Source organism: Rhinolophus sinicus, chromosome 15 (assembly GCF_057876585.1).
Source record: "Rhinolophus sinicus isolate RSI-liver-muscle chromosome 15, RSI-T2T, whole genome shotgun sequence".
Taxonomy (NCBI): Eukaryota; Metazoa; Chordata; class Mammalia; order Chiroptera; family Rhinolophidae; genus Rhinolophus; species Rhinolophus sinicus.
In genome coordinates, this window is record NC_142515.1 from 16,282,807 (window position 1) to 16,547,313 (window position 264,507).

Below are 264,507 nucleotides of genomic sequence, written 5' to 3' on the forward strand. Positions count from 1 at the left end.
TCACTGACTGAATCGCCTCTGCCAGAGTCCCGGGATGAGTTTTTCCGTAGTCGCCTTTTTGCCTTGGCATTAATTCTAGCTTCATTAATGGAGGATGCCGAAATCCAATTTCCATTTATCTCGTTTTTTATATCCTCAGTCCCAGCATTTTCTTCATCGCCAGAAAAGAGAGAGTCGCTTAAGTTATCAGGATCTTAAAGAGGAAAATGAAGAAAGAAAATTATAAGTATTTTAACCATCTCGTTATACCAGTTATGGCCATAAATTATATTAAGTTGAATCACATGAAATTACCATTTTTGTAAGTCAGTAACAGTCACATATTGGCAATTTCATATGGTTCAATCTAATAAATGACTAGACAAGATTACTTTTCACTTTATCATGGAAAAGTAAACTAAGGCACTGAATGTTAATGAACTAAATTTACTGAAAGCATGTTATCTGACGTATTTAGATCCTAAAATCTGTATTAATATAAATACCAAATATAAAAATTTTTAGACTTTTATGAGCTAAGAGAGTTAAGCAGTTGGAGATAGTAAGAAAAGACTAAGGATCTTGAGAGAAGAAAGATAAACTAATATTTATAGAATGCCGACTATTATTATCAAGTACTGTGTTGATTGGCACTTTGTCATTTACCCACAAGTGTGAGAACTATTACATCATTTATACAGAAAAGGAAACTATGGCTGAAAGTATTTAAACTTGCCAAACATATCTCATGATTAATTACAGCTACTTAGGGAATATTACTAATCTGAAGAGCCTAAAAGGCGTTTGGCAAATAAGTGATCCCATATGATTACTGAACTGTTCACTGCTTTCAAAAATAAAGCTTGCTTTCAAAGCCATCATCTCAAAGTCCTAATTCATCTCTCCAAAATTGTCTCATACTACTTAACCATCTTCCAATTTATATAAGATTTGTATATTATCCCCTAAAAGACAGCAATGTATTTGGAGTTCCCAATGGTCACCTGTTCAGAATGTCAGCCTCCCTGCTCTTTTCAGTTACCAAAATCCTTTAGGCTCAAGTCTAAAGCTCAAGTCCTAAAACTTTCCTAACAATTCTAGCTATAACAACACTAATGCTCACACACCACTCATTAACCACACCACAGAAATTACTTTATTTCTTTTTAGATAATCTTGCTTTTCCAAGTAAGACTCAAAAGAGGAAATGCACTTCTTTTTATCTTCAGCACCAAGTAAAGTATTCCTCATACTATCGACTCAAATGTCTGTGGAGATCAAATGACATAGACACTTGGCTTTGCTCTGAAAACTTTTTAAGTCAGAAAGCTACTAAATTAGTTCTCACTAGGCCAGAGTTTTCTTCATTATGGCTCTAACTCAAGTCAGAGTTGAATCCCTCAGATGGTTTTAAATATTCCTAAATGTAATTAGGATGTGTCAAGTCTATAAGCGTGTTCTTTAACATGTTTTACCACAATATGTTGAAACTAAAAAAAATTTAAATCAACCTTTAAAAAGCACAGATGTGTTAAAATCTTTACAATTCTTGACAAAAAGTAATCAAAAAACATTAAATAGAGTCAAATGACTTCATTAGTCTCTTAAATATTAGTATCCATGCCTTCTGTCTTCAAACCATTCACCAAACTGCATGGAGACTAATTTTCTAAAACATGCCCCATTGAAAACCATTTGAAGGTATTCCCATTAGGTCAAAATAAAGTGTAAACTCATTACATTGTAGCTTAAGGTCCTTCATGATCTTGCCCCCGCTTATGTCACCAGAATAATTGCTGACCACTCCCACATTCAAATGGCCAGAGCTCGGACTTGGTGCAATTGGCAGGGAATCATGACATGCTAGTATGTGACCATTACTGACCTACTGACCTAGTAGTGGGAATTTGTTTGGTGAAGAATACAGAATATACAGTGTTTCCCTGAAAATAAGACCTAGCTGGACCATCAGCTCTAATGCGTCTTTTGGAGCAAAAATTAATATAAGACCCGATTGTATATTATAGTAAAAGAAGACCGGGTCTTATATTAATTTTTGCTCCAAAAGACGCATTAGAGCTGATGGTCCAGCTAGGTCTTACACTTCCCACACTTAAGTTTTTTTTCTATTCTAGTATCTTTTTAAATACATTTCTATACATATGCAGCAGTAGACATATCTAGGCATATTTTATATATCTGACAATTAAGTTCGCGAATTTATTGCAACGCTGTTGCTAACCTTTTTTGATATCAGAGGGATTATTCATTATGAATTTGTACCAACTGGAAAGTTAACCAAGTTTACTATGTGGAAGTGCTGAAAAGGCTGTGTGAAAAAGTTAGACGAAAACTACCTGACCTTTTCGCCAACAATTCATGGCTCTTGCATCACGATAATGCACCAGCTCACACGGCACTGTCTGTGAGGGAGTTTTTAGCCAGTAAACAAATAACTGTATTGAAACACCCTCCCTACTCACCTGATCTGGCCCCCAGTGACTTCTTTCTTTACCCAAAGATAAAGGAAACATTGAAAGGAAGACATTTTGATGACATTCAGGACATCAAGGATAATAACAACGACAGCTCTGATGGCCATTCCAGAAAGAGTTCCAAAATTGCTTTGAAGGGTGGACTAGGTGCTGGCGTCGGTGCATAACTTCCCAAGGGGAGTACTTCAAAGGTGACTATAGTGATATTCAGCAATGAGGTATGTAGCACTTTTTCTAGGATGAATTCGTGAACTTAATTGTCATACCTCATATATTAGACCTTATAATTTTCAATCCATGTCTTTTTATAGCAATTGCTCTTTTATATTTTGCTATTCATACTCACCTAAGTTTTGGGGTTCCATAACCACTATTGATCTGACTTTGAGAAAACCAAATTAAAAAAATAAAAAACCTGAGGACAGAATGTGGCGAATTCAAATTTTTCTGGGTACTAATTCCCTTTTTCTGCATTCTCTGACAGCTGATTAGTCACCAATCCAACTTACATTACCACAGTACCAGATAAGCACATTTTCAAGTACTGGTCATTGAGTGGCAGAATTAGAATTAATTATATTAGCACATTTTCATTTGTTACATACATAACATGTGCTATGGACACATGCACTATATCTTACTTAATCCCAACAATAAACCTAGAGAGAAGATACTTATACCTCATTTTTAAACATGAGGAAAATGAAGGTCATAGCAAATAACTTACTTCCCCAAAGTAACAAAGTTGGTAAGAGTAGCAGTTAGAATTAGTACACTAGTCTATCTGACTTGGATATTTGTTACAGGAAGAATTTATTGCAAAGAAGGTCTGTCTTAGGGCCATCCAAGTATTGAAGAACTATAAGATTTTTAAGGCAGTACTGGGAAGAAAACCTCTCACTATTCAGAATATCTCAAAATCCTAATTAACTCTCTATAAAGATTATTCTGAAAGCTAAAAATACATTTTAAGTTGTCTGACGTTAATTAGAATTTGGACATCTATTTCAAAAACCATCTTTATGATTAATAACGTGCTACGTAAGCATTATGGAAAACTAAGAGAAAATACCCATAGGTAATTTATAAAATATAAATTACTAGTTAGGAAAGATAGCAAAGATACTTTGTTTACCTTGTAGAAATAGTTTACCTTGTAGAAATCACTGACTCGTGAAAATATTAATGAGCAGGTGCACTATTCTACATTCTGCATGATATAGTTTATTACAAATAGTGGAGAATAAGAATGTATGGAATGTAAAAGCATAGGCAGAAAAATAAGGACGTGTAATGAATTTCTATTAAAGTAAGAATCACAAACTTGATTTTATAAATAAGATGAATCTATTTTCTTATAGCACAAATAACACAGTTCTTAAAGTAAAGAAGGTTTTAATATCATGCCTTCACAAAATCTGGTATGGCCTGAAACTTGCTCATTAGACAGTTAAGGTTCAAGATATTAATACTTACCTGTGGGGTTTACATTCAGTATCTGCTCATTTTCTACATCCATTGTTTCTTAATTTCACTTGCACTGATTAAATTACCAGATGAAAGTCTTCCTTTGGTATCTATTTCTTTAAAAAGAAAAAAAGTTTCAGTATTTTCCAAATTGATATAATTAAGGTAAGTTCAATTTACTTAACCACACTGTAAAAAAAAAATTTTTAATCATCACATAATTCTATTTTTTTAAACAGTTCACTTTACTTTGAAACACAGCTTCAATATTTGGTTTCAATCTTCTTGAGAAGTTTATCTATATCCGAAAAAATGCCCACATTTCTGGATGTGCCACATTACCCCTTTAAGTTGGAATAAAAGATATTGCTATACATGTTTATTTCAAGTTATTTGAGTATATACACGCTCCAAATTTTTCAGGAATAACAGGCCTCATAATTAAATTGATATACATAAATATTGGATAGTTTGCTACCAATGAATTATAAGTACTACAAAATGCAAACACCACAGTTTTGGTTAATAAAGAGTATCACAATTGTGTTATTTTTCGCACTAGAACATATCTGAAGGCAGATCTATCTGCCACTTCACCACCTAGGTATCTATAATTACTGCTTTAAGACTTTGAGATGGGGAGAAATTTTTTAAATCAGTGTTTTCCATAACAAGAGTATTATTTTTATAATCTGAAAAATCTATTCCTTTTTTTAAAAATAAACCTTACCTATTTTAAAAAGGAATAAGTACAATGACATTAGCATCAAAATATTTTAGACTTCGGTTTCAAAATGGCTTAAAAATTATTAATGCTGGAAGGTTTTGATGAAATCAGTTACCTTTTAAATAATTTGTGATATAAATCCAATGTTATTTGAAACAAAGACTATCAAAACATATTTTCAGGAGAACTATCTCTAGAAGGTGTAACCAAATGATTTCAGAATCTCTCTGGAAGTATTTTTCAAATAGCGGTTTATAATACTTAAGTATTTATCTATTTAAGTCATATAGGTTAGATTAAGTCCTTCCAGTAATTTACAATCATTTCACTAGCAGTGTGCTCCTCTCTTTATATGCACAAATGAAAATGACTAATGAACTACAGAAAAGTACATCTTTCTCACAGAATATAACCAACTGTTAGATGTCATTTTAGAATTATTATATACGATGCCTCCTGGGACTCAAAGGTGTCCCTCCTGAGGACTCAAACTCAGGAGTCCTCAACTCAAACTTCAGTTTGAGTTCCTCCCTCACTTTTAAATTCAATATATACTATTTTAACATAAGTTCATCACCCTTTCCTCCAGAAAAGGATATTATTTTGTAAAAAATAAACACACCTTATGTTAAAATGATAAACTTTTTAATATGACATACCATATTTTGCCATGTATAATGCACTCCTGTGTATAATGTGCACCCAACATTTTGGGCCCAAACTTTCAGGGGGGAAAAAATCTTTCGTTTTAATTTTTTTAATTCAAATTTTTATTTGTTTACCTTCAGATACTTGTTTTCTGTGTTATAAAGGAATTTTAGCATTTATTTTTAAACATATTATAGTACAAGAAATTTTATGCAACAAATAATTACAAAACACAAGAACAGATACAAGGTACAAGAAATTTTATGTACCAGTAACAAATATATGATATTTATCCATCATAGAAGGCTTCGTCATTGAAAGTTTGTCTTAAGTTCAACAAAACCGATTATTTGCATATAGATATTGTTATTGATTTCTAGAGTTACACTTTTAACTTATAAGCATAAATGAAATTAAAAACATTTATACAGATACAGAATTAGTACTACACTTGTACAAGGTACATCCTTATTTTTCTCTCACAAATTTGGGCAAAAAAGTGTGCATTATACATGGCAAAATACGGTAATCCTTGGTCTACTAAGATGCTACCACACTGCTTCAGAAATTAACAAAATGGTGACATCACTCTAATTCTATTCAGAATAAACAGACATATGATATTTAAAGATATTTATATAGAGTCACAATTTGCACCAACTCTGGATTTGGGGGGGGGGAAGAACCTTAAAAACATATGCACCTAGGTATATGAACAAATAGTTGGCAAACCTCAACATTGAGAGTCCTCCATGGCTGAAAATGCCGGATCTGTTTCATTTCAATTACAGTAAAGTGAAAATGTTATATAATGTGTGTATGAGGTTTTTTACACTACAGTTACATTAAAAAGTTCATACTTGATGCAAGTATAATCTTTTGAGAAAATACTTCTGCAGAACCTAGCTAATAAAGGAAATGAAGTGATTATAACTGGTTTACAAAGCCCTTTATAATTCAAAATGAGTTTCACATGCATTATTTCATATACCTCTCAGAACAGTCTTGAGCTAGGTACCCCACCGTGCACACAAAACAGATTCAGAGAAGGTAGGTAATCTGTCCAGAGAGACAGCTGCTCATTGGAAAAGCCAGGATTAAAAACCTAGACCTTCTAGATCCAGGTCTGTTTGCACAAGTTCAATACAAGATTTTAGTATCCCACAGGAAGATTCTTTTTAAGGTTAACAGAGAAAAGCTTATTAAAACATAAGACTCCTACTGTTATATAAAAATTTTAAATACTGCTTCCCAAACATTAAAAATAACATTTGTTTTAAACTGTTATACAGAAGACATTCAGTTGGGCAAAGAAAATGACCAGGTAATGATTATTACCTATAACTCACCAAGTTTGTTTTTATTAAGTAATCATAAAATAGCCATCTGTGTCTTCAGGCAATGATAACGCAATCAAGAACTCAGTCACACTTGAGAGCATCACAGAAGTTTTAAGAGTTTAGATAATGATAAAGGTATGTTCCATATTTTAACTTGCTTCAAAGTAGGGGGGTTTTTATCCAGTTTACTTAACAACCCTTAAAATTTTTGCCCCAAACTTCAGAAAACGTAAAGTAAAAAATCTGAATTCCACATCCTTCATACTAAACGACAAAATTAATTTGCAGTAAGAAAACAAAACTATACATGTTAGACAAAATTAAGGCTGAAATTAAACATTGTTCTCATTTCTCAAAAGTTTCACAGAAACATTCAATCAGAAGTATTCAACAGCCATGCCATTCCCTTAAAAAGCCTCACCCTCCCCCACCCCCCAAAAAATCCATTTCCTGAAATATACCTGATAAACCCTCTGACAATTTTTGGAGTCAAGGTTAGTCCACATGTTAACTAGAAAATTATTTGTATTCATTCCAGAGTTACAATCACAGTTAATTAGCAACTTAAAATCAACTGAAATTATTTAGCCACAACGATTCAAAATTGAGCACTACAGAAAATATCAGTGTCATTTATTTATGCACTCCTAGCAACTTATTTTTATTACAACAGAAAAAAAATCAAAATATAATTCAAAGATGCCTGCTGAGATATTAAGGAATTTAATAAACTTATAATGAGGGAAACTTAAGGCCATAAATACCAATAATTACATTTAGAACATATCTGCAGTGGTTCCTTTTTAAAAAAAAAAAAAAAAAGTATACGGTGGTTTCCTAAAAAGCCTTACATTAGCAAGAAAGCCAAAATACTAAAACTCAACAGTGAAAATACAAGTAAAAACAGGCAGTGGTCCCCCCCCCCCCCACAAACGAAGCTGCATTTTTAATCGTTTTAATCATCTATGGTAGATAGTACACCGTTGCTGGCTCCGTAGCCAGTTGTCTCAAGGACACCCGGAGACCAGCGATACTGACGCCGCAGACCCTTCTGCAGCTCTTGTAAAAAGAAATTAAAAACCCTCACCGTGTACACTGCAGCACCAAATTGACAAATGCAGCAGACACAGCATGCATTTCACAGAAAGGGGGCTCCCGTCCTGTCTTTGTTTTCTCCGGGAGATTTCATTTAAACTAGAAAAAGACCATCCTTTGCCGGAGGAGGGGCGCGGCGAAGTTAGCGCTGGGCCGAGCGGCGGGCACGTGTCCGCCTCCCAGCGCCCGACGGAGCGCGCGCGGCCCCAGCCGTAGCGGCCGGGCCTGCTTCCCCGCCGCCGACGCAGGCCCGACCGGCCCTCGAGGGGTGTTGGGCCGGGCCTGGGCTCCAGGACACCGGCAGGCGCAGGGCCCGGGTCTGGGCAGCCCCGGCCGGGGGGCGCCTCTTCAGTGGGCCCCCAAGGAGGCCAGGGGGGCGGGGCGGGCGCAAACCTTCCTCGCAAGATTTCAGTCAGGCCAGAAACGCGCCTCCCAACGTCCCCCACCCCAAATAAAAATGAAACCTAGGCCTTCGCGGGGACGAGGAGGAGGACCTCGCCGAGGAGCGCCCCGCGCGCCCGGCTAAGCGGGGAGGGGGTCCGGGAGGAGGCGGGCCCGCGCCGCCGCGCTCCGGGCCCGAGCCTCGAAGGCGGGAACCGGGGCCGGTTCTCCGTAGCCCGGGGCGTTGGGGCCGACGCAGCTGGGCCTGCGGGGCTCGAAGGAGGTGGCCGGACCCCCGCCCGCGGACCTGGACCTGGCCAGCTGGGGCCACGGCCTCCACGCCCCCTCCCCCTCCTAACGTGCGTCTGGCTCCGAGGAGAGACCGGGGCTTGGGGAGAGGGCGCAGTCGTCCCCAGCGTGCGAGCCGCGCCGCAGGTACTGACCCCTCGGACCGCCGCCGCCGCCGTTCGCCCAAGTCCCTGGTCCACCGGCCTAACCCCAGTCCTCAGCCTCTACGCCGCCTCTGAGAGTCTCAGCCCCTCTCGCTCTGTTTGTTTTTGTTTTGTTCTACCCAGTAACACGGGGGCGAGAGGCCGGCGTTTATTGGCCGAGCAGAGGAGGCCGGCTGGCCAATCGTGGAGGTAGAGCGGGAGCTGCGGAGGAAAAGGGAGGGAAGTGAAACGTGGACAGCTGGGCAGGGGCGCAGGAAGGCGCATGCGCGTCTGGCTCCCTGGATTCGCCCGAGTGGGAGCTGGGCTGGCAGCCCGAGTAGGGGGAGGTTGGGAGGCGCCGTGGGATGGAAGCGTGGGCGAAAGGGCAGTTCCTTGGGGTGGAAACTAGGCTGAGACTACTTTGACATGCTCACCTGTTCCCTTCACACGGCAGTCAGCAAACTCGGCTAAAGTACTTTAAGGCTTTGGGCTTCCTGAGGTTCCCTGCCTCCAAAGCGGGACACTCCTCGGGAATACCCTTAATCTTTACAATTCCTTCTCTAGCTGGCCCCTGATCACTTCTTGGTTCCTACAGTGTGCACACTCCATGTTAAGGACTATCTCAGCAAATGCTGTCAACCGTTTGAGATGGAAATCACTCCCATTTCATAGATGAGGAAACACCCAAAAACTCTTTGAAGTCCCTTTACTAATCATAACTAATCAGGCCACAGGGCTTCAAATTCACACACACCCGACTCCAAGGCTGCGTTTCTCAACCATGACTATAATTTCCTTATTGAAATTTCTGCCTCCCGTGGCTGTTCTGTCTTTTCCTCATGGCTGTGTTCTCTTTAGCTAGTATTTTCCTCTCATTCTTCCTAGTTCCCTATCCCCTGCGGTAATGACCAGAACCTTCTGCTGTCTCTGTGCTTTCAGGAGAAGACTCGGTCAATATTTAACAGTCATCTGATATGTAACACCTGAATAGTCTGTTGGTCTCTCCAGAACCAAACTGCTTCCCCCTGCACCAGGCGAGTGTCTTCCCCTGACTTACCCTTCTGCCCAGTCACCCTTCCTGGGAATCATCTCTAATATTATTTCTCTGCACACATACACACACACCCTTCACTAGCTTCCCATTGCCTGCCTGGAGCGTGAGTACCTCAGCCAAGCATTCAGGGCCCCTCAGTATAACCTCAAGGCCATGTCTATCCACACCACACACCCCCCAGCCCCCACACACCCTTGGCTGGAACCCACGTGGACCACTCACTGTACCATACGCTTCCCCACCTCTTGATGGTTCTTTATTATATCACCTTGAAATGTCTCTCTTATCGCCCATCATCGCCTGATCCAATCCTCTCCATACCTCATGGCTCTCCCCATAGGCCTTTCTTAGCCTCATGATTGGATGTGATCTTCCTGTCTCCTGAATCCTCACAGTATTGGCTTGTTGTACCTCTGGGGGCACTGATCACATTCTACTTGGCATTATGTTATCTGAGGCCCTGTCCTAGCTCTTCTCTCCATTAGACTGTCACCTTGTTGAGGGCAAGACCTGGCTCTTACTCATCTATTATTGCTGTAGTGCTTAAGAAGACGCCTTGCACATGTATTATACCCGTGAAGGAAATACAGCTTGATCTGAGTTCACAGTGGTTCTCAGCAGTTGGTGCTCATCCCCATCTCCGGGCAGGTGACTCCTGGCATGGTCAGCATCTGCATTAGCCTCATGAGTCACTCTTACTTTCTGAAAGCAAAGTTTCCTGGTCACTCACTTTTGTTTTTCAATCACCTGCAGCTGCTATCTCCTTTCCTTTCTCTGCCAGGGCTCAACTATTCTCCGCTGATCAGTGACTACTGGTTCCTTTTTTTTCATCCACCCCTCTCTTTTTCCACTTTTTTCCTTTTCACACTCCTTTTCAGTTGCTGACCCTTTCCTTTTTCCTCCCTGCCTCCAACCTCCTCTGACCCCTGCTAGGTTCTTTCATTTACTCATTTATTAAGCACCTGTGGAATATCCAGGCTGCAATGGGCAGGCACCCTAAGATCTGTGCAATAACAAAAGAGTAGGATACAATTACCCATTTTTAAAGCGCCTGAAACAACCTCTATCTTTTACCAAATTGCCCCAAAAGAACCCATTATGAAGTAAAATGTTCACGTCCTTTTTAACCATTTTCTTGAGGACTATACAGGATGGCTGGCATCCCAGAACCCACCTTAGGGAATGCCCCTCTAGTTGGGTGCCGTTGACCAGGCAGTCAGGAAATGGGATTCTAGTCCTAGCTCCCCCACTAATTACCTGTAAGAAGTTCAGCCCCTCTCAGGACCTCTGTTTTTTTCACCAGTAAAATTCAGAAATTGGGTTCAATCAGTAATTCCCAAGGTATTTTCTAAAGAACATGAATTTTGTTGAACTTTAATGGATATCATGAGAAAAATGGGAGAGACTGTTCCATAATCAAATCGATTTGGAAATTGTTTTAACAAAGTTAAAACTGCTTTTCCCCCAACTCTTCTCAGTTTCTTTAATAAGCTAATGTGCCTTGAGAATCTTCTGGAACCAGAGTAGGAGGCTAAGTAGCATTTCCCCAACTTATTTATACAGAACCCCCCTTTTTTTTCAAGATACCAAAAATCAATGTTACTTAGAAATTACTTTGGAAAATATAGATGACAGCCACTATCACCAACATTCCTTCCAGCTGTATTGAACACTGGCCACCTGCCCCTTTCCTAAACACTAAAATAGAATAAATTTTTTTAAAAAAATAAGCTTGAAAATGGAAAAGTATCCAAGTGAGAAGAATGTTTGCCCACCAAATCAATTCACAAATATTTATTGTATGCCTGTTCTGGGAAAAGTACAGAGCTGATTAAGCTTTGTTTTTGGCCAAAGGTATCATTATATTCTACCTTATGGTAGGTAATGTCTGCCCAGTCTTCTGAGCCACAACGTACATTTTCATTTCACATTATAATTGCTCACAAATTGCTTTTCTATTTCCTGAAGCCCTGTGCCTGCGGGCTTATGTTAATTTAGCTGCTGGATGAGAGAAAAGGAGAGAGCCCTTCTCCTTAACTCAGGGGTGTCCAAACTTTTTTCAACGTTTTTTACCAAGGACCATATGCGGTAAAATACACAAACATCAGGGCCACTCACTCGAGGTGAAGTACGTATTGCCTCACCTGGTTTATTTAAGTAACTAAATATATTTTTTGAATTTTCTGCGGGCCAGTAGAAAATGGATTGCGGGCCGCAGTTTGGACACCCCTGCCTTAACTCATTCTACCCAGAATGATGGAATTACAATTTCCATTTCCCTTAAGAATAACCCATTCCAGGGGCGGCTGGTTAGCTCAGTTGGTTAGAGCGCAATGCTCGTAACACCAGGGTTGCCATTTCGAACCCACATGGGCCAGTGTGAGCTACGCCCTCCACAACTAGGTTGAAACAACTACTTGACTTGGAGCTGATGGGTCCTGGAGAAACACACTTACAGAAATAAAAGTTTAAAAAAAAAAAAAAGAATGACCCATTCCAGTTTAGGAGAAGAAGGGACACTAGTGTTGTCCAAGATGAGATAGCTGTTCAGAGGTGGCAATGGAAACTCCATGCTGTGTGACAGACATACATAATGTCTTCCCTGCACCCCATACCTCTCAGGATTAAGCACTATTGAGATGCCTAGAGGAATACAAAGAAAAGAATGTTTGGTTTGTTAGGGTGTATATGGGTGAAGATGGAGGATAGTTTCTAGTCGTTGCCTCTGAAGTTATTATGTCCCTAACTAACTGCTGCTTTGGGCATTTCACTTCCCCTCTCTGGGTCAACTGAATGCTTCAATTTCTTGCACTGTGAAAGGAGTTAGCCACGGCAGGTAGTCCTTAAGGAGCCATTGGAGTTCTGACACCCTGTGATGGTAGGCAAGGCACTGACATGGCACCACCAGAGTGGTGGTGGTAGTGTGGGACGAGAGGGTTTGCCACCAGTGGCAGAGGAGAATTCCACCAAGTGTGGGCAGAGGGGCTGTTACTCTCAACCCAAGGGCTTTCTCTGAATTCAAAGCTCAGAGAATATCACCTCCCTTCAACCCAAAGGTAAAAGCAAAGAAGGTTGATGTAGGGTTGGGAGCGCTAATGAGTTAATGTGGGTAAATTACTTGGAAATGCACAGATGCTAGGCAAAAGATAAGCACCTCAAATTACTATTGTCCCTGGAACTCTCCAAGGCCTTTTCATTGTTTAGGCAAAGCCCGCATTTGAGAACCCAAGTTCTTTACTAAGCACTGAGGCCAGAAGAGGCCATCTCCGTTTGAGGACTGAGAGAGGCCTTAGCCCACTTCCTTCCAAAGAACTTTCAAATGCTACTGTCATTAACAACAACTTCATTTACCTGAGCTGACATCCTATTTCATCAGACCAAGGACTGAATTTTTAGGAGTTCCTGTGAGGCACTGAGTTACTCTTTACACAAATGGTAAAAGACATGAAACATGCTCTGAAGAAAGAGAACTGAATAAAGAAGTCTAATGATGATGATGATGACAGCTAACATTTGTGTTGTGTTTTAAGGCTTACTGAGCACTTTCGGCCCCTCCCTAGGAAGTAGAAAAGCAGATATTACTCTCTCTGCTTTAAAGATGAGGAAAATGAGGCTAAAGTAGGTCACTGGTAATCAAGGGACTTTTATGATAAAAGGAAATGTGGGAATCACTAGTCCAAACCCTTCATTTTACAAATGGAGAATCAGAGACCCAGAGCTGCCCAAAGCCACACAGCTAGTTAGTAGCAGAGCCAAAATGTAAATGAGTTCTCAGTGTCCTGGTGTTGCACATGTTGCCAGGGGGAGTCCAGACCTTTTGACACCCAGGCCTGGGCTAGATTCTTTCTGCCATTCAAACCCAAGTCTCTTGAATAAAAGTTAAATATCTAAGGCTACCTCTCGTCCCCAGAGCCTCCAGCTATCAGATGAGTCCATTTCAAAGTCCCAGAAGTGAGCAAGGAGGGGAATGGTGGGTGGGGAGGCTTTGCATGATGTTTAGAAGCTGTTGATGGGGCATTTTCAAGAATCTCTTTCCTAGAGTAAAGAGCATAGAGTAAGGTGAAGCATAGCACAAAGAAGCAAATGCAACGTTTTAAAATAGTATGTACCAAGAAAGGCTAATGAGGTTTTACTTCCCCAATTCAAGTTTTGAGGGGTTTTCTTGGGTACATTTGCCTTTCTCCTACCAAATCACTCCTTTTACGTTAGGATTTAGAAACAAGCTCAGTTAGGGTTGAGGAACTCCAGCACAGTTCATCTTCTTGGGGAGAGTTCATCTTCTCCCCAAAAGCCCATAAATGTGACACAGAGCCTGAGTTTTCAGCCTGTGAACACTCCAGCTCCTCTGAATTGTGCAATCACGGGACCATTCAGCCCCGTGCCTTCCAGGGCTCACTAGTTGTCACACCTTCCGTCTACTTAGTTGTGTAGAGTCAAGGTAGAGAAGAACTCCTCTGATTGTATCTCTGGGGGTTTTATTTGCATTCTTCTGGAACATTGGGTACTCAGCAAGGCCTCACACTTCTCATAATTCATCCTCTATTCTCCAGTGAGCCCTGGACAAACATGAGCTACCATTATGCCCTCCTCCTATCTGTGTCGCAATTGCTGTTTGCCTCCCAAACAAAGCAGTAGAGCCCAAGAAGCCTGGTGTGGAAATAAGGGACTCTTCATGCTGAAAAATAAGATGAATGGATGATCATGGATTGAGATGGAGAGCCTGATCTCCAAGCAAGCACAACCAGCGAAGGCTGGAAAGGGGTAGAGGACAGGCTCCAGAGGTCAAAGCCGGGCAGAGGAAAAGGTAGTTAATGAAGGGAACCGATCAAACCTCTATTTACTTTGGACAAAAAGAAATAAAAGTAGTGGAAAATAAGAAGAGAACAGGAGGAAGCCAAGAGAGACATTGCTTTTTATTATTAAATATTTATAATAAAAATGAAGTTAGCCCCATGGAAGGTCTGAGATAGAAGAAGGTCCTGGGAAATGGCCTAGTGAGGCCAACTTGCTCAGAATACAGATGGAAAACTAAGGCCCAGGGAAGAGAAGAGGTCTGGCTCCAGCCACATTACAGACTGCTATAGTACCGCTTCCTACTACTACGTATGTGCAGCTGCCTTCCTTTTCCATATGGTTACCTGGACACATCTTGTCCTTCAGCCTTCCTTCCATTCTCTCTCTCTCTCTGTTTCTCTCTCTCCCCTTCCTCCCTTCCTTCCTCCCTCCCTCCCTTCCTTCCTTTGCAAAAAGGGCAATGTCCAGAAAGAAAAACAAGGACTGACATTTTAAAGCAGCTCTAGGAAATCCCCAAACTCTGCATTTAAAGCAACAAGATTCGCAGCCCTTCAGCACAACTGAGAAAGCCAGCCTTGAAACAGGAACTAGCAGGCAACAAGGCACCCTTCAACAACCGAGAATTCAAAAGAAAGAAAATAACTCCTGAGGGGCAATTTAGTCTTACCACCATTTCTTGTGTTGTGTATGTGTGAGTGCATGTGTGTGTTTTGTTTTTAGAATGTTCTCGTTGAAGGTAATGAATCTAGGCCCATGATTTATTGAGCTTCAAAGGGTGCAAGAATATCCCAAAATTTTATGCTGATTTTAATATGAATATTCATTTTCTGGCACAAGGGGTCTGTAACATTTTTTCATAAGACCCCCCCCCCCAAGAGAGTCATGTCCCCCAAAAGATCAAGAACTTCTGGAATACAGCCTGTTACTAAGTTTGGGCTCATCATCAGAGTGGATATTCCACCAGGAAATGCCACCAGATTTGCCTCTGTGTGTCTCACCAGGTACTGAAGTAAAGTGCCTTCAAAGTAACCACAATAGGGAATCAAAACAAAACAAAATTGGTTATACCATGTTTCCCCGGAAATAAGACCTAGCCGGACCATCCGCTCTAATGCGTCTTTTGGAGCAAAAATTAATATAAGACCCGGTATATTAATATTGGTAAAGACCAATGCAATTTAGGGATATTCCAATAGTCAGTCATTCCAGTCAGCTATGGCAGCTTCCATTATGTTGTCCTCAATAGGCCAGAAATATAAGCTGAACCTCTTAATGTTTCCTAAACAAAAGTCATAATTCCATCACCCATAAATTTAACTTTAAAAAACTTTATTTTTCTTCACAGAACAAGAAATTTTGTTATATCAAATGTTGGTGCATAACCGATAACCAACAATAAGCTTAACTAGTGGAGGAAACAGAGAAACCTCAGATACTGAGGTGGATTTCTGGACAGATTTAAAACCTTTAAAGATTGATGGCATAATTGTTCATAAAGTCATTTTTAAATGTAGGGCTTTCCTTTTATTCAACAATTTTCACTTAACAGTTCTTACGTAATGAAATTCAACCAGTCTTTTGCCTGTAAAGTTAAATGAAAGAGAGCAAGTAAAACAGAAAATTTATCTAGTATATAAGGATGTTAAAAATAGTTTTTCTCTGTACTTTCACATACATTTTAATGTCTAAATTTGAAAATTTGCTAAGGACTTTTTCATTTTTGACATTTAAAAATGGTCAAGACAATGAATTTTCTTGAATTACAGATCATAGTAGCTTTATAAATGATCAAGATACGTGTACAAACAAAATTTCAGATGCTCTTGGAAACATTTTAAGATATAGCACACAAGATACGTATTTCTTTTTTGGGTTTGCTTTTCGTCCTGGGACATTAAGAATACTCAATTTATCAGACAGTAAAAATTTAGCCTTTGATAACCATGGCTTGGACATATCACAAAGTGGAATCTTCAAAGGTTTCTTAATAGGTTTTCAGTCCAAATAACTCAGATATCTCTTTTCCTAAGTTGTATAGGTACATTAGTTACTTTTTTCCCAAGTAATTAGTATCTTGCAAAACCATCCCATACAGTGTAATAGGAAAGTAATTTTCCTCAATGCAAAGAAAATAATCAGAATCAAAGTCAAAGCTGTACGTGTTTCAGGACATTCTTGAAAACAGGTTTTGACGGTACGAAGATCCTTTTTAACAATTTTTTCTTCCTTTTTCACAACTGTGCAGGCACTGCCCTATTCTATTCTGCAAAACAAAAACAAAAGTTTTTTTGAAGATCAAGTTTGTCATTAGCACGGGAGTATTTGGAATAAACCCAAGAGACAGTGGAATGTTGGGTCTCTCCTTAAGTAGTTTCTTCGTCTGTTAACTGCATTTATTAATAACTATTGTCTACCAGTCATCTCATCACAGCCTAGTTCGTCCACCAGACGATTGATAACCATAAGTGAAAAAAAGCTGTTCAATAAAAGCCAACTGATCAGACGGCGTCTTCTCAATGCATCTGAAAACTGCCATCCAGGGCTATTTCCCTTGCTCTGGGTGTTCTCAGAAACATCTTGTGCTTCTTCAAGGACTGCGGATACTCTGTGGCCTGCACCACTCAGCGGAGTTACTCCTCTTCCGGATAGGAGAATTGTAGTCGGTCACCCTCCCAGGCACCAAATTCCTCACCCTCCTCACTCTGAAGCCAGGGTCTGCGATGTGACGGATGTGGCCGTGCTGCTCCGGGGGCCAGGCTGACTAGCAAGGCCTCATCCCCCTTCTGGCTGCGCCATTGGCTGGGCCTTAATCCTGGAGCTGTGGCTGGGCCCCATTGCAGGAGGGGTTCCGGGGTGGCTCCTGGCGCCCGCTGCTGCCGACTTCCATCTGCAGAAGGTCACTCTTGCCAGGCAGCCGCATCCATCCGCAGGTCGTCGCTCTCTTCATACAGCTGGGACGTTCATTTCCAACATTGTACCTCTTTAATAAACTCTGGAACTTATTTAAGAGAAGAATCACCATGTTTCCCCGAAAATAAGCCCTAGCCAGACAATCAGCTCTAATGCGTCTTTTGGAGCAAAAATTAATATAAGATCCAGTCTTATTTTGCTATAACATAAGACCAGGCCTTATATAATATAACAATATAATATAATATAATATAATATAATATAATATAATATAATATAATATAATATAATATAATATAATATAATATAATATTGCTGGGTCTTACTTTACTGTAAGACCGGGTATAATATAATACTGGGTCTTATATTAATTTTTGTTCCAAAAGACGCATTAGAGCTAATTGTCCGGCTCAGTCTTATTTTTGGGGCAATGTGGCAGTATATCATGCCTGTCAAAATATAGCAGGTCCTCGAATAACATTGTTTCGTTCAATGTCCTTTCGTTATAACATTGACAAAAAAAAAAATTTGATTCCCACCAGGGCCCCTGTCTGTGTGGTATTCGCACATTCTCCAGATGTCTGTATAGGTTTTCTCTGGGTGCTCTGGTTCCCCCCCTCCCCATATCCCAAAGAAGTGCACGTGAATTGAACTAATGTATCTAAATTGTCCCAGTGTAAGTGAGTATGGCTGTGTGTGAGTGTGCCCTGCGATGGAAAGGCGGCCTGTCCGGGGTGGATCCCACCTTGCCCTCAGAGCTGCCAGAATAGGCTCCAGCCCCTGGCTACCCTGAACTAGAATACACAGGTTGGAAAAGAATTATCTTGTTTCTGTTAATCTTTCTTAAAACATATGTATAGCTCACATTTATTTCAATATTTAATATTACAAGTATTTGGGGTCTTGATTGAGAAATTTAGTGATGTTTTTGTGACCAGGAATATGATGTAGGAACTTGACTCTTGTTTATATTAATTCGTCCATGATAAAATTGGTTTCATTATATGTTGTTTTGCTAAAGTCACATAACCTATTGACAACGTTAAGTGGGGACTTAACTGTGTGCTCCACAGATGTTCCACCACAAAAGCGTTCTTCCCTGTTGTAGCATCACAATAAACAATGGTGTTTTAAAGGCTCTGAGAAGTCCTGTCATAAGTAAACCCATTTGATTTTCTTTAAGCCAGTATTTGCTCAACTTAATTGACCATGGAACTCTTTTTTACATACTATCTATTAACATCTATGGGCTACACACTGGAAAGCACTAATATAGTAGAATGGGACCCGGGCTAGAAGGCAAGAGGCCTGGATCCCAGTCCTGGCTCTGCTGCTATGTAATTGGGTACATGACCTTAGGCCATTTGAAGGCTCTGAAGTTGTAGAACTTAAGAGGTCTCCCAGATTCTTTCTGGGGCTGTGATCCAACCAATATGATCTCTGGGTTGTCTAATGGCCTAAGACTGCTTATAGCCAATTTCTCTGACTACACATATTTTCATCCAGGAGACAATACGGTACCTGCTACCCTTATAATCCACAGTCTCATAAGAATCCTTTGGAAAGACAAGGTAAATGTCGAGGCACTAGAATAGGATGGAACAAACACCGCAAAATTGGGAAAGCCCAAAGCCATAGACCTTAGTCAACACAAAGGCAGCTGACTGGTGGCCATATGCATTTAAGGGGGCTACACAACCTCTTAGAAGCCAGTCATGTTTTACCAACCATGATCACATGATCTTAAGAGCAAATGCCTCTATTTAAAGGACCAAAGTTATTCCCACAGGCATTATCCTCTGGGAGAATCCCCTCTCTCAGAGAAAAGGAGTGCTGACTCTAGCTCACTTTCAAAGGCATTTGAGTCAGTAACAGCCCCGACAGCAAGCTTTCCCAGGGCACACTAGAGGCCTGGGAACACTTTAAGTACCACTTGTGAACGTCTTGAACTCTTGCACAATCAGTGGGGAAGTAGCCCAGGGTGACGCATTAAGACTACCTGTGCTTTCTGCACCCAAGACACAGGAAGCTCTATAAAAAATTTGCAGGCATAACGTAGGGAAGATGTATAAAAGCAGGGGCCCAGGGCTGCAGGCAGCAAGGCCAGAAATATGCTGGAACTTGTTTCATGGAAGGGCTGTCCCCAGCCACTAGGGTGGCAGTGTATGTGCCCTGATATCCAGGTGGGGCTACATGTCCAGGCAGGCTGTGCTGTATGCAGCTTCTCATTTATGTAAGAAATCTTTCAAAAATAAATCTATCTCATCACCCCCTTGCTCCTTGGTGCCCCATGAAATTTAAACAGTTTAGCAAAGTATTCCCACATCTTCTGAGCTGGGAACACCCTGCCTTGTGTTCGAAAGGCTGGGATCAACAAATGGAGAATGCTACAGCTACATAAAAGAACAAGGAAGATCTCTGTAGACTCCAGCGGAAAAATTATCCAAGACTACATTAAGTACAAAGCGGTGTTAATATATGCCATCTTATGTTATAAGAAAGAGAAAGAAATAAGAATGTTTTTTCAGACTTGTTTACATTTGCATAAAGAAACACTAAAAGGATATACAAGAAACTAATATAACTTTTACATCCATGAGCACAGTAGGGAGGTGGGGTATGCAGTCACCAGGAGAGGGGAAGACTTCTCAGCATATACCTGTTTACAATACTGGCTTTTCTTGTTTTTGTTGGTGTTTTAAGGAGGGCACAGCTCACAGTGGCTCATGCGGGGATCGAACCCGCAACCTTGGTGTTATCAGCACCACGCTCTAACCAAATGAGCTACCCAGCCATCCCATATAATACTCTTATTTTTGAACTTATTAAAAAGTATAACCGCCTAGGCTCTGGAATCAGCAGAACTGAATTCAAATACTGGCTCATCTGTTTTCCTAGTTTTGAGCAAGTTACTTCATCTTTGCTGGCCCTCAGTTGCCTCACCTGTACAATCACCTGAATCATTATAGCACCTATTGCATTAAGGCTGTTGTTCAGAAATAATGTTTGTAAAGTGATCAGCAGGATACCTGACATAAGTACCCAACTAATAAAAATACTTTGGCTGCTATTGATACAATTTTTACTTATTGGATTCTGTGATCCTTCAGACTTGGGGAAAACAATATCTCCTGTGAGAAGTTTTCCCTGGTCCAGGGCAGAGTGTAGCATTTTTCTCTCCATTGCTCCCATGATATGCCTGTCTGGCCTCATGCTGGTCTCCCCGGCTCAGATCTTTGTTTTCATATTTGCCCCCCACTAGATTGTGGGCTCCTGAAGAGCAGAAAAACATAAACCAGCCCTGCGTCAGGCATGTTGTAGGTGCTCGTCAATAAATAATTTGGTGAAAGAAGAAAGGAACACATACAATTTTGATTTTCTGTGCAACAGTTTGTCTGAGGTGTTAGCAGGATTTCGCTTCCTGGTTTAGCCCAGCAGATGCCTGCCTGTCATTCACTGGGTCTGCAGGGAGTTGCTCAGGAGAATAAACCAATAAGCCGGCTTCAGTGCTTGCAGCTGAAGCCTGGCTTTGCAGAGAACATGCCAGGAAAGGGAACTGTGGTAATTTGTAGGGGCCTCAGGAATGGCAGGAAGCTGGAGCTCTCCAGGGACCCCAGGCACGCCAGATCCCAGGCAGAACGTGCAGCATAACACTCCAGCTGTCTCAGGAACACTCTGGCCCAACCGGCTGAGGCAGGGTTGGTATTTTCTGCGTCAGCCCAAGGGCCAGACCCAACCACCCCTGAGTTGTTTCTGTTCTCACTGAGCCTGCTTCCCTGGGGTGAGGACTAGTTCAGAGGAAGAGCTGACAAAAATAAAACCAGAGCGGTGAAGTGCTGCACAGGATGCTGCAGGTTGGAGAGCCAGAACAGAGCAAAGGCACTTGGGTGACACACCACATAAAAAACGCTGCCCGAAGATCAGACCATAGAACAAAACCTGACTATTTGCATTTGGGGGTTTTGTCTTTCAGGAGTCAAGTCAACAATACCTACTTTTGTCAGGCAGATCCGGGTCTAGTGTTGGCCTCTGAAACGCACCAGATGACTGAGTTTAGATAAGTGACCTCCCTGAGCCTTATTTTTCCTTGTCCGGGAGCCTTTGCAAAAAACATATACGCAAGCATTTACATAAGAAATATGTTTTTTTCCTTCCTTCATTATTCAGCACTGTTAAAGAAAAAACTACAGGCCCAAATGGTGTCTCTTGTGCTAAAGCCCATGATACCAAACCTACATTTAATACCTGACCTAATTGCTGTTTCAACCTTTCCTAGAAACATAATCAATCAGCCTGGAATTTTCTGGTCAAGCACCATTAAAGTAATCTGCCAAGTGGGCCCTCTGCATCCCACCTCCCACAGAAAGAAGAGGCAATCTGCATGATAAAAAAGCCTTTGCTTTCCCCTTCCCCCCAGAAACGTCTACATCGAAAAACAATCCTTTCTTTTCTTTTTTTAATAGCTCCTTTGCCCCACCCTTCTTCCTATAAAAACCTTCTGTTTTATACAACCCCTCAGAGCACCCTTCTAGTTGGGATTGCTGCCCAATTCAATTCATGAATCACTTAATAAAGCCAAACAGATCTTCAAATTTATTCAGTTGAATTTTGTTTTTTAACAGCAGTATTAAAGGTGAAAGACAAGGCCTCCAGTTAGAAGGTAAATTTTCACTGTAGAGATAACACACAACACACAATAAACACATACTGCAAACACATACATAACATCACATACTACTCATATGTCACATACACATACATAAATACAAACCATACAATATTCTATACACACATATACCATATATACACATAACACATACCACACAACACACAAGTGCACCACACACATATACACCAAACACCACACACACACACACACACACACACACACACACACACATGCACGCACGCACGCGCGCGCGCGCTAAATTTAAAACATTAATGAATCAACAACTCTAAATTTCACAGTCCTTCCATTGGCTGCTGCCTAATTGGAAACAGATTTTCTTCCCCCCAACTGTTTCTGGGGCAGAGTTCCTCTAAATATGGGTCTACTCATAGTGATTTCGTTTCCTTTTCTCAGTCAGCAGTCATCTGACACCATTACCCTGTGGTCTCTGTAGCCCTGTCCTTTTACTCATAAATCTGGGCACTGAGAGTGTGTTCACAAAAATTCATAAAGGCCACCACTGAGTGACTGCTGTATGCCTGGAGTACACCAGGATGTCTGACCCTCATGACACCCAGCAAGATACTCCTAATATCCCCTCACACAACAGAGGGAACTGAGTCTCAGAACAATCAAAAAATGCCCGAGTCCTCATAAACAATAGGGGCAGCATCTAAACCCAAGTGACCTATTAACCTGAGCGGTTTCCAATGCCCACTGCAGTCTGGTAACACAAAACCTGATTCAAGCTATTGCGGAGTTCCTAATCCACTGCTTTGAATACCACCCAGGCTGTTTCTCTCCCAAGTTTTTACTTGGGTTCCTCTTGGCTCAAGTGCCCTCTTTTCCCTTCCACACTCTTCCCTTTCGGGAGCTGCAGGCTTTGCCCTCTTGGAGCAATGCCCTGTGGGCAGGAGGCTGGAGGCCTCTACTTCCTTTACCCCTGTCAGCATGGCCAACACAAACTTTTCACTGGTAAACACTGTGCCTTCTGAAAAAAGCCTTTGTGTGATGTTCTAGTACCCGCCTAATGGGTCTTCTGTGAAAAGACCCAGCTGGGTAGCTGGGCTGCCAGGCCTGGGACAGGCAGAGTTCATCAACAGCTTCTCCAACCACAGAGCTCAGACTGGACTGGAGCCACGTGCCACCTGCCTCGGTGCCTAAACTCTCCCTGGCCTTGGTCAGCCAAAGCCCTTTTTGGGGACAATAGAAGGATAGCAGGATTTTCAGAGGTTGAGGCTTGTGCCCCTATATAATGAAAAGGGTCTGGGAGTCAGGCAGACCCAGGTTTAAACCCCAGCTCTACCACCTTCTACCTGTCTGACTTTACAAAAGCGACTTCTGCTGGCTGAACCTCAGCTCTCTTAGCTATAATGAAACAACATCCATTGTTTCTAGCCCAGTACTTGGGTCTCAGTCTCCCTGTCTCTGAAACGCAAGGGCTGAGGCACATGACCTTGAGGTTTCTGTCTAACATACTCTCGGTGCAGGCTGGGGGGAAGGTGTCCTTTCTGCTCAGGGACAGCGGGATTTGAATGTCTTGTTGCCTCCCTCAAGGTGAACTCTGCCCTGTGGGACAGTTCCTGGTTTAATTCGACAAATGTTATTGAGCACTCCAAAACAACCTGTACTGTTTTAAGGACTCAGAGTTCAAAGATAAGCATAGGACGCACCCTTAAGGAGCTCATAGCCCCATAAAAATAAGTGTTGTATGCCATGGAAAACGATAAGTGTACCAGGAAGGGTACAGATAAAAGACTACGGAAGTTGAGAGCAGAAAGAAGGTGATTCCAGGGTAGGAGGGAAGTAAAGCTGTGCCAAGTCCATGGAGGGTCTTGAAAGATAGCTTGGACTTTATGGGTCCAGATTATTGGAAGCCATTAGAAGCTTCTGAAAGGGCAGTGGGCAGATTGGAGCCACGGCGTCTGTAAACTTTCATCAGTCCTCCACCACCTGGAGCAACCAAACTGTAGAATTTCTAAAAGGGAAAGACTGAGGTTTCACCATGTTTACAAGGCCTTAGTTTCCCAAATAAAATAGTTCAGTGTTTACATGAAGTGTGCAGGGGTCAAAAGCTGCCCTTTGTTCCTGGTCCTCAGTGTTCCCTCGCCCACTGCTCACCATCTCTCTCCTATATGGCCTCTCACCCAGTCATCTCCCTGCATGAAAGGGGTGAGAATGAAGCCTATGGGGCAGGAGGCAGGCCCCCATCCAGCTCAGGGAAATGGTCCTGGCTCAACACACAGAGTGCCCCGGGACCTTTGCTGCTCTGCCAGCTTGCCTTGGCTCAGCTCACAGCCTTCTGGGAAGGCGTCGGCCTGTTGGAGAAAGGATGTGTCAGTGAGTTGCAGTTGGCTTAAATTGCCTGAGATTGTGTGTGTGTGTGTGCATGTGTGCGTGTGTGTGTGTGTGTGTGTGTTTGTGTTTAGGACTAGGTGTTTTGCAGCTGATTTCAATCTGGGTCAGAATTGTGCAGCCCTCAGCACCTCACTAGCTAGAGAAGATAAGCTTGAACAATGTTTTCCAGGAAGCAGAAGCCATAAACTAGCCCTCTGGATGTAAACATAGCCATAAACTAGCCCTCTGGATGTAAACAGAGCTATTTTTCCATGTTCTAGTTTCTAATGATGAAGAGGCCTGCTTTGTTAGCAGAAGGGATCCAGGTAGATGGTAGATTTGGATAAACCTCCCAGAGAGGCAAGGGTCTACAGATGGCCCATTCTTCTGGCGAGAAACACAGAGGAAGCAATGGTGAATTCTGTCCCAGCCAAGCCCCTGCCATTTGGCTCATCAAAGAAAGCACGTATAAGGTCAAACCTGACAGGGCCATGAAGCTGAGGAAGACACCCAGGGTTTAGTGTTTGTTCTGCCATTCAGCTACCATGTGACCTTGACCAAGTCACCTTGTCTCACTGGCATCCATTTTACTCACCTGTATAATGGGACCAACACTTTCATCAATATGAAACCAGGAAGAAAATCCCCAAAGATTTCTGAGTAATTAAAAGAAATTACCTCTCAGTCTATCTCATATTCTTTACTCAGAGAAAGCCGCTTAGATCTTTTCTTGGAGCCTGTGTTTTCTTAGTTTACGTATAACAAGAATATGCTTAGTTTTCTGGCTTCCTGGCCTACCACAGATGACAAACAATTGATTAGCAAGGAATTGGTCTGCTAGAGGTAGGCCTACTGATGACTGAAACATAAAAGCCAACCAAGAGTGCAAGGAAGGAAAAAGACAAACTGTAGGGCAGAAACAAGATCTTTAAAAGCCATTTGGTACAAGGGCAAACATGCTTACACATGTCAGTGGCTCTGATGGCCATCAGGCCTAGGAGCCTAGTGTGATCATTGATAGGACTTTCCAGGGAAACTTCAAATGACTGCACTCTATATCTACCGTTTGGCAAGGCAGGGCTTTACAGAATATTATTTTAGAAAAGTGCCCTTCTAGATGTTTCAAATAAATAAAGTTTTGGTGTTTACAGGGGGGACTTTCCGATATCCTGAACATACAGGCATCAGAAAAGACATTTATATTTTATGAATGCTCTGGGAGACGCTGTCATAGCTATTCTCTGCATATCAGCATTTGGCCCAAGGATTGAATCAAATAATAGGAATACAGCAGCTACTCTCCAAATGAACCACTGGGACAGTGAGGGGTAATCCCTTGGTCTCAAATTGTTCTTGAAGATTGACCGTTTAGGAATGATCTTGACAAACACATGTTGATGGGTCGGCCTGGAATACACATTTGTGTTGCCTTTACTCATGTTTACGGTGTGAACTTCCCCCAACATGTGTGGCATAACCATTGTGGGAGGAGGGAGAGGGGGTACCAGGAAATATAATTTCTGGCCAGAAGAAATGTCCTTTTCAATGAGTGCAGCTGTTATCTTTATGTCTATGTGAACACTGTGGGCTTTAGAGAAATTTAACCAATTGATCCACACACTTTTGCTGCTGGTCAGGCCCCAGGCTCGATGCACGGGAGGAGGGGCACCCAAGAAGAACAGGGCTGCCCTCAAGAAGTTTACAGTCTCGTTGCTTTTCAAGGATAAGGCTTAGGTCAGATATGAGGTATTGGGTAAATAGCATTCTTTCCAATACTTTTTTCTTTAAATACATTTCAGTGCACAAATGATAGTCATTTATGTAGAAAAACAAGAAAATACCAATGAGAAGACAGAAAAACTAAAAGCATCTGCAATACTATCGTGTAGAAATAACCAATATTAACATTTGTATTAATAACCAGTATGAACAAGTTGTAGAATTGTTTATATAAATGCGTAATTAATAGGATCACACTGCACACTGGCCTTTTTTACTAAAAAAAAAATTATGGGTCCCTTAATGTATTCAGAGTAATGAGAGAAGAAAACCTCAGAAACGCATCCTCTAGGCTGGGAACATAAATTCCTCATTTACTCCAAATAGAAATTCCTGAAATACTAAAGATATGAAGGTAAATAAATGAAGCCATAAAAGTATTATAAGAAAACAGAGTAGACTAATTATGTAATAGCAGGATGGGCAAGATTTCTTAAGCAAGACAGGAAACCCAGAAGCCAGAAAGAAAAAAATAACCGATTTGAATATGAAACGTTTAGAACTACTACATGATAAAAAAGAAAAAAAAAAAATATATATATAGCATAAAGTTTAAAAGTAAATAGCAGACTTAGGTAAAATATTTGCTACATTTGACAGACAGAAGAGCAATATCCCTAGTGTCGAACACAGACCTCAGGCACCCTAGAACCTGCTCCAGATGTCCTCCACCCCCATCCTAAGGTACTTCAAAACACAGTGTCCTTTCTTTCTGCCAACAGATGTCCACGCTTACTGTACAAAGCTGGCCTAGAAGCAAGAGAAACTCAAACATCCAAACTGAAAAATAGGCAAGGAATATAAACAAATCATTCACAGAAGAAAGGCAGATGGCCAATAAACATAAAAAGATGGGCAACTTCACTGCTGTCAGGGAAATGCAGAAATTAAAAAATTAATGGAACCCAGTGCTTGCATGGATACATAGAAATGAGTGTTCTCATATACCATGAGTGCGAGCGTAAATTGGCACAACTTTGGGAGGAAGGTGGTTTGGTAGAATCTAATGAGTGTACTTTAAAGGTGTATAGTTTTTATCCAGCAATTCTACTCTCAGGACTTTCTCCTACAGAAATAATAACATAGCTTCGTAAACATGCATGTCCATTGCAGCAAAGTTTGTAAGAGAAAACAAGGTTTGTAACTGAACCAAGCTAAATACCCATCAGTAGGCTGCATTAATGACCACATATTCATATTAAGGAATACTATGCTGTCGGTAAAAGAGTTTCACATGTGTGGACTTGAAATGATGTGTGAGACATTGCTGAATGAAAATGAATCAAGATGCAGACCAATATTATTTTTTTAATATTTGGTTTGTAAAAATATGCATATATGTACATACATACCTATCTGTGTCAGTATAAACCTAGGGAAAAGTCTGAAAGTATTTGAACCAAAGCATTAATAATGTATTCTGGGGAGGAGGACTTGGTCAGGAAGAAGACTTTTACTTTTTATTTAAACAGGTGAAATTATTATCTTCTCTGCATACACAAATTTCCTGAGGCTTATAGAAGTTATCACCTGCCAAGGCCAAATGACAGAGATGCAACTGAGTGGCAGAAGCAGGACTCCAGATAGGTTCACATGGCCCAAAGGCCCATATTCTTTCCACGTTGCCAGACTGCTCCCAGGTGTGGGAATTAGCAAGACTAGGTCACAGAATCCCACCTGCTCTTATCAGGCAGCTAGGATTAAGTCCATGACAAACCTCGGAACCATTTCTTGGGTGGTTTCTGGCAGCGTAAGGACAAGGGCTGAGCTACGGGAATGTCCCGAGGAGGCACTCCTCTTCTGACTTTTGACCCAGTTCCTCAGAATTCCATGGGAAGTTCTGGGGGTGGGCATTGTGGCACCCAGATAGCCTCTCTGGGATAATTTTGTCTTGAGAAAAGGTGACAAGTCTAGAGTGGGTTTTGCTACCTGCCAACCTGGACACAAAGGGTGGACCAGACTATCAACCGATGCTGCCTCAGACCAAAGGTGTCACGGCTTCAGCAGCCTGGACACCTCAGTTTCCCCTGTGAACTCCCTAGAGGCTGCAGCCATAAGAAAAGAGAGAGTCCAGATCTAGAGGAAGGAGTGGGTCTGTGTGAATTACTCAGCCCCCTGTGAGGAAGAGGCCTGTGCCCTTGCCGTGCCCCCTTCTGCGTAGAATGTGAAGGAGGGCTTAGCACAGGCAGCTTTGCTCACCTCGTTGTTTTGCATCTGCAGGTGCTACTTTTGGCCAGCTCTCTGGCCTCTTGCCTGAACCAATATGACAGAACAACTCTATCTTGGTTGACTTTCCTGGACTTGGCTTCTCCCCTACTGGTCTCATGGTGCTCACCTGATCCTGCCTCTTTATACACCCTCCCGGGACTTCTCAGAGGGTTTCTGGGCCACTGTGCCCTGGCCAAGGTGACTCACTGACAAGTTGACACATTTAAATCTCCACAGTTGTTAGGTGTCCTTTGACTCATCATCTTATCGTTATGCACACGCAGACTGGTGAACTTCCAGTGGCCTGACTCTGGATTGTAAGCTCCCTGTGGGCAGGGAACATGGCAGCCTTATCTACCAATTGCACACTCAGAGCCTAGTACACAAGAGGCTCCCATTAGGACTTGATGACTAAGTGGATCTACTTAAGCTCCTTTCTCCTCTGCCACACGTGACAGCTTAAGTCATTCCAACATAGCAGGTAACCCACGTGCGCAGGGGTCTGCAAACTTTTTCTATAAAGGGTCAGAAAGTAAACAGTGTAGGCCTTGCAGGCAAGAGACAAAATCGAGGCTATAGCATAGACATTTAAAAAGCAAGGCGAAAACAAATTTCTATGAGATTATTATTGATAACATTCAAAATATAATAATAATACAGTTGTTGTTGTTGTTTTTTAATACAGTTCTCCTAATGAGAATGCAATTCTTTTTTGAAAAATGACATTTTGCTTAATAGGGTTCAAAGTTAATGTCCCCTACATCGAAATCTACTGCAAGTGATTGTTTGTTAATGCTGATCTGTAATAAGATTTTATACATTTTTTATCTTTGAAAATGAAAGTTGAATTTTATATAATTTTCACATGTCGTGCAATATTATTCTTTTAATATTTTTTTCACGAGCAGTATAAAAACCAGCAGGGGACTGGCTTTGACTTCAGGCTATTAATTTAGTACTCCTGCACTTGAGAATAATACAGAGGAAGATATTCACATTCTCTCTCTCACCTCAGCCCTCCAAACCCTACACTTCCAAAGCCTTCCTCTTTCCCTCCCTTTCTTGGTGCACTGTTCTTCTCAAAGATAGACATGTAGGCTGAGCCTGGCAACTTCCCGAGAAGGGGGACCAGGAGTGTCGTTATTGCCCAACTGGCCCAGAATTGCAGAGTGGAGTCAGAGCAGCTGTACGCCCTTCCTTTTCCAAGACTGGTGTTAGATGTTTGCCAACCACATGCAAAAACCACTGGGAAGGACTTTCTTGTGCTTCTCCAGCCCAAACCACAGAGAGAAGGGAGGCCGCAGACTGGCTGGGTTAATGGGAAACAGTTGTGCTTGTCCGGCCCTGTACACATAGGGAACTCATTTAAATGCCTAAAATCTCATTGCATCCTGAGAAACATGTCATTTGGAAAGGACAACTGACCCCAGCACAGAAGTCAATGCTGGCAAAACAACATTGGTAATGCACTAAAAGGATCTCACTTTTTGTAAATACAGAGAGTACTAAGGGGACCAGGGTTTTGTGAAAGCATCATTCATGCACTGATGCATTCATTTATTCAACAAATAATTTTCAAGGGCCTATTATGTGCTAGGCACTGTGTTAGCTCCTGGGTATATCACACGAAATGGAGCTGACAGTTTCTGCTCTTATGGAGTTTACAGTACTGTTCACTGGCATTTGCTAAAGTCCAGTATTTCATGGAATATTAGTAAGTATTCCTTGAATTAAAATGATTACATGGTAAGATAGTTGAGGAAAGAAGAGATGAAGTTAACCAGATTAGTTTATTACGTGACCTCAGAACCTTTAGTATGCAGATTTCCATTGAGAATCTCCAAGAGAGAGCTACATAGAATGCAGCCTTCCTAAGAGTCAACTATGGCATCTTTTATGTGACTTGCACCTTGTGGTACCAAGGTCACACAGAACATAGTTTGGGAAGCATGGCTCTGAGAACCACAAGGTATGGCCATGTAGGTTTAGCACTGCTTCAGTGGGACCAGTCACATAGACTACTGTCTTACCCATAATGCCCTGGTTTTATGACTGGTGGACCTGGACTCTGTCATTCCAGTGCCAAGCATGGGCAGTACAGCGTCCACATGGCTATCACTCAGCTACCTGCAGCGTGGCTCGTTCCCATAGAACAGGCCAGAGCCAGCCCTAGCAGCTGGGAAAACTGACCTCGCTGCAGAGGTAGCCTTAGGAAAGGTAGCCAGAACGTCAAAGCACAACATTCAAGTGAGTCTCCATGCAGAAAGCAAGCAGCAGAATGAACTTAAAACATACACGCACACGCACACACACACACACACACACACACACACACACACACACACAAATACAATGCAGTGACATGTAAAAATCTCGGGTTATAAAAGAGACCCTAAAAGCTTCCAGAAGAACAAAAGAATCAGGTCACAAACAAAGGAACAGTTATAAGAATGGCATGCGAGTTCTCAATAGCAACACTAAAAACATGAAGAAAATGCAGCAATGCTTTCAATATTCCGAATGAAAATGATTTTCAGAAATCTCTACCTGGCCAGACTCCCCATCAATTTTGAGAGTAGAAGAAAGGCGTTTCATGAGTTGCAAAATCTCAAAAATATTACCTCCCATGCTACTCAGGAATTATTTGAATACACGCTCCGCTGAAAACAAAAGTAAATAAACAAATAAAAAGAAAGGTATGGGCACCAGGAAATAGGAGACAAAACAAGGAGCGATCCAAAGGGCACCTTGAATGACGGCAGTGACAGTTTAAGGACAACAGCTATGTGGTAAGTTCAGAGGGCAACTAGTTGAAGAGGGCGATCTGGAACTGAATGAAGTGGCAGAAGTGGGGAAAGGGTCCTGTGGTCGGGGGAAGCTCCAGGCAAAAAGAAAAAAGAAAAAAAAAAAGAAACTAAAGATATATCTGACTCTGGAAAATTCTATTTACAAAACTGGGAAGACCTATCCATGGGGTCAAAGGAAAATAACAACAACAACAACAACAACAAAAAGAAGTAATAATCAACTAAAAAAAAAGTATAAGGCAATGGGATCCCGGTTTGCTACTTGGCTCAGGAGTTATTCATATCTATTTAGCTACAATAACAAAAACACAAATATCGATTTAGAATGAGAGGGAGGGAGGTTTGGAAGGGGGAGTGTAAGCAAACTAAGACTCTCAGATACATTACAGGAAGTCCATGGATAGTGTCTGAAATCCATTCAAGAATGAGTGCTCAGATGGTTCAAGTGTGGAACTAATAACCTCAAGGTTGCCGGTTCAGTCCCCTTACTGGCCACTGTGAGCTACACCCTCTTTAAAAACAACAAAAAAAGGATGAACGCAGTGTATGCACATTGTTTATAAACATGGAAGTAAATATCCAAAGGAATAGCTGAAACAGTGGGGAGTGGTTGGGGACTGACTGGAAGTTATGGGGGTGTAAGCAGGGGAGCACAGGGAACTATCATTACTGTTATAAACCTTTTAGCACTATTTGCTTTGATTTTTAAAATGGATGGTAGACTGTTAAGCAGGTTGTCACTGGCTAAGCAGCTCATACCATTCGTCAGTCTCAAAGCTTGCCCAATTAGAAGTTCATGGATGAATAAAATCACAAATCATACCTGTTCTGGACTTTTGGGTTTCCTAGGGAAGAGAACAAACTGTGAATGTCAAACCTGAGAATAAACCAGTGAAGTAGGAATATTTTTCTGTGAGCCCCCAAATGACGGAAATGATGTTGGATCTGCCGGCAGTTTCTGGTTGTGGGCCGGGATCGTGTCTCGTGAGACCAAAGAATGGAAACACGGACCCAGGAGAGGCAAAGTGTTTTAAAAAGAGGATAGTTTATTGAAAGCAAAGGGTCAGAGCTCCCGAGCGGGAGGGGGTCCCGAATGGGGGTGGCCCATGACTGAGGCAAAAGCTCTTACTTTTATACCTTCCCTTGCCTGTTTGGGGAAGGGGGCTGGAGCCTTCTAATTGAATTCATCTATTAGGTGTGTCCTGTTTGCTCATCCTGAAGGGATTAATGAACCAATCCATTCCTATCTATCAGCTCTGCTCCTTTGTCTAGAAGGGATTTGAGATTATTAACCTTAAGGCATGTTCTCATGTCTATGTCTGGGAGTGAAGGAGACATTCCAGGACCTGGAATTTCAGGATATGGCTGCTTTTTTGTTTATTCCATCAGGGACCCCCTGTCTACCTAGCAATCATACTAACTAACCTGGCTCCTCAGGACTTACTGCCTCACCACTCTAGGTGCTATCCATGGACCAGAAGTACAGGCATCACCTGGGAAGTTGTTAAAAACGAACAATCTCAGGTACCACCCCAGACCTAGTGCATTTTAAAAGATCCTTTGGTGATTCACACGTACATTAAAGTTTGTAATGGGATGGTGGAAAGGTGACAGGATAAATGGGGTGGAGGGTGGGGGTTCCTGTTGCCCATGATATTGTTTATAGGCCCATGATAAAGTCAGTGGTAATGGATTAAGAGGATAATTTGGGGTTTTAAGGGTCTCCAGGCATTAGAGGTCCTAATCCACATTATCATGATCCCATATTGAAATAAAAAACACACATATTGACATATAAGATGAGTTGAATTATAGGAGACTAATCTACACGTCACATTTTGTAGGCATTTAAAAATTAAACATTTATCAATGGAAATAAACAAAAAGTACAATGTCCAGGGGGTGTTTTGTTAAGGCGTTAGCCAAGGACAGAGAGACCTGAGCCAGCCCAGCAGGCCGGCGAGGCTATTGGTCAGTACCCTCGGTGACAGCCCAGCTCAATCTGGCTGAAGCAAAGAAAATAGTTTATTGCCTTTCATAACTGGAAAGTCTTCTTCAGGGTTGAAGACATGCCACAGCTAGGAATTCGGTCCAAATATTTGTATTTATCTGGACTCTGACTCTCTGTTTCTCAGTTCTGCTTGGTTTCCTTTTCAGGTAGTTTCTGGCCACATAATGACGAAAGGACAGCTGGCTACCTAAGCTTCTAAGCAGTCGTTCTCTAATAACTCTTAAAACTGACTGAGGACCCCAAAGAACTTTTGTTTAATATTTATGGTAGAAAAAATAATTTTTTTAAAAAAGTGTAATTCATTTAAAATAATAAACCTATTGCATGTTAACATAAATAACATCTTTCTATGAGAAAATGATGTTTTCCAAAAAGAGTATTTACTAGGAAGAGTGTCATTGCTTTTACATTTTTGCAAATCTCTTTAATCTTAGGCTTAATAGAAGATAGCTGGATTTTTGTATCCACTTCTGATTTGTTTGTTGCAATATGCTATTTTGGTTGAAGTAAATGAAGAAAATCTGGCCTCACAAAGAGGTAGAAAAAGGTAGACATGTAGGTAGAAAAAGGAGACATGTTTTAATAATTCTTTGTGGTTATGCTTCTCTGATACTACACCAAAATTTAAAAATGGTAGTTTCTTAAATGGTAGTTGCAACGTGGAACCGGAAACCTTATCAATGAATTTTTCATAATCTGTTACAATAAAATTCACTGATCTGTCCTGCACTTTGAATGGATCTTTTATCCATGTGCGATTTTAAAAGAGCTTGGATTGGTCATTTGAAAAGTATTGGTTCACTGAGTTTTGCATATCTTCCAATGTTGACCCATTTCATTATACAATATCCCCAAATCACATTCTTTAATATCACCAACCTCATGAGAAAAGTCTAAGCATTGGGAAGCTGTTAAGCTCATGGTAGAGAATACAAGACTTCAAAAGTCCAATTTTTGCTTCAAAGCTCTAATTTTATCATCGACAATAAAACCATCATTTGTTTGCCTTCAAGGGGCAAGTTCACTTCATTCATTTTTGAGGAAATAGCTGCCAAATACCAAGTCCGAATAACCACAGTTTGCCAGTTATTCTTTTCAGCCCAAAGGGTATTCCATGAAAAACAGTGGCCAGCTCAGCTCATGGCTCAAGCAATCACATGAATGCTTTTCTTGAGACAATTGTTGTATTTTGTAATGCAGTAGAAGTGTTTTACGTACATACAGAACCTCCCAGAGACAGATGCCAAGACAAGATTAGATGTGAATGGTGGGGAAAACACCCGCGAAGGAAAAAAGGGAAGGAGCCCTGGAAGGGAAGGGGATCCTTTAGACCACGATGCTGACCTCACCCAGAAGAGGAAGGTAGGAAAGGAAAGAGGGTCAGGTAGGAAAAGTCCTGGACTGCAATATAGATCAATAAAGGTTCAGCCAGGCCAGTGAGAGGTCCTCAAGCCACAGTCACCCAGGGCAGAAGTCCCAGGTCTCCCAGCAATGAACCTGCATTAATGCTCCCACTGTGCTCACTCATTGGCTGATGAGAGCAGACAGAGGGAAGCAGGGCCTTGGCACAATGTGCTGGGGGATCCAGAGGACAGCAGATGCTTCCCCAGCAGGATCTGAGCAGCACATTTTCATGGCCACCTCATGCCTTGTGGTACCTGCCATTTCATCACATCACAATAGTGTAAGGTTGTATACGCAAGGGTTGAGGTTTAATAATCATTTTTACTCCTCCATCAAGAGATCTCTTAAGTGAAATTAGCTATTTTTTTTTCCTGCGAGTGTGTGACAGTGAAGAATACAATGATTACAAGTGCAATTTGGTGCCACTGTCTTGATTCATTCACTTCCCAAAGTCTAAGCATTGGGAAGCTGTTAAGCTCATGGTAGAGAATACAAGACTTCAAAAGTCCAATTTTTGCTTCAAAGCTCTAATTTTATCAAGGTGCCAGTAATTTTACCCACCGTTGCTTTTGTACGAACAGTGCAAATTGTCAACACAGTGAAAAAAGGCATGTGAAATCTCAACATTATACAAAATTTTGACTGCGTGGGTCCCCTGAAAAGTTCTCAGGGACCCCCAAGAATCCACAGACTACACTTGGAGAAACACTGGCTTATGGCTAGCAACCCCAGAGCTAGAGTACGTGGTGTGGTTTTGTTTTGTTTAGTTTTGCGGGGGTATGGTTCTGGCAAAAGTTACAGGGAAGACTTTGATGGGTCCTATTAGGGTCCTATTCCTCTCCCAGAATCTCTCACAGTGAAGAGGAAGATGAGGTGCTCCGATGGATCAGGCCTGGATCATGTGACCATCTCTCTGAGAAGGATGGGGCAGATCAGCCCTTCCAAATCACAGAGAATGGGTTCCCATTAGAAGAAGCGGTGCTCTTACAGGAAGACGAGGGAAGGGACACTGCACGGGCCAAAAAACTCTATTGTACCATTCAATGGGGTAAGAGAAGTTGACAATAATGTCTGGGCTACAGGACCCGGCCTGTTCCCGAGGGAGGCTGAGGCCAGCGTCAGGCAGGAGAATGTATCAAAGCTGAAGAGGAGAAGGTTCCCAGGCAGGAGCCCAGCCCCCGTGGACATCGGGTCCTGCAGCCAGTTTGGCGGCACATTAATTCAGCCCAGCAGGCAGAACTAGGCAACCAGATCCCAGGTTTGGTTAAAAGGTGTGTGTTTATAGAGGTGGGTGTTTTGCTCTGTGACCATGTATATGTTTCTTATCTTGGTCAGACTTGACTCAGGAATTGGAACCCAGTGGGCCCTCAGGGTGAGCAGTGGGGCCAGGCAGGATTCAGATGTCAGAAGCTGGGGTCGGAGAACAACTGTCGGGGCTATCCATACGTCAACAAAAACCATGCCACACAGTACTCGCTCAACTGTAATTCTAGCTGTCTAGACATTTTCCCATTTACTGTTTAATACTCTGCACCTTCTACTTATCTATCCTCACAATTGCTGAAGCACTTAACTCATCAAATCTATCAGGATAACAGATGATCAATTCAACTACTCAACTCTGGTGACCAACTCTTCCTTCTTGAGATTCCCTCTTTCTTGGGTCCCCTTAAAGTCATAATTTCTCGGGTTTCCTCCTCATTCTCTGGCTGCCTTTTCTCAGACGCCTTTGCACACCCCATACATGACGGTGGTCTTTGGGGTCTCTGCCATAAAACCTCCTTTCTTCTCTGGAGGCAACCTGACCTGTTCCCAGACTCTCGACGAGCACCATGTTTCTTTCTTTAAACCACTGTCAAACCTTCCCCTCCCCCTCCGGCATGCACAAACACATTCTTTGTGTGTGAGGTCCCCACCCATACTTTCCTCAAGAGCTCGGGATAATCAGAGCAATTGGGACGCTACTGGCACCAAGGCCATCATAAACCCACACATCCACAGGAGGACTGAAATTGGGTCATCTTTCTGCACGCCTATCTGTCTATCTGTCTTTCAGACTGTCACTTATGTGAAAACATTTATAAAGACATTTATTTGGAGAGGGCCTGATGGCAGCTTCTGAAATCAGGCTGCATCTAACAAGTGGTTTGATAAGAATACATTGTGTAAGGATTTAATGAGCAGTGTCTTTTTTTCCTAGTTGTACAAAAAAAATAAAGATGAATTTATAATCAATGCTGTCTTAGATTAGGTAAAAATTATTATTTCTGTCTCTCAAATAACACTGAAATCAAATTTGTAGTCCATAGCAATGTAACCTTACATCCCCGCTTCTATTTCTTTTGGTTTCCAACTCTCTAATACCCTATAGTTTCCCAGAAGCCCACACCACCCTCCTTGGGAACTCTCTACTCTTCACCAAACCACAACAAACCTTCCCTGACACCTCCTCCAAAGAGAATGCACTCGCTTCCTCTCCCTCCTACTGTCCCTTGCTCCCTCCCTCTTCTCTCTGGGAGTCAATCTCAGCCATCTTCCAAAGACATCTCTCCAGCCTCAATCCTCTGGTTCTTCCCCATCCCTGCAGATTGACCTGTTCAACCCAATGAGAGGGAGGGGCAAAGGCTTGGCGGTTAGGGTTTTCTTCAGCGAGCGAGGGGGAAGTGCCAGAGGCTTTGAATAATCCCACAGGAATAATTCTTGGGCCAGGAGCAAGAGAACAGGCAGAGGGCAGTGTCGATTGAAACAGAAGTGGGTGCACCGTGCTGGGGCAGGACTGGAGTGTCACCTATGGTGGGGACATCATGGGAAGGCTTAGATTTTAAAACCTTCAACTGTGACCCCTGCTCTCCAGAAGCTTCACAGACGTGTACACACACAAGCATGCACGCATACATGCATGCACACAGGCATAAACATGGGTACACATGCACGTACATTTAAACAACAGGCGAAGGCCTTTCTGTCCTACCTCACGTTGCCCCAGGAGGGAGGCAGGTGGGGTCAGGATGATTGCCTGTTTTGCTGGGAGGAAAAGGCCCAGCAGGGAGGTGAGGCTGGTTGGCTTGAGGCCAGGGCACCACAGGAGCTGGAAACCCCACCCATCCCTACTCTGCCCAAATGAAAACTAACCACCAGCTGGACAACAAGTTAAAAGAGTGGTCGGCACTGGGTGTGAGAGGCCTCTTAGCTCTGGGGAGACGTGGAGCTGGAAGGAGAAAGTGGATGGGAAGGTGGCCTCTGGGGAGGGGACCCAGCTTCCCTGGGACCTTGTTAAAAATAAGGAAAAAACTAGAAGAATGAGTCTGCAGAGAGGGGAGGGAATGAGGAAGCCAGTTTAGTCATCTAGCCAAGTCATGGTGTTTGGGCCCTCAGTTTCCAAGTTGTCCAGCAGCCTGAGTCTTAGGATTCTTGGGGCTGGAGAAGGGCCATTGGGAGAATTTCGGAGGCCTCTGGTGATGAAGACGGAATGCAGCCTGGCTGACTAACCCACCTCTCTGAGCTGAATGCTGCTCCGGGGCCAGGATCAGAGAAGAAGCTGGTACTGGGCCTGCTAAGTGTGCCTTGCCCTTTGCAGAGCACTGGGCAATGAGAATGTCAATAAAAAAGAGGAGAGGCCAGCCTCAGGAAGAACTCACAGTGGAGTTGAGAAAATTGAGATCAACACAGATGGAGCCCAAGTCTAATCTGATCTGCAAATCCCGCTGCAGGGCAGAGCCACCAAGACTGGCTGGACCAAGGCCTGCTCAGAGCCTATGGGAAAAGTCAGTGGGGCTTTATTTAGGAGATGGACTGGAAGGACCTTGGGTAGGTGGGAAGGATCCCTGAGACTCTTAAGAGGCTATTTCCCCCAGGGCTTTGGGAGCTGGGCCCATGCAGAGCTGCTCTTGCTCTCTGGTGATTCCTGGCTGCAGTGCATGTGTGTGGCTGGGAACAGGTCAGGTTTAATTATTAATCATCTGGCCAGCCTAATCAACCTAAATCCAGGTCTTTCTCTTCCAGGGCTGTGAAATGCCCACTCACTGGCCCAAGCCCTCAGTGCTGGCTCGACACTAGGAGGCAAGGGTATCAGGAGCTCCCTGCAGCCCCTGAGTCTTCAGGAGGCATTGGTTAGGTGTGGGCACCAGGCAGGCAGGGTGGTTTCCAAGGGGAATGAAGGCTATCCACCCAGTGTTTACACAACTGTCATAAACTGTGCTTTGTTCCCACCTCTACTTGGGAAGGTCCTTGAGAACTGGGTGGGCCTGGCTAGGTGGGGAAGCAGAGTGAGGACAGACAGGTTTGGACAGGGGATGGCCCTGAGGACACAGAGACATGAGGCTGGCATAGGAAGCCCCGCTCTGTGGCTGCAGAAAAATCTGACTGTTGAAAGGCCGAGCTTTGGGCAACACAGGCAGGGCTTGTGGCACCAACTGTCAGAACTGCCTCCCAGTCCTGGGTGGGACAGCACCCAGGAGGGAAGGATAAACAGGGCAAGGGTGGGGCATAAGGGCAGGAGTTCCCTGGCACCAATCCAAGGACACACCCTGCTCCTCTAGCCAGCGGGTGGCTTGGCCCAGAGACCTGGGGCTGAGGCCTTTGTCACTCCAGCCAGTCCCAGGGATGAGCAAGGGAGCTGCCTGTCCTTCAACTGACAGTCATTGTACTTGCTCTGCGGTGGGCACAGGGCAGCACGCTCCCTGCCCTCTTAGGCTCAGTGGCTAATGCAGAGACAAAACTACAAACAGATCACAAGGCAACTGATAAGGGCTGTAAAAGATAAACCTGTGTGTGTGTGTACAGGCTGCAGGGCTGTGTCCTGGGACACAGTGCGGGAGCAGTAACACCTGCAGGAACGTCAAGGACAGCTTCACAAAGAAGGTAACACCTAGAATGTTAAAGAAAGTCAAGGTTTCCAAGTAGAGAGACGGGAAGGGCATTCCAGGCAGGGAGAAGGCCACGTGGAAAGCAAGGAACTGAGAAGAGGCCTGTTTGGGGATGCATGAGTCATGGCACATGGCTGAACCACAAATGGGGGGTATGGGATGAGAAGGCAGGTGGAGATGGGGCAGGTGGTAAGTAGACTCAGCTGATGCGAAGCTAAGTCATATGAGACGCAGGACCCCAGAGACCAGGATGGCACCCGAGAAAGCCTGCCCCACGGACGCACCCGTGTTTGCTCCTGGGATGGACGTGTCCCCCTCACTTGGTGGATTGCCCTGGCTGAGGGTGGGGGGATGGAACAGAACCATACCTCCTGGCAGGCCTGTAGCAGAAGCACTGGGGCTACAGGATGTGCAGGGACAGAAACGACCACCCCCCCTTGTGAGCAAGTCCCTGCTCACATCTCCCTTTCGCTCCAACAACCTCAAGCAAGCACGAGACACACACCAATCACGCCGATGAGAAGACCGAGGTGGCGGGTAGACATTTGCCCAAGCCTGAGTAAGTTCACTGTGGATTTCACGCAGGGACGCAAGACTCCTCATTCCCAGCACGGAGACCTTCCCCTGAGCCAGAAAGTTCTCCCCCTCCTGGCCATGCAGACAGTGAGGTTGAGGGCTCTCATTGGCAAACGGGCGGGTGGGGCTCTCTGTTCCCCTCTTCCCCAGGGCCAGTCCTTATCAGACAAGTTTGAGGTGCTTCCCATGCTCAGCCTGCAGGAGTCAGCACTTCTCAGTCAGGTTGGGTTCCTTCCTGGCTGTGGTCAGCCCATTGGGGAACCCCAAAAAGCACATTCCCATGAAATTTTTCCCAGAACCAGACTGGCAGGGGACCCACCCAATGATCTGCTGTCAGGTGGCTATGCGAGGCAGTCAGATAACAGTGATGACAACAGTCTCCTCTTTGTCCAGGGACATGGCCGCCTGAAGCTCAGCCAAGTCACAGGAGAAATTGAAAAACAGTTTGGGAATAAACAAAACAAAAACCAAACCCCACAATCTCAAGCCAGCACTCTGGCTCAGGTGGGCTAGGCAGGCATGAGCAAAGGTCAGGCCATGGGACAGTGGGAGATGTCACCCCGACATCAGGAACCACTTCACACAGACTAGGAACCTCCCTACTGTCCCCTCCAGAGGGGCTTCCACTGTGATCTTCTCCAATGTTGGGCTGCCAGCTACCTAAGGATTTTCTTTAAGCCTCTCAATGCCTCTGCCCACTCCATGTATAGTCCCACAGGAGAATTCTTCTAGAATACAGAGTAGAACAGAATAATTTCCCCAGATAAACTAGAATGCTCTCACTAGAATGTTCTAACAAGGGGAGCCAAGTAATGGAGCATGTTTGCTCTTTTTGCCTTGTCTCCCAGGAGGCTCCCCGTCACATGTCAAGCTTAGTCACCCCATTCCACCAGCCCTTACCACTCACATACTTGCCACCCCTAACCTTTCCTCAGCCCTCACTTAAATTTTTATGTTGGATTCAACTTGTCACACATGGCCTGTGTTGCATATCATCTCAATTCCTCGTTGGAAAGAGGTGGCAGGTAAATAAACAATGAAGTTTCACTCAGGAAGGAGAGGTTAAAAGTGCAAAGTCTGGCCAGCATTCTGGGGCCATGGGAAATCCCCTTTTGATCATGCCCTTTTACCCCCAAATTACCCGAGAACCGAGAGCAGGGCATTTTCCTTCCCGCCCCGAAGCTGGAGGAGGTTGAACAACCCCCAACCCCAGGCCCTCCTCCCTCTCTTACCTCCTGGTTCCAGCTCTGCCAGCAAAGTCTCCTGAGTGAGAAGGAAGAAGCAGTTTCTTTGGCGCTTCAGCCTTCCTTGTTGTTTTCCTGGCAGTGTGGTTGGTGGAGGCCCTTCTTTAGCTACTTTCTAAGGACGGGAGGTGTTGAGGACACCTGTTTCGGGAATTTAGCCATCAGGATGTCAATCATAAGCCCCTGAGTCTATCTAAATTAGGCTCTCTGACCTCCTGAGCCGCCGCTCCTGGAGGACCCGGTGTGCGGAGGTTTTAGGGAGATGGAGGCACAAGAGCAGACCCCAGTGCTGAGACAGGCGGTTATTAGTGTTCAAAGTGTGGTTTGAGTCACGTGAACCTGGGTTTGAACTCCAACTCTACCACTTACTGGTTGTCTGACCTTTAAGTGGTTGGGCAAACCACTTTGGGCCTCTGAGCCTCCCTTTCCCCATCCACAAAGCGGGAGAAGACAGTCCGTCTCTCCGTGTTGTGAAGAGGCTGAGAGACAATGTCCCTACACACTGAGTGTGGTGTGTAGACGGGCTCAGTAATCCACATGGCTGATACTGGTATTAGTGTTGGCTCGTGGAGGGCAGGAGAGAAGGTGTGTGTGAGTGCCAAGGACCCTCGCTGGCAGCGACAGGGCCCTGGGGGGTGCCTGCTTCCTGTGACTCCAGTCCCCCCAAAAGGCCCGCTGACTATGCCCAGCCCTCTGCCCTGAGGGGCAGGGCTATGCAACAGATCTCAAGGAGTCTTCTTAATAAACCCAGTGCTTTCAGCCATTAACGAGACTAGAGACCACTAGAAAACTGACTTTTGCCCAAGCACAGTAAGTAGGAAGCCAGCTAAAAAAATCCCGACACGTGCCCCAAAACCAGTTTCATGATGACTCCCTCACACCACCAGCTCCCACCGTCTCCCTCTGCAATGGTCAGAACAGTCTCCTCTTCTCTGGCTCCCATCTGCAAACCTCTTTCACGTAGGAGTTTCTCCTACCTTGAATGGTCTCCATTTATATCTCTCCTGCTCTTCCCTGCCCCACAAAATAAATAACCCTTCTATTCCAGGAGCTGCTGGGCAAGTCCCTGGTTGACATCCTGGGCAGTGCTTTTCAGTGTGAACAGTGGACTCCACCTGCACTGAGTCGCCCACGAGGCTTGCTAAAATGGAAGTGCCTGGCCCTCCCCATGACCTAGTAGTGAGACAGAAACTCCATGGAGGGGGCCAGGAATCTCCTTCTAACAAGCTCCCCAGGTGATTCTGATACGCACAAAAATCAACGATTTGTCTTGAGTCCTTGCTCAGTGCTGAAGTCCATCTAGGGCTAGGCCTGGAAAACTCATGAAATAATCTAATTGAAAGAACCTAAACTCCCCGTATATCTCCAGCAGGAGCACCCACGAGATCTGGATTCTAGTCTTGACCTTACACTATAATAATAAGCTGTGTTGCCTTAGGCAAGTCACTTCCCCTTTCTGGGCCTCAGTTTTCCCACCTGCAAATATAAGGGCTAGGGCTTGGGTGGGTCTCTGGGGCCATCCTACTCTAACATGCTTGGAAATCCACTTGGGACAGGCTCTGTAGGGCCAGGATGGTGGGAAAGAAGAATGGGGAGCTGCTGGGGTTGAGCCCAGACGTCCCACTCTGCTTGGGTAGACAGCTGGTAATTGCTACTAATGTTCAGAGGGCACAGAGGTCCCAGTCCAGACTGGGCCACGGTCAGTAGCCAAGCAGCCTGGCCTAGTGAGGGCCTGTGAGCAGCCAACACCAGTGTGTAGGCCAGGGGCAGTCTGGGGCTGATCCCTGGGGAGAGGAGTAAGCACGGAGTGGATTTGATGTCAGGGCTCCAGCCTGGTAGACTGGCTCAGAACCAGGTTCTAGGGCCCACAGGAATATTGGACAGCAAATGGGAACATCCAGGCATGGGGGGCGGCAGGGGGGGGGCTGCAACTTGGAGGGGGCTCCCTGCAGGATACCTCCTTTGCACAACTCCAGGGGGTGCCATCTTACAATGTGCATGGTGCCCCCTAGAGTTGTACCACATGAAATGACATGCTGGGACTAGGAACCGGGGCACCCCCAGGCATCCTGGCTCCTGAACATGGGGCAGAAGGAAGAGCTCCAGGCCCATCCACTACTTTGGCCAGCTGGGGAGCTGCCAGCAATTACAAGAAGGTTTCTCCACCCTCCTGGTTGGGAACTGGAGGCCTGAGCTCAGGAGGCTGGGGGTGGGGCAGGGAGAGCAGCAACAGGCTCAACAGGAACTTTCCTTAGATCTACCAAGTGCTCCCACTAATTACAGGCGGTCCCACTCACTTTGCTCTCTGGAGCCAGACTGACAAGCCCCTTCCCCGTTGACTCAGGAGCACTGCCAAGAGGAGGGATGGGCCCAGAGAAGGTTCTAAGCCATGGACAGGTCTGGCCAACAGGGTCCAGGAGACTGGCATTGTTTTGCTAAAAGAAATGGTTGGGAAAGAACTTAAGACCCACTGAAATTTGGAGGGTTGTGTTCCATACACAGATTCTAATGGCAAACTAGATTCTGTGCCATCCAGCAAAGCAGTGTTTTCATCAGCGATGAACTTAACCTGGAACCACCTGGGAGGGGATTACTACCATCGTCCCCCTTTACACCCAAGGAAGCCGGACTTAGGAAGTCACAGGGCTAACAAGTGCCCAGATGAGGCCCCCACTACCCCACAGGGTATAGAACCACCAGAAATGGCCTGACTGGTGCAGGACAATGAGCTCAACCCCTAGAAGACTGGTGCGCACTGGGGAGCAGGGCTAGGGGCTTATAAGAGGTCGAGAGATTTTTCTATCTAATCCGCCAAAAGGGACAGCAGCTCCCCACTTCCCCAGACTCAGCCCTTCCTGAGGCTCACCCTGAGAATCTCCAATTTGCCCAGAGCCCCAAGTGGAAGCTGTTGTGTCCTCTCTTTTCAACTCTTTTGAAACATCCTAGATTCAGAGAGGGACCAAATCCCAGCCTCTGTGTTCCGTGAGCTTCCCCACCCCCACCCCCCCCACCCCCCCCACCCCCCCACCCCCCCGCCAAACTCCAAGGGGTCCCTCCCAGCATGACAGATGGCTACTCACTCACAAGCTTTCACATTCTCTTTATTAAAAATCTTTTTTTTTTCCTTCTGTAAAAACACTTACGCTCAGGAAAAGTGGTGACGATTTATGGGATACTCAACAAATTCCAATACTTTACAGGTTCAAGTGTAAATTAACTAGTGTTTTTCTTTTTCTCGTAAGCTCAAAAAACAAACTCTGGTCCAGTTCAAGTATAATCTAACAGATCACAGGCTCGGACTAGCCAAGAAAGGGAAACCCTGATCGTAATGGCTGCTGCTCACTAACATTAAATGTACCGAATTCCTTGGGAGTATTGTCTGGATCTACTTGTATTACAGGTGTTTACAATGAAAATTACATAGGCCTTTTGTTATATTAACCCAGGGTACAAAGGAATCTGTTGCTCAAGGTAGCAGCGGCTCTCGAACAACCTTTTTGGGGAGACACTTTGAAATGGTTGACAAACACTGAAGAAAAGCTTTAAAAAATAAATCAATATTTTCCTGGTTGCCTTTAATACTGCAGTGTGTATGACACACGTAGGAATAAAAAGAGCAAATTATAGAGTGGGTAAAGGACCATGCCAATGGAACTGTATAAAAATAAATAAAAATAAATATATATATACACACAAATATAGATTCTTAGACGATTTTGAAACCGAAGGTTCTGACTGAATACAGAGCATGCCTCTCCTCTCTCCCTCCCAGGGACTCTGTCCAGCTTTCCTATCAGCAAGGGAGCCTTTACATTACTCAGGAATGAGGCTGTTTCCACAGCCATCCAGGTTTCCATAGAAACGCCACTGAGGGGAAGAGCTGGTGGGGTCAGCTTCCACTTTGCTGGGAGAAAAGACTGCTAGCCTCTTTGAAAATGCACAGTTCCAGCCTCTGACGGAGGTGGTAGACTTTCCCCAGCAAGGTTTGGCAAGAAGGCCAGAGATCTAGCCCTCTGGCGGGAACTTCACTCTGGTGGGAAGACAGACACACAGGGCCAAAGGTTTTCCTAGACATGGAAGAGACTGGTTTCCAGAATGCCAGGTAAAAACCTGTGGAGGCAGCCAGGGAACCAGGTCTGGGCTGAGCCACCATCTTTATACCCTACTCTGAAACACCAACCTTTCTGAGGGCCCCAGGTGGCCCAGTGCCAAGTTCAGGTTTCCTGTTCCTACAGCCTCTTCTCATTAAACTGTCCAAGCCGGTCTGTTTCCTCTGGTGCCTTAACTCTTCTCTGTCACAGGCTCCCAACAAGTGTCTCCTTGCCGTGACCATTTGCCCCAAGGTTCACATAGGATCGTTTCATTACATTCTACATCTCTTTCCTTTTTGTGTCTCAGTTTCCTCACTGATACAATGTCAGTGTTGAACTCACTAATCTCTCTCCTCTTCTGCTATTAGAGGGCAGAATGTGCAGTATACTCTTTTCTACCATAAAAGAAAAATGCAAAATAAATAAGACAATCCCTTCCTGGTCTACCTGTGGCGGCAGGAATAGAAACAACAGAACTGTCTTCTAGGGGCTGAGCCGGAGCGCCTCCTCCAGGCAAGTATCTCAGCTGTGAGAACGGCACCAGGCTCCCCTCTGACCTTCTTGACGTCTTCTCTCGAGGCTGCGGCCAAGCCTCATTTCCCCAAGCACCTTTGTCCCAAACCTTCCCAATGTCACATCAAACTGGAGACCCCACCACTCATCCGGGACCTGAAGGCTCTGCCCTCTAGTTATCAGATGGCCCGATGGAAGCGAAGGGCTCTGTTCTGCACAACATTTGACATCAAAGTCTGCACATGGGGTCAACTCTGAGCTGCCCTTGACCTTCTGCCACATCGGAAAGGGCCCACCTACAAACCCCAGGCACTCCTCAAATGCTCTCCAGCCCTGCAGCCTGCTCTTTCCTCAGCTTCTTCCCTCACCGAGACACCGTTTAAAACCATCCCACAGTAAGGCTGCTGGAGCCTGGCGTGCAGGCACCAAGGGTGAGTCAAGGACAAATGCCACTGCCTTGTTTTGGTGTCACCTGAGCCAATGCGACCCATGGCAGGGAGGCAAACATTCGACCTATGCCCTTACCAACTGCTGTTTTACCTAAAGGAAGAGGATGCGTCTGTTTTCGTTTTCATTAAAGTGAATCTACACCACATTCATTGCACAGAATAGAACAATCCCTGGCATCTCCTGAAACCACGTGGAGGGAAATAAGTTTGGTGGGAACTTTTCGGAGCTTCCAAAATGAAGGGCTCTTTTCCTTCTCTGTAAAATTCACTTAATTTTACTTTAAGGCATGAACCTGGTAGACGTCTAGAATAACTGAAAGGGTAAAAGAGTTATTAATAAAATCAAGGGCTTTTCAGAAAGGTGGGCCAGCTGGACGAACTCCCAGTTTGTGCCGACTGATTGTCTAGGGTGCCCCCTCTCCTCCACTGCAGGGTCCCACTCACTCCCCTCCCGCACAGGATGCCAGGCAGAGAAACTGCCCCAGGGTCACTGAAGTGGTTCTTGAGCCAGGAGTTTCCGTGAAATCTTTTCCTTGGATGACTCAGCCTGGCCTGATCTGTCCGATCCCATCAAAAATGTGAACACTGTGAAAATCCCTGAGAAGTTGGATTTTATGAAGAGGAAATGACCCTTGGCACAGAAAGGGGGGCGGAGGGAGAAGAGAGAGAAGCAAATTAAAAGATTGTCTGAGGGAAACAAAAGTCACAGCGATTGAGTGTTGAGTGGGCCACGCTCAATGGGCTAGACACAGCAGGGTCTGGGAGCAGCTCTGGGAGACATTTCAGAGGCGTTTTCATGAATCTTTGAGAACAGATGCAGGCAACAGGCCTGCCTTGTTTTTCTTCCTCTCTGTCTTTAGTTCCCGTCCTGGAGATCAGGAAGGCCCCACCTCCTAGGCCCTCCTTCACCGTTTCCACCAGGGGTGTCAGAGCTTCTTCTTTTCAAAGTGGGGCACAATTCCGCTGTCCTCAGTCCTCGGGCTGCCTGGCCCCTCTGTTTCCTTTAGGCCCTCCTCAGCCAGCTGGGACAGGTATTTCTGTGGTGGGAAGAAAGTGACAGAGGAAGGGAGAGGGTCAGTGGTGACCTGAAGGGAGAGGAGAGGAGAGGAAGTGCTGTGTGCTTTGCCCCCCGCCCCAATCATCTTGCCTAATGGGTGACACCCCCTCACCTGCCTCCTCAGATCCTTCTGGGGCTATAGGACCCACGATAAGCAATGCACTTCCTCCCCCTTTATGGTAGTTTACAAGTAACGCATGTCTCCTGTAGCAAGCCTAGAAAGTACAGCTCCCAACAATAGCAAACACTTCCAAGGCCTTATCCTGTGCAAGCGCTGTTGTTTTTCTTATCTAAACTCATTGAATCCTCATAACAACGCTACTTGTTTTCCAAAAAGAGCTCCAGTATCCAGGAGGTCCGTCCACGTGTAAAGGAAGAGGGAGGAGAAGGAAGCTGGAAGGGTGGGAGGAGAGAAATGCTGTCTGTCCTACAGAGATTGTGAAAGCCAGAACTGCAGCCTGACATTTGAGACTCCTAACAACCTGTTTCCTGTCAGGCAGGCTGGCAGGTGGAGGTCTTGGAGGTCCTTCTATGGATGTCTGTTCCACAGTTGGGGCTGCCTCACCTGCCAGGACATTCACTGCTAGGACGGGCCCCCAGCCAAACGTCCGGCCACTTCTGGGATTCTGCATTCAATGCAGTGAAACAGAGCTAGAAAACGCCTGGGGCCTCTGGTTGCTGGGCCGCCAGGGGCAGTGCAAACAGCACTGGATTAGGAGTCAGCAGGGTTAGGTCAGTGTGTGGGTGCTACTGTCAGTTGACCTGGGTTCAAATCCCAGCTCTCCACAGGCAGGTCACCCAGTATCTCTGACACCTGCATGGTGTGGGTGATAACGGAACTACCGCATAAGGTTGCTATGACATCTAAGAGAGGTACCATAAAGCACTTATCACGGCACTGGCACAAAACAAACACTCCGTAATGCTGCCCTTTATCATGAGTGGCACCAGCCATCTAATTTCAGGGAACTCACTTATCTCCTCCCAGGCTGGACCCTAATCTGTTAAATGGGAGAAACGGTCTCCTCTCCTTTCTCCCAGGGTGATTTTGACGGTCACACGAGATGATGTATGTAAGATGACTGGCCCTGCCTGCTCTCTCTAGAAGTGGCTGGGGTTGGCTTTGGGAGGTGGGTGAGCCTGACGGGGAGAGGGGCAGACCATGGATCCCTGTGGGCCAGGTTACAGAGGGAGGGCTGGGTTTCCCCTTTGCCTCAGCCCAGGGGAGGGAAAGGTGTGCTCAGGAAGGCGAGTGGATGAGTGTATTGCTACAGGCACGTTCCTGTCCAGAACTGGTGCCATGCATGTGCCTAGTTTCCCATATGGCACTGACTCCACCCCTTGTTCCAGATCGCTCTGGGTGGGTTTCCTCTGGGCCATGCCCAGCAGTGGGGCACAGCAGGGGCTGCACAGAGAGCATGGGAGAGGCTGCTTCCACCTGCTCCCTGCCTCGAAGAGCAATCCCAACCCCTGCCTCAAAGCCTCCTGGTGGGGCCAGGTTTACAAGTTGCTTGACTTCAGTGTCTGCCAGCATCTGCTGCTCGGATCTGAATTCTCCATTTTTTACAAATGTAACTTGGGTTAGAGTGGGGTGGGCAAGGCTGTGTGGACAGAGATGTTCTGTCAAGGCCACTGACAGAAACCCTATCTGGGAAGCCTGCGGTGGAGGCTCCCAGCTCCCTGGCAGGTGCACAAGGAAACCTGAACTGCAGTTGACAGGTGTAAGGACTTAGCCACTGTCTGAACCAGACATGCCTGGGGACACAGGAATGGCTCTGGCCTGCTGAGAGAGGTGAGTCTGCCTGGAGGTCTGGTCCTGAGGCCCAGAACACAGTGCAGTCCACTGCTCTGGAAAAACACACGGGATTTAAAATTAGAGACCCTGGCACTCTTCCTAACTTCCTGGATGACCTTGAGTTGTATGGTCTCCTTGGGGTCTGTATAATCTAACCAATAATTCTGGATGAATTCAGAGGTTCTCACATTGAAGTATCAGAACTTGCTGGAAGGATTTTTTAAATTCAGATTCTCAGGCCAGACCTAGAGAGAATGAATACGCAGGTAGAAGGTGGGTCCAGGAAATGGCATTTATAAAAAATGCCAGCTTGCATGAGGACCGAGGTTTAGGAAAATCAGGACCAGATGATCACTAAGACCCTGTCCATCCGTGCCGTTCCCCAGTTTTCATTTTGTTGGGGTGGGGGTGCTGATGTCTTCAGGGTAGATGGCTGCCCTCAGCTGGTTGTGTGGAGCCCAGTCTGAACCCTTAGTCTGGCCAAGTCAGGCCTTCACTGCCCGCCCTCCCCCAGGACAGGCTGGGACCTGGGCCCCAGACCCATGGCCTCATCAGTCACAGAGCAGCTGCTCTCTGGAGGGAAATCAAGAGGCTTAAATGACCTGAGTTTGGGCATAGCCAGTGACAGTCCCTGCAGATGGTGACCCAGGCCATGACATTATGGGCCTCAGTTGGCATGACCAGCTGAGTAGAGTAAAAAGAGGAAAGTGATTAAGAATCAGGTGCTCTGTTTCCAGCCTGGTAACTCACTATCTGCATGGCCTTGGACAAATCACACAGCTTTTCAACTGTAAAACAAGAGAATTGGCCCTTAACTAGGAGGTTAAGAAACTTCAAATCATTTGGGGGACTTTCTCAAATTAAGTACTTTCCATTTAAGTATCCCAAATTCCACTGAATATCTGACTGAGGATACCTACTTGTGAAACACTGTCCAGGGGATTCTGGTCTACCTCTCATGTTAAAAACCACAAGAATAGCCACTCTTTGACAATTTAGCTGTGGAATTAGGGTACGCTGCCAACCTGGGGGTCTTTCTGAGTTGAAGCCTCATGTGTCAAAAAACTACTCTGATTCCTTGCAGTACAAACAGGAGGTGTCTTAAAACACTTACCCTGGGCATCTCATATACCGAGCTTTCATTAATTTACTAAATCCCAACCTATCCCAGTTCATTATGAAAACCACATTCTAATATGCCCTATATTCATTATCTGTATGTTATAGGACATATTACTATATTTTATTGCTTTTAAGATGTCTTTTTTTTTCACACATTAACATCTCTGAAATCAAGATGCATTTTACAGTTGATGGAGCCTCACAGTGTAATTTGCAACATTCTTTTTTTCCTGTTGGTATTGAAACATAGTGTCTTACACTGATGCCACCTTAGATTGAACGAAATATGGTATATAGAGTATTTTTATGTCACCTGTTAATAGACTTTAAAACTTTATTTATGTATTGCTTATCTCCTACACTAGAATGGAAGCTCCATGAGGGCAGGGGCTTTGCCTGTATTTTTTGGTTTTTGTTGTTGTATCCCCAGTGCCTAGAACAGTGTGTGCTACATAGTATGCCTGTGACAAACAGTTGCAGGAGGCAGCCGGATGGCTCAGTTTTTGGTGAGAGTGCAAGCTTCGATTTCTACATGGGCCAGTGAACTGTGTTCTCCACAACGCAGAAAACAATGGCTTGAGCTTGAGCTTGGAGCTGAGCCACTGGAGGGCGGCGGCTGGTTGGCTCAGTGGTTGGAGCACGGTACTCACAACACCAAGGTCACCGGTCCGATTCCCACATGGACCAGTGAGAAGCAACGGCTTGAGCTTGGAGCTGAACCACTGGTAGACAGCCAGTTTGCTCAGTGGTTAGTGAGGTGCTCATAATACCAAAGTCGCCGGTTCGAATCCCACCATGTGAGGTGCGCCCTCCACAACTAGGTTGAAAACAACGACTTGACTTGGAGCTGAGCTGCGCTCTCCCACAACTAGATTGAAAAACAACTTGACATCCTACAAGAACACACTGTTCCCCAATTTAAAAAAAAATACAGTTGCAGTATGGATAAACATTTCAATAGAGCATAATAGTGACCTTTATTCTAGCAAACAAGGATACTGCACAGAGGAACAGAAACAGAGAGATATCTGCATCTGGCACATCCAGGTCTTTTGAAAACAGTCAGCCCCAACCATGGGCCACAAACTCGAGTTACTCAGTTTAGAGAGAAAGGCAGATACAAAAAACCCAACCCAATAAAACGTTCTAAGTACCAAAGTGGAGACGCGCTCTGAGAGCACATGGGAGGCAGCCACCACGTGGAAAAGCCTGGTGGAGTCAGGTCGGGGCGAAGAGTAAGGGTTCTCCATGTGGTGGAAGGAAAGAAAAACTCAGAAACAGAGACCAGAGAGGCCCCCAGTGCTAGGTGAGGAAGGCTGATATTACCTGTAAGTTCCTGTAATGGACAGCGCTGCGACAATGGCTTATCTTCGCCATCTCCTCGCTCGTGTAGAATAGTCCACACAATTTGCAGTAAAACCCAGTCCTGGGCACCACGAACTCCACCCCTGCAGAAGGATGGGAGATGGACAAGTTGTCAATTAGGGACGCGATGGGAGGCCCTGGGGTCCTGCAGCCGTCGGGCGGAAATGGGAGCAATGAGCTCCAGGCCTCACTGGCTGTGGCTTTGGCTGGTTACCTAGCTTCTCCAAGCCTCAGTTTCCTCATATGCAAAACAGGCACGTAGAGAATAGCACCTACTTCCTTCACAGGTGGTTGTGAAGGTAAGGGATGGAGTGCTGAGAAGTACATGCTCTGTAACTGTCTCTGGGAACTGCTCTCTGATTACCAGCCTGTTTCCGGGGAAAGGAGGTTTCATACGTTTCACTTGTTGGATTTCGTTTCTCCACACTGTACCCCTCTCTACGGAAGTTGTGGCCAGGACTCTGGAAGAGTGCTTTCATTTTTGTTTGCTTAATTTAGAATTCTGTTCATTAAAGAAACTTTTTAAAAATAAGCGAAAGTGAGGAAAAATCACCCAGAGTCATTCCAATCAAAACATTTTCTTCCACACTGTCTTTATGTAGAGCTTTTCCTTTGCAGGAAGAGGGGGCAGTTTTAATTATACCCTAAGTATAATCTGTCTCCTCCCTCCCTTTCTCACGTATTATCATAAATATTCCCCAGTCTTCACATCTGAACCATCAAGTAATAGTATTTTATTTGTCATTTATTAAATGTAAGTCTCAGGATTCTGGGAGGCCTTTTGAATCTAAGGAAAGGAAACAGTGACCTAAGAGCCAGAGAAGTGACAGTGTCACAGCCCAGAAAATTCATCTTTGAAAGGATGGTGGCTATTCCAGCCTCCCAAAGGTATTCTGGGGGTCACAGTTCTCCTCGTGAAGACACAGTCAGCAAAGTGGAAAGAGCCCAGATCTGAGAGAGCAGATGTTAAGAACCTACGTAACCTGGGGAGAATTAGCTGAATCCCTCCTGTGCCTCAGTTTCCTCAGGCACCTGATTAGAAAGCACCAGCAAAAGAGCAGAGCGTGAGGACTGTGGAAAACAGGACCCATCATGGAGCGAAAGAAGAGGGGCTGATGGCTTTCAGATCCCGCTTTCAGGTCGGGCCCCACACTGCGTGGGCTGACATACTTCAGCAATGGCTGTGCTGCTGCCATCTGGTTGGCTCCCACTGCTCTGCTGGGGGGTTGCAGAGCTGGCCACACTGAGTGGAGGGGAGAGAGGGGGCTGGGAGCGGCACACCAGGGGAACAGTTCCAGGGGAACAGCAGCTTCTTCCAGACAGGAAGACAGGCCAGGTCTCCACGAAGGCTGTGTATGACCACAAGTCTGGGGCTTCTTTCACTTTCCTCCTCCCATCTCCCATGAGACAGAGCTGAGTGCAGAGGAGACCCTGTCATAGAGAAGCAGCTTAGACTTGTAATTATAACTTCTTTTTTTTTTTTTTTTTTTTTAACATTTCAAAAAAGCCAGTGTAGAGGGGCAGGCCAGGAGGGAGGGGTGAGCCTGGGAGGACTGCCCACAGCCCGCCTTGACAAATTGCTTCTCTGTGGTTTAGGGCCTGGGGAGCCTTCTCAGCTAGTTCTCTCTGACTGCCACGTAGCACACTGCTGTGCCCTCAGCAATCTCACTCAGGCCCGGCTGCCCAAAGGGAGGCTGAGTGCCCTTCTGCCTCGCTCCTCCTCCCCCCTCACTGCAAAGGATGGAGAAACAGCCCTAGCTTGGCTTGTGGGCGGCCAGTTCGACCCCCACCTCACAAACGGGCCCTGGCTCCTGCCTGTGGCTGCCCAAGGAGCTTTAAGCAAGGCCTGCCTTCGTCCTCTGTTCCTACAACATAGCCCTCCCCTTGCTGCTGCTCTACCAGGAGCAGAGGCCCACGCAAGGCAAGATCAAGGCAACTGGCAAAGGTGAAGCAGCAGCGGAGGCCACAGGGAGTGAACGCAAGCCTGTGAGCAGAGCCGGCCCCTCTGCCCTGTCCCAGCCAGACCCTGCAAGACTGGACACGTTGGTGGTCCCAGGAAAGAATCCTTGGGGTTTTCACTGCAGACCATGGCTGAGGTCTCCAGAAACCTAGTTTCCCAACTGGCCTTCCAGCCTGTGCTAGGGCCCCCAGAAAGGGTGCAACAGCCTCAGAAACCACCACACAGAGAGTGAATAAAGCAGGGCCTGCACTGGCAGCTCCCCCCCTTTCAACCAAAGCACATGGCTACCATCTGTGGTGTTCTGGGTGAGATTTCACTTGAACAAAGGCTTCCACTGCCAAAAAAAAAAAAAAAAGAAAAAGAAAAAGGGCTTGGAAGCCGCTGTATAGTGGAGGGGAAATGGAATTTAGAGTCACATAGTCCTAGCTCTTTTACTTACACTGTGTGACCTCAGATACATTACTCAACCTCTCTGAGATTAGTTTCCTGATCTGTAAAATGGGAGTAATAATACCACACATGTTGCTATGGGGAAGCACCTATCATTTTACCCGGTGCTCAGAAAATATGAGTTTTCCAGACACGTGTTAAACATTTCTCCAAGAGGCCACCTGCCTATGCATCGGCCTTCACGCCCTCCACCCCGTCACCAAGGCCGCCTGGAGAACCTGTACCCCCCAGTTTGGCAGCAACTCTCTTCCCTGCCCCCACCCAGCAGCTGGTCAGACGTACTGGGCAGTCAAAAGGCAGAACTGGGGGAGGAGAAGTCTGACCAGGGAGGATCCCCAAGTGACTGGTAAGTCCCCTGGGTACCTGGGAGTTGCCCCAGGCACCACAGTGCCAACACCGCCTCAGGACGCCTCTGGAATGTGAGGTTCAAGTGAAGCGGCAGCATCAAGAAAACCTGCCACAGCTCCGATAGTTCTGGAGCCACCTGCTCCTCCCATTTTTCAGCCTCTATTAAGTATAATAATTAAAGCTGCATTTGCCTTCTAATAATAGCTCTTGGCACAGGCAATTATAACTCCGTCATCCTAGCAAAGTCGGGGATGGGTGGAGGGGGAGCTTGCATTTTATAGGCAATGCCCTTTGGTTCTGGTTAAAAACAGGCCTTGGCAGGCTCATGCTGGCTGGAGTCACCCAGAGCTGGCCTGGAACACACGGGCAGTGCCCCCCTCCCCATGCCCACCGCAGTCCCTGAGCAACGGGACTTTACCTCTCCCTTTCCTCCTGATGGTATGCGGTCCTTGGCACTCTCATTCCGCCTCCCTGCTCTCCACAGGGACAAAGCCAGAAAGTTGTCACTCATCTTCCTGGAAGTCTCTCTACAGTAGTGACTGATCCTGGAGGGTGAAGGGTTATGCAGCCCCAGTGAGGGGACGTAGCAGGTCTCAAAAACAACTTCATAAGCAAATAATAATAGACAACCCTTTCTAAGTACCTCCTACCGGAAGACTCTAAAACCTTCCAAGTATTCCTTTAATCCTCCAAATAACCGTATACCTGGTAGGCTTCTATCACTGTGCCTGATTTATACATGAAAAAAATCAGCAGAGAGGTTAGCTAAGCTGTCTTTATCCCCAGCCAGCTGGGGTTGGAACCGAGGGAGTCGGGTTCCAGTCTGTGCTCTGAACCACTGTACAAATCTGCCTTTCCTACACCATCCTGCTCAGCCTGGAGAAACAGGAAGGCAGGGGGGCCTCAGGTTAGACATCCCAAGTTCTGACCTGAACTTGCTATGTGATCTTAGGTGAGTCTCTGGGCTTTAGTTCCCTACCTGTCAAATGTGGATGATAGTACCATCCACCCCTTCCCACCCCCAGAGATCAAAGAGGTAATGGGTCTCAAAGCTAACTGAAGGCTGTAATCAAGTACAAAACTACAATCTGTGATGGCCCCAAACAGGAAGCAGCCCAAATGCCCATCAACAAATGAATAAACAAAATGTGGTATGTCCCATCCACAAGGCAATACTCCTCCACGATAAAAAGAAACCAACTGTAGACACACCCAACAGTATGCATGAATCTCAAAATAATTATGCTGAGTGAAAGAAGCCAGGCAAAAACAGTCATCCTGTATGATTCCCTTTCTAGAAAATTCTAGACTGCAAACTAGTGTTTAGTGACAGAAAGCAGATCAGTGGTGACCTGGGGATTGAGGTACGAAAAGGGAAGGATGACAAAGGAGTAATCAAGGAATTTGGGGGATGATGCTATGTCCACTGTCTTGATTGTGGCAATGGTGTCACAGCTACATATGCGTGTCAAAACTGGTCACACTGCACGCTTTCAGTATGTGTACATCATTGTACATCAGTTACACCTCAACAAAGCTGCTTAAAAAGACAGAATGAAATACTATTTTCCTCCTAACAGATTGGTAAAGATTGAAAACTAATAATATGCAGTGTTGGCAAGAATGTCAAGAAAGAGAACTCTCTCACTCAATGTAGCAGTGAAAACTACTATAATCTTTTTGAAGTGCAATTTAGTAGCAACTATGAAAAGGTGAAATGCAAACACATATGACTCCACAACCTCCAGGCCAGGATGCTGTCCTACAGAAACATGGGCCAACAAAGGTAACAGCACGTTTAGGAGGCAGCAGAGCACAGAGGCAGCATGGTTCTAGAGTCAAACCACTGGGGCTTAAGTCCAGTCCTTGCTGATCTTTAGCTTTGCAACCCTGCATCTCAGATTTCTTATCTGTAAAACAAAAATAATATTACCTACCTCTAGGTGTTTTCAGAGAGCTAAAATGAGATAATATATACAAAAAAGAAAAAAGAAAACAAAAAAACTAGGAGCGGTGCTTGCACTGTAAGCGATAAAAATAAAAGCTTCGTTATTATAGCATTTTAATAACAGGAAAAAACAATTAAAAAAATCTTAAATATTCACCAGTAGAATGGGTTGATAAGTTATGGTACATCTTTTAAGATGGAATATTTGCAGTGGTTAAAAAGAATGCATTCTCTATGTACTGACATGAAAAGATCTCCAAAACCTGCTGTTAAGTGAAAAAAAGCAAATTACAGGACATTATGTATATAGTGTGATCCTATTTCTGTGAGAGAAAAACTATTTGAGGATATGACAGTAGCTACCTCTGGAGTTGGGGAGAGGCCAGGGGGAAGAGGTATGACATTTAATGTTTACTTTATATGGTTCTTATTTTTTAAATTAATCACAATAATCTTCCACACTTTTTGTAATGAAAAAGAAAAAGACACTAATTATAAGGTAGCAGAATTTATTCTTAATTTTTGCTTGTGTGTATGTGTCAATTAGATTCCAAGTTCTTGGATGACAAGAGACTTGTGTTACATTTCTTTGTCCCCTTTGAGCACCTCTCATAGTGCCACGTACCCAGTAAGTGCTGTTGACTGAATGAAGGCATAAAGAATGCACGATAGAACCATCTGGCATTCCCTGATAAGGCAGCCTGTGCAACTGTCTTCCAGGCTTAAAACACCCGGGCCCTTCATGCACTTATCTCAGTCCATTCTAAGGTCAGTACTTCTTTGTTTGTTTGTTTGATTTCAGTTTTTGTCCTGGTGTATGTTGGAGGCTATGCAGCAAATTTATCCCTTTGAAGAAAAAGGACATTTGCTTTTCAATCTCACTCTATGAAAACGGTACACTTGGAGGACAGAGACAGTAAGAAATTGTTTAAAGGAGATGAAACGAAAAAGAGAAACTGATGGAGTGAGCCTCCATATTGACTGGCCCCTCCCTGACTGAGCAGACGTGTGGTCACTGGTTATCACAGAACCTAGGCTATCGCCTTCCTTGTGACATCTTCCCAAGCTCCCTCTCTGAGCGCTGCGACTCCTTTGTCTTACTGCTTTCACACCTTTCAGGGTCAATGCAGAGACACAAAGAGGATATAGGCTGCAGTGGGAGTCACTGGGTTGCTGGGAGTGTCAGAAGCTCCCAAAAAACTTTCCCCAAGTCCCTTCACTCCCTACCCTGAGCCTCTAGCTAACTCTCCTCTTTGAAAATGTGCCCGAGGAGATTTTATGATGAAACTCCCTCCCTGCTGCCCTTCTAACATCCGCACCATTGAAAAGTCACTGATCTGGTCCAATTCACAGGATAAGTGAGAAAACTAAGGCTCAGGAACCCCCACCCACTGCTCTCGGTGAGGCCCTACCATTCCCTTGCCTGAGGCCTGAGCCATCACCACTCTCAGGGCCACCCCTACCCCACCTCTCAACTCCCCCGCCAGGTGCTTCCCTGACTAGGGCCCTGATCTCCTGGCTGCCTCTGGCTGGGTTCTGACAGTACCTCCCACTCCCAAGGCCTCCTAGAAAAGTCTCTTTCTCTTTCTCTTTCTCTCTCTCTCTCTCTCTCTCTCTCTCTCTCTCTCTCTCTCTCTCGACTTGTTCATTAAGGACCTGAAGTGATTGGGGGGAAAAAAAAAATTCCGGGCTATGACTTATCTGAGAACAGACAGTCACCCAGTAAGCGGAACAGGAAGGAGGGGGCCCAGGTCCCTCTCCATTCAATGCTCCCTCTGCCAAGTATATAGAGTCTGCCCCCAACGCAGTCTATTCCGCACCATTGCCTCAGAGAAGCTAATCGCTCAAAGAGGAAATAAATAGTGTTGTTTTGGGAAGGGCTGGGGCAAGGAGGGCAGGGAGGACCATGCGGAAGAGGTTGGCTCTTGACTTTGTGGCGGCCATTGGGCCTCTGCTTCCCTGCTGCATGAGGGCCCTGTGCTCCGGAATAAAGCATTCCCTGCCAGGGGCTGTTTTAGTCTCTCAGAGCTCTGGCAAGAAACTGTAAAGTAGCACCTTGCAAACCTACTTTATTGCATCAGGCATGAAAAACAAGACAATGTGACAAGAAGCCCTCTCCAGCTCTTAGACGTTACTAGGAAACTGTCATTTCCTGGAGCAGAATTCTCAGGAAGGACGGTGTAGTTCGCCTACCTAGAGGAATGCTGAGTTCACTGAACACGTCCTCTGGTTCCCAGGAAGGCAAAGAAAGGGGCTGTTTCAGCTCCACTTCAGTGTATTCCGGTGACCTCATATCCAGAGATTTCATCTCCAGGTACCTGGAGCTTTCTGCAAAACATGGGCCAAAGCAAAGAATGAATGAAACACAACAGGCCTCCCTGCAATTCTGTTCCTTGTGGTTGCTTGGCGTGATAAGGTGGGGCCAGGGTGAGGACTGCTCATTAGAGGCTAATAATTAAGAGCTTTTTTCCACTGCCAGAAGAACGCCGCACACAAGAAAACTTGGCACATCTTTGCACTGGGTCTATGGGGGATGGGCTGCTGATGCTTTGGAATGATCCACCCCCACGGCCCCCAACTCCGTGTCACTCCACGTCTGCAGGCAGAGGAATTACGAAAGGGCAAAAATTGTGCTGATGTGGACAGGAGCTGAGGCTGGCAGAAAAGGCCATGCCATTCTCCATTGAGAAGTGTTATTAAATATGAACTCCAGACACCGGGTAAGCTAATAGGCATGAACACCAGTGCATGCGGAGACCTATGCTGCAAAGGAAAGGGGGTTCAGGCAGAGCAAGGTGAATGTTTCACTCCTCCTTTAGTCTTGCTTCTCTAGACACAGCCCAGGCCTCAGCGTTTCTCTAGCAACAAGAAGGCAACTCATGACAGTGTTTCCATGGAGACTCAGAACCACAAAGGTGAAAAACACCTCAGGTCAGCTGGCTATGGAGGAAAGCCCAAGCCTCCAGCTCACCTACCAGCTCGTGCCTGCCAGCCACAGAGCCCTGTCTTACAAGGTTTATTTTGGAGCCGTTCCTCTATAGTGTCTGCCCCCCGACTCTTGCCCCTTGTACTCCAACCTCTGGAATGCCGCAGGCTTTCTGTGGAACGAATCTCTAGTTATTTTCACTGGGAGAACATGGAGGGCTACTCCCCTTCCTTGCTCCCAGAGTCCTTGATGGGGCTTAGTTTCCACTTGGCAGAGAAGATAGGGCTTAGCCTATTTTAAACTCTGTCTTTCATGATGTCATAGCACAGGGCACACACAAAACATCACCTCCAACTGAAGTGGAGGAGACGCCAGGATAAGTCTTGTTTTACCGTCAGACTCTGGAGAAAAGTGGGCCTGAGGCAGGAAGAGGGGGAACAGGCCATACCCCTTAGAGAGCCCCTCATTCTTCCCTCTGCTCACTCCTTGCTCGGCCTCCCACACTCCCACCCCCTCATGCAGGCCTCACAGAAATAATGACCTGGGTGGTCTTCTGTCCTGCAGACACAGAGGCTGCTTGCTGCCCCCGGGGATCTCTGGCTGATAACTCAAAAGTTTTGCAAATTTTAGTTGTCAGAGTCCATCTGGGCTCCCGTAAATTCGGAGAAGTCTGTCCTATCTGAGTTTGCTTCTCAGAAAACATGTGGCCTCCTATCTGATTTCCTTTGCACCATTTGCCTAACAGCTCTGACAGTTTAACCAGGCTTTTAGAAGCTTGCTTTCTGCCCCAGCTGCAGTGCTGGTTGAAACCTTACCGATGTCTGTTCCAGCCTGTGCATGCCCACTCATACTTCTCTAGGTGACCAGTGGTCCCATCAACCCAACCACCCAGGAGAAAAGGCAGGTAGTTACCCTGGGTCGACACTCCTTGGCAAGCCTGGCTTTGGAGGTCAGTTTCAGTGGGGGGGCTGGCTTTCTCCTCCGGGGGGCTGCCTTCACAAGCCCCATCTTCGGGGGTCCCCCTGGCCTTGCCGTCATCGCGAAATGGACTAGGCTGCCGGGCCCTCTCCTCTGCTGGCTTGGGGGAAGACATTTGCTGGAGTGTGGGGGACAGACGAACATCTGAGCTCTCTGTTCCCTTTGCCTGCTTCTCGTAGCAATCTGAACCCTCCAGTGAGTGGCCTGTCTCGAATTCAGCTGGCTTCTGCTCAGCCTCCAGATTTAGGCCAGGCATTTCCACGTCCATGTCACTGGGACAGCTCGTGGAAGCAGAAGGCACTTCGTTGGGTGACTTGGGGCTGACTTCCGTAGCCCCGTTACCTATGGTCTTGACTCGCTCCTTGGCTAAATCCAGGTGTAAAGTAGTTGTCACACAGGGACATATTTCTGGGCAGATTTTGTCCTTCTGGTCAATGGGCACGATCTCTTCCAGCTCTGGGATGTCTGGTTCCATGATAAAATCTTCTTCCTCTCCCACCTCGTCCACTGTAACCAGTTCCTCCATGTTCGTGGGGTACCAGCTCTCCCCCTCTGCTTCACTTCCACTCTCCCAGTCTTGATCCTGAATAAAAGTGCAGAATGGAGGTCAGAGAATGGCTGAGGAGCCGGTCTCGGTGTTCAACTAGAGGGCACAAGCTTCAACCCCAGGACCCCTCAAACCAAAAAGCTCCTGAGCGTTCTTACCTGGGAACACTGACTGGGTAATCAGAAGCTATAAATCCCTCAAGTCCCATATCACTGATTCACCCCTAGGATGAGGCTCAAAACAGCACAGGGTTTGGAATAAGCCCTTAATACTTAATCCACCATGTTTAAAGTGGCACAAAGAATTTCAACCCCTGGTACAAAATAGGTGCTCAATAAATCATTTTTGAATGAGCCAATAAATGATTAACATATAAGCTCTAAACCAATCAGCTTGCTGGAGCTATTTCCTTGCATGTTGGGCATCACTAAATGTACCTATGGCAAAGTCCCCCATGAAATTCCCCCAAGCACCCTCTCCTGCAAGGGTGCAACTTCCATAGCCCGGCTCATAGTAGGCCCTTCCTGAAACTTTCCCCTGGTGTCCCCAGGAGCCTACAGAACCAGCAGCCGGATTTAGGAGATCAGCTTCCCCGCCAGCGATAGCCATCTCTCTGCCTCTCCTGACCGGTAAGGCACGAAGCTGGCCACGTTCCAAGGACATTTCTTTTGGCCGTGGCAGCCCCAGCACTGGGTTTTTCATTTCAATTAACAGAAAATAATCTTTACAAGCACAGGGGATGTCTTATTAATCCCAGGGTCTGGACCTGCTTAGGTCACGGCCCCAAATTGAATACCCCAAATCCCCCTTCCTGTCCCAGCCCCTCCCACGGGACCTGCCTATTTTGGGAGCCTGGCTCTGAAGCCCGAGTCTTTTTTGGGCACATGTTTTCTCTTATGAGCACAGCCAAGTTGCTGGAGAGTACGGCAAAGCCCAGGCATGTGGTCAAGATCTCTCCCTAAGGACTGTGCAGAGAGCCATTCCTCTTTGGGAAGACGGCTTCATTCATGGAACCTCCGGTGGGGTCTCAGTCACATCCCACACAGTGGGCATCACTGGGCAGGGGAGGGACTCCTGGGACTTGGTCCCCAGTGGCTGTCGTGCAGACATGGCTACACTGCCGGCATCTGGGACAAACTTTACCTTCTTTGTCCTTGTGTTTTCTGGATCAGAGGACTCATGTTCTTTCTCCTGCCTGCCTGCTGAGGGCGGGCTTTCTTCCATGCCCTCTTTCCCAGCCTTACCAAAGGAAGAACAGAACAAACCAAATCGACAGTCAGTGGTGGCACAGAAAGGAGGGAGCCCCAAAAGAAAAAGAACGATACTGCGCACAGCTAACAATTCTTGGGTGTGTTGCATATATATTTCCTTTATCCTCACAAAACCCCTGGGAGGCAAGTGCTATTACCATCCTCATTTGACAAATGAGGAAACTGAGGCTCAGAGAGGTTAAGAAACTTGCTCAAGGTCACACAGACAAATGGAGGCCCAGAAATGTCTTAACAACTAGCTTGATGCCTTTAGGCGGGCAGACACCTCTGGCAAACTGGTAGTTTTTGCAGCCTCACTGTAGAAAGTGAGGATGAGAAAGGGGCCAAGCGTGAACTGCCCCTGGGGTTAGCAACCATCATGGTGATCTCTCCACAACAGATCTGTCTTGGTCATAAAAAACCACATCCATGCCACTTACGGGTATGAAGGGGTTGTCTCAGTGACCATCTCACCTCTCTTCTGCCCCATCTCTGTCCTAAAGCTACACCTCAAACTAGCCTTCCCCTCCCTTCTTCCCTCCTCCTCCTCCCTCTCTCACATTAAAGCCCTCCTCATGACAGTGTCCATGTCTGGGAAACTGGAGAATTGAAAGCCAGTGTCTGGTTTGAGAATTAGGGTCTCTGTCCAGCCTTTAAAACAGGAATCAGAAAACTATGTAGTCCTCAAGCCGAATCTGACCCCGTGCCTCTTTTGTACAGTCTGTGGACTATTAATAACAGTGCTTTTCACCTTTAAACAGTTACATTTTAAATGATTAGATAAGTACCTACATAATATCCTCAATTATGCCTCCTATATAGACTAAAATATTTACTATCTGGTCCTTTGTAGAAAAAGTTTGCCAGCCCCCAGTTTATTGGGAGGTTATTCTCCCATGAATTAAACTTTGGCCACCAAATCAATGACTATTCCTGGGGTTCCTCGGGGCAAGTTGCATCTTCTTGACATTTTTGGCTAAGGTAGGCTCAAACCAAACGACTCTATTTCTGATTTCTTATGAGCAGACACACCCCTCTTGAGCTGAGAGGAGCCAGCTGGGGCAGGAGCTCAGGGCTGACTGGTTTAACCAGTTATTACAGGACAGGGGAAGATAGTTCAAATCCTCAAGTGCTTATGCTTCCCAGTGTTTGGAGCAGAAGATTCCACCCAAATCCCTGCTCAAGTCTTCCATGCTAACCTAAGTGCAAAGCAGCTGCAAAGGCCTTTTTAGTCATCATAACCCATAGCTTCTACCAACAGGGGCCCACTTTATTTTTACCTCCCTGAATAAATTACCCTTGTCAAAATAAATAGTCCTCACCCTTCCCAAGCAGTTCCCACAGCCACCCGCCTAGGTCAACACAGTAAACTGGAGAGCCTCTCCAGTTCAAGCTGTGAAAGACAGGGACAGCCTGGCTAGGACAGAAGCCCCCCGCCATGCGGAGGACACAGAGCAGTGCCTTTCAGTGCACCCCTGGCCCTGGGATGACTTCAGGTGACAGCAGCAGCTTAATGGGAACAGACAAATGCGACCAACTCATTCCACTGTCCACACCAACTCATGCACCAAGATTCTAGGCCCCAATGGTTGCAAGCACAGGGTCAGGGCCACTGCTAAACCACCACCTTCTGCTCTGTAGCCTCCTCCCACATCTATTCTCCCTAAAGCAATCAAGAATGATCACTCCAAAATGCAAAACCCATCATACCCTCACTGCACCTTCTTGCTTAAACATTTCATTTGCTTCCCCTTGCACTTAGGATAAAAAAAAATCCTTAGCCTGCTTACAAGGCCCTACATGATGTGGCCCCTGTTGACAATCAGCCTCACTGCCCACCATTCTAACCCTGGCTTTCTCTGCTCCAGGAAATCGGGCCTCCTGCCACTGGGCCTTTGCACATGTTGTTCCTCTGTCTGCTCTCCTTCCTTTTCACTCAGTAAATACTCACCACTCCTTCAAATCTCGATAGTCACATCTTAACCCAGGGAAGCCTCTAATTCATTACAGGCACTGACAGCATTCTATGCCGCCATCTCCTTCTTAGCACTTAACACTCACACTCTCCTACTCACTTCACAGGTTATGTGATAAGTATGTCTTTATTCCAGACCATGAGCTCCATGAGATCAGGAATTATTTCAGCTTCACTCACAACTGAGGCCCAGTGCTAGATGCTCCATGGACAGTGGTCAATGACAGAATGGAGACTGGTAGGAGAGGGTAGAGTGAATAATGAGTTTGCACCTGATTCCCGGCGTGCTTGGGTCTCTGTCTGGGCTCCACACTGAGCACAAATGGTTTTACGATTTCTCTCTCCTATGGATTGTTTTTACTGAGACTGCATTCTGGGGACTCCTTGGCTCCATCTGGCTCACAGACATGTTTTGTTCTATACAGTTTCTAAAAAGTGGGGGATTTCGTACAGCTATCTGGACTTGGGTCTTGCTGTGAGAAACAGGAGATCTGACAGCCAAGGGCCTGTGTTCCTGGATGGCAGCCACAGCACGGAGCTGAGCAGCGGCTGGCTGTCCTCCACAGACAGACACCTCCTCCTTGGTCCTCCATGGTCCCACCTGGCTTCACTTATACAATCTGGTCAGTGTCACCTGCCTGGCTTCCCTTCTCAGGGTCAGGAACCCTTGAACCCCCTTCCAGTAAGGTAGAGGAGTGATTCTTTCCAAACTTCTCCCAGTCAATGACTTGATTTCTTTCCTTCTTCCTGTGGTCTTGTGGTTGGGGTTGGGTCTCATGTATGGACCTGGCCACACAAACACTGAGTAGCACTCACGTCGGCTTCTCCAGCGCTTTCCCCAGAGATCCCAGAGGGTTTCTAATGTGCACAAGCTCAGTAAAGCCCTACAACAGCCTTGTGATCACACCCATTTCACAAGCAAGGAAACTGAGAAAGAGAAGAAGAGAGTGTGACCAGGTTCTCAGAAGCCAGGCCTTTGCCTCCAGAGTGTGGGTTCAGCCATTCATTCCTTCAACAAGTACGTGTTGACCATCTGCTCTAACTGAGGGCCTAGGGACACAGCAGTAAGCGCAGCAGACATCTCCTGCCCTCCTAGAGGTTACACTTGGGTGTGTGTGGGGCAGACACTAAATAAAGTAAATAGACGTTAGGGGATAGGTTAGAAGGATAGGTGCTCCCGAGAGAAGGAAGGCGGAAGAGGAGCAGAAGCGGGACCTAGTGGTTTCATGTAGTGGCCAGGATAATCTTGTGCAGAATGTGACAATGAGTCGAGACAAAAGAAGTGAGAGGAGACCCATGCGGACCTGGCTGGGGGTGAGGGTTCCCAGGCCGGGTCTGTGCGGGGAGGTGCCTAGCAGATGAGAAGAAAGGCAAGGACACCATGCTCAGCCCTGTTGCCTTCACTCCCCAAGTCCAGTCCCTGCCCGTCAGCTGCATCCTGGGCAGCCCTGTGGGAATCTGGGTTGTTCTCAAGATCACAACAGAGTTTGAGACAAGTAGGGCCAACTCTTTGTTCCGTGGTTCTTCCACCAAACAGCAGTGGCCTGCCTGGCTTCAGACAACAATCTGAATTGAAATTCCAGACAACAATCTGTTGGGACCCCAACAAGTCCCTCCTGACCCCACTCTAGGGCTATCAGAGGCAGAACCAACAAGGGGGACAGAATTGTGGGGAAACCCACAGGGTTTTCTGGGAATCTTTTTTGCATGAGGGGCTCCGGAGATAACCTACAGTGTGTGTCACCTTAAATGGGTCAGGGTTGTGTAAACCTAAGGTAAAACAGTAGGAGAAAAAGGTCACCATAGAAGAGTCTCAGAAGTGTGGGGAAGAGTGCGAAGGGGCAGGCAGATCCAAGAGGGTTCCGGGCTTGAGCCCTGCCCTTGCTCTCTGCCCTTCCGTGCCCTTTCTTGAGTCACTGACCTGTCCCCAGCACCGTGGACACCTCCAAGCATGTACAGTCAGCCCTCTGCATCTGCAGGTTCCACATCTGCGGATTCTACCATCCTCAGATACAAATTGTCGAAAACGAAAGTTACGTTATTGCTGACGTGTACTATGTATTAATAGTTAGGCCTATAATGGCTGTGCTGTACCGATCATGTGAGGAATAAAGACTTTCCTTCTTGTCATTATTCCCTAAAGTATACAGTATAACAACTATTTCCATAGCATTTACATTGTATTAGGCATTGTAAGTAATCCAGAGATGATTTAAAGTATATGGGAGGATGCGTGTAGGTTATACGCTAATACTTTGCTATTTTATATGAGGGACTTGGGCATTCGTGGATTTTGTTATCCATAGGCAGTCCTGGAACCAATCCCCAGGCATCCTGAGGTACGACTGTACAGTTTACTTAGAAACATCCATTGCTTCATCGGTCCTCAGGATCCAGCTCAAGTCCTCAGAGGCACACAAGGTCTATCACCCCCCCACCCCACCAATTTCCTAATCTCATCTCCTGAGCTTCTCCCTGCTAGGCCAGTCAGGAAAAATTGTGGCAGACTTGAGAGGGGCAAAAAAAGATGACCAGGTGTCCTTTGGATGGAATGCTGGGCAATTGCCCAGCACACCCTCCAGGGGATCTGGTTCTGTAGGAATCTGCACTTTACTTTGAATTGAGTTACTTTCCAACTCTGTAAATTTCAGACAACGGATAGTCATGCAAACGATCCTTGTCCATAGAGATGCAAAGGAATTTTATCTGGTGGAGATGCAATTGGTTCTGGGTTCCCTGTGGAAGAGGCAACTTTTGCCTCTATTAGCAAATTCATATCCACGTTCCTCATTGCCTCTACATGTTGCCTGAACTTGGGATTCTCCTTGGAATTGACTTTCACATCTTACTGGTTCCCTCATTCATGAATGAGTTAAATAGCACCTTTGACAGGTATTCCTTTTACCTTTGCACGAGAGCCAAGATTTCACTTTTTAAACACATGACCCTTTAATATTCCCTAACGATGCAGTCACATTGGATATCATCTCCAGGCTCTTCAAGAGTCTTTCTTTCTCACTGTTGCCCTTGCTGCTTTCCCAAACTGTTTTTGCCCCCAGTTTCAAAGCCCAGCTCAAATGCCTCCTCCTCCGCGCAGCTTTCCTCCTCTCCCCGTACAGAGTTAACTGTCACAGAGCCGCTCACCCACTACTGCAGCACAGACCCCACGGTATGTAAATTTTGCACATCTGCCCATCATTAGACCTTGGTCTCTGCCATAACATGGACTTGTCCACTCACCTTTGGACCCTCTGTGCCTAGCCCACTTCACGGCAACGTGCATGCTAAAGTAGTGGCCAAAAGTGTGACTCCTCAGTGTTCACGGAGTTGAGAATTAGGCACCTTATTTGGACTTAGTATTGTCACCAACTCCTGGGCCAGACTAGAAGATATGCATGTAGGATTTTAAAAACTAGGTTCTTTATGCTGAACCCCCAACCTCTACTATTCCACTCCTACTTAAACGTATTTAACCGTAGGTGGTTCTGGCAAGAAGTCTAAGCCAAGCTAGACTATAAACCTGTACCCAGAGTCCTCCTGGAGACCCACTGCATGAACTGAAGTCATGTGGCAGATTATAAGCCCTTTCAGATGCTCGAATGAAAGATGCCAGCCAACCGCTGAGCATTTTTATTACAGTGGAAATAAAACACTGCGGACAGTGTCTAGAGAAACGTACCAAGCCCTGGACACCCAGTATAATTTAGTGGGTGGTGGCTGCTTCTCGTTTACCGCCTCCCATTGAAGTCCCAGGATTGGTAGATGCTTTTGGCAGGAGAGACAACTGAGAAGACCAGAGATCTAATCTCCCTTGGCAGAGTCTGTGGGTACAAACACCTCAGGCCCACTCCACCCTGGCTAAACAGGACCACAGAAGGCCTCTGCATCATGACCCTCCCTAACTTCTAGTAAAGGCAGCAGTGTGCTGTGGCCTTTGGAGCCAGATCACCTAGGTGTAATTCCAGCTCTGCCATTTCCTGGCTGTGTGTCCTTGGGCAACTAACTTAAACTCTCTGTGCCTCTGTTGCCTCATTTATAGTAATAATGTTATTACTATTATTACCTCATAGAGTTGCTGTGAGGATTAAATGACTTGATTGAGATCAAGGGTTATTTAGCACAGTGCCTGGCAGAGCGTCAACATTCAATAAGTACTTCATTCTTTCAATAAATATTCGTCATCATTACATTACCATGATCATCCTTTGAGACCCGCCTCTCCTTACCTGGGGAGGAGACTACATCATTACCTCATTCTCTGCCACTCTGCTTTCTTTTCTATCATCAGCTCCTTCTTGGTCTCTGTCGGGTCTCCTGGTTCTGTTTTTCTCACTCTGCTTTGATTTGGTGCCCTCAGGGGCCCTGGTGACCTTCGGCCCCAGCCCGTCTTCCTTGCCTGAGTCCTCTGGGTGCGGGTGTCTGCTTTCCCGCAGCCGGGCCTCATCTTTCCTCCTGGACCTCCCTGTGACATCCTGCTGCGGCTTCACATACTTGTCCGATTTGCTTTTGGGCTCTTTCCGGTAGTAGCCGTCTTCTCGGCTTTTGTAGCCTGAGGCAGAGTGGAGAGGGGTGGGAGACCCAGACCGGGGGTGCTTTTCTCGGTGGCCCCTCCCTCCGTCCAGTCGCTCGTCTAATTGGGCTTTGTCGAGTTGCCAGGGGTAGTGTCTGCGATCCTGCGCCCATGTGTCGGCCCTGTCCCTCATATCCTCCCCGTTCTCCCTCCAGGGGGCTGGGTCTCGCTCTTCCTCCCTCCTGGCATAAGGAGAATGATCCCAGGAGTCCCGGCCATTACCCCAGTCGGCCCTCGAAGGGCCGAGAGGGCTGTGAGAAGAGCTGCAGGAGGTGAAGCTGGGGGTGTGGGACCTCGGGGACAGTGAACGGCTCACTGGACTACGAGACCGCGGCCTTTCAGGGCCGTATCTGTGAGGGAGCAAAGGAGCAGGTTTTAGGATGTGCACGTCCCCAGCCAGCCCCACACGCAGCCATCCCCAGCCTCTCTCACAGACACTGTGTACATCACCCCCTCTGGCCGGACGCTCTTCACCACAACTGTACCAGCCACACAGAGAGCAGCCCAGGAGAAAGCATCCCTCCGTCCTGGCTTCCAGGAGCAGGGGTTTTCCCTAACACACTCCTAGTTGCTCTCTGCCCCTTTACAGTCGTTGGGCTGGTTTGGCTCAGCCCCGTCTTTCTTCCTCTTGGAAGTGAGCCCTGCTCAGGAGCAGCAGACTCTCCTCCTGAGGGTGTGGAGGGGGTGAGGGGTGCAGGCAAGGTTGACTGGGGCTAGGCTGTTGGGCATGGCTACCAAACCCTCAGATTTGTGAGCCGGCCTCTTGGCTACAAGACTGAAGCCACGCCCCCACCTGGCCTCTACTAGAATAAAGGCAACCTCTTGGCCTCAGTTTTTCCTATTTCTCATCTCAATTTGTTCAGATTGTGGGCATGGAAAAGGGATGCTAATTATTGGGTGGTGAAAGGGAAGAGGGCAGGCTCAGAGATGCCAACAGCAAAGAACCAGGAAGGCTCTTTTGGGTTGGGAGAGACCTCAGAACACTAACCTAATAGTTATTCAGATGAAGAAACTGAAACCCAGAAAAAGGCCCCAATCTGCCCAAGGTTCAAGCAAGATCTCCTGTTCACCCCCCAACCTCTGCCACAGAACTACAGGGGGCACAGTGTGCCTTTATACATATCTTGTAAAACCCCAAATAACCATGGTTAAAAAAAAAAACAATCCAAAAAAAGAAACAAAAAAATCCTACAAAGAGCAGCTACATACAAAGATACATACACACAATCATATACACACACTCTGAAGGTTGAATGATTACTAAGCAGATGAACTGAGTCACATACCCGATATTTTTAAAAGAATGAGCAATTTTCATTTGGTTCTCAAATCCTGGAAACCCTTGCAGCCCTCACTGATCAAGGGACACGGAGATGTGGCTCCCTAGGACCAGGCTGCCTTGCCAGTCTTTGGGGACACAGCCTGGGCACAGCCCTCTCCAGTGAGGTTACAGCGCCATCTGTGGCAGCCCTGGGTAAGGACCATGGGGTGTGCCTGTAGGTGCCCACCTTGGCTCTCCACAGGGACTATCTTTAGAGGGCAGTGACAGTGGTAAACTTGCAGCCACAGCTTAGCATGGTCACAACTTCAGTGAGAAGAAATGAGTTGGAAAACTGAATACATTCAATGTGCACAGTAAGTGACTGGTCACGTAACTGCTGCTTTTTGGAGCCTCTCTATTGCTGTACCTACGTCTACATTCAGCTCATGAAAAAGCAAGATCTGGCTCTAAATAGAAGACAGACAGACAGACAGACACACACACACACACACACACACTTTTAGGCTGTTTTAGCAGAGTGTAGACTTGCCCCTAAGAGCCAAATATCAACAGATCCCCTCCTATATGTATATTCCTTTCCAACAAAGGAGCAGCTGAGAGGAAGCTTAACATCTTGCATTTTCCTAAGCTTTAATCTGAGCAGCACTTACGGAATGGACTGATGCATTCTATCAAGCACGTGGAAAGGTAAGGCCCAGAAATTTGAGGGAAGGGTAGAGGCAAGGGCAGGACATAGCCTCAAATACCCCTCAGAATGAGAAGCAGGAGAATATTCCAACTGCCCCAAATCTGCCGAGACCTAGAGCTGGGGCCTCACCTGTCTGCTTCCCGGAACATGTCCCTTTCCCTCTGGGAATGGATGTCCTGGATGATGGCAGCCACGTTTTTCCCAGGTTTCTAGGCAAAGTCAGAGAAGTCACCATCAGACCAGAGACAGCCTTGTAAACGCCGGAGGGAAGCAGCTAGGACTTGAGTTCATTGCCCAGTTCACCAACAGGTAAAAAGTGCCTTTTTAGAGGAAGTAAAAAGTTTAATCCGAGGGATGGGGAGTGTGAGCATCATGGTAAGTGGTGATGGGGTGAGTGGTCAGGGGACATGGCATACATTGAGCTGGGAAAGGAAGGAGCCTGGTACTCACCGCCCCTGTGCTGGAAAAAAGTGGCATAGCATCGTTCATACCTGCCTCCCACCTCTTCCTGAACAAACGATAATGTCTGAGATGTAAAAGGAAGGAAGGGAAAGAAGGATGGAGGAAGGGAAGAAGGAGGGCAGGCAGGCATTATACCTTGGAAAGAGACTTGAAGATCACTGAATGCAGCCTCCATGTTTTACACATATGGAAACCGAGAACGAGAGAGATTGAGGCAGAGTTCTGCCTTGCACGACTCCAGGGTCACAACCCACATTGTGTTCCATGTAGGTGACTCCTGGAGTTGTTTGGGTTAAGGAACACAGTCAAGGTCATAGAGATAGAGAATCAGGGCTTGACAGAAGGCGTTTCAATGCCAAGTTCCTTTCCATGCCCCATGCAACACCTTATTCCAGCATGTTCCTTCACAGGGGTCATCTGCGTAAATCTGTGGGGTGGGCAGCACAGACTGTGAGCCACGGTTCATAGCTGTGGATGCCAGGCACCCAAAGGCCCCACCCATTCCAGAATCTACTATATGGTGGCTGTGCCAGGACAGCACCAACCCCAGCGCCCAAATCCCAACCGAAGCCCTATATGAACCCAGAATGGACAACACTAACAAAACAATAAAAAAATACATGATTAAAAAAAGAAATTCATGAGAACAAAAGAAAAGGGAAGAACGTCTTCCCAAAGACTACACAGAATTCATCCATTCCATCAAAAAGTATGGAGCAGAGTGAACTTTATGGCATATGAATTCTATCTCAGTGAAGTTGTCAATTGAAAGAAACAGACGTAAAAGCCCCCGGTTTGTAATGTCAATTTTTGACAAAGAATTTTATTAAGAAATGTAATCAATTGCTCTTTTTACCTGTGATTTTTTTATATAGTTTACAAAGAATTGTGAAATCCGGAGTGAACATTAGGTATTTTACAGATGGGCAAGGCAGGGCCAGAGATGTGAGCTGTGGGATCCAGAACAGACCAGAATTCTGAGTGTCCTCTGAGTACACATCTACTTATCTGTATTATTGTTGAGAATGAAGGTTGGGCAGGGAAAACATGAGTAAAGGACAGAGTGAAAAGGAACTGCAGTGGTTTCGGGGCCAGAGGTCAAGGCTAGGACATAGGGAAAGGATATATAATGTTCAAGTCAGGGAGGGAGCTCTTGTTAGTCAAAACGCAAAAGGAAACACTGACACAGGGAAGGGAAGGTGATGATCCCTTCCCCAGTGGCCATGAAGTAGGAGGTCCAGAAACCAGTACACTCCAGCTTGAGAAAAGGCCCAGGAACTTAGCACAGGTCAGAATATTCACCCGAAAAGAAGCTTCACTATTTTGGCAAATGGTCCCTTTCGCCTGGTTGTATCTATAAAGGTTGACCCATTATAAGCATATAAAAGTGTCACCCAGGACTTGCTCTGTCAGCAAGCACCACAACTGCTTTAACTGGCCCACAAGCAGAGACCCACGGCCAAGCAAAGAAAGAACTGGGGCTGTGGCCTGGGCCGAGAAGAAGGCTGCTGCCCAGGATGCCTCCTGCCACCCCACCTGAGACCACCTGTCCTTCTGGCAGGGTTGTTTGTCAATACGTGGGGGTAGAACGAGAAGATTCAGCTGGAGGTGATCCACTAAGCAGGCCTTCTTCTTGCCGGCCCGCCTGGGGCCATGGAATGGAAGCTGCCTACTGCATCATCTCAGGAAAGGGCAGCCTGGGATGGCTGGTCCCCAGAGGACCTGCTGCAGCACTGCCTCCACACAGGCCAACACGTGAGCGGACAGAGCTCAGGGAAGCTGGCAGGAGCCATCAGGACCAAGTGCAGGGACATGTGACGAGATCTGCTATCACTGGGGCGGCTACATCTGGGTCCTAAATCCACCAGTCACATTGCCAAGCTGGGATAGGCAAAGGCTAAAGAATGTGTCCCCCAAGCTGGGTTAACTGCCCTACACCAACTTTTCAGAACATACAAATTCCCTGAGGGGATTGGATGGGGGACTTTCTATAGCAGAAAGAATCACAAAGGTCCCCAACACTTTCCTTCTGCTCTTCTGGAACCTCAAATCCTCGCGATTGTTCCTCCCAGCCTAGACCCAGGAAAGCCTGGGGAAGAGGACGCTCACGCCCTGCCACTCTGGGGTGCCACCTGATGAAGGGCAGGGCCAGCTAATTAGGCGCCACAGATGGAAACATTCTCTAGTGGCCCATGCAGTCCTCCAGGGGTCAAAGAGATGAACCTAGAGTTCTTTGTGGGCTAGAAGAGCCCTTCTTGGCTTAAATATTTCCCTGCCTCTTCTTTTCCCAACCAGAGAATATCCTCCTGCGACTGCTTTCAGCCCAACCCGCTCTGACGTTACTTCTATTCAGATCCTATGTCCCCAGAGGCAGAGCATCGCGTTGTTGGTCTTCACACAGCCAGCACCAGCACAGAGCCTGGCATGGAACAGGCGCTCCACAATACCTGTTCCAAGATGAAAGGCTGGAGAGATGGAGGGATGGGCTGTACAGAAAGCATATGACAAATGACAATCTGCAAAATCAATATGCCAGGGCTCTCAGTCACTGGCCTTGTGAGACCCCCTCCCCCACCGAGGACCAGAGGTCACTTCCTCTATTTTAAAGTGATCATTCCAAATTGTTGGCATTCTCTGGCCCAAACACCCCACCAGCTGCTATGCGAGAAGGGGACAGAAGTGGCCAAAGAATTTCAAATACCAAAAACAACTTCTCACAACCCTAAGAAAATCCTCTCAACCTTCCTCATCAGGCCTGGCCCTGTCGTCCCGTGGTTCAAGATGTGAAGGAGGCAGGTGAAAGAAAGCTGTAATCACTGCAGAAAAGTGAAAATGGGAGAGAGTGGAGTAGGTCTCTGATGACATTCTGGGTACCTTTTTATTGCAGAATATTTCAAACATACAGAAAAGTAGAGCGAATGGTATGTTGACCTCCATCAAATCCATTTCCATTGTCAACAATTCTGACCAATTTATTTCATCTGTAGCCCCACCCTCTTCCCTACCACTGCCATAGAGTATTTTGAAGCAAATCCCAGACACAGTCATCTTTCCATCCATTCTGTGACGCACTGACGCAGCTCAACAACCCCATAGGGGACCACACCCAGTGCTGATGGTCAACTCATCTTGCTGCGTTGAAGACAAGGGTGAGATGCTAAGCCCCACGTGGGTCCTAGGGAGGTGCTGGCACACTCAGAGGGAGCCATGGCAGCTTGAGAATCTCAACCCAGGAAGAGCAGCCCCAGCTTTGCCTCCAGCTGCTTGGGTCATCTGGGGTCAAGGATTGTTGTCTGTGGGAGACTCACTTTCTTCATGTATAAAGGTGAGATAATGAGGCCCATCCGAGAGCCTCGGGGCACGGCAGGTTATGCTGATAAAAGCTAGGAGTGCTGGACCAACATAAAAGGAGCTGCTAGAGGGTTTCATGCCCTCTGACCCCTCCACGGCTGTTTTACATGCCTTATGAGTCCTATGAAGATGCTGAAAGCTTCCAGATGAGCCCTGAGCTCCTTAGAGACAGATACTGTCACAGCAGCCCTGAATGCATTCCAGGCTCGACATCTCTTCTCACCTGACTCCTTCCACCTAGGATGCATCCTCTCTATTTAGTCAGTTTGCCTCATCCTTCAAGGCCCTGCTCAGTAATCTCTCCCTCCTTTATACAACCAACTCACACTACCTTTTGCCACTAAACTATTAGGATTTCCTGCACTTACACACTCATATTTAAATCCTGTATAATTATTGCACAAGCATAGCTTGTCTCCCCAGTTAGATAGCAAACTCTTCCCAAGTGAGGACCATGTCTCATATTCACCTTAGCTCTCAGCACCACGTCTTACGTGGAGAAGACGCTTAATCATCACTTGCTGATTTCATCTTCCCGAGAGCATCATGGACCATTCACAAGCCTGCTGCCCTGGGCCAGAGTCCCTCTCTATGGCTAAGAGGCTGGCAAGACCAGTGGCTCTGAAACCAGGTCCTCTGCCCCCAAACTACCTGAGAGCCTCAATCCTACCCCAGATCTACTGAAGGGGAATGAATCTCTGGGCAAGAGGACCTGAAAAAACTGCCCTGACAATTCTCTGGTGCCGTGACTGGGAGACACTGGTTTAAATTATTCAAGTTCCTTTCTGCACGTAAGATGCTATGATTCTGGAGAAGTTTCTATAGAACAAGCCAGAAAATAATTCAATCTTCTCGTCCAGGTCTGCAGGAAGGAAAACACTCACTTTTTATTGTTCTTTCAGATTTTCTCTTTCTCATTCATTCCATGCATTTGTTGGACACCTGTTATGCGAAAGTTTCTGCCCCAAATGCCCTGAGGAATAGAACCTCTGCCACAAAGAGTGTATGGGGAGACAAGATTACCAGCATGAGGAAATATTCAAGAGAGGAGATGAGAAGCACCTTACAATTTCTCCTTTCCCCTCCTCTGCACTTTGCTTGGTGAGCAAAAGGTAAAGTTACAGAGAAGGACCAATGAAAATTTCCCCCCCACCTCTGCAAGCCCTGGGGGAACCCCATGTGGTGGCCCCTTTGGTCCAGAGACACGTACGGGTACAGTGTTTTGCTGTCTGCTTCCCCTTTAGCCATTCTCCCTTCTCCACCCTGCTCAGAGGATGTAGCAAGTGATACAGGCCTGGCCAATCATAGCATGGCCTCCCCCTGGCCACAAAGATTGGTTCAGGGAAGGACACGTGTCCTAAGCTAGCCCGATCAGAGTGACTCTCGGGACTTCTGTGGGAGCTGCTGGGAAAAACTCTGGCTCTGTCTTGTTGAAGGAAATGGGAGGATGAGAAGCCAGAGTTGCTGAAGTCAATGAAGCCATCACGCCACCTAGAGGAGAGAGCCTAAGGCTGCCAGGGGCCATGCCTGGGAGACCTCCCAAAACAAAGCCAAGTGAGCAGAAGGCAGAGCGGAGGGAAGCCGAGGGACATCACTTGGGCCCTGAATCCAGCCGTGCCTGCAGCCAAGGCTACTCCTGGACTTTGCATTTACATGAGCCAAATAAATCCCCCCCCCCTTTTTTAACTTTAGTTAATATGCTTAGTAGAGATAAATTTCTGTTACTTGCAGAGAAAGTCCTAGCTGATGTCAACATAGGAACCATAATGCATGCACTAGTATGTAGTTGAAACATGCTTTGAGGTGCTTTCACATAGAGGCAGTGTGACAGCTTACGGAGCAGAAAACCCTTACTAAAAGTCCGAAAACAGTGTGTTCTGTTCAAAAGTGTTCAAAAGTATGCTCTGAGGACCAGCTGTGTCAGCACCTCCTGGGAGCTTGTTAGAAATGCAGAATCACAGCCCTGCGCCACACATTCCGACTCAGAAATTTTAACAAGATCCGCAAGTGGTTTGTATGCACGCTAAGGTTTGAGCAGCTTTGTTAGAATACTATGTCTGCTGCTTCCTGGCTGGTGACTACTGCCAATCACCTGATATCTCTGATTTTTCACGCGGACAGTGGAGATCATAATAACACAATACAGAGATGTAGACATAGTACAAAACCAACAGTCCTCGGTTTTTATCATGGCTCTTCAGTAACTATGCTCCTGGACAAGTTGCCAAACTTCTAGGAGCCTCAGTTTCTTCATCTGTAAAACCGAGGTAATAATACCTGTCTGGCAGGACTGGTGACAGGATTATAGGAGGAAATGGATGCAAAGTGCTTGGCACATTAGTTGACCCAGAGTACCAGGACTTAATCAAAGGTACCTATTCTTGTTATTACTGTACAATTATAATTACTGTTATTATACACCCTACACACCTCACAGGGGCGGGAGGTTGTGAGACTCAAAGAGACGATGTGTGAAAAAAAAAAAAATGCTTAAAACCAAAGAACTCCAGGTATCGTCCTTTACTGATCTGGAAACTGAGGCTCACAGAGGTGAAGTAACTTGCCCAAGCTCATCAAAGCAGGAAAGGGTAGAACCCAGGTTGGCACCACCACCCTCCAATCTGGCATAGGTTACAGGGTGTGGGTGACTCTGTGTTTTCCTGTTCTTCCTCCCACCACACTGTGAGCTCCTCCACAAGCTTGCCACCTCCACATCGGGCCCAGTTCCCGCCCACAGCGGACACTCAGTGAACATTTGCTGAATGCAAACCTTGTCCATCCGACCTCTTTAACTCACAGGTTTTGCACCGCCCCAAACTATCTCCCTTGGTAAGGTACTGTCGAGCCTCGGTACCTTAAGAAGCTGAGTACTATTATTAATCCTAATTAGAATTTACAACATTTCATTTGGAGACCAAAGCTCCACTGGGAATTCAATGCTGCAATTCAATTCTAGGCCAGGAGAACAGGACTTTTGGCTGAGCAGACAATGGGTGAGATCTTTCACTTGTCTGAGAAAAACCCCATGCTTTCATTAGTCAGAAAACAATGCTTGGTTCTGCCAGAACTGTTGGCAAAGCAATACTGCAAGCAAAGCAGAATCAGGGCTTCGGCGACTGGGTGACATATAACCAATCTATGTAGGCAGGCTTGTCAGAACGCTAGTCTTGGCCAGAAAGAGCTACTCAGCCTTGGTCTTCTGACTTCAATCTTAAAGGGAGACTGAGGGCTGTGGGTCTCCAACAAAATGGACCCTCAGGAAATGTGGAAGGAGCGGAAGTGACCTAGAATATCCCTAGTAAATGGGACAGTAGAAAAGCACAAAATATAGGAAGGTAGATTTATACACAAACACAGCATTAATGACAATAAATCCAAATGGACTAAGTGCTCTAGTTAAGCGAACTCTCGCAAACCATTCAGAAGACACATCTAAAAGAAAAAACATAAACAAACAACTTGAAAAGAAACGTCCCCCCAGAGAAGATCCAAATGGAACAGCCAATAAGCATATGAAAAAGTGCTCAATCTCAATTAGTAATCAGGAAAATAAAAATTAAAACCATGATAAACTATTACACTGTCCCAGACAGGTGAAAATGTTAAAGTCAGAGAAGACAAAATGTTAGCAAGAATGTGGACCATTGAAAACTCTCAGACACTACGAATAGGTGTGTAAATTTGGGATAACTAATTTTGAAGAGTTTGCTATTCTCTAGGAACTTTCAGAGTGAGCATGCCTTGTAATCCAGCAATTCTGCTTGTAGTCATGTACTTACTCTTAGTTATGTGCTCACGTACGTGTGTACCAGGATAACATGTTTCAGAATGTCCACAGTATTGACGACAATCACAGTTCACTGTCCCTAACACCCTAAAACTGGAAACACCCCAAGTGTCCATCAACAGTGGAATGGACACATTTATAGTTATACAATGGAAATTTATACAACAAGGAAAACAAACAGCCACCCCCAACACGGATAGCATAATGCTGAATGCAAGAAGCAAGACATGAAAGCACACAGGCAGGAAGATTCCATTCATATAAAGTTCAAAAATAGGCAAAACTAAACTTCCACAGTTAAGGAAGGCAGATGTAAGTGGTAGAACCATAAGTTAAAGCAAGGAAATTATTATCCTCAGTCAAGAGAGTAGAGAGGGAGGAGTCAAGCCTGAGGAGGAACTCAGGGGCTTCTGGGTACTGTCGGTGTCCTATTTCTAGATTTTGGTGGTGGTTTTGTGGAACTTAAGGGATTTCACCCATTACTGCTTTTTAAAATGGATCATACATAATTACACAGTTTATAACTATATAATACACTTTTCTGCATATATGTTGTACTTCACAATAAAACAAAATAAAAAAGAAAGAAAAGACAAATGTAGAACAAGCTAAAACAAACCAAAAGCCAAGTTTGGCATTATCTGAATTCACTCGAGTTCTGAGAGTGGCCAATTCAGTCATGTGCTGCTTAGAAGGATTTCTATGGGGCTGAAGACATAAATAGAGAATGGAGGAGAAAATACGAGGTCCAGTGGTGACAAAGGCAGGAAGTTACGGAAGACCAGTGTGGGGAGGCAAGGAGGTTATATTTGAGCTTATGCCTGGAAAGCAACCATCTTTCCCGTCTTACTTCATCCTCTAAGACGTCCCCTGTAAATCCCCCAAGGGTCCCATGTAGTTAGTCATCCGTCTCAAGCATCCCTTCGCAGGTTGTATTTATATCAATGAGTACTTTTCTTGCCATATTATAATGGTTTGCCTTCCCATGTGATATCCACAAAGGCAGCAGGTAATTTTTGGATTTTTTCCTGCCCTCTCCTTCTGCCAGCACTTAGGCCAGTGCCTGGCAAGGAGGAGACACTCAGCTGAGTGGCTGAATGAACAAGAAAATGTTTTACCTTCAGCTGCAATTCCTTGTATCTCTTGGACATCCGAATGAGCAACTTCTCACCATTGATCACAGCAGATTTTTCTTGGTAATACTGGACCATGGCCTGGGCAGCTTCTGTGTAAGCCATCTCTAAAAAGGCCTAGGAAACAAAGGAAGAACATACAGTGGACTAGACTTAAATGGTCTTAAAATTCAGTACAAGGTGTGAGTCCATTGATATGAAGTTCAAGAACAGGCAAAACGAACTGATGGCGATAGAAGTTAGAGTTGAGCATCCCTCTGAGGCAGGGGGCATATTGACTAGGAAGGGGCATGAGGAAACTTTCTGAGGTTCTGGAAATATTCTACATCTTGACCTGCATGGTAATTACATGGGTGTACACATGTAAAAAATTAATGGAGTTGCGCACTTAAGACTAGTGCACTTTATACCTCAATAAAAAGAAAAAAAATCAGGACAAGGAACAGCTTTCTTTGATCCCATCTGTTCAAAGAAACCTATTTATTAACTTCACCAAAAGAGCTCATTATAAGATGGCCCCTCTCCTGATCCCCATGGTTGCCAAACATTATTCTTAATTATGTATGTCCATCCTGGTCTACATCATGCTACGGGAACCCCTCTGGGATGGGAGGGCCCATTAACCCAGTTTCCCAGGGGAAAAGGGTGGAACAGGGGAGAGTGAATTTGTTGCACAAGTGACCTTGGGCCAATCCCTGCAAAATTTGCTATTTAGTGGTGGCAATGGCAGAAGACAGAGACACAAGCCCTGCGTATTTGAGCTCTTACTTTCTTTGCAAATAAATATACTGAAAAACCCAGGGGCCCCCTAAGCTTGCAGGAAGGTCATGTCTGAGTTAGAGAGAGGAAAACCTTCAGTTATGTTTCCACAGCATTTTTCCTCTTTATTTAATTATCCTGATTTTAAAAAAAACTTACAAAGAAATGGTCTTTCTCAGTCGATTGGTGTCTACAGAGACTGTTTTGACTGACCTGTCAGTTTATCCCAGTAGCTGCCATGGCGGATACATCAGTGTTATTATTTCTCAGATTTGTTTGGTTTGTACTGATCTGGTCCTTTGATGTTGAGAAGGAAAAGTGGTCTGTAACAAGGGAGCCCTTACTGTGAGCGCCTACTCTCCCACTTCCTTGAACAAGCTCATCCTCCCCCTTTCCCTCCATTTGTTTTTCAATTTCAGATATGCTTTTCTCCACGCTGTCACAGTCTATGGCAGAAGCGTGGGAGACTAAGAAGTCAAGATTATATAGAATTTTATTCAAATTCTGCCACACAGCTTTCTAAGTGCCTCTTTGTTCCTGCAAACACTTTAGCTCCTCTACCTCTCACCTGTCACATGCAAATATTAATTCAGTGAATCTCACCACGTTAATGTTGCAAGCTGAATTTGGGACATTTATCCAAAATAGAAAGAACTCCTGAGAAGTAGGAACAAAGAGACAAAGTGAGTAATCTAAGCCCAGGTTGATGAAGGAAGGCCACTGGTGATCTGATGGAGCGTTGAGTCTCCAAAGTTCATGCCTTAATTAAGAAAAGAATTTCTCCTATGCCTGTTCCTCTGATTCACCAAGTAAAAAGACATATTAATAATCAAACGCAAAATATTCTTACTTCTGATCATTCTCTATATAAACTTTCCCTTTGACTTTAGAAAAGAAGACAAACATATTAACCTCCAAGGACTCAGTCAACCCCCACAGGCCAAGGGTTCTTAGTTTCTTAGATGCCCAGGCAGCCATCAATTCCCACCTACTCTCCCACTGGGAGACCTAAGGGCCTCAGGTGCCAACACCAAGGACCAGTGAAAATACCTGTGCCCAGTCAGTTGTTGGCTGGCTCCAAATCCAGATCCTCAGATGTTAGAAGCTTAGCATTAATTAGCTCAGGGGATTGGTAACACAGTGAAAAGACTCAAGTCCATGGATTTCTATTTTGGGGGCCAGTTGGTTTTTATATGTTAATGAGTTCTCATTCCAAAGCACCTCCTCACCTGTAGGCAACTCACAAAGGCCTGTAGCCATTACATCCCATCCTTGTGATACCCAACCCATCACAAGAAGGATAAGATGAAACAAGGGGAGACAAAACACTACCACCAACAAAACCTTTGTGCTGTACCAACAGGAGTTCAGCTGTGTATTACTTCTTTATGTTAAGAACAGCTTCTTTTTTACAAAATTACATATACATTTTTTTGGTACCAGAGCGATGACCACCCAATGTCTGATCGGATACGTACCACTGCGGAAGTGCCCAGACCTACCTGATTAGTAGACTTCATGAGGATGTAATTGGTGACTTTCCCAAAGGGCAGCCCCAGGTTAATGACATCATTCTCAGTGCAGCTTCCTTCTGGGAGATTGCAGATGTGCACCACACGGCCAGCACCCGTCTTCCGCTGTGTGAACTAATGGGAACAAAGAGCAGTCAGTGACTGGTCTTCAAAAGACATTTCCCTCTTGCCCTCTATTCCAATGTTCCTAATGGCTATCTTCCCCCAAATAATGATTGCAAAACTAGAATTTACAAAATTAATGCAGGAAAAGAATCCATTCACAAACACATAGGAAAACATTGATTTTTGTACCATCTGTTTACAAAAAAAAAAAATTCGCAACATTTTTAATGAACAATCACATCCGGGGCTGTCTAAAATATGAGGCAATAGGCATATGTTGCTGGTGGGAGGTTGTGTATCTACAGTCTTTTGAGAATATACTTTAGCAATATTTAATAAAACTTAACATATACGTCGTCCATGATCCTGCCATCCCACTTTTGGAAATCTATCCATTTGTTGCAGTCATTTATGAGGTGGCAAAAAATTTTGGAAACTGCCTAGGTGTCCAAGGATAGGGAAATGATTGAGTAAATGATGAATCAAGTATACAGTGGAAAACTACATAGCCACTCAAAAAAGCAGGAGGGAGATGGACTGATAAGAAATCATTTTTAAGATAGGGTAAGTAAAAAACAGGTTGCCAAGTCACATGTGTAGTATGACGCCGTGTTTGTAAAACAAAACATCAAAAATATATGAGAAAGAGATAGATGAAGCAAGTATTGTAAAATTTTGATAATTATTGAACTTGGGGGATGGGTCCACAGGAGTTACTTCTATTAGTCTCTACCTTTCTGTCTGTTTGAAATTTTTCCCAAAACAAAAATGTTAAGGATATCAGCACAGAGAAGAAGGCGTGGGAGGACACATATCTTGTCAACATTGGTTCTCATCGAAGAGCAGAACTGGAAGGGAGGAGGGGCAGAGAGGTTTAATCTTTTTCTTATACACCTCACATTGTTTGACTTACAATTTTTAAAAATTCCAATGAAGAAAAAAAAAAAGAGCATAGAAAGGACTTGTGGGAACCTAATACTTAGACAAAGACCTTCACAGCAATACCCTGTGGTTTAGGGCAGTGGCTTTCAAACCTTTGCTGGCCTTTGGGATCCTTTCTTCAAACAAGAGCTTGCTCACCAGCCCAATATAATCACCACATAAGAGGAGCTGCTCTAGACAAACCCTGGGGTCCAGCATCCTGATGCCACCCTCCAGCTGGGCGTCCCAAAGACACCTCTGAGGGACACAGTTTGAAAGCCGAGACCTGGGCCCAATCAAAGCTCCCAGAGGAAGGAAGTATGTCTGTTTGGTCTGTGCAAACCTTAATGAGCCTAGAGTTTCCAGGAGTTTCGAGAATTAGTAACCATAAGCCAACCCGAAGTGGAAGAGAAGGATACAATTTTTCAAACCCCAAACACCTTCTAATGGCATACCCTACATTTGCAGAATCATCATTTTCTTCGATAATGTGAACTTCAACATTTAATTACATTTGATGTGGGTCCAGCTGTGCTAAGATACTACTACAGTGGGAAAGTCTGAGGTCCCATCCCTATCAAGGACTAATACGTGGGTAATTCTACCATGAGAAGCCCTCCTTTGTCTCGTCTGGGATGAGGACAATTACAGTTTATAAGAATTTCCTTTTATGGTTCAGCCCTGAACTGAAGAAGCCCAAGTACCCCTTTCAGACCTCCCCATCTGGGATGTCCAGAGGTCAAATGCTTTCCCAAAGGAGAACAGGACTCAGTGTGTGGCCCAGGTGGCTCCCAGCATTCTCCAGAGAGGACAAGAGCACGGCTGTTAAGAAGCAGACTCTGTGCCTCTCATTAGTGCAGACCCAGCTGAACTCGGAGGCCAGGCAATGTGGCTGGTCCTCTGAGTTTATCAACGGGCGGGCTGAGTCTGGGCACTCTGCCCAGCACCTCTTAGTGGGGCACGTTTCTGCCCCATGTGACTTTCCTGTGGTTGGCCTGGGCTGACGTGTGCTTGGACAACAGAGCAGACACGAAGCATGGTTCTGGGCCCATCCCTCCTCCTTGCCTGTCCGGTTGCCTAGTGACCAGGCATGAGGGCCAGCCTCTCTTCATTGTCTCTGCCAGACGGAAAAAAGCAACTCTGAGAGGCTTTTATTCGAGCGTGAGTGCAGCAAAAGCTGCTGCGAGGCGGTAGAACATGCCTCTGGAAGAATAAACACCCTCACAGCTGCCAGTCACCAAAGAGCGAAACGAATTCATGCTGCAGACCTTGTTAGGCCTAAAATGAATGGGTCTCAATTAAGGTTTTCACTCACATTTTAAAAACACATTCTATAAGTGCTTTTTTTCTCCCAAGATTTTTAATCAGAAAAAGAGGTTGGATTGTATGGATTCTCTTGTGATCAGTTAAGAGCTCTGTATTCTTCCAGTTAATTATGCTAATTAGGAGCTTCCTAACTGGGTTCTAGGTATGTCAAGGTATTGACCCCTCAGAGTGGAGGCCCAGTAGCTCTAGAGGCCATAAGTAGTTTCTTCACATTAACAAGTTTACTTCAGTTTATAATTTTCTAAGTAAGCCATGAAATGAAAATCTTAAAACTGTACACCTTAAGAATTGCTGTGTTAATTGTTTGTTAAAGGTTTGGTTTCAGGGCATGTGAGAAATCCCATCCAGTTAGGAAAAAAAAACAAACCTTTATGTGCTACAGGCATATCTCGCTTTATTGCACTTCACAGACTGCACTTTTGACAAATTGAAGGCAATACCCTCCACCAGCAAAAAGATTATGGCTCACCGAAGGCTCAGATGACAGAAATTTTTAGCAAAAAAATATTTTCAAATTAAGGTCTATACATTGTGTTTTTTTTTAGACATAATGCTATTGCACGTTTCATAGACTACAGTAAGCTGTAAGCATAACTTTTATATGCACTGGGAAAGCGAAAATTCATGATTCAGTTTATTGCAGTGGTCTGGAACTGAACCCACAATATCTCCAAGGTATGCCTATATATTCTTCGTAAATTTTTGATTTAGGACAGTTCAGTTTGCATCCTTTTCTGTCAATGATCTAAAATATCTTTTTGTTAAACCCAATTAGGCTCAAAATCATATTTGATTCATAGAAGGTATAGATTTATATATACAACCACTCTAATCCATTCTTGGACAGTTTATATAAATATGGCTGTTGTTTGCCTTACGCCTTATGGGAGATCTGAATGATGAGGGAGGAACGGAGGGAGGGAGGAAAGTGGGAAGGTAAGAGGAAGAGACAATGCCATCTTTAGGTGGTACCTCTAGAGAGCACTTTCTTCACTGGGGGCAGAGACAACCGTGTGCCTTTGAGCCGGCACCATGATGTTGTACACTTATTCCCAGCCTGAGGTCTCTACTAAGTCCTCAAGCGTCTTGGAAGGTAGTAATATTTCAAGGGACGGTCCTTATTTTTGACGTTTAAAAAACCTGAGTTGAGATCATCCTTTGAGTTTCTTTATCAGTATGGTAACCCCGATTAGATCTTAGGCTGATTAGAAAGTCTGATTGACGTGTCTCTGTTTTTGATGAACAAAAATGGGTAACTGGGTAAGTGCTCACTAATATCAGGACTTTGGCAGATACAGTACTTTTCCAAACATGGAAAGCAGAACACTGACTGCTTGAGGTAGGAGTAATAATTAAAATGGGTTTTGGCTGTAAAAAGATCGGACTTCCTGATGTAATGGAAAGAGCCTGAGCCTGGAAGGCAGAGGACCTGGATTCAAGTCCCTGCTCAGCCACTGATCAGGTACGTGACAGAGACAAACTGGTTTTCCTATCTGGGCCTTGGTTTCCCAGTGTCTGGAAATCTAAAGTTCTTTCCAGATGTAAAATATCCATGCTCATGTGGCTCTAAGTTCTGAAATTCCACTTCTCCCAGAAGCCTTGCCAACTAAACCCTAAGATCCAGGATAATAACTTCCCCTAACTGTGTTGGTATAAACAGGACATCTGTGTCTTTCCCACTCCCTGTACCGACTGTCATGTTTGTCCTCTCTCTATGTGATCGTCTGTCTCAGCTTGCATACAGTCACAAGCACGTTCATCTTTCAGACAGGCTCCTCTGTGTAGGTGGTGGTCGCACCTTTATAGGGCTGAACAAAGCTCCAAGCAGGGGACACCTTGCTGATGAGCTCTGCGGCTCCCTCAATGACTCTGCAGCTACAGTGCCTTGAAGACTTGAGATGACACACTGAGTTCAGCTAAGGACACCTGGGCCTGGTGACTGAGGACAGACACACATCAAGTGTGTGCCGTATCGTCCCTGGGCACCAGTGCCAGAGCGAGGGGAACATCAGACAGATCTGATCTGTGCCCCAGTGACTGACCGTGGGCAAGCAAACTGACCATTTGCAGTCATGATAAATTACGGTAAATGCATACAATAGATGGTGTTACAAAATAGGATAGGGGTTTGATGTTTGGATGCGCAAAGATGTCTAGAAATCCATGAAAATATGTATTGTGAGCTTATGTGAAGTGAAAAAAAAACCAAGTACAACAGATTATATGGTGTTTTCTCATTTTTGTAAAAATATATAATTTTAGTATTCATATATATACATGTATATATATATGTGTGTGTATTTAGTATGTATTTAAACATGCACATGTACACTAGTTACAGATACACAGAGCGAAAGACACCTACCTTCAGTTTGCTCTGCAGAGTTGGATTTTCTATTTTTTATATTTCTGTTACTATTGGAATTTTTTTACACTATGTTTGTACTATTTTTGCAACAAGAAAAAATAATTAAGATTTTTTAAAAGAAAAGGAAAGAAACCAGAAAACAAAACCTGCCCAGTTCTCCTGTTTCCTCACTCTTTAAAAACACATACAGAGGGGCAGCCAGATGGCTCAGTTGGTTAGAGTGTGAGCTCTCAGTGACAGGGTTGCCAGTTCGATTCCCACATGGGATGGTGGGCTTCGCCCCCTGCAACTAAAGATTGAAAACAGCAACTGGACTTGGAGCTGAGCTGCGCCCTCCACAACTAGACTGAAGGACAACGACTTGGAGCTGATGGGCCCTGAAGAAACACACTGTTCCCCAATATTCCCCAATTAAAAACAAATGTAGAGACGTCATCAAAATGACAGCGTGAGGTGAGCCTCTGTAAAGCTCCCCTGGAATTTACAACTAATAGAACAACAATAACTCCACAAAGGACTCCCTGCACAGCAGACAGGCAAGACGAAGAGGCCCACTACTGAATCACCTAAAGGTGGGCGAATAGTGCGAGCAGGGGAGGAGCGAACGGAGAAGTGCGGAGACGGAGCCGCGTGGGCGCAGGACGCAGACCCAGCTCAGTGCGCCGAGCTCGCTGCTTCCCGGAACTACCGCAGCTGCGTGAGAGGAATGAACTCGGACTGCTAGGGCTCCGCTTATGACCCACAGGGCTGAGGGGGCAGCATATAACACTGCTGAACCCAACGCTCACGGCAGAGACCTTGGAGAAAAGACTGAGGGAAGAAGGCTGAAAATGGTTGTTTAAGCCCTCACTGCTGAGCAGAGAATGGAAGCCTTAGGCACTGAGACTAGCCGCCCCCTCCCTACCCTCCCAGAGTTCGCCCTGCCACCACCTGCCTGGTGCTACAAGTGGAACAGTAGCAGTGTCAGACCAAAAGAACAGAATATTTGCTGTTCTGAGAACTGTGGACCGCAGACACAGATTCGCAGCCCAACTAGTTCCGGCAAAGGGGAGGGAGCTGTGGAAGCAGGACCAGCTGTGGTGGTGGTCGCTGCCATTGCTCTGGGCCACCTCTCACAACTCACCCTGCCCCTGGCCCCACCTATCTGGGCGGATCCCTGCAGGAGTAAACAGAACTGCTGAAACATATGGGCTCTGAATCTCATGCAGGAAGAGCTTTGGAACTTCAAAAGCTCTCCTCATACTCACACGGACACTGCGCCCTGTGACCCAGGAGAACTATTAACAGAGGAGTAGCCCATCTCCCAGGGAATCCCCACATTGTGTGAGAAGCTGGAATAGTGCAGAGAAAATACAGCACTACCGTGTGAGAGAGGAAAAAAAGGCTGCAGTCGTAGAGAAAATAAAACATTCTACCAACAAGTACTGGAAAACAAAAGAAAGACCTCTCCCTATCAACCTGTTGCAGAAGCCACTCCTGTAGATGTCTAGGAAGAGAAATAATAAATCAGTAATTGCCATGAATAACCAAGGCAACAAGACAACTCAGAAAGAAAGTGAAAAGTCTCCAGAAAAGGAACTTAAAGATATGGAAATATGTGACTTAAATGACAGAGAATTCAAGATTGCAGTTCTGAAAAAACTCAATGAGATGCAAGAAAAAACAGAAAGTCAGTTTAATGAACTCAGAAACAATCAAAGAACAACATGAGCGTTTTACGAAAGAGATTGAAATGTTAAAAAAGAACCAAATAGAATTTTTGGAGATTAAGAACTCAATAGAAGAAATTAAGAATGAAATAACCAACTTAGGTAGTAGAGTTGACCAGATAGAGGAAAGAATCAGTGACATCGAAGATAGAAACCTGGAAATTACAGAGATGGAAGAAGAAAGAGATTTGAGACTTAAAAGAAATGAAAGAACTCTACAAGAACTTTCTGACTCCATCAGAAAGAGCAATATAAGAATAATGGGCATACCAGAAGAAGAAGAAAGAGAGAAGGGAACAGAGAATATATTCAAACAAATTGTTGATGAGAACTTCCCAAACTTGTGGACAGAACTGGATCCTCGAATCCAAGAAGCAAATAGAACACCTAATTACCTCAATCCCAACAGGCATTCTCCAAGACACATTGTATTGAAGCTGTCTAAAATCAACGACAAAGAAAGAATCCTCAAGGCAGCCAGGGAAAAGAAGACAGTAACCTACAAAGGAAAACCCATTAGATTATCATCAGATTTTTCAGCAGAAACTCTAAAAGCCAGGAGGGAGTGGAACCAAATATTTAAACTATTGAAAGAGAGAAATTATGAGCCGAGAATAATATATCCAGAAAAGATATCCTTTAGATATGAAGGAGGAATAAAGACCTTTCCAGACATACAGAAGCTGAGGGAATTTTCTAACACATGACCTGCACTACAAGAAATACTAAAGGAGGCTATTCGACCACCATCAACAGGGACAATTTATGGCAACCAAAACATAAAAAGGGGGAGAGTAAAGGCCTGAACTGGAATATGGGAATGGAGAAAGTAAGCGTGCTGAAGAAAATGGAATAGTCTAAATATTAAACTTTCTTTTACATAAACTTAAGGGTAACCAGTCAAAAAAAAATCCAGAACTGAAATATATACTGTAATAAAAGAAGAAACAGAGGGAAACATCATAGAATACCACCACACAGAAATAATAGACAACAACAAAAAGGCAAAGAAACAATGGAGACACAGCCTTACCAAAAAACTAAAGATAGAATGACAGGAAATCCTCACATATCAATAATCACCTTAAACGTAAATGGACTGAACTCACCAATAAAAAGGCACAGAGTAGCAGATTGGATCAAAAACTAAACCCAACCTTATGCTGTCTCCAAGAGACACATCTCAGCTACAAGGACAAGCATAGACTCAAAGTGAAAGGGTGGAAATTGAGACTCCAAGCAAATGGTACCCAAAGAAAATCAGGTGTAGCCATAATGATATCAGATGAAACAGATTTCAGGGCGAAAAAGATAACAAGAGACAAAGATGGACATTTCATAATGGTGAAGGGGACTGTACAACAAGAAGACATAACAGTCATCAATATTTATGTCCCCAACCAGGGAGCACCGAAATATACCAAGCAACTACTAACAGAACTAAAGGGAGAAATTGACCAAAACACAATTATACTAGGGGACTTAAATACATCATTGACAGCTATGGATAGATCATCCAAACAAAAAATAAATAACGAAATAGCAGCCCTAAATGACACATTAGATGAAATGGACATAATTGACATATATAGAGCACTTCATCCTAAAACATCAGACTATACATTCTTTTCTAGTGTACATGGAACATTCTCAAGGATAGACCATATATTGGGACATAAAATCAGCCTCAGCAAATTTAAGAAGATTGAAATCATACCAAGCATATTCTCTGATCACAAGGCTTTGAAATTGGATATCAACTGCAAAAAGAAAGCAGGAAAAAACACAAATACATGGAGATTAAACAACATATTTTTAAAGAACGACTGGGTCAAAGAAGAAATTAGAGGAGAGATCAAAAGATACATAGAAACAAGTGACAATGAAAATACATCCTACCAAAATTTTTGGGATGCAGCAAAAGCAGTTTTAAGAGGGAAATTTATATCATTACAGGCCTATCTCAAGAAACAAGAAAACTCCCAAATAAATAACCTCATGTTACACCTTACAGAACTAGAAAAAGAAGAACAAGCAAAACCCAAGGTCAGCAGAAGAAAGGAAATAACAAAAATCAGAGCAGAACTAAATGAAATAGAGAACAAAAAGACAACAGAAAAAAATTAATGTGACAAAGAGCTGGTTCTTTGAAAAGATTAACAAAATTGACAAACCCTTGGCTAGACTCACTAAGATAAAAAGAGAGAAGACACTAATTAACAAAATCAGAAATGAAAAAGGGGAAGTTATCACGGACACCACAGAAATACAAAGGATCATCCAAGAATACTATGAAGGACTATATGCCACCAAATTCAATAACCCTAGAAGAAATGGACAAGTTCTTAGAAACACATAGCCTTCCGAGGCTGAACCATAAAGAACTAGAAAATCTAAACAGACCGATCACCAGTAACGAAATTGAATCAGTCATCCAAAACCTTCCCAAAAGCAAAAGTCCGGGACCAGATGGCTTCACTAGTGAATTCTACCAAACCTTCAAAGAGGATCTAATACCAATCCTGCTCAAACTCTTCCAAAAAATTGAAGAAGAGACAGTACTCCCTAACTCATTTTATGAGGCCAACATTACTCTGATACCAAAACCTGGTAAGGACAACACAAAAAAAGAAAACTACAGACCAATATCTCTGATGAATACAGATCCAAAAATCCTAAACAAAATTCTAGCAAACGAATACAACAGTGCATTAAAAAGATTATTCATCACGACCAAGTGGGGTTCATCCCCAGGGCACAAGGATGGTTCAACATCCGCAAATCCATCAATGTGATACATCACATAAACAAAATAAAGGACAAAAATCATATGATTATATCAATTGATGCAGAAAAAGCATTTGACAAGATACAACATCCATTTATGATTAAAACACTTAATAAAATAGGTATAGAAGGAAAATACCTTAACATAACAAAGGCCATATATGACAAGCCCTCAGCTAATCTCATAATTAATGGTGAAAAACTGAAGCCCTTTGCTCTACGTTCAGGAACACAACAGGGCTGTCCCCTATCACCTCTGCTTTTCAACATAGTGTTGGAAGTCCTTGCCAGAGCAATCAGGCAAGAGAAAGAAATAAAAGGCATCCAAATTGGAAATGAAGAAGTTTAATTATCACTCTTTGCAGATGACATGATGCTATATATAGAAAACCCTAAAGACTCCGCCAAAAAGCTATTAGAAACAATCAACGAATACAGTAAAGTTGCTGGCTACAAAATCAATGTACAAAAATCCATTGCATTCCTATATACTAACAATGAAATCTCAGAAAAAGAAATACAAAAAACAATTCCTTTTGCAATTGCAGCAAAAAGAATAAAATACCTAGGAATAAACTTAACGAAGGATGTGAAAGACCTATATGCTGAAAACTATAAGACATTTTTGAAAGAAATTGAAGAAGACACAAAGAAATGGAAAGACATTCCGTGCTCATGGATTGGAAGAATCAACATAGTTAAAATGGCCATATTACCCAAAGCAATATACAGATTTAATGCAATCCCCATCAAAATTCCAATGGCATTTTTTAAAGAAATAGAACAAAAAATCATCAGATTTGTTTGGAACCACAAAAGACCTCGAATAGCCAAAGCAATCTTAAGAAAAAAGAACAATACTGGAGGTGTCACACTCCCTGACTTTAGCTTGTACTTCAGGGCTAAAATAATCAAAACAGCATGGCATTGGCAGAAAAACAGACACATAGACCAATGGAACAGAATTGAGAACCCAGAAATAAAACCACATAAATATGGACAGATAACTTTTGACAAAGAAGCTAAAAACATACAATGGAGGAAAGACAGCCTCTTCAACAAATGGTGCTGGGAGAATTGGATAGCCACATGCAAAAGAATGAAATTGGACTGCTATCTGTCACCATGTACCAAAATTAATTCAAAATGGATCAAAGACGTAAGCATAAGACCTGACACAATAAACCGCATAGAAGAAAACATAGGTACTAAACTTATGGACCTTAGGTTCAAAGAGCATTTTATGAATTTGACTCCAAAGGCAATGGAAGTAAAAGCTAAAATAAACGAATGGGACTACATGAAATTTAAAAGCTTCTGCACAGCAAAAGAAACCATCGACAAAATAAAGAGGCAACCAACTGAATGGGAGAAGATTTTTGCAAACAGTGCCTCCGATAAGGGGCTAATATCCAGAATATACAAGGAACTCATGAAACTCAACAACAAAAAAACAAACAACCCAATTGAAAAATGGGCAGAGGACCTGAAGAGACATTTCTCCAAAGAGGACATACAAATGGCAAATAGACATATGAAAAAATGCTCAACATCACTAATCATCAGAGAAATGCAAATAAAAACCACAATGAGATATTACCTCACCCCAGTCAGAATGGCTATCATCAACAAGACAAACAGTAACAAGTGTTGGAGAGGCTGTGGAGAAAAAGGAACCCTCATACACTGTTGGTGGGAATGCAGACTGGTACAGCCGTTATGGAAGGCAGTGTGGAGGTTCCTCAAAAAATTACAAATAGAATTGCCATATGACCCAGCAATCCCTCTCCTGGGTATCTACCCAAAAAATCTGAAAACATTTATAAATAAAGACACGTGTGCTCCAATGTTCATTGCAGCTTTGTTTACAGTGGCCAAGACATGGAAACAACCAAAATGTCCTTCGATAGATGAATGGATAAAGAAGTTGTGGTATATATACACAATGGAATATTATTCGGCGGTAAGAAAAGATGATATAGGAACATTTGTGACAACATGGATGGATCTTGAGAGTATAATGCTAAGCGAAGTAAGTCAGACAGAAAAAGCAGAGAACCATATGATTTCACTGATATGTGGTATATAAACCAAAAACAACAAAAGAACAAGACAAACAAGTGAGAAACAAAAACTCATGGACACAGACAATAGTTTAGTGATTACCAGAGGGTAAGGGGCGTGGGGGGTGGGAGACGAGGGTAAGGGGGATCAAATATATGGTGATGGAAGGAGAACTGACTCTGGGTGGTGAACACACAATGGGATTTATAGATGATGTAATATAGAATTGTACACCTGAAATCTATGTAATTTTACTAACAATTGTCACCCCAATAAATTTAAAAAAATAAATAAATAGTAAAAAAAAAAAAAAATGCATACGGTGGTCCCCGAGGAGGGGACAGGAGCAGTGAGGGAGCTGGACTGGTGGGGGTGGGGGAGGGGTAAGTATCATTCGTCACATCAGTTACTATCTTCCTGCTCTGTGGAAGTCAGGAGACCAGAGTGCTCTGACTCACGGACCTGAAAGGCCAAAATGAACAGACAGATGTTCTAGAAACAGCCAGCAACACGAGGGGCAACCCAGGACTTAAACCTCTGGCCTTCCACAAACATTTATGTTTCCCTGTGCCTTATTTATATAAGTTTCCCGGGGTGCAGGGGCCCAGTGAGAAAGAATCTATAAAAACAGTGTGTATCGTCCCAGGCTAGGGAGGCCCAGCTGTGGCATCAGCACTAAATAAAGCCCAAGGTGGCGGTAAAAACTTCAAGGCGGTTTTATGGGGACAGTCAGCAGGCAAAGTACATTTTGCGCAGGTGCAAGAAAACTATTTACAGCCTGAGAAGGCCCTGAAGGCCTGTTCGAGAAACCTGATGACTCTGTTTATGACGACTCCGTCAGCCAAGGATAAAGTGCCTCTGCTCTGTCAAATGGCAGAAGCTTCAGCGAAAGTGAACACACTCTCCAGGGACCCTGGGGGTGGGGGAGGGGTTGGGGACAGACATAAATCACCCCCTCCCCAGCAGCAAATCAGCACACAACTGTCAGTTCAGTGTCCCATCTGTGTCAACAATAAACATGGAAACAAAAGGCTCACACTCCCACAGAGCTGTGACAAGTATAAATTTAGCAGCCAAGCCTGGGCTTGGTGAAGGTGGTAAATGGGATTTGTTATCGTTTTAGATTGTGTAGCAGTACAGAGACCTTCTGAGGGCTCATTCTCCGAGCTCCGTGTCACTGTGTCCTCCTGCTTAAGAACAGGGGGCTTTCGAAGCAGGCCCCGCTCTTGGCTCCACAAACAATAGTGATAATACAATGGCGGAGTCTTGGCTGGTCCTCAACAAAATGTGTTTCTGAAGAGATGTATGTACGTGGAATCAGACGGAAAAAGCCTTGGCACAGGACCAGGAAATGCTTCTGGAGGAAAGTCCCTCAAAGCTTTCATAGGTTCTCCTGGGGGCTGGAGGCGGATAATGGAGGAATTTCAATCTCTCATTAAATACGTCTTTCTGGTTTGAATTGTCACAGAAAGCATAAATTTTGAAAGAAGAAGACAGTAGAAATGTACAGGCACACGCAGCTCCCAGCGCAAAGCGCCCTTTGCTAGCTGCTTAGCTTTGGAGCTTAGTAGTTGTAGACAGAAAAAAAAAAATTCAGTAATTTCTCTGAGGGACTCTCCTGTTACTTAAAGGAACCTTGTAAAGCATCTTTCAGTAGTGGATTAATCAGCCCTTCATGTCTCAGGTTGTCTTCAAATGTCAATATTTGTGTATTTCAGGTTTTCCGAAAGAGAGATACACCTACATTCAATGCCATTTGCCAGAAATGGCAAACAACAGGGCCAGAAGCCGACAGAAGGAGGTGACCATCCGGCCACTGCTGGGCAAGGTTTGTCCTGTTCCCTCAGCTATCCTTGGGAAAGCACACGTGACCAGCAAGACCTCACAGAACTTACAAACGGTAAAACCCGTCAGATGATGTCTCCCCCCCTCCACTAGGTCTGTGGAAAATGCCTCCAGCATCTGAGTCCGTTCATCCTGGGAGACACTGTCACATGGCAAAGAATTCACGTGCTGGGTCTGAGCGGCCTCTGTACCTTGCTCCACGGCTGATGGTTGGCAGAGGCCTAATATGTCCCCGCACCCCCCAAGGCACCTCAGATCCTGCTAAGCAGCTTGTGGGGTGGGAGTGGGGGCAGGAAAGGAAGCTCACTAAAGAGAGAATCACAGCAAGGAACTCAGACCCTCGGAGAGAGGCAGCAGGGCTTAGTGGTTAAAAGTGAGACCTCTAGAGCCAGGCCACCTGGGCTGAAATCCCGATGCCTCCATTCAGCAGCTGTGTGACCTGAGACAAGGCTCTTAGTTTCTCTACGCCTCGGTTTCCCTATCTCCCAGGGTTATCTGGAGGATTAAATGAGTTAATGCATACAAAAATGCTAAGAATGCATTAAGAACAATAGAATATCCCTACTGTTATCATCCTCATCCTACAATGTCTGGGGGTCCCCATCACCTTCTTGTGGCCTCCCATGCAGGAAGCAAAATGTTTCTTGTGTTGCTTCTCCTCAGGCTCAAGCCAGAAGACCTCCCCGTCGCTAGGCTTTGGGAAGAAACTGTACTCACGAATTATCATGGGTCGGCAGATTGCTCGTGTCTGCCCTGCAGGTAAGGAAAGTGCTTTCATGGAAACCTTGCAACATCTCTCAGGGGCAGCAGGTATGACCGACCACAGGGATTCCTGGACAGACTCACACACGCGGACTACTGAGACTTGTCCAAAGTCACGCAGCAAGCAGGCAGAACGGGCCTCAGGACAGGTTTCCCCACAGCAGATGAAAAGGCCTCATTACTCAATAGTAGCCATTGTTACTTCGTACGCACTGCACAGTTCACAAACCATCATCGCATACATGGTTCATCTGACCCATGGCAGGGCAACTCTGGTCTAGCCCCGGCCGTGCTCCTACCTTCCAGCTCTGACATTCAATCAGGAGACTGTTCGAATGGCCACATACGACGTTCCAAGTTTTAAACCATCATCAAAACAATCAATTACACAAGCCAGGTGAACACCCAGCCATTTACTTTACCTTCAAAAGTCATTATTAGGGGAGTATTGTCCCCATTCAGGGAAACGGAGCCCCAAGAAGTAGAGTGATTTGCGGAGGCCACACAGCTGGTGGGCCCCAGAACAAGACTTGAACTTAGGGCTCCTGGCTCCACATCCACAGGAAAGGGGCTCTGGTTTACTGAGCAGCCCCAAAGGATGGGGTGGAGGCGCCGACAGACGACAGATGTACGGTTGTCCTTCTCTTGCCTTTCCTCACGCTTCTCAGTCCTTTCCTTTTTATAAAGGGGCTCCACTGACACCAGCTCTCTTTCCTTTGCTCAGATCCCTGACCCACCTGCCTCCCCTATCTGGGCCACAGTTCCCTTACCCTCAGTGCTGGGGTCTTAGAGCAGGTTGTGGGTACAGAGATGCCTCTATGATCCACAGCGGGGGCAACAGGCCTGGGGGTGGGGATGGTGCTGGATCTGCCAGCACCCCCACTGGGACACAAGGTCATGTAATCAAAGACAAATGACCGGGCTCACTGAACCCAGCCACTCTGCTCTCCTGGGACTGACCCAAAGTGGCAACTGAGCATGGAGAGTGCAGAGAGGGAAACCATAAAATTCTCTCTCCAAAGCTTGGGCTTGCAGCCGGGTCTCTCTCTTGAAGCACTTCTCCCACTGAACATCACGAAGACACGAACAAATAGAAATCTCAGCCCAGGCAGGCCTCACTTTTTGTCATGAACCTCCTTGCCTCCCCATTCCCTCATCCCCGAGGGCCTAAAATCTCAGCTTGCCCTTCTGGAGTTTGGCACGAATGCCCCAACACATGGAGGGGACAGCACGTGGAGGCCTGCTGTCATGAGCTTGTGCTTGCTTGTTGCATGAGAAGAAAGAGGCTGCAGCTGCTCACATCAAGAATTGAAAAAAAATACAGGCTCAGGCAAAAGCACACAGATACACGTCCTCTAGCAAACACATTTTGTTTTCCTTTCAGTTCTGTGTCTCCCACCTCCTTCCATGTGTTCCCAGGGAATGAGAAGAGAAGTTCCTGGGGGCACAAGGCTACACAGTGACACACCGGAGAGAGAAAAAGTGTTGTCACAACCAGTAGAAAAGGAAGGATAAAGCTTTGGAGCTTTGGGGGACTACCGTGCATGTTGTAGAGAGAGAAAGAGGACCATAAACACAACTAAAAACAAAGTATTATATAGACACAGCCATTTCCTCCAAGGGGCCAACAAATACCATTAGTGCAAGGTCTTCACTTTCAAACACATTTTCTTTTTCTGCTTCAAGTTTCAGAATTACACTCATAGGAAACAGTCCACTTCAATAAAACATCAACGCCTTAAAAAAAACCACACACACAAACTGAAACTTATTTTTTTCTGAACCAGTGCTGAATGCTAGGAAGTCTACGAGTGCCTTCCATTTTAACAACTTATGTCAGCTTTTTGATCTGTGTGTTTCAATACTTGCTGGGCAGAATGACACAAGTCTCGCCCTCTGTCCAGGGACTCTTTTTCCTGCACTGCACAAAACCTCAGCGGCCCCAGCTCCTTCCCAGCTCCTCTGCACCTGTACACCCAGCATAGCAGGTGATACAAACGCCTGGATGATGACAACGACAATTGAGAATATGGTTCTGTACTCACATTTGTCCCAGGGGAAGCTGAAGGAAATGCAGGATTTGACTGAGTAAAAGACCTTGCTGGAATGGCTGCATATGATGCTCCAAGATTTGAGGCATAATCTAAAGAATAAATTACACAAAACTGGTGAAAACCTAGTTAGTTACTTTACCTCCAAAAGTCATGATTAGGACGTAAGTGGGAAGAGAAAAATGAAAATTCCCTCTTAACATATTGATTAGCGATTGGCGTGATTATACCTCTGGGCGTGCTGGTAACCAGCAAAGCTAAGATATGTCAGAAAATGTCAAAGAGCCCAGATGGCAGGCCCAGTGCGTGTCTGTGTCCTGGATCTTTTGCTTTATAGATGCATAAGAAGGGCACACAAGGGAAGTTTGATCGTTAAAGCTATGACATAATAAGCCTTTGGGAAGCTGATTGTTGGTTCAACCTGCTGACCTGTCTGCCCTTACTTACCTTCGCTGTCAGCAGGGCTGTACACAGCTGTGCTGTTGGGAGAGGCACACAGAGTTCCCTCTGCCGAACCGAGTATACACCGGATACCAGCACTGGAGAGAGGTAAAAAAGGGGAACTGGTTACTCAATAAGATACAGGATTACCGTATGACCCAGAAATTCCACTCCTATGAATAGACCCAAAATAGTGGAAAATAGGTATTCAAACAAAAGCTTGTACCCAATTGTTCATAGCAGCACTATACATAATGGCCGAAAGGTAGAAACACACCAAATATAGCTCAAAAGATTTATTTATAGGTAAACAAAATGTCACACACACACACACACACACACACACACACACACACACACACATACACACCAGGGGTGCCAAAAAATGTATGCACATGACTTGTATTCATCTTTTGTTATTGGTATATAATGAATATTACAATTTTAATACAGTTTTTCCTTTCTTAAAACGTGCATATTTTTGGCACCCTCTGTATCTATGAATATTATTCAGCCATAAAAGGTAGTATATGCTATAATATGGATGAACCTGGAAATATCATGCTAAGTGAAAAAAGCCACTCAAAAAGGCCACATATTGTATGATTGCATTTATATGAAACGTCTGTCCAGAAGGAGCAAATCCATAGAGATAGAAAGCAAATGAGTGGCTGTCAGAGGCTGGGGCAGGGGGAACGGGGAGTGACTGCTTAATGGTACGGGGCTTCCCTTGGGGACAATGAAAATGTGGAATTAGATAGTGGTAATAATTGCACAACCTTGGGAATGTGCTAATACGCTGGTTAAAATAGTGAGCCTTATGTGAATTTCACCACAATAAAAAAAAAAGGGGGGGGGGTCGGAGCTAGGGAAGAAAGACGTTTTAAAAAATCATTTTTCAAATTGTGGTAAAATACACTTACCAAAATTTACCAGCTTAACCATTTTTAAACATATGGTTCAGTGGCATTAAGCATATTCACATTGATTTACAACTATCACCACCATCCATCCACAGAATTCTTTTCATCTTGCAAAACTGAAACTGTACCCATTAAACACTAACTCCCCATTTCCCCCTCCCCCAGCCCCCAGCAACCATCATTCGACTTTGTGTCTATGAATCTGACTCCTGTGGGTACTTCCTGTAAGTGGAATCACACCGTTTTTGTCCTTTTATGACTGGCTTGTTTCACTGAGCACCATGTCCTCAAGGTTTACTCACATTGTCTGGCTCATGTGTCAGAAATCCCTTCCTTTTTAATGCTGAACTGTATTTCACTGTATGTATACACCACCTTTTGTTTACCTGCTCATCTGGCAAGGATGTTGGGGTTGCTGCTACATTTAGGCTACGGTGAGTAAGAAAGGGAGGCCGTTTGAATGCACTCATTTCAAAACACTTCAGCCCATCCTCTGTTCTACATCCCTGCGTGGACATCTGCAGCCCCTCCACTGGTCTCCCGGTGTCTGCCCTTGCCCCCCACCATCTATCCTTTGCTCAGCCCTGCCCCGCTCCAGTCACATTCAAAGCAAACAAGAGAGTTTTCATGACAAGCTGGTACCTTCCTGACTCCTCACCCAGCACTTCGCTCTGGTCACAACGATGCTGCCTGAGCAACCCAGGGCCATGCCAGGGCCTTCAAACTCGCTATTCCCTCGGCTGGGAGCAACCTCCCCCCCATATGAAATGCAAGGACCTGCCCCTGGGTGAGAACACACACACACACACACACACACACACACACACACACACACACACTCACTCACTTCCTGCCCCTGCCTGGTGTTATTTTCTGCTTAGCATTTACTGCCAGGCATGCTATATAATTCACCATTTATTTAATCATCTGACCCGCTACCCCCATTAAGTGTAAGCTCCTTAAGGACAGGAACTTTGCCTATGTTGTTCTCTTCTGTTTCCCCAGCACCTAGAACAGTATGGCACATAGTAGGTGCTCAATGAATATTTGTCGAGCGCATGCATAAACCTGTTCTCCTGGACAGCACTTACTTTTCAGAGAAGACCAAACATTTCTGAGCATGTAGTTTCCCTTTCACATGCAGCTCCCAGTCCTACGCCAGAAGGAAAGAAAAATGACAGAAGCAGAACTGAGTCCATGGGAAGGCAGAGGATGAGTGTAGGTTTCCCCAGCCAGGCAGGGAGCTCAGAGCCACCAACCCTGCAGCAGGTGCATCTTCTCCACTCCTCTCCCTTCCAGCTTCCTGCCCCATCCAGCACCCCCATCCACCTCCCTCCTTCAGCATTACCTACACAGCCTGTACCCGTCTTGGACAGGAGCCCAGATTCACAAACCCGATTCCTCCTTCCCCTCTCAGTGGACCCTTGGTCTCCACCCCATTTCCATATCCAGTTGGGAGAATCAGGCAGGTTGGCTCATAGTGAATTGCTTTTAGGAGAGACAAAGTCCTCCATCACTTCCCATGTCAACCAGCCCCCTCCCGAGACTGAAGGTGAGAGGGTGTGTCCCACCTGAGTGACAGGGATGCACTTGCATGATGGGACCTATTCAGAGAGAAATGACGTCATGTGGTGTGACCCACACTAAGTAGGGATCGTGATGAAATGCAGATGGGAGGAGAGACAGGAGGCAGTCAGCCCTGTGCTTAAAAGACAGCGGCTCTGGGATGGCCAGACCATATTCCAATGTCCACTCTGCCACTTTCTTGCTATGGAGCCCCCGACAAGTCATTTCATCTCTGTGGGCCTCAGTTTTCACATACGTAAAATGAGAATACTAATAGTATGCAACCTTGGACAATTACTGCTGACACACAGAACATGTTTAATCTATGTTAGCCATTATTATTATTATTGCTTTGAAATATTTCACTGCATCGTCAATACATTTTGGACGCAATTTATACTATTATATTATAATAGACCTTTGTTTGCTGGGGCTCAAAGCATTTTACAACTACTGGGAAGTGTCATGAGGCTCTATCTCTATTTCACAGATGGAGAAGCTGAGGTCCTCTGTGATAATTTGTTTAGGTCTCATGTGAGAATTTCTCTCTTGCTCCTGATCCAAAATTCTGCTCATTCCCCCCCTCCTTTCAGACTCAGTACAATGTATATACTCCAGGAACAGTAAGTTCTAGGCGTACCACAGAAGAAGAGCCCTCATCAAGGAGATGGGAGACCAGTTCCCGAATCCCGTTTCTGTAACCCAGGTGGGGTTACTTGATCCCCCCACTCAGCGGCAGCTTTCTCAGCTAAAGACGTGGGTAAGAATCTCTTACTTGCCTTAAAACAAAGGACTGGCCCTGGTACATTTCTGCAATTCCTTTTGGTTCTAATACCTATGATTTTAATCAAGGGTATTGATGGCAACATTTTGTTACTCAGCCCCCAAATGCACCAGTTCCTCGCCAGTGAACCGTGAGAGCTGGGTGGTGGTGGTGAGCCCGCCCAAGCTCTAGCTGTGGTTCCCAGCCAGTCTTGCATGACTCACCTTCAGATCAAACACCTTCTTGTCACAGACACTGCAGATGTGTGGCAGGTGGAGGGGGGCCACCCCGTGAAAGTCATTCAGCTCGTGAGCCTGCAGGGGCCGCACGGCCAGCACTGCCTGCTCCTCCTTGGCTCGCCGCCGCACATCGCTGAAACCCTGTTTGCTGTTGTTTGCACGACCCCCGAAGGAAGGAGGGGTTCTGTCTGGGGTGGGCTCCTCGGGGTCATACAGGTCATAGGGCTGGCTGGGCGGTGGAGGCCACAGGTTGGGGCCGGCTGTGAGATCAGGCTTGTTCTGGCCGGAGAATCCTTGGGGGCTCTCCCACTGGCTGTTTGGACCCGGCAGCAGTGGGCCTACCTCACCTTTCAGGCCCCCCGCCTGCTCAGCCGCAAACCCGCCTGCCACGTGCGACCCTTGGGAATTGGGTCCGTAGAAGTCCTTGGGAAAGGCAGCTTGGCCATCTTGCCCTGAGTGGCTGTAGTGCCCTTCATAGGTCGCACTACCCGAGGTAGAGGCCGAGGCTGGCAGGAAGATGGGCTGACCGTCTGTTTCAGAGCCATATGCCTGGCCGGAGGGGGCTTTGCCATACTCGTAGAATCCCGCTGCAGCAGGAGTCGGCCCAGTCTTGCCAATGCCCAAGAGGACTGCTGGCTGGGCAGGGGTCTGAGGCATGACCCCGCTGAAAGGATGCATCACCATGGCATTGGGGGGCTGGCTGGGAAGGCTCACGGAGGGTCCTGGGCCTCGTGTCTGGCCGGGGGGTGAGAAGGCAATCGTATTAGAGGGAAACCGGGCACTGGGCACACTCGCAGCATGTTGAGGCACCCCAGTATGACCGTGGGGGGCGTTGATCACAGATGGATGCCTCAGCTGGTTGAAAAGCGGCTGGGACATGGCCACTTTGGAGAGGACTTGGTTCAGGACTGTGGCGGCCGCAGTGTTGTTGGTGACAGCTGTCTGTGCCAACTTCAGCCGGTGGAGGGTGAGCTGGGCTTGCAGTTGAGCCAGTTGGAGACTGGCAGGAGAAGGAAGCAGAGGGTTCGGGTTACTGACGGAGAACGGGTTCTTGTCCAGGAGCTTGGCGGCACTGCAAGAAGACAGAGGTGGAGATGCACAGCGGGTTCTCACCAAGCGGGGCAGGGGTTCTTTCTGTGCGAATCTGTGGTGCCTCCACCCATGTAAACCAGACCCTCCCACCTGGGCCCCATGCAGAAGTGAGTCTGCAAAAATCTGTGCTCATACATACATGTCATTTAAAAACAAAACTACAGCAGAAAAATCATTAGATGACAAAATGTCCAATCTCACTGGTAATCCAAGAGATACAAGCTAAAACAGTGAGAAACAAATATTTGCCTAGCAAAGTGGCAATTGTTTTTTTAAATAATAGCACTCAGGGCTGGTGTGAGAGAAAGCGGAATGTATACATTGTCAATGATGGTCTAAACTCACACAACTTTGTTAAACGGTAGTTAGGCAATATGCACGCCTTACAGCCATATGGCTTAACCCAATAATTCAATTCTATAAACCTATCTTAAGAAAATGAACTAAAATTCAGGCACAACTAGATACCCAAAGATGTTTAATAATACTATACGATTTAAGAGTCCACAGTTGAACATCACAAATATATAATAACATGGGGTAGGGCAGTAAATTATGATCTATGTATAGAACGCAATGTTAAGGAGACACTTACTACTGGCATTTAAATTTCTACGTCATTACGTAATATTTAAGACACTCAAAAAAGTGTAATTGGCACCAAGCTTGTGACGGAAAACATTGTAACACACTAAATGTTCCTTGGGGATCTGCTCTCCTCATCCACCCCTAATCCCCATTGTTGCCAATGGTAGACACGACCCTGAATTTGGTATGGTCATTATTTACTACTACTACTACAAATAATAATAATAATTAATAATGACATGAGAAAATCCATATACTCTAATGTTAAGTGAAAAAAGCAGGCTTCAAAATTGCATATAGAATGAATTATGTGAACATTTGTGCCAAACACGTTTTCATCCGTGTCTTCATTTCACACCCAAAAGCAGCTAGAATCATGCCCTTCAGTCCACTCTTAAACTCAACCAGCATAAAGAATAACCAAAAAATTACAAGAGAAGAATCTGAATCTGAGGTCACAGGTGGTAGTAATCATTCACACAGAGTCTTACTATAGGTGTGTTCTGTCTGTCATATGCCTTTTGTGTGACCTCTGTTGGTTGGTTATGGTGTTTTCTGGACCAAAAATCAGGATGCGTGGTCTGGAAAGTGGACAGACTTTCCCCAAAAGTCTGGGATGTGTGGTTACCACAGTTAGGGCTCTTTTATGAGACCATATTTCCTGGGTCACAAACACCCCTTCTGGGGCACGGGTGTCATCAGGAAATGTGTTTAGGATGCTGATGAACTGGAATTCCCAGGATATTTGAACGGGAAGAATGGGACTGTGCATTTGAAATTGGATTACCATGCACAAGCCAGGCTGTACATTCAACATGCCTGGGGAAGTGTGGGGTAGAAACTGTAGAGCTGGGACACTTTAGACAAGGTCCCCACCATCACAGGCTCTGTAACTAAAAGTCTGATGATGACGAAGCAAAGGAGAGAGGCTATGGGGTGGGCACAGTTCAGGCAAAAAGGGGGGACATGGAAAGTGTGTGCCATGTCACACACTTTGGAGACACTTTGAGGAAAGCAAGCTTCTGCTTGGGTTGGTGCTTTGCGCTGGTCTGAGAGCTTGGTGGGAAGCAGGAAGTGGGGAGGTTTTGAATGGGAGTCTCACATTGACTGTGGTACGACCATGCTTAGCCTATGTTCTCTCATTTGCTCTTTCCATCAGTCCTATGGGGTAGGAAATTTTCACCCCAATTTTGCAGGTCTAGCACCTAAAGCTCAGAGAGATTAGGTGACCTACTTATAACTACTCACAGTTGGTGAGTACAGACGTGGGATTCAAACGCCAGTCAGGCTTTGAAAAGAAGAGAAAGGGCACAGGTGGTTAAGTATGCAGTTTTTTAGCCCTCTTTTGAGTATGTCTCATGGGCTGCTTCACTGTTTTGTTTGAAGCGAGTTCTCAGAACATCAGGCACACCCACGTTCAAATACAAGTACAAAGCACACTTCAGAGCCAAATAAAAATGACTTTGGGTTACTATTCCCCATTCTGTGAGAAATCAAGAATTTGTTCTAAGTCACTAAAGAGACACTACCCTTCACCAGCCAGCAGCCCTGGTGTGTTCCAAAGGCAGAGCGAGCTGGCTGCATTTTAAGATATTGGGGGGCTGGGGAGACCAAGGTTACAGGTGGTCACAGACCGTTCCTCAGCTGGGTAGTTGTGTCAGTTTCAGGTAGCCCCAGTGGGGCCCAGGCACAAATCATGGCCGGCAGCAGCAGAGTTAGGGAGGCGCTAACAAGTAGGCGAGAATATGAAAGGAAGAGAAGGATGGTCAAGAGTCTGATGATAGATTTCAACTTGTGTCGTATTAAGTAGCTGAGCTTTAGAAAAGCAATTAAGCTTAACGCAAAACCCTGCCCACACAGGGCCAACCCTTCCCACCAGGTTTGTTCTCAATGCAGTCTGTCCTTACTAACAAGGTGATAATGAGGTGCCAACTTGGTTTCCATGACCAGAGTAAGAAGAGTTTGGTTTTGTTTTTCCAGGAGAAGTCAGCTGTATTTTCTAAAACTGTGTTCGGGCTAGAGGGAGCTCTTGTTGAAGATTCCCCTTCAGCGCTGCAAGAACACGTGAGGAAGAGCTGTCTTTCCAACGAGGAAAGCCAGCCCTGCTGGGTATTTGTAGGTCAGCCATGGGAAACACGTGCTGTTCTGAGTACAGCCCAGGTTACAGATTACCCATTCAGGTCCAGCATGAAATAAGAAGACTCGCTATTTTCTTCCCATCTTCTGCTTTGCCTAGGAAATTCTTATTGTACCCAACTTTAGTCAACCTCGCGTAGAAGTGATTTCACATGAATCTTCAGAGCTAGACACCTCTTGTGAACCAAAGACCCTTGGATAAAAAGGAAAAGATCCATTGTCCTATTTTTTTTTAAAAGCCCTAAAATTCTTAGCCCACAAGAATTAATAACCTAAAATTCATGTGCATATATAACAATCACATTTTTGAACCAAAAATGGGGCATATGATCTGACACCCCTAAGGGCTAGAACTAATGTCTTCCAACTACCTTGGTTTATCACTGTTACATTACTTTGTACATCGAGCCTTGTGTTAAAAATAATTGCTGATGTGTCTTTCTCCCTCCACTAGACATCAGCTCCACGAGGGAAAGGAGCAGGTCTGGGAGGCTGTCGCATCTCCCCCGCACGCCCCGTAGCACTTGGTGAGCACTCACTAACTGCCACTGACAGAATGGAGAAGGAAGACAATGGACGTGGCTCACCAGAACCTGGTGGCTTTAAGGAGACACGGACATCTCTTTTGAGAGTATACATTTCTGTGGATAAAGACCCTCAAATAATTAAAAAAAAAAAAAAAAAAAGAATTAAATACGCCTTGAAAGCCAATAGATTTTACAGCTTAAAATGCAGTCAGCTACAGAGTCATTCACCTAAAGGGACTGTCAACAAGTCCCCATCACAAAGCAGGAGTTTCAATACCCTCTTCTCCCTGTCTGAGTCCAGGTTTTGAAACTGATGACTAATGCCTGTGGTGGGCTGAATAATAGCCCCCAAAGATATCCACCTCCTAAGCCCCAGAACGTGTGAATGTTACATTACATGGTAAAGGGGATGCTGCAGAAGTGATTACATTAACTATCATGAGATGGAGAGATTATCCTGGATTATGGGGGGGGGGGGGTGAGCTGGAGGAGCGATGTAATCACAGAGTCCTTATAAAATGGAAGCAGGAAGATCAGAGTCAGAAAGAGAAAGATATAAGCATGGAAGCAGAGGTTCAAGAGGAGAGAAGATGCTATGCTGCTGGCTGTGAAGAAGAAGGAAGGGGCCACGAGCCAAGAAAATACAGGAGGTGTCGAAAAACTGAAAAAACGTAAGGAAACGAATTTTCTCCTAGAGTGTCCAGAAGGAACCAGCCCTGGTGACACCTTGACTTTGGCCCAGAGAGATGGATTTTGTACTTCTGACCTCCAGAACTGTAAGATAAGAAATGTGTATTGCTGTAAGCCACTGCATTTGTGGTAATCTGTTACAGAAACAAATAAGAAACTCATACAATCCACCAGGAAAATTAGATACAAAAGAGGCTTCTGCTCAGAGAGGCAGTGGTGGGTGTGGGGACATTGGCTGGATCTTGTTGGTAGCAACTCATGTCCCCAGAGGTCCTGGAGAGCACAGGCCATCTGACTTGGCATCTGAAGACCCTCTGGGAACTCAGCCAGAATCCAGAAACACCCAGAGGTGTCTTCCTCTTGAAAGTCAGCTGTCTTTACCCAGCCGGGGCAATGGCAACCTAGGAAAGCTTAGACCTGCAGATCCTTGGGGATCGACTCCTCCACCCCCCTCATTAACAAAGACAGAAAGTGACTTGCCCAAAGCCACAAAGCTGGGTAGCAGTAAAACCTAATGAGACCCCAGATCATTCAAACCAGCTTCCAGAGCGTGACAAAATAGCCCTGTCTCCAAAAGCCCTAGGTAAGCCCCAGAACTATCTATTTCACCACCAACTTATCGTCCTCACCCGTATTTACCTGCGGTCCTGTCCTCTACTCAGAGAGATACCAACTAACCTCCGATATGCAAGGGACTCACTGAGCACCGGGAGATGCAAACAGTCAGTCCCTCTGGACCCATTAGCTCCAGAGGTGACAGCAGGGAAGTCCCCGTGCCTGGGAAGCGGGTGGGGGCAACGTTCTATGCACCTACTGCGTCCTCTCTTCTCCTACACCTTGTGCGGCAGCACTATTGCAGTCATATAGTCAAACCTCGGAGGCCGGCAAGCAGCACAGTGAGTTACATAAGCTGGGCACGTGGCACGGAGCTGGAAGAGCTACCCCACAATCACCGGGAGGAGGGCTGGTCCACGCTGCCAGAAGCACAGCACAGCCATTCTGATTCACCCAGGCCTCCACCAGGCTCACTGCCCCCAGCGCTGACGTTTCCCTTCGGGGCCATTAATTGTTACAAAGAATCCACAGTGCCTCATGACACTAAAAAAATTTTGGTTCTCTGCTCGCTTAGAAAGTTGTTGTTGTTGTTTTTAATTAAAGCAGCATTTCTCTCAAGAGTTTTAAAAATAAAACCCAAAATAAAGGAGACCTAAGTGCCTTTAGAATGCTGGGAGACTTAGGAGATTCAGATGAAAACTGTTTCTAATGGTTTAATTCCATAGTGCCAGAACGATGTGCAACATATTGTATCCACGAGGAGACCACAACAGCTGGCCCAAATGCTCATTATTTGTCCCAAAGCTCACGTGTTTTTTTCTGAGCCCCAAATAGGACGCAATGATGGATTAGTTAGTGTCTGGGCACAAAGAGGGAGGCAGCGCCCTTCCTCGATTTGAGTCAGGGTGCTGGAAATTCAGCACGATTTCTGTGATGTGATCGACCCTGTCCTGAAAGGAAGGGAGGGAGCACTCAAGCCACAGGCCGCGTGGGGCCTCTGCTCTGCACACTCCCACGAAGGGGCCAAGAGGGCATTCATGAGGACTTCCATTCAGCCCACATGGACGGAGCATCTATTATGTGCCAGGCGAAGTTGCTAGGTGGTGGGGACACAGAGAGGGAAAAAGAGAACCCTCCCCGAGAGGAGACAGACCAGCACAGAGAGTGATGAATATTCCAGCAGAGCACCACACCGCAAGGCACAGGAGGAAGTGGTTCAAGCCCAGACATTGTAGAGAAATGCAACAAACGAACGGAAAGGCCAACTCAAGAGCTGTCCCTGAACTCTGAACAGAGACATACAAACATTCTGGGCTCATTAATCCATCTATGGAAGCAAAAATGCATCAGCTGCTGGTGAAAGGCTGCTGTAGGGTGAACTGTGGTCCGGGACCAGCGCTTCCATCTGCCTGTGACTGGGTGTGGGATCGGGGAAAAGTCGCTGAATTTTTCTGACCCTCAGAATTTTCTCATCTGTAAAATGGGAATACTAATCCCCATTTAACGTGATGCAGACCCAGCCAGTCAGAGCCCCCTGGCCACAGTGACTGACTAAGGGACGGACACTCCCTGACAATGTGTTGGCGCCATCTGGAGAGAGACACCCTCTTGTCAAACCATGCCTGGGCTGCTAAACTGGTTGAATTTGAGCCACCACGTAAGGAGAGCCTGCTTGAGAAGAAAGTCAGCTCAAAGACACGGGCCTGGAGTCTTCTTTCACTTGGAGGAGACAGGAGCATATACGGAGCACCTGTGGGGCTGTGAGGTGCCCGTATGAACTGTGGGTCGGAATCAGGCATCCTGGGTTCTAGTCCTACCTCACTGCTTGTCAGCTGTGTCACAGTAGGCAATACACAGACTTGACCTCTCTGAGCCTCGATGTCCTTATTTCTAAAAAGAGAAGTCACAGTCTTTTCTCACTTACAGGATGAAGGCTGATGCAGGCAGGTGCTGCACAGATGTAAGGCTGTGGCACTGCCGGGAAGTTTATTAGAAAGAGGACATTTTCTGTGTGATCACAACATACCCTTCCCTTTCAGAAAACAGTCCTCTACAAAGGAAGTGACATGGGTCACTCACATCCTTGGAGATAATCTCATTGCCACTAGGATTCGGGATAGAACAAGTTAAAATGAGTTCAGCCATGTTTATGAAGTAGCAGCCATTTCAATGTGACTGTGCTCTGCATCGCAGATGGGGTGTGGGGATAGGAAAGTGCTCTGCCCAGAGGCGGAGAGCTCAGGTTTCAGAGTTAGTATTAACCTGGGTATAAATTCCAGTTTGCCACTTACAAGCTGGGGACTGTGGGAAAATACGTATCCTCTGTAAGCCTCAGGGTCCTCATCATTAAAGCAGGGGTGGCTACATCTAAGGTGTAGTAGGCTTGCTCTGAGAGTTAAATGACAGGGTGTACATAAATTGTTCTGCCCGGTTCTAGCACACAGTAAGCATTCACTGAACAAATGAAGCAGCAGCCAAAATCGTCATCCTCAATGTTATCATCAGTACAGATGGCAGGTGAGCTCTGCCAAGGCAGAGACAAATCTTCCTTAGCGACGGATAGCATAGCGATGGATGACAGCAAACACAAAGGTATGTAAATATGGAGAGAAGTAAAAAATAAGAGTGGACATCTGCTGAGAGAGGAGGGAGCAGGAAAGGGGACTTGGGGAGAACAGAGAGTTGTAACAGTTGTTTGGTGAACCGAATAAGTAGTCAACAATAGACGTAAAGGCTGTGGAATAACAACGAGACGCAGCTGAAATTCAGTGGCGTGAATGTGTGTGGACTCACATCACACTTTTCCCTGGTGACGTTCAGCCAGCCGGAAACAGAAGCCAAGAACTACAGCCCAGGGCACGGCAGTGCCTCACAGACCCGATTGGTCACATTCTCTCTAAGCACAATATCTTCCAAGATAACCACTCAGGAATTTAAATTCACTTCTAGCTAAACTCAGTTCCCCTTCCAGGCCAAGCAACAAATGTGCCATTTTTTCTTAAGTGCTAAAATATAAAATATAATTCAGGTGAGAGGACTCATGACCAGGAAAGAGAATGTTTTCCAGGTTTGGTCACACCCTTCTAGTGTGGCCAAGTCAAATACCGTGCGATGCTCAGGGTCAGGTCTTTGCTGGGTCCTGCCCTTCCATTGTCTCCTGGGAGCTGAACTTCAAATCACACATCCTCAACCCGACTGTAACACTCTTAGAAGCAAAGTCGGGATGTGAACACAGGGAACAGTCCCTAAATGCCAGGTTACGAGGTGACAATGATGCTGCTACAGTAATATTGGGGCTGACGTTCAAACTCTAGCTAATTATTATAAATATTAAGTGCAAGAAGAGGCCTTAGAGATCATTTAGTTTAACCCACTCAACCTACAGAGAAAAGAAAAGCCCAGTGAAGTTGGCGTAATATATGAGTCCACCCAAGTCACAGAGCCAGAGAGAAGAGAGCAGGGCCTGGAACCCAGTTCCCCTCATTCCTCAGGGCTAATGCAGCCGCTACAATGCGACACGTCCCCGTCAAGGCTGACCTGACTGGTGAGTCTTCTCCTTTTCGGGGAGCAGAGTGAGACCACGTACTCTTTTGATAGTGCTCGCTTCTTGGTTAAGGATCAGGCTGTAGATTCTCACTCGCTGGGCATCTGTGACTAATTTTGAGATTATTGGGTCAATGTTGTTTTCCCACATTTGGGCTCCAGCTATCTTACCATATGATAATTCCTGTCACCATGGCACCTCTGGGAGCGACTCACAACAGTGATGATAATCCTATCATCTCTCTTTTGTTTCATGTTTTTGCAGTTGGAGTATTAGTAAGTGTTTTCATTTCATTAGCTATCTGATCTCTGGGACAAAGAGTAGGTAAGTCAAATTTGGCCATTTCCAATTTATATTAAGAAGACTGAGACCAAGAAAGGTTAGATGAACCATCCGAGGGCATCCAGCGAATAAGGGACTTGGCTGGGATGTGAACAAGGAGGGTCTTTTTACTGTAAAGACCAAGATTCTGTCCTTCGTTCCAGGTTCATTAAAGGAGCTTGTAAAACCACATTCCTGGTCCTATTTCCTCAGATGTGATTTTTGTTTTTCGCGGTTTTTTGTTTGTTTAAAGGTACTAAAATATAAAGCTTTTTTGTCTTTATTCTGTGGTGTTTTTTTTCCCTCCCCAATTTGTCATAGTGGTTTTAAATTTTTTTCCAGCTTTACTGAGATATAATTGACATATAACATAAATTTAAGGTGTACAAAGTAATGATTTGATACATGTATATATTGCAAAATGATTACTACAATGAGTTTAGTTGATACATCCAGAGTATGATTTTCAATAACATATTTGGTATCGAATCACCAGCCTTTTGGTCCATTATACTCTGTACCACTCTCATCAGGTAGAATAAGATTCTCAGAACCAGAGGGATTTGCAGTCACAAGGCTCAGTTAGCAGTTTTATAAATGACAAGAGAGGGCATGCCTTTCCTGCTGGAGATACTATAAGGGCTCAAAATATACAAAAAAGAATGGATAATGCAGCAAATGCAGAGAAAATAATATACATTGTGCTAGTGTCATAACAAAAAACACTTAAAGATAAGAGAGAATTAAGGTCCACTTCCCACCAAGGGCCCTATATTAGTTTTTTCTTTCCTTCTGTACCATTTTTCGTTCTTTAAAATACCCTTTATTTTATAAGATGATAGTATTGTAGGTGGTAATTATTCTTAATATTCATATTTGTTTTGTTTTGAATTTTAAAACTACAAAAATATGAAGAATGTAACAAATACTTATGAAATCATTGCCCATCCCTCCAAATTAACAAATGCTACTGTACTGTTAGGGTCGTTTTCGCCTCAGATATTTTTTATCAAAAAAATAAAATTATACAGATAAAATAAAGTCCCCTTTGAGCCTCTACCCAAGCCAATTCCACCTCCATCTTCCCAGTGACATCCACCTGTGGTGTCTATTTAACCATATATCTGTTTGTCCATCTGTCTGTATCTATCTACCGTGTTTCCCCGAAAATAAGACCTAGCCAGGCAGTCAGCTCTAATGCGTCTTTTGGAGCAAAAATTAATATAAGACCCAGTATTATATTATATTATATTATATTATATTATATTATATTATATTATATTATATTACATTACATTATATTATACCCGGTCTTATAGTAAAATAAGATCGGGTCTTACACTACTTTTTGCTCCAAAACACGCATTAGAGCTGACTGTCCGGCTAGATCTTATTTTCGGGGAAACACGGTACATACAGAAAAAAGTATACAAGTGCCTTTTTCTATACATGCGTATGTTCATTAAACAGCATGTAGGGCTGTTTTCAACAGTATTTCTCCTAAAGAAACAAATGTATATTCTCCCACTTTTTTTTAACACACTGTATATTGCAGGCAGCGTGGTGAAGTGAAAAAAAGTGGTGAGCTAGAAATCAGAAGACCCAGACCTGGTCGCACAGCCACTATTTACTCCCTGTGGGATTACAGGTCTGTCAGCTTTCCTTTTTTCGTAAAACGAGAAAGCTGGATATGAAAGAATCTCCAACGTCTCTTCCACATTTGGAATCTGATAACTGTAAGGTTTAATTTCCTCATCTGTCAAACGGAGATAATAACATCTGACCTGTTAGCTGTTGTAAAGATCTAACATGATGAGGCAGTTGCTCTGCAAAGTATGATGATGATAATTATTATTAAATAATATTGAATAATTATTATTGCTCACAAATTAAGGTACTTTTAAGCTCCCGGGAATGCTTCTAAAGAAACCAATGTTACATAAATGACTTGGTTCAGATATATGTGTTGGGGGCCAGGCAAGATGCACTAACTTAATTTCTCCTTTCCCTCTTTTTTTGGGCAGGCCATTCAGCACAAGAAGAGGTTCTTTTAACTCTAACTATGAAGGTTCAGGGAAAGAAATACCAAAAGTGCCTCATTATAAGAGGCTCTCCTCTACAAAGACATTCCACAGACAAATCCAGGCTTTCACAGTCAAATGCAGCTTGAATCTATCTGTTCGGGCTGGAGTTGGTTTGTCTGACACACAATTCTTCAGGAAATTCCTGTTGAGCAGAATTTCACTGGTTTTGCGCAGGCTAAAATCAATGGAGTTGGTTTGACTTCTGGGGTCAGGAGAGATCTTTCTGTGTCTCAGTAACAAGGTATGGTGACTTCAACTTAGACTTTTCTGGGGAACATCGGAGCATTTTGAGATGGGAAAACAAGCTGCTTGGAATATATATTTTAAAATTGCTATACAAGTTTTCTAAGATGCCAAATGTTAATGTTTTTACACGCAAATGAAATATTCAGGGTTTTACAGGCCAGTACTGCCCCGTTGAAGGACAGGGTGCACACAGACAACCTCCTCCCTACTCCCCCTCACCTCAGTAACTACGTTCAGCATGCAATTCAAACATCACCTCCTCCAGGCAGACTTCTCTGACTCCCTCCCCCATCCAGTGAGTGCTGGTGCCCCTGCTATGATCCCCCATAATGCCCTGCTGCTCCGTTAGCCTCAGTTACACTTTCTGCTCAGTCTTACCACCCTCTCTCATAATCGTCTATGCAATGGCTCATCTGATTTCCTCCCTGCCCCATCAGCATTGTGAAAGAGGAATTATGTGTCCCATTTCATGTCATAGTGCCTGGCACATGGGAGGTGTGTGGAACCAATAAGCATTGCTACACACGTACACACCTGCTCCACGTGTATGTGTGTGGAGATAATCGTTGTGTATCTCATTTTCCATTTGTTTTCCTGGGTAAGTGTTCCGTGTATGCGCTGCTCAAGGCTTTGAAGATGCAGTTCTGCAAAGAATGTGGATTCGATTCAGTCTTTGAACGCTGTCAAATTATGTAAATACCATCAAGCACACCAAGGATAAAATCCTAAAATATTCAACAAACAGACTTGTTGCCACATTTTTCCTTTTAACTAAATCTGAAGAAAATGCAATTTCAGCGTGTGATCTGAGGAGATATAAGTGTCTAATCTGCATGATTCTGAGATGAAACATATGCTCAAAGAATGAATGGTCCCTATGTTCTCTAAACTTTATTTTTAATAGTTTATATCACTGAGATTTTTCTGGTAATGTTAGAAAATTCGAGCCAATTTTAAATTAGAATAAATTTTTAATGTTAAAGAATTAAAATTCTCCATAAAAATCGCTGCCCACCACCCACCCACCCTCCCTCCGCCGCCCGGAATTGCCTGACTGTTAACCTGGATGTTTTAACCAACACAATTTAAGCCAAATGCTAGGAGTCCACCATATGAAAGTGAACAGGTAGTGGGGGCAGTGGGGTCAGTGGGGGTGGGGGAGGGGCACTGTTTGGGTTGTAAGTAGACCCATTTCTTCTACAGGCTCTGCCACCAATACCGTCCTATTGCACTCACTTCACCCTGCAGAACTTAGTTTTCTCATCTGTGAAATGAGAGGGTCAGATAAGATAACATTCAAGGTTCCTTTTTGCCTTATGATTTTAGGATGGTGGGTGTTTTCTTAAAGCTGTTATTTATGACACCCGGAAAAGTTAGGATGACCTGCCCGGGGGGTAGAGATAGATTTTACACTGAGAGATCTGAGTTCTAGCCTCTACTGCTCCTCTAGTCCTGGGTGACTTCTGAGAGAGGCACTTAACCTCCCATGAACAGACTGGTCTGTAAAATGACAAGGTGAAACCAGACCAGTGATTTTCAAACCTTGGTGGCCATCAGAAGAGCTTCTTAAAACACAGACTCTGGGCTCACCCCCAGTTTCTGTCTCAGGGGGTCTGGGTTGGGGCCTGAGAACTTGTACTTCTAACTAGTTCAGGTGGTACAGATGCTGCCCTTTGAGAGCCACTAAACCTACTTTTCTACTGTGAGCATCTACAGTGAGTTATAAGAAATTTATTAACTACTGTATTTTTAATGAGCCACCTCTACCTTTAACGAGCTCCCCTGCACATCAGGAAGGAGCTTCCTGTTCCATGGAGGTTTCAAACACTGCAAAAATAGTTTCAGTGGGTACCTGTGATCACTCTTACACCTACCTTTCTTTAAGAGACTCAATCGACATGTTCAACATCTGGCCTCCTAGAATCAAAACATTCAAGGTTCACAAAACCTCAGGTAATTTAGTTAATTGATTGGCTCAGCGTCACGTTATCAGGTTTGTTGACTAGGAAGAAAGCATAGTTCCATTCACACTGAGTTCACTAATGCAGAGAACAGAAGGGTCAGACTCCGGAATGCCAACAATTCTTTAGTCAAGCAACATCAAGATTATGAGAAAGTCCACCTTCCAAACTCACTGTAGACTCAAAAATTTTTTTTTTTGTAACTCATCTAAATCATTAGATTTCAAACTTGGTGCCACTGCAATTTACTTGGAGTGTTTTTAAAAAATATGGTTGCTTGGGCCCCATCTCCAGAGATTCTGATTCACCCTCGACATCGGGATTTTTAATTGCTCCCCAGGAGAGATATTGTGAAGCAAAGTCTGAGACTCACCCAATCTATAAGGATTAGAATCAATCTGGTTTTCGTTACTTGGAGCCCCACAAGCCATTCTTGCCACAACAAACAACATGACCATTTGTCTTAAATTATCCTTAAGAATAAACACTGAAATTTTTATAAGCCCACAAAGAGTCACAAACACAGTGGGCAAGCAACCAATATTTCTCAGCTATCTTGAAGCACCTTTCACAGAGTTCAGTAAATAGTTTTTGTGGCAAGTCTTCTCCCAGAGTGTCCATACAGTTTCTGCCTCAGAGAGCCAGGTGACGCTTGCTGAGGGATGACTCTTTTACCTTCTAAATTATGAGCACCTGGAAGACATCATCCACATCCTAAAATCTTTCAAATTCCCGATTGTCTATCTGGCTCACTGCCAGGCAAATGAGAAGCACCGAACAAACACTTGTTCAACTCACTTGAATTTATGACTGTCACTAAGCACATGGAATGCAGACCTTAGCAGAATATGCTAAGTGTTTCATTGTGACACATGCGGTATATGTTTCTGTGTTTGCATTCAAGATGTGCACTGTTTAATTCTTTTAAATTCTTTAGAGTAAATGAGAACCTTGAGGTTGTAACTTTATAAATATACCGTATAACTAAACTATAACTAGGTGAAAAAGCTTCCATTTCCCAAAGTGGATGGAAGTTTCTGGTGCCGTAAGAAACATACCTTTCTGACTATAGGCAAAAAAACAAAGGTGCCACCCAAGGCAGAGAATGTCATACATTGGTTACTTCTGGCTTTTGCCTCTATTTTACAAAGCCATGGCCATATGAAAGTTACTGCAGAAAGGAGATAAAACACAAGGTAGCAACAGTTAGAGGGAAAGGCCCATCGGTTACAGCTGCATGTGCCATTCTACATATTTGTCTCAGATCACCATAAACTAAACCTGCAGTTAACATCCAAGCAGATTGAAAACTGCCTTGGCTGGAGCAAGAAAGAATGGTTAAAACTCAATGGCTGACTTTTCACTCAAACTTGCTCTCCAGCACTTTCCCCTGCTACCCCATCCATTGCTAATTAGTAGCAGCCAAGGCTTGACATGTACACAGTTCTCTATGGTAAAATTGATTATTATATTACTATGGAAAATAAGGAAGTCATTTCATTCGAAATATCAAATTCCACAAAATCATACATGGCAGCTGTTAGCGTATGCATGTGGGGGAGGGCACAAGTGTGTGAAAACATTAACCCTCTCCCCTTCAGTCTTCTGACATTTTGCAAAAAAAAAATCCAACGCATATAAGGCAGAAACCAGTGGCAAAGCTACATAATGGATTTTTTTAAGGTTAAAAAAATGCCCATGATGTAAGATACATCGTACACACCATTTTACAAGTGTACAAGTGTGCATTTGCTTTCACACACTTGCAATAGAAAACCAGTATTCCTCTCCCAAACATGTCGAAGCTACTTTTAATCGCCTCAGATAAAGAAAAAGGTGAGTCACGTGTGGTTGTGCTTGAGCCTGCTAACACATCATCACATCCATGTCCAAATACGTCCCCTGAACCTCGCGACAGAAGTATGTACACTTGCTTCCTGCTCGCTTGGGGGACTTTAAAATAGTTTTGCTTTGAAAATGTAACTTCATTTTAAAGACACCTAACAGTTGCTGAAATACGTGTCATGGCTCCTTCAGAGGTGCTTACAAGCAACTTCTAAGCATTCTTTCTTAGCAAAATATCCCCTGCTCATGAATTCTAACACGGCACTCGCCACCAGGTTCATTAGTCGGACTTGGCACGCAACAGACAGGGGACATTTCCAACGTCTTTCTATTCCGTTTCCATTATTGACAAATTCCAGCAATGAACACAAAACACCTCAATCTTAAGAGACCCCCCATCGTTCATAAGGCTTCAGGGTTCCAAAGATGTCCCCTTCCATTCCCTCAGATCTGATGATAACGCAATCTGTTTTCCCGCGGCCACCCGACTTTTCTTTATAAAAGAGTTTAGTAACCCGTGTAAAAAGGACATCTAGACTTCCTGACACTGGGATTGATGATTTCACTGGGGTCTTGGAGAGCTGTTTGAGGTCACATGTTACCCTGCTGTTATGAATCATTTGTTACCATTTTTTTAAACGGGAGGGGGTGGGGATACAGACAAATCGCACACTCATGCACAAATGCTTAGCGCCAAGAATATGGTCAGAAGTGCTGCCTGGACTAGAGAATAAAAAGGAACCCCTTGATTTCCCCCTTGCGCTGGGGAAAGGTAGGATGACGTCATGCAACCTTACCTTTCTGAAAAAGACCGGGGAGGCTGGCATTGAGCACTGACCTGAGGCCACCGAAGCCGGGAGTCATTTTGGGTGTTGCGCATGTGCCTCCCTAGAAAATTCCAATGACATTCTACCAGCTTTCTGCATGCCAATCATGACAAGCTTCCACTTAAACTCTCAGGAGTCTGGAAAGGGGCAGAGGAGGGGGAATGCAAGCGAGGGAGCGAGCGAAAGGGAAAGAGCGGTCCCAGCGCCCCGCATACCCATCTGGAAGGGGAGTCACATGCCACTGCCGGGAGCCATTCCTGCCGCATTACACATGCTGAGTGTAAATGGCAAACAATATCAGTCGATGTTTACGCCACATGTTCTCAGCCTCTTCACATATCAACACCCAGGCCAGCTTCTGAGAACGCTTCTGGAGGGGGGCACTTGGGCTAATCATGTGGCCATTTTTAATAAAACTCCAAAGCCTCCTGTCCCGGTTTATCTTCCTACTTTTTGTTGGTGGAGGTGGTAGTGGCGGTAGTTTATTTGTTTGTTTATTTGCTTGTTTTTTACGGATGACAATTTGGTCCTGAAGGTTCTCAAAAGGACCTGTAGCGATGTAGCCACAGCACACAGCACTAACAAACTAACTCCAAACCAGCAAACCTCCTGAATGGCTTGCCCCTTCTTTTTTGTGTGTGTGGAGCAAGAGATGGAGTGAGGTGATCCATCATTTCACCTACAATACTTTTCAGCAAGAAAAATGGACTATCTTCTGCTCTAAGCAGTGGATCTTAACTAAGGGCGATTTTCCCCCTGGGGAACGCTGTCGACATTTTGTTTGTCAGAACTGGAGGTGGCTACTGGCATTTATTGGGCAGAGGTTAGGGATGCCACTAAGTCCTAAATCTTCAGAACAGACCCCACAAATAAGGATTACCGAGCCCAATATATCAACAGTGCCACAGCTGAGAAACTGCTCTAAGGCTAAGCCCTTCCACAAGTCTTACAGAAACTATGATATCCCACAATAAAAAGAAGAAGAAAGAAAAGAAAAAGCCAAGAAGCCCCCTCTGTGAGGATCTGACTGAAGGCCCTGCGATCTGGGGATGGGCTTGGCCTGATTTATGGTTTAATTACTTAGAAATTTGGTCACGTTTCTCCCCAGGAGCCACCATTCTCCTGCCACTTTGTTTCCCTCTTCTCTTTCCAAATCTCACACTGTAATACTCACATAAACAAACCAAACTAAACCTTCACATGATTTTCTAAATCAAAATTTGCTGTCCACAGGTACCTCGTTGCCAGGTTAGTAAAGCAGCCATCATCCCAGTTTGTCCTGTCTGGACTGTCTGATATTCATCTGTGATACCCAGTATCCAATATAATCCCCTCTCAAAATTATCCAGGAGGTTATGCTTTTTACAAGGTACAATCTCCGCAAAATTGCTTATAAAGGACTAGGGATTAAAGGTCACTGGGTTCTCCCATATTACTTACACCCTTGGAGGTAGGGCGGGGGTGTGATCACTGGTATCAAGGAAGCTTCTCTCCTGCTAGGTCAGTGTGTGATGTTCCTGCAGACTAATGAAAAGTCACAGTGAAAGTCAGTCATGTCTGTCTGAACAGCCAGTTTCCAGCTGCCCACCAGAGGCCCACTTGCCCAGTGAGCTCCCCAGAGAGCCCAAGGGCTCTGTCTTCCTAATTTAGTCACAGCCCACAGGCTGCCCCATGCTTGCCTGGCTCTCTGCCTATGACACAGTCACAGACATCTAAACGCGCCAGTCCCAGATCCTGACCTATGGGAACCAGCCAACCTGGCTGAGACTGAATTTCTGCTCTGGCCTTGGGTCCCTCCCATGATCTACTAGGTTTTCTCAAGGTGCAAGGCAGGGCTCCGATGATGGATTGCACATTTTGCCCTTCCTCTCTGTCTTATTTCATTATGCTCAGGACTTTCTTAGGATAAGAATTTACTGAATAGACATTTATAGAACATTTCATCCAAAAACTGCAGAATACACATTTTCATCCCGTGCACATGGAACATTCTCCACGATAGATCACATATTAGGCTACACAACAAGACTCAATAAATTCAAGAAGATTGAAATTACATCAAGCATCTTTTATGACCACAATGGCATGAAACTAGAACTCAACTATAGGTAGAAAACTGGAAATAAAACAAATACTTGGAAACTAAACAACATGCTACCTGATAACCAATGAATCAAAGAGGAAATAAAAAACTACCTTGAGACAAATGAAAATGAAAAGACAACTTTATGGGATGCAGCAAAAGCAGCTCTAAGAGGGAAGTTCATAGCTATACAGACCTATCTCAAGAAACAAGAAAAATCCCAAATAAACAATCTAACTTTACACCTAAAGGAACTAGGAAAAAAAAAAAAAAAGTAAATAGGAGGGAGGAAATAATAAAGATCAGAGCAGAAATAAACAAAATAGAGACTAAAAATAAATTGTTTAAATCAATCAAGCTAAGAGATGGTTCTTTGAAAAAGATACACAAAATTGGCAAAACTTTAGCCTGACTCAGCAACAAAAAAACAGTACAATAAATAAAATCATAGATGAAAGAGAAATAACAGCCAACAGCACAGAAATATCAAGAGTTATTTAAAAATACTATGAACAATTAGATGCCAAAAAATTAGACAACCTAGAACACAATGAGTACATTTCTAAAAGCATATAACCTTCCAAGACTCAACCAGGAAGAAATAGAAAAATCTAACCAGACCAATTATTACCAATAAAATTGTAGCAGTAATAAAAAACAATAACAACAACAACAACAAAACTACCAAACAAACAAAAGTCCAGAACCAGATACCTTCACAGTTGGATTCTACCAAACATTTAAAGAAGAATTAATACCTATCCTTCTTAAACTATTCCCAAAAACTGAAGAGGAAGGAATGCTTCCAATCTCATTCTATAAAGCCGGCATTAGCCTGATACCAAAACAAGACAAAAATATTACCAAAAAAAAAAGAAAAAAAAAAAAAGAAAATTACAGACCGATATCCTTGATGAACATAGATACAAAAGTTTTCAACAAAATATTAGCAAACCAGATTCAACAATACATTAAAAGGATTATACATCATGACCAAGTGGGATTTATTCCAGGGATGTAAGGATGGTTCAACATCCATAAATCAATTAACGTGATACATCACAGCAACAAAATGAAAGATAAAAATCATCTAATCATATCAATAGATGTATAAAAAGCATCTGACAAAATTCAACATCATTTTATGATAAAAACTCTCAACAAAGTGGGTACAGAGGAAACATACCTCAACAAAATAAAGCTGTATCTGACAAACCCACAGCTATATCATACTCAGTGATGAAAAGTTGAAAGCTTTTTCCTCTAAGATCATGAACAAGACAAGGATGCCCACAATCACCACTTCTATTCAACACAGTATTGGAGTCCCGGCCACAGCAATCAGACAACACAAATAAATAAAAGGCATCCAAATCAGAAAGGAAGAAGTAAACTCTCACATTTGCAGATGACAAAGACTCCACCAAAAAACTATTAGAACTAATAAATGAATTCAGTAATTTGCAGGATACAAAATCAATATCCAGAAATCTGTTGTGTTTCTATATGCCAATAATGAACAATGAGAAGGAGAAATTAAGAAAACAATCTCATTTACAATTACATCAAAAATCATAAAATATCCAGGAATAAATTTAAGCAAAGATGTGAAAGACCTATACTCTGAAAACTATGGTGGGGAGAGTGGCAACTGAAGATACAAATATATGGAAGGATATACTGTGCTCATGGATTGGAAGGATTAATATTGTTAAAGTGTCCTCACCACCTAAAGCAATATACAGATTCAATGCAATCCCTATTAAAATACCAATGGCATTCTTCTTAGAATTAGAACAACATCCTAAAATTTATATGGAACCACAAAACACCCCAAATGCTCAAAGAAATCTTGAGAAAGAACAAAGTGGAAGGTCTTGCACTTCCTGATTTCAAACTATAGTACAAAATTATAACAATCAAAACATTATGGTCCTTGTATAAAAACAAACATATAGACCAATGGAATACAGATCCCAGGAACAAATCTTCACTTATATAGTTAATTAATCTATGCCAAAGGAGCTAAGAATATACAGTGGGGTAAAGATAGTCTCTTCAATAAGTGGTGTTGGGAAAACTGGACAGATACATGCAAAAAAATGAAACTGGACCACTTTTTTATGCTACATACAAAAATAAACTCAAGATGGATTGAAGACTTAAAAATAAGAGCTTAAGCCATAAAACTCCCAGAAGAAAAATACAGGTAGTAAACTCTTTGATATCAGTCTTAGCAATATCTTTTTAAATATGTCTTTTCAGGCAAGGGCAACAAAAGAAAAAATAAACAAATAGGACTATATCAAAGTAAAAAGTTTTTGCACAGTGAAGAAAAACATCAACAAAATGAAAAAACAACTTACTGAATAGGAGAAGATAGTCACAAATGATACATCTGATAAGGGGTTAATATTCAAAATATATAAGAAACTCATACAACTTAACACCAAAAAAACTAAACAATACAATTAAAAAATGATCAGAGGACCTAAATAGGCATTTCTCTAACAAGGACATAAAGATGGAGAACAGACATATGAAAAGGTGCTCAACATGACTAATTATCAGGGAAACGCAACTCAAAACCACAATGAGATACCCCTCACACCTGTCAGAATGGCTATTCTCAAAAAAATTAACAAATAACAAGTGCTGGCGAGGATGTGGAGAAAAGGGAACCCTCATACAGTATTGATGGGATCACAAATTGGTGCAGCCACTACGGAAAACAGTATGGAGGTTCCTTAAAAAATTAAAAATAGAGCTGCCATACAACCCAGGAGTACCGCTTCTGGGTATTTACCTGAAGAAAACAAAAAACACGAATTCAAAAAGATATATGCACCCTTATGTTCATTGCAGCATTGTTTACAACAGCCAAGACAGGAAAGCAACCAAGGTGTTTACTGATATATGAATGCATAAAGAAGATACAGTATATATTATGTATGCACATACATACATAATATATACATAATGTATACTGTACCTTACTCGTACATTAAGTGAAATAAGTTAGACAGAGGACCTGAATAGGCATTTCTCCAAAAATATGTCCAAAAAGAACATACAGACAGAGAAAGAAAAATACTATATGATTTCACTTCTATGTGAAATCTAAAAGAAACAAAAACCAGAAACAGACCATAGATATAGAGACCAAACTGACGGTTGCCAAAGGGAAGGGATGGTGGAAAAATAAAAAACATAAATTTACAAAATTTTAAATAATAGCTTACTGAAATGCGCTCCACCACGCACATCTTCCCAAACCTGTATCCAAGACTATGCTCTCAGCGGCCCCTGAAGGAGAGGCCATGCTGAGTGGTACTGAGAACACGGGTCCTGGAGCCAGACAGCTGCAACCGACCACGGGAACCTGGGTCAAGACCGTGCCACATCCAGGGTTACGGTCCAAGGTGGGTGCAGCAGCCTCGTGTAGTGTAGTCACCGCTAGCTGAGGATCTGCTATCGTGCACCATAGCGTGACAAATGGATGGCGAACTTAATAATGAAAAAACAAAAGGTCCCCTGATACATGGCCTGGAGTGTGCTTCCTGGGAGAGGAAAAGTCAGTACTTAGAAGGAGCACTTCTAATTGTGTGGTTCTAGCTCTTACCCGACTTTAGGACACAAACCCTGGCCCCATTTGGAAAGGAAGAGGCACAAACAGACCATCACAAACTCCAATACAGTAAGTGCATGTTGAGTACCGACTGCATACCAGCACTGTGCCCGGCAAGGCGGGAAGGAGGAACACAAGGTAATACACAGGCAGTATGCTACCTGCTTCACACATTCTCTCCATCTCCACAAGTCTCAAAAAATTAAGATCACATGAGAACACTGAGACTCCAAATGACTGGGGAACTTACCCAAGGTCCTAAAGACAGGATGTGGTTATTTGTAACAAAGTCTGTTTGATTCCGAAGACTTTGTCCATCTACTCAAACACCTCCCAGTGTTGGAGGTGAGTCATCAGTGTAAATATCAGAGTAACATAAGATGACTGCTGCACGTAACGTGTGTTCCAAGTGTAACAAGAGCAGCACTGGCTATAATTTGTGGGGCCCTGTGCAAAATGAAAATGCACGGTCATTGTTAAAAAATTATTAAGAATTTCAAGATGGCAACAGCAGAGCATTCAACCAAGCACAGAACGCTTCTGAGCAAAAGGCCCTATGTGAACACCTCCCCATGAAGCCAGCCCTGAAGGGGAGAGCAGATCTCGGGGAGAGAGAGGAAAAGCGGTGGGAGACATGGCATCCATCCACTCTGACAGCAGCAGTTCCCAGAGCACCACAGCCCAAGGCCATTTGCTGGACATTCCAGCCTGCCCGTTGCCTCTGGCGAACCCTTCCTCCTGTACAGAGGTAGCACCAACGCAAGGGGATGGGAAGGGTTTGGGGGAAGCAGGAGGCAAATCTGGCCCAAACGAATACTGCTATTTATTAGGATACTGAGTTTCTTGAGGGGACACGATGGAAGGGGATAATTTGGTTTCCATTCCTGGGGCGATGTCCCAAAGCAGGTGGTGTCGTGATCCTCAGTAGGGGGCGGGGAGGGTTCTACGCAATAAGAAGACACACTGGGAGGCACACGAGCATACAGCCCATGCGTGAGGGATGAAGGCAGTGAAAGGCTGAGAACCAGTGAGTAAGGAACGCTCAGCAGCAGCTTCATCGCCAACTCACTGTGTGACCTGCAGCCAGTTACTGACTCCTTACGGCGCCAACTACACAGGAACTAAAGGACATACCTCATAGCCATCAAAAGCCATGTTTACCATGCACTTACTATTTAATGTGCAATTAAAAACCAGTGCACAAAATCATATATATATATATATACATATATACATATATGTGTCAGTGGATGTAGCCACTATACGTATATAGTGGTTACAGACATGTAAAAGGCAAAATAACCCTTATGTAGAAAAATGAAATTCTATTAGAGAACACAACAAAATGTTAACGGGGCAGCTGTGTTTCAGTGGTAGAATCCTAGGTCAGTTTTTTTCTCCTTTCTCCTTTTGTAAATGTTCCGATTTTTCTTTAATAAACATGTTTATTTTTCAGTGAAAACAAGTAGTATTTTTAGAGTTACTTTTGAATTCAGTTGGGCTGATACTGTTCCATCGAGCTTACACATAAGCACCTTCAAATGAAAGCCCTCATATTAAGTTGTCTAGACAGCCCCTTCCCCCTGGGAAAGGGACATGTCTGGCAGGCACTTCTCTGCTGGAGAACCACATGCCAAAAGGTAAGGGCAAGGCACGTGGAGGAGTGAGGCATCGAACCAGGTGTGGCCTGGACATCTTCTCATGGAGGCCAGAACACAAGAATCAGACGGGTTTTCACACTTGTGGTCCAGGAAGGCACCTTTTACAAAGCAGGCAGAACATGCAGGCACATTGCTCAAGGGTAAACAAAGGTTCATTTTATGACCTCAGACTTCTCATCAGAGAGATCAAGGTCATCAACATCAAGACAGCTTCTTGGTACATGCCACAGTTCAAAGTCAACAGCCTCCGTGCTTTCCCCTTGCCGGCCCCACCCCAAACCACTGCTGGTTTGGGGGCAGGGAGGAAGAGCTCTGAGTTAACTGTAGACAGCAGGCAGGACCAAGGGGAAAAGGTAAGGTCACCGCTCAGCCCTGGAAGTGGCCTTGGGTCTGTAGTCTCCAAATGAACATTTAGATCCCCTTGGCTCAGTTTTATATATTTTTCAGTGTGGGGCTAGGTAATTGTGTTTTCTTCTGGGTATGCAAGTGCCAAGAGAATGGTAACCATGAGTAATCCAGGCTAGCCCAGGATTAGACTCTGTGGCTGAGCCGCCTCTAATCCTCAGCACACCAAGCCAGGAGAGGCCACCTCATGTCTGTTTGCAGCTGGGAATCTTGCTGGAAAGAATCTCAACCCACAATGGATGGGCAGAGCTGGTCCCTGCCATGGCCACTCCCTCCTCTACCCTGCTGGGATAAGCCAGTGACTGCTTGGAATAGCCCACTTCTTGGCCAAGAGGTACAGAGGCTTCCACAGCTTAAGAGATCCCAGTGCATGTGTTGCATGTGAGAAAACTACTGGAAACATTCCTGGAAACTTCCCCTACACCCCTTTTTATCCTAACTCTTTCAACATACATGGCAGCTCGTGGTAAACTATCTCTAAACACCAGTTTCTCTTTATAACCAGGGCTGGCTATGCCATTTTTAGCAGTGAGGGAAAAAAGAAAAGTTAAGACAGAATAGATAAAGTCTCAGAATGGAAGGCAGTAAGAGGAATTTGCCTTGCAACCTCTTGAAAGAGCAATGGTAGAGGTTCCAGCCTCTTATTACAGGAAGATGATGCAAGGAAGAACAAAGAGAGGCTTCGTTCCCTTAATGAACATGCTCAGCCCGTGTATCAGCAACATCCTGCACAGACAAAGGCCAGCCACGGCCCGTTCACAGAGGAAGCCAGTCAAGAGGTGTTAGATGATGTGGGACTGAGCCCTTCTAGGAAAGGAAAGTCCTTCTTCGGCAGGGATTTTTAATTCCATCTGGTTAACTGTTGTTCCTCTGTAGATTCTCAGGGGCCCACAAAACAGAGGCAGGAAGCATTTTTAAGATTTTCAGATTTTCTCTTTAAAGACTGAACATAGCTTTCAGACATATATCCCATCCTGGGCTCTCAGGGTGACCATTCTCGGGACCTGTGCACAATTTGTTCCTTCTCCTTAAAAGTCCTTCCGTTAGATCTGCACACTCTAATAGGGTGGCTATTAGCCACATGTAGCAATTTACATTTAAGTTATTAATACTAAATAAAATTTAAAACACAGTTCCTCAGTTGTACCAGCCACATTTCAAGTGATTAATGGCTACCATACTGGACAGCACAGTATGTAACATCTCCAGCATTCAGAAAGTTCTACCAGACAGCACTGCTTCAAGTCTTCATGACTGGTTCCTTCTCAACCTCAGGTCCCTGTGCTACTGTCATCTTCCCTAAGAGGCCACCTCAGGACATATGGTCACTGTCTGTCCCCTTATCCTACCTTTATTGCTCTCTGAAATTACCTTGTTTATTTCATGCTCTATTTCCTGTCCCTCCCCTGGAATATCAACTCCCTGAGAACAGGGAGCTTGTCTGCCTCTTCTATTGCTGCATGCCTAATGCCTAGAATAGTACCAGGTACAAGCAGAAGCTCAGTAAATATTGTTGAATAAATGACTCACAGAATGGTCTACCCCATCATTCTGAGATCACAGGACACCAGCCACCCAAGACAGCAGCAGCTTATCTTCCCATGGACCAAGATAACGTCTAAGCATGGGCCCCATCAAGAGCACCTGGGAGAGTGTTGTGGGAGTGCCCAGGTAGGAGCAGAGTAGCTGACACCCAAGCCTGTCCTGATTCTGCTCCAAGAACACTGGTTGCCTTTTATCACCTCTATCAGTTAGTCAACAGAGCTGTGCCCAGCACTTGCACTGTCTTCCTTCTCTGCTTTTGCAAAAGATCAAAATACCCTCTAACATAGTATTAGACACCCTCCAACATGGAATCACTTTTCCTCCACATGTATATACGGAAGCAAGTAATGGGATGGGATCTAACCTAAGTTTAAGGAGTTGGTATTTTAATACTCTGCGCACTCTGAATGCTTTCTGACACCCGCTCTCGAGGAAGAGGAGGAGGAATCAATCTACTACAACTTTGTTTTATTTTTCAGTTCAATTAAAATTTGAGTGTTATATTCAGGAAGACATGATCCCGTGGTCAAACACCAGAAGAGTATAAAGATATAAAAGCTCGAAAACACCACATGTCACATGTCACTGAACTTCATAACAAGCTGAGTACAAAAGTCATCCTTGTTTGGAATCAAGCAACTCAGCAACACCATCAGAGGAACAAGGAATGGAAAAAGAGCACACGCAATGAACGGAGAATAATAACTAGAAAGCAAAAAAAAAAAAAAAAAAGAATCTACGCTGAGAATCAAACTAGTCAAGGAAGTCGGAGGGCAAAAGCTAACATCCTGACAGCTTGCCAGGAAAGAGAGAGGCAGCTTGGAGAAGCTTCTGCAGCATACCCTCTAATTCTTGCTGAGGAAACTAATCTGATTTTAAGCTGGTTTCCCCTTAAAGGCACACATGGCAATTGTTTGCTAAAGCTCTGTTTTCTTGGTGGAATTAATTAGTAAAATGTACCAACCTCACTTGTGTAGGAGCATTATAGAACAATGAGTTTTGAGAGGATTGGCAAGGAGAGTACATTTTTCACTCCAGCCACATCTTATTAATCAAATTCCAATATCCATTCTGAAATTATTTCCAGGACATTGAGTCTATTCTGATGCATAAACCATGAGTTAATTTTTGTTTCTTTGCCCCAAATTGCATGAAGCCTGGTGATAAGCAGCAAGATGGGTTCCCGCCTTCAGGCTTCCTTCACTTGGTCTTTTGCTGAGTCTTAAACAGAGAAGCAGAGCCACCTTTACACCTTGGCCCAAAGATGGTACTCCCCCTGCTGGGATGGTCACACTCACTGATGTGAGCCCAGATTCAGGAGGGATGCTCACTGAGAGATGGGGAAGGAAGAGAACACCAGCCAGCCAGATCGGCCAACTCCAACCTCACGAGCAACGGGATGACGAACGTTACAGATCACTCTCACAACCAGCCGCAGAGTTTTCCCCCTTAGGTGACAGTCCTTGGGTTCTCTGCACAGGACCAGATTATCATTCCGAGCACAAGGATGCCACAATACCCAGCGTGGTGCTTTCCAGACAGTAGAAGTCCTTTAAATCTTTTCTGGATCAACAAATGATTTATAGGCTTTTCCTCGTGTTCATTATTATTTCAGAGGTTCCATCCAAATTTGGGATGGAGGACCAAGGGGTCAGAAATTCATTCTTGACATTTGGAATTTAAAGTTTTAAAGGTTTGATCCAAGACCAACTGATCAAAATGTGATGTTGAGGGTGAGCCAAAGACTGGACTCACAAAGCTTACCCAAGTGTATCCACTTAACCATGGCTGGAGTCAGGAATCCACCTTCGCTGTCACAGACACACGTTAGAGTTCTAAGGCATCAGGACATGAGAAAAGAGTCTACAGACTAATGCTGTCTCTACAGTCTGAATCAAAACCAACTGCCCTCACAGCTGCCCCTAACTTGAAAAGGTTGGGCCTTGGCCCCTACAGGGCAGCTCAGGACCAGGCCAAGGTGGTTGGGAAAACAGCTAAGAGTGGTTTTCCTGTGTCTATGAGTTTCTGTTTCTCATTTGTTTGTCTTGTTCTTTTGTTGTTTTTGGTTTATATATCACATATCAGTGAAATCACATGGTTCTCTGCTTTTTCTGTCTGACTTATTTCGCTCAGCATTACACTCTCATGATCCATCCATGTTGTCACAAATAGTTTAGTAGTTACCAGAGGGTAAGGGGGGTGGGGGGTGGGAGATGAGGGTAAGGGGGATCAAATATATGGTGATGGAAGGAGAACTGACTCTGGGTGGTGGACACACAATGGGATTTATAGATGATGTAATACAGAATTGTACACCTGAAATCTATGTAATTTTACTAACAATTGTCACCCCAATAAATTTAAAAAATAAATGAAAAAAAAAAAAAGAGTGGTTTTCCTTTGGTGGTTATTTTTTCAAGGCAAGGATGCCACTTAACAGCCAACCAATTGAACTTACCCCTTGAGAAAACAACAAGTAGCATCAAGTAAGATGGGCTCTTCCATTTCATGTTAACGGATAATCCATCAAAAGTCTCACACCTTCCCCCCCACCAAATCTGCACAGATCAGTCTTCCCTATGGTTACTACTAATCTCTTAAAACAAATAGAGCATGTGGGCCTCCATTCCCTTGATCTTTTTGCATTGTAAAGTTCCTAAAGGCAAATATCATAGTTGTTAAACACAAATGCATAATTTTATACAATAAAAATGTAATAGCTATTTCCTGTAAGGGAGGCTAGGTCATGGATTATTCAGATAAGCCCTCTGGACTGAAAAACAACTTTGGATAAATCACCTTAAAACTACTGAGGAGTTGGAAAGACAGTGCTGCCCTGCCAAGTCAGTTTTGGGGAAAGATTGAGCACAAAGAGACTAGAGGATTATTTGAGTGCCAAAACTGCTTTTGCCTTGAAAACAAGAGAGGGGTAAAGGTGACAAAAGTCAGGGCGTAGAGCACATTCAATGGAAAGACTGACAGGATACTTTTTCCTGCATTAAGCTGGGTCGCAAAGGGCTACACTCTCAGCATAAGGATGAGCCAGTACTAATCTGTCACCTCCTGTTCCTCCCCAACCCCACAGAAGGTTGCTCTGTACCTAAGCAGAGTAGGCGAAGGAAAAGGAAGGGTGGATAAAATACTCTTGAGAAGATGTGACCACAGACCTGCCATCATACATATTTCACCTCAGGCACATACAGCATAGATGTGCAACAAATTTGGTTTGAAGTGGCCCCCAACTTGTAGTGCCCCTAAAGCAGCCAGAAGAGGGAAAGTACACTTATTCCAAGCCTCAGGCAATCTCCACAAATAATTTTTTAAGGACAACAGCCAGCAGAACAGTTAAAGATAACCGGACACATCAGGAAATGAAGCAACATGAGTGAGAACCAGTATAAACAACTGAGATCAATAACAGACCTGGACAGGCTTCAGATACAGACTTATTATATTTATATATGCTTACCACGTGAAGGAAGTAAACCACAAGTTTGCAAATATCTGCATGGAAAACAAACTATAGAACATGACCTAACAGATCTGAAAGAGAATCAAACAGAACTTCTAGAAAGGAAAAACTCAGTAACATTAAAATCTCAATAGAAGTACTTGGCAACAGATTAAAAACAATAGAAGAAAGAATTAGAAACCAGAACTTAGATCAGAGGAAACTGTCCAGAATATAGCATAGAAAAGCAAAAATACAGAACACACAGAAGAGTGGGTTTCCGACAAGGAGAATACAGTAAAAAGGTCCAACACACATTTCTTTGGAGTCCCAGCTGAGGAGGAGAGTAAGGATGGGGCTGAGATAATATCGAGCAGGTAATAATTGACGAGTTTTCAAAGTGATTGAAGTTATCATGGATTCAAAAGACTTGGAGAATCCCTAGCAAGACAGAGATATGCACACCCATACACATCAGAGTAATGAGTAATTATAGTGATCAAAACCAAGAGTAAAATCTTAAAGACAAAATATAGATTACCTTAAGACAAATGATAGTTAAACTGAGAGATGATATCTCAACATCAAAAATGGAAGCGAGAGATTAGAAGCCAGAAGACAGCTGAATAACATCTTTAATACACTTGACCCTTGAACAATGCAGGTGTTAGGGGCATTGACCCCTGCCCCCCACACAGTTAAAAATCCACGTATAATTTTGACTGCCCCAAAACTTCAATCATCCCTCAGTATCCATGGGGGGTTAGTTCCAGGACCCCCAACGGATACCCAAATCCATGGATGCCCGAGTCATCAGTGCATACAGTCAGCCTTCCACATCTGCGGATTCCCAACCACCGATCAAAAATACTGCTTTTGATCTGAGGTTGGTTAACTACGTGGATGTGAATCCCAGGGACACGGAGGGCCAATTGTATATTTATTGAAAAAAATCCATGTAGTAGGGAACCCATGCAGTTCAAATCCATGTAGTTCAAGGGTCAACTGTATGCTGAAAGAAAATAATGGCCAATCTATAATTCTATTACACTCCTGCACAAGAAAGAATAATGACCCCCAAAGATATTCAGGTCATAGTCCCTAGAACCTGTGAAGGTTACCTTATATCACACACACACACACACACACACACACACACACACACACACAACTTTGCCAGTATGATTAAGTTAAGGGTCCCCAGATGGGTACATTTTAGGGGTGGGCCCTAAATGCTATCACAAGTGTTATTACAAGAGAGAGACAGAGGGAGATTTGACACAGAAGAGCTTTGATGTGACACAAGGAGACGGAGACTTGAAGATGCTACAATCTTGGCTCTGAAAGTGGAGCTGCAAGGAAGGCAGCTCTAGAAGCTGGAGAAGACGAGGACACAGATTCTCCCCAGGAGCCTCTGGGGAGAGCACAGCTCTGCTGGCAGCTTGGCTTCGCCCAGTGACACTGATTTGTGGCTTCTCACCTCCAGAACGGTGCAAAAATAAATTTGTGTTGTTTTAACTTACTATGTTTGTTACAGCAGCCATAGGAGACTAGTACAACGGCCCAAACTATCCTTCCACAATGAAGGTGAAACCCAGGAGTTTTCAGGCATACAGAAATCGAGACAGTTCATTATCAGCAAAGGAAACTCTAGAGGTTGTATGTAGGGCAGAAGGAAAGCGACCCCAGATGGAAAGCTGGAAACACAAAATAGAATGAAGAGCAAAGACAGTGACAAATGCACAAGTAGATCTAAATGTACCCGTATGTCGACTGTGTAGAACAATCTATTTTGTGGTTTCTGAAAAAAATATAGAGAGAACAAAAACACACAACAATGACAGAAAATAAGCAAGAAGGGGAGCAATGTTTTCAGAGTGTTCCAAGGTCTTGGTATTACCCAATGGGAAATGAAAGTTTTGATAAACTTTAAACTCGACACATATTGCAATTTTTAGACTAGAAAGAGTATATAACTTTCAAAGTAGTGGAGGGAACACAAGTGGTAAAACTAAAGAGAAAAGCAAGGAAGTTACCACAAAAGTGTAAGTGATTGATGATGGGTCAGAGACACTCAGAGGCTTCTGGGAGCCAGCAGCATCCATTATTGCCCTGGTGATAGTTACACAGGTGTTTGCTTATTTATTAAACTCTGCATATATGCTTTAAGTATTTCTTGGTGTGTATGCAATATTCCACAATGGAAAATGATTGGGAAAAAGATCACATATGTATCCCTTTCAACTACACTCTATGTCCAGTCTCTTCTATCTCAGCTCTTCTATCCCAAAAATCCACAGATGAAGTTCTCCAGACACCGTCTCTTCCAGCCCTCTGTCTACAGACAAGTAAATTCTTATGCCCAGCCTAATAGATGACACAACCGAAGTCTAATGAAGCTGAGTGATTTATCCAAGGCCATAGTGACTTCATCTAGACAGTTAATTTAGAATAACTTCTACTCTGCTTTTCCAGAAAAAGCAAATTCTGTTAGGTTGGTGCAAAAGTCATTGCGGTGTTTGCAATTATTTTTAACCTTTTAAACTGCAATGACTTTTGCACCAACCTAATACTTTTTACTTGCCTCCCGCCATATACAAACTCCCTGTGTCAAAAGTGCATCGGGAAGATTTCCCGGTGTTGTATCGTTGCACTGAGATGGCCCCGGAACTGAGTTTGCCTCCCTTTGCCTCAAATTATTCTGTGTATTGAAGAAAGACACGTTAGTGGCCAGCAATGTGTGAGTGCCTGTAATTAACAGTGCTTTTGCAATACTCTCCCTTAATATTGATGCAACGATACCATTCAAATGTGCAAGAGCAGGGATTAAAAAAACAGGATACATAATCAAGCCTGGACTTGAGGGAGGCTTCCCAATGAGATGCTTGCCAAAAATAATGCTGCTAAAAACCTCAAAGAGTCAGGCATCATATTAAAGGGAAATAGCACTATAAGGCGGAGGGGGTGCAGCCATTGCCTCAGACCAAGGAACTCCGCAAAGAGGAAGCACTTCACAGCCTGCGGGGCAGGTGGGGATGGTGGAGAAGAAGCACAAACGGCAGCAGTGGCTTAAGAAATAAATCTGCATAGAGTTTTTAAGAAACCAATTTTATCTTAATACAAATAAATATTGGAAGAACAACTTCATTTATTGCTAATTTTCTATGTAGTCTCCTAACAGATAAAAACTGCCATAAAGCACAAGATTTCCAACCCTGGTCACTGGAAACACAGGAACTTCGCATGTGCTTCTGGGCAATGTCCACTTGGCCCAGGTCCCTCTCTCAACTTTTCTCTCTTAAACGAGAACACTCTCTTGACATATATGAACAAGCAAGTGATAAAGTTTAAAAATTGCCAAGTCACATCACAGCCAGAAGTTTGGGAACCGTAAGTTTCAAAAAGCGTAGCCATTTTCACTCAAATTGTTCCAGACACAGATAGTCACAGTGGGTTCATTTTAGGGCACGTCTAGAGCATATCCTGCAAAACACTGTTGTGACAACAGAGTGGAGCAGCTAAGGCCCCTTATTTCTCAAACCATCTTGCGGTGAAAGAACCCAGAAGATGCAAATAGGAGATGATTAAACGAAGTGAAGAGTGAGCAAAATAGATAAGAGAGGAAAAGAGCTAGGCAGTGAGAGGAAAGAATATGAATTTAAAGATCGAGACAAATGGGGAGAGTGTGCATGTGTCCACACACCCCTATCCTGCTACAACTATTAATACCTTCAATTTAGATACTCAATTGAGTCTCAAAATTCATTCCTGTAGCAAAGAGGGGCCATTAGAGGATGCCTTGCCTTTTGACTCTGGTTTTCTTGTCATCTAGCACCCAGACCGGTTTTACAGGGATATCATGTACAGTTCGAAGAATCTGTCCACACACACAAGTTACTTAAGATGACTGAGCTCTTGGTTCCACTCCCTGTTTGGATTGAACGCAGTGGTAACTGTAGTTGCAAACACTCCGACTCAGTGGAAAAATGTACACCACCCCTTTCTGTTTTCAAAGCCTTCTCTCTGCAAACAGGAAATGATCCCATATATTACTCTGCTCTCATCCTGTCAGCCCCATTTCACAAATGAGAAAACTGAGGCAGGACAGGCTAGCAGGTCCATATCTGCGGCCCGATTCCAAGACTACTACTTCTATATTACCAGCCTACGGACGGCCACCTTGATCAAAACACTGTTACCTCCCTAGAGACCTCTGCCATCCTCCCTCTGCCCATGCCACCGCACAAAGGTGTATGTCTTGGCTCTTTTTCAGGCTATGACTCCACAGCAATAATGGAGACCAATCAAGCTGGTACAACAACGTCAGCAGCAGGCTGCTCCTACTCAGCCCCAGCTAATTAAGAATCTCTGTCCCTCGGTAGGGAGCACACATCAGTGCACAGCACCTAGACCCACCCTGTCAAAGAAAACAGCAAGGTCCAGGGCTTAACAGACATCAGGCAGGACCTATGAATTAAGAGTCAGGCCGGGAAGAATTGAATGCTGTGACGATCACTTCCGCGACTGTTCTCTTCCCCGTGCATTCTTCCTTCTCTGCTCCTCTAGCAATTGTAACCTCTCCCATGGAGAGAAGAGGAAATGTGAGAGCTGGCAAGGAAGAGGACCTGAACAGGCAGTCAATCCAATCCTCTTGTTTTCCAGAGTGAAGGTTCTCACCCATGAACACAGCTTGCTAATGGCCATGCCAGGACCAGCATCAGACGTTTGGGGCCCGGCAATTTCCTTAATACAACTGTCGCTTCCACACTGCATGCTGATCTGTGTTGGCAGTTGCTTTGTGTTTTCTTTTTTTAGTACATGTGAAGCAAGCACTCTTTGTTGATTTCTTGGGGGGAAAAATGTAAATACAAAAATATTTACAAATATCTCAAGCTCTCAAATTCCCACTATCCAGAATTAACCAATGTTAACATATCTTCACCTTCAACCTTATGGATAAAGCTGTTTCCTGTCACCTTCTCTCCCCGCCCTCTCTGTCCACAGGGAACATCGATGTGTTTACGTCTAAGCCAGAGTCTTACACTATAAAACCATAAATAATATTGTAACATAGTCAAATTGATCAACTTTTCCACTTGAGTCATGCTTTTTGGGTCTTTTCAAAGAAATTCTTTTTAACCCCTGAGGTCATAAAGATGCTGAGTTCTCTTCTATTGGTGTTAAAGTTTTGATTTTCACAGTTAGGGGTTAGCTGAAGTTGATCTTCGCGTACGCTGTGAATAAGGATTTAATGTTTTTCTATAGAAAGCCAGTTGTCAGCATGAGTCACTGTAGACCTTGGCCTTTCCCACTGGCTTATAAGTTCACTGGGACTCTTAGGTCTGTTTCTCTGCCCTCTAATGTGTTTTACTGATCTCTTCGCTCCTTTCCCCCCCCACCCCCGAGAAGTATCAGACCTATTTATGTACCTTACTCTTCCAAATACATTTTAGAACATGTGTGTAGTTCCAAGAGAAATCCTGTTGGGATTCTGATGACAATTCCCTTAAATGAGATGCTTTTATGCTGACAGGTTCCATCTAGGTTCCATCTAGGAATATATCATTGTGCACTTATTATATACTCTGATAATGTTTTATGGTTTTCTCTATTAAAGCCTATACACATTTTACTTACTTGATTTCCAGGTACCATACAGTTTAGTTGCTATATGAACAATATATTTTTTTCCTATAGTATTTCCTACAGGTTATTGTAGTTGTACAGAAATGCTATTGCTTTGAGTATGTTGATACCACACTCTGCAACTTTCTTACCTCTTATTAGATATAAAACTTTAGAAAATTCTTGGATTTTGGAGGTACACAATCATATAATCTTCACAATCATATAATCTTCACATACAATCTTGTCTCTTATTTTCCATCTTCATAGCTTCATTTATTTTTCTTGTCTTGTTGCATTGGCTAGGTCCTCCAGCACAATGTTAAACAGTGGTGGTGATATCTACTGTCCTTATCTTATTTGTGACTCTAATTGGAAATGCTTCTAAGGTTTCTCCACTAAGCATGATGTTGACCATAAGATGGCAGCTGCCTTTTTTATATTCTTGGGTGGTATCCTCCAACTAGTAAGCTCCCACAGAGCAAGTCCTAAACTCATACATCTTTCTGTCCACCACAGCACAGTGCTTGTCACAGACTAAATGCACTGCTGATTGCTTATACACTTCTAAAACTCCTCTACTTGTTATTTCTTTTAACACTTCCTGATTCTTGATCCTAGCAAAAGCAGTAGATGCAGGGGCAACATTTGGCCAGATGGTTTGAAGATGTGTTTTTTGGGGTTTTTTGTTTGTTTGTTTTTTTTGTGTGTGTGTATACATATCCTTAACTTTATGGTTAGTTCAGGTAGTGAGGCTCTGGGCATTCATCAAGAAAAGAGAAGGATTCTGATTTTTAAAAAGTGAATTCTTTCAGGGATATGGGATTTGGTTATCCTCTGGAGATTGTTTATCCTCTTCTTCCTTGTTCACCCCATGTGAATGCGAATTAATTGGGGAGATTAACTGGCCCCTGCATGGTTCACTGACTTTTTTGGACACACAAGGACCCCTTGCTTTGTGCAGAGCAGCACTGCAGAGAAAGGAGGGGGCTGCTCACACAATTCAGTTGGAGTGATGCCACACACCTTCTGGCTGCTCAACAAGAATGCAATTCCTGGGAATGTGGCCAGCATAATCCCCCTAAGGCTGTATACACAAAACCACTAGGGCCTCCATTCAGTCCTAATGAGAAAATGCCTGTGGTGGGGAAGAGAGAAACACAACTACAGTCCGTGCGTCCTTCTTATACTCAAGCTCCTGCTCGCTTTGCCACTGGCTAAGCCTTCGGGTACTCCCCTCAAGGCAGTTTCCCCAGCACTTAGCTCACTTGCCTGAGGTACACGGAACAGCATGAATGTCAGGAGACAAGATGCCTGTCACCCCCCACCCCAAACTCACCTCAGCCTTGTCCAAGCCAGCAGCTGGAAAGAGGGAAAATGAGTAATGCTTCACATCTGAGGTAAAATCAGAATGACTAAAGGCAGTGACCCACTTCTCAGCAACAGAGTGCAAAGGTGAGCACAGGCACAGGTGGCGGAGAGAAAGTTATGCTCCTCTTGAAGCCGGGGTCCTGGGTTCAAGTCTCAGCTCCACCACTTACTTGCCATATCATCATAGGCAACCTTTTGGCCTCTAAGTACCTCATCTGTAAAATGGGGACAAGCACTGTGGTCCCAAGTACTATTGCAGCATGGGTCAGGGATAAGGGACAGTATACTTAGTTCCTGAAAAGTCCAAAGCCCAAGAAGGAAGCTTGTACTAAGGCCAGAGAATGAAAACTTCTAAACGGTTGGCTTGAAGGACCAGGGCAAGCTGAGAAGATGGAATAAGCCATTAGCTGAGTTCTGCCAGAAAGACCCATAAAGCCTTCCTTTACAGTGTCATTAAAACTCCTTTATTACTCAGCAGCCTACCTCAGGACGCATCCAGCCCAATGCAGGACAAAGCAAGAAGGAGAGAGACTGAACAGGAAGGCTGGACTGGAGGGCCCCCATCTTCACCTCCGCATCTCCTTTAGCCCCCACATCCACGCAGAGGCCAAATTCTTCTGAGTCAGTCTGCACTGTGAATAGCAAATTCATCTACTCCTGGCAAGAGGTAAAATTCCTACTTCTTGCGCGGTTTATGCTAATAGCCCCTGCCATCACTCCCGGCCCCAAAGGAAGTTCTAGCATGCCACGGAGCCGTCTTCCTTAAGGGCAGGGTGGAACAGTTCACCCCTCTGCTCCAGACTTCCCAGAAAGGCATTCAGCTCTGAACTGAGTTCATCTCTCACCTCGTCTCCCTACAGGTCTTACGCGTCAGCCACCCCAGACCACCTGCATTTCCCCAAACACACCACGCACATTTTTGCCCCTGAACTCACGGATGCTCTTTCCCGTATCACTAGTGTTACCACCTTGTACCAGAATGAGCCGGATACATACCTCTCTTCTCCAGCAGACAAGCACCCTTAAGGGCACGAACTCTTTTGTTCTCCTGGTTATGCCCCACAGTGCCTTTTGCATAGTAATGTCTCAGAACGAAAAACTGAGGCTAAACAACATGGATGACCCTTGAAAACACTGTGCAGACTGAAAGAAACTAGGCACCAAAGGCATAGTCTATGATTCCATTTATATGAAATGTCCACAACAGGTAAATCCACAGGGACAGAAAACAGCTTCATGGTTACCAGGAGCTGGGGAGGAGAGAGAGAGACTGTTTAAGGGGTGCAGAGTCCCCTTCATGGGCAATGAAAAAGTCCTGGAATTAGATAGGACTGATGGCTGCAAAGCATTATGAATGTACTTAATGACTGTGAATTGTATACCTTTAACATGGTTAAAATAACGTTATGGGTATTATACTACAAAAAAAGGAGGGGAAAAAAACTAAGGCTGAGAAGATAAACATAATTATTCAGAAGCACAGAGCTAGCAAGTGTGATGATAAGCACTGATTGTAAGAGTCCAGTTTTTCACTGTCATTTTCAGTCAGCAGAGAGCTATTTCCCTACATCTCCACATCCAGCCACATCCAGTGCATCTTCCCTGACGCCTCTGCTGAGTGACCCAGGCCTCGGTGGCCCCCATTTCCAGAAACAGCCTGGCACAACAGATCAGCGCCCTGTGTTGTTCTCTGCGATGACATGCGTGCTGGTCTTGGCCTCCACAGTTAGGCTGTGGGCAGGACCCCGGGCAGAGCCATCCCATGGGGCTTCCCAATGTCACTGGAGTGATGAAAACGGCAAAGCATGCTGGATGCTATCTACATTTTTCACCGTTTTAACTTGCATTCTATCTGAAAAGTTCCTGCTGTTCTTTTGGTCAGCAAAACATAACAGTGTCCTTTTGCCCTTGATTCAATCTCAGGAAACACCTTTAGGCACATAACTACTAAACCAATTGCTACCTATTGTTTTCTCATTGATGGGGGGTGGGGAAAGGGTAACACGACTTTCTCCACTTATTCCTAAGAGAAAGCTTCATTTCTCTACTTCAACCCGTGTGAACATTATAGGTTGCATTCTAATAGAACAAGCCACTAAATAAAAACATAAAATAATGGCTTAGGGTTTAAACATGTACACTTCAAAAGAAATTTTATGACTTCACTTGAAAAAGCTTTTTCTCCTTTGAGTCTATTTCGGAATCAGCAAGGGTGACCTAGGGTCAAAGTCAAAGCCTGCTTTTGACCTCAGGCAAGTCCCTCAACCCCTCAGAGTTAGTTTCCTATCCACAAAATGGGACCAGAAGTACCTTCCTAGGAGCCCGAGAAGAGTGTTGTAAGCCATCACTAAGACACCAAATGGGACTGTGCTTGAAGTGCAGAAGGGAGGTGAATACACCTCGTCCTTGGTGCCGGGTCCTCTGCACAGGTGATCAGCTGGCCTACCGGGTGCTCTGAGAGTCGGCATGGGCTCTATGCCGGTGGCTAGCGGATTTGACGGGGAGAAGACGGTGCTACTCTGGCAGAACAACCACAAAAAAAAGATTTTTTTAATTGACGCTCAACCCTCTTTTCTAGAACAACAACGCACACACCAGTAACACACAACCAGGTGGGGGTTATTTATAGAGCGCATTTGTTTTTGCTTTCTATTCTGAAATAATTATAGACTCACAAGCAGTTGCAAAAATAGCATAGGGAGGTCTCTGTCCCTATTGCTCGCTTCCCCCATGTCTTACATAACACCATGCTATGTTATCAAAACCCGGACCTGACGTTGGCACAATTGGAACCAGACTATCGATCTTAAGCAGATGCCATCAGTTTTTGTATACACTGTCTCTTTTAAGTTTACACACAACTATAATGTTGCAGGAGGCAGTGGTATAGAATTATTTACAACACTGTAATGAAATCAATATGGTGTAATTTTGATTGGTAGTTCATGAGGATGCAAACATTACTTTATTACAAACACCATTTCTTTGTGATTGTGTCTATTGTGATGAGATGATATTTGCGGCATCTTTTTTGCAGAATTTGCAGAACCTCCCTTTCTGGGAGATGAAGAGGCTTCACTGATCCTTGTTCCCATAGCAACTCTAAAAAATAAAGGGGAAAGAGTCGGTGTTTCTTTTTCCAAAGGGGATGCCAGTGCCCATTACAATCCTCCTCCCAGGCCCCTTCTGTAGTCAGCACCACCCACCCCTGATCCATCCGTGCAAAAATCATAGAATTCCCTCAGCTTTAAGGGCATCTCCAGGTGGAATCTGGTGCTGACCTTGAAATACTCCAGGTTGACTGAGCAATGCCGCCATCTGGTGGTTACACAAAGAATTAAGAAAATCAGTGATTGTGGGTAGCTCTTTTGTGGGCCTTGAGTTATTGAGTCACCTTTTAAACTTTCTCCAGGAGGCTCTACTTAAGGTACAACTGTACCGGATAGTCTAATAAAGAACGTTTTGTAACGAGAATATCTACTGTGTGGTAGACTAAAGATGGCCACAAATTCTTTGACGCCCCTTCATGGAGAGGTGGAGTCTGCTTTCCCCATCCCTTGAATCTGGGCTGCGCTGCTGACTTGCTTTGGAACAATACACAGAGGGTGATGCTTCGTAACTTCCAAGACTTCGCTTTAAGCGGCCTCGGAGCTTCTCACCTCGTCCTCTGGAAACACTGCCACCTCGCTAATCAGCCTGGATTGGCCTCCTTGAGGATGAGACTGCAGGTATAAAGAGAGAACGGACCAAACACCTTGGCCATTTCTTCTGAGTCCCTAGACACATGAGTGAGGTCATCCAGAACCAAGCAGTCACAGCCGAACCAGTACCAATATAGTGATGGGTGAGCCCAGGCAAGACCAGCTGAAGCCAACTCAGGTGCTAACCCACAGAGTCATGAGAAATAGTACATTGTTTTCAGCCACTAAATTCTGGGGTGGCTTGCAATGTAGCAGTAGATAACTGACACACCCTCAAATTTATGTTTTAAAAATCTGTATTCTGGACTATAAGCTTAGTTTGTTACTATTTTCAATGGGGAAGGGGGGAGTATACATCAATATTTCCACATGGTGACTATGGCACAAATGTTGAATGTTGCATAACTCTGATTTTCTTATGCGTTTTCAGCCCCTGCCACATGTTATCTTTCATTCATTCATCAGACATTAGCTGAGCATGTCACACGTAATAGCTATGGGGAGGCAATTAGGACTTGGCATTGAACTAGGGACGATGCCTACCCTTGAGAAGGTCATGGCTATTGGAGAAGACACATATGCAAAAGCATCGAAACAACAGAGTGGTATGTGTTAGGTTATAACAGAGAAGTGACCACCTAACGGGGGAGAGGGGAGACAGCTTTATTAGTCAGGACCCAACTAAGAAAAGAGAAACCACTCCAAGTATTTAGAAGACAGAGGATTTAATCCAGGGATTTGGTCATACAGGTGAGAAGGCAAACAAAGGATGGTGGGGACAGAAGTGGGTGGATAGAGCCCTGGAAGGTAGAGTCAGCCACAGCCAAAGATGCCGTCAGCCACAGAGGAGGGGCAGAAATACCCTGGCATCTCCCTCCACCCTCCAGTCGCCCACCAGTGCCTTGCTTGGTCAAACCCAGCAGGAGCCCAGGAGCTCAGTACCCTGGGACGTGGAGCACAGCACCTAGAGAGCAAACAGGCTTAGGGTTTGCCACGCGGCATGTGGGCTAGAAGGGCTTTACAACCAGGAGGTGAATAGGTTATTTCCTGCCATGCATACAATTCTCTACCACAGCACCCTCCCGTCCTTCCTCCACCCCGAGAGCAGTACAAGGTCTCTGATGATCTTTCATCCTGGTGCAATTCTAGCTCTGCCATGAAAGATAGTCAAAAAGGCCATCACGACAGAGATGGCATAATTCCTTTTGTGCCCGACATGGGTCATTCTCAAAGGAGAATCTCAACAAACATTTGAATAAGAAACATCAAACTACGTGGCTAGAGGACAGAACACTTGGCTGTGGGTCAAGGACTCGGCCAGAGGCAAAACCATGGGTCCCTGCCCTGAACAGCGAGGGCTCAGGGCCCTAACAGGTCTCACATTCTTAGACAGCCTGTGAGAGAACCCCGAGCACCCTCTCAGCCCCTGCAGCCCCTGACTTCGGGGAGATACTGTGGCTTGATGGTGGACAGCAGCTAGCAGGGCTTTGGGTTCAAATCCTAGCTCTGCCTTTGCTATCCATGACCTGAAACAATGCCTTTGTTTCCCTGTGTGTAAAATGGGGTGATAATCCCTAATTTACAGGGTTGTGGTGAGGAAGAAGTTTGTCCCTTGAGCACCTGTCAGATGACCTACGGCACTTGTTTCTGAGGGGCCGCTGGCCAGGAGCGTCAGCCTCACATGGGAATTTGTCAGAACTGAAGCTTCTGGGGTTCTGCCCCAGAATTAGAGTCAGAAACTCTGGGGCAAGCCCAGCAGTCTGTGTTTGGACATGCCCTCTAGGGATTCTGATGCCTGCTAAAGTCTGAGAACCACCTAGCTGGAACATAATGGACCCTCAATAGATAGTAGCTATTATAGCTGTTTCTAAGGCTTTAAGGAATGAGTTTGGAAAAGGGAATTTTTCCCATATCATCTAGAGTCATTTCGGATGAGCTGGCAATTGAGGACACCCAGGTCTTTGAATTCCAAGAGCAATTGTGAGTGGTTTGGGGTTTCGCCCAGTGACTCCACAGGCGACTGACACTGGCTGTGCCACCAGATGACCTCAGAGCTGTAACACGTAGCGCACTGCTCTCCGCAGAAAATTAAGACCCTCCTAATACAAGATCGGCAAAAAAAGGCCATAAAGCAATGGAACATTATTAACTTTAACTCCTTGCATGTTGTTTCTGCTTCTTCCTGCTTCTCCGAAGTCATCGCATCACCCTTTTGTACTTTCTTTCGGTATCATGGATCTCTCATGCTACCTGCTTTCATTTTCTTCTTCCTCTTCTCAACGTTCTTAATCCTAAATCTCTGGGTAAAAATTTTTCTCTACTCAGATTTTTCACTTCTACTTTTTTAGGACTGAATATTTTATTTCTTCCTTTCCTTTGTACCGTTTCCCTCTCTCAGGAAGCCTCCTCTCTGTTCCATATCTCCTCATCCCATTTGAGATATTCCCAGACCCCTCTGGGATACAGAAGAACATCTCATCTTGAGCAGGTAGGATCAGTAACAGCTCTGAGCAGGCCTATTACAGCTGGGGGCCCGGGGAAGCAGGTGTGCAAACTGGCCATTGTCATACCAGGTGAGAAGTGAGCAGGAGCCTGGAAGAGGGTACTGCCAGACGATCCTTGTGAGGGAAGGGAGAACATGCACTTTCAATCTAGGAGGGCTCCCTAGAGGAGGTGAGGTCAGAGCTGAGGCTTGGTGAGAGCAGGACAAAACCAGGTAAGAAGGGGAAGTTTGGAGGGTGAGGGGGTTGCAGGCCCAGGGAACAACACCTGCATAGCTACAGGGAATGGAAAACAAACTCAGCCTGCCATAGACTTGTGAGTTGGTGAGTGATAACAGACAGGAGCGGGGTGGGGGGGCAGTCCTGTCGAGGAGACAGATTCATGAACACTTTAGGACTAGAAGCTGGCAGAACGTGGTGACAACCGGACGTCGATGGGGGTAGAGGGAGAGGTGAGGGAGAGGAAGGCGTCCAGGATGACTGGTGGGTATCTGGCTTTCTGAGTCGATGGTGGAGTCACGTGGAACAGGAGGAGAGGGGACAAGAGCATGAGGAGTTCAAATTCAGACCCAAAGTTTTTGGTACCAGGGGACATAATGGGAAAAACAGCTACAGGCACCTGGATGCCCGCATCTGAAGCTGGGGAGGATGACAGAGCCAGAGACCTGTATGTCCTTATTATTTGCGCTTTCTGTGGTACCTCTGTAGACAGTTCCTTCTCTTATCGGTTTCTACCCTACAGTGTGCTACACGATCCAGCAATCCCACTTCTGAGTATATAGTGGGAGGAAGTGAACATGGGATCTCAAGAAGACTCCTGCATTCCCAGGTCTACTGCAGCATTATTCACAATAGCCAAGATATGGGAACAACTGAGGTGCCTATGAGCAGATGAATGGGTAAAGATGTGACACACACACACACACACACTCACACACACACACACACACTATGGAATATTATTCAGCCACGAGGAAGAATATCCTGCCATTTGTGACAGCAGGGTGGACCTTGAGCATATTACGCTAAGTGAGACAAGTCAGAGAAAGACAAGTACTGTATGCTATCACTTATATGTGGAATCTAAAAAAACAGAGAGTAAAATGGTGGTTACCAGAGAATAGGGGTGAGGAGACAGGACAGACGTTGCTTAAAGGTACAAACTTACAATGAATAGCAAGTAAGTTTCAGAGAGCTAATGCACATACAATGAATATAGACAATATTGTATCACAATCATCAGTCTTGCTAGAGGTGCCAATTATCACTACAGTGGCGATCAGATCACAATACACAAACGTATCAAATTAACATGTTGCATACCTTACATTTACACAATGATATATGTCAAATATATTTTATTTTTTTAAAAAATATTTTTTTTTAATATGTGTGTTTTTCAGCTTATTCCCAGAAGCCTCTGGTCTGGGAAGTGGGAGAAGAGGTCCCAGATGAAAACTGGTACGGAAGGCAATGACAGCGAATGTGCCGATGGGGATGGGACACGTTGGAGAAGCACAGCAAGCTGGAGCAAGTGTCGGGGAGCTGACGAGGGGTGCAGAGACGAGGGCTGCCCACGTGGTCAGGAAATTAAGGGAAGCCCAGCTAAATACCACAGAATCAAATAAAAAACAAATGCAGATAGTGAGGCAGAGAAGGACCTGAACCCAGAGAATGAGAGCCATGTTACTCTAGATAGAAGCTCCCAACACGGAGGATCACTGAGGACGTTCGTCCCAGGCTGGACCCAGCTGGGTTCTGCATCCTATCTCTGGGCTCATGAGAGCTAACGTGGCTGTCCTATGCATCCGATGAATATGCCTCCTGGACCAAAGGTGTTTACATGTGTTCACACAAATAATGATGTTATATCTGCTGCTGTCCTCCTGAGTAAGGAGAGTGATGCAGGTAAGAAGGATCCAAGTCACCTTCGCCCAGGGAAGAGCCCCCAGTCCACTCCTGATAGACATCAAGCTGGCCACAAATTGCGCCCCCAACACACACTCCCCGCCAAGCCCCACAGGAGAGGAAGTTGTGGGAACTGGAAGGAAGAGGGGCTCCATCTCTCTGGCAGATCGTTACCCTGACTGCAGAAAGGCAGCTCCCCACACTGGGCCCCCACGAGCTCCCCTGCAGCCTCCCTCTCCAGCCAGACCTTAGTCAACCTTCTCTCCCAGGCCCTACCCTCGCCCATGAAACACTCACATCCAGCTGATACTAACTCAGGGGACGTCTGCCCAGCCCATTTGGGTCTGACTGGTTTGAAAACACCCAACCCCAGAAAAAAATTTAGATTTTTCTCCACCAAACACGCCTGGCAATCTACGCTACACGACGCCATCAGAAACAAGGGAATCCTAACCTTCCAAAGTCAACAATGCTGCCCCCCAACCCACATTCAAGGACATCGACCACATGTACCCAAGTCTCAGATTGTCACAAAATCCGAAACCACCTTCTTCCTAGAACTCTGCAGCCTTCTCCCTACTGTAAGGTTGTCTGAGATGTCAGGAGCTCAGGAAGCTCAGCAAAACAAGCCGACTGTGTGAGGAGACTATGGATGAAAGCATCATGAGAACAGGGATTTTATCTGTTCTGTTCACAGTGGAAAGCCCAGTGTCTAGGACAGTGCCTGGCATATGCTGGCACAGAGAAGGCACCCAATACATGTTTGTTGAATACTCAATAAATGTTTGTTGACCACTCTCCTAGACTGCAGATTCCTACCGTTTTCATGGTCAAAACCCTTCTTAAAAGCAAGGCACGATTTCACAAGCGTTCAGCTGCTCTGAAGTAGCTATGTAGACACAGCATAACTCAGACATGTGCAGGCTCCTCTCAGTCCTCCTGAGACCAGGCCACACCCAGCAAACAGCATGACAGCCACCTGATTTCCCATGTCCAGCCAGAAATGCCACCTGCAGCAGTTACCTCCTGGGAGGACACTGACACCTCCCCACACGCCTTTCCGCCAGGTCTCAGCTCGCTGAAGGATCTGAGCAGTCGTGGAACATTTCAAACACTTCCTGCTAATTCTGCAGCACAACTGGCCCTCCCATCCAGCGCCTCTGGTCTGGGCTCCCTCGCCGGTCTCCTGTGAACCACTGAGGAATGATAGACACAGGGACGGCCCACGCTCACAGAGCGCCTCAGCCAGATCCCCTTTAGGGAACGCTGTGTCTGAATTTCCTGCGACACCATGTCTATATTTCCTTTAGGAGAAGACCAGGTGGACTGCAGTGGTCCTGCTGAAACTGGGCAAGCTCCCTGGCCCCCCATTATCTCTGCTGACCTGAAGGAAAGGCCTCGCTAAGGAGTTCGGCCTTCTATCTGCTTGGGGGTGACCCCCAGACAGGAATAAGGCAGGATCCCTGACTCAAGTTGCTCACAACTAGTTTGAAAACCAAGACAAGCCTAGAACTGGTTTTAAAATGTTTTAAATTTAATTAAATTTAAAAAATAATTTTAAATCATTCAAACATTTTAACAAAACATAATAATTTTAATTAGTTTTTTATTGTGAAATAAGAAATGTACAGTAAAGTGCATGAAGGCTACTAGTTTTGTTAACACACACATACACCCATCTAACTACCACCCATATCAGGATACACAGAATATTTGCAGCACCTCAGAAGGCTCGCTTAAGGACCTCCCTCCCTGGCCTATACCTCACCTACAAGGTAACCACTTTTCTAATATCAAGTATTAGTTTTCTCTCATTCTGAACTTCATATCAATGGAATTATATCCTACATATTCTTTTGTGTCAGGCTTCTTTCCCTCAACATAACTGAGATTTTTTTCATATTCAGTGTGTGCTAGTAGTTTGTTCTTTTAAGTGTCTGAGGGTACTCTACTGTATAAACATATTGTAGTTTCTTTATCCATGTGCCAGCTGATGGAAACAACTGAGTTGCTTCCAGTTTGGATCTATTATGAATAAAACTGCTATGAACATTCTTGCACATGTCTTTTTGTGGACGCATGTACTCACCGCTGTCGATATACAACCAGCAGTAGACTGTCACAGGTGTTGCACAGACTTAACTTTAGTAGACACTGCCTGTGTCCCAAGATAGCTGTCCCATTTCACCTTCCCACAAGCAGTATGTGAGTTCCACTAGCGTGTGAGTGCTTCATTCCTTTTTACCGCCACATAGGACCCCACTGTATGAGTACGGAGGCACTCCATCGTGTTTATGCCTCACCAGTTGATATACTGGGAGTTCTTTCCACTACGGGGCTATTATGACTAGTGCTGCTGTGAACTTTCATGTACAAGTCATTGTGTAGCCATATGTTTCCATTTCTCTTGGGATACACTTACGAGTGGAATCGCTGGGCCACATGGTAACTCTGTGTGTGTAACATTTTAATGAACTGCCAGATTGTTTTCCAAAGTGGCTGCACCATTTTACAGTCTCACCAGCAATGAACGATGGTTCCAATTTCTCTATTTCCTCACCAACACGTGGTATTTTCAATCTTTAAAAATTGTAGTGATTATGGTAGGAGTGTAGTGGTATCTCATATATGGTTGTAATTTGCACTTTCCTGTGATTGCCTTTTCATATCCTACACTCTCCACCTCCATCTCCCAGTAACCCCCACATATAGATGCTGACAGCCATTCACCCCACTAGGAATCACTAGACAAGACCATCTGCCTGGCTTTCATTCCTACATGGTCTATTACAAAAGTGGGAGTTTCTTTCATTTTTCACTAATCAATTTATGTTAAATAAATTTAATATTAAATAGGTTTTCTCAAAACCTCCTTAGGAAATTCAATTACCCACTCATCCAAAGAAATGTTCCAACCCTGCTCCTGTCCCCAGGAACAATAACAGTTGTCAGGAAGAGGAATGGCGTGAACAAGCATGGTGGGAGTCACCAGGGCAGGCTTCCTGTGGCAGGTAAAGAACAGGTTATATGGATAAACAGGGGTTTCTGCTACGCCAGGGGAACACCAGGAAGGAAGTAGACGCTGGGACTCCCGAGGCCAGGAAGGAGCCTTGCTTTGGCAGGACTGCGGCAGGGGCCGGGTGTGGGGCCAGGGGAAGTTGAGGGCATTTTTAAATATAAGACCTATAAAGCACTTTTTGTGTCATAGGTGCAGCAAGGGTTTCAGGATGGGAGTCTTTCTTATGGGGAAGACGCCAAAACAAAACAAATAAAACAGGGACGGGTGAGAGACCAAAGGATCACAAAGGGTACCTTGATTTTGTCCACAGGGTCACGCACAAAACCCACACACCCCTAAAAGGGCCAATGGCCAAGGGCTGGTCCAGATGAGGAGAGTCGCACAAGAGGGGTGGGCCAGCTGGCTGACGGTGCCTGTCACTCTTCCACTCGGCACGGCCAGCCCGGCCTCACCCTGCCTCAAAGAAGGATGAACAAACAGAAGAACAAAGGGAGAGGTCCTCGTGGTTCCTACAGGGTCATGCAACCACATTCTGACACATTTTGGTGCCAACGCTCTGGGAAAAACACAAAGGCCTGCAGCCCCCACCCCAACCTCAGTCTCCCTGATCTCCCCGTCGCCACAATCCTGGCTGCTCTCTGGCCACCTGGTCATCTTCAGCTCTAGGAACGTGTCCCACATGCTCTTGCAAATGCCTGGAAAGCTTCTTCCTCTCCATCTGCTGGGCTACTCCTCTGCACCCTTCAAACGTCAGCTTGTGTCAATTCTTCAGGGGAGCCTTCCCTCACACCACTCCCTCTCGAGTCCAGATCCATTTCCCATGTCGTATGTTTTCCTGGAACCCTGCACACTTATCTCTGTTGCAGTTATATCACCTTATCTTGGTGTTGCTTGATTAATGTCTGCACAGGAGCAGAAACCACATCTGCTTCTGCTCATGACCATGTCCCAATGTCTTGCACAGTGCCTGGCACATGAGTGAATGAATGAATGAATGAATGACCACAGAAAGTCTATTGATAAGCAAGATCTGGTCCTATAGCCCCCGATAAGACAATCCAATGACCCAGCAATTCTACCCCAACGTGTATACCTGGCAGAAATGTGTACACATGTTCTCCAAAAGATGTGTTCAAATACTCATGACAGCATTATATGTAATAGCCATAAACTAAAACAACCTAAATAGCCATGCACAGTAAAATGGATAAACAGATTGTCATGTATATTTTTTAATTTAATGGAATACTACACAGCAGTGAAAAATAACAAAGTACCATTACTTACAACATGGGAAAATCACACCTACGTAACACTGAGTAGGGTTTCCAGGTGGGAATTCCCGCCTGTTCTCAGGAATTTTTTTCACTTTTCTGTTCCCGAATCCTGAGAAAAGTTGGTCGGGAAATCGGAAAAACTGGCTCCTTGAACCCAGGTGGTTGGTAGTATCGGCCGTCACTTTGTGGAAACGATTCATTGTGGAGAACAGAAAACAGTTTATATCTCGGGATTCGGGACCGGGAAAGCAAAAAAATTTCCTGAGGATGGACGGGAATCCCTGCCTGGAAACCCTAACACTGAGCAAAAGAAAGTCACAAAAGAGAACATACGTGTAATTCCAATTATGTGACTCAAAATCAGGCAAACTAAACCATGGTCAGAATGGTAAAAACTCCAATGATCCTTGGAGGGGAAGTCATGGAAGGGTTCGAAGGGTCTCCAGGGGCATCGGTAACAATCTGTTTCTTGATCTGGGTGTAGGTTTTTAGAGTTACGTTCACAACATGAAAAGTCATCAAGCTGTTCACTTACTATTTCTGTAGGTGTGTTATACATCAGTAAAAAGCTTACTGAAAACAGGAAAGACAGTTCCCTCATTAGATGGTGCTGGATCTCAACGGGCCATCACATGTTTCAGCAGTTTCCGAGCACAGCCTCCAGCACTGCTGGTGCGTTTCTGTGCTCCCAGGACATGTGGGCAGCTGCAGCCACCATGTCCCTCTCTGTTTCTGTCATCTGGGATAGCCCTTCCTCTTTCTTTTTTTTTTTCAGATGGAGACAAATGTTTAAACTTGCTCTCCCAAGAAACACCAAAAATAAATAGGATTGTTGTCGAATGACCTAATACAAAAATGTATGAAATTTAAAGAAAAAAATAAAACAAAACATCTTGTTCTACAGAACTGGAAATGTGCTGACAAACATATATAGCATGTGATTGGAAAGGGAGCAAATAATGGAATTCAGAGCAAACTGAATATATTTTGTGCAAACGGCATTGTAGAGAAGTCAGCATGTGGCAGAATATAATTTGGGAAGGTGGCCTTCAAGCTCTTTAATTTTTGTAACACTGCATTGTGATGTGCTTGCTTTAAGCAACTTCTTCCCAAGCTCTCTGGTTGTGAAGAATTTGTGACTTTACAATCCCAACTGCATGTGACTTAGGATTTGCTGCCAAAAGATTGAGTTTCACCCTCTCTGGGTCTGAAAGTGTGAATGTTTTGTGCAGATGCATTTGTGCTCTCCGAGGCAGACCGGCTGGCAAACATCCCAAACTCCTACTGAGATGCACGTTAATTAGCAACTCTGCTTATACCCTCTTTGTCTGTAGAGCAGTGTCCTGAGTTCTGCGGGTAGTGGCAGGTGTTCAACCAGAAGACATAAAACCTAGAGATGATGGCAGACTGGTGGGGCAGACAGCCACTCTCACACACCGGATGGTATTTGTCTCAAAATAAAAAAGGCCATGCACACCCGTGACCGAGCAGTCCTACTTATAGCAATATATCTTTCCAATGAACTCATACATACATGCAAAGGTGCGTGTGCAAGGATGCTCAGCGCAACACTGTATTGGAAGTTATTAGAAACAACCTCGATCAATAGAGACTGGGCCAATAAACTCTGGTAATTCATACAGTGGAATCCTACCCAAACAAGCCAAAAGCACAAGGTGGATTTGTATGTGCTGCCAGGCAACAATCTCTTCAGAGATACACTGTTAAAACAAAGTTAAGTGAGGTGGCTAAATAGTATACCTATGTTCCTTTTTGCGTAAAAAAAGATATACCTGCAGATACATGTTTATATAAGTGGAGAGTATCTCTGGAAAGAGACCCAAGAAACTGAGGAGCGGAAACAAGAGAAGTAAAGAATCTTCAGAAAGAAGGGAGATTTACTATTATATACACCTTTGAATTGATTGCATTTTTATCCTAAGCATGTAATTTTTTCAAATAATAAGTTTAGTTGTACTTAGTGGAAAAATATACATATGAAAGACAGATATTTAATCTTTGCCCAAATCAATATGAGCCAAATAACAGCATATGTACATAGCTTGTGAGGAGACATCAAAGCAAAAGCTTGAGCCAACTGGCACTATTTGGATGATTGGGGACTCCAAGAGCAAGTCAGCTTTGAGCGGGGGGCTGGAAGGATACGACACAATTAAACCATCCCATCTTCCCCCAAAAAATAATTATAATAAATCTGTGAAATGCTTTATATCTTTGGGCAGCCTGTAAAAGAGGTCAGCCACTTTTCCTCCTGGCCCCAGGTACCTTGATGTTATTACTAAATTCATTACATTTATATTTCTCTGGGGACTAATTACGATCATATCTTTAAAACCAGATGCGTTCAGGTTAAAATCCTGGCTCGAAGCCATTTACTCTCCACGTCTCATTGAGCTGATGGCCCTCTCTGTTTCCCCATCCGTAAAGTGCAGAGAGAAACACTTCCTCGGAGGGGCCACGGTGAAGGTTCCGTGAGGTCCTGTACATACACTTGCTTAGCCCATCGCCACCACAGTGATAATAACGGCAGCTGCCTGAGAGGTGTGCCAGGTACACACGTAACCTCACCCATCCTCTCCGCAACCCGATTTGACAAATAAGAAAATACCCGCCATCAGGATTAAGACTACTCATCTCCGTGTGTTGGGGTCTAGGTAAATTAGGGACCCTCCTGAAACGAGAGTATGAGGGAATTTTTATATAGGACCCATGACAAAATTTGAACATCTTGGCTTACAGGATACAATGAGTTCATCCCGGGGACTTAATGAGGTAGGCTAAAACATGAAACTTGAAGCAGATGCAAATCCAGTTTTAATGGTGGAAGATACTGAACAGAGGGATTCATTTCCAAGAACACCTGTTGTTCAAAAGTACTCAAAACGATATCTGAAAGTAAATGACTTAAAAGTTACGAGTGGCTATAAGCTCCGGAAGCCAACTCTCAAGTTCATTTCTATGCTGACAAGGCAATATTTCTGAACATAATTTCCTTTGTTCCAGTCTCTTCTCCATTCCTCTTTCTTCTCCCACCATCTCACCATCCTTTTGCTCAACATCTCTGGAGTGGATCAGCAGCCCGAGAAGCACAAATCGACTTCCCCAAGGGCACAAATGAGACCCTTCTTATCACACTCTATGACATTACAAACACCAACTCAATCAAGAAATTATTTTCGAACTGGCAGGCTTCTTTCAAGTTTTGGCCCAAGGGTCAATAATTCAGGACAGAATGTAGGCCTTCGGGAAACGATGAAAATTACCTCCTCATTTAATGGAAGAGAAGGGGTGATTTTATTTTTATGAAAAGAAGAAAACAAGGAAGGCAAGAATCCAGTGAATGTGGTTTAACAGAGATACCCAGGTGTACGGAGAAGCCGTGAAAAAGTCAGGTACGGTGAAATATCACACCCACACAAGCTGATTAGCTGAGGCCACATGTGACACTGTTCTTTTGAGACAGTGTTCCCTAAGAGCCAACCAAATTGCTGGGGATAAAATCAGTCCATTTCCTTGCTTTAGAGGCAACCGTCTTTAAAGTGAGGGTGAAAGTAGCCAAGCCAGCAATTCTTGGGCACTTTGCAGAGTCACGGGCCTATCAAAGGCAGCTAGAAAGTGCTGAGTCACGAAAGTGTGGAAAGTGTGCAGCCAGAGTGAAGCCACCATGCTCAGGCTAAACAAAAACCACAGACAAGATCCCCAGGGATCGTGAAAGAGGCTGTCCCCTGACTTGCCATGACCTTCATGGAGGCACACACACCAAGGTGCTAGCCCTGCCTGGGCAACTGTCTTCATAGTAACCACAAATCATGCTGTCTGCCTCCTCTGTGTATCCGGGGATTATTTCTCCAGAGGCTGCCTCCGCTGAAAGTCACCCCCTGGGAAGGCATTTGGAAGCCACACGGACAATTGTGGCCATACACCCGGCTCTGTGCTTCGTGGTTTCGTCTCCGAGTTCTGCTCACCCCTACAGAGAAGATCCCCAGCTGGGGGTGAACGGTGGGAGAAGGTTACAGATCTGCCCCAAAGAAATGTCTGGGTGGGGCAGGGAGGGACAGAATGGAGACACTGGGAACCAGCGCTGGAGCAAGAGGGTGGGAAAACATCCCAAGAATGACTTCACGCAAGTAGTCAAGAGCCCCGCTTCCCAAAAAGGCACTGCCAACTGCCGGCATCATTTGGGAGCCTTACCAGCTTCCCTCTTGCTGCTCTGGTAAGTGGTGATGAGGTTAAGACAGAGACAAGAAGGGAAGGGAGCAAAGAATCTTGACAGAAGGAGGGTGTCCGGCAACGATCCTGGGACCTATAAGAATTGATTCCGTTAGGAAACTGCTGAAAAGAAGGAAAGGAGGTTTCTGACCCTGTTGAGCAGCCTTGATAAACTCTGCCCATTTGACCGATGAAGTTTCTTACAGCTTAAAGCTTGCTCAAGGCAACAGACGGACAAGCACAGCCAGAAGGAGAACCCACCCCGTCCAAATCCAAAGTCCACCCAACGCTGCCTCATTCTCCTCAGCTAGAGAAGGGGTGCTCAGGATCGAAGCTGGCTCACTTCTGCGAGAGCACTTACAGAAGGGGTGGAGGTGTTCCAGAGTCACAAACCCATGTAGGGGGTCGGGGGGACGGCAACAAGCCAGGATTAATGAGGTTACAACTGGGGGCCTTCAATTTGGATGTTCTTAAATCTTTGCCATAGAGGCTCTGCCTGAGCCCTGCGATGCTAATGCACAGCCAGGAGCAAACAAGTCCTAGGACACCAAGTCAAATGTGTGCGAAGCCACCACCCGGCGGCTGCCTTCCATCTGGGGAGCTGCTCCTCCCAGGCGTGGAGAGCCATGTGCAGAGCTAAGGACTAGCACAGATCGGGCACTAGACTTGAAAAGGAAAGGAAATGACGTTAACGTTCCCCAGGGAGGGGAGGCCAGCAGAGCGACACTGGAGCTTCAAACATCCTACACGGGGTGCACGCAGGTGGGTGCAATCCCTCGGGCCGTGGGTACTGCAGCCAGAGCACAAAGGCCAGTGTTCTCCAAAGTGGGAACCAACCCCTGGAGCCTAGAAGAGATCCCACCTGCTGTAGGATTGCATAGCACTGTGCTGGACGTGGGAGATAAAATCTCAGCTTCTGCCCTCATGGAGCTCAGGGCCTAGCAGAAGAGACAGATATTAATCAAACTGTCGATGAAATGTGAAACTGCTTCAAAGGCAGGAGGAAAATGGGGGTGTGGGCTTTCACTAGCGTCAGGGAGGAGAGGGGCAGGGAAGGAGGTGCAGGGGTTTCCTAGGTGAGAGGAGAGGCAGGACACGCAGGGAGGAGAGGCCGTGTGCTGGGACCTGAAGGTAGATACACTCCACAGCAGGAAGGAGGTTTTATAGACTATACAGATAATTACCTGGCAATTATCTAAAAATGATTAGTGATTATCCACAAATTGCCTTTTCTGTATTCACGATATCTTCTCATTCTGAATTTCTCACACGCCTAGCAAAATGTTTAGCAAGCGATTGCCATTGTTGCTGTGGGAGTAATAGAGGGGATCTTAGTACTGGTGCTCCACATCGGCTCCCAGCATTAGGAGCCTACGTTTCACGTGCTTGATCTCATGTGACCGGGACACCAATCCCACTGGGCAGGAATCTGCTCGAGATCACACAGCCTGGGTATGGCAGAGGCCAGAGCTGAACCTGGGCCCATCTGGTTCAAGGCCATGCACATACACCGGAGCAACAGGGCTCAGGGGGTCGACAGAAGGAGGTGCGAGTATCGAGGCGCGGCTGCCTTTATCCCCACGGTCAGTTCTGAGAGTGGGCAACTCAGAGAGCCTCCTCTGACATCACCCCTTGCCTGTAACATTGGAATAATGACATCTGCCTAGGCGCCTCCTCGGGTTGTTGTGAGGCTCAGACAAGCACAGGTAAGCCCACATGAACAGGAGACATCATTATTTGGCAAAAGAAACCCTGATGTTAACTTCAAATAGGCAAGGTAAGTGACACCCTCCTAAGACCACAGACATAATTAAAGAGAAGAGAGACAGAAAGAAAATCAAAGCCACTCTCCCTCACCTTGACCCTGGGGTAGAAAAGTGGCAATTCCCTGACGTCAAGCACAGCCCAGGCACAGACCCCAGGGAGGAAAGAGCCGACCTCACTCACCCAGAGAGAAGTCTGGCCTTTGCCTTGCCCTTGGCTCCAGGTGATCTCCAAGCCCTTGGATTGTCCTTCCTGATAAGAGTGTCTGTTTAGCTAAGGGCCTTGGGCCACTGGGACAGGCGAACAGTGTGATGTGTGGTGGGGGCTCTGGGCCACGTGGTATCCGTTTGACATCCAGAGGACTTGGAGACTGAGGTCTGCCACTCAGTCAACCATGTCCAAGCCCCAGTGAAAACTCTGGACACCGAGGCTCTGGGATCTTCCCCTGAGTGATACTCCATGTGTACTGTCACCCACTGGTGCCAGGAAAAGCGAGTGCTTTGCCTGATTCCACTGGGAGAGGACAACTGGAAGCTCCACGGGTGGAACGCTCTTGAATGCTGCCCTGTGTATGTCTTATTTTAATCTTATCCTTTCAAAGTCACTGTGATGATAACAGCTTTCAGTAAGTTCCAAGTCTTTCTAACAAATAATCTCAGGAGTGTGGTCTTAGGGACCATGGAATTTGCAACTGGTATCAGAAGTGAGGGTGGTCTTGGGGACCCCCACTTTGCAGTCCATCTGTATTGTCATTTAATCCCCACATAAACCCAGGAAAGTAGGTGTTGTTGTTCCTTCTGCACAGACAAGGAGACGGAGGAGTTCAGAGACTCCATCACTTGCCTGTGAGCCCATGTCCAGCAGGCGGGGACTTGGGGTTAATCACCAAGCTGGGCACACAGTGGTCCTGCCACCATCTGTGAGCCTACATCTCAGGCCACCCTGAGAGCTGTGGACGAGTGAACAGAGGGACTCACTCAGTGCTGCTTTAAACAGCAGCCCGTGCCGTGGGAGGATGAGGGCGCGCTCAGAAAGGGCCTTAGTAGGACAAGAATTCTATGCTGTACAGATGCTGCGTGGTGCTTTGACCTTACCGTGCCACTCCGAGACAGGCCACCTCGGACAGAGACACAGCGGCAGCCCTGAAACCCAAACCTCGGCCCTTTCATGGTCAGAGTCACAGCAGCCCTCAGAAGCAGCAGTCTGGGCAGCAGTGATGCAATGCCTCCCAGGACAGGACATTCCACCAAGAGGCCAGCCGGCCGAGGGACTGCGTCAGGCGAGCGGCGAGGGGGCGGGTGCAGAGAGAGGACTCGGGCAGGAGGGGGAAGATGGGGTGGCCAATGGCACATCTACCCCCAGGCAGGGATGGTATCAGCCACAGCACCGCTGCCTGCCAAAATGGGGAGGGGCAGGAAAGAGGCTGCACACGCAGCAGATTCCCCCCTCCCCCCACCAACCCAGCATGGAGACAGACCAAGCTGTGCCTGTCAATCCTGCCTCTTTCGTCTCAGGAAACCTGGTGTGGGCAGTGCCCTCGGCCTCCTACACACACGCTACCCCAGCGATGTGCCATAAAAGTCGTTTTACAAAAGCGGCGGAATTAACACTGCCCTCCAAACAGCTCTGTTGGCTCTGCAGCCCCCAAAATACACAGCCAAGCAAGATCAAGATGTCATACCTAAAACCCAGACTTATGTGTGGTGTGTGTGTGTGTGTGTGTGTGTGTGTGTGTGTGTGTATTTATATATATACCGGAGGTGCCAAAAAATGTATACAAGAGGACACTTGGTCAACGTTGCTCAAGCAGTAGTTCTCTGTAATCAGAAGTGTCTGGACGCTGATGGTAACCACTTGGAGCACCTCTTGCAATTGCAGAAGTCAAACGTGACTTGTATTCATCTTTTGTTATCGGTATATATTGAGTATTACAATTTTAATACAGTTTTCCTTTCTTAAAATGTGTAGACATTTTTTTGGCACCCTCTGTAAATATATATATGGTCTGCTCCTATGCCATTGTTTTCTATTTTATTTTATACATGTATACAGGAACAGAAGAAAAATCTAGTCAATCAGATTACCTTGCTTTGCTTTATCCTTGGGGTTCAAGAAGCTAAATAATACCTAGTCATAAGGAACCTTTAGCAAATAATTTGTTTTTTGACGGGGAAAGGTTTTTAACGCAGAAATAACTGAGAAACAGTATTCTTAATAATAGTAACGTGAATTACTATCTGGGATTTAAAAAATACCCTTCAGGGAATAAACTGAATCAAATGTCATTAACCTACAACCCCACAGGAGTCCCTGAATGGGTTTCAGAATGTCCACAAAAACCATGAAATTGAAACTGTTCGCAAAATCATTCGAGTGTGCACTCCAGAGTAATTTTTCTGAGGTGAAAGTCCAAAGCATTCATCAGCTCTTTAAAGGGATCTCTGACCCCAAAATGTTAGTTACTGGCACATTCAGAGCTGGCACATTCTCGGTCTCATTTATGCTCAAGACATCCTTGTGAGTTAAACAGGGAAAGAATGATTATCCCGCTGGGCAGAAGTGAAAGGGCAGCGACTGTCCAAGTTCTCAGGGAATGACTGTCACTTTACTAGCAGCTCGGTAACTGTGTATCACAGTGCCCCTTGCAGTAACGTGGTGGCCCACAGGTGTTTCTCCAACCCGAAGACCTAAAACTTCTTGAGGACGGAGACTGGGCCTCCTTCCCTGAACACCCAGCACATGCTAAGTATGTGATCAGGGGCGGGGGTGCCAGGCACCACCATAGTAAACTGGGCACACACATTGTAGGTGCTTCATAAATGCTTTTAGGTGATAATGATGAGCTTGTCTTCCCTGCCCACTGTTCTTGTTCCTCAGATGATTCACACGCAGCAAAAATATCTGCTTTGGCAACAGAGAAAGAATGTACCCTCTGTGCGTACCCTGCCGAAGTGCCAGACGGCCGGTAGGGCAACAGTATGACCCCGCACACAGTGGCTGCGAGGATGGTGATGGCATCACAAGTTACAAGGCAGCTGTTTGGGAGGAGAAGCCCAAGGTTCATGGAAGAAAGCGGAGCCGTCTGAAAAACCGACCCCTTCTCTCCCCTCACAACTCTAAACTGAGTCAGTAGTCCCCGCTCCACCCCAGAAATAGGCTGAGGAAATCCTGTTCAGTCTTGGGGAACAACAGGTAAAGGGAAGAGGCCCAAGGACAGCCTTAGATTCCATCCTTCACACAGAAGTGGCAATCGGCCGTAAAGCCACGTCAGCGCTCAGCTCCCCGCTTTGAGCAATTTCGCCTTGAGCAGCTGGCAACCTGTGGAGCAGGTGTTGTGCACACAGGAGGGGGGAGTGACGAGCTAAGGCAGACGCGGTTTCTTTTGAGGGTATGAAGTGTTCAGGAATGAGACGGGGTGGTGGATGTACAGCTCTGTGAATGTACCAAAAAAAACCCGAATTGTGCACTTTAAAAGGGTAAACTATATGGTAGGTGACATATCTCTCAATAAATCTCTTACCAACCACAGAATACCCATCTCCTACCTCACAGGGGTGCTGGGAGGATAAGGGAGCCAACCGCTGCCTAGTCCCTTGTACAGGCCCGGCCCTCTGGCTGCTTTGTCAACATTACTTAAAGTGGAATTACTGCCATCACCCTGTGCTCCAGGGTTCCCTGAAACCCAAAGGGAAGAATACAAACTGATACTAGTGATGGACTCTGGGGCAGGAGCTAAGATTGGTGGTGGAAAAAGAAAACAAAAAAAACCTTAGCTTTATATGTAATGTTTTAATATTTTAAAGCAGAATGTATTGTGTGATTAAAATTTAATTTTTTAAATGCCTGCTCATAATACTTGTAGTACATCTTTCTATTAATCATTTCAAATCCTCTGGCCTAACAACCATAATTAAACACTGATAGCAGCTAAGAGCCAGGAAATCACTGCCATGGAAAGAAAGTCATTTGCAATACAAATAACTTCGCTGCCAAACTACAGGTCCCTCCTCCCCCCCAAAAAAAACACAAATTAACCAAAGGCAGAGAAAAAGTAACGGTCAAAGGCAGGGCAAAGGCAGGTGCCCAACAGGGGAGCCCTCCCCTCTCAACTAAGAAGAGACGAAACTGTCCCCTGCCATATGCCTCATTCCAAGGTCTGAGGTGTCAAGGGTGCACTTCCCCCCAGACTGTGAGACTGCTCTCTGTACCCTTGTTTCATGCGCTTGGGCTGCAGGTGAGGTGGGGAGCGAGCTCTGCAATCAATTGCCTGAATCTGTTTATCGCACCTATTTTTAGGCCTCCGTTTTACAGCTTGGTGAAACGAGCAGGTGCAGAGAGATCCAAACGCCCGGCTGCATTAAGATGTTTCACGAGAAGGAGGAAGACGCTTGCACAAGCAAAACCAGTGGGAAGCCACAGGCCGCTTTTGAAGATGACACCAATTAGGGCGGCTCCTGAAGAGCCTGCTGATTTGCCCTTTGGTCAAGTGAAAAGGCGGTCTGTGCAGCCGTGATTTACTGCTGGGAGAACTCTGCCTGGACAGACCCAAGTGTGGACACACGTACACACCAGCCTCTCCTGTCCTGGCAGAGTTTGCGGGAGCCCATGGGAAACGGCGTTCACAAGAGCAAGCACTCACAGTGCCACCCCAAGCTGATCACCAGAAGGCAGCCACGGTCCTCACAGCAGGCTCGGCCCTCACCAGAAAGAGTCCAGGCCGGACGATTCTCCGTTCACTCAGCCAATAGACGAGGCATCGGCACATGCCGGGCATTGTTCTGGGTGCTGGAGATCCATTCAGCGGGGAATGAAAGAAAGTCTCTCTTCTCAGGGAAATGATGGAAATGATATTCCAGTATAAGAAGACAGAAAAATGTATAATGGGTCAGGCAATGGTAAGTGCTCAGAGGAAAACTGAAAAAGGAAAAAGAGACAGAGAGTGATGGGAGCTGGGGTGGGGTGGGGGACTGCTGCTTGACACAAGGGCCAAGGAAGCCTCTGGACAAGGTGACAATGGAGCAGGTACCCACGTGAAGCAAAGGAGTGAAGCTTACAGGCATCTGGAAGGAAAGGGCTCAAGAGCAAACGCCTGGGACACCTGAGGAGGAGCAAGATACCCAAGGGTACAGTGTCAGGGAGAGGACAGGAAGGAAAGAAGACGCAAAGGTAAAGGCCATGGAGGGCCATACAGGCAAGACCTCTGGGTTCTGAGTAATGTGGGAAGAGTCGGGGTGGGACGTGGGGGGGCCGTCAAGCAAAAGAGAGAAATTATGGGACGTGCATTTAAAAGGTCACTCTGGCTGCTGTGGGAGAGCAGGCTGTAGGGGGAAAGGCAGGAAGGATGCCACAGTGTCTGGGGAGAGGCCGCGGTGGCCTGGGCCCGGTGGGGCCAGAGGAGGTGGTGAGAAATGGTAGAGTGTGACCATGTTGGAAGGTAAAGCTGGTAGCATCTGCTGATGGAGTGGCTGCAGGGAGAGAGAAAGATGGGAGTCCAGGGTGGCCCTAAGGTTGTTGGTCTGAGTATATGACAAGCCTGAAAGACGTGCTGCAAGCTGTGCACTAAGACAGGGGATACGAGAAGAGTTTCCCTTTTCCAGAAAAGTGATGGTGGTGTGAGGTCCAGGGCACTCCCTGCAAGCAGCTAAGTCACCTGCCGGTGGCAGGGTGAACACAGGGTTCCCAAACATCATGCCCAAACTCCTTGGCATCAAAGAAACAGCCCTGATGACTCCACTAAAACAAAATAGGCTTGTCAATGCCGTGATTGGAAAGGTGGGCTGGAGAGAGAGGCGGAACCCTCCCAATACAGTCTCATTAAATACTCAGGAGGCACATGTTCTCTTCACATACAGGTGAAGAAACTAAGATAGAGATGACAGTGCTGGATGAACTATCTAACCGAAAAATTACACATTGGAGGAGCTCTGTATAATCTGGGATGGGAAAGGCCTTCCCAGACAGCACATAAAACTCAGAAGCCACGCAGAAAAAGACTGACAAATTTGAATTCATAAAACTGTAAAATGTCTGCCTGATCCAAGATGAACAAAGATAAAACCTAAAGCTACACACACGTGCCCAAGAGACAAAAACAAAAACAAGCTCATTCATAAACAAAACTGAACACAGTGACTAGAAGAAAAATCCTTACGATAGCAACCACATGGGGTTGAGATCTAGAACACACAAAGAACTTATTTAAATCAATAAGAAAAAGACAAGCACCCTTTACTTTTTACATTTTAAAAAGTAAAAACTATGAGTATGCACTAACACAAAGAGAAACTCGAGACCCCTGTGAAAGGATGTTTACCGCGCCAGCATTCAGAGAAATGCACATGAATGAGGACCTCATATTTTTTACTTTGGGGATTAGAAAAACTGAAGAGCAATCCCCTTTGGTGTTGGTGAGAGGGTGGCAAACTCTCTACTCTGAGGGTGGGAGTATTAGTCAGTCCAGCCTCTTTGGGACACAATTTGGCAGAATCTACGAAAATGTTTCATGTGTATGTCTCACAACTCAATCATTCTACTAGAAGCTTCCACCTACAGATATATCTCCACATGTAAGCAAGAAAACACAGCAAGCTTAGTCACTGCAGCAGTGTTGTGACAGAAAAAGATATGACAGTAACAACTAAATGCCCATCAACACGAGGTTATTTAAGCAAATTATCCATGCTGTCAAATTTTATAAAGTCCTTAATAAGAATGAAGTTGAACTATATGTACTAGCATCAAAGATCTCAAAACCACTGATAAAAAGGTGTAGAACAATACATGCACGTAGTATATTATTCAATGTTAAAAAACAAATTACAGGGGGTTAGCTCAGTTGATTAGAGTGTGGTGCTAATAACACCAAGGTTGCAGGTTCAATCCCTGCATGGGCCACTGTGAGCTGCGCCCTCCTTAAAAAAAAAAAAAAAAATTATACATGTGTGTATACATCTATACTAATACATGGATGGAAATGCAAAGAAAAAGGGCTGGAAGTATACACCCCAAACTGTTCAAGGAAGTTAGGCTTGTGGAGAGAGGGTTCAAACTGGGCTGGGGTGAGGAAGAATGGAGCCCTCCACTTACTACTCAGTGCTTCCAAGGAATCACTAAAGTGTTTGATGTTTATCATTATGAATTTGTATATTGCTTATAAAATTGAAAGTGTTTTAAAAATTAAAGGATGTTTGTGATACTTGTATGCAAACTCTTTTAATCGCACATGACAGACACCAACCCATACTCACTGAAACCAGTATAGGCGGCTCCTGTGCTTTGGGAAGCCATGGTGGCACTGACCCCAGGCCCGGCTGCCCACAGGGGCTGAAACCACGTGGCCGAGCCTGTCTTCTGCCCACCTCCCACTCGGCTTGTCTGTTTCTTTCCAGTCTCAAAGGCTATCACAACATGGCAGACAAGGGGGCGGCCTGAAGCCCCCGACACACATCCTCTCTGCAAGCAGCCCCAGTGCAAATAACTGTTTCTCTTCATTTGTTTTAGTCCCAGAGGAAATGATGGTTGGGGTTACTTGACAAAGGAGCCTCTCCCTCACTCAGTGCAGGGGAGTACTTTGGGTCACCTGCCCACTCCAGTAAGTGAGGAAGACGCCCTTCCTGATTCCACGATCGGCAACCCCACTAGGACCATGTGGAATGGGTAAGGAGTATCCCCAAAGGAACCCAAACCAGAGGGAGAAGGACGCAGAAGTGTGACGGGCAAACCAAGCAACAGACAACAGAATCCAGACAGACCAGAAATGAACAAGACCTGACACTACTGCCCAACATCACACAGCTAGTCAATGGCCAGAGGACACCCACCTCAGTTGGCCCTGTGTGTGAAATGGGTACCGGGGGCCTGTCATCCAAAATCTCAGGGAAATCCAGCACATGCCTTAAAGTTCCCCCCAGACTATCATCCCTGGAACAAAATGAAATTTGCACTGATAGAATTTGCAAGAGGGAGGGAGCGGACGGGCAAAATGAGGCAGTGGAATGGTTGTGCGATATGAAGGAAAAAGACCAGATGGGCCCAACGGTACTTCAATAGAAGAGGAAAATATGAGGGTGTTGTGAACAAAATATGAAGACTGTTCTTGTAGCCCCTTCACTAACTCCATCGTTTATTAAACACCGTGTTTTGCATTCTAGTAGGAGTTGTGTTGAGAATGGAGCAGGCATCCCACACTCCATCCTCAGAAGTCTGCAATGATAGGTGGGCACAGGAGACCATCACAGGATGTACACACAAGAAAAAACATGACATCAATGCAGCCAACCAACTTGTCTTTATGCAGAATCCAAATACATCAGGAAGGAGACTCAGTCAACAGATGCCCAAAAGTACAATTATAGGAGGGATAACAGGCACAGTCGTAAATTCAAATTTTCCATATTGCTTAATCCTTTCACTCCATACTCTAGCCATTTATTCAACAAATATTTCGTGGCTCAAATGCCCACTGCCTTCTGAAATCCAGACCACTCTTGGGCTCTCATTCTAATGTAGGACATATCTACATCTGGTGGTACTGAACCAACCGGATTAGCCCAACCCCAAACCATGCTCTTTCGATGGTGGTTGAATGTATCACGGTAAACAGTGCATTTTTTAAAAATTATGTTGGCTGCAGCATAATTAAGATTGTCTTCACCCAGGATCATACAGCAAGGGAAGCCAGGGCCTCTGGTGCTCAGGCATGGGGAGGCAGCAGCAGTCCTCACTTTTTAATTAAAATTTATTGGGGTGACAATGGTTAGTAAAGTCACATAGGCTTCAGATGTACCATTCTGTACTACATCATCTATATATCACATTGTGTGTTCACCACCCAGACTCAGTATTCTTTCATCACCATTTTTGACCCCGTTTACCGTCTTCTATCACATCCCTCCCCACTTATCAGCAGCCCTAGCTCTTGTTCATAGAAGGAAATGAACCAGATCGAGGCATCTGGGACCGGCTCAGAAGGCAGTTGCCATCCCTACCCACCCACCCCTCCATTACTAGGAAAAAAGAAAGACACTTTCACAGAGAGGATGCCTAAACTGCATATTATGAGTCTTTCTGAAGCCGGGCAATTGGCAATGTGGACTCCGTTCTTCATCACTTATATCCTATGCCTTTTACAAATGAAGAACATGAGACTTCCAGAGACAACTTTGCTTCAAGTCAATGAGAAAACCAAGCATGTAGTGAAAAGCTTGTGCACGGACTTCTAGTGTGCACGCTTATCCAGTTCTTTTCTTCTGGCACACAGGAGGATAACACTTCTGGGCCCTCCTGTAGTTAGGTGGGCCCCTGGTGGCTAGTTCTGGCCAAGGAGCTGTGAGTAGCCATGGTGCCACCTCCAGGCTGAAGCACTTAAGTGCTGGTGTGAGCACTTCAGGGCTTTCTTTTCCTGTCTCAGTGACTAAGGCCACATGTTCCAGTTAGTGCAGCCATGAGGTGGTGGAACCTCTGTCAAGCTGGGCCCCTGAGGGACTGGTGGGAACAGCCCCACCAACCTGTGTAGGACACGTGAATGACTAAGAAACAAATTTTCATTGTATTAAGCCTCTGGGACTTTGTGGCTGAAGCAGAAGTCTATTGTGACAGTAAAAAAAAAAGCTCTTAGTCTAGTAGAAGGCTAAGATATGTACACAACTAAGTGAAATACAACAAAAGGAAGGCTGACGTTGACATGGCCCGTCAAAGGTACTCGGCTGACGTCTGGTGAAGGAGTGAATGAATGACTGACATAGAAGTGGTGCAGCCAGTAAGATGATGGGAGGCTAAGACTAGGAAATGCTTCCATTGGGAGCTAATCATTAAAGGGTGATGCAGCAGAAGACACATGAATATTAACAACATAAATATTGAAAACAAAACTGCTGCATTACTGTCACTTTTTTCAACTTCACCTGGGAAGGTACCTACAACAAGGGTAACCCCTTTTTCTGTGAATCACCCCTCCACCGGGAATCTGAAGACCAGGAGATGATTCAAGCCAGCTGGAACCCCCGTCCTGAGCTACTGGGTCTCTCATCAGGTCACCTACTGGAAAACAATGCTTCTCCCTCCTCACTGAGAAGTACGTTGAAGATGAACCATGTGGCCCCTCCTCTAGAATCCTGAGGGACTCTCCAGCCTGGCACTCTGTCTGCTGTTCCCACTGGTGGCTCACCCACAGCTCCCAGTGGCTACTTCTGCTCTCTGGGTGCAGCAGCTCTTTCTGTCAGTGGCCAGCAACTGCTCTCCTCAGCAGGCCATTCGACAAACCTGGTGGCAGACATTCCTGCTCTCAACTAATGAGATCTTCCAGGGGTTCCTCAGGTTGGGGGCTCTTGGAGTCCTCAGTCTTGCCCCTCCAGCAGCTCCTAGGAGCCTGGCTAGCCAGATGGCTAACCCAGAAGCCCTACAAAGCACCACTGCACACTAGGCCAGCCCTCTTTGTGGCAGCAATGGTACTGGAGACATCTGCCAACAAACTCCTCCTTTACAGAAACCTTTTCATTGTCCTCTAAGGACTGCAGATGTGGTGACATTTCTAGATGCCTGACATGGGCAAGACCCAGCATCATGAGCCTCACGAATCAGAGAACATCCTATCTCCCTTAAGACGGTCTCCTACTATTCTTCAATCCTAAGTGTCTGCACAGGGGACTTGGCAAACTCTCAGACCCCCCTTCCCACACCCCATATACAGGGTCAGGAGCACCTCCACGGCACTAACCTCAGGCACAGACCTGCTTCACCCAGGTCCTCATGGTCAGTGGGGAAGCTTCATCCTCCCTTTGGCTTCCATATATTCCTGGGGTTACAATCCTGTGAGACAGGCATCTTCTAGAGATTAATGCATCTGAATATCATCAGTTACCACAAGGAAGTATTTCTTACTGTTCCCAACCAGCCTAACAAGACAGCCCTCAGCGGAACCCTGGATTCTGGTTCCAGACTTGCCATTCGGGTACCTGTGAGACCTGAAAAAAAGAACCTTCTCCATCTGTAAACTGGTGTTAGATCTGCCCTAACTTTAGGGAAGGGTTGTGAGACTGACATTACTCTTTCAAACCACTATACAGAGCTCAGTAATATCAGTTCATTTACTCTTTAATTTGCAAGAAATGCATATATTTAATTTTAAAAATCCCTATTGAGATGATAAATGCTCAGATTGCCGCACTAAATTATGAAATAACTACCCCTTTAGGATGCAAAGTATCACAGGGACAAAGAGAGGTTTAAGGCCTGGTCCTCGGTCCCTAGTGACTTACCCTTTGCCAGGATTATAATCAAATTTAATCTTGCTGCACCAAAAATGAGAGTGGAGAGGACTTAGGATCTCATCCAAGCCATGTCCCTCACTGAACAGAGAGGGAAACTGAGGCCCAGGAAGGTTGATAACCAACAACAGCTATAGTGCTAGCTCACACTTATGGTGTGTTATTCTGTGCTAGCTCACACTTATGGTGTGTTATTCACAGCAGGACTGTGACCCGGCCAGGCCTGGAGCCCAAGTGTCCAGACTCCTTGGACAGGACTATTTCCACGGGTGGGTATAGAAATCCACTTCTCTCCATCTGCTCTGTTAGTCCAGCCTCTATGTCAACTACTCATCTTTTATGATTCTCACGTTGAGAGTCCTGAAGAGCAAAGAGAAAAGAAAAGCAAGAATTGAGAGAGTGGGAAGAACAAAAGAACATTGTAAGAGGCAGCATGGGGTAACAGAGGCACTCAAAGAGGAGACACTCAAAATATGGAAGCCAAAGTGAGAGAAACCTAAAATGGCTGACAACCATTGAAGTAACTCTATTGAGAGTATAACAGATATACTAACAGATGTGCTGGGGAATTGCAGAAAAGACGAAAGACTGTTTCCGTCAAACAGAAACATGTATTTGAGTCCAGGTGATAAAGTATATACCTGTGACATAACAGAAGGGTAATTATGGGGGTTTCTAGAACAGTTTTTATTATCCTCAATCAGTAAAAACTGAAAAACTCTAGAAAGTCTTGTCATGCCCTGCTTGGACTTTTACAGTAGCTGCTAAATTGCAGTGTCCTTTAGTTTAAAAGGACCATCTCTGTTTAGAGTTACTAGTATTACTACAACACACACACACACACACACACACACACACACGTCCTCATCTGTGGTCTTTGGGCCTTTGGGCTCAGGGACACTGATAAGAGTCTCCCTCCCAAGTCACTCCTCAAGAGGATCTTGGGAAATCTGGATGCCGCTTCCAGAGTTGGCATCTCAAGACAATCTTCCCAGATGGGCGCTTTTTTGTTTCCCAAATGACGCCAGTCCCAGCAGACTGTGATCCCAATATCACCTGCCCTCCGAGGCACATGGATCCTGTCCTCCACGTAGGGTCCTACCCCCATTTCTCCTGTGCCAGGAGCGCAGCACAGGTAGCAGATCCTGACAAAGCGGATGTCCGACTGGGAAACTAGCCAGTGGGGTGGGTGCCCAGCCTCCACAACAGACTTTGGGGAAAGGAAGCCCCACTCATTTGCCCCCACAAAGGGTGAGAGAGAACCAGCCTCTCTTCAAGAAACTGCACTCCCCAAAATGTGAGCGTCTCTGTCCTTCCTCAGTCCTCTTCCTCCTGGGAGGACGGCCTAAGACGGGGCTGGGCATTGGCTAGGAGGCAGAGTACCTAAGGTGAAAAAGCATCAATCTCAGGAGGCCCAACAAGGCAGCCCCAATATTCAGCTGTTCTCTAAACTTAGAACTGGAGGCACCGAAAACCGAGGGATAACAGTATTTATCTCATAGGGTTGTAGTGAAGATGAAATGGGGGAACGCATGGGAAGTGCTTAGACGGGCGCTGAGCACGCAGCATGTGCCATAGAAGTGTTTGCACTACTGTCATCACCGTTTGGAGTCTTGGTGACATTTCCAGATTACTGGGGAACATCCTGCTCAGCATGACAACCAACCTTTGGTGCTAAGAAAACTTCTTCAAATACAAAAGATGTTCAATATGGTCATAGCCCAACCCCTGGGATCTGTTTTCACTGGTTGGCAAAACAGCAAGAGATTGGTCGAATCCCGTGGTTTTCCCACTTCCTGCTTTTTAGCAATGAACTATTTCTTCACATGAAACATCAAGTGGAAGGTTAAATAAAATGTAATGTGATTGAAACAGGTCTGGGAGATGTAGGGTGGGGTCCGAGAGGGAATTCCCCTCACCCTATCCCAGCCCCTTTGCAGCCTGTCCCTGGGGATCCAAGGGACAGGAGTTAAAAAGCAAATTGGCTGAATGGATCAAACATTACATTCTCTTACTCTCAAGTGGGTTTTGACTTTGTTCTACTTTGAGCCTTATAATGTTTGAAATTATAATTTATCTTTAAAATTATGTTTAAGACTCGCCAAGCCATTTGGTCAAAGCATTTCTGCCCACAGATGCAAAAATAAGGGGTGATCCTCACCCCCCACCCCAGCCCCACCCCTAACACCAGGGCGGAAATTTCCATAGCAGAGGGACTGGCAGAAGCTGGCGGGAGTGAGATTTTTCCCAGGTCTTCCCAGCGCTCCCAGAGGGTTTGCCCTCTCAGAGGCAGGCATCCAACAGAACGCCAGGGTCACCCCCTGGTTAGGGGCATTTAAATCCTGGCCATTTCACAAGCAGCAGGAGAGCTTTAGTGGTGCCACAGTGCACTGCGGGGGTGAGATGTCAACAAGCGTTTAGAGGCCAGAGCTATTTATCTTTACACTGAACTTGACCCCACATCAGAAGAAAGACAGCCCGGTCCTCATTCAAAGGCAAACTGCAGCTTTGGCCAAAGCAACATATTTCTGATGTGCTACTGGAGAGTGAGAGGGGCATTTAAAACAGGAAAAACAAAGGAACACAGCAATCGATAGCCAAGATTCCATCAGTGTCTCTTGTAAAATTGAATGCCAGGCCCGGATTACCCCCAAGTTTACAAACACCTACTGAATGTTTTTGCCACAAATAGTCCCACCCACTCTCTGCCATGTTCACGCCCAGCCATTTCTGTGACTTCCCTGCAGGAATAGAAACCCCAGAGCCCCAACTCCGCCAGCGGCCTACCAGAACCAAAAGGAGCTGCACCTTTTTGGAAAGCTATGACTAAAGGAGAAGAGTTTTCTTTAAAAACAATTTTTTTTGTTGTTTTGTTTTTCTCCCCAATTACAAAAATAATTCCTGCTTGTTGCAGAAACTCGAATTCAGAGCTATTAAGACTGAAAAAGGAAAAAAAATCTTCTGAAACTCAGCCTTCGGCAATAGCCACTATTAATAATTTAAGAAACAAGAGTTTCATTTCACTTATTATCTAGCAAAAACAAAAAACAAAAACAAAAACATTATGGAACCAACATATTTAAATAGATACCAGTAAAGAAACGGGACATAGTTGTATATTGTATGCAACAAAATTAAAATGTTCAAAAACACCGCCTTCCCCAATACAGTACTTACAACTTTGAAATTGGTTGAAAAAAAGAGGTGTATCTAAATAAAAGGTCATTAGGATGGTCCTTATAAATTCATGTACAGAAAAAAAAAAAGCTGATGTCTAGTTAGTCTAGAAATTCAAAAGCCCAAAACTAGTTTAAGCTGAGTGACCAGGTAGCCAATATACAGGGCTGCTACTTAACTGTGGAGCTCAGCACAAAATGAAAATGGGAAACCCTTCGTTGAAAACATGTTAAGAATTTCAAAATGGCAAGGACAGAGCATTAAACCCAGCGTGGTCCTTCTAAGCACCAATGCTGTGTGACTGCCCAGGTCACAGGCCAGTGAAACCAGTGAAGCTGCGTCTGCCTATATAAATACATGCGGCGTGACAATTAAGTTCGCAAACTTGTTGCAACAATGTTGCTTACCTTTTCTGATATCAGAGAGATTATTCATGACGAATTTGTACCAACTGAACAGTTAACTAAGTTTACTATTTGGAAGGGCTGAAAAGGCTACATGAAAAAGTGAGATGACCTGAACTTTTCGCCAACAATCCATGGCTCTTGCATCATGACAATGCACCAGCTCACATGGCACTGTTTGTGAGGGAGTTTTTAGCCAAAAAACAAATAACTGTATTGGAACAGCCTCCCTACTCACCTGATCTAGCCCCCAATGCTTTCTTTTATTACCCAACGATAAAGGAAATACATTTAAAGGAAGACATTTTTATGACATTCAGGACATCAAGGGTAATATGATGACAGTTCTGATGGCCATTCCAGGAAAAAAGTTCCCAAATTGCTTTGAAGGATGAAATAGGCACTGGTGTCGGTGCAGAGCTTCCCAAGGCGAGCACTTCGAAGGCGACCGTAGTGATATTCCACAATGAGGTATGTAGCACTTTTTCTGGGATGAGTTCACGAACTTAATTGTCTGAACTTAACTGTACATTAATTTCACCATACGATTACCAAATGTTTACTTTGTATTTTTAAGGCTTCAGATCTACCATGTTTGCCTTTAAGACCATTCATTCTGTTTTCTAAAACTGTTCAGCTTTCTCTAAGGAATAAATTTGGTGGGGTGAGAAGGCCAGGAAAAATGTTTTTAAAAAAAAAGAAAAGAAAACAGTATATGTTTAGCTTGACTTTGATTAAGTTATATGTTTGCTGATGTATTTTCCAGCTGAAATGAATTGGCTATGCAGCTAGTATTGTAGAAATACAAAACATTCAAGAATAAAATCTTAAGCCCCATTTCACATCCCAAAAATCTACATCTGAGATTATTTACAACATGAGAGAGTTTTCTAGGATAAATTTTGTAATACGCTTTCGATTTTCTTTCTTTATTTTTTTTTTTTTGCTTTCAATTTTCTTAAACAACAAAATATATGCTTTCTTCCCTATACTCCAATAAGCCATCACTAAGTAGACTTCCCTTCAAAGCAAAGAAAAAGAAAACCTTATCACTTGGCAGATCCAACTGTATAAAATTAAGAATTCTCTTCAGCCTCTTTAAAGTGCAACAGGTTCATTTTACAACAACAACAAAACCTGCTGCATCAAGTACCCTTCCTAGTGCCTCCCTGGGTCATTGAAACGTGTTTCCGTGTTTAACATGAGCTGGGTTACGCATAAGAATAGCGTGATCGTTAACAGATGAGAAGAATACCAAGAATTCCTTCTAAGCGGCTATAAAAGGCTCGCAAAACCAACAACAGGCCTGGACCACATTCCTTGGCAATTATCAGTATGAGTAGGAGGCAGAGGAAGAGGGGAAAGTGGTTTCTAAGAGGCCTCAACTATAACCAAGCCTCTTCCATTAGGAGAAACAGCTGCAGAATCTCTTCTCTCTGAAGCAGTCACTTTTGTGCGTGAGGTTTACCCTTCTGAGAGATAAGCCAAACACATCATCCTGAAATTCCCCTCTTTCAGCCCAGAAGAGACCCGAACCGCTCTCTACACCCAAACCCACATTCAAATAGTTCCAAAATGTTCAAATTCAAACAGTGCCAATTTTTTTCTCAAATACAAAGAAACATCAAATTCCCAATTTCAGGCGCTGGTGGCACCAACGTTGACAACCCTTTCCCAAACCTCCACCCAGCACCTCCCACTCAGCTGTCCACTGGACTTTTTTAAGCCTTCTGTAATCTAACAGCATACTACCTATGTCAGCTCTTGTTTGCAGCTACTCAATTCCAGACCCAAAATGAAACATTTCTGAAGGAAAACAAGAACCATCACCCTACCACTGGTATCTCCTCCCTTCGTGCCTACCTCTTAATACCATCCTGGATATACTGTAAAAGCTAGTGGCCCATTTAAATTTATTTAATAAATACTAAAACAATGCTTACTGTAAGTCAAAGAATTGAACATAAATTCACTACTGGGAGGAACAAATTTAAATAACAAAGTATAATATCTAGTCTAATAGTAAAACCAAAGCATGCAATTACCACACGACCCAACAAGTGCACTCTTGGGCATTTATCCCAGAGAAATGAAAACATGTTCACACAAACACCTGTACACAAATGTTCACAGCAGTTTTATTTGTAATAGCTAAAAATTGGGAAAAGCCTAGATGTCCTTCAATAGATAAAGGGTTAAACAAATGGTGGTACATACATACCACGGAATGCTTTTCAGCAAGAAAAAGGAATTAACTAATGACACACAACATCTTGGGTAAGTCTCCAGGAAACTATGCTGAGTGAATAAAGCTAATCCCAAAAGGTGGCAAACTGTATGACTCTATTTATACAACATTTTTTTAATGACAACATTTGAGAAACAGAGAACAGATTAGTCATTGCCAGGGGGTCCTGGGGAAAGGAAGAGTGTGGGTGAAGTAATAAAAGGGCAACAGGACGGATGTTTGTGATGATGGAACTGTTCAGTATCCTGACTGTGGTCGTGCAAACACGAACCTACCCATGTACTAAAGGTGCATAGACGTAAATGCACACACACAAACAAATCAGACACTCGACACTGGGGAACTCTGAATAAGAGGTGGATTATTTCAGTGTTAACATCCTGGTTGTGACATTGTACCACAGTTTTGCAAAATGTCACCGTTGGGGGAAACTTGACAAATGGAACAGGACATGGGAACTCTCAGTATTCGTTCTTACACCTGCATCTGAGTCAACAAAAAATTTCAGTTGCAAGAGCAGTCAGGCAACAAAAATATCTCCAACTGGTAAGGGTTTTTTTTATTTAACAAACACGTATATGGTGCTTACTAACTGCCAGGTAACATTTTAAGCACTTAAACATTGACTCCACCTAACGGCCATTTATGGCGTGTGCGACTATCATTCCCATTTTACAGGTGGACAAACCGAAGTACAGAGAGGTTAAATAACTTGTCCAAAGGACAAGTAAGTTAACAATGGAATCCGATTCTAAGACAGGCAATCTAGATCCAGAACTCTCCCCTCAGAGATCTCTGCATTTCACCCTTAAAGGCAGAGGGCTGCCAAGGGGACGACACCCTGAATCCTGACAGTGGCTCTTCTAGAAGATTCCCAGGATGCAGGCCAAAAGTAGGACAAATCCTTCAGATAGTAAAGCCAATCATAAACTTCACATGCTGTCAACTTGAAAGGAAGTAAACAGACTTACTGGATTCTAATGTAAAAACCTTCCCCCGTGGGAGGGTGAACACTTTTAACACTTAGGTGCAACTCACCACAGAGTAACATGTGCTCTTCCTTTTGTCACCTTTGCCAGAAAAGGCTGCAAAACAGAAAAGCTGGGCATATTTGGGAGTACATTTCAGAGGGAAAGGGTGAGGAACCCTAAAAAGCACAGTGCATCTGGGAGCAGATGAAAGGGGAAAGCTGAGACAAGACCATGTAATCGTGTCACGCTTCACAAGCCCCAGCCCGAGGTCTCATGCAGTCCTGCCGTCTTATCACCAGACCACCGTATCTTTTCCGGCACTCTTGGAATGGCGTCCATTAGCTCTTTGCCTTATCAGCTTCAAGCCCACAGGCTCTTACAAATGTTGGCCACTGTGTGCCCTGGGGATTGAAACCCAGAACCTATGTGGCATTCCTAAATTGCAGGCCTATAGCAAGGCACTCTGGCTTGGAAGATTTTCAGATTATCAAGTGGGACGGCAAGAATGTCACAGCCCTGTGGGTGGACATGGGGACATTCATCAAAAAGACAGCTACCATGAAACCGCAGTCTTCCTTCCCCACTAGAGTGGCATAGAGCTAGGGTATGTGAGTATGTGTGTGTCTGCGGGCATGTATGTGTACAGACCAAAACTATTTTAGCAAAGAAATCATTTCCTAAGAGTCAGTGCTCGACAGGGCCAGAGGAGTGCTAGCCCTAAACTTTTCACAAAACAATCTCTCAACCAGAGGGCACTGCAACTTAACACTAATCATGAGAGCTCTGGCTGACAGTTTCCACTGGCTAAATGATGCAAACAGTATGTTACCCATGGTCCAAGCTGATATGATGGCCCATTCAAAAAATAAGGGAGTGGGTACCAGAGAATAGGGGCCAGACCTTATTACAGGCATACCTCGAAGATATTGCAGGCTCGGTCCCCTATCCCTGCAGTAAAGTGAATATTGCAATAAAGCAAGTCGCAATCCTTTTGCTGATGGAGGGTGTTGCTTTTAATATGTAAAAACAAAACAAACTGAAAAATGCAACATCTGTGAAGTGCAATAAAGTGAGGTACGCCAGTAGTTTCTAAGGCAGGACTTTGCAGAGATCTCAGTTAAACCTTGGTGCATCAGTTGGTGAAAATTAAGCCCAACTGTAAACTCTGGGCTGGAAGAAACTACCGTGTTTCCCAGAAAAGAAGACCTACCCCCAAAATAAGCCCCAGTTAAGATCGTCAGCCAGACGGATGCATTTAGTACATTATGAAGATGTTCCAGAAGATGACATGACTGTGTTTGAATAAATGTAGATTGTTGTACATGAAAAAATAAGACATCCCCTGAAAATATGCCTTAATGTGTCTTTTGGAGCAAAAATTAATATAGACCTGGTATTATTTTCAGGGAAATACAGTATAAGACCCGGTCTTCTTTTTTTTTAGACCCTGTCTTATTTTCAGGGAAACACGGTAGGCAGAAATAAAGTTCTTCATATTCCGTCATTTTGAGAAAGAACAGCGAGGAATGGAGTTGGGAATGGTCATCAGCAGGAAAATGGAGTCTAGTTCACTCTGTAACAGATAGCCCCAAATGGCTCAGGTCCATGTGTCAGTATTCACAATCGCAAGAGCATTTCCTTTGCAGCAAGGCTCCGAAAAGTTCTGCTCCCAGATAAGAGAGGTAAACAGAGAGACTCTTCCATTGCCCGCCCTCCATCCTCCACTTCCCATTTTGGCTGCTGGCATGAAAACATGTGAACCTGTGTCAGCCACCCTGTGAAGAGGAGGCCACAGACATAAGAACATCAGTGAGCATGGTAAGGTAGAGGGGTGGAAAGACCCTGGGTCCCTGAAGATGCCGCTGAACCACTGAACCAACCTTGGGCCACCTGCCTCTAGACTTCTTGTTTAGTAGATGATAAATGTCCTTCTGGTTTAAGCCACAGTTTGCTGGGTTTCCCGTTGGCAGCCAAATATTTCTTCACTGCACAACTCCCCCATAATGATTTTGCTCAACAACTGTATGACAGTTGCCAGTGTCGCTTTCCCCAACTGTCCCAAGGCTGAAACTTGAATGAAACCTGTAGGTCTCTTTGTCCTGGTATCTAAATCTGAAGCCTCCAAGTAACAGAATATAGCACCTATAAACCAAGTCTGACTTGTCACCTGGAAATCCGGGGTTGGCGCCAAAGGCACAAGAGATAAACACGAAGACATGGAGGGGGGTGGGTGGGAAGGGGGGGAACAGGAAGGGGAAAGTATAAGGGGAAAAAGAGAAATAGGAAATATGTGCCCTTTAAGAATGTGCATTTTTGGAAGGGATGCCCTCATGCTTTTCAAAATCAGCGAGCTCTGAGTAAGAAGCCACTGTGTGCCTGATTTCCATCATCACATGGCTCTAGAAAGGCTAAATCCCATCAGTGGAGGCCTTGGCCACATGGTGCAGACGTGTGAATGACGGATGGGCTTCTTGCATTGCCTGTGCATGACTTGGCGAGGCAAAGCATATTTTACATTAGCTTAGGTCCTGACATTCTATCATGTTCCCTGTCAAGAGGCCAAGTAGTTCTTGGAACCCTGCACACCAAGTGACATATAACAGAACCCTAGCAAACGGGACGGCGCTTTGCCAAGTGTCCTTAAAACCTCCTCGTACCTCTCCCACCTCCACTGCACTGGTCTGGCCGGCTGGGCTGTGAGCAGAAGTCTACTAAAGAAAGGTCACCATCCTTTGCCGACGTCTAAGGCAGTTTTCAAGGAGGCAGAGTTACGAGGTGTGGGGCTATTTGCAATCGGGTTGCCGTTAGCCATCTCTATCACTGAGTCAGGAACTAAAAGTGGGACAGAGCAGGCAGCCCGGGGTTGTTGATGGAACATGGCCGGAGGCTGAGCGAATGGCCATCAAAATGACACCTTCCCGTTCCAGCCACAAGCTATCTTCAGTGAACCTTCTCCTGCCACCCTAAGGGACACTCTGTCAGGCTGTAAAGGTAGAACCTCAAATGCCACCTCACATGACACTGTCCGGAATGCCTGTGGCCCGGCGGCTGCAGTGTCTGTGCCCTCCTTGCAGGGTGACAACGCTCTCACAAGGACGCTAGGTGCTCACAGACAGGCAGGATTCCTAGCAGACCTCTGCCAGCAAGGGCAACTCCTGCTGAGGACGGGGAGGAGGCTGGCACTTCTCTGCCCCACCATCCCTGGCGCTGCCATTGGAAGCCTCTTCTGTATTTACTGGGTGCCTGCTGTCGGCTCAGAAATACACAGGGCATTATGGAGCCATGTCGGGAAATACAGAAGGCAAAGTCTCTGCCTTTAGGGCATGCACTATCCGGGCCTTTTTATTGTAATGTGAGGGAATCAAGGAAAGTATTCACTGTGTAGTGGTATGCGAAATACATTGATAGGCGTTCAGAGGAGGGAGGTCACAAGAGAAAGGGATGGTCAGGGAAGACTTCTCAGAAGAAGTGGGATTTGAGCAAAAGCTTCAGGGAAGGATGAGGGCCAGATAGACAGGAAACAGAGGGGAGAGGTGATAGCAGACGTGTGACAGTTATAAGGGACAAGATGGGCTCAGAGACTAGGAAACAGCATGGATGGCATCCAAGGGGGTAGAGCGAAGTGAACTCACAGAGACAGAAGTCCCACACGCAGGGTTAGCTGCATGAAAGCTAACGACACATTTTCTTTCTGCCCATGAATACGTGTGTTTCCAACATCATGGTCAGCACTCAATAAATACTGATGAGTGGATGAATAAAAATTAAGTACCTTCAGCCATGCTGGAGGCCCCAAACCAAAACACGAAACAATACTTAAAGACAGGAAGTGCAAATTTAAACGGCCATAGTGCCAGGCAGGCTACAGACATCTAGCTGGCTAGGAGTGAGTGATGGGGAGCAGAGGGGACCCCTGAGGAGTGGATGCCCCATCTTTTGGGGGGGGTAGTCTCTACCTGACAGCAGCCCCATGCTGCCACCAAGGTCCATGAGCCCAATGTTGCCAGATCTTCCGATTGCTATGTAAAATCCCCAATTTTTAAATGATAGCAATGAGCTAAAAACAAAAACACATAATTTGAAGCCACATTCAGCCTGTTAGTGATCTTTGGCTGCCAGGCCACATTTTTTGTTCAAGAAGTGTATAATTTTTAAAAGTCCCCAAGAAAAACTAATCTCTGGTGACAGAGGTGAGAACGTGGTTTCCTTTGGAGGCAAAGGCCTATGAGTTACAAGGAGTACGAGAGACTTTCAAGAGGCTGAAAATGTCCCATATTTTGATTGGGGTGGTGGCTACAAGAGTGAGGACATATTTTAAAAATTCACTGAGCTGCAAACCTAAAAGTAATCCACTTTACTATATGTAGGCTATAACTCAATTTTTAAAGTAAAATGGGAAGTAAACAGAGTCCCCAGAAGCTGAATAAAGCACTCTCCAGAGTGTGCTTTCAGCAGAGCTGCTCCTTCCACCTAAAATTCCCTTTTGGCCCTCCATCTTTGCACCCTGCTGTTACCCTAGTTACCTGTAAGAGGTGGCCCAGGCAGCACTTCTCCCAGGGAGCCTCTTCTACCCCCCTAGTGCACGTCCGAGCGTGGCCCATCTGGGAGCTCTGACACACAGTCCAGTGACTGCCACCTTCACCTGGCCCAGCACATATCACCTCCTTGTCTGCCTCCCTGGGAGCTCCTGGGGACAGAGGCCATAGCAAACAGTGGGCATCCAATAGGTATCTGACAGTATAGCTCATCCTCCTGCTGGCAATCAGCAAAGAGAAGGATGCCTTCCACCCCACCCCACCTCTATTTTCCTAGAAGAGAGTAGAGAATCTGGAAACGTGAGATTTGAAGAAAAAAGCCAGAGGACTAGCTGCATCCTGAGTGGGGTGGGGTGGGGGGGGTGGGGGGGGTGGGGGGGTGAAGAAATATGTGCATGACAGGATTTAAAATGTGATTCTCTTGCAACCCGCCGTGTGACTTTCTACTGACAGAGAGGAAGTGAGTGTGTATAAGATGCTGAAATCACATCCCCGGTTAAAGCAACTCTAGGCCAGTGGTGCTCAAACTTGAGAGGGCACCAGAACCACGCGAGGGTTTGATAAAAACAGATTCCTGCCCGCCCCCCCCCCCCCCCCCCCAGAGACACAGACCATAGTTCTGGAATGGGACCTGCCTGGGAATTTTCATTCCTGACAAGCTCCCAGAGGCAGATGCTGCTGCTGGGCTGGGGACCTCCCTGTGAGGGGCACTAGACCAGACAAGACCACAGCTAGGAAGCTGCACAAAGCATCATGGTGCATCAGTGTTCTTTCCTTTGCTCATTTAACAAACCTTGATTCAGTCTCGACCACGCACAAAGCTATGTAAGTGATGCAGATGTAATTAGAACCAGTAACTACGTTCTCTCACCTTTAGTCACCAGAAAATGGATTGCTACTCTTCAGTGCCCTTCATAGGAGTTGCTGTTGAAGCAGAAAAGGACACCACCTTTCAGCCACTCCCCACTGCTCAAATGGGCTCAAGTTCAAACTCCTGACTGAGAATAAAGATTTCAAGGTCCACTCCCATCAGCGAACTCGGATCATCTGTTTCCCCAAATGTCTCCAACGAAATGAGCGATTTCCTGGGTCGCCCTTCAATACATCACCTCCTTCATTTAACCACAAGAGGAGTTGGTTGTGGTTTTTTGGTACTCAGAGCTGGGCAGGGGGCGGATGAATTTCCCTGGGGACCAAGTCAGCAAAGGGTCTCCAGAAGAGTCAAAGGGTGGAGGCAGCTTTCCAGCAGACAGGCAAGCACACGGCTCTGAAATAGCACCCTGTGCCTGTCCCAGGCGGGAGCTGCGTTCTGACATATTCAGTTACGAGTGAGTGCCTGGGCATTAAATCTAAATGGCCCACGATATGGAATGTTCGGGCAGCATGCAGTTGGATTATTTATGCCCTCTGCACCTGTGGAAGCTGAGATTTAATTATTTATTTTGTGTTAAATTTCCAATCCTGGGCTTCCCGTCTGCAGATGAACAAAGCACCTCGGTGAAACTGTAGGGGACTTTTGGGTCACAACTCAGCAGGAGCCGGAAAAGTTAGCAATTTCAGCACCCTAGGCTATCATCTCGCTCTCTAAGGATGTCCTAAGAAATTCAATCATGTGTGGAGAGCTGTAAAAACCTTTTGAAGAGACAACACCTGCAAAATTCAATTCTGTCCTCTCAATGAAAATGTAACTCAAGAGGCAAAAGCACAACCTTTGAACCACGGGCGTGATGCCTGCTGGTACAGCTTTGCTGACACATGTCCGATGCGCTGCAGGAGGCCACTGGCCAGATTCACTCCGATTCCTTGGGTAGAACATTTTTCGGAATCGTAGGCACATCCAAGTTAAACACCAGTCAGCTTCTCGTGATGTCTGATTAAAATGCAATACTAAGGTACGTTCTAACAGGACTAGTTCCCCTCTTAGGGTAAGATGCAGTGTGCTGTTGTTGAGAGGACTATGGCTTAGAAATTACTATTGCAATCCAAAGCATCACGAGCTCTTCACGTCAAGCAGAGCTACTCAGAATTCAAACCTTAGCTCTTCTCCCATCCGTCTCTCCCTGAATTAGTAGTTTGAGTCCAATATCCTGTTGCAATAAAGTGGTTAGATTCCATTTTGCCATATTTTCCTCTGTGGCGAGAATATCACCTTTTATATATAATTCGGGAAGGCCCTGCACTAATTTGGCTACTGCTTCATCACAGTCCCCTTCCCCTTAAAAGTGGCTACTCAAGCTTCTGACATAAGGGCCAACCCAGCTCCAACCAAGATGGCAGTGCCTGGGAATGGAGCAACTCCATGAATAGGAACAGGACACAAAGGTTCTATAGCTTGGATAGCAGAATCATCCCCTTTTGTGAGGACCAAGGCTACCTTTTGGTTTTAGCTTCATCCCCTGGTTCTCCCAATGCACAGGAAGTTGCCTGTTTCATATGCTTCTGCATTTTGGCGTCACTGGGATATCCATGATTACGACGATGTTTGGTACAGGGCAGGTGCTCAATAAATAACTGGTGAATGAATGACTCTCTACCAGAAAACGCTCGCCCTGAGGATCAGGTAGAAGCATAGGAAAGTCACAAAGCTCTCGTATCACACAGGTGGGGGTTGCTTCTGTTGGCTCTGTCTGACCCAGTTGCTGAAAAGAAACTTGAGAAATTTAAATTTGAGACAACTGTATCACTGGTTCATTCTGTTTTACCAATTAAATGGGCTAAAGACCATATAAAAGCAAAGAGTAGGGTAATTGTTGGTTGATAATACCTTACCAAAAACTCCACAGAAGTCCTGTAATCTAAACCGTAAGTAACTAGTATGTTGAAAACATTTTTATATAGCCTGATAATCTTATACACATGTTGCCACTGTTAATGGTCACAAGACATGCAGTATAATATTTTATTAAATATTTGACAAAAATAGAATACACAAAAATAGAATCAACAATTATATATACAAGCAAAACCCTCATATTCCTTGGTACTTTACTTTGTAAAGAAATAACATGCCATTCAAAATGAGAGTTTCGCTCTTAGGTAAGAAAGTAATAAAATCAAACAAACAGAAGTAATTATTAGGTTGGTGCAAAAGTAATTGCGGTTTAAAAGGTTAAAAATACTTGCAAAAACCCCAATTACTTTTGCACCAACCTAATATTTTGCCAACAGTTCAGTTTTAAAGTGGTCATAGGTGACATGGACAAATGCCTAGAAACACACAATCTGCCAAAACTGACCCATGAAGAAATAGGGAAGCTGTGAAGACCTTTAACAAATAAGGAGATTAAATTATTAATGAAAAACCTTCCAACAAAGAAAATTCAGATGACTTCACAAGTGAATTCTACCAAACATTTAAGGAATTAACACCGATCCTTCTCAAACTCTTCCAAAAAATTGATGAGGGAACACTTCCTAACTCACTCTATGAGGCCAGCATAATCGTGATACCAAAGCCAGACAAAGACAATACAAGAAAACTACAGACCACTGGCCAGATTCACTCCGATTCCTTGGGTAGAACGTTTTTCGGAATCGTAGGCACGTCCAAGTTAAACACCAGTCAGCTTCTCGTGATGTCTGATTAAAATGCAATACTAAGGTACGTTCTAACAGGACTAGTTCCCCTCTTAGGGTATATGCCCTATTACTATTGGTGCAAAATCCTCAACAAAATACTAGCAAACTGAATTCAGAAGCATACTAAAATAATTATATACCATGACCATGTGGGATTTATTCCCAGAACGCAAGAATGTTTCACCATACAAAAATCAATCACGTAATACACCACATTAACAGAATAAAGGGAACCAAACAAACAAACAAACAACAAACCACCGCGACTATGCTGAGAGGGAAGGCTGGCCAAATACAACCAGGCTCTCAATTTTCAAGAGAAGCTACAATGCTGGATTTCCTTCTCTCTCCGAGTCCTTCGCTTCCTGATTTTAGTTCATAGCACTTCCCAGCTGACATTCTATTATCTGTGTACGTGTGTCCTTGCTCATGTCTGTTGCCCAGAAGCTAAGCTCCACAAAGGGAGGTTGGTCTCTCTTGTTCACCTCTGTCTCCCCCAGGACTTGAGCACAGCCTGACCCACAGGGGACCTCAAGCAGCCTGCACTGAACCAAAGGAGTAAAGACTTGGGCTGGATGACAGATGCCTGAGCCGGTGGGGATGTCCTCTTTCTTGTCTGCATCCATATCGACATCCTGGTTGTGGTATTGGACCATAGATTTCAAGATGTTACCACTGGCAAAAACTGGGTAAAGGGCACACAGGATCTCTCTGTATTATTTTATACAACTGCACAAGAAACTACAATGACTTCAAAATAAAATTTAATTTTAAAAAGCTTACAAACAAAAATGTGAGCAAACAAATGCCTCAAAGCCGTTCTACAAATGACCAGTATTCTTTTTTCCCCCAATTTTATTGAGAAATAATTGACATACATCACTGTATAAGTTTAAGGCAGACAGCAAAATAGTTTGCTTCACAGAGATTGTGACGTGATTACCACAATAGGTTAGGTTAACATCCATCATCTCCTATAGATGGAATAAAAAGAATAGTTTCTCCTTGTGATGAGAACTCTTAGCAACTTTCCTATGTATCACACAGCAGTGTTAACTATAGTTGCCATGCTGTACAGTACATCCCTAGTATTTATTTGTCTTATAGCTGGAAGTTTATACCTTTTGACCACCATCCTCCACTTCCCCCGCCACTACCTTCCATCTCTGGTCACCATAAATCTGACCTCTTTTTCTGTGAGTTGGTGGGGTTTTTGGTTGGTTGGTTTTTATTAGATTCCACATATAAGTGAGATCATACAGTAATTGTCTTTCTTTGTCTGACTTATTTCACTTAGTCTAATGCCTTCAAAGGTCCAAGCATGTTGTCATACCTGACCAATGTTCTTCAAAGCTGTTAAGGCTATGAAAAATAAGGAAGGACTGAGAAACTGTCATAGACTGGAGGAGACCAAGGAGACATGGTAACTAAATGCCATGTGGGATGGGAATCTCAGGACAGAAAAAGGACATTAGTGGGAAAACTGAGGAAATCTAAATAAAGTCTATAATTTAGTCAATAGTATTGTACCTAATGTTAATTTCTTAGTTTTGAAAAATGTACCTTGGTTATGTAAGCTGGTAACATTAGGGGAAGCTGGTCCAAGGGAATATGGGAACTCCCTGTAGTAACTTTGTAACTAAAACTACCCCAAACTAATGTGTTTGTTTTTATTTTTAATGCAGGGTTGGATGGGAAACGTCCAATAATGTACCAGGTAGTTAACTAGAACTACACCTGCTTTTCTTTTCAGATAAAAATCATGTAAATCTAAGCAATAAAAAGTTGGGGTGTCCATGCTTATAAACAATTACGCTGTGGTTGGAATCCACAATTCCTCAGTCAAAATGCCTCGGGCCAGATTTGTTTTGGAATTTAGAATCTATTTGATTTCAAAGAAGAAACATGATACATGTGCTGTACTTTAAACCCTAGTGGGGTCCAGGGGCAGCATTTTATCATCAAACACATAAACATTTCTTCACAAAATACATGGGTAGTCATACCATGTTGGATAAGACTACAATCACCCATCCTTTCAGGTCAGATTTTATTGCTAAATAATTTTGCTAAAAACTTTCCGTTTTCAGAGTTACTCAGATTTCAAAATAGCAGATAGGGGATTGTGGACTGGATTAATAGGATTCCAAATGAATAAATCTTTTGACTTTTATTGTTAGACTTCCAAATTTCTAAAATTTATCACCTCATCTCTCTCTCTCTCTCTCTCTCTCTCTCTCACACACACACACACACACACACACACACACACGAGTAGCACTCAAGACCCAGAGACAACAAGGGGGGCTTCTACAACATTGATAACATTTTATTTCTTATTCCAGGGCTGGTGAGAAGGATGTAAGTTCAATGAGCTATACACGTATGATCTGTCCACTTTTCCATAATTTAAATGTTGACAGGACGTTTTCTTTCAAATGCAGCAATCACAGAATTAAATTTAAAGTCACAAAATATCAACACTGCAATACATCTTGTGTCATTTAAGATACATAGTCCCATTTGCTGCCTTCCTGATGCACAGTGGCGAAGTGATCTGCCCAAGGTCACACAGCAGTGTTGTGTGCAAGCGAAGACTCCTAGTGCAGGGTTCTTTCTGTTACGCTAAAACATGAGATTTCTGTTTCCAACATTTGTTCTACAATATGTGTTACTAATTAATTGGGAAAACTTGTAATACCATCACACTGGAGTTAATGCCACAACATTCTTTGCTCATTTAGATTTATTTTTTCCCATGAAATTACTGAACTGATGTCTGGATCAGATGTCTCTGTTTAATTTGGTGTAACTATACTACTCTCTAATAACGCGTAAAACCATCAATGACCATAAATACGATTTAAGAGTTTTGTCACATCATCCAACTTAATCATTCAGCTATAAATACATCATGAATGATTTAAATCACATTGATTGGGTTCTTTGCTAAAAAAAAAAAAAAAAGAAAAAAAAGAAAAAATGCTAACCCTCTGGTTAGCTATGACATTTTTAAGAATAGGAAGGGAAGCATAACTTGGGTGCTTTTAATTTATCTACTTTTAATATCTTACCGCTTTCCCAGTTGGTATCATATGACTCAGCTTTTCCTTTTGTTGAATTTCCAATGTTGCTTTTGTCAGTTCACAATCTTGCTGTTTATAGCCAAACCGGGGCAGTACTAGAAAAGCACTGAGCTTATACTAAGAACACAATTTAATGATTTCTTCCATTGGAAAAATAAATGATCAAGAAAGATGCATACAAGAAAATTCCAAATGCCAGGTATCTGTAATAATCTAGTTCTCTCAGATCAAATTGTAATTTCCATAAAAGAAAAACTACCATTGAAACAGAGGTTCTCGACTGAGCTTCAGACTGTGAACCCCTAAGTTGTGTGTGTGTGTGTGTGTGTGTGTGTGTGTGTGTGTGTAAAGGTGACCCATACTTTAATCAGAATCTCAGACAGAGCCATGACCTTAAATAATGGAGGGGTGAAGGGAATAATCACTAGCTATTATAGATAAATAGAGAAAAGTAAGGTCTGGGGGCAACACCCCTAGTTTCCATTACAGGTTTTACAAAATATCCGAAGAACCCTCACAACGTAGCCTGGCACTGCATCTTGGACACTCAGAACAGCACCGTGAGGCGGGCAGGTAGATCTGGCGCCATTTTGCAGATGACGACAGTAAAGAACTTGTTAAAACTCAACGGCCATTAAATGTGGATGCAGGATTCTGGGAACTCAGAAAGTATTTAAACCAAGCTACACGCGTGTTTATGTTAAGTACTGCTGAGGACTAAAAGGGTCTCTCCAAAGTTCTCCTATCAAGTTAGCCTGCACCATTGTGTTTTGAAAACAACGATCTCACATTATGTAAAAGTATTACAGAAATGCAATTTTCAGTGCATGAGCTTTGATTTATGCTTTATGCAGAATGGCGGGCGGGGGGAGCCTGCCTTTCTCTTCTTCACCTGACTTCTGTAACCTCTCTCCACCCAGGGGTAGCTCACATCCGAACTTTATTTTTCATTTTCCTTCTAGCCATTCTCCTTTTGGGCACTAAACCCACCAGCAGTAGAAATATCTCTCCCTCTGCATCTTCCAAATCAGAAGGAGGGTGACCCCTGCCCACCCTCCCAGAGGTCTCTCCTCACTGCTTCACCTCCATTATGGACTACTAGGGACTTGCTAACCAAAATAGCAAAGAAAAATACATTCCATCGCCCCTTCCTATCTAGGTGTTTAAATGCCAGCACTATCTTCCAGCCACCCTATGACCATTCTGAACACGAACACAGCTGTCAACAGAAGACCAGAAAACAAGAAAGTCCCTGCGAGGCTGACCTGACAGAAGACAGATTTGTCACCAGTCTCCAAGTCGAAAATAGATCACCCACCGCTCAGAAGGGCACAGGGCATTTTTCCACTCTTATCCCAGAGGCCTCCAGCAGCTACATGAAATGCGCTGAGCACTTGATGGAATGAAATGTACAATCAGTGACATGCTTTCGAAATAACTTCTTTTGGACAGGCCCGCCAAGGACAAAATGACAATGATTCGGTAAGGTCACATGTGAAAAGGGCTGAGCTTCCACAGTGATCACCAACCCCAGGAAGGACAGGACGGGCCCACACAACTTTTTCCCAAACCAACAGCTGGTTCAACTGCCTCATTTTACAAATGAGCAAACCCAGTCTGCACTTCATTTCTAGCATGTGGGTCTCTCCGAGAGGCAGATCCAGGGACCTGTACTAAAGCTGGAGTTCTTATAAATCATTTCACTTCTCAAGCTATCAGGGTCTACCACAATCATCCAGATACGCTACCAGCCACTCTCTTTACCTGTCTCCTTCACATCGTTTCTGGGGAGTGATTGTTTTGGTAGTCGTAAGCTTCGAGAGCTACATCTGACTCAAGCATGTGACTTTATTAGGCTGCCCCACAGACAGTGAAATAAACACAGAGTAACAAAGTCTATGGTTGGTTCCCTAGTACCAATTTTTGAAAAGTATTAGTAGCTCGGCTTTTCATCCAATTCTACCTCTGTCTCAGGAGAGATGAAAAAGTTATGCAGAACAGCACGCCAGAGTTTTGGATGCAATTTCTCAGTTTCTAGTGGGAACCTGTCTGAACTTCCACAGGACTCTGTAGCACACACATTTCTACCCTAAAGAAGGTAGAAATTAAGCTGCAATTCATGAGGCTCTTTCAGTGAATTCTGTAACTGGAACAAAATCAGAAGAGCCCCATTTTTGTTTTGTTTTGGGGTTTTTTTTTTAACTCTAACAATGTCTTGGGCAAATGACAATTCTTTTCTTTCTGTTTTTTCATTAACTAATACTGTAGGAGAATGCTTTCTATGAATTTCTTCACAAGCTGAGTAAATTTACTCACTCTTTCCCCAAAATTAAACAGTTAAAAAAATCTTTCAAAGTGAGGAATACAGCCCTGTTTTCAGTCACAGGATATGCCTTGATTTTTCTCACTTCCTTCTATGATCTTCAAAAAGCCCTAAGTAAAGAATGTTTTCTAAAAATAAAAGAAAAAGATAAATAAATAAATGAATAAATAAATAAATAAATAAATAACATTTTCTGAAGTCACCTAAAGGCTAACAAAAATGTAAGCATCATACTCCCTGGCTGTTCACCTAATCTCCCATAGGTTACTAAAGGAATAATTTTAATTACGGGGTAATAGAAAGTTCTCCTATTTTAGAAAGCTGACCCAACATATTCATTTTGTATTTAAAAGAAAATCAGATGGCGTATATTTTGGAAGCCTGTTTGGCTTCCTAATTGAGCCATTTAAACTGACATTTTACTTTAATCTAGAAATGTGCATACAAAAAGCAGTGAAATTCGATTTACTTCAAAACTCTGCAACTGAGCCAGGTATTTTACCCATTAATGTTTCCCAACAAACAGAAGAAAAAAAAACTCTCTTAAAGAGCAAGAGGGAGGGAGAATGAGCAATTCGAACCACACTCAAAATTCAAACCTGACCTGGCATGGACCAGAAAATACTAGACTCCTCCTCTACTCAACAAAGCTAATGAAAACCAATTACCCAGCACCCCACGGGCTCCCGTCGCCCTAAGGCTGACCTCCCACTGCAACTCAACCAGCTGCGTGGTAGACTGAGAGTGTAAACTTGGCCCATGCTTGCCTGAAAAACCACAGTGCCTTCTGCCATTAGCAAGTTAGTGAAATGCAGAGCTATTAGGTCTGAGGCCACGGGATGCCCACAAAGCTGTAATTAGAATAAAGCCAACTATGAAACCAAGAAGGTGGTCAAGAATTAGATGAGACCAAAGAAATCCAAAGGAGTTGATACTTGGCAGCCACTTCAAAAACTGTTAACATAATCCCCAAAAATAAAAGAAATACCTATGAGTATATATTGATATAAATACATTAATGGGAGAGAAGGAACAGCTCTTCCTTACGAGAGCATTCCAATTAGTAAAGGTAGAAGAAATGAGTGAGAGAGAAATTCAGCCTCAAAACACCACAGCAATAGCTGTTGCAGGCAAGCCACACAGATGGGTGCTAAAATTAGCAGGTGAAAGTTTCAGGAGAAACAACATATTTACATAATCTCATAGTATCTCCCTCTAGGTAGTGTTAATTATGGGGAGGGCGGAGAACTTTTCACTTTAAAGTTAACCCCACCTTAACTAAGTGATTCAGTGATGCACTGATGGCCCCATCTGTTCTGTGGGATTCTTATTTAAAAATGCATAACTTCAACCTGGACATGAAAATACATCCGACAAACTAAATCGAGGGTCCTTTTACAACACGGGTTGGCAAGTTACAGCTCAAGGGCCAAATCTGGACCTCCGCCCATTTTCATAAATGAAGTTATACTGGAACACAGCCATGCCCATTCGTTTACATATCGTCCAAGGTTGCTTTCGCGCTTCAGCATAGAGCTGAGTAGTTGCAGCAGAGATCATATGACCTGCAAAGCCAAAAAGATTTGCTATTTGCTCCTTGACAGGAAAAGTTGGCTGATCCTTGTTTTAAAAACTAACTGGCCAGTAGTTTTCAAAAGTGTCAACGTCATAAAAGACAGGAAAAACTGAGGAAGTGTCATACACTGGAGGAGACTATGGAGACATGACAAATGTCATGTGAAAGCCCAGATTTCACCCTGGAATAGAAAAAAATATTAATGGAAAAATTGCTAAAATAAATTTTTTTTAAAAAAGGTCTGTGATTTGGTTACTAGTATTGTACCAAAATTCCTTTCTTGGTTTTAATAAATGTATCATGGTTACTCAAGATATTAACACTAGGGGAAGCTGGGTGAAAAGCGTACAAGAGCTCCCTGCACTATTTGTGCAAATTTTCTATAAGTATAAAATTATTTCAAAATAAAGGTTAAAGAGAATTGTGATGAAACTTCTCAGGCCCATCTGAGGCTGAGGGAGCAGCAGCAGCCATCCCCTAGGCCAGCATCACCTTCCAAAGTTTGTCTTTATGAGGCTTAAAGACAACTGTGAACATAATTCCAACGTCACTGACACTACATACTCGTACCAGTGACCTGAAGGCACGGGATTAGCAGAGAGTATTCTTTGCTTCAACCAATACTGCCTTTAAAAATACATTATAGCTCGGGGATCCCCGTACTTAAGTATAAAGTACTAAATAAAAGGATGAACTTAGACACCTAAATCTCTCCCATGAGGTCTCTCAAAGCCTAAACCAACCCTAAGAGTTAGGTGGATGGAGGATTTTCTTGGAAGTGTCTGCCAGGGGAGGTTCAGTTCAGACCCCACTGCAGAGAAGACAGATGTGACAGCAGAGGGAGACAGTGTATTTCTAGGATATAAGGCCAGTTCTGTCACCAGCTTCTCAGTGCCGCCCTGACAAAGGAGTGAAATGCCTTCTGCAGAGTGTTCCTTCTTCCTTTACTTAAGGGTTATCCCTGTGTGGTGAGTGAGGAACTTGAGAGAAGGTGTCCCTGCCTCTCTCCCATCAAGCAACTGCCCCCTAACAGGAACATGCCACATAGAGTCAAGATTTTTCATGAATTTTAGCAACTCCCACCTACAATTATGCCAGAATAGAGAAAAAGAGAATCACGAGCAGAGATTGCAAGAAAAAAATGAAAAGAGAAGCAAGGGGACCAGGGCGAGGCATGGGGATCACACAGGAGGGACAGGCAGTTCAAGTGTGGGTGCAGCTCTCCCCTGGAAAGTGACCCTCAGGAACCACCTGTCTCCATGCAGCCTTACTGATCGCCCCAATCTAAGTGGACCAAGCTGGGGCAAAGGGCAAGGTCCCATCAAGCCTCCCCCAAATGCTCACCGCTCCTGGCCCCCAGGTGAGCTGCGGCTGTGACCGGCACCAGAGCCCAGGCTCGTTCACTGTCTGTGTGAGTCCTAGAGCTGGCCAAGCACCTTTGGCAGATCGTGGCTCACAGCTGACCACTCGACCCAGTGAGGCCGAGGCCATCTATCACACAGAGTGAGGTGAGCAGTGAAACGGATGGAGTTCGGAGAACGAAGCTCCTGCCACCTTTTCAGCTGACAGTGCTCCTCCTCCCCCCTTTGAGAGAAATGAACCCCTGAGGTGGGGAAAAACCAGGCGGCGGCCAGTGCCATCTGGAGAAGGAAGAGGAGGCGTTTTATGAATGGGCCATCTGGACAGGAAAGCAGTCCCTGGGCCTTCCCTGGTGGTGCCGTCCCTCCTCCCTCTGGAAATTCTTTCAGCCCCATCTGCTCGGAAGGAGGCAACACACCCAGAGAGCAAACCCACCACCCATTCCCGGCTTCTGCCCCCACCAAGAACATTCCAGTGGTTTTGCCAAACAAACTAATTGCTCTCGCTCAGGGCAGCCTGTATGACAACAGGTGCCCGGCTCTCCTGCCACCACTCACAGTTTCTGGATTTTTTATTGTTTTTAATCAGCCTATATTTTAAAGTCATTTTAAAACAGTGCTGTCCTACAATGCCCTGCTCTGGAAATTTCAGTCAGGGAGGCTAAAAGGGGCCAGGGTTGGTGTAGAGATGAAATGAAGATCTAGTCGCCCTCCGACTGCCTCTGGCATGAGATGGCATGAGTTATGAATGACAATCACCAAATGAATGACTGTGGCCATCTGTGGGCCAGGCCTGTCTGCCTGCATGGGAAGTGTGTCTGCATGTGCCTCAGTCTGTCAGGGCTGCAGGAAGACAGACCTGCGTTCCAGCCGCCGCCACGCCTGCCTTCAGAGAACAGCCAAGCTGCAGACAAACAGATTTCCAGCCTTCTGTCTTCACCTGCTCAGTCCTACCACCTCACCCTCGGAGACGATTTGAGGGTTCCCAAAGCACTTTCACATAATTACATTTGACTTTCAAAACAAGCCTGTGAGGCAGGCACTGCAGGCAAGACACCAAGACACAGCCGGTTGCAGACGACGAGGTTCTTTCCAGAACCAAATTGCATCCTACTAGAAATTAGCAACGAGGGAGAAGTCACCCAACCAGATGTTTTCCATGGTGGCCCTGACTCAGGAGGTCCATTCTACAGTGACACTGTAGTGGGTATGATGATGCTTTAACTAATGGGAACCAAATTACAAGATTCACCATTCATGGTCTCAACATGACCATGGGCTCGAATGTGTCTTGAAACAGAATTCCATTTAGTGACACTTAATTTGACAATTAATGGCAACGTGATGTATTTAAATGCCTTGACATCTACACACTTTTTGCATAATCATTTTTAATCTTCGCTCTTTGGTTAGGTTTTTCTAGGAATCTGTTTTGTATGAGTAAATTTTTCAGTATTCCCATAGTTCTATTTCCCAGCCTTGGGCTGAAAGAAATCCTTTCTTTTCCTTCATATTATTTATCTCAGTGTATGCTTTTATAGTTATCTTATGTTTTTCAGTTTATGTTTGTTTTCTCCACTAGACTATAGGCTCCACCCATAAGAACCATATCTGTTCTGTTCATCACTCAGCATCTATAATGGTGCCTAGCACACAGTAGGTGTTCAATAAATACTTCTCTTAGTTGAATGAACTATGAATAAAGTGTCCCATGAGTTTGGGAAGCAGCAAGCTCTGGAGGATGTGAACCCTCTTTACTTCAAACAAAACAATCAGAACTCTATTACTTTTGGAAAATGCAACAATGGGCAACATTCCAGTTTTTCCAAAATACCACTTAGCACCAAATAAATCCATAAGTAGCCATCTGTTTCTACCCTTATTTGAAAACGTAAAAATTCTACACTGACTCTGGGATTTTAATAAAATTTTCACATTTTAAATATACTACATATTTTTTTTAACTTTTATTTTTCCAGATAGCTCCTTACATGCCCAAGGACACAAAGACAAGAACTAATAGGTTTATCACAACCAAGGAGACTGAAAATCAGAAAAGGATTAAAAATTGTTCTTATTTGTAGACACTTGCACTGTGGCTTTCTAAATTCTTGAAGGAAGTAATGTTAAGAAAAACTCCACAACCACAGAATGTCACACAGAGAAAACCTACCATGTGAACAATTTGAAATGTGCAGGAATGCAAGTATGAGAAACATTAAGTGCTGTTTGTGCTGTTTCTCCATAAATTCTGATTTCTAATTAGCATGCCATCGTAGAGCACAGGTTTTCTTCCACTGTTTTTTTCTTCTAAATGTTTTTTTTAAATGTCTCAGTCTTGGCTAAAATTATTCCATGCATTGTTTAACTTCATAGACAATTAAACAAGTTATCTTCAAATATTTTTCTCTCTGAGATACAGGGCAATTATCTGTGGTCATCACCATCAGGAAGCAGAAAACAGCAGAACGAGGACACTGATCACTTCAGCAACCCCGATTTCAGCGCCTGGAATGCACTATTGGCACCAGATCCTATGCTGAATTTCAGTACAATGACAGTGTCCTGGTTTTACCCTCCATGTTTTGGAGGACAATGAGAAATGCAGTCAGTTCTTGGAGCAATGCAGAATCACATCTGGAATTTATAGTCCATTCCTGAAATGCTTCAGAAGAAAGAATCCAGCATCTGGTATCTGTGTTGGCTAATTATTATTGTAAGTGACACCAAATAAATTCTACCTGAATCATGTCTTACTCTCATTCCTTCTCTTTCTCAGAGACACCATTTATAGACCTGGGTATACTTGAGAAATATAAGCTCATAATAGCTATCATTTCCTGTCTGTTTATTCCCTGCTGGGCATTCCACTAGGTGATTTATGCATATTATTTCATTTAATCCCCCCAACAACCTTGAAGTATCATCCCTTTTTCATAAATGATGAAATCGAGATTCAGAGAAATAACTTTCAAGGTCATAGTTAATGAGTGGTAGAGCCAGAATCTAATCCCAAGTCTGTCCAACTTGCCAGGCAGGGTTCCTCTAGAACCCAAGGGGGACCATGCTAACCTCATGGAGCTCTCAACTGTTACTAAGAGGGAGTGATACATCCTGGTGAAGGACACAGACTGTGACACCAGGCTGCCTGAGTCAGTCCATCTGAACCCCAACTCTGCCACATACCAGCTATAAGTTACTTACCTTCTTTATGTCTCAGTTTGTCTGCTATAAAGAGGATATAATAATTGTTCCCTGTTTCATAAGGTTGTTGGAGGATTAAATAAGATAACGTACATAAAGCCCTTAGAACCATGTTGTAAGCACACAATAAAGGTTAGCTGCTAATACAGGCCTACCTCAAGAACAAGAAAAATCTCAAACAATCTAACCTTACACTTAAAGGAACTAGAAGAAGAATAGCAAATAAAACCCAAAGTGAGTAGCAGTAAGGAAATAAAAAATCAGAGCAGAAATAAATGAAATAGAGTCTAACATGACAATACAAAAGATCAATGAAACCAAGAGCTAGTTCTTTAAAAAGATAAACAAAATTGATAAACCTTTAACCAGGCTCATCAAGAAAAAGAGAGAGAGGACCCAAATAAATAAAATCAGAAATGAAAGAAAAGTGACAATTGACACCAAAGAAATACAAAGGATTAAGAGAAAATATTATGAACGATTATATGCCAACAAATTGGACAATCTGAAAGAAGTGGATAAATTCCTAGAAATACAATCTTCCAAGATTGAATCAAGAAGAAATAAAAAACCTGAACCAACCAATTACAACTAATGAGAGAGAATCAGTAATCAAAAAAACTTCCAACAAACAAAAGTCCTGGACCTAATGGCTTCACAGGTGATTTTTTCCAAACATTCAAAGAAGAATTAACACCGATCCTTCTCAAACTATTCCAAAAAATTCACGAGGAGGGAAAGCTCTCAAGCTCATTTTACAAGGCCACCATTATCCTGGTTCCAAAACCAGACAAAAATACTACGAAAAAATAAAATTATAGGCTGATATCCCTGATGAACATAGATGCAAAAATCCTCAACAAAATATTAGAAGACTGAATTCAGCAATACATTAAAAAGATCATACACCATGAGTAAGTGGGATTTATTCCTGGGATGCAGGTTGGTTCAATATCCACAAATCAATTTACATGATACACCACATAAACAAAATGAAAGATAAAAATGATAGGATCATATCAATAGATGCAAAAAAAGCATTTGACAAAATCCAGCATCCATTTATGATAAAAACTCTCATCAAAGAGGGAATAGAGGGAACATACCTCAACATAATAAAGGCCATGTATGACAAACCCACAGCTAACATCATACTCAATGGGGAAAAGCTAACAGTGTTCTACTTGAGATCAGGAACAAGACAAGGATGCCCACCTTTACCACTTTCATTCAACATAGAATTGGAAGTCCCAGCCACAGCAATCAGACAAGAAAAAGAAATAAAACATATACAAATTGGAAAGGAAAAAGTAAAACTGTTATTATTTGCAGATGACATATTACATACAGAAAACCCAGAAGAGTCCCCCAAAAAACTATTAGAACTGATAAATGAACTCAGTCAAGTAGCAGGATACAAAATCAATATTCAGAAATTGGTTGCATTTTTATACACCAATAATGAACTGTCAGAAAGAGAAATTAAGAAGACAATCCCATTTACAATTGCATCAAAAAATAAAATAATATACCTAGAAATAAACTTAACCAAGGAGGTAAAAGACCCGTACTCAGAAAACTATAAGACACTAAAGAAAGAAACTGAAGAAAAAACAAATAAATGGAAGGATATATTGTGCTCATGGATAGGAAAAATTAACATCATTAAAATGTCCATACTACCCAAAACAATCTGTAGATTCAATGTAATCCCTATCAAAAAACCAATGGCATTTTTCACAAAACTAGAACAAATAATCTTAAAATTTATACGGAACCACAAAAGACCCTGAATAGACACAGCAATCTTGAGGAAAAAAGAATTAAATTGGAGGTATTATGCCATCTGATATCAAACTATACTACAAGTCTATCATAATCAAAACAGCATGGTACTGGCATAAAAACAGACACATAGATCAGTGGAACAGAATAGAGAGTCCAGAAATAAATCCACACCTATGTGATCATTTAACCTATGACAAAGAAAGCAAGAATATACACTGAGGCAAAGACAATCTATTCAATAAATGGTGCTGGGGAAACTGGACGGGTACATGCAAAAAAAAAAAAAAATGAAATGACCACTTTCTTATTCCATATACAAGAATAAATTCTAAATGTATTAAAGACTTAAATGTAAGACAGGAAACAAACAAAAAAAAAACCTAGAAAAACACAGGCAGTAAACTCTTTGACACTACTCCTAGTGATATTTTTTTCTGATCTATCTCCACGAGCAAGGAAAACAAAAGAAAAATGAAACATATGGGACTACATCAAACTAAAAAATTTTTACACAGCAAAGGAAACCATCAATTAAATGAAAAGACAGCTACTGAATGGAAGAAGACAATCACCAATGATACATCTGATAAGGGGTTAACATCCAAAATTTATAAAGAACTCATACAACTTACCACCAAAATAAAAAAATTTAAAAATCCAATTAAAACATGGGCAGAGAACCTGAATAGAATTGGGTGAAAGAGGTGACGGGATTAAGAAATACAAATGGGTAGTTACAAACTACTCACACAGGAGGTAAAGTACAGCACAGAGAATACAGTCAATAATATTGCAACAACTGTGTATAAGTACCAGGCGGGCACTAGACTTATTGGGGGAATCGCTGCATAAATTATATAAATGTCTAACCACTATGTGTACACCTGAAACTAATATAAAATGATATTGAATTTCAACTGTAACTGAAAAACAGAAATAAAGAATTTTAAAGAAAGGTTAGGTGCTAACAGGCTGTTGATGACGGTGACAGTGATGGTGATGGTTCCAATTATCAGCCTCTCTTCTTGACTTTGGGCTCCTCCCAAACCTAGATCTAACCTTTTTCCCATCACAATTCAAAAAATCTTATTCTCCTAACAAGACTCTTTTCTTCTTCTGTATTCCAGAGTCTCCTCTGGATATAACTTCAGTAACTTCACTTCCATTCATCCCAAACCTGCTCATTCCTTCAGGGCACCTCCAAATCCTACCCTCTCCATGAAGTCTTCCCCAAATGCTGAAGCCTCATTGGTCTTCTTCCAGATGGTGGGCTGAAGGTTGACACTTAAAACAGAACAGCAGCAGCAGCAAAGCAGCAGCAGCAGCAGCAGCAGCAGCAGCAGCAGCAGCAGCAGCAGCAGCAATACACCATGAATACAGAATTATATCCTGACTTGGAACATTCATTAGATAGGTCAGCTTTGACTTATCCCTACAACTTGGTTGCAAGCTCCTTGCAGAAAGTATGCGAGATACTTCTATATCTTCTAAGGCAATGACACAGAGCTAGTTCATGTGCGTGCACACACACACACACACACACACACACACACACACACACACTCAGCCTTATAAAATAAGTATATCCTCTGGTGAGAAAATCCTAAAGTTATTGGCTTATATTATTTTACAATGTGTAAAATAATTACTAGAGATAATTAAATTATCTCCAAGAGTGGAGCATGAACTCAAGAAAAAGTCTAAAGAATATAGTCCACCAAGAACCTCAAAAATACCAGACCATGTATTTGATCAATCTTACTGCCTGCACTTACTACCAGCTTGTTAAAACGCAGGCTTTCTGATGCAATTAAAATTATTTGGATGAAAACCCTTCAACAATATTAATCCAGTGAGCTTCTAAATCCACAAAGACTTGGAAGACATTATTGAACTTGTGTGGTCACAACACAAATGTCCAGCTACAGGTTATATTATTCAAGTCTGCCCATCATCTGGAAATGGGCTGGGGAGTGAGAACAATTCTAAGGAGATACTAAACACTTGTTTAAAATGCAGGAGATTAAAATCCTGCTGTCACTCGAAAGCAGTAGGGCAAAGACAGCAGCCTCGGATTGAAGCGGTCACTGTAGTAAGCAAAACCCCAGGAACGTGGGACACGCACAGAACAGTGACCTGCTGACACAGTGACAGGTTTTCTAATGGTTTCTACAGAACATGAGTATTGACCATGAGGATGGCCAGAATGCTCAGTTGGTTAGAGCGCAGGCTCTGAACAACAAAGTTGCTGGTTCAATTTCCTCATGGGATGGTGGACTGCGCCCCCTGCAACTAAAGATTGAAAACGGTGACTGGACTTGGAGCTGAGCTGCGCCCTCCACAACTGGATTGAAGGACAACGACTTGGAGCTGATGGTTCCTGGAGAAACACACTGTTCCCCAATATTCTCCAATAAAATTTATTTAAAAGAAAAAAAGAATTGACCATGAGCAACTCAAACATGAATACCATCCTACACAGTTCTTAAAACCCAGCGCTTCCAATGCACTGCAGACTGATGACACTAATAGTAATAACTAATAAGTGACTTTTGCATTCATTCCCATCCACCGGACATACAAAGGGACTGAAATGTACTCTTGAAGAAAGACCCTCTCTCTCCAAGCAACAACCCTAATAAACAATTGCAATATAAAAGTAATGGGGGGGTGGGGGTCTAAAAAAAGATGTTTCCTTCAGTCCCTGCCCAGAAAGACACATCCTCAAACTGCCAAGGGAAAGCCTCTCCACATGGATCCATTCTCTTTTAAATGGAAGCCCACCCTGAAAAGGTGTGCCACACATAGAAAATGGAATTCCCTGATGTGACTCAAGCTGGTGAGCTCCGAAGTCATGACAATCTCAGAGAGTGCTCTGCTTTAAACACACTGATCCAAGGTAACCTCTAGAAACACCTCAATCCCTGAAACATAAGTCAGCCTCATTCCCCCAGTTTCAATGGAGGCCACTGCTCCAAAGGCAGGGAGTTAGAAATGAATGGGCTACAGAACTCGGGCTTCCAAGGTCAGCGTTTCCTCTCTCCTCACTTTGGGCTCCGAATCTTCCAAGGAGTCTCATAGTACCCAGTGCTGGTGAGCCTGGCATAAAACATACCCTCAGGCATAGCTATCAAGAGTGAAAATTGGTACAAACCGTTTGGAAAGCCGAGAGAGAGAGAAATGAATTAAAAATATCCCCACACTTCGCCCTGAATAATTACAATAATGAGACCATAATCTAATATGGAAAAAGCTTTCGGCAAAAAGATGTTTACCACAGAATTATTAAAAAGAAGAAGAAAAACCCAACCATCTAAATAAATAGCTATTCCTCTGAATGGCTATGTACATTTAATAAAATATGATGCAGCCATTTGTAAAATAATGTTGTGAAACAAGACTTCAAAATTGAACATTACCCTACAAGCGAAATCAGAAAAAAAGAAAGAAGAAAACACTAATTTATGTATAGAAAAAGAAGACAAAAGGACTATTCCAAACAGCAACTGATTTTGGAGAGCGGTCCCATGAGAGGTTTTTCCTACTTTTCCACGTGTTACGCGTTATTTGAGAAACCAGTATGTTAGGGGCATTGGCGCTGCGAGAGAAAGAAGCCGGCTTTCCCACTGCAGGAGAAACGACCATCTCTCAAGGGGCCTCTGTGACCGCCCAGGTCTGGAAAAGTCTCCACACGGGGGACAGAAGCTGCCAACCGATCAGCTTCGGGGGCGCGGAGAACTGCACGGGCGGGCGGGCGCCCTTCCTGAGGATGGCCCGGGTGTAACGCACTGGTCCCGGGCTTTGGGCTTTGGGCTGACGACCCCGAAAGCTCGGCGGGTCCGAGAAAAGGCAGCAGCTATTCAGGAGAGGCGATCTCCGTGGGGTGGGGACGCAGGGTCCCAGCGCCACGCGGCGCTCAGGGATCCTCCCTGCAACCGGCTTAGCTGTGATTTCTCAGGTTTCTAACGTTTTTAAACGCACACAAAGATTGAATTATTCGGAGAGCTCAGCAGAAACGACCAGGATGAAGGAGCGAAAAGCTGATCGAGCCATAACGTGACAAGAGCTGCCACCTCTCCCACCTTCAGCCCGGCCGCCGGAGTCCCACAGAAGCCTCAGCACTGCCCCCACCCGCAGGGCCCCAGGCATCGCCACCCGTATCGAGGGAACTCGCTCCACGTGCACCGAGGAACGCCGGAAGCAGCGAGGAGGGTCCCTTGCAATTCCCCAGGTAAAAGCAATCTCAGACATCCAACCAGGGTTGTGCAGGTATCTAACCAGAGACGAAGAAGAATGTCTGATACAGGCTCTAACATACCCGCATGTTTGACACCCCCAGCGGGGTGGGGGTGGGGGCCGATTTAAGCATTGGAATTCTTCAGAGACGAGTAGCTCTCAGCCTCTGCACCTTGGGGCCAGCTAACGTTGACCTTCAGACAGATCCCAAAGAAATACGGAAGGAAGTAATCCTAAATAATATGAATAACCCCACCAGAAGGGATGTTCTGTAAATTAACATTTAGAATCCATCTTTTCCAAAACAGAGATTTAAAAGGGAGTCTTAGAAATACTGTTAATAAACATGTAAAAGGATTTTTAAAAGGCACTATTTCTATTAAATCATTTCTTTTCACCCTGAACTAGAGAGATATGTTTGTTTAACAAAAACACAGTGCATAATACTTGCATAGGCACTATACAAAATATTAACTCATTCCTTAGGTGCCGTGGTTACCCCATTTTACAGAGGCAGTAACTGAGGCACAGGGAGGTTAAATAACTTTTCCAAGGTCACACAGCTGGTGAGTGGCAAGTGGCAAAGCTGGAATTCAAACCCAGGGAAAGCGGTTCTCATATCCTCTCATGAAACTCTCATAATTTTCTTTGAAACTCCTGAAACTTCATAATTTACTGCTGACGTTGAAAACTGGTACAACTTTATTGTAAAGCAGTATGACAAATATAACAAGAGCAATAAAAATATTGATACCCTCTGACCTAGTAATCCCATTCTTGGGAGAAATTCCAAAGCTACATGCGTGAAGATATCTATTACTGTAGCATCGATGAGAGTGAAAAACTGATATCATAACTGTCCATCAGTTGATGAATAATTAGATAAATTTTGGTAGATCAGCTCAACGGAATATCAAACAGTCATGGAAAATTCAATTACGATGATGATGCAGCTGCAAAAAAAAATGCTTTACAATAAATTGTTAAGTAGAAAAAACAGGACGTAAAGTTGCATGTAATATTTCAAAATATATGTGCATGATCAAACATAAAAGGAATGAAGACAAAAATAGGCAAATTATTGAGTCTGACGAGATTATTGGTAATTAGTTTCAAAAATCTCCCTTTATGTTTTACAGTAGAGCTCTTACAAATAAAACCTGGAGAGGGGGAAGTATGTCTCATAAATAAAACCTGGAGAGAGGTTGATGAGAATAAGCCATATTTTCAGAAGCTGTGAGCATTCCAAAGGAAACCTGCAACAGGGACGATTCTAGTATATTTAAGTGTTCTCTGAGCCAGCTCCCACTTGCCAGCAAAGGAGAAGGCGCATGCTGGCAGCTGGCATTAGCGCCAGCAGCCTAATGCTGGGCTAGAGAGGACCACTGAGGGTCCCAGGCCTAGCTTCAATCCTACAAAGTGTAGTAACAGTGATAGAAGCAAAGGCAAATCACAGGGACTTTCACACAGTCCAGTCATGAGAAATTAAGGCTCAGATCTCACCTCAGAGGACAATTGAAGGATGTGCCACATTCTTCACTTCTTTATCTATCGGTGCCAGGTGCCAACCAAAAGTCCCCAAGAAAGAGACAAGTAGTCTTGACCATTTCTTGGATCTACCCTTAAAATCCAAGATGTGAAAGCCTGACTCCCTAAAGGGTCAAACTGAGATAAGGAAAAACAAGACAAAAATGTTCTCGTAGCAGGAACAACCTAACAAGATGCTAAAAGGTTTCAAAGGATGAATCATTAGACTCACAAATGAATAAAGTTCAGTCAAGGTAAAAATCAAGACAAACATATTTGAACACCTAAATATGGTAAAATTGAATGCTTTCAAAGAAATGGCATATTATTTTGAATTTAGCAACTCTGTTTATCAGGGGTTTGTCCATTCACCAGGTCCCAAACAACTGCCTTATCCAGAAGTCAAGAGAGCATCTTGAAATCACCGTGTTCAAGGGCTGTCGCACAGACCTTTCCCCACCTCTACCTCTACCTTGTTTTACTAACTGGACACAGTCAAAACTATCAGACTGGCTGGGAGAGCCAGTCCCTTACAATTTACTGCAGCCAAATGAACGTGAAAAGTTTTCAGAATTGAAAACAACATTCTGAGCCTACGATCATTGTAAGAATCCAAAGTTTTATTGAAAAGATCATTAAAGCATGTAAATGGTTTGCTGAACTGCAGGCAAAAACCCATAAGACATTTTTCAGCCAGATGGCAGTGGCCTATAAACACATCGTACTTCATGTTGATTGCTTTTAACAGAAAATGCAAATAATATATGGAAGGAACTTAGTGTTTAAATATCATTCCTAGTCCCCAAAAGTAAAATGACCATCCTGCCACACACACACACACACACACACACACACACACTCACACACACACCTTCCCTATACTCCCCTCTCAGACTCTATCTGGAAACACTGTCAAAGTTCTCTAGCCATAATCAACCTCACCATCAACAGATTAGCAAAAGTAATTGGCATTTTAAATTAATCTTCCGTTTATCCTCAAAGATGGCTTTGGTGCCACACCAAAAAAAATAGAAGGAAGATTTTCCTCTGCTTAAAAGCGGCAATGCCTTGAAGGCGTTCAGGACAACATGAACTGAATATAAACACATTCATGTAAAAGTGGAAAGAAAAATGACACGACTGGAACGAGCTGGCAGTATGTTTCACATAAAATCGCCATTTTAAAAATTAATTTTCTAACAAAACAAAACAAAACCCGGGTATGGACTTATCACGATACATGAGCTTTTTTAAAATGTGTTTTACTCAAAAAATGTCCGCAGGGAACTGCCCTCAGCAGAAGTTCAAAAAGAGCCTTTGTCAGTCAGTCCCTGCCTTCAAGTGAAACTTTAGGCCAAAGAATCTTAAGATTTAGGATCAACTCTGCCCTCTGCCCTCCCCTCCTTTCACAGGCCTCAAAGAGCAGACATTAAAAAGATTTCAAAGAGGGAATTTAAGAGGGTTTCTGAAAGTTTTCCCTAGCATTCTCATCACTCAGCGTGAACTCTCTGGACAGGAATGACACTTGTTACGTTTTTTTTCCCTCTCCCTCCCTCCACCTGTTGTCCCAAGTCTCTGGTGGTATGCCAGGGCCATTCGCACTTTCTGCTTGAATGACAAAGTCTCCCCTGCAATCCAGTGTCTCCCCTTCAACCCAAGTTGCTGCTTCGAAATTGGAGCCCCTAGAAAAATATGTACTACTTAGGGCTATTTAATATCTAAATATCACAAGATGGCCATAGGTTGCTTGGTTGGTGGGTTGTTTTTTCTAGTTTTTCACCCCCACGCCCCCACCCCCAGTATCCTAGCTATCTCTACCTCAACTTTCCCCAAATAAGTGAAGCTGGCATGGGGAGAAGACACACAAACTCAGCAGCGTTTGGGCTAATCGTCCCTAACTTCCTTTTTGGCCTCTTACTATAGGTAGACCCGGCCACAGTTCAGAATTCCAGGCGGGATGCTTGGCATAAGTAAATAATTGAGTTAAGCGAGATCTAAAGAAAGACTTCACGTTCACATTCATATGCTAAACTCAGTTAAAAATAGACTCAAGATGAGCCTGACTTCACTTTTAATTTTAGCCTGGTGATGAACATGCCCTAAAGACAGAAAGTCACCGGGCATTTTCCTGAGTGCAATGATCTTTATATTTTTATAAAAAGGAAATGCAGCATGTTCTATTAATAAAAGTGCTGTAGCCTCGGTTAAATATGGACAGTTCGTAAATCAGGGCTCCCTCTGGCTGAACTGCCCAGGGCCTTCGGCTGCCTCACACCCAAGCCCTGGCAAGTGGGCAGGCCACATGCAGTGGGGGAAAATGAGCCGGACGCCCAGGGATCAAAGGCCACAAGGTATGGCTCCTGGACACTTCCCAGGTGACCAAGTGACTCAACTAAGGGCACTGGCCAAGAACTCTTACAGGGCTCCAGAAAAGATCCACATTGCAGAATGGAGCCCTGCGTGTTTTGAGACTTAGTGAGGAAAGGGGGGTGAATTATGGCTGTAAGAGGTAAACAGCCAGAAGGGAGAAACTGTGGTGCTTCCTTCAGAAAAGACGAGCAATCTCACCTTTGCCTCCCAGTCTCAAAGACAGCGAAGTTCAAGTTGCCTCTAGCTATCCGGTTGGACTTTTACATGGACCCACCTAAGAAGGGTCTTCGCCAGCTGCTCTTAGCTATCAAGCCATGCAACAAAATAAAACCTGGCCAGGTGGAAAAATGATAGTCTTAGATTGCTGAGCCTCCTAAATGGCAATTCCAAACTTAGGCAACTCCAGGTCCTGGAGAAAGTGCTGGAGAATGTGCGCTAGGGCTGGGGCTGGGGAGGAGGGTGTCCAGGTCATAAGGCATTTCTAAACACTCAATGCCCAGCCAGTTTTGGGATTCTTAGGAACTCAGTGAACCATGCTTCAGCTTTCTCGTCTAAATATACATCTGAGGCCTTACAAGCTCACGTAATCCTCCCAACAACCACTGGAGGTTGGTTGAAGAAACTGAGGCACAGAACAGTCAGGTCACAAAGCTAGTAAGTGACAGGCCATGCTATTTTCACACAGGTCTCCCAATCCCAAACCGAGGGTGGTGTAATATTAAAGGCCTAACCAGGTCAAGTGGGAGGTATGCAGTCTTTCCATCTTCCTGCCCTTCACCGGGGTAAACTGCTCTCCCTCAGAGGAAGACCAACTTTGATGTTTTGGTTCTGATTTTTGGTTCTTGTTTTGCTTTTGCCCACATTTCCCCAACTTCGTATGATGGCTATTTGTGGAATCCAATAAACCCTCAGTCTAAACAATCCCACAATAGTTTGGCCACAGAAATACATAAATTCTACAGAGTAAGATGGAAAGACCTTGAGCTTTGGGGCCAGAGAGATGTCAGTTAACATCCTACCCCTTCTAATCGCTACCCAGGTGATTTCAAGAGTATACTCCACAGCCCAAAATTAAATTCAGGGACAGCTGAAATCAGGACTGAACAACCAACTGAGCTGGTAGGTTTTTTTATTTTAGTTTTATTATGGACATTTGCTAATTATACAAAGGTAGAGAGGATGGTATAATGAAATCCCATGTCCCCATCACTCACCCAGCTGCAACAATTATTAACTTTTGGTCAGTCTTATTCAGTCTGTACCCACTAGCCATTCTCACCCTCCACACTATTTTTTTGAAGCTAATTCCAGATACATCATTTCATCTATAAATACTTTAGCACATAGCTCTAAAACAGAGTAACTTTTTTTAAATTTTAACACAATCACAGTATCATTATCACAACTATAAATAAATAACAAAATAAATTAATACACAAAGAAATAATTATTTAGCCTCACTATCCAGTGTGTTCAAGTGTCTTCTTAATAAATCTCATAATTTTTATTAGTTGGTTTGTTTGAGCTAGGATTCAAAGATTATAGACTGCATTTTGCTGATAAATATTTTTACTCTCTTTTAATCTACAGATAACCCCTCCTGCTATTCTTATTCTTACAAAAATTTACTTGTTAAAGAAACCAGGTCTTCTGGCCTGAAGAATGTCCCACATTCCAGTTGGTTGATATTTATCTCCATGGTGTTGTTTTAACATGTTCCTCTGTCCCCTGTATTTTCTATAAACTGGGAGTTAGATCTTGAGCCTGGCAAAGATTCAGGTTCTATTTCTGATAGTGCTATGTACTTCCCGCTACATCACCTCAATAGGCACATGATGCCTGGACTCTTTCTCTTCTGTCACATTAAGATTGATCAGTGGGTTTGAATGTCATCAGCTAATCCAACCATTATAAAGTTTCCCATCAGCTTTACCCAATGTTTTAGCAGCCATTTGATAACCATGTTGTCTAAACGCTTATTTCATTAAGGGATACAAAATGGTGAAGTTCCAATTCTATAATTCCTTCTTTATGGGATAGAATTCTTTTATAAAGAAGAACGTTTCCTCACCAACAATTTGGACATCCTAAGGTAACCAGTAAGAAAGGACAGAATAAATGTCTGATTCCTTCCTTTCCTTGACCAGTTTTCAGAATGAGTTGGTTCCCCAACATCTTCCAATGGAGACCACTGAATTTTCTACCCAGGGATTTTACACTGTGTAATATATTTGATGTATGATGTATGTTAATCCACTCTAGTTTTTCTTTTGAATGCTCAAATTCTTCCATATTTGGACAATGGGAGGGAGGCCCTTCAACTTCACTCCTGAGTCCTTTCGAGAGGACAAAAGTAGTCTTTGATAACTACTTTGCTTCCTGATACAAGATATTCCACCTCATTTTGTACATTTCCTGTTCCAGACCTATAATCGGCCATTTTTCTGAAGACTCTTAATTCCTTTTAATGGGAAATTATATTTAAAGGCCACACAGTATGGATGTTACAGGTGCTATTGCTACTGAGTTGGTCATTATTTCTAGGCTTTTCAGTAGTCAGAGTTAGGAAATACTTCATTTGTTAAAGAAAACATATATCAAGAGTTCATACTGACATTTCCAATTCATATTTAGGATTACAAGATTTTTACTCATCATCATTGATTATAAAACTTCCATCTCTTTTTACATGCTAAAAATATTGGTTTCTGATGATTTTAACATAATTATATATATATATATAATATATATATATATATATATATATTATATATATATAATTCAGAATAGTAATACTGATATTATTACTAACAACATTACTAAAAACGGCTTAAGATTTATTTGGAATTTGTTTTGACCTTAAGATAGATTCCACTATAGATGTATAATCTAATTGTTGTGATTTAAAGTTGTCTGAAATAATTTTGTGTGGTTAAATGACCAATTTGATACATAAAATTTGCTTCATTTTGCTCTTGATTTGGGAGGATTTTTTTTTCTATCTTAATTAAACTTTGTTTATAGTTAAGAAAAGCATCTATAGGGTTCCAAAGTCAAGCCTAACAAAACAAAATACATTCAGAAAAGTCTAGTTTCTATCCCTGGCCAATCCATCCATTTCCTCCCTCCCTGTACAAGTAATCATTTTTGTTGATTTACTCTGCCATTTCTTTGAATTATAAACAAATACATATGTATTTCTCAGACAGAGGGCACCATGCTATCTATTTTTTCGGCACCCTGCCTTTTCCACTTAACAATATACCATAGAAATCATCCCATAGCAGTATATACAGAGATCCTCCTCCTTCCTTTTATAGCGACAGAGAACCCACTGTATGGACGTCCGGTAATTTCTTCAACTATTGGTGGACATTTGGGTTGTTTCCAGTATTTGCTATTACAAATAATGCCACTATGGAAAGCCTCGTGCATATATCTTTTCTTATTTTTCCCTGTGTATCTTGGGGATAGAGCTCATAAAAAGAATTGTTTGGTCAAAAAATAATGCACATGTAATTTTGTCAGATGTTGCCAAATATCCCTTCATAGAAGTGGTACCGTTTTTACATTCCCACCACGAAGTGATATGTTTTACATGCTGACTTCAATAAGAAAAAAAAAACTCTCTGAAATCTCAGGGTCCTTAATTAAAAATCCCTGGGGTTTTTAATTAAAACTAATTCAATTCTCTACATTTTGGACAGAGGAAACTATTTTTGAGAAAGGGCAGTAATGTGCTCAAGGAAATAAACTTATCCCCAGCCTTTCCTGACTTACATGCACACTTTACACATAATTCTCTCTCCTCTAATTATGTCAGAGAAGTGAGGCACAGTGTCAAATATTCAGGTTGAAAATATAGGTTAGTTTGGGCCTCTGTGAACCACAATTGGTTCCCTGAGTTGGAAAACCAAAGTGCGGAGGGGTGGGGGCTGCTTCCTTTCCTAATCCCTCTTCATCCTTTTCACAAATCACAGATCTAACGTAGTTTGAGTGCTGGCTCCTAGCCACACCCACACCACGGAAGAGCACAACCCAAGTATCCCTTTGCTGTGCCCTCCCAGCATCTGAGATTAGGCGGCACGGAGACTTGGTTGGCACCCCTTCTCCCTTCTTCTAACGTCTCTCGTCTGGCCCCTCCCCTCCCTCACCACTGCCACAACCTTAATACAAGTAGCTAACATTTAAGGCCTCTTAACATACATGATCTCATTTACTCCTCACAATAACACTATAAGGTGGATGCCCTCTCAGCCCCATTTTACACCCAAAGAAACGGATGTGTACAGAGGTTAAGGAACTTGTCCAAGGCTACACAGCTAGCAAGCAAGCAGGGAGCCAGGACGCAAACCCAGGCATTCCCACCGCAATACCTACCTTTTACTGTCGTGCTGTGGTGCTTCCTCATTTCGGATGCTCATTACCTAAGTGTAGAGGGGCCTCCTAACTGACATTGCCACCTCCAGGGGCACACCTACACACACGCACGCGCGCGCTCGCACACACAAACACACCCCTGCTAATTATCCTCTCTTTCCCCAATACCCATGTAATCTTCCAGAACACCAATCTTATTACATCAGACCCACGCTTACAAACAGCTACTCAAAAGATAACATCCAAACTCTTTACCTTGAAAACCATGGTTCGGTGTCACCAGCATCCTGCCTTATTTCACATCCTCAGCTCTAACTATCCCCCAGCTACCCCATCCCATGTCAGTGCCCCTTAATTAAAAACACACTCTGACCTCCAGCCCAGTGGAATTCCTCTGAGGCTGCTAGTTCACCATGGTCTTTCTCATCTCTGAAAATGCATTTCTACCTAGGATGCTCTCCTCCCATCTAGACCCCTCCCTCCTCCATCAACCGTCAAGCCTCTGGGCATAGATGCAAAATCAGCTCAGCGTGACCTCCTCAGACAGCTGGACCAGTCCTTCCTGCAGCCGCTCCTTCACCTTCCATCACCCCTCCCTCACCTGCTATAACACGGGTCTCACCCCCACGCCCTCTACCCTCTCAACCCTGCTCTCCACCTGCACTCATAGCTAATCATTTATTAGGTTTTCTATTTGTTTGTCCTTCCAGTATTTTTATGCAACTAAGGCAAATATGAAATCCATATATATTCCTACTCTCCCCTTTTCTTACACAAAAGGTAGAAATGTATACACTTTCTGCACCCTGCTTTTCCCCCATATCCTTGAGATTTCTCTGTAACAGCACACAGAGATGGTATGGAAGGATGTGGCCAAATTTATTTACTAATTCCCTGTTGCTGGACAAGTGGCTGTCCCAGTTCTGGGGCCCTCGTTTCAAGGGATTGAGTGTGACCGAGACCTTTCTGCTCTTTATCCAACGTCAAGGTCCCACCAGATGCACAGCTCAGGTGTCTGCCAAACAGAGTCCAACTAGACCGGTCACCATCAGAGCCAGGCCACGATAACAGTCAGCGACGCCTGGGCTGGGGTAGCCGCCCAGGTCCTGCACCTTCGTTTACTTCCAAGAATCACACAGGAGCAGAGGCTATGATCTCCCAACATCTTGTACTTTCATTTCAGTTTCCTAAATCACAAAACTCAGATCCTGGAGTCACACATCATTCACATCCCAGGTGAGCTCAGAGAAGAAATAAATGCCACCATGTAACAATGCCTAAGCTTGGCATTTTTATTAACAGTTCATCTAGTCCTTTCAGAAATATTTAGTGAGCTGCCTCTAGTATTATTCTTAGGCTGGGGCGGGGGGAGGATCACTAAATAAAACTTCCCTGCTCTTGGAGAGCTTACATGGCACAGGCAAGGTGGGAGGAGGTATAATAGACAATAAAAACATAATAAGTAAGCAAAATGATGCAATCTGTTAGAAGATGGCAAGTGCTATAGAGAAAACATGGCAAAGTAAGGGAGATTGGCTGGGACGGTGCAGGAGGCAATTTAAATAGGGTAGTAGGACTGGGTCTCATAGAGAAATCGTGGACAGTATCTTATTTTCTGGACCACTCCTTCTTGTGGCTGCCACAGGTCAACTGTCATTACCATTGCCGCAATTAAACTGTCATTATTGCAAATGTCAAGGTAATAACGAAGTATCCCGGTGTTGCTGTTGCCTTGAGTTGTGTTGTTTTAGAAATTGCTTGAAATAAGGAGCGATCCAGAAATTTCTATCATTGAAAGCTTTGATGCAACAGAGTTTCAGGAGTGTTCCAGGTGGTCATTTCCACCAGATCTCTTATTTGGATCGAATCTCACAGAAGAAATTCAGCCTGGAATTTGCCTGCACCTTTAAAGGCACGATCAGATCCCTGGCTAGAGACGACTAAGTGAGACAAAAAAGGCTGCATTTGATACTCACGTATGCAGCACCTTATTGCTATCAAAGCACGTGCACGTGTCATCTCACTGATTGTTACAACAAGCCCCACATTCTGTACCAACCCCACACCCTGACCCCCATTTAACGAACGTGGGACCTGAGACTAAGTGCCTTACCTCTGCTCACACAGTGGACTGAAGGTGGAACCCAGATCAAAGCTCAGGTTTCTTACTTCCTGGGCGTGTGCCCCCCAATTATACTACCTGTCCAAACATAAAGGCAGGGTATTTGTATCTCTCCCTCTCAGACAGGCAAGCTGAACAAAACATAAGTTGGAGAAAACCAAGCTTTGGTCTCTTACCAACTCTCACCCACAAGACCATCCTGAGTGGTTTTTCCCATCACAAAGTGAGTTAGATCAAGTCGTGGTGCAGTTAACTTGCTCCTTGTCTCATGTATTCAACAAACTAGGTGCCAGGGCCCCTGCCAGATACTGAGGACACCGAAACGAAAGACACTGGCTCTGTGCGTAGGACTTCATGGGGTCTTTGGAGAGACCAACAAGAGCTAAGTGTGGGGTACATGCTATAGTGGGGGCCACAGGCATTACAGGAAAGGGGCATCCCCCCCCCCCCGTCCTGCGTGGAGTCAGGGAAAGCTCCCTAGAAGAGGTGAGGTCTACGCAGAATCCATAAAGATGGAGGGAATGATTGAGTTGAGGAGAGAGAAGGTGATGTAGTAGAAAGAGCAGGAGGGCAGCTAAGAGAGCAAGCCCAGGGCTGGACAGCTTAATGGGGGAAGATACAGAAGGGTTTCTAAACAGTCTGAATCTCAACCTATAGGCAACAAGAAGCTAGAGCAAGGCTTTAAGGAAGCAGATGACAAGATAGATTAAGGCTGTGCTGGTGTGGAGAAAAGAAAGATCTGAGGACAGGCCCAGCTGGAGGCAGGGGGAGAATCTGGGAAGCCGGAGCTAAGGCAGTGGTGATGGCATGGAAGGGGGGCGCCCAAAGTGGAGCAGGTCAGAGGCCTGGCTCTGAGCCTGGGCTCTTCAATCATTGGCTAGGGGACCCTGAACTACGAGTACTGACTTAATCCCTACCTACTTCACAGAGTTGTTGGAGGATTAAATGGGATAACCTAGGAGGGGAAGAGTGCCCTACGTACCCTACAGCATGGCCGGAATACAATGCTGTTCACTCACCCTCGGCACTGTGGCATCCGTAGATGCCTCATCACTAGGAGACTTAACACGACACAAGCACATAAGTTTTCTCTGCTCGCTTAACTTCCCTAATAGCTGAGTGGCCTTTGGTAAATCTTGTCTTCCTTCTGGACCTGGCTTTCTTTTCTACAAAACGAGAGAATTGAATTAAGTGATCTCTAGGGTCCCTTCCAGCTTGAAGTTCTGCAGTTGTGTTGTCTTATTCATCTTGTGTCCCACTTCCATGGTAATAACTATTTGTCAAGTGAAAAATTACTGAAGGAAGATTCATCAGTAGTAGAAAAAAACAAACTAAGCTAATGAGTGACCAACCCTGAATACTAAGATGGAAAAGTCTGTGTTCTTTAAACACCTTGAAGGGTCCTAGTAACATGATCCATTCAAAGACACAATAATAAAAATTCAAAGGTGTTTTCACCCCAAAAAACGATTCTTATGTATAACATCTGTGCTTCTAAAAGGTTAAAGTATCATTGGCCTAGATATTTACCCAAGAAAACTAAAAGATATGTCCATACAAAAACTTGCAAAGGAGCTTTTGTGTTCTCTTTCTCTTCCAACATGGCAGCCTCAGCAAAAAAAAAGAATAAGAAGGGAAAGACTATCTTCCTAACAGACTTTCTGGCTGAAAACGGAGGGACTGGTAGAGGAAGCACCTATGTCCCCAAACCAGTCAGCTGAGCTGATGAAATAGTCGACCTAGAAGACGTTTCAACCACTTGGCACAGTAATGGTGACAATGTGACTAGCGCACCTCCACTGACGGCTGATGGCTCCATCCTGCCCACTGCTCCATGGGCTGCTCAGGAACCCAATATTGACAGGAGCCGTCTTCCCAAATTACTACCCTTCACTGCTTTTCTAGGGAACCTGCCCTATGATGTTAAAGAAGATTCCATTAAGGAATTCTTTAAAGGATTAAATATCAGGGCAGAGTGTTTAGCATGTGAACCCAGCAATCCAGAGAGGTTGAAAGGTTCTGGTTACGCTAAGCTTGAGGACCAAGAGTCCTTGTTCGATGCCCTGAGCCTCCATGAAGAGTCTCTAGGTAACAGAAGAATTCAAGTGGACATCGCTGATCAAGCACAGGATAAAGACAGAGATGATCGTTTTTTGGCCGAGATAGAAATCAGGATTCTGACAAAAGAGACACAGACTGGAGGGCCCGTCCTGCCACAGACAGCTTTGATGACTACCCACCTAGAAGAAGAGATGACAGCTTTGGAGACAAGTATTGAGATTATTATGATTCAGACCGATACCGTGATGGGTATCGGGCCAGTTATTCTGAAGGCCTGTGCCAGAACACGGATCAATACGAGGCTGGTGTCACTATGATGACAGAGGAAGCAGAGACTATGACAGAGGCTATGATCCTGGGCTAGGCAGTGGCAGAAGAGCATTTGGTAGTGGGTACCATAGGGATGATGATGACAGAGGAGGTGAGGACCACTGCGAAGACAGGTATGACAGACACGATGATCAATCATGGAACTCCAGAGATGATTACTATCGGGACGATTATAGGCGTGAATGATAGAAGCCCCCTCCCCCAAAGACCCAAATGGAACCTACAGCCTCAGAGCACTCCTAAGGAAGATGATTCCTCCAGCACCTTTCACTCCAGTCGAGGAGCCTCTATCTTTGGGGGACAAAGCGTGTTGACACAGCTGCTAGAGAACAAGAAGTAGAGGAGTGGCTACAGAAGGAAGAGGAGAAACTGCAGCATCAGCTGGATGAGCCAAAACTAGAAGGATGGGCTCGGGAGAGACACCCAACCTGGCGAAGTGAGGAAAGCCAGGATCAGGACAGATGATCAAGGACAGGAAGTGAGTCACCGCAGATGGGGCCCTCAGTCAGCCACATCTGGAAGAAATTCGAGAAGGAGAGTAAGAAGTCTCTAGAAAATGAAATACTCAATAAGGAGGAAGACCGTCACTCTCCAACTTCCAAGTGTTCCAAACCTCAATGGCCTCTAAAGGTAGTGCCAGCCCATCCACCAAAGGAGAATGCTTCAGTAAAGCCAAGTTCTAACCCTCCTGCTGGGCCTCAGAGCTCCGACTCAGAGCAGCCATTGCCCACAAGTGGTGGTGGGGGGAAGCGATTCCAGCTCAACCATCTGGGGAGGGGCCAGCAAGGAAAGATGAAAATAAAGTGGATGAGGTGAGTGTCCCAAAAGGCCAAAGTGGGAACTACAGCCAGGGTGTAGGAGATGGAGGGAACAAAGACCACCGGAAGGAGTCAGATAGGAAAGGAAGCAAAAAGGATCAAGACTCTCAGTCCGCATCTGAACCAAAGAAACCTGCAGACAATCCAGCCTCCAAGTTCAGTTCTACAAGCAAGTGTGTTGCTCTCTCCGTTGATGCGAAGGTGAAAACGAGGGAGAAGATTACACTGAATAGACCGATACATCCTGTGCTTTTTCTGAGTCTCTTGCTACCCTGGAACATTCTAGAACAAATCAAATCTCTATCCAGACAAGACAAAATAAAACTCAGCATCTCCTGGAGACCTTTCTTAACTTCAAAAAAAAAAAAGTGAAATTCTCATGCATGCTGCTACAGCCTTTAACATATTGAACGAACTAGAGAATTACCAATGTAGCCAGAGAAAAAGAGGCTTTTAACGGAAAAGTTGTAGTGCATTTTTATGACACATGCAGTTGCCTATGTGATGAGTGCCTAGGGGTCTCCATTTAGCAAAATGGCAATGACAGTGACACAATGTCTGGAATCTGGTTGGGCTGGAGGGTAGGTATGAGGAAGAATGTGAGATTTCTATCCTTAATTCTTATTATCCTAATGTGGCATAAGAATGTACTACATATGAATAAACTCTCCATCCTTGAAAGGTAGATTTAGTCTCTGAAGTTGTTCTAATCTCCAGGAGGCTGGCAACCTCTCCTCTTACTTAAGTATGAGTTACTGGGGCCAGCCTAGAAGGGGATTCCTTTATTTTTTACCCCCCAGTGGGTAGCTGGGAGTGAGTCCACAGGCCACTGAAGAACAGGACTTGGTGACTAGTAAGTGGGAAAATCCTGGTTTGAAAAGAAGCTTTGGGGAGGTGATGAAACATTTTGCACCAGTAATAGGGAAAAAAGGTATGACCTCCAACAACCACATGAAGGGACTTCCTGGAGCAGGAAACACTTAGGGTTTGTAGGAATTCCCAAGTCTTTTATGTGTCCCAGTTTCTCCCTTTCAGGAACTTTATTCCTGAGAGTTCAAATATATACACACTCTGTTGAAATACTGAAGCTTTAAAAATGTAGGGGTGGCCAGATGATTCAGGTGGTTGGAGCACCGTGCTCCTAACACCGAGGTCTCCGGTTCGATTCCCACATGGGCCAGCGAGCTGCGCCCTCTACTGCTAAGACTGTGAACAACAGCTCTCCCTGGAGCTGGGCTACCATTAGCAGCTGGAGCTTGGTGTAAGCTGTGGTGGGCTGCTGTGGGCTACCAAGTGCTGCCGGGAGTGGCCAGCAGCCATCGTGAGCAGCCAGCAGCTGGTGAGAGCTGCCGTGAGCTGCTGTGAGCTGCCAACCAATGACCAGTGACCGACTGCCTCAGCCAGGGGAGCACAAGGCTCATAACACCAGCATGGGCCAGGGAATTGTGTCCTACACAACTAGACTGCGAAACAAGGGCTTGAACCAGAGTGGGGCGGGGGGCTAAGAAATTTAGACTCTCATCATCTTATGTTCCTCGTGCTATTCTTTCCTATTACTTCTCGAAAAGCAACTTCTGTGGAAGCCACATACCGATCTCCCAGGCGTTCTCCATCAGCCCCTGGGAGCTATCAAAGGAGGAATCACTGCTTTTCTCAAGTACATCTTGGCTCCTTCCTGTCTTCTGACTCTCTCCTGCTCCTGCTCCCATTCATCCCTGCTTCTGCTTCTTTGACCCCTTTTACACCTCAGAAAACTTTAAAATGAATGGTCTCAGGTGGTGAGTAAGGGCGGATAAATGGGGACAGTTAAATTGGGAGCCTTTCTTATGACCTTGATTGGGGTTTTTTGTTTGGGGCATTTTATTTTGTTTCGTTTTGTTTTAAACAAGTGTTCTTCTCTCCACTGAAAGCTCACACCAATATTTGCGTTTATAATGTGGCCTAGACCAATGTGTGGTCATTTTGGGTTTTTTGGGGTTTTTTTTGCTTTTTTTTTTTTTTTTTTAGCTTCCCCCAGAATAAATGATAAGGGAGAGAACTGGAAAAAAAAAAAAACCTTGCAAAGGAATGTTTGTTTATACCAGCTTTATTTGTAATAGTCAAAAACTGGAAATCTAAATATCCACCAATAGGTGAATGAATAAACAACTTATGATAGATCCATAAAATTGAATATGACATAACAATAAAAAGGACCAAACTTTTGATACATATTTTTTAAAAGATGAATCTTGAAATCACTATGCTGAAAGAAACTCGACAGAATGGAAGAAAATATTTGCAAATCATATGTCTGATAAAAGTCAGGTATCCAGAATTTATAAAGAACTCTTATGATTCACAACCAAAAGACAAACAACTCAAATGAAAAATGGACAAAGGATATGAATAGCCATTTGTCCAAAGAAGATACACAAATAGCCAATAAGCACATGAAAAGATACTCAACAGCATTAGTCAGTACAAATCAAAACTACAGTGAGATAATACGTTATACCTGCTAGGGTAGCCATAATTTTAAAAAAAGAAAGTAACAAGTGTTGACAAGGTTCTGGAGCAACTGGAACTCTCCTTCATTGCTGGTGAGAAAGTAAAATGGTGCTGCCTCTTTGGAAAACAGTTTGGAGTTTCCTCAATAAGTTATATATAGAGTTACCATATGACTCAGCAATTTCACTCCAAGATATACTATACCCAAAAGAACAGAAAACAGATGTTCAAGCAAAAACTTGTGCACAAATATTCAGAGTAGCACCATTCACAATAGTCAAAAAGGGGAAATAATCCAATCTATCAACTGATGAATGGATAAACAAAATGTTGTCTATCCATTCAATGGAATATTATTCAGCAATAAAAAGGAATGAAGCACTGATATATGCTATAACATGGATAAAACTTGAAAACATTATGCTAAGTAAAAGAAAGCCTGATTCAAAAGGCCACATATTATATGATTCCACTGATACGAAATGTCCAGAATAGGCAAATTCATACAGACAGAAAGCAGATTAGTAGTTGCCAGTGGCCTGGGGGAAGAGCGGGGTGGAGGGAATGGGGAATAACTGCTTAATGGGTACAGGGTTTCCTTTTAGGGTGATGCAAATGTTCTGGAACTAGATAGTGGTTATGGCTACACAACATTGTGAATGTACTTAGTACCAGTGATTATAGTTTAAAATAGTAAAAATGGTAAATGTTGCATCATGTGTATTTTATCCCAAGTTTTAAAAATATTATTTCTGAAAAAAATCATTATGCTGAGTAAAAGAAGCCAAGCCAAACCAAATAAAAAAAAAACACAAAAAACAAAAAAAACAAAAAAAACAGAGTACTATGATTCCATTTGCATAAAGTTTTTAAAAATGCAAACTCATCTATAGTGATAGAAAGCAGATCAGTAATTGCTTAAGGGGAGGGGATTAAGGGAAAGCAAGGAGGATAAATTATAAAAGGCAGTAAGAAACTTTTGAGTGTGACAAAAATATTCTATTATCTTGATTGTTTGATGGATGTGCAGTTTAGTATATTTTAATTACGCCTCTGTAAAAAGACAAAAAAGTTTTAAAAATTACCATTGGACCTCTAAATTCTTAGACGTACTAAATTTCTATTTGAAATATGCTGAGAAACTCACTGTTTAAAGGTCTTTACTATAAACCCTTTCACATGTCAAAAGCAAACAATCCTTTCCTGATTTATTGATTCTATTACGTCTGGTTTTTACATGCCATGGTTTCTTAAAGCAAAAGAACACCTGTAACAATGTCTGCTAAGACCTTTCAAGAAGTACATCTGGTGGAGACTAAGCAAGCTTGATGTGGCTGTGTTTCAAGTCAGGAATTCTTTTTGCTATAAATAGGAAGGAACCTAGGACACTTTAATCATTGCCGAATCCTGGTTTTCTGAATTGGTTCAGAAATGTCTAGTAGAACTTGGCAGACACTCACTTTGCAAATCAAACTATCCTATCTGTTATTATTTTAGCACATGCTGAGAGGATTATAAGTGTTTATATACTCTCAGTGAGCATCAAATTCAGATCTTGCCTAACATGCATAACAAGCAGAGTAAGACAGCGAGTCAATGCCAACGTCAGATTTGCTCGTGGAATTTAAATTGGGATATGGATTTCACTTTAAACCGAAAGGCATACTTAAATTACAAGAAAAAGGCGGGTGGGGGAGAAACCCCAAAAAATGGTTTTAATTGGATTGCTCAGTTTGTCCCAAATTAAATTTGACCTACTTTCAAATTTATTTCAGCAATATTTTTCTATAATATTTTCTTTGTAAATGATGGGTTTCTAGAAATTATTTTGAGGACACGGATATTTACAGAGATGATATGATTACCTGAATATACATAACATTTTCCCATCCCAGCCCCACCCCACCGATTCTTGCATAAATATTATTTTTCTTTGCTTTGCTGAGTCCTTGTAAGTTTGTGACTTGATTTCCTCATCTGTGAAATGGGGAAAATAACAGCACTACTTCAGGATTATTGTTGGGTTAAATGATTAAATGGATAAAACATACACAAAGTGCTAGAATAGTAGCTGGCACACAGGAAGCCCTCAATGAATGTTAACCATTATTCACTTGATCTTACTGTTCCCTTTTACAGATGAGAACACTGAGGCTCAGGGTTAGTGGTGGCAAAGCTGGTTCTAGAACACAGAGCCTGCTCCTGATTCTTTTAACTTCTCCACACCACTTTCCCCACCCATACATATTTTCTGCATGAAAATAAGAGTACTAATCTGGAAGAGGCAAAAATAGCTATGTAACTTAAATCTAAAAAGCATGAACAAACTGGTAGTCACAGACCAGCTCCAGGACTTACCCACTTTAGGCTCCAGGGCAAGTCATCAGTCATTTTTAAAGTCGACTTCATATAGTGATTTTGAAAAGGGAGATAAAAGGTTTTTTGCAAAGAGTCACTATAGCTTTAAGAGGGTGCCAAAAAAATTGTGTGAGCTAGCAAAAATTACATTAGCATCCACTCACTGCCATTAGCATTAAAGGGAGTTTATATTCATTTTGTATGGACATTAAAAAGGACCGCAGCCTGTGACAGAATGCCTGCTGTAGAAGTTAAGTAGGAAGTAGCTAGCCCATCAGTTAACTTACTATCAAGACAGGACTACAAAAATCCAGAGGCTCCAGATAATATGTACGGGCTAGTACCACACAAGCATATTTGCAAGGCTGTCAGATTTCAACTATATCCATTCTAAAGTGATACTTCGCTATCATTTCAATTCCACATATTTCATCGAAAGGGCTTTTTTAGAGTATTGGCAAATTAAAAGATAAAACCACTAGACAAAAGTTTGTTGGAAAACAAGGTATTCAGAGGGTCTCACCGTATTACTCCCACACAAGTCCCTCATCACAAAGAGAAAAATGCCCCATTATGATGGAGAGAGCTGGCAGTAAGCACGTTAACTAAGGGAATCAGACGTAGTGGAACACACATCGCCCACTGCATACCCTTACCAAAACGCTTAACCTGAATCTGGTCAGTAGAAACAAGAGACATGTCTGGATTATGGTTCATTCTATAAGACAACTAGCCCGAAATCTTCAGACATGAAGAACAGAAAAAGGCGAGTACACTTGCTAAATGAAAAGAGACGTCATAAACAAATGCAAAGCCAGAGATTTTTAAAAATACCCATGAGACATTTTTATGACAATTGGAAAGTTAGCAATCTAGTGTTTATTAGAAAAAAAATTACTTAATTACAATTAATTTCCTTAGATTTATGGTTATGCCACTTACTTGCAAATAGTTCAGGGGAAAAAAATGTGATGCTTAGTTTCAGTTTGGCAGATGGAACAGAGCATGAGACGCGTGGGGAGACCTAGTCTACTACCACACGCAAAAACCTATGGGGGAGAGCGGGGAGCACATAACATACCCAAGCGTGCTTTTCAAAATCTCACTGGGGGAGTGATCAGACTAGAGCCGGTGGATACATAGTTTAAAAATGCTCTCCATTTCACTTTCTCCCATTATTACAAAAGGGTAGCCTGGCAGAAAATGCAATAGACAGAAAGATGGGGATTCCTATCCCAACCTGATTACTGTCTTGCTTTGTGACCTCAGACAACACAGTTGACTTCTCTGATGCTCACTTGCCTTACCAAGTGAGAAAACCGGGAGGGCTGGGCTACAGCAGCTAACAGACGCCTTCCAGGTCTAAAATCTAAAATGCTACTGGGCACTTGAGTCTTCAAAACAGTGCCATACCAATATGAAATGTCTCTCCTATGTTTGTTCTAAAAAAATTGAAAGTTTTCTTTGCTCCGATTATGAAGTTACTATATGCTCACTGAAAAAAAAAGGGAAGTATAAAAAAGAAGAAGAAAAGACAAACCACGATAACTGCACCACCTAGAGTTAGAACCACTGTTAACATCATTGTATGTGTTCTCTGGATGTTTTTCCAGCCTTGCAGGCACACACACACACACACACACACACACTCATACCAATTTTGCCTATAATACATGAGATACCGGTACACATGCCATGTGTAATTATTTTAAGTTAACAGTATTATATAGTCTATATTCTGTATTAATAAATATAAGATAATAGCATCATCCTGATGGTTGAATGCTACAACTGTTATTACATGCAAATGATTTATTTTCTCAACTGAGGAACATTTTGGTGGTTTCCAATTTTTGCTCTACTAGACAATGCTGCAATAAATCTTCTTAGGTATAGAACTTAAAGTCTATAAGTCAAGGTTCAATCAAACAACTCCTCTCCCTTTTTATGCAGACGGTTAAAAACTAATATTTCCAATATCAAATAAAGGTTCTCCGTAACGCCAGCAATCAGTGACTTTGCTAACCGGGAGGGTGCAGGGCCCCGAGGAGACCCAGTCCTTAGGAGGTACTGGATACGTTTGGTCTCTTCGGTTCACGGAGGTCACAGGGAAACCTAAGGCCCAAGTTCTGGACAACCATGATCTCTTTGCAAAGTGTTTTTCAGGCCGCGAGCTCTGGGCTGGCCGTCTCTGCAGCCCACACTGCTGACTGACTGCATGTCACAGTTTATGGCGTCCAGTCTGCGCCGCGGCCAGGCTCCTAGAAGATGCCCATAGGTCCTGTGTTTACATGTTTCTGCCTCTAAAAACAACGACATCACCAAACACATCCCCACCTGCCTGTGTTAAATCCAATCCAATTTAAACACATGGAAATGATTGGACCTGTCTTCTGAATTGAAAGCAGAACTCTTTTTGCAAACTCAAGTAGTCAGCGTTCCAAGATAATTATTTCAAAATAATTTTTATTTATTACAAATTTCAGTGATTTGAAAACAGTATAAAATGCCCTTCTAACGCTAGCGTCCGCTTTTCTCACTTAAAATTATGTCACTGATTCAAACAATTCTTTGCAAATGTTGGAGAAAGGATTTGATTCTCTTTTTATGGTTGTTGCTATTTTTATGAGTGATCAATCTCACAAACAGGTAACTGTGTCCACTGCAAAAATATAAACACTATGGGATATATTCTCTGTCAGGTATATGGGGAAAAGAAAGGCATTCTACACTGAGGATCACTCAGCAATATTCTTGGAGGTTCACATAATTTTATTCTTGTAAGCGCTGCCATCGATCATTTTCAACCCCTGGAGAGGCTGGATTAGAAAGATTAATTGGCTTGTCCAGGTCACCCACTCCCAAGTTAGGGTTTTCTTTTCCTCTGTAACCCTGTTTGTCAGAAACACAATAATTAATTTAGAGCAAAGATGCTCATTTTACATTGAACAACACCAGGCAGATCCTAAATCATTCTATTCAATAATAAACTCAAAATAAACCAAAAGAAGTAACAGTGAAATTAATACGTCTTTAAAATACATACTACTTTATCCACTCCTTCAGTGTCATGACTCTTGGAGTCAGGATTCAGAGCAGATCTAATAAGAGCCGAAAACAAATTTGGGAAAGAGTTTATAGACAAGCTGCAAAATCAGAAAGTAGCATTTAAGATGTCCAGACGCCATGAGAGGAGGTTTCCAGGTTTGGGCTAGAGCGGGAAGTGGCAACTGATAACTGATGGGTCTTTACTATGATCGAGAGAAAGCAGGTGCAAAGAAAGGGCAGCAGCAAATGGCCTCGTGCATCCTTAAAGCAAATACCCACATGAAAAGAAGGGCAAAGTGGCGTGAAAACTATCTTTATGGAGTGACAACCCCCCTCAAACACATGCACGACCCTCAGCCTTTTGTTCCTGAACACATGGGAAGATTTATTCGGCAAACTGAGCTACAAGTTATTAACACCTCCTCATGCAAGTTGCCTAACGGCTCCCTTTTTGCTCATAAAATACATTCACAGCAATATGTACCATCTCCCTGACAGATCTGCTGTCAGTAAGTTGAAAAGTTGCCTTGTAAATCATCCAGGGACTTATTTATCTTATAAAAACCAGCGGAATATAGGAAAGAGGCGGCTCCATTAACTTGGTTATAACTTCTGCTGCTGTAAAGACTTTATCATATTAGAATATGCATCATATCATAGCAATATGCATCATCTCCAAAACACATAAAGAAAATATTGGAGGAGTGAGGGGGGTCCTTCCCTTCCACCTCCTTCTCAAACAGCTGGCAGTGATGACTTGTCCCCAAACTTGCTGTCTGTAAATGTCAAAGACTGAAACCTTAGTTGGGTAGAATTTAAACAGTGACCACCCACTGAGCCAGGCAAAATATCAGCCCACTGCCAACACCCCCTTGGTGGTGTTGGAAACCAAATTCACATTCCTGATTCAAAAATGTGCCTGTTTAATTAAAGTCAGGATTTCCCAGTCTTCTCACTGGTGGGAACAAGCAATATTAGGTTCCCAGGATAACACACATATCACCGAGATCCAGTCAGGTTCATTAACCAGAAAGGGAATTGCCATGTGCTTCTTTCTACAAACCACTAATTACCGTCTTTACTCTGATTCTGAATACGGATCACTTTACTTTCTGCAAAACTTTTCAACATACTCTTCTAAACACAGCTACCAGTCACTCACACCAGCTGTGGATCCACAACTTTCCCTGTTAAAACACACAAAATCCTACCAGTTATACCATCCCAAACAAGATAATTACCAGGAAATAGAAATCAGATTAAATGAGATTTTGCGGCACTGAAGACCCCTTTGAGCTTTTGTCTGGCTGGGAGACCAGGGTGATGAAGGGAGAAGTGAGACGTGCCTCTGAATCTCTCTTTGGAGTTTTAACCCCACCATCTCAAGCTTCTTCCATTCTTGCTTTCTACGTTTAGTTTAATCCATTTGTGCCTTGATTAGACCCCAGTTCCCGAACATTTTGTGGGTTCTTGTTTATCAAAGCTGTGAATGGAGCTATACTGGTTTGTCTACTCGAGGATTGGTTGTCGTGGACAAGGAAGAAATATTAGTTTAACTGGAGTCAAGGACTTATAGTCGCAAGAAAAATAAATCAGGGGCAGGGGGGAGAGAAACTGGATAATGTGGGATCATTTCACTGTGAGTCAAATCTGGTGGGTTTCTTTTCCACCTGGTAACTATAAGAAAGACAAAGAGATCTTAACAGATCTGAGGTCACATTACAACTGACAGATTTGGGCTTCTAAAATTATTAGTTTGATAAACTGCTCAGGAGGTAGCAAAAGAATGAGGGGATAGAAGAATAAAATGGGTGATAAAATTTTTCTTTCTTTTCCCTACAGCACTGCCATTAGAACAGCTCTGTGTACACCATATGTACAGTCATTTACCATGACTAATGGGAATAATGTACTACATTTCATAATACTGATCTCTTTGGACATTTGAGAAAAACTCATAACTGGATGGCTACCCTTACTATCTAAAAATGCTTATCACAACAAACCCTTAAGCAAAATTTCCTTTAAAACAAATACCCTTAAGAGGCTTTCTAGAGAAGCAAAGAAACTTTGCAGAATGCTAAGAGCCCACCCTCTCTTCTTCCCTGTTTTGGGTAAACGCTTAATCCTCTCAGATGTTTTCTCCTGCTGAATGCTTGTATTATGTGCAGTTTAAGATGGTATTTAAAATTTTCAAAATTCCTTCTACAATTGTATCCCTGTTTCCCCTAAAAATGGACTAAAACTGATGTTAGAAACTGACACAGATGTTAGAAATTCCATCCTTTTTTCAGAAAAGGACCGAGTATGAGTGAGGTAATGTCCCTTTTGGGCAAATTCTCATTTTCCTCCCCAGTTCTGGATGTAATTGTCAGCATGTCCATCAAAGTGGGTGGACATCCCTACAACCTGCTTGCATGTCACTCCTGAAGAGCTACATGGAGATCCTTTCCAATGTGGAACGTCTATAAAAGTGACTGCAATCAGAGGACTCCTTGTAACATTTTCTATTCTGAATCAGGGGATCACTGTGTTTTGCTCTGAAAACAGTCGGCCAAAAAACATAGTCGGCCAGTGTAACTAATGCCATGCAGAAGGTTACAAACTTGAGAAATTAAAGCTGGATTTATACCTTCGTAAGTCACAAACACATGCAGGTGACACTAGCTATCAAATGCTAAAATAAAACTTTTTCAGTTTTTATAATTGATTTTTATTCAATGTTTATTAAAATAATCTGGAAAGGAACAAATAAGTCATCTATATTCAAATTAAATATGAAGGCTGATGTCATGCATTAGCCAGGAAGGAATACTTTGCTTCAAATCAAATAATTTCAGAAAATCACCTATGTGTTCACCTCACAGAAGGTGTATGTGCTTGTTTGGTTAATTTTCACCAAGTTAGTAGTTGCATCTGACAACTGACTTCAACATTTCACGTAGAATTGAGTGGCTCTGCTTTCATTCTGGAGAGAGTTTTAAAACTATAAGCCGAAAATTTCCATTTCTAATGTTCATCAAGGTAAATAAATAACTTCTTATAAATCAAGAATTAGGTTTGATTTCAAAGCACAAAGTTAAAACATAAAATATATTGGAAATAAAATATTGTGAATGTTTGTGGAGATAAATCCTTATAAAACATTCACCAACACATACCAGTCAATATTGTCTTACTTCTGCTAGTATGGAGAATATATTTTAAGTCCTCAAATTATTCTGATTTCTAAAATTCATCCCAAATCTCCTCTTAAAGTGTTATCTATCTTTCTTGTTGCCCAAATGGCTTACATAATGCTTTACATTTTATCCAGCAATACCTCCACATTGGCCAACTGAGAGAATGCACGTTTAAAACAAAGATCTGACAAGATGTGAGCTATATGTGTCTAAACATTGCTGATAGTCTATACAGGTACCGCCAATATTGGCCAGGAGTCAGGGGTTAACGAAAGCAGAAAGGTCATGGACAATTCTCGACTGAAACCAGGAATGCAATAATAAGAAAACTAAATATGCCGAGTAGAACAAAAGTACTCCACAGAAATTAACTTTCGACGTAGTCTTCATAAGTACCGACACTGGCTTCCATAAAACACCAAAATCAGTCTCATTATTCATCATCACCTCATGTGCTTATCAACATAAATGTATACAACAATTCTCTTAAGACCAAATATAAGGTACATGAACAGGAACTGATTTTTACTATGATCGTGACGTTTATTTGACCAAAGTCATTGACTTTACCCGAAATGAAAGCCGTTATTAATGAAAATCAATAAATGTGGACATTAAGTAGTGAAAAAAATTCTTGCAATCCTTAAACGCTACGCATTACAAAGACTGATATCTTCATCATTGTGAAAGAGATTAAAACTTCTCCCCTTATAAATTACATCATAACCCCATTAAAATAACTAGAAAAAAAACAAAGGTCCCGCCATAAAATTTATTTCATATGCGATCTACTAGAGGAGATTTTCATCCAAAGTCCTTGCTCACAAAATTCCCAAATCAAGAGGCTGACAGCTCATTTCGCGGCTGAGGGCAACCTCCCCACTACATTTTCTCAAAGATGGCTGATGTAAACAGCACCTCATAACTTCAGAAAAATGGTTGCTCAGATTAAATTATGCAAACGTAGTTTCAAAATAACATGCTCAAGTTTCAGCGCATTAAAGGTGGACCTGCAAAGCATTTGCCATGTTACGCCTGGTTCCAGTGGAATTTCAGTGGGTATTGAGGGGAGCGCAAACCCCACATCATCCTTATAAAGACTGAAAGATAAGCGCATTAAAATCAAATCCCATGGGCACAGTCACCGCCTTGGACCTGGCTCCTGAACACTGATCTGTCACCAGTGCAAAACAAGGCAGGCGCTTCTTGAGGTCTCCATCCTGGACTTCTAGCAGAAGGGGGCCATCTTTGAAAAACTCAGTCTTATGTTTTAAAAGTAAGATATTCAGAGATGGAATTTTCAAAATGGGGATGAATTTACAAGGTAAATTATTTATTATATGGGGTAACTGAAATGCACTTTAAATGATCCATTTTTCACAACATGGCATTTATTTTTGACCTGACAACATTTCATAGTCAGACACCCATTTACAAAGATTTTTCTATGAACATAAAATTCCTAGTTTTTTTTTTCCTACTTAAAAGTAAATGATAGGAAAACGCACGGTGATTACAATACGAAAGCAAATTCAGTAAACTTAATGTGTGGCATAATCTGAAGCCACAAGACACTGGCCGGGCCAGAAGCACATCAGATGTTTCCCAATTAACAACTGGTCAATTCATTTATTCAGTAACTATAAACTTTAGGTTAAAATTTTTTTTCTCTGTTGCTTTATATTTATATTAAAAACTAAAGAGACATTTTAAATAATGATGTACATAAACTGTCAATCATATTTAGTAAGTCTTAGCTGAAATAATGTGCAAAACAATAGGAACAGAATAGCGATATAAAATATTTTAATTTTCATACAGTTGGAAAGTTACTAGCAGTTGAAAGTTAACAAATTAAAGCAAAAGTTGTCATAAATGGAGCTTTAGTATTCTGCCAGTCAAAAAAAGGGAACCATTTTGTTCTGAAATACGATACCAGCATTCTTTCAATTTTGAATTTGAAAATTCTTTGAAAATTCATTCTTTGAAAATTCAAAATTGAATTTTCACTACTTCTTTTATATAAATCAGTCGTAATAACAGCATTGAAGTACCATTTACTTCCATTTACGTCCCATCACTGGTTATTTGTCTGACTACATTTTAACAAGTTTATGTAACTCAAAGCATCCATTCAGCAGCGCTGAAAAACGTCTGCTCCGTTCCATACGACTGATTTTGCTGTACTTGTGTGTATTTCTCTAGTTTCGTCAGTTTCGCCCAAGCGACAAGTCATTCAGACTTTCCTACATTGCTTAAACTACCTTGGGGGCCTTCATTACAAGCTGAGGGAAACCCTTAGGAGAATAAATATCCTTCAAACAAAACAGCATTCTAGGCCTCAAACTGTCGAACAAAATCTTGAAAGAACAAACAAAATGTCACCGTTTTACTTTTTGGTCCCCGGGTGGGCAGAAAGAGCTTCTCTTCTCAGGGCCTGTGGACCACCCCAACCTACTCACGCGCTGGGAAAGCCGGCTGGAAAATTCACCACCCAAGTCGCACCGGTCCCCGAATCGCGAGATGGTAGGTAATATTAATGGCAACCGGTTGCGCGGCTGAGAACTCTTTGCAAGGGCCTTCTTGAAAAGCGTAAACACGTCTTCAGGGCAAAGCAAAACATGTTTACAAACCCTCACCACCCTCTTCGCCCAGTGTCACTGGTTGACTTCAGGGGCACCGTTCGGGTGGTTTCTTGGTGGCAGCATTTCACCGACGCACCCTTACGCGCGTGCACACACTCACACACGGCTCTCCATACATTCCAGCGGCCCCCTGGGACCAGAAACATGAAATACAGTCTCTGGTCCATTTCTCCCCAATTTGGGCTATTTTAGTTCAAAATATCCAGTAACATCCCTGAAGGGAAGAGAAAGCGGATAAGGAAAACCAACGTTACTTTCCCTGAATAGCTTGGTTTTCCTGTCCCCAACCTCACAGCCAGAATGACAGCGACTCTGCTGGGAGAGTGGGGAGGAAAACTTCAAACGCAAGGCGGCCGAGCGAAGTTTAGCAGGGACTAGAGAGATGAAGCCACAGAAGGGGGCGCCTGGGGCGTGTCCCCCCAAGCGCACCCCCGCCCCCGCTCCTCTCTCTCCCTCCACTTACTTTTGGATGATCTGGGGTAGGCCCGCTGGGGGCGGAGGAGGCGGCGGCGGCTGCATCCCTCGCGGTCCCGGGGGCGCTGGGGGCGCCGGGGCACCCGGCATGCTGCGGGCATCTCTGTCCGGTTGCTCAGGGCCGCTGGGGTCCGCGTCCTGGCTCATGGCTGCGGCCAGCACCATGTGAGGCGAGAGTTGCCCCGGCTTGCGGCGACACTGCGCGCGCGAGGGGTGGCCCCGGGGCACGGGCGCTCACTGGCCGGGGTCCCCGTGCCCAGTACCCTTGTCCTGCCCGGTGGCGCGGGGAGGAGACGCGAGGGGCGGGGAGGAGGCAGTCCCGGCGGCGCCGCCTCCTCCTCCTCTCGCTGCTCCCGCTCCTCCGACCGGGCCACGCGGGGGTGGGGGCCAGGGGGCGTCTCCCGGCCGGCAGGCACCGCTCGGCTGCCGGGGGCTGCTCGGCGCCCGGGTGGTCCGGGGAGCTCTGACCGCGGAGCCTGGACGCTGCGAGCGGGCAGAGGGCGCGGCTTGCGCCACCCACCAGCGAGCGCCCTCAGGCCCGGCTCTCTGCAGCGCAGCGCAACCGCGTGAGGCGGCCAGACGCACGCCAGCCCGCCGCCGGCCGCCCAGCTCTCGCCTATTCCCGGAGCGCGGCCTTGCGCGCCCCTGCCAAGCGGGGCGAACCGAGCCAGTGCGAAGTGCGCGGGGCTTGGCACCTTCTGGCGGCTGGATGCCGGCCAGCGCCACTCCCGGCTGAGGGGCCCCACCCCGCGGTGGACAAGCTTGGACCCTCCCTCAGGTCCGTGGGACTTGTAACCCCAGGTCTTAGATGACCAGGCCCGAGGGCTCTCCTAAATAGCAGTTCCAGCTGCTGATTTCAGGGGTCCCCAGAAGCAGCCCGTGGGGCAGCCGTGGTTTCCTTTCACCTTCCCCCCCCTTCTCTAAATGACCCGCCACGATCCCGCGACCGCAAGGACAAAACCAAGCGTACGTTTTATTCTTGTTATTTGTTGGCGAAATCTCAGTGGAAATGTAAAGGATGAGAAGGAAAGAGTTCGCCGACTTCGAACTGCCACCATCCCTGCCTCTGAAGTTCGGTTGGTTGACGGCGCGCGTGTGTGCGCCAGTTCACCTGCACACTCGGGTTCACAGTCGTGGACGCGGGCATCCTGCGCTGAGGAGCCACCACGCGAGGGGCAGCTTGATATCCTGACGCGTGGGTGGGGGTCTGGGGAGGCACCTGGTGCCGCAGAAACATCTAAGACCACGGAAGCCAACCAGGAGATCCTTACGGTCCATCGGGCTCACTGGCTTTCTAGACGCTGACACTCGCAGCCTCAGGAAACAAGGAAAAGTATCTTGGAAGCCAGAGCGCACGCCAGGGTAACCCCCCGCCTGGAAAGAAGTTTGCTGAGGGTCTCAAACCCACCCGTCCTCCTTCCGCAGCCACGCGGAGGAAAATTCTGGAGATGAGTTCTCGGGTACCTGACAACTAATTGAATTTCCTTAAAGGTGCTTTCTTCTCTTTGCAGACTGAGTTCTTGTCAACTTCCCCTCCAGCCTCAGGAAACTAAGCCTCCCTTGATTTCTGTCACCCTACCTAGATCTCCCCCTCTCCTCTCTCTTCCTTCCTTCCTTCTTCTTCCCCCCCCTTCCTTCTTCCTACAGATAAAATAATACATCAATTCCTTGTATTCATAAAGATCGTCACAATTCTCAAAACTGAGTCTCACCAAAAATCTCAGGTAAAGTGATATTGTCGTCCCCATTTTGCAAATGAGGAGGCATCAGGGAGCTTTGTTCCACCAAGGCTAGTTTGAGGCTGCCCCAAAATGAGCCTTCTCAGGTTTTCTGAATGGTTAATTCAACATCGTTAGTTTCTATCATGTAAGTGCTGACTATGGTTTCCATAGAATTCCACCTTCTGGGGAACCTCCTTGTGGAGAGAAAGTACCTGAAATTAACATTGCCGCTCTCCCAGGTACTAAAACTAAAATTTTCGCCACGCTTGCATTAAAATCTCCCTCTGAGAATCTTCCAAAACCTTTATGTAAGGGCTTTGTAGTCAACAAGACAGCTGTTTTTACCAGCGGAGTGACTCAACTTCTGTGAGTGCCAGTTACCAGATTAGGTAAATTGAGACCCTGGCTTACACAGTCAATTAGGATTAGAGATAATGTATGTTGTCTAGCTGGTGCAGGAGGTATTCAATCTGACAGTTATTACAAACACAATTCCTTATATTTCAACCTTATAGTCAAATAGAACAACAGATCTCAAACTCTAGGAAGCTGAGTGCCTGAAAGTCACAATGTTGGTATAATTAAACCTACCCCCAAAACATTTTTACTGGCAAAAAACAAAACACACACACACACACAAAAAAAAAACCCCCGCATATTATATGGGTGTGGCTCTCTACGTCTCAAAAATAATGTGTCAGTATAGTGAGCATAATAACAGTGGGTAAATCTAGGTACTCTTTGGGCTTCTCTGGCATCCTTTCTGTAAATTTGAAAATTTCAAACTAAGGAAATGGAAAAATTGATAACTCACAAGGTGTTTTTCAAAAATCCCATTTCGGTGATTATAGCTTAATATTTGCAATGTATGTGTTACATAGTAACTCAAATTTCGATGGAAACAGATACAAAGGGAGAAGGGAACGCTGCAGCAGAAAACCTCAAGCTCGTTCATGTCCTAACTAAGATCCCCACAAAATGTTGCCCAAGATAAAATTGAATTAGCATTTCCATTTTGCATGTCTAACATTAAGTGTATTAAACAGTTCCAATGGAAAAATACTTTCTTTACTTATGTTTTCTCACTTCTTTCCAGGAAGAATGAAAAAGATCATTCACTGGGGCTGCAGCCATTTAAGAAACTGTAGCTGTCTTGCTGTTGTCTGTCTTGTGCCCTTATCGCCCCCAGCACCCCAGCGTATCTTCACAGTCACAGAAGTGAGAGAAAGGCAGTGTGAGTCATCTGACTTGACTAATAGGGAGCGTGACTTGGAGCTGAGGGCTGGTGACATCTCTCTCTGTTCCACTGCAGAAGTATCCCATCCCTCCTCACCTACCAGCAAGCTATGGTCAGGCAGGGAGGCTTTGCTATCTGTGACTATATTGAATGTTAAATAGGAGTCATCTGCTAGCGTTTTCATAGCTCCTTACTTCATGCTCACAGTCACTCCATGAGGTAGCTATCATGGTCCATTTTAGAATTAAGGAAACCAAGTCTCAGATAGCTATAAGAACTTGCTCCAGGTCACCTGGCTTTCAAGGGGCAGAAGCAGGACTGCAATTAGGTCGACCTGACCCCAAAACCTCTCACCGCTGCCTCAGTGCCAAACATGGAGCTGATGCCACCTGTCTTCTTTCACTGTGATGTTACCTGCATCTCAGTGGATGTAAAATGCCACTTGCATAGTGACTCAACTCTGCCACTCATTTCTAGCCAGATCAGTACATTTATAGGAAGGATCCAACTTGTTACCTTACAAACAAGAACTTTCAAAAGCAAACTAAGCGGGCGGGCATGAGATGGTAGAAAGGAGCAGGAAGTGGAACCCAGGTCAATATTACTGCTAGGGTATTCCTCAAACTTGCCAGGCCCTGGCACTCTAGTATGTTGTGTAATGTAATGTTTACTGGGTTCTGGGAACTGGTGCTAGGCATTTTTTTCATGTTTTATTTCATTGACTGTCACCGTTTTCCAGACAGAGAAGCTTGAAGAACCTGTCCAAGGTCACAGAGATAATAAACAGTGGAACCCAGGTTCAGAGCTTGGTCTGACTCCCTGCAACTCATGCCCTCTGTCCAAAGGGGAACTAGCCCACCTCACAGGTGATTGTGAGCATTTATCGCTGAAGATGAGTTCATTTAATATGTACTGCTATTCCACATACATATCATTACTGCTATTTTTTAAATAACAGTTTACTTAGTAAATTGTAAAGTTTGATAATACCCAGAACTGTGGCACAACTGTGGGACACAGACATTCTCATGCACTGTGGGTGAAAGTGTTAGTTGTTGCTGCCTCTTTGGAAGTGAGTTGTCCCTTGTCTATTAAAACTGCAACAAAGTAAACCATACTCAGCAGTTACCCTTCTTGACATGGGTTAATTGGTAGAAAACACTAGAAACAATCTAAGGACCAAGCAATGGCGGACTGGTTACATAAAGGATGGTCGATACATACAAGGGAATACAATGTAACCCTTATAAAGAAGGAGGTAGATCTATCTATATACACTGTTAGGAAGAGATTTCCAAAATGTGCTATTAAGGAGAAAATGCAAGTTCCTCAACCATGTTGCAGTATGATCAAATAAAAAAGCATAAAACATTTCTGGAAGATTATACAAGTAATTATTAACATTAATTACCTCTGGAAGTTAGGATAGGGCAGAACCGTTTCCTTTGATGACCTTTTATATTGTTTGAATACTTGAAATATTGTTTGAATATTTTTACTGCGAATGTGTTATATTTTATTAACTAACAACAACAAAACTTGTTTCTTCAACTAGTAATTCTTAACTACACTGAGCAAATTAATAGGATGTTTTTAAAGCAAAGATTCATCCGGAAGAATGAAGAAGAAACAGAATGGACAATACATAGATTGTCCAGAGTACACTTTGGATATCCTAACAACTCCAATAAAGATAGCTAAGTAATTAATTCATTAATTTGCCAGCAGTTATGTTAATTAGAGTTACAGTCTACAGGTTTGACAATTTTGGATAAATATTAAGTAGCCTATCATTAGCTGTAACATATTAACTGTTATCTGGGTGTTAATAAATACAGTTACCATTTCTTGAGTGCTACTCTGTGCTAGACTGTCTCGAGTACATAATATTTCTTATTGAATCCTCACAACCACTATTTTATGCCCATTTTACAGAAAAGGAAACTAGGGCTCAAAGAAGCTCAACCATCTGGCCAGTTACTAAGTGGTGTAGCAGTGGATGTAACCCAGTCTTGATTACAATTAGGGTGGAGCTTTTTAACTACTCCAAGTGGTGTTTATTGGAGTCATGGGGCTTTTGAGATCAGAAACTTCTCTGCTAACTCCTGGCTGGTTTGACCCTCTCTGCTGCCTCCAGTATCTCTATCTCACCCTTTGGTTTCCTAGCTCTCCGTATGACCTGACTTCTCTCTTCCCTCCCCTTGAGGTGAGCTTGATTTATATGCTGGCCCCTCTCAGAGCTACAGCACAATCTTTTACTTGAACTGCATGGAACCCCTATAGATGTTTCAAAACAATCATACAATAAAGTCCTGTGTTGGCTTCACAAAGTGTTGCCTCTCTGAAAACCCAGAAGAGAGAGTGGCTGAAAGATGCTGTTTAAAAATAAGGTGGTTACTCATGGAACTGGATGCACATTTGAATTTGAAGGAGACAGTCAGGGAACTTTAGCTGAGGAAAAGTGAGGACATGACCCATGAAGTTCTTTTCTGCCTAACAACTCGTCCCTCATTGGCTGCAGGGAAACGCTTAGCCTCCATCTCTCTGGTCTTGGACTTATCAGCCAGGCTCTCTGACCTCTAATGAGCCGCACAGGTATTGTACTATATAATCAAAGTAGTGCAGTTGACTGGGAGTCAGAAAATCTGGGTTCTGGATCACTAGGTATATTCAATGTCCCTGAACAGAAAAGCAGTTATCCCACACCGGAAGTGACATAAGCATCTTTGCTTCCTAAAAGCATCACTGTCCCAAGCCCAGGTGGCTTGAGCGCTGTCCTTCTTCCACTTGTTCAGTACTTGGCGACAAACCAGCAACTGTGGATTGAGTTCAGAGTCCCAGAGTTTCAGAGTCGAGTAGAGCAGGGTTACCTGGCATGGCTTCCTGGCAAAGAATTTTGAGCTGTGCTTTGAAGGATCCACAGAATGGCTTTATCTCCTTTGCTATTTCCAAGAGAAAGCAAAGCAGCAGAGTACCATCAGGGGTGTTATAAAACGCGTTGCAGCTGAATTTTTTTGGAGGGGGGATGGGAAATCACGGAGGTATGAAATGAATGTGGGAGAAATGTTAGCTGGTGGCTAATTGCATGATTTAAGTTCCACGGGGCTCGGCAGCCCCATGGAGACCCAGCCTCCACACTGCATGCTTAATCCCTGGGGAATGTCACCGTCATTCAGAAGCCACTAGTGGGACTTGGGGCCATAGCCAAGCAAAACAGCCTTCTCAGAGGCAGAGGATTCTTTTATCCAGACCCTCCCCCCAGCCACCTCCTCTGTCTTCTTTTATCACCCGGGCTGTCTGTCTGTCAGGCCAGTTGTTCGTCAGGAATAAACGTCTCAGGCAATTTGCCCACCAGCTTGCGGATCAGGTGACCATTATGGAAGGCAACACCGGAGGCTTTTGCATGCCAGCGTGACGCCAGGAACAGTCAAAGCCTGTGATGTGCTGACCTCACTGAGTGAGCACCCATGCAGCTGGCCTGGAGCGGGTAGACAGGTGCCACTCCCTGATACAGCAGCACCTTTGGTCATCCAGGGCCACCCCTTGCAAGAGACCCTGCCTACCCCCCTTTCAGCATAGTCTCTGGAGTCAGACTAGCTGCATTAGAAACCCTGTTAGCTTCATAACTTTGGGCAAGTTATTTACCTCTCTGAGCCTCAGTGTTCCCATCTGAAAAATGGGAATAATAGTGGCCACATGATAAGGTTGTTGTCGAGATTAAATGTAAAGTGTTTAGGAGCTTGGTAAAAGGATATAAACTTTCAAATGTAAGATAAATAGGATTGGGGATCTAATGTAAAACATGGTGACTATAGTTGATAATACTGTATTGTATAATTGAAATCTGCTGAGAGTAGAACTTAAATGTTCTCACTGTGGGACTAAAAAAGTAATACTTTTCCTCCTACCTTCTGAGTTCTTCTAGCTGGGCTAGTAATCACATTAACAGAGACAGATTAACAGGGGAAAATCGAATTTTTAATACTTGCACATGGGAAATTTACATATGCATGAAAATTCCAAAGACAGTGAGGCAACACTAGGTAAATGTGATGTTTTGGACAAGGGAGGAGAGGGGAATGGGGTATTAGATTTCAGAAGTGAGAATGGGCAAGTACAGGTAGCTGAGGAAGAGTGGAACAAGCACGCAGACAGATTCTCTCTAGGCAACTCAGAAACAATGGGACGTAGCAGACATCTAGCTAACCGGCCCCAGCCTGAAGCCCTCCTATCTCCCATACTTAATTCAAATTAAGCTAAGGCGGACCATCCTAAGGATGCCTTCCTGAAGCAGATTTTTCTGTCTGAATCTCTTGGGCAGGAAAGGGGGGTGGGTCAAAGGTTCTTTATGAGCCTTTTGTTTCTTAATAAACATTTAAAAGTCAATATTACAAAAAGCAAAACTTTTGGTCCCTTCATCACACACACACACACACACACACACACACACACAAAGGTAAATATGTGTGGTGATGGATGTGTTAATTCACTAGATAGGGGAATCCTTTCACAATGTATGTACATGTCAAATCACCACCATGTACCCTTTAAGTATCTTACAATTTTGTATGTCAATTATACCTCAATAAAGCTGAATTTATTTATTTTTTTTCATTTATATTACTTAGGCCAGTGTCATATGACATATGATTGGGGCTCAGCAAGCTGTCATTAGCTGTTTTTAAGGTTATGATTACTGGACTTCCTACTGGACAATCAGTAATCATAATACACAATCTTCTCTTGAAAGAGGGAGGGGTGCCCTGAGTCAGGATGTCAGTTACCTTCTGTTCGTAAAAGCCCCAGAGTGAAAGGAAATAATTGTAGGAACCATCTGGAAGGCAAACAGGGAAAAAGGGGTACAGTCAGAAGAACACACTGTGGGTAGGACTCACAGAGCTGAGTTTGGATCCTGGTTCCGCCCTTGCCAGCCTAGTGACCTTGGGATTGCTTCATAAGCTCTCTGCCCTCAGTTTCCCCATCCACGGGATAAGGATAACAAATCTTTCCTTCCTGTTGAGAGGCTGAGCACAAGGCTGGCCCGGAGTCAAGTGTCTGTAATCACGACCTGCATCACACAAGGCAGCTCAGAAAACTCTGAATCCATGAGAGCAGGATGCCCAAGAGAGTATAGCCGGGGAGGGGTGAAAGGTGCAGTTTGGGTTGGTTTTTGGAGGTGGAGAATTTGCTGGGGGCGTTCTTAGGGGATTGCTCCCACTCCTTGGAATGTTTCCCTGAGGAACTGGACTTCTGGTGATTTAAACAGTCCCAAAGAAGGCCAGTTAGGATTGAGGAGGGGTAAGGCCTTTTAACGTATGCCTACTTCACTCTCCTCCACTCTCCCCAGGGAAGAGTAAATCAGCATGTCTAAAATGTCTAAGGGAGTGGTATAGGTTGGATTGTGTCCCCCAAAAGAGCTACTGAAGTCCAAACCCAGGCACCTTTAAATGTGACCTCATTAGGAAATAGGGTTTTTGCAGATGTAATCGAGTTTTTACAGTCATTAGGGTGGGGCCCTAAACCAACATCACTGGTGTCTTACAAGAGGAGGCAAATGTAGCTCTCGGTTACGCAGGGAGAACACTGTGTGATGACAGAGGCGGACTGGCATGACACAGGTGCCAGTCACGGAACAGAGGTAAGGAAAGGTTCTACCAGAGTCTCAGACAGCCCTGCCCACACCTGGGTTTCTGGCGTCTGGCCCCAGACTGAGAGAGAAAAACTTTCTCTTCTGTGAAGCCTCCTAGTTCATGGTACTTTCTAACTGTCAGTCCCCGGAAAATAATACGGGGAAGAAGGTGCTGGGGGAGAGAGGGAAGTTAAAGGATTTGTTCCTTGATCTGAGAGCCCAGGAAGCCAGGTGAGGAATGCACAGCCAGAGGGGCCTCGGGGGCTCCTCACCATGTCCCCCACCCTATAAGCACTTGAGCTCAATTCCAGTGCCAGAGCTAGTACCAAGGAAGGCAAGATATTTGGACCAAGTGAGAGTAGGAGGCAGGGGAGGAGCGTGAGGCCAGGATCCACGGTCCAAGGAGGAAGGATCTGATGCCCATAAACCCCCGCAGCCCCCCCAGTCCTAGCCTCCAGGCACGCCTCCTTTCACACTAAAAGTCTGGCCAGGCTGGAAACCTGGAGTGGTTTTTAGTTCTGCCATTGGTTGGTTTGTAGCAGTTTCATTAAAATCAGACAGATTTGAGTTCGAATCCTGACTATTGCTTAATAGCTGTGTGACACTGGGCAGTTACCTAACTACTGTGTGCTTTCATTTCTTCACCTGCTGAATGAGGTTCATAGGTCATTGTGAACGTCACAATGCTGTGTGTTTGGCACATAGTATGTCTTCAGAATTCATCTGTGAAATGAATAATTTATGTAAGTGCTTAGCACCATGCCTACCAGGTAGGTTCCTCGGGAAGCAGAGTCTGAGACAGAGCTGGGGCTTATTAGAGGCTACTTCTGGGATCAAAACGTGGGGAAGGGCAGGGAAGGGAAGGGAAGCGATGGAAAGGGAAAGGAAAGGAAGGGAAAGGAAAGTAAGCAGGGTTGAGCAGAAAGAGAAATTGGGCCACGAAAAAGTCTCAGTGGAGACTTTAGCCAATCCCATGGAAATTCTGAAGCTGGCATGACCCTTTGGACCTGGCACAATGGCTCTTAGCATTTCCACGTCTACATCCTCCCAGGTTCAAGTCTCATAGAAAAGTGAGTGTGCCTCTCCCAGTCGTCCTCATAAAATCCTTATTACATTTCTTTGGCTCTGACTGGGTCAGGTACCAATGTATGGCCAGAAAACGTGATAATCTCATTGGTTGAGCCAGAGTCACATCCTCACCTCTGGTGCCAGATGTGACACCAACTCCACCTGAAGCATGCATATTGAAAATTGGAGAATCTGTGGCTCCCCTCGTGGAAAATCTAAGTGTGCCAGAAACGAGTGGATGCCAGACAGTGAATGCCCAACAAATGTCTATCCTCACCCGAGAAAGATGTTAACACACAAACAGCCTCTGGTATGGCAGGTGCATAGATAGGTACACAAAGGATGTGATGGTGTGGAAGGCAGTGTGCTTTTCAGGGTATCTCACAAAGAGGAAGGTATTCAAGAAATGTTTGCTGAAAAAGTTAAATATGCCAAGTAACCAGTGGGGGAAGCATCCATTCCGTGATCCTCAAGCTCACCTTTAACCCTTAGCCTTCAGAGGCTTCGGAGATGTTGGATTATTCTTTTTCTTGATCTAGATGCTGGTTTCATGGATGTAGTCACTTTGCAGAAATTCAACAACCTATACATTTATGATTTGTGTCTCTTTCTTCACGTATGTTATACTTTAATGAAAAGTTTCCTAAAAAGTAAAAGAAACAGAAAGAAAAAAGAAATCTCACATAGTCTAAGGCATAGATAATGACTGTATTCTTACTTCATGTTCTAGGCTTTTCCTTCTGTCCATAATCTTGGACAAATTACAACTTCTCCATTGCTGAGTGTTCACTGCCTGAAGAACTACTTCATGAAGGCTGATTTTTATGATAATTGAGTGTTCCTACAACCTCCCCACTGCCAACAATTACGATTTAGGCTTTTTAGGGTGTGTTATGAAGATCATTACTAAAGCAACAGTTTCTGTTTGTTTGTTTGTTTGTTCTCTAACATGGGGAGAGCGTGAACGCAGTCCCCCACTACCACAAATTATGCAGTCGAGTTTCCCACATTTGGGGAAATCGCAGGGGTCAGTGTATCTGGAGTGCAATGGATAAGCCTCGCCCTGGGAAAACCACCTTCGTGATCATGGTATCTCTCCTGCCAGTGAAGTATACAAGCAACAGTTTTGTGAATGTGTGTTTCACAGTAAGCTTCAAGGATTCAGATAACTATCTAATTGTTTTGTTTTTGCCGAACTGGTTGAAAATAAGTGGTAGACACCATGATAGTTCACCCCTAAATAGCAAGTAGTGCCAAAGAACAAAGATACTCTCTTCTATAACCACAATATCATACCCAAGAAATTTAACATTGATACAATAATGTGTAATTTTCTGTTCATGCAAATTTTCCCAATTGCCTCAATAATGTCCTTTATATTTGCTTTTTTATTTAAATCTAAGATCCAAATTGTATGCTTTAAATTTGCTTTCTTCTTTAGTCTGCTTTATCCTGGAATAGTTTCCACACTGTTTTTTGTCATTTATGACATTGATATTTTTGAAGAGTCCAGGTAAATTGATTTATAGAATTCACATTCTATATTCTGTATTTGCCTTATCATTTTCTCATTACTAGATTCAGGTGAAAAAAATTTAGGAAGAAGACTATGTAGGTGATGTATATTTTCCATTCCTCACATGAGGAGGCGCATTGTGCTGATTTGTTCCATTACTAATGGTGCTAAGTTGTCTCACTTGCTTAAAGCAGATCTCATCTCTTTTCCTTGGTAATTAGAAATCATCTTTGGACTGATACTGAGACTATTTAAGTGCCCTATTCATCAATAGTCATTCACTCAACAGTTTTAGCATCCATTGATGACCCTTTGCCAGAATCAATTATAAATGAAGGTTTTCTAACTGCATCAATCCTCCTACATTTATTAGTTGATTTCTTTTGTAAAGAAAGAGCATGCCCTGTTTTTTTGTCTCTCTCTCTCTCTCGCTTTCTTCTCTTTCCCGTCTCTCTTTCTCCTCCTCTTCTCTCTCTCTGTCTCCCCCGCTTCCTTCCCTCCTTGTCCCCCTTTCTCTTGAGTGTTTGTGTGTGGGTGATATACTTTCTCCTTCTTTCATTCACAAAATGTATTTAAGGACTCTTGTATATACTTTTTTTTTTTTTTTAAGACTTTATTGCGGAAGGGGAACAGGACTTTATTGGGGAGCAGTGTGTACTTCCAGGACTTTTTTCCAAGTCAAGTTGTTGTCCTTTCAGTCTTAGTTGTGGAGGGCACAGCTCAGTTCCAGGTCCAGTTGCCATTGCTAGTTGCAGGGGGCGCAGCCCACCACCCCTTGCAGGAATCGAACTGGCAGCCTTGTGGTTGAGAGGACGCGCTCCAGCCAACGGAGCCATCCGGGAGCTCAGTGACAGCTCAGCTCAAGGTGCCCTGTTCAATCTTAGTTGCAGGGGGCAGAGCCCACCATGCCTTGTGGGACTCAAGGAGTTGAACCGGCAACCTTGTGGTTGAGAGCCCACTGGCCCATGTGGGAATCAAACCGGCAGCCTTTGGAGTTAGGAGCATGGAACTCCACCCGCCTGAGCCACCGGGCTGGCCCCTTGTATATACTTTTAATAAACTGTCTCTTTTGCCCATTTTTATATTGGGCACATTTTAAGTCCTCTTCATCTATTAGGGAAATTAGATCTTTATCTCTGATGTAGCAGGCAAATATTTCTACCTAGTTTATTATTTTTCTTTTAATTTTGCTTATTATATTTTTGCCATGCTAATGTTGCTTAATTTTTAGGTAGAGAAGTCATCAATCTTTTTTGTTGCATCTAGATTTTGAGTCAGAGTTAGAAAAGTTCCCAAACACTGAGATTATTTTTAAAATTATCCTGTTTACATCCAGTACCCATATGACTTTATTTCTTATACATAGACCTCTGCTCCATTTGGAGTTTATTCTGGTATACAGTAGTGTGAGGCATGGATCCAATTTTATCTTTCTCCAAATGGCCATCCAGTTGCCCCAACACCACTTATTAAAAGAACCAGCTTTTCCTCAGTAATTTGAGATACTATCTTTATCATACACTAAATTTCATATCCACTTGGGTCTATTTCTGGACTTTCTATTTTATTCTAATAGTCTGTGCATTCGTTTACCAGTTTTAATTATAGATCCTTTATAATATCATGTATTATTTGACAAGCCTAGTCTCTTCTCACTTCCTGTTTGCTTTTTTTTATAGCTCTTCTTGCATGTTTATTTTTCCATATGAGTCCCGGAATCAACTCCTCTAGAAAAACATCTGGTATTTTTCTTAGGATCATGTTAAAATTATATATTAACTTGAGGAGAATTAGATCTTTATGATGCTGAGTTGTTCCACCAAAGAACAAGGGATGTCTTTTGCTTTGTTCAAGTCTGGGAGCGTTTTAGTGTTCCTCAGAGAGGTTTTGATAATTTTAGTAGTAGTAAATAAAACATTTGACCCTCCAGCAGGTCAAAGCAAAAGTTTTACTATAGAAAAAGTGATACTAGAAGAGAGAACAGAGCCAAGTGAATCACCACAATGGCACCAGCTGCCAGCCTCACAGGCCAGGGGGACAGGAGACCTAGAACCAAATGGAGAACCAACCAAGCCAGAAGGTGCAGCTATAGACCCTCTCCTGGGATTCAACACCACACTCCTGGAACCCCTTAAGATGCCAAATGACTTACATGGGTGACTACTTGCAGAGCCCAGCTTGCCTCTTACATACTGTTTTCTTTGACTATGGAACGCCTTTTCTAGATGTCTGCCACCACAATATTCAGTAAACAACTCCCTAACAGACTGTTAGAATTTCCACATAGTTCACATATTTGCTAATTTACTCCTAAATATTTTATGCTTTCTGTTTCTATAATAAAAGGGATTTATCTTTCATAATCTCCTTTAAGTGGTTATTATTTCTACAAATATAAACATAATTGCATATTCATATATTATCTATATGAAATTTTGCACGTATATGTATATTCTATAGAATTATTTTGCTTGTGTTAATTTTATTAAAACCTTTGAGTTTTCTAACTATATATCATATCGTCTATAAATACAGATAGTTTTATTTTTTCATTTTCAATTTTTATGTCTCTAATAGTTTTCTTTTGTCCAGTTGCATGGGTTAGTATCTCCAGTGTTATATTAGATAGTAGTGGACATTCTTACCTTGTGCCTGAGCTCATTCATTTAATTATTAAGTAAAATCCTGATTTTGGGAATGAAGTACACATTCCTAATATATACATTTATTTTATATATATACATATTGTATTCAAATTAACTGATTCATTAATTTTTCTATTTAATGTTTTGATCCTGCATAAGTATTTAACTTTGTCAAAAGCATTTGCAATATCTATAGACATAGTCATATAATTTTTTCATAAATTTATTGTGATGAACTATATTAATAATAGTATCAAACCATCTTTATGTTCCTCTATAAATCCCACTTAATCACGATGTATTGTTTTTAATGTCTTTAGAGTCTATTTGTTAATACTTTATTTGAGATTTTTACATAAATATGTATAAGTAAGGAAGATATATATTTTGTCTTTTTTGTGTTTATTACATTTAGGTATCAATTTTATACTTACTTCATAAAAAGAGTTTGGAAGTTTTCTTTCTTTTTCTATGCTCTAACATTAGTATTATTTGATCTCTGAAGGATTGGAAAAAATCCCCCTGTGAACTCATGTGATCCTAATGCTGTGTGTGTGTGTGTGTGTGTGTGTGTGTGTGTGTGAGAGAGAGAGAGAGAGAGAGAGAGAGAGATCTTTTATAGCTTTTTCTGTTTCTTCTCTGGAATTGATTCTAAATAAGTGGCCTGAGGACCCCTAGGGGTCCCTATAACCCTTTCAGGGTGACTGCAAAGTCCTCCTTTACAACTAAATATCTGCTTGAGGTTAAATTTTCTTTATATTCTTCAAACCAAACAGCATATAGTAAAAGATTGAATGTAGAAACAGACATGAGAATCCAGTTGTCTTCTGTTAAGCCAAACATTAAAGAGATTTGCAAAAATGTAAAACATTCTTCTCACTGAATTTTTTGTGTAGAAAATATAGTTATTTTTCATAAATGTTATTTGTGTTAACATATAATGGATTTGTTTGGTTTTTCAAATAAATAAATATTTTCATGTTCTCACTTTTAGATTAATATTTAATCTAATATGGTAAGTATCAATAAATATAACCCACATAAACAAAAGCGTTTTGGGTATCTTCAAAATCTGTTAAAAGTGGGAAAATGTCCTGAAACCAAAAAAATTGAGAACTGCTGTCTTATGGGAATTGCTATGTTTTTTTTCTTTTTAACTTTTCTATCTTTATTTACTATGGAATTGCTAAATTTTTTTTCTAATAAATTAAGGATTTCATCCATGTCTTCAAGTCTATTCACAAAGAGTTGTGCAAAATAGTCTTATTTTTTAAATTTCCTCTTTTCCAATGGTTATTTTGTTCCTGTCATTTATTTTGTGTATTTTGCATTTCTCCTTTTTTCTTTGTTAGGTTAACTAGTGGTTTGTGTTTATTTTGTTGATTTTTCAAAGAACCAGAGTTTGGAGATATTGTTTTTCTACTTTTTTAACACATGAATCTCTGCTTTAATAGTTCCACCTCTGGAAGTGTGGGCTAAGCGCACTGCAGCCTATTTGGACTATTAAAAGTAGTTGCCTGGGGTAGCAGGTTAGCTCAGTTGGTTAGAGTGTGAGGCTAATAACACCAAGGTTGCCAGTTCGATCCCTGCCTGGGCCACTGTGAGCTGCGCCCTACTTAAAAAAAAGTAGGTGTCATTCACATGAGGCAGTCCACAGTAAACATCTATGCTCTTGGCCCAGAGCTATGTTAACCCTCCCATCACCTTTTATAAAAGGGCCCAAAGGGCCCTGGACAAGCTGGACATCCTACAGGATATCACAATAGTCCTCTATTTTGATAACATCGTGCTAATAATACTCGATGAGAAAGAATTACGTTGGAGGTCTTAAACTCTAAATGATAAGAGATTCAACTTTATAAAGATTACTTATACAATGGAGTAATTCGCAACCATAAAGAAGAAGGAAAACTCACCATTTGCAACAACATGGATGGACGTAGAGAACATTATGTTAAGTGAAATAAGTCAGACAAAGACAAAGACCATATGATCTCACTTATATGTGGAATCTAAAGAAAAGAATAAATGAATAAACTGATCAGAAATAGTCTCAGAGACATAGAGGAAAAACTGAGGGATAAGGGGGAAGGTGAGGGGATTAGAAAGCACAGTCAGTAACCACAAGATGGCCACAGGGATACAAAAGTCAATTTGGGGAATGTAATCAAAAATGTTGTAAAGATTTTGTAGGGTATCCGATGGACACTTGCCTCATTAGGGAGACCACCTCAGGGATGATGTAGATGCCTGATCACTGCACTGTACACCTGAAGCTGAAGCTGAACAATAATGAATGTCAACTACAATTATATATATATATATATATATATATATATATATATATATATATATATATATATATATATATATTTACAAGAAGCCAAGTACAGCATTAGGAATAGAGACAGTGGAAATGTAATGGCTGTGTGCGATGTCAGAGGGGTAGTGGATGGGGGGAGGGGGGTTGTCACTGTGTGAGTGATATAAATGATAAATGTCTAACTATTACATTGTTTTGTGCACCTGAAACTAATAAATAAAAAAAGAAGATTCAGTCGCCTGCCACATTTGTAAATTGATAAGGATCCAGTGGTCTGGGCCCTGCCAGGACATCCCCTCCAAGGTGACAGACAAATTATTACATCTTGTATCATCCATCACCAAAACGGAAGCAGAACACTTGCTTGGCCTTTTTGGGTTCTGGAGGCAGCATATTTATTCACAGTTGGGATGTTGCTCTAACCCATCTGTCAGGTGATACAGAAGGCTGCCCGCTCTGAATGAGGCACTGACTAGGAAAGGACTCTGCAGTAGCTCTGGGCTGTGGTACAAGTAACCCTGCTGCTTGAGCCACGGGATGAAGAAGACCCTGTGTGGCTAGTGGGGTTTACGGAAGGAAAAGATGCTGCGTAGGACTTATTACAACCCCAGTAGGAGACTCACAATGTACACACCTGAGTTCTGGAACAAGCCATGACGTGTTCAGCAGAGAATTATACACCATATGAAAAATAGCTAGGTCCTGGAAGAGACAGAAACTCTCATCTTGCTGACCGGGGACTATCAAGTGACTATGTGGCCAAAGATGCTGTATTATATTTCTACTGACGTGTAATAAATTACCACAAATGTAGTGGCTTAAAGAAACACAATTTTTTTTTATTATTTTTTTTTTTTTTAAGCTCACAGTTCTATAGTTCAGAAGTCCAGAATGGCTCAAATGAGTTCTCTGCCTAGCGTCTCACAAGGCCAAAATCAAAGTGCTGGTCAGTCTGAGCTCTTGTCTGGAGGCTTTAGGTAGGAATCTGCTTCCAGTCTCATTCAGGTTGTTAGCAAATTCACTTTCATGCAGTTATAGGACTGAAGTCCCCATTTTCTTATTGGCTGACAGCTGAGGGCTTCTCTCAGCTCCTTAAGACCATCCCGTCTCAGATGCTCCCCACCATCCTCAAGCCAGTAACAGTGGGACAAATTCCCGCGATACTTCCAATCTCTCGGACTTCCTCTTTTGCTTCCAACCAGAGAAAGCTCTACACTTTGAAATTCTCATGTGATTAGATCAGGCCCACATGGATAATTTTAAGGTGAAATGTGCCATAGAGTATCACAGAATCACAGGAGGGTTACCTCATCACAGTCACAAATTCTGGGGATTAAGATAGGATATTTGGGGGGTAATTTTATAAATGGTCCCTCCCACAGCTGCCCATCATAACTCTTAGAGCCACTAAGTTATGTTAGACCCTCTAAGTCATAAGCACAGATAGGACCAATAGCAAACCATTGCAAGAGGGAAGTAGTATGTTGGGTTTGGGCATGAGCAAGACCAGAGCACACAAGTAAGCTGCACTAGCAGGTGGCTGAGACCCCTTGTCATCCCTCACTGTTGCACAAGGGCTTCTCCCTCAGCTCACATCTATGTTCACAAGGGAAGGTCCTTTATGACCAGCTGACCGAGGGAGGAAAGGCCTCATAGATGGGCCATGTGGTACCTGGAGCCAAAATGAAATGCTGTAGCACTGTATGAGTGGTGAAAGGAAGTCCTCCCAGTGGGGAGAGCTTTGAGTGCCACACCTGATCATCCACTTTGTGTGAAAACAGTGGCCCAAGATAAGAATAGACTCATGAGCACTGGTGAGTTGACTTGGCTGATTTGACAAGGTCCTGGAAAGAGGAAGATTGGAATACCGGGAACAAGGAAGTCTAGGGTAGAGTACGCATGTAGATAGATGTATGGAAGTGGGATGATCATTGTATCACATCTAAGCGCTCACCAGAAAGCATTCACCACAGAAGAAGCACTGAACAGGCAAACATCCAGAATCACTTGGCCAGCTGATATCAGCCAGCCTCTGTCATCAGCCATCCTGGAACTGTCACTGTGAGTCTGTCAATAAAATATGCAGAGTACCAGGAATGGAGGTCATTTGTGACCTCAACAGCACAGGCTCCCCATCATTAAGGCTGATCTACCTACTGCACTGCTGAATATCCAATCTACCAACAACGGAGACGAACGCTGAGTTCCTGATAAAGCACCATCCCTCAAAGAGAATAACCACTTGTAGGCAAATCATCTTTGGGGGGCCATTGTTTCACCTACCCTGGATGATAAGTGTCAGTTGCAACTTGAAAACCAATTCCAGCAGTGGGGTCTGTAATCTGTCTCTCTAACCTTTCTCTTGTAAGTTTTTCCCCCAAAAGAAACCACCAGAACCTTGGAGGAGCTATCCCATGATGGGATAAATTTATTATACAAAGAAGTTGGAATTGACAGATACAAGGGGTGAACTGTAAGGTTACTGGGGTAACCACCCAGGTGTCCCTCTCAGGACCAACACATGCATTCCCTCACCTACCAGAGGTGTTGGCTTCTAATGGCTCACACCTGACTTCCTTTCTGGAAACTGCCCTCAACTGAAGGGAGTGTCCTCCCCTGGGGAAGCCTACATCCAATAAACGGTCGATGCAGGAGTAGAAACTCCTGGCACCTTTGACTTAGGGTGGGACATCTCTGAAGGGCCACCCAAGCTCCTGCAGGATCCGGAGGATAAGGCCTCTGTGGAAAGTGCACTGCAGATCAGCTTCCCGTCTGCACAGCCCTCACCCCTCAGAGATGCTCTTGAGAGGACCCCTCAGTCACCCTCCTGCACACAAATCTCAGTCTTAGAGTCTGCCTTTTGGGGAAACACAACTGAAGATATCTGCCTTTGGTTTTTATAGAAGGTATGTAGAAAAATGTAGCCATGGGCAATCATCCTCTGTTTTTAAAAAAAAAAAAAGATTGAGGATATTATTCTTCACAAAACTTAGTGTTATCATTAAAGAATTAATTTTCTAAATGAGTACTAGGGAAAACATGCACTGAGTCTCCATAATAATAGCTTTGCAACTTACGATCGCTCCATTTTTACCATGCCGCGAGGAAGCTCATCGCCTATCTGAGTAATCACAGCAGCAGTAAACATATTGGCTTTAATTCCCACTCCATTGTCCCTATTTTTAAGCTATATTGTAATGCCTTCATTGTAAGCTACCTCAAACCCTTTATTAAAAGGGGCAGAGCAAATATAAATTAAACACAATAACCCGCCCTTGCACCTTTAGAGTAAAACCAGCCTATGGTCACCACTCTTAACAGTCTAAACAATATAACTCTTGTGGTTAGAGAATTGGCTCCTCCATTGATTAGCAGGCTGAGTTTGAACAACCTACCTAACCTCTCTGGTTTAGTTTCTGACCTGAAAAATAAAGGGAACAACACCACCTTCCAGGGGTGTTGTGAAGATCAATGAAATAACATTGATACAATGAGCATGGAGACGCTCAGTAGATGAAAGCTGTCAAAACCACACCAGCACCACCGTCATTGCCGTCGTCCACATCATCACGACAAGCACAACAGATGCCTGAACTTTGAATAGAGCATGAGCACTGCTGTCTCAGGCCCTTGGGCCCAGAGAATGACAGACGAGCGTTTGCTAAGGTTCCTGTGGAATGAAAATAGTTTGGGGCTCCAAATCCTAAAATATCTGAGTCCCTGGAACCCCTGAAATTCCCAAGTTCTGGCAAAGAGCCATGGGTGGCTCAAATGTGGTGGCCATCATTGGTTTTGCAGATGGTAAATTGGTGGCCATTGACTTATTCTAGACTCCCTAGAGTGACTGTCCTTAGCCTGAATTGGCAGCTGTTCTTCTGATCCTGCTGGGTGGTTTAGGCTCCCTGCTTTGTGCCCCCGCAATGGCAAGGACTTCCCCCATAACCATCTGCCTTGTAATTGCCTCTTGCTGGCTAAACCCCCAGGAGGCCATGAGCTGCTTGGTAAAGGCAAAGTGTTTTTGTCTTACTCATCATTGTATCTCCTGGACCTAACATAGCACCTGACAACATAGAAGGTGTTAATTAAATATTTGTTCAATAAACAAATGAATAATTTCCCCCAAGCTCTTTTAATCATTACACCTAACAAGGGAAACGGAATTAAGTGAATTAGGAAACACTGTTAGCATGTAGCAATGAAAAACGACACTCATGAATATTATGTGGAGACTTGGGAAAATAATTCTGTGAGAAAGTTAAGGGCTGGACAAGCTGAATTCCTCTTGACCTCACCTGGAAAATGGGCCTATTAACATCTATTATAGCGGCTCGTTGTGATGATAAAACATTTAGCGTAGTTTCTACTATGAACATGTGTTTGATACATGATAGTCATTTTGTTGTTATTATTTACAGTAATCGTATGTGAAAGAAAAACACAGAATGAAAATAATTCCTTTAGGCTGATTATGACAGGTAAAACAATAGATTTTAAGCATTTCTTTTAATGTAGCTAAATAATGTTATTTTACCTATCAATTCAAAAATGTTGTGATTAGAGTAAAAGTGACCTGCGTTTATGACTAGCTCTCTGAGCCTCACTAATACAGTACAAATAAATAGTATGCCCTACTCGCTTTATAGGGTTTCAGGGAATTAAATGAGGTCCAAAATGTGAAAGAACCTGGAGTTGAGTCACCTACCTTTTCCCGTTCTTTCTCTCTTGCCTTAATTTCCCTCTCTGGGGTCCTTGTGAAGGGTGTAGGGCCACGAGGGAAATCCTGAACAAGAAAGGAGAGTCAGTCACTCAAGAGAACATCTGAGTGGGGCTGGCTGTGACCCTAGGAGGCGGGGTGCCGGGGAGAGGGGAATCTTGGAATGACTGGGAAGTAGAGACAAATTCACAGCTCTAGCTTTCCACCTCCCATACCTGAGCCTCCAATGCCCCAGACATCACAGACCCATTATTACTACTGGCTATTTGGATTTGAATGACAGGAGCCTTGGACTCTGTCACCCTCGGGCTGAGAAAGACATAGGTCTCATCTAGTCAATTTTCGCAAGTTACCAGAGCTCCAGCAGCTGATCAGCGCCAGAAAGGTTAGTCCTGCTACTGGATTTGTCACTTTCTGACTCCAGAAATACCACACATTCTAGCCTCTGTGTGTTCTCCTTACTCCCTCTGAGAACACACTGACAGAAATTGGATTAAGGGACCACTCACACTTAATGTGAACAGTCACATGTATTTGGAGTCCTTTTCTTTTAAAAGTCCACCAGCCTCCTTTGCACCTGTTGGCAGAATATCAACTTTCTATGTTTCATTCATGCTGCAGAGGGGAGTCCATTATAGTTTCAATTACAAAGTCAGAAACATTTGGGAAGCCCTGCTAGGCACTTTCACTTAATCTTCACAAAAACTCTTCAAGGTAGGTGCTATGATGCCCATTTTTTGGACAAGAGAACTGGGTCTCAAAGAAGTTCAGAAACCTGAACAAGGTCATACAGCAGAACTAGGACTCAAAAGGAGGCCAGCTCTTTCGACTACACCGAGCACAGACACAGAGCGCTGGTCTTCAAAGGTTCTCTGCACGTTTACACTTGAAGGCACTACTGTTTCTCCAACACCTACAAATAATAGATCAAATATTGGCAAAGTTAACCTTTGCCCAAAGCACAATGAACGTCTCCATGGACTACTCCAAATGAGTCTGAAGACCAACATCCTCAAGCATCTGAAGAAATTTAACCCTAAACAAGAAAGCTAATAAGATTAAACAATAAGAGGAGACACATAATGCAGATTAAAGTATTAGGACTGTCTGACAAAAAAAGAAAATTTAAGGGATATGCTTAGATTGCATTTTTCTCATTGCATCTTAACAATGAGAAAAGTGGGGCATGGTTTCAATTTGTCCCATTAACAATGATGTTCATTTTGATCACTTGATTAAGATGGCACCTGCCAGTCTTTTCTTCTGTACGGTCACTCTTTTCCCCTTTGTAGCTAAGAAGAATTTTGTGGGGAGGTCATTAGGATGCTATTGCATTTGTGTAAACTAGAGTTATCAGTGTATTCAACTGAAATAATGGCAAAGGAGTGGGGCATATTTCATAAAACGTAAGAAATAAGAGCCACAGGCCATGGTAGTTGTTTGGATATAAGGAATGAGAGAGGAGGGGAAGTAACGATGACATTAAATATTCTGGTTGATGGAGGTGAGCTATGGTACACACGAGAGAGAGCATTTGGGGAAGATGGAAAGCTCAGTCTGTGGATAGATTCTCACTCCCAAACTGAGAGTCACTATTCTTATTTTAAAATTATTTTTAACTTAATTTTTGAATAGGTAATATATTCATGTGATATAAAAATATTCAAATATACAGAATATTTTATTTGGAAATTAAACAACACACTTCTAAATAATCCATGGGTCTGAGTAGAAATCAAAAGGGGAATTAGAATATATTTGGAATGGGATGAAAATAAAAGCACCACATATCACCATTTGAGGAACGCAGTTAAAGTGGTACTTAGAGGAATAATTAATGTTCATATTAGAAAAAAAATCAATGATCTAAGCTTTCATCTTAAGAACCTACTAAAAGAAGAGCAGATTAAATTTAAGGTAAATAAATAGAAGGAACAAAAAAATAAAGACTATGGCAGAAGTAAAAAAAATAAAATGTGGACAAATGGATAAAAATCAATTGAACCAAAAGCTACTACTTTGAAAGGGTCAATAAAATTGACCAAAATCTAGCAGGAATAATAAAGCAATTAGATGATAGATACATACATACATACATACATACATACATACACAGAATACATTACAAGAGTACAGATAAATTTCAGAAACATTACGTTGAGCAAAAGAAGTCAGACACAGAAGAATACATGAAGTATACTTCTGTTTACTTGAAATTCTAGAAAAGGCAAATCTACTTTATTGTGACAGAAAGCACATTAGTGGCTTCCTGGGAGCAGGGTTTGGAGGATTGTCTACAAAGAGGCATGAGAGAACTATGGGGATGATAAAAATGTATTAATTTCTCTGAGGTATAGAACTCTGAGTAGAATTGCTAGTCATAGGCTGGTTTATGTTTAGTGTTATGAGCCCATCAGACCTTTCCTGGAGAGGCTGTACCAGTTATGCTCCCACCAGTAATATATGAGGTCGGACAATTAAGTTCGCGAATTCATCCTAGAAAAAGCGCTCCATACCTCATTGCTGAATATCACTGTGGTCACCTTCAAAGTTCTCCCCTTGGAAAACTATGTACCGATGCCAGCGCCTAGTCCACCCTTCAAAGCAATTTTGGAACTCTTTTTCTGGAATGGCCATCAGAGCTGTCATCATATTACCTTTGATGTCCTGAATGTCATCAAAATGTCTTCCTTTCAATATTTCCCTCCTTTCGGGTAAAGAAAGAAGTCATTGGGGGCCAGATCAGGTGAGCAGGGAGGGTGCTCAATACAGTTATTTGTTTACTGGCTAAAAACTCCCTCACAGACAGTGCCGTGTGAGCTGGTGCATTGTCGTGATGCAAGAGCCATGAATTGTTGGTGAAAAGTTCAGGTCATCTAACTTTCTCACGCAGCCTTTTCAGCACTTCCAGATAGTAAGCTTGGTTAACTGTTTGTCCAGTTGGTACAAATTCATAATGAATAATCCCTCTGATATCAGAAAAGGTTAGCAACATCGTTGCAACAAGTTCATGAACTTAATTGTCAGAATTATGAGAACCTCAGCTGTTCTCTGTTCTCACCAACACTTGGTATTATGAATCTTTCTCATCTCAGCCATACTGGTGGTGGTGGGGGGGAACTCCTTAAATGATTTTCATTTACATTCTCTGAAGACTTTTCAATGTGTATTGGCTTTTGTGAAATGCCTATTGAAATCTTTTGCTCATTTTTTAAATTAACTGTATTGGGGTGATATTGATTAATAAAATGATATAGGTTTCAAGTATACAATTCTATAATACATCATCTGTATATTTCACCCGAAGTCAAATCTGTCTCCATCACCTTATATTTAACTCCCTCTTCTCCCTCCTCCCCCTTTTCATTCATTTTAAAAATGAAAACTGGGTTCTGTTTTTTTCTGATTATGATGTAGAATTGCTTTGTATGTTGAAATTGAGTCTTTTGTTGGACATAAATGTTAGCATATCTTAAAGTTGTATTATTCTTTTTATAAGTGATGTTGAGCATCTTTTCATATGCTTATGATCCATTTGTCCTTCCTTTTTCTGAGAATAGTCTTCATCTTCTGTCCATTTTTAAATTAAGTTGTGGTCTTTTTCTTATAAATGACTAGGAACTCTATATATTATGGAGATAATCCTTAATTTTTTTTTTTTTTTGCCTTAATATTAGTGGCAATTTTCCCCCTAGCTTGTTGTTTGTCTGGCTTTGCTTATGGTATATTTTTTTTTGGCCTTTTTTTTTTTTTTTTTGGCCATGTAGATTCTTTTCTTTCTCTCTCTCTCTCTCTCTCTCTCTCTCTCTCTCTCTCTCTCTCTCTCTCTCTCCCTTTCTTTGTGAATGAAATTGAATTTATCTATCTTTTCTTCTGTGATGTATGGTCATTTTAAAATCCAATTTCCCATTAGACACAAGAAAGAGGTGATTTCAGGCAAGGTCCAGCAGCGTTGGACTGAGCCTGGGAAGGGCTTGAGCTGGGGTGGGAAGGGGATGGGGGCTCCAGTCCTTTCTCTGCTACTCACTAGCTGTGGATCCTTGGGCAAGATGCCTTACCTCTCCTGGGCTCAGTTCCCTCATCTGCAAAATGGGGATGAGGCCTGGCTTAGTGTGTTGTTGTCAGAATTAAGTGAGACAGCTTATGAAAAACTCTTGGCACATGCCCAGCACAAAGTACAAACCCTCCATACAAAGTACTTCTTCCAGCTCTTCATATGATGTGTGTGCAGATGTGTGTGTGTGACAGGTGTAAATATATGCGTGCGTTTGTGAGGGAAAGGAGGCAGGGCTGGCTGTGGGATACAGCACACAGTTGGCTCAATTACTCATGGCCTCAAAAGAAAAAAAAGTTACTCTAAGCATTTACAGGCCCCAGGATGATTATAAATCCCACAGCTCTGGCCCCAGGACAGATCTCTCCTTGTCTACCCTCCCCCACCTCCTCCACTGGTGGCCAGAGCCCTGCTGCCGTACTCTCCCCAGATGGCCCGCATGGATGCAAAGGCTGTGGGAGGCCTTAGAACTTTAGAGGCCCCAGGGTGGTCCTGAAGGGTCCTGGGAAGAGGCCAGGCCCCCGGTGGTGTGTTGCACTGTTTGGAGACCCCTTCTGGACTGCTTGCCTGCTCTGGGGACCTCTCCAGGTAAGATCGATGGGTCCAGAACCAGTGAGTAGAGAGATGCACAGCCTGGCAAATCTCTCCCACACTGGCACTCACAGATCAGGTGGGTGCACTTTAGGCCTCAGCTTTTCCGAGAAGGGGCCATGAATTCTCATTTTTGTACACCCTTTTTCTGTTGAGTTCGGGAGAGCTGGCAATTTAAAGGACTCCTGTTGTGAATCTATTTCTACACAGACCAGCCACCTCCTTCCTGCTGAGTTTTGTAAAGCTGTTTCCCTGCGACTTTGCTAAAGGTAAGAGGCACCCAGACACCTCTGGAAAGTCAGCATGAAGCTGGGCAGGCCTCTCTGTGTCCCCACTCATGCCAATTAGCCCCACAGAGGCGTTGATCCTGGGAAAAGATTCCGTAGACAGCAAGTCCAACCTTATCACCTCACTGATGAGGAAAGTGGGGTGCTGACAAGGGACAGGACTTGCCTGAAGTCCCCCACATCAGTCCCCCACATCAGAAGCAGGTCCAGGCTGAGGTCTGGAACCCAGGAATGCTCCCTTGCCGATCTGTGTTCCAGCCTCACACCTAAGGCATCAAATGTAGCAGAGGCTCAAAGTGATGCTGAGCTGGACTCAAAGCCATGCCTCTTTCTACGCCCCCAACTCGCCTCTGGAAGAGATGCTATCTGAGGGTAACTGTGCAGATTAAAGATGGCTACGAAATCTTGGCTATTCCTCCCATGGAGAGGTGGGGCCCAAACCCCTCCCTTTGGAACTGAGCTGGGCTTTGTGACGTGCTGGACAAACTGAAGGACGCATAACTGATGTTTGGGATGCTCACAGCTAGTTTCCCTGAATGTCATACCCGATATGGGGTGAAGCCACCTTGGACCCCACAGGTGAGCCCATCTGCCGGAATCCCACTTAGGTGACCAGCATTGACGCCACACAGAATGAAGAATCACCTAGCTGAGTCCTGCCTGAACTCCTGGCCCAGAAAGTCATGAGATACATAATCAATAGTAGTTGTCTTAATCTACTGTGTTTTAGTGTTGTTTGTTACGTGGTCATAGATAACTGTGCGGTGACTGTGCATCTCTGGCATGAACGGTGACATACCAGAGAATAGAGCAGCTGGCTGGCGAGTCCTTTCTAAAGTGAGGACACACACCGCTGAATTGTATACACTTTGTATGTAGGCATGGATTTCCTTCAAGCTTTCCTTAAATCGATTCCTGGCCCCAAACATTACAAATGTAACGTGGATGCCAGCTGGCACAAAACAATTAAACCAAACTCTTATGGAGCAACCTCTGCGTGCAAGGCACTGTGTGTGCGTTTAATTCGGGAACCCCCTTTAAGATCGTTTCATGTGGTGTCTCCATTTTACCAGAGAAGAAATGGACACAGAAGTTAACAAACGTGCCCACGACCACACAACTAGCAAAAGGCGGGGCTGGGATTTCAAACCCCTGCTTTTCTGTATGAGTACATGTACCGCCTCCTTCAGTGGATGGAGCGCCTCTGGGGCCCCCCCACTGAGACAACATGCCCAACAGGATGTGTTGGCAGCACTAGGGACTCGGGGTAGACGCTGGAGTGCGTATCCCAGCGCCCCAGGAGAGCTGCCTCCAGGATGATGAATGAGCACAAACCCCAGGCCCAGCCTTCCTCCACCTGCCCAAGCCCCGTCCTCAGCCCCCTGCCACAGCTGTCACCATCACGGCCTCTGATCCGATTACAGACCCCAGAGCCCCCAACTGCGTCCTCCTCCTCCTCCCAGCGCACGGAAGGCAGGGACCCATCCTGCCTGGGAACAGTGCTGAAGCTGGAGGACCAATCTGTCAGAGGCACTGCCAGCTGCTGGCATCCCCGTGGCCCCCACCCTCTGAGCTCATTCCCTGGGGTCTCCGGCAGCTAATGCTGACAACAGACAGGAGTGAGGGCCCTGCGGTGGGGACATGTGGAATCCTGCAGTTGGCTTTGTTTAGACATGTAATACCACATAGGCCTGGGCTCTGCACCTGCTGCTGGAGAAGTCACTCCTTCCCCCCCCAGAACATGTTCATGTGCCCACACGTATGTGCACACACATACACGCCCAGAGGAAGTCACCTCTACTTCCCACCCAGTAGCCTCCCGTACACGATGGCTTAAGAGCTCCAGGCCTGGATTAACTCTGGGCTTCACCATTTATTAATTTGGTGACTCTGGGCCTGCTCCTAATCTAAGCTTCAGTTTCCTCATCTGTAAAATGGGTTCATCATAGTATCTGACTCATGGGTTTTATATCCCACGTCCTCACCAAATGCTTGTTAAATGAGACCAATCACCCCACCCCCCACGGCCAATCTATTCTTCCCTATGGTACAGGTCTCTGACCCCCACTCTCCTCCACACTTTCCTCCCTTCCCACTACCCCTGCCTCTACTCTACTATTGACCTGAGTTGGTCTTTATTAGACCTCACCCTTCAACCCTGAAAATCCATGAGCTGCTCTCATGCTTATGCTTCTGGGGGCTGGAGTGGGTGGTCAGACAAGCTTCAGATGTTTAGAAAACATACTTGGAAATAAGGCAACAAGCCTACTGGATGGCCTTTCCAAAGCCACACTATCCAACAGTTCCCTAAGGGTCATCTGACTGTCAGAGAAGGTCATTTGTTTTGACGCACTATTTTCTACTGATTAGGGCCCAGGCTCTGTAAAATGAGATGTGCGACTTCAAAGAACTAGATTGGCAAGTTGGAAATGATGCTTCTGTGCAAGAAAGACAACCTCGAAGGTTATGGTTTTATTGACCTGTACAGTTTCTGTCGTCCTGCTAGTTCCCTCATTAACGAGATAACGAATTCTCTGGTATATGCTCCCTCTGTTGTGTATGATAGTCGTGTTTGCAACTTTTCAAAAATTATGCTTCAACACAGACCTCATGTTTTGGAATAAGGCCAGAGTTGGGGTGGGAGGACCCCTGAGGGTGGAAATTGGGAAGAAGAAGGTTGAAGCCACTGTTGATGACAGGCCATAGGATGGAGAGGAAGTCTGAGCTTAAGGCAGGGAGGTACACCTGAGTCCTGAGTAGAAGGTGATGCTTAGGATGCTGGTGGTAGTGCGTGCGTGCGTGCGTGCGTGTGTGACAGGTATGTGTGGGGAGAGTAGGCGTGTGTGGTGGGTGGACAGGTTTGGGGGGCAGGTGTGTGTTTGGGGGGCAGTTGTATATCGGGCAGGAGTCGTGCATAGGGGCAGGTGTGTGGGTGGGGTAGACAGCATTACAGAGGAGTGATTGCAGAACAATCATGGAGAAGCAAAGTGGCAACAGAAAGCCAGGAGCTCACTGGTCCCTCTTCTTAAATCTGAGAGAGGAGGTGGAGGAGAAAATGTGATCTCCATCAAAATGGTCTCAGGGATGAGAGACTTCAGAAGACATCCTCAGGGGAGTAAAGGAAAGTTTCAGGTGTTGAAACAGGCTGAAGGTTCCGGTAGGCTTAGTGATAGAAGAGGTTTTGGAGGAGACGGGCAAGTATGGAAGACGGCAGACGACAAAGACCTGCCCCTTGGTCAGGAATGAGGGCAGCAGGAGGGCAGGAAGCGTCTGAAGGGAAACTGAGTCATCCTGAGGCCTAGGACAGACTAGGCTGGCCTCGGGCTTGCTGCCAGAGCAGGGCCTGGAGCTCAGGGACGCTCCAGGTCTGCATTCTGTCTGTGTGGCAAGAGCCACGGGCGTTTTCTTGGTGACGGGACTCCCTGCTGGGCTAGCAGAGGCGACCACTGAGACGGTCACACTCATCTTGGCTCCTGGCTTTCAATAAAAGCTCCCTAGAAACCACATGTGTACAAAGAAGGTATCAGGGTGGTAGGAAGCAGCTGTAAAGCCCTCCAGCTGCATACACGATAACACCAGGCCTGTGATTATGCCCTAAATTCCACCCTCAGAATTGCCAGCAGGCACGGACCCTCAGCAGGAGCCTCCTATGGAGTCAAGCCCTATGAGTCAAGCTGATACGTTTAAAACTACTCTCCCCTCAAGATAGGAATTTGCTGAAAGCCCCCACGTAACATGGGGGCAGCGGCACACTTCCGTGGCTGGTCAGGATGGAGGCGTCTCTGGTTTACTCATCTTTGTAATCCAGCCCTCTAGCTCTGAGACTGTTCTGTCTAAAGTTCTGCCAGTTACAGCCCCCAAGCCCCACCTCCACATCCAGCTGCTGCCCATGTTTACCTTAGTTCAGATGAAAGTTTCAGTTTCTCTTTGGATAAAAACCAAACCAAGAAGTCTGGTGCTTTCCTTTGCAGAGATGCCTCAGAAAGGATTTCTCCCAGGTTCACCACCCTTTGTTCCAAAGGTCAAAGGTTTCAATAGGCCTGACCCCACTCTTTGAGGCCAGTAGATTTTCGTGCTTAATAAGTATTACAATGTGGCCCTCATGGGCCCTGCTCCACACATGCTGATTTCGAAGCTCCTAGAGGGAAAGGCTGGAGAGACTGTATCTTCAACAACCACTCCCAATGAATCTGATGAGGACGCAAGGCCTGAGTAACGTAAGCATAGATTAGAACCCCTCGGGTTTGCTAGTAAGATATCATATGGGGCCCTGCATATATTTCTAGACAAAGTTCTGGCTGAATTTTTCCAGATTCTTACTTAGCCACCACTACATCCCTAGGGTGGGGCCAAATGGGCCCCTCAAAGTGCAAAAAATAGATATGGTCCCAACACACACAGGATAGAGGGATTTTACTTAAAGGGATTTTACTCTAAACTAAGGTAAATTAAAGAAGATAAAGGTTTTTGTTTTTAAAGTGACAGAGGAAAAGAACTGTGGGGAAAGCACAGGATTGATTCAGAAGATGAGTTCTACCCTCGCCCCTGCTTTAGATTCAGGATGTTCCAGCAAGAAGAGATTATAGAGGTCTCAGGAAAGGGGCCGGACTTACCGAGACCTCACAGCTTTCAGCCTGCAGAACAAAGAGGGACCGCTTCCCCTGGCCCTGCATGAATGTGTCTGATAGCTTGGTGACCTGGAACTATTCCTAATTCTGTCACTGTCCATATCCTTCTCTACTTCAAATGTCTCATTACTACTTTAAAACCCTCCTATACCTGCAAACTACAAAGTGAAGAATAATTAAATGGATTTGAGGACCAAAGGAGAAAAAAAGAGGGTGGGGGGTGGGCACAGGATCAGAACTGGGGGATCAATGAGAGTTGAGCTCAGGCTCTCCTCCAGGAGAGTGGGGCTCCATGTGCAACCTTTCCCTGTTTTAAAAATTGGGAGCAGAGAATAGGGTTGGGGGAGGTGAGAGGAGCTGAAGGTTAACAGCGAGAGAATTCCAGATTCATAAGCACTGAGCCAGCATCCTACTCGGCAAAGACGCCTGTGGGTCATTCACAGTGAGGCGAAGAAGGCGCTCCTGGTTTGGGATTTGCAACTCCTTCTCGGGTGCCATCTGAAAGAGGGTGCATAACCCAGGATCTCTTACAACAAAGCCTTCTGTTTTTGTGGCCTGGCATCCCTGGGGGGTGGAGTGGGGTGGGGGCTGCAGGAAAGAACAAAGCTCCACAAATACACCTCCCATTTGTTCACAGCTCTGACACCACCTGCTCAGAGGTGCCTTTCACCCTGCACTGCAGAGGGTGGGTGTGCAAGTGGGTGGCACCAACTTTGTTTTGAGTTTGAAAAAGGAAGCCAGAGAGGTCTGGAAAAGTAGGTTAGACCAGGGTTCTACTTTCAGCTCCAACCACTTTCCAACAGAAGTTTTTAGGCAAGTTACTTCATGCTCATGGAAGCTCAATTTCCTGTTTTGCAGGCGGGGATGGGGGTGGGTGGGGGCTACCATCACCCACCTCAAACTTGTTACCCTTAAGTGAGGAGATAAAAGGGACTGTTTTGTACTTAGTAGGTAATTAATAACTATTAACTCATCCACACAAGGGTAATCTGTTTAAATCAGGCACAGTAGAAAAACCTACTGCTCTGAAGAGAAACAAGGAGGGCTGTTGCATGGAAGGGCTGCCATTTTGTTAACAAGATCTCATTAAACAGCTGCTACATATCTTTCAACACAACCTGTTGCAAGTACTAGGTACCTTGATTAAAAGCAACCAATTTATGACCGAGTGGTAAGCAGTTAGAATTTAGCTCATAAACTCCTGCAAGAGTAATCTCAGGAATATCACACCCTGACCTTCTCATTGCTGCTGGAACTCTACTAAATAAGGATCTAGAAACTAGTTCGAAAACTAGACTGAAACAATGGAGGGGTTGGCATGTGTCAAGGGCCCCCTCTAGCGGTCCTGGAAATAAATGAAGTAATTCGGGATTTAGCATATTGAGAAGGAAAAAAAAACAGCGGCATAGACAAAGCTGAAGAAAGCGTCACCCTTCCCAAGCCTTGCCGTCATCACTTCTAATTCTGAGGTGGTATGATAGATAGTTTGAAAAACCTCTCCTAGCAAAGGTTTGTACCTCGGAAGTGGCATGGTTCTCGACTATGTTATACATTAACTGACTCTGTAACCTTAGTCCCAAATGATTTGGTTTCACACTTACGTCCTTCAATTTTCTATTGTGGTTTTTCTCTCACCTAGATTTAATTCCATGTTTCCAGTCTTTATAACCGTCATTTTTAGTGGCTGAACAATTTCAGACTTCATTGATGAGGCGAAAGCAGGACTTAGCATCACAGCACACGTGAATGTTTGTGTAATCAGCACGCCAGGCACGGGTCTAACCCACATAAAAGATAACATTCAAATGCTAACGGCCTCTTTGCAACGGACTTAACACCGGCCCATGTAGTGACTTGAGAGAGGAAGCATATCCACGTCCTCCTTGCAAACCTAATCGCTGTGCTGCCTCATCTCCCTGCGCGTCACTGGCTGCCGCAAGGGCTCTTACACCCAGGAGATGCTCTGTCTCTCGGAAGGGGAGGCTGAGTGCCACACGGTGGAAGATTTATGGAGCAACACTGGCCTCTTCCACGCCAAAGACTGGCAGCCAGGAGTAATCCAGTCCCCCCAGGACATGGAGACAAGTGATCAGAGTGTACCTAAATAGGAGAGGTCTAAGGGAAAACGGAGGAAAGTGGAGAGGGAAAGGTAAAGACAACGAAAGACGCTGGTGACTCACCCACGGAACCTGTCACGCTAACACAGAGGATCAATCAACACTGTAAAAGGTGTTACAACATTTCCATTTTCCTAGTTAACCAGGCAGAACAAAGAGCTAATGCATTGGCAAGTATGTTGTACTTAGGCAGGAAAGACAGGGTTTGGTTCTGGCTCTGTTAGTTTAAGCTGTGTGTGCTCACTTTGTCATTTGGGTCGCTTACCTGGGTAATAACCTGGGCTTCAGATTTCCTCAACTATAGAATGAAGTATTAAACAAAAAAATCTCGTCTCTCTGGATCTAAATACATCCTACGTGTAAGGTCCTGATATTTTTAGCTTAGAGAAAGTGTTGACAAAAAAAAAAAAAAACCCTGTATTTAAGAAATGCTTTACAAAATCTGATACCTGCCCAATTAAGATTCCTTCTAGAAATGTAACTGAATCGACCCACTTTATCAAGAATTACTTAATGTGACCCAAACAAATGCCTTACCACACTTTTAGGCAATACAATCGAAGTAGATCCTGTCATTATTTTTCCCAGAGGAAAAGCTGCCTGTTCCTCCCAAAGGAAGTACGGAACCTCTGGAACAAAGGCATCACTACTGCTTAGTATTCACACAGAAGTAGGAGCGGGGCGGCCAGATGGCTCAGTGGTTAGAGCGGAGCTCTCAAGGTTGCAGGCTCAATTCCCGCATGGGATGGGGGGTGCGCCCCCTGCAACTAAAGATTGCAACCTGCCACTGGACTTGGAGCTGAGCTGCGCCCTCCACAACTAGATTGAAGGACAGCGACTTGGAGCTGATGGGCTCTGGAAAAACACGCTGTTCCCCAATATCCCCCAATTTAAAAAAAAAAAAAAAAAAAGGTAGAGGAGAATTTCTACCTACTTATCATTTAAAACAAAAAAAATCCTCGAAGACCTTCCTAGTTTCTTGGTAGTAGGTTAACACTTGCTGTCAGCAACTTTAACTGCATCAATGTGCATGTTTTCCATTTACTCTTCCCAACTTGGATTACTTATTAGTATTCCAGGATAAGGAGATATGCCTGAGCAGAAGGTGATGAAGAATTAACACTATTTCTACTGTAAGAAATCCTTGACAGTACATACTTTCTGCACTTCTCTGGCAAGCATTCCAGGATGAAGCGGGTCCCTGCGTAAGGTGACAGTGAAATCTTCTGGGTGAAGAAATTTGCTGGGTGACAGGGGAATCTTCATCTGCTCTCTTTTCCTTGACTCGGGTATTGTCCCTTTGTGGGAGCTGAATGAATAAAAGTGCTAGTCGTCCATCTTGAGAGTTGTTAGGAGAGAAACTCTACGAATTAACTGTTTTCAAAAACAGGGTTGCCATTGCTTACTTTAAAAAAAGGAAGGATACTTACATCGCAGGGGATACCATGATCACGAAGGTGGTTTTCCCAGGGCGAGGCTTATCCATTGCACTCCGGATGTGCAATGTGTTTCCCCAAATGTGGGAAACTCGAAAAAAAAGGGGAAAAAATCCTCCAAAGCTCATCTTTCATCCTTTCTCTACTTATGTGATTATTATACCACTATTCATAGTAAACACAGTTTCTAGAAATTGTATCATTTTCTTTAAAAGTTAGTACTTTCTCACTTATTTTGAGGAGGCAAATGCTAAACCCACGTAGGCTAACCATTTCATAATTTAATTTTTAGAAAAGGCATTAAAATTATACAAAAAGCTTTAGGAATGCTTATACTGATTTCTGGGAGTCTACCTTGGCAAAACAGTCCTAAATTTCCAAAGTTTTTTGTGTTAAAATGTTCAGTTTTGGGGTTGGTTTTGGTAATATAGTCAAAAGGAAACAATCTAAGCACCCAACAGAGGTATTTAAGGAAATTTTGGCTACTTCTATTTCACAGAATTTTGTGGCTATTAAAACTTGTTTCTAAAGAGATTAAACAGGAATATTTTCTATTTTATTACTAAGTGAAAAGTTTAATCATAAAATGAGTTAGGGAGTACTGTCTCTTCAATTTTTTGGAAGAGTTTGAGTAGGACAGGTATTAGATGCTCTTTTATGGATTGGAAGAATCAACATAGTTAAAATGGCCATATTACCCAAAGCAATATACAGATTTAACGCAATCCCCATCAAAATCCCAATGGCATTTTTTAAAGAAATAGAACAAAAAATCATCAGCTTTGTATGGAACCACAAAAGACCCCAAATAGCCAAAGCAATCCTAAGAAAAAAGAACAATTCTGGAGGTATCACACTCCCTGACTTTAGCTTGTACTACAGGGTAACAATAATCAAAACAGCATGATATTCATGATATTGGCAGAAAAAGACACATAGACCAATGGAGTAGAATTGAGAGCCCAGAAATAAACCCACATAAATATGGACAGATAACTTTTGACAAAGAAGCAAAAAACACACAATTGAGAAAAGACAAACAGCCTCTTCAATAAATGGTGCTGGCAGAATTGGAAAACCACGTGCAAAGGAATGAAACTGCACTCCATTCACTAACAAGTGTTGGAGAGGCTATGGAGAAAAGGAACCCTCATACACTGTTGGTGGGAATGCAGACTGGTGCAGCTGCTATGGAAGGCAGTGTGGAGTTTCCTCAAAAAATTACAGACAGAATTACCATGTGACCCAGCAGTCCCTCTCCTGGGTATCTACCCCAAAAATCTGGACATTTATCCATAAAGACAAGTGTGCTCCAATGTTCATTGCAGCTTTATTTACAGTGGCCAAGACATGGAAACAACCAAAATGTCCTTCGATAGATGAATGGATAAAGAAGTTGTGGTACATATACACAATGGAATACTATTTTGTGGTAAGAAGAGATGAAATAGGACCATTTGTGACAACATGGATGTATCTTGAGATTATAATGCTAAGTGAAGTAAGTCAGACAGAAAAAATACATAACCATATGATTTCACTGATACGTAGTATATAAACCGAAAACAACAAAAGAACAAGACAAACAACTGAAAGAACAAAAACTCATAGACATAGACAATAGTTTAGGGATTATCAGAGGGTATAGGGGGAGAGGGGAGCGGGGCTCTAGAAGAGGGTAAATGGGGTCTAATATATGGTGATGGAAAGAGAACTGATTCTGGGTGAGGTATCAATGTGAGATATCATTCCAGAATTGTACACCTGAAATCTATGTAACTTGACTAACAATTGTCGCCCCAATAAACTTTAAAGAAAAAAAAAATTGGACATGTAAGTTTATTTTTCAAAAAAGGTTACACTTCATCCAAAGATATCATTAAGAAAGTAAAAAGGCAATTCACAGGCTGAAAATATGTGCAAGTCATATACCTAATAAGGGCTTTGTATCTAGAATATACAAAGCACTCCTGTAACTTCTGTTGTAAGAATACAAATTATAATTTATAATACAAATAACAGAATTTAAACATGAGCAAAAGATATGAATAGATAGCTCACCAAATAAGATATACAAATGACAAATCAGCACGTAAAAAGATGCTTAACATCAACTAGTCATCAGAAAAATGCAAATTAAGAGATGCTACTCCACTCAGAATGGCTATAGTAAAAAAAAGTTACCATGTGACCCAATAATTCCAATCCTAGGTATGTGCCTCCCACTAAATGAAAACATACGAGCACAAAAAACTTGTGCATGAATGTTCACAGCAGCATTATTTACAATACCCAAAAGGTGGGAACAATCCAAATGTCCAACTAAAGAATGGATAAACAAACCACGGTAATCATATAATGGCATATTACTCAGTAATAAAAAGGAATTAAGTACCAGTATGAACTACAACATGAATCTTGGAAACATGTTAAAAGAAACCAGTCACAAAGGGACCCATATTGTATAAAATTTCCTATGCATATGAAATGTCCAAAACCAGCAAATTCACAGTATGAAACAGAAAATAGATTTGTGGTTGCCAGGGGATAGGGAGATGTAGTGTGATCGCCGACAGGTCGAGGGTTTCTTTTCGGGGTAATAAAACTTTTAAAATTAAGGTTATAGAGATGGTTGAACAATTATGTGAAAATACTAAAAAGGTACATGCACTGACTGAACTGCAGTTTTAATAGGTGGATTTTACAGTGTGAGTTGTCTCAGTAAAGCAATTTTTAAAACATAACAAACAAAGACCTCATCTGAGAAAAATAGTTTCAGTAACAACGTTTTCCAAAATTTTATGGCTCAATTTTTTGGCTTTAGTGTTCTCAATTACTCTTAAACCTACCTTTTCAAATTCTATTAAATGCATTGCCATCTTTAATTAAAAATAATTTTGAAAGGACTGAGTTAAAAGTAGGGTTTTAACCCTCACTGGAGGTCAGAATTATCTGGAGGAACTTTAAAATTAA

General features: G+C 44.0%; 2 protein-coding genes, 1 long non-coding RNA gene, 1 other non-coding gene and 2 pseudogenes across 7 annotated transcripts in view; 2 read left to right on the top strand and 4 right to left on the bottom strand.

The window, feature by feature from the left end:
* PDCD4 (programmed cell death 4) overlaps positions 1–8,852 on the bottom strand; it is a 24,825-nt gene extending 15,973 nt beyond the window's left edge. Inside the window, exons 1-4 of one of the 2 annotated variants that reach the window (XM_074339072.2) lie at positions 8,576–8,661; positions 7,744–7,866; positions 3,951–4,057; positions 1–193 (exon numbers count right to left, since the gene is read on the bottom strand). The exon at positions 1–193 is cut by the window's left edge and continues 110 nt beyond it. In XM_074339072.2, coding sequence (XP_074195173.1) covers positions 1–193; positions 3,951–3,993 — 236 coding nt within the window. In that variant the 5' untranslated portion in view covers positions 3,994–4,057; positions 7,744–7,866; positions 8,576–8,661. Of the gene's footprint in view, positions 194–3,950; positions 4,058–7,743; positions 7,867–8,575 lie in introns of both variants that reach the window. The other variant, XM_019725115.3, reaches the window with a different exon arrangement.
* Positions 8,853–16,675: 7,823 nt separating this feature from the next.
* On the bottom strand, positions 16,676–20,285 carry LOC109444133 (EP300-interacting inhibitor of differentiation 1-like; annotated as a pseudogene).
* Positions 20,286–46,868: 26,583 nt separating this feature from the next.
* RBM20 (RNA binding motif protein 20) lies at positions 46,869–227,877 on the bottom strand. 3 transcript variants are annotated; one of them, XM_019725113.3, is made up of 14 exons: positions 227,558–227,877; positions 101,415–102,501; positions 99,953–100,014; positions 97,945–98,036; positions 97,492–97,589; positions 81,530–81,673; positions 79,254–79,385; positions 70,665–70,744; positions 68,246–68,915; positions 61,914–62,009; positions 60,158–60,806; positions 58,513–58,647; positions 51,575–51,696; positions 46,869–47,311 (listed from the first exon to the last, which is right to left on the bottom strand). In XM_019725113.3, the coding sequence occupies exons 1-14, from the start codon at positions 227,731–227,733 to the stop codon at positions 47,201–47,203; spliced, it is 3,654 nt and encodes a 1,217-aa protein (XP_019580672.3). In that variant the 5' UTR covers positions 227,734–227,877; the 3' UTR covers positions 46,869–47,200. The 3 variants fall into 3 exon arrangements, with proteins under 3 accessions (XP_019580672.3, XP_074195174.2, XP_019580673.3); XM_074339073.2 differs by lacking the exon at positions 227,558–227,877 and adding an exon at positions 117,857–117,982 and having other exon boundaries at positions 47,049–47,311; XM_019725114.3 differs by lacking the exon at positions 227,558–227,877 and adding an exon at positions 117,816–117,973 and having other exon boundaries at positions 47,049–47,311.
* LOC109444041 (uncharacterized) lies at positions 155,569–163,195 on the top strand. The gene is made up of 3 exons (XR_002136771.3): positions 155,569–155,956; positions 158,892–159,206; positions 160,311–163,195. It is a non-coding gene; the product is annotated as an uncharacterized LOC109444041 (long non-coding RNA).
* On the top strand, positions 211,764–213,604 carry LOC109443858 (eukaryotic translation initiation factor 4B pseudogene; annotated as a pseudogene).
* Positions 227,878–238,172: 10,295 nt separating the features above from the next.
* On the bottom strand, positions 238,173–238,336 carry LOC141572996 (U1 spliceosomal RNA). Its single transcript, XR_012498583.1, has one exon. It is a non-coding gene; the product is annotated as a U1 spliceosomal RNA (small nuclear RNA).
* Positions 238,337–264,507: the final 26,171 nt, after the last annotated feature.

What these genes read in the sequence shown, in the direction of transcription:
- RBM20 (XM_019725113.3), bottom strand. Translation starts at nt 227,733, where the DNA reads ATGGTGCTGGCCGCAGCCATGAGCCAGGACGCGGACCCCAGCGGCCCT. An exon ending in AGAAGGTGTTTGATCTGAAG is followed by an intron (nt 100,015 to 101,414) that starts GTGAGTCATGCA and finishes CTTCTGGCGTAG; the next exon opens with GACTGGGAGCTGCATGTGAA. An exon ending in TCCATTACAGGAACTTACAG is followed by an intron (nt 47,312 to 51,574) that starts GTAATATCAGCC and finishes TTCCCACCACAG; the next exon opens with AAATACCTGTCCCAGCTGGC.